The sequence below is a fragment of the Centroberyx gerrardi genome, chromosome 20 (assembly GCF_048128805.1).
Source record: "Centroberyx gerrardi isolate f3 chromosome 20, fCenGer3.hap1.cur.20231027, whole genome shotgun sequence".
In the NCBI taxonomy this organism is placed as follows: Eukaryota; Metazoa; Chordata; class Actinopteri; order Beryciformes; family Berycidae; genus Centroberyx; species Centroberyx gerrardi.
In genome coordinates this window covers 14,904,419-15,192,776 of record NC_136016.1, presented here as the reverse complement: position 1 = coordinate 15,192,776, position 288,358 = coordinate 14,904,419, and the positions used below count along the sequence as shown (strand labels likewise).

Here is a 288,358-nt window from a genome sequence, read left to right as displayed (position 1 = left end):
ATAGCTGACTGACCTCTGCGGGGACTTTGAACTTTTCGACTACGTTGAGCTCGAAGAACATGCGGATGCCGGCTTTGATGAGATCAAACTCCGTGGTGGGGAAGTCACTGAAGGAGAACAGGTACAGATTCTCTCCGTTGACGTTGTCAGCCGGCGGGCAGGTTGCTCTCTGCACAAAAACACAACACAGTCCACATAGAAATCATCCAATGAAGTCCAGCATTTTGGGGAAAAAAAACTGTTCTCGTGTTCTTTGTTCAATACTGCTTTGTGAGTAATATGAATTAATATCTTTATCTTCTTCAAATCCATTCCTGATGATCTAAATGTTGCTGGGAATAAAGGAATTGTCAGTCGTTCTCTTTGTATTGAATCGAGAATTTAATATTTGTCTTACACCAGAATGAACACTTTTCCTCATTTTGTAATATTTTATTGTCTTGTGATACATGTGATAAAAAATTCCACCAAGTCTGTATGGTAATGGTAAAGTGAGTAACGATTAATGAGTAATGTATTACGTTTCTGAACTGAGGTTTTTAATAAAACATACCAATAGTTTATACATCTCCTTCTGGTCGCAGTCCTCTGGATCTGCATCAAACTTCTCTTTGGTGTTCTGGTTAAAAAACAGAGAACAATCATCTGTAATGACATTTATATTCAAGGCATATAGCTGATGCTCACTTCTAGATTGTCAACAGTACAAGCCATTAGTAAAGAGCATAAAGGTGCTAAAGTCACAGTGCCCAGACAATAGATGTAATATTCTTGTGTCCCTAGAAAATTAGTTTTAAATGGAGAAGTGTGGAGTAAAGTAATAACTGCCAAGCAAAGAACATGTTTAATGATGAGCCAAAATCATGTTCATCATGATATCATGTTTTCACATACATAATTACAATTATCTATCCAATTATCATCATCTCTCCCATTGGCAACCTATTAACCCACACTTATTACACATTATTGGATGAAGGAAAGGACAATTTTCCTTTGTATCAATAAAGTCTATCATGTCGCATCTCATTTTATTGATGTAAAACTCAATGCGGGTCTCAAATACTATCCATCAGACCCAGGGTTAGTTAGAGTCAAGTGTGGTTTTGTAATGTTGCCATAACACACCATAACATAAAGTCGGTGAGTGACTACTTTGCTCAAGGTTTGAGATTCTACCTAAATTACTGATTTGGGAGAAGAAACCCAGGTTAACAGTATGCAGGCAGTCCAGTAACTACTGACCAGGATGGATTGCACCTCATCTGTGGTGCATCTGGTCTGGTACAGGAGCATCTCCTGGGCAATGTCTTTCCTGTACTCCATGCGGTTCAGCCTGTCGTAGGTGTCGCAGTTCAGCACCGACCAGCCCAGGAACTGTGTCAGGGCCTGGAGAATACACAGACAATGAATGAGTGGATGGATGAATAAAAAACATATACTCTGTTGTTACATTTTGTTTGTACGTTTTCCCATTTTATTGACTTTATTTACAGCAGCCTAAGTTATGGAGAGGGTGAAAGACAGTTGGAGAATGAGAAAAAGAACAGAAAGCATAAGAGAGACAGTAAGGGAGTGAGAGAGAGAAAGAAAGAGACTAAACAAGAGGCACTTGAGCTGCCTTGTCCTGCCATAATCACCATGATATATTAAACATGCTAATGAGGTCATTAATTAAGGTAATTACGGCATTAATAAGCAAATATTTCTATGTCAACATTCTTGTCTTCACATAACACATGGACGGTATTAATATCAACTCTGTATCTTAAAGCATTAAGGAGTTATAGTAGTTTCGAGAAAATATTTTTTTTCCTCATTAATATGCAAATTCATGCAGTGAGGTGCTCCAAAATCAGATCATCTACTCTACAGGGGGAACCTGTGGTGTAAGTATGACGTTTCTATCATTGTTCTTGAGTTACTGAGTTCACAAGAAGGTATCTCCACACAGACAGGTAGATAGATGCCTCCATGACGACATAATGTCCTACATACCATGTACCATGGTAGAGGGACATAAAAAGGTATAAAGAAAGAGAGAGAGAGATAGAGAGAGAGAGGCTGACCTCAGTGATCTGTTCATCGTGCTCATCAAACGGCTTGCCATCTCTCCTGTTGAAGAAAGTGGCGATGCCCACGATTTCTTCCTTCTTGTTGACGATGGGCAGCGACAAGACGTTCTTGATGACAAAACCTGCTTCGTCCACAGCCTCTTTCTGAAAGACATTAGAAAACAAATGTGTTAAAGTATGCAATCAGTTCTTGCCGGGGTTCCATACTGCATTGAAGCTGTTTGATACAAAATCTGCATCTTATACGAATAAAATGATCGGGTTCATTATCAGAGTGGGGGAGCTGTGTGTGTGTTTGTATGTCAAAAAGGAGCATCTATAAAATAAAAAAAAAGCCAAAAATAAATCTTCAAAAAAAAAAAAAGGAGCGTCTGTGTTGGACGATGTGAGTGTGAGGAGGTTACATGTGTGTGTATATCAAGGGGGCCATCTATGTGTATTGGATTGTGTGTGTATGTGGAAAGAAAATAAATAGACAATATGAGTCTCCTTACCTGGAAAGTGAAGTAGTCATCTGCAGCCACATTCATCATGTTGCAAATCTACAGGTGGTGGAAAAACAGTTCAGTCACATAAAAACAGAATTGAAGTCAAGCTCTTTGTTATTAGTATTCCTTTCTTAACAATTTTCACTTTTAACTGCTAACCATTCTTTATAATTGTTTTTATCTGAATCATCTTTGTCTTTATCTATCTTTGACTGTTATATGTCTGTCAGGTTTACAATTATGGCACTTTAGTATATTAATTTATGTTTTCCTTGTTAATCATACAAGGGAGCATGATTAAACTTTCCATTGTAAAAAATCAGCTGCATTTAGATATACAGTGCAAGAACAATCATCAGTCCTTACTTGTGAGTTAACAAATGTGCAGGTTTACAGAAAAGCTTATTATCTACAGTGTATATTTATGCGATATCATGTCATAAATTCAATGCCATAAATTGACTCATAATCCTACCAATTCACAACCTGTAGATGCCTCATGTAGATACAGTTAAATATAGATACTGTGCACATAGTGATAAAACATAGTGATATGTCTATGTCTGTCTATTATATCTCATATCACCTTGTTGATATGTCCCTGTACAGATTTCACCAAGTCCATTCCTTACTACATCCTTATTATTCTTCCTTAACAAATAAAGTGATTCTGACACTGAATAGCCCTGAGCAGCCATAAGAGACTTACAAAGCCATTCTCTGCCACATAGGTCGGTAGTCCACTAACTAAAGCCCAGTGATCTGCAGGTGGACCACTGAAAAGCGAGAGAGAGAGATAGAGATACAGTTATGTGAGCTGGGTTAAGCACCTTATTCCCTAAGAAGCTTGTTAAACAATGCTGACACTCATACAGAAGCCTCTCCAGAAGTCCCACTTTTAATGCATGCTCGCTAAATATTGCTTCACTTTTTCCCCATCACCAATAAGAATTACAATTTTACTGTCGCAGTCTATAATCTGTATTTTAGAGATGTTGAATCGGGAACTTTTTTCCTTCTTAATATATATAGTACTTTGAAAATGAACTTTTCAAGTACAAATGTTAGCAGATTTATAACACCTAGCCACCACTACTCACGGTATGACTTTGATTTCTTCTTTGGCTTCCAGGAGGTAGTCAATGATCTTGTAAAAGTTGACTTCCTACAGAAAAATCAAACACCTTTTAGCCATTATTGATCAAAGCATCAATCTATGCAAGACAATAGAAAAGTTGAACAGAGTAAAATTTAAAGTGCCATAAGTACAACTATGAGTGCATACGCTTTCAGACTGACAAGCAAAAACTCAATTGAATTAGATGACAAAAACTTAATGACAACAACATTTGAAGAGGAGGAATATGATTTTCAGAATGTGAAAGGAATCAGTAGAATCTGTTACCCTGCCGTCAGGCGTCTTTGGTCCCTTATAAGGTTCCACATCTCCCAGTTTCACCGGCCACTCGTCATAGAATTCCTGGAGGAGCAAAATGCAGACATTTAGTTTAGTTTATTGAACATTTTTAAAAACACATGCATCTCACTATTATCAAGGCTACCGCAAAAACCCAAAGATTTATTTCCATTGTAGTCCTTGGGTTTAACACACAGACAAAGACACACAGATCTGAAGAGTTTCATTCTGAATGAGATATTCACCATGTGAAAAAAAATGGCAACCTCTTGTACAGTATTATTGCTGGCAGAAAAGTAGAGAATGTTGTTAAGGTTATCAGCTACCTGAAGACCTCTGCTTACAAAATAGTAACATTTTTTAAATAATGATTAATGCATTTTTTTCTTATGAAAGGATATAAAGCATTTGGAGATGAAAATAGTCCCTACAAAATCCATCAAATGCATCTTACTTAGGAAATAGAGTGAATTCTCTACTTATCTCTATTCATCCTCATTTATCCAAAGATCTCATACCAGAGGCAGACACTATATAGCATATAGCATAAAGTATAAAGCAAGAGCAGTTATATCCACTTATGTACCTTGGTTAGTATTAGGAATATATGCTACTTCTGCTATTATTCCACAACCTTGGTAGTAAAATTGTTTTAAACTGGTGAAATTCGTCTTTGGCTATTTATGCCCACGGCCATGAATACAATGCATTCCTTCCTCTGTGTAGATTGTAAAGTATTCTTCCAGACCAACCTTCTCTTTGGTCATGTCCAGCAGGCCCACTGAGTACCGCTCACACTGCAGGTAGGTCCTTACGGTGTAGAGCGCTTTGTGGAACTGTCTCTCAATGTCTGTCAACTCCTCAAACACTTTACTGGCCGACCAGAGCAGCACCTGGCCAAGGGAACAGGAGAGAATGCTGGGAATGAATTGTGTAGCTGCGGCATCCAGTATGAGCTTTGTTAAGTGCACTAGAAATACCAGAATATGAATTTCTGCAGTCCTTGAGTGTTGCTTTTAGATGAGTTGGACAGCATTAGTTGTGTATCATACCTCATAAAACAGAGGAGTCATCATTCATTGCTTGAATAATCAAATAAGAATCATCATTTTCGTCCACATGTTAATGACGATCTTGTGTAGGCGAGATGTTGTGGGTTGTATCTGTAAATGTAGCGTAAGTCTAATGTAGATGAATGTAGGTCTTATCAGTGCTGATAGCAGGTGAACGGTTGTGGGCCTAATGCAATGAAACATCAATGATGGGGGGTGACATACCCGCTCTCACCCCCAGATAAGCTCTCACCCCAGTTTCCTAGCTCAAAGGCTACTTGGAGCCGATGCCGTGTGTCTGTAAATGTTTGCTTGTCAGATGGCAGCAGTTCAGTTTACCTGACTCCTTCTGGACTCCACGTTGAACATGTAGGCTGTGAAGTGCTGCAGGGCGATGACTTGGGCAAAGTTCATGTACTTGTGGAAGAGCTAAGGACCAAATCAGATTAGAAAAGTTATTGCTGTTGTCATGTGAAAAAACTCCAATTTGAGTGATTTTCATGTTTTAACTCCCCTTGAAGGATTACATGGTTCTTTGCATGACCCTTGGCCTTATGAAACCCTTTCAAAAGCCCACTGAAACTAAAATTTATATGGTAGTCAAGCTAAAGACTGAAGGCTGTTTTTCTGTTTTCATTACGTTTTCACCCAGACCTCTTTTCATTACGTTTTCACCCAGACCTCTTCAAAAGAAAGAATTAAACTCCCTGGTCAGTAAACATTTCTCTCTCTAGCCCACTTATGTGAATAGAGAGCAGATCTTGCATACTAATACAGTGATGAGATATCAGACCTTGTATACGTAGTGATTTGATGGTTGGGGCCCATATATGTTGAGCACTTCCCCCAGTGATGTTCAGCCTGGACTTGCTCCACTGACCATGAATGATTCATTTTGTGGATTCAAACTATTTTTGTCTTAAAGTGAGCTTCACACAGATTATATCAGTTCTGGTGCATTCAAATTACAGAAAATTAACCTGGATATTTTGTAAAAATCAACTTTTCCATTTGTCCCAATTCATTCTCAATGGGAGTGAACCTCAGAGTGACACTGAAGATCAGTGGTGGCACAAACTGTCCTCTCTTGCTTCTGACTAGTAAGTGACAGTAGTCAATGTTCACTGATATAGACCATAGGGATAACATAATTCAAACCTGATATTCAATGTTGGGTTATTCCTTTTCAAGTCAAATGTTCAAAACAGCAGAGCAAGAGCAATTGGGCCAAGTCACTCTGAGCTCTGATTGGCTCACACTGACAGAATGGCACCCTAGTGGCCAAACTTATAATAGTAACAATCTTTATTTAGTTACAACTGTAAAATGGCTGAGCAGAGTTTCTCAAAAGTAGTGGATGAGGAATAACCATAAGGAATCCCAACAGCTACTAGAGGTAGCAGCTATTATAATTTAGCTGGTACTTCTTAATTAACACAGAGTACAATGAGAGAATGTGTCTATCCATCTATTTGATCCTTGGTTCCACAGCATGTAAAGTTTGAGAACCTCTGTCTGACACTATGAGGGTCAAAATCAGGTTACATTTCTGCAACAGCCCATGTGCCCATCATCAGCCAAGTTTCCTTGTGCAAGACTCAAACCCCACTGCCTGCTCGCTCACTGTAAGTGACTCTGGATAAGACCGTTAGCAGAAGTCTGTATTCTTACCTTCTCATCTTCCGGGGAGAACGCATCAGCTCCTGTTTTGTTTAGTACCATGACAACTCCAAGGCACTCCTTCTCAGCCATCAGAGGGAAAGTGAGCATGCATTTGGTCTTGTACCCAGTCTGTTTGTCCACAAAGTCACTGAATTTTTGATTCTGGATCATGAAAAAAAGAAAACTGTGGTTACTGTGAGAACTGTCAGGTCTGTTTAAGTCCAAAGGTGAACTTAGAACAACATCACAAACACACAACGACATGACATCATTTTATATATGACACTATGAGCTCAAATATTTTTTCATATCAACAAAATCTCAATATTTTAAAACTTTTTATACAATGAGCAAGAAAAAAGGCAAATCACATTGCTCATTCATTCTGTTGTTTGCAGTTCAAGTTGCTTTCCATATGCTGATGATGTCATTTTTAAATAAACGAACTAGGAGTGTAATCAAATTCCATCTACATTTTATCACTGGTTGCACTTGGCAGCAGATGACATAGGCTCCCTTCACATGTCATCATTTGGTGCTACCATGTTTTAGAGATGGGACGCTACAGAGAGGAGATGGACCAGTATACAGGTATATTATCATATTCTTCAGTGATTATATTTGAGAAAATAATGTGCATTACAGGTTTCAAATCTAAAATCCAATTCTTTTTGCCAGTTTGAACCCTGTGCAAGTTCAAATCTATCCATTTAGAGAAAGACATTTCCAGGTAATTAATTTATTTTCCAAACATTTGGTATGTAAGTTAGATAAGCTATAAAAATCAAGCATCATCTCAATGCTGAAATTCATTTAAACTGACTTGTTGCAGCTTGTATATTCAGATATCTATTTAGTAGTCCCTGTTCCTTATTAGTTGTTTGTGAATAGAAACAAATGTCAAAACAGAACATATCCATAGAGGTAGGCCCATAGTCTATTAGCTTGTCTCACCATATTTGGGAATCTAATTTTGGACATATTTTCTCAGTGCTGAAGCTAATGAATTTTTACATTAATAAAATTATTTAACACAGTCCTACCATTTCAAATGCCTCTCAAACACTCAAATTTCAGATAGATCAATAATGAATTAAATCAATATTGGCCTAAAATGAATTAGATCAATATTGGCCTAAAAGTGTGTTCATTGTGTTCAACACCCAGTAAGCCTACGGGAAATTATGCACTAATAACTATGAATAGGTCATGGAGACTTGTGAAACTTTTTTTTTTCAGCTTTGCACGCACACGCACACCTACTGTCCCGCGTAATTTCTTGGAGAGTGCGCACGCTACAGAGATGCGCTTCATGGATCTCTTACCTTTGTAACGTCTGCGACATTCTGTGGCTTTTTGCAGTGTGCGGTGTAACCAACAATACCGATATCGAGAGGGAACACAATTTCAGCCTGGGGATTGACCAGGTTTGCCTCATACTTGGATGTTGAATTAACGTCAAACAGGGAAGTGGCGAGCTCAGGTATTCCGTTTCTAGACCGGCATGAATAATAACTGAGCCTATCGGCTTGCAATATCATGCAAACTCTCTGCAACACTTTATGAAGGCTTTTCTCCATTGTAGCCGTTGTCTGCAATTCTTGGACCAGTTCGAAGATGATGGCGGCCTCTTGAACAGAGTTAACATCCTTGAAGGAAGCAGTATCTTTGACATCGACAGGTGCAGAAAAGGCGGTCGCCAGCGCGTCAGCGCGCAACTTCTTATCAAAGTATTCTTTGGCGAACTGCGGGTTGTTCTCCAGGTATTTCTCCACACTATCCTTGTCTGCCATGTTGAACTCACGTAGTTTTTTATTCCCGTCCTCTTTTACAAAAGCATCACCTGTGGAGAAATAAAACACTGGAGAGGGAAGCTGTGCTGTGGCCTATAGGGTTGGGTTGATCAGTGGCCCCCGTTGGTGCGGACGTGCATCCTCCTCCACTGTCCCTGAAGGAATCACTAAAGCGTCCAGCAGCCGCCGACAGACAGAACAGGGCAGACTGGGGCTTAGAGGCTGAAAGGATCAAAGTGGCCGCTAATTAATGTGACGTCATGACATTAAAACCCCTGCTCTAAGCGTCCTTAACCCGCAAATCCTAACGCTGATCATTTTATATTGGGCAATCCTCCCCATCGAGGGAGGAAGCAAGGGAGAGTGAGAGAGAGGGACTCTTGTCAGGTCAAATGCCAGGTTTGAGGCATATAGGCTATACATTATGCATGGATGTGATCAGGACAGTGATGGAAATAACGTGGAGGAAAAGCAAAAAAAAAAGTGAATCTTCACTGGAATTCATTAGAAGTTGGGTGTCCAAAAATCTCTGAAACCAGGGGGCAAAAAGAGTGAAAAATCACATTTCTGAGTGTGGCAGCAAAGCATCAGGGGCTCAGGTGTCCTGGGGGCGTGAGAGTTGCAAACTTCTACCATCTTATTTCTCTCAGTCATATTGCCTAGTGGGTCTCCATATGTCAGTATTTCTTGCATAGTTAAGAAGGATGCATTTCTTTCTACATGTCCAGGGGAGGTCTGCTGTGTATGCACATCTTTTTCCACCAACACCTCTTTTCTCATCCATGCAGTTACCTAAGAGTTTCCCAGTACAACCACAGCCTTCTAGTGTTGGCCACTCAGCATCTCCATTAGCTTGCTGAATGCCTTGCTGAAGAGCACCTCAACGGTTGCTGTATAAGGAAGAGAAAGTGTTGCTCTCACTTTCCCTGCCCGGAGGTTTCTAAGCCAGTTAGCAGATTCCCACCAGAACCTTCCAATTACAAACCTGCTTGTCTAACCTTTAGCGTACCACGACTCCATTTAACATTCATTAATGCAACAATTTGTGCAAATAAGAGGGGTGACATCGCCGTTCATTCCCTCAAATAACCTCCTAAGTGTGCCAACCCCACATTAGGTATTACCTCTGTTCAATCCTTGTTTTTGTTGCTACGGCTAAAGCAGTACTTAGTGGCAGCCACTGGCAATGACTTTGTTCACAGCCATTGATATTTACGGCTGTGGCTGTGTGTTCTGGGAGCTGTGTTACTGTGTGCTCTAATCAAATCACCACCATCATGGACGTATCGGTTCTGGGACTGGAAACTGGCCAATTAGTGAGACTTGGAGTTCTGAGAAGAAGGCACTAAACAAAGATTGCTTGCTATTATTAACCAAGCACACTGTCTGGCTGGCAGGCTGGCAAGACAAGGACCTCCCTTCTATTTTCTGCTGTGAGGATTAGGAGAGTTCATCAACGAAGAACCACAAAAGGTGTGTGTGTCTGTGTGTGTGTGTGCGTGCGTGCCTGTGTGTGTGTGTGTGTGTGTGAAGTAGACACACACACACACACACACACACACACACACACACAGAGACAGAGCACGGTGGGAGGGCTGGGGACACTAGTTCATCTAGTCAAGGAATATAAGAAGCATGTCATTAGGACTTGCCAATGCCAATTTAGTAGAAGTGATTATAAGAAGCGAGAGGGAGGCACCAAAAGTAGTTGTTACTGAGGCAGTCCCACTGCAATGGAGCAGGCTGGGAGCTGTGAAGAAAGTAAAGAGTACATACATACACTCATCCAGTCTAGAGTACGAATCAGCAGAAAGCTAAAAGCCACACTACTAAATGCCTTTTCACCATTTATTGAGACAAAACCTAATAGGTGACCTGACTAAGGTCTATGCGTTTTTGTCACCATAAAAGATTAAAAGATGGCCAATAGATATGGATAAAGTAACAAAACTCATAAGCTACTTGGTTGACATTCCATACTTTTGGGAATGCAAGCTCTTCCGTTGCTATGGCGCTCTAGCCTTGACATTTTGCTATATTGTGACTGTCAATATATTTTTCTGCTGTTGTTTTTATTCGTTTTTTTATTTGGAAATCACAGGTACATGAAGAAAGCCGTTCACATTTTTCCCAGTAGGTGTGAGCATTTTATCTGTAATCAATAGTTCTCTGGCCACGGTTATTTTTGTCCTCAACAATAAAGAGGTGGTAAGTCTGCGTTTGTTAATTTGTTTTTCTGCTCGTCTGTCCATCCATCACGTGATATTGCACACATCACTGGTCTGATTTTGACAAAATTTGGGGGAATGATGCATCGCACCATTGTGTTCTGACATTTTAAAAATTGCACTTGATTGGCCCAAAGAGGGCACTACATCATCCATTCGTTCATCCATGTGTCACATGTAATATATCAGCCACCACTGATTGGATTTTTACGAAACTTGAAACTTGTTTTTTCCCACGGCGCAGCCGAGGGCATCAGTCAGTCAAGCAGTCAGTCAGTCAGGCAGTCAGTCAGTCAAGCAGTCAGTCAGTCAGGCAGTCAGTCAGTCAAGCAGTCAGTCAGTCAGGCAGTCAGTCAGTCAGTCAGTCAGTCAGTCAAGCAGTCAGTCAGTCAAGCAGTCAGTCAGGCAGTCAGTCAGTCAGTCAGTCAGTCAGTCAGGCAGTCAGTCAGTCAGGCAGTCAGTCAGGCAGTCAGTCAGGCAGTCAGTCAGTCAGTCAGGCAGTCAGTCAGTCAAGCAGTCAGTCAGTCAGTCAGTCAGTCAGTCAGGCAGTCAGTCAAGCAGTCAGTCAGGCAGTCAGTCAGTCAGGCAGTCAGTCAGGCAGTCAGTCAGTCAGTCAGGCAGTCAGTCAGGCAGTCAGGCAGTCAGGCAGTCAGTCAGTCAGTCAGGCAGTCAGTCAGTCAGGCAGTCAGTCAGTCAGTCAGGTAACGCTTAGTGAGATGTCGCTTCATGAGATGGCCTCTAGAGGGCGTCTCTGACTAAGAGATGGCCTCTCGCCTATGGGCTAAATGCCCCATAATGCCATATTGGATCCCACACAGAGCCACACTCTTCGCCATGAATTTACAGACATCCACATCTTCTGTCCTGCAAACCTTAACGGTAGGTCACGTTATTACCTGTGGTGTGACGTTGGTGGAATAGGTCATTTAACAGATAAACGTGTCGCGCTAGCCGAGCATTGCTCCTGTCATCAGCATCGGGGCTTCTGGGGCTTTAGCTGGGAATGTTTTTTGACTGGCCCCGAGTCTCTTGACAGAGGAAACAAATCTAGACTATATCAAGGGGGTCATTGGGCCGGAACGCACCGGTATGCCATTCCGGTTCTGAAAAACTAAATACAGAGCAGTACCGGTGGTTGTACCTGTTTTAGGAGCTTAAACTACTGGCTCGGTTCGTTTTATGACCAGAGTTTTCCGGCTGGGCGGTGTTTGGACCTTCAGATCAGCCTGATGGTGGCGCTATAACAAGCAACTTTACATACTGACCAATTACTCCTGAACCGTATAGTCTAGAATCTTCACTATTTCTCTCACAACGTTGATCTAATCTCCATGAAATTTTACACACAGCATATTTGCATTTCCTAGATTCAGGCTATTACACAGACTTTTGAAATTCAAAAGTATTTGACTGGTGAAAATATGCAAACAAGAAGTGAGACATCAATTTTATACGCTTAAAGCTTACATCATGGCTATATCAGAGAATTTTGATACATGTAACCATTTGGCCAAGACACATGAATGAAATGGACAGCGAAGATGCGCAAATCTAAACATTTAATGCTATTAATCAATGCTATCAATCAAACTACATATATGTATTTGCAAAGGGGTTCCAAAGTGTGTCAGATCACATTTGGCCGTGCTCTATAATGTTGCTGTGAGGACAGATTGGCAACTTTGTAAACTGCGATATCTCAGGCATCTGTGTGTGTTCAGCCCATGGTCTTGGACCCCACTACTGGCCGCTTGTGGCTATATTTGACTTTCTTTTTGTCTTTTCTTTTGAGAGCAAGTTTGTCTTGTTTTGGAAACTCCACACCTGGAACTAACAATAACTATATTATTACATTCAAAGGGTTGCACACATTTGTTAGTTTCAGGTTCTCAGAGTAACAGACATAAGCCAAAAGAACTGCCCAAGCACACTGGCATGGCTGCCATGTCACCTTATTGTGGAGAAAAAGTTAATAGCATTTCAGTCAACAGAGCCACATGCCCTTATCAAGGTCTGTTGACCTGTTTTTTTTCCCTCACACAGGTGAAGCAGCAATAATAGGCTACTTGTGTGCTTGGGTCTTTCAAATAGCAGGAGGGCCTTGTGATCGGAGGGGCCATCCTGTAACTGAAATGTTACAGTTTAAATCCTGCAGCAACCAGTGAGTCCATCAACAGCCAAATGTCCTGTTGAAGTGCTTGAAATGTCACCAGGTGTTAAACTGACAAATAAATAAACAACATAGTTAAGTTTTTAGAATAGAATCAACTTTGTGCTTGAAAAGATGACCAATGAATTTAAGGAAAATGTTTTTTTCTTTCCAAAATGGATAAAAAGTGTATTGAATCCCTTCATATATTTTCCAAGAATATGGGATGCTAAATTGCTTCCTGGAAATGTCTGAAGGAATCCTGATCAAAATATGGTATATTTTACAAGGAATCATTTGGGATTCTGGATAACTGAAGCTTCAAACACATTCGCTGACATGAAAACAAGAAGCCGACTCGCACTCCAAGCATGACATTACCATTTACGCTGCCAAAAAGCTTACATACACAAACTTGGCAGTGGGATATCCATACTTGGCCAGTCTTCAGAATTATGAAATTTCATGCTGACTCTGGCCTCAGTCCAACAACTATTATTCCTGCTGCAGATGAGTGATTGTGCTGTTTCAATTGGCCATGCCTTGGTTATGCAAGCTGCAGATGTTTGGCTGTGCTATGTTCTTTCCTTCAACCAAGGCCTCAGAGGCCCAGTTATATGATCCCAGTGCAAAGGAAAAGGATCATTTATAAAAAAAAATCTGACACAGCCAGCTTTCCTTAGCCGCCAAACCAATCTGGGTTTAATTCTAACAGTTTTGAATGTAGTCAGATGAAATTCAGCCTGGGTCAAATAGTAGTTGCAAAATCACTCTTAATGTTTATTTTAACCTGCTTGGAGTATGGAATGGGTGTGGTTTACTACATTAGGACAATTCAGATAGTGTCAGGTAAATTGTTATTTACATATTTACAGTATGCTAAAACAACTTTCAAGTACTTCCCTGTAATTGTGAAAACTTTCTGGAATAAAAACAATATATACCAACATATATCGACTATGTTTTTTTTTTACTTAAGAGCAAATAAACATGTTTTTTGTAGAATCATGGAATAGGAAGCCATGGATAAGAGTGCATTCTGCAGTGAATTTATGGTTGAACCTCTCCTATTGTTTACTGTACTGTAGCTTGACAGCCACAGCCGGTGGTGCATCAATATGGGAGCCTTTTGCTCTAGTTGTGTATCATAGGAATCAGTAGTTAACGTTTTCTCCAGCATCATGTTCATTATCACTCACTGTATTATATCTGCTTAACAATATCATTACAAAATGCTTTGAAAGCAAAGACAAATGGACTCATAGATTTCACTGATGAGGATTAGTCACAGATTTATAGTATAAGGGAATGCACCTGGCAGATAAACATGTTTCTGTTAATTCATCTAGTTGCTGAATTAAAAGCTGCTGAACAGATGTGTTGTTTGCTGCAACAATCACTGTTTTGAGTCCAAGTGGTCTCTAAAAAAAAGCAAAGTTAGTTCTCTCACTCTCTCCCTCTCCTAGCTTTCTAGCTCTCTTCTCCTCTCTTTCAGACACACACACACACACACACACACACACACACATACACACAAACATTCATTCTGATGACAACACTCACATTATCCCATCATCATCCGGACTTGGAGCTTCCCTTTGACACTGATTGTTTTCTGATGAAGTTAGACTTTGGCACTCTTCTCCATTTATACAAACACAGTAGTGTGTGTTATAAAAGAGTCTCTTGATAGAATAATCAGGTCAACAGTTGACGCAATAAGATGGAGATTGCCAGGAAGCACACATAATATTTCTTGGGGAAATAAAAAAAAAAGGGGGAACGAGCTGAAACACGTCTTTAGTTTGAACTTGGACACACAAGTGAGGGGGGTTCTGTCCGTCGAGGGAAAACATTTCACTGAGATTTATGACCTTAATGCACGGTGCCTGTTGGCTGGTATTGTGCGTGCGCATGCACGCACAGATGTGTCTATGTGTGTGTGTGTGCATTTGAGTGTGTACCTGGGCACATGTCACGTGTGTGTTTGCATCTACACATGTATAGCTTATTCCAGATGGTCCTCTTGGCATTGCCTGTGGTTGCTTTCATAAGAAAGCCTCAACAGTTCCAACAGAAAAACACATTTTTGGGGGGGATATGGAGGGGTGGTGGGTCAAAGGTGCAGAACACACAAATCAATAGGAGAGGGGCCTGCAGTTATGTAAATGTTTGTCCAATGGAAGGCAAGCTAGCTGTGGGGAGAGCTGGGTAGTGTCAGGTCTCTTGAAGTCATTATGCAACAGCAGCCCACTGTATATAAGGCCAAAAACCGACAGAAAGCCACAGGATCCCTGTGAGGCGCCCGAGTCCTTCTTTTTGGTAACAACAAGGTATGCATTGACAATGGAACAGTATGGCTTTGCATTTACATTTTGAATTGAACATTTGAAGCAAATAGTTTTTGCTGCAGTTATATTTTTCCTGACAGCTTTTCATTTTAACCTTTTCGATCACGTTTCACGTTGTTGGTTACTCTGAGTATCTTTTTTATTGATTAATTAGTTACTTATTACGACGTAGAGAAATATTTTCATGGAATGTTATTGCACTGCTCTTCAGCTGAATGGAGGATTTTGAGTGGAAGTGAACTAGCAGTGTGACTGGTAAAAATGATTGTCCTCCCTGGGATTCTCTCTCTCCCTCCGTCTCTCTCTCTGGCTCTCACACTCTGTCTGCTGTATCTTCCATCCTTTGAAATTTGTTTCTTTGTTTCTTCCTGTCTAGCTGTGAGGAAGAGTCAGAATGCTGCGGTACGTTGTGGCCCTCTGTCTCCTGGCTTTGTGCTGGGCACAGGACTGCCAGGTGGCCAACATCCAGGTCATGCAGAACTTTACCAGGAGCAATGTGAGTGGCAAGTCTAAAGAGATCTATTAAGGACTAATACAGAGAACATCACCTTATTTATATTTGTATTAATAGTATTGCCCTCAGAATGTTTTGGTCATAGGTGGAGAGGCATATTGCCTCTGTTTGTATGGAAATCATGCTGGGATTCTTGCAGTTTTGGCATCTTAAGTTAAGCTTCATTATTCTATAGTGAGTTTTACTTTGATCCCAGGAGTAATTTTGTAGTAGCACTCTAGGTTTAACATTTTTAAAATCTTATTTTTGATCATTCATGTTTTCACTATGAATATACTGTATGTTGTACTTTCACTTTAAATTAAATAAAGTGAAGTGTGAAGTGAACCCACAAGTGGACTTCTCCTCCTCTGTCGTAGTATGCAGGGATATGGTACGCTGTAGCCAAGAAGGACCCAGAGGGCCTGTTCCTGCTCGACAACATCGTGGCCAGGTTCACTATCGAAGAAGATGGCAAAATGACCGCCACTGCTGAGGGCAGAGTCATCATTCTCAAGTGAGTTCTGCTCTGTCCTGTGATGACTCACATTTCCCCCAGTTTTACTAACCTTTTTCAAATCACTCAACATCGTCAAGTAAACTTATGTTTGACTCTGATTGAAGTTACCTCAGCTAACTTAATGCATATTGTCCTGGTGAATTTCTCTAATTTACTTCATGACTTATGGTATGCTTACATAAGTCTTCTTTTTTTCCACTTTGTCACACCATCCTTTTTTTCCCTACTATCTCTTTGACCTCCAGCCAATGGGAGGTGTGTGCCAACATGTTTGCGACCTTTGAGGACACTCCTGACCCTTCCAAGTTCAGGATGAAGTACTGGGGAGCTGCATCCACTCTGCAGAGTGGAAGTAAGTTGTGCAGCCTGACATTTAAGCCTGAACCTGACAGGACCTAATTTCTCACTTGAGTCGGTTGATTTCTGGTGCGCAACATGAAAAAACAAGTTTTGTGACAATCATTTCCATCAATTTTGTCAGGTCACCTCAGCTCTCTTACCCTTTTAATTGGGTTAGACTAGTCAAACAAACAAAAAGTCTAGGTAGTTATGACCAGGCGCACTTGGCAGTTCTAGGTCACTGATATTATCCTCGATTGCATTGCCAAAGAGGTTGTTGCCCTCTGAACACTGTTGTTGATTCAATTTAATCATCAACTGCAACATGTGCTGTTCTGTGAATCTGCATCTGGCAAATCGAATCAAACCAAATGCTTAATAGGAATGGCTACTGATGGGAACTTCTTCTTCCATCTGATCAAAGTCTATAAATTATGAGGTTGAGTCACAATTTACATTAGTCAACAATGAGTGTTGGAGGTTTGCTAGAGAAATCAACGTTCTCCTCTAGAATATCAAGAACAAGGATGGTCCAAACTTCTGTGTTCTTAAGGAAACTTCATTGTTTTGTTGTCAGTGTCTACCTCTGATCATGTGTAGACCATAATTCTGACCTCCCTTGTTGCTTGAGAACAGGAAAATGTTTAGAGTCTCTTACTTAATCACATAGACAAGACAAAGTGACTGACTGTGACAGAGAAGACTCTGAAGGTCTCGCGGTTGTATAGTTGTTGGAGTGACACATCAGACATCTTTGTAGTCAACACTGGCAATGTAACAGGACAATGTACCTCCACTTGAAGTAAAACGCATGACAAAATATACAACAGCATTTATCTAAGGAACAAGAAACCATATAATCAGAGTACTGAGACATACTTGCGAGTGTACAACACTGACCAGTATATTGAAGCCATTAGCATATTTTTCATTTTGCCCCATCCTCCCACATTCAGCATTTTGGTGCATTTTGTTGTGCTACATTAATCTCAGTGACTATTTGTAGCCTATGCAAGCTATACACATGCTTTTGAAATTGTGCAATGAAGGCTTGGTAAAAATCAAAACTCTCTCCTTCCTTCCTTCCCTCTCCCCTCCTTTTCCCTGTAACTTACCCCTTACACCCTCCCTGCTTCTTCCCCACCCTCACACCCAACCTCTCAGATGACGAACACTGGGTGATTGACACCGACTACGACAACTACGCCGTCCACTACTCCTGCAGAGCGGTGGCTTATGATGGCACTTGCGAAGACAGCTACTCCTTCGTCTTCTCCCGTCACCCAACAGGCCTGAGGCCGGAGGACCAGCGAATCGTCACCCAGAAGAAGCAGGAGCTCTGCCTGCTCGGCAAATACAGACGCGTCGATCACAACGGTGGGTTGAGTTCAGTTCCCTTATGGGTTGAACAGATGCTTTGTTGATGATTTATTGATTCATTCTTTGTGTGAGTGAGTCAGTTATCCAACTTGATTGATTGACTGACAAGTTGAGGAGTAATCAGAAGTGCCTCTAACAGTAATCAGCCCTTATCAACCAACACACAATCATAGTCATTCTAATCCTTATCGTCTTGTTGAGATAGTCTCATTTGTAATTGAGGGGTTTCATTCCAAAACACTATGGATCTATTGTGGAAAAAAAGTGTGTTATACAACAGTGTGTTATACAACTTTTGCCAAATGGCAGATGTCTCATTTTGGAATGAAACTCTTCAACTGAGATCAGCAGTACATGTGTGCTTTATCTTGCTCTGGAATTAATAAGTGGTATCACATTCACGGCTACAGCAGCTTTGTCAGGCAAAATCTTGATGAATGCAGGCAAAGTCTTAAAAGGTGCTATGACTTACTGTTGATTAGAGTAATTACTCGCTTGCGTGAGATAAACACGCACTCTTGTGTTTTTATATTTATTGTGTTGTATTTATTTTGCAGGAAGTAAAATGTTTGTCTTGTTTTCATTGCAGGCTTCTGCCAGAACAGCTGATCTGCTTACATTCAGGAACTTTCTTTTTTAAGGACCGGCCTCTGGGACAGTGTGTGTCCCCGCTGGCCGAGGATTGAATCCCACCAGAGCTTTCTGTCCTGTGTCTCCCCTCCTCTGTCTCCCTCGCTCCTTTCCCTCTAAATTCCCTATCTAAATAAAGAATAAAAGTACGAAATGTGAATGGAACGCCCACTCTCCTTTAAAAGAATTAAAAATACAAAGCTGTTATGTTAACATATCAACACTGTAAATACAGGGGGAAGTTGACCATTGACACTGGTCTGGAGTCAGTTTTCCAGTAGTAAAGGGGATTGTGGGACTTTTAGTCTCATTCTTTACTCAACATCTGTCACATGTCACTTTTTTGCAAAGGAGCTTCACGCAAAAACAGCTTCCCACCTTTGTTAGCACCTCATTGAAACCAGTGGGTCCTGCTAGCTTGCGACCAGCAGTAACTGTTGGTGTCAATAAGGATTAAATCATTATTCAGGTCACAGAGAAACACATTTAGGAACTGTTCAAGCCAATGTGACAAGTAACCAGTTAAGAAAATCCTCAGTGAAGGGTCAACAGAGCTGAACCCTCATCAGCACTTGAGAACAAGGATGTGTCTTGTAGCTCAAAAGCAGGCATTGTTATTAAACCATACTTATGTATTACTTAATGTACTATATGGGTATACTAGTTTTGTTTCTTCTGTGATTGTATGGTGTAGTCTTCTTGAACCAGTTTTTGAAATAAAATATTCATACTGTGTTGTCTCTTCCCATGTTTTGATAAAACTGAAATGGTTATCTGTATTCCAAGACCACAAATGATGAATTTATTTTGTTGCCCTTGGACTCAGTCAGATATAATATATTAAGTGGGAACCCACCAACAATAGGTCTGCGAGTATCTCACCTGCACAAATTTGTGATTTATTTTTTGTTTTATCAGTGTGCAAATAAACTAAACCAAATAGAACCAGGGGTATAAAAAGTGCTTCATCACCCTCCCTCATAGACATTCACTAGAGAAATCAAGTCACAAAAATAAAGTTTTTTAAACATTGTCAAAAATGTTTTCTATAGGAATATCTATAGAAGACCTTTTAAATTTAAGTTTTAAGGACTGGAACATCAGATATATGAGTTATACACGTTAAATATAGAATACACTGGTGATTTCCATCTTTTTAATATCAAAGTATACTTCAGTGGTACAACAAAATGCCAAGACACAGAGAGTTCATCGTCATGCCTTTCTCTTTGCTGTCACTTTCCACTCTGAATCGTCTGGTGGAACAGAAATGCCATGAACAGAATTCGTCTTTTGGGTTGCTCGAAAATCTGACCAGGCCAGCAAACAAAGATTCTGCACTTGGCTCGCATTGTATTAACTTACAGAAAAAGTTTGTTTACAGTGTCATTAAACTGATTTTCCATTAATTTAATTTTGTTTGACGCTGGTTTACTCAACATTTGAGCAGAATTTCAAAGCACTACTGGCCTCACACCAAGACACTCTGGTGCGCCAGATGGGAACCAGTGAAAAAGACAATAGACTGTTGTGTTGAAAGGAGATTTACATCTTTATTGCACATTTTTGTACAGTACAGTGTATGGCAAAACAGCTTTGGAGCACACAATAAAACAAAAATAATCAAATGAACAGAGCAAAACGTAGGTAGGTTATCATTATTTGTAGTTGTAGCCAATTGGTCAAAAACAAAAGGTAACATGATTCTTTGATATATGTTTTCTTCAAATACACTGCTATAAAAAGACAGATAGCCCAAGTCAAAACAAAACACCAACCATCTGAATAGAACGACAGTACAGCAGTTGCCTCTAGTGTCCGTCTGTCCTGCTAAGTCGATCCGGTCACATTGCCAGGGCTGCAGGAATAAAGGCACCTTAACCCCTTTTCCCCTACCAAGAGGACCTTCACTAATCCCCTTCCTTAAATAGTTTAATACAAGGGTTTAACTCGTGCAATCTCATTCCAGCCTTACAGGGCCGCGGGCTGGAAAAGTCAGGACGGAGATAAAAGTGAACCTCGCCCGTACACCAAGACACTAGATAGATAAACACTGCCACACTTTGTGATGGAACACAACCGCTAGGGACGTGATAAACAACATGACAGGCAACTTAAATGGGCGGTTTTGTCAACAATTATGACTGACCATGAATGTGGTCAGGAACAAAAAAAAAAAAAAAAAAGACATGAAAAAGGTAATATATCAGCAAGTAAATGGGATTTGTACAGCATGTTCAAAAATAGAAATCCTAAAAAAAGAAAATCCCTTAAAAGTTATTTTTCCCATTATGCTTTTGTTCTTTATAAACTTGTTTTTACCTCAAAATATTGTCACAGTGGAAAATGCACATTCCAGCTTGAAGGCAATATTACTGATTTCTATATGCCATTTCTACACTACCCATGTATCAATCACATCAATAGATGAAACTGACAAAGGAAGAACTGTCCTTTTGCTGTTGGTTTACCTAAGGAATAGAAATTAGCCAGGCATGTAAACTTTTATACAAATTATAATAATGTATATCCCATGATACAAAAAAGCCATCACGATTGCATAAATAAAATTGTAGTCACTCACTTATTATAAAAACACCCTAAGGATAATACTTGTACCAAACACATGAGACACAAAATATCGTGACATTAAGAATTCACTAAGAGCTTCATAAAATAATTCCAAAAATATATATGACTGTATTCAAAAAAATAAAACATGAGGACACCATGGATGAATATATACAATGATTATTAATGGGTCTTTTTCAATTGATGATCAGATAGTTCTTTGAAACTGGAGTACATTGTATTGTTTTCTGATAACAATCAACAAATATCAGCAAATACTGTAAATTCTAAGTTAATGGGAATCATGGTGACATTTTTTTTGTAGCATAAAACAGATATTGATTTAGCATGATTTAAGGTAATTTGACCATGAGGTATGCAGAATGGTACAAATGCCCTGCGATTCCCATTCATTTAAAAATAGAGCTCTCTAAATTTTAATTGTGTGTTGAATGCCAAGATCCAAAGCATGCATTCCACTTTCTCTTGGTGCTTAATCCACTTTCAGGCCAAAGAACAATCTGAATATCGCATTTGTTATTAATTGTCATTTTTTAAAGAGATTATATTAACTTTTCTTAGTTGAATAGAAGATTCCCCATCAAAATTATACATACGTAGCCCTATAATCTCTCAAAACCAGTATGCTTAGGCTTTAAGGAAGCCATAAAGGAAGAGACAATCCAGCACAAGCTATTGCAGAAATGACTGAAATGAAAATAAGTCTTTTAAGTAGGAACTGCACACACTCTATCAAACTTGGAACATATTTGTGTCTCATTTGTTAATGTGTCATCAATTTATATTATGTATTCATTATAACAGCAGAAGTAGCATTTCAAACTACTTATTGGAGTTGGGGTGCTGTGCTCAACCACTTGGAAGTGAGATACATTCTTTCTAAACCCCAAATCAAAAATAAAGGATGGATTAGCTACCATCTGAAACAGTCTTGCCTGATCAAAGAGTAACATTTGGAAAATAAAATGGCTTTTATTCACAAGAGAACTGCTATTGTTTTTCAAATTAGAATAAATCAGATGGTTTAAAACGACCTCGTCAGTGCTTCAAGATTTTCCCTCTGACTCAAATGGCTGTTAAATACGAGCGAAGGGTAGAGGAGGAGGAGGAGGAGTGTGAATACACAACACAAGTTAATACATCCTCACATTGTAAACACATTGTAGTGATGGCTACAATGTTGCTCATGGAAAAATGAGGATGTCTCATGCTGTGATTTTGGAAAGTCATTTTCTTTTGTTACACGTTTACTTTTGTTGCTGCAATTAAAATTCAGTGATAAAACTTGGATGGAATATTTTTTTTTAAACGGAGCCTATGATCTACTATCTCCTCCACCTCAGGCGAAGCAGTAGTCGATGTGAGCCAGGAGCTCCCTGTGCTGGCTGGTGGCGTAGGGGGTGCGGCACTTTGGGCACTCCAGGAAACTCTCATCCAAGAGGTTGGTGACTTTGGAGGGGGATGTAGGGCCAGGAGGGTCCCCGATAGTAAGCCGCTCAAACTCCAGCTTATTATAGGAGCTGGGCTCTGAGAAACGAGAGTTTGGCTGTTTCTGAAACACAAAAAGATGCAGCAGTGAGAAGAGGGTAGAACAATGAATCAGCCAACAGACCAAGGTCAAATGGTAATTTTATGAGTAACTCTTTGTGTTTTTTGTTTTATCTTGCTTGGAGAATCACACGGACAATGCAGATAGTGTAAGGTATGTTGTCAGTTACTGTCAGTGTATTGTCCTATGTGGCAAACCCAACCCATCAGGCACCTGAGTTTGCTGAAGCAAACCATGACATGCATTTGCAAATACAATATGGCCCAGGTCCGTCAGTTGACCAAGCAATCACTACAAAAAATTGTCTAGCATAAAAATTGATTTGTTTCATTCCAAAATGAAATATCCACCCTTTGAAAAATGTGATATCTACCTGTATAAAATGATTGCTGGCATGAAAGTACAACCACTGATTATTTCTCACGTTCTGGGTGCTCAGGAAGAGAACCTCAATAAGAGTGGGGCTCTGTGTGCGTGTTAGTTTGTTCGTTCGTGTGTAATGCTTTTTGCCATGCACAGTGCTTAGGGGAATTACAATATGCACTGTTTAGGCGGCAGAGTCCCAAGAGCACTGCATGAGGGAAATACAGTCTGCGCTCGTACACCAGGCGGTACGGTAAGAAGTCAAACAAGCATCAACCAGCTGGAGGCTGGTGCGCTGAGCATCCACACATTCTCTTAGCTACAACAACACTGTGCTACCACAGCACTTTGGTGTTAACAGGTGGAGTTTTTAAAGTCAACCTAGTTTCTCTCACTCCAATCATGCATACAAACCCCGCCTTCCCCACCGCCCCCAAGTACCTACAAGCATACTTAGTTGTCTAGAGACCTTTGCTTACAAAATAGAAACAGTTTGATAACTCAATCATATTTTTGGAATGGTGAACAATAATCATCAGGTTTTGATGAGCAGAATTTTGATTTTTTTATAATTTGAATTTTGAAGTTTCATAGGCTTTGCATGTTTATGTAACTTCTAAATATGATAGAAATTGAAACTGAACATCTTTTCCAACAACACTTACAGCAGACTCCAGTCTTGTTATCTGATCACGGGCCTTGCGAAGCTCCTTCAGCACCTTGTGCAACTGGTGTTGCATGCTCTGACGATCAATCTTCTCATTCTCAAAGTCCTTGGCAGAGAGTTGGATCTCAAGGAGTGAAAAAAGCATGAGAGAGAGCTTACTTAAATTGCACATGTGGTACGAGTGCATATTTCATTATGTTTGTGAAATCATTGCCTATTAAAATAGTTTCCAATCCATTTTCTCAAGATCTACAAGTTCTGATTCATGTTCAACAAATGGGAATTTTACGATTTATGCTTAGTGTGACCTTTTGCATGATGTGCGGTTGTTAGTAGAAAGTCTGGGTAAAATGCATCATCTCAATCAGCTATCAAATAAAAAAAATAAAGAAATAAAATTTGGAATCAGCACTGGAAAACCTGATAGGTGCATCCCTAGTACATACTGTAAAGTTGCTGCAATCAGTTAAATCCATCTGTAGATGTTTTTAATTTTCACAATAATGAGGAAGGTTAACGAGCAGCACTGTTTGTTCTGAATCCTCAATGCAAAATGCAAAATACTGCAGTGCAGTGATCCACAATCAACAAACTTTCCTCTCATCATGGCACATTTGAATACGGGTTTGAACACATAAAATGTGTGTTTGCACCGGACCTACTTGTGCAGGAATTTGTGTGCCTCATCAAATCAATTGTGTGTACTGTAACTGCTGGGTAATTTTCTGTAAAGCAAATGCCAAATGTTACCTGTTGCTCTAGTGCCGCTATTCTCCTCTGTTCCTCGTTTTGGCTCAGGAGAGACTTCTGCAGCAGATTCACCTGTGAAGGTTAAGGTCATCATTAAAATTTCTCTTTGTAACCAGTGAACCTTCAAGTAACACTGGGATGAAATTTTATTTGAATATTCTTGCCTAAAACATGAAAATCTCATGCCTTTTAACAGTTATGAAAAGAATATTTTGATACACGTTAGAGGAGTAAGTCTAACATTTTTTATCCTCAGAGCCTCTTTCTCTGAATGGAGTGCTCACTTCAGACAGGGAATATTAATGATGGGTGTGTGAGGTAATATGAGTGAATGCGTAAGTGAATTTGTGAAAGTATGAGCGACTGCGTGAGCGAATGATTAGACGACGGTGAATGAGCGACTAAATGCGATGTGTGAATATGAGTGTCACCTGCAGTAGCAGCTCAGCAGATCTCTTCCTCTCCTCCTCCAGTCTGACATCCATACTGTCCAGTTCCCCTCTCATCCTGTCCGCTCGCTCAGATGACACCATCCTCTCCTCACACACCGCATGTCTTGGAGCGAGGTTTACGTAATACACACACACACACATATTGTTGAGAAGAATCCGCTTTACTAATATAGTACTTTTAACACCTCGAGTTTCCCGTTAAATTTCCCCTTAAGTAGCTTCAAAGTCAGAAAACTTTTTTTTCCAATATTGTACAACAATGTCACATACATATTCTGTATCTGCTCTTTCCAACGCTTCATTGAAGCTACAGCACACTTATATTGAGTGAAATATTCAAACCCTAGACGCCTTTTTTTTTTAAATCACTGCACCAATACATCAAATGGAAAAAATCTAGATGTGTTGTTTATTCACATTTCCCTGTAATTCAGCATTACGCCATATCTTTGGAAACCTTGGGATCTTGACTAGAATTTAAAATAATGTTCTGTGGATTTGAACAAAGCTTGGCCGCGAAACGTGTTTGTAATGATGGCCCTACCAGTGGGACTGGCAGGGTTGAAAAGGTTAAAATGGTGCAATAAAATCTATAAAAAAAATAAAAAAAAATACTAGTGTAAAACCAATAAAATCTTATTATTACACAGATCCAGGGTTGTAAAACCTTTTCAGTCTGGGACCCAAATAGAGTAAATTGTGGGTTGGGTTTGTTATATATTTGTCTGGCCATAGAGGTGGAAATTAGGTTCTACTTGGGCACACACATCCTGGTACGTGATCAGTCGGGATTGTCTGGGGACCCTCTACCTGTTGTTGACTCGCTCCGCCTGCAGCTGCTCCTTGGCCTCCTCCAAATCCGTGCTCTTCTCCCCGTACATCCTCTGGAAGGTCGACAGCTCCCTGCACTTGTCCTCGTGCCTCCCCTGCAGCGCTGACATCTCCTCCTGGAGCCTGGTGACCTGCTCCTTCTGAGACTGCAGCGCCGCCTGGGCCCTCGATGTCTGCAGAGCCACAGAAAAATCCCATTAATCCAATACTTTTTCCAAACGTTTACTTGTTTCTCCCTACTCATTTCCCCAATAGAGTTCTACAGGAAAATTAAAAAGGATGTCTGTCTTTAAGGTATGTAGGAGGAATATGATAAGGCTAGCCCAGGGGCATGCAGAGACACAGTAAATCCTTGCCAAAAATAAGGGTGAATTCGTTAGAGGAATCTTCATTAGACACGAATGGGAGTTGTCAGTAGTCAAAAATTGGGGATAAAAGAACTCTGCAGTAATAAGTGAATAAATAAAACACTTCCCTATGTCTAGTATTTACCTGTTCCTTCTGCACTTGCAGCTCCTGTTGGGCCCTGACGACCTGATCCCTTTGGGTCTCCAGGTCTTTCTGTACCCCCAACAGCAACTGGTCATAGTAACCCTGAAGTTTGGCAGCACTCTTCTCTGGGAGTGCTGACTTGGCCGGGGCTGCGGGAGATAAAGAGTCATTTATTGCAAGATGCACTGGATAAGAGTGTCAGGTAAATGTCTAAAATGAAAATGTAGAGCCGAACCAAGATTTTTGGGGCTGGGCAGCACTATCCATCTACAAAAAGTTGGGATAGGGTTTGTCAGGGTCCCAATAGTACCCAAGAATGCCAAACTAATGTTGCCAGTAAGCAGAATATTGGGAAGTATAACTCTGCAATGAAATGTAGTTCCAGAAAATAAACATTTAATTTCTGGAGGTGTGAACAGGTCCAGGTCCATCATTTTCACAACTTTTTAGGCTATGGGTCTGTGGAGACAGACATAAACTAGGCTAGGGGAGGCCATGATGAGACCTGGGGGACTTCAAAGTAAAGCATTAAATCTGCTTTTAAAATGCAGATTTGGCAACAGTGCACTGAAGAATGAAGGCCAATTTGGGCAACTGACAAATTCAACACAACCACTGAGGCCCGGTGAGGTACTTCTGGGTGACAAACTGAACTGGTCTCTTAGCAGACAGAGAGCAATACACAAGACAAGACTAGAGTAAATGACTAAGTACATAACTCCGCCTGCCAAATCTTTAGCCAACTTCACTGTTGAGCTACACTGTGCTGCTGTTGTTCAAGAATAGTTTGTAATAACTCTCAGCCTGCCTCCTTGAGTTTGTTGTTGTGGTTGAATAGACTAATATCTGAATCAAATTGCATCATTTTTCCTAATTTCCTTCTGAGCTGGCCTCTTAGTTTGATCGTTGTCTTTGCTGTCGTCCTTTTTGTAGAAAACTCCAAATAAGATCAGACCACATAATTAAGACTAGATCAGACTAATATTATTACATACAAGTTATGCGTTTCAACTTCAAATGTCAAACCAAGTAATGCAGTGGTGTTATAGAAAAAATGGAATATGCAACCACAGAATATAAGTAGCTACTTCAATTCTTCCTAAATGTCCCTCTCTCACCGTCTGAACTGGACTCATGTTTTGGCTGCTGCTGCAGCGCCTGGTTGGCCTGGGCCAGCTGCTGTTCCAGCTCCATTGTGCGAGCCACGACTGACTGGACGTAGGTCTCTCTCTGCTGGTCATACACCAGCCACTGCTGGTTCTTCTCAAGAGCCTGGTGGGAAGAAGCACAAACCATGTGTTACATACTATTTTCTGATATCAGAACCATCCAACTGCAGATGAAGAGTTTCAATTCAAAATGATAGCCACTATTGAAAAAAAAAGTGACATTTCAGTGTTCAGTGAGTACTGTAGATTTTTTGTAGACGTGAGGGGTGGGGGTAATTTTGGTTGTTCCATACCACTGCTAAGTGAATATAAAAAGGAAACACTGCAAAAAAACAACAAATAGCATAAGATGAAAACTTTTTAAAGGATAGCTGGTAACTTACATCCCTTAGTTGGAAGAATGATAACACTTTTATAGACTGGATCCTCTATATTTTAGAGATGTTGAATGATGAACTTCAGGGAATGATTTTTCCCCCCAAATAGAGTGTAATGGAATGAAACCCTTCAAAAATATTCTAGTTACAAGGCTTTGGCTGAAACATATTGGTCAATGATAAGCAGATATGCACAAGAAATTACAAACAAGCACGGGCAAGCACACACAATCAACATCACTGATTGGACTCACATCTCTCAGCTGATCCTGCACCATTGCCAAGTCTCCAGGAGGCACCTGACCATTCTGTTGGAGAGAAAAAAAAACAAGTGTTCGGTCACATGGACCCAGGTCTGACATGCACTGGCATTAACACTGACCATTAGATATGGCTGTTGCAAAATAAGCTTATATTTAGGTCACCACTGCGTTAGGGGTACGGATTATTATTATTATTATTCTGCATTCAGTCCAATAACTCAGGCATGCTTTTTTTCCTAATTTGGCACATGGATAGTCCTGATGACTCATAACCTAGACACAAAGAATGGTATTGATTTGCCCATAAGGGGCCAAAACCTGGTTCCCTGAGCAATGGAAAAAAGTAATATGGGCTGATGAGGCACTTTCATTCTTTTTACTAAATCAGGACAGGTTTATGTTTAGTTTGGAGAGAGCCAAAGGATACATTCAACCCAAAATGTCTGTTGACAGCTGGTAAACATGGTGGTGGATGTGAAATGGTATGGGCAGCCATCTTGTGGGAGTCATTAAGAGCGATGATCGCTCTTAATGATCGCTCTTGCATGTTCAGATAACGGCCAAGGAATATGAGGCTGTTTTTACAGGACCAGGTGCACACTACACTGTTCCCTCATGAAATTCCCATATTCAAAGAGGATAATGCCACCATACACATGGCTAAACATTCAAGAGTGCATTTAACTAGGGTGAAGTAAAATGCCTCCATGGCCTCCCCAGTCACCAGATCTAAACATGATTGACCCTTTATGAGAAGCAGAGAGCAAGGCAAATTTCCACCTCAAAGAACTAGAGGCTTTCGTTTGTGAAGCGCATGACAGCAAGGACGAAAACCCCTGGGGCAAGTGACCAATGTGTGCACTGTTTTTCTATATTTTGCATTCATCCTGGACTTCAAAGAGCTACCACTGTGCAGAGGACGCCGTTCTCTTAGTGGAAAACATCTGAACTGGTCCCACCTCTGGAGAAGTTTCCTTTCCATCTCTCCCAGGCCGCATCCCTGAGGCCAATCCCTCGACATCCATTCCTAGACGACGGTCAGTCATCTCATAACTCTGTCTCCCTGACCCCGAGGTCTCCATCTCCGATCGCACCCAGAGCCTAAGCCCAGACAAGCCCTTCATAGCACCGTCACAACAGTAGGAAACTACATGATCATCTCCTTTGCTAAGGCCCTGTGAGCTGCTAAGAGTGCTACACTTGACCAGGCAAGCATCATGAGCTTGTCAACTTTTTCCAGATGGATTTAAACGTATGTCCCATAAGCTAAGCCCCTAATAGCTTTTGCAAGTCCAGGAAGGGAGGAGGGAGAGGACGGTGGGTCTGTTGGCCAGATTATGTCCAGTAATGCTTTTCGACCTAAGCCAAGAGCTTGGAGGGTGGTGGGCATTCCTGGAAAATTACTTTCTTTACCAGGAAGACGTGAGGATAAGAAAATTCACTTGCAGTGTGAGGATACTGAAATCAGACATGGCTATAAATTTAATGTGTCTAAAAGCACTAAACACTGAATCTATTCCTATCACACCAACACTTTGTAAACAGGGGGTTCACTACCTCTTAAACTTTTAGATGCCTCACCTAAATGAAATCTAAAATGTACTCGGTATTTTTCATACTTGCCAACCTTCAGAGTCCAGAAATAGAGAGATTTTCAAAACCAAAGCAGGTGGGGCGTGTGGGAGTCGTGCCTGAGAACATTTTAATATTCAGAGACCTTATTTCCTGGATTCTGGTGACTTTTTATGAACAACATAACAAGGAAACTATAGTACAGAAACTGCATCTGCATTTTTTAATTTCTTGGAAAAATCCTTCCACTACAACTGAAACTTGAAGGCACATTTCTTTTTCTTCCAACTCTCCGTTTCTTTTTGGCTCCAACCACCACTGAATTAATAATGTAGCCTAACTACATTATTTATCATTATTATTATTTTTATTATTATAGACTACATTTTTGGTGTAATGTTTTTTGTTGACCATTCGGAAACAGCAGTGATAGGATAGTGTCTAGATTTTTTGTGTTACTATTTTCAACATGCATAGTAAATGAGCATATTGTAAAATTTGGGAGGAAATCAGGAGAAATGACACCAAGGGAGAACACCGGGAGAGGGGCATGAAAAGTCTCACAGGAAAATTGGGAGGCATTTTTTTTTAAAAATCTTTTCTTTACATTAAATATTTGAATGAAGAATGCCTTTTCTTTACTCAGAGTTTCACAATGGGCTCCGAGAGGCTTAACTTTGTCCGTAAAGGCAGGTGTGTGATCCTCGAGCCTTCAACCACCTCATCCCTGAATAAAACCTCCTTACTTGCGACTTTACCACCTAAGCCTCTCCAGAAGCCAGGGAGAATCCTGATGACTGTTCTTTACGTGGCGCGCTGCAGTGAGAGCCTGCCGTGCTCAAAGCATCGGAGGAGAGCCGGGCTGACTGGGGATCAGCGCTGCCTTTTGATAATGAAGGAGATCCCAACCACAGATCAGTGCCGCTGCAGCATGAGCAGAGGCTATGGTGATTATATAAACTATAATATCAAGAGAACACCATATTGCCCTCATATGAAAAAGAATCAAGAGAATATTTAAATGTAAAAATTCCTGTATGTTGACTGCACTTGGTGATCAAAGTGATCCTTATTTCTGCTGCTCTCCAAGAAACCCAAAAGACAATAATTATTTGTGTGCCACTTGTGTTCACTTTAACAAGGTCTTGTTTTGAGCCCTATATTGCTTGTTCCTTCAGCTTTCATCTGAATATTCAACACTGCAATTGGCTGGGCGACTCCAGAGTGAGGGATTACGTCAGCAGCTGAGGAAAGCAATCAGAGATCAGACACTGCCATCTAGTGGACAAAGGAATCACTGCATCTGTGTTTCCCATGATTGCAGCAGAAAGGCCTGTGAAACGGCACATTCTGTAGATTCTAGATCGAAAGTAATACGAATGAAAACCTTTAAAAGGTGTCGTTGCAGTTCTAGACAGTGTCGCCTGTCATGACCATTCAAATGTAGAGGAAACACTGTTCCATGACCAGTGGTAATTTTCACACCAATTTTGAATTTAGTCATAGTCTTAGTCTTTGACAGAAATGTTAGATTTTAGTTGTGTCATATTGATTTAATTAAGTCAGTTACTCACTCACTGAAATGGCATCTGATTTTAGCCAAACGACAGGGACAAATCCACTCTGGGCACCTGAGATTTTTTTTTATAATAAAATAACTTTTTTTCCTCAAGGATAGCTATAATAATCATCTCCTGCTGTGTTTTTAATATTCTTGTCAATAGAATTAACTCTGAATAGATAAACAGTTCACGCACACCATCTATACTTGCTATACTTTATTTCAATGCGACGCTTCATAGATGAAGGTCTTGTCTGGTGCAACTATAGTGAGGGAACTACTGTGAGGGAATAGTTTATCTATTCACAGTTAGTTAATTTTTTCCTGTGCACCTGTCACCTTTAAAAAGGTGTGCAAAAGCCTTTTTCTTTTAATTGTCAAGAGAATAAATGTAAAAAAAGTTTATATCTAGACACGTATAGCGGCTATAAAGTTGATCAACCCACCACGGCCTGCGTTTGCTGCGTTTCCAGGGCGGCCAGCTTGTTTTTTAGGTTCTGCGTCTCCTCCGAGAGGGTCTGGAACAACCTGTCTCTCTGCGCTGCCTCGTTCCTCCGCTGCTCCAGCTGGGCCTGCAGTGATGCCACCACCTCAAATACACAATATCAAAATGAATGACATCAGTAGCTTCCACAACAGCACTGTCAACTTTCACAACAATAGCAACCTGATTTTTTGACATTTAACAAGAGAAGATTTGATAAGCATGTAGGCTCTTTTCCCAGCAATGATCTGCTTCACATAAATACAGTCACATGGCAGGGAGCTCTGCTGAGTCGGCTTAACGCCTTGGTTGATGATAGTTGTTGAGGGAGAGGAGAGTGTTACTTTTTCACTTTACACATTCACATTTCATTCACAACAAATCAGTGATCTTCCAGTTACCAGCATGCTTCTCCAACATTTACCCTAATGCCACCCAGACTAGCCCAAATTAACAACATTAGCAAATTCTACAAGGACAAAAAACAGATTTTACAACAAAAACAATATACAGTAAGCAACAATCTCATATAAACGATAGCAACAATTTATACACCATCAACAGTAACAAAAACTTGTCAAAACATGAATGTTATAGACCCACTACAGTGAATGATATTTTGGTCTGTTAATGTCTAGGTAAATGGGACATCAAGTGAACAGTATAAACAGCATGTATTTGTAGGCAGTTTCTGCCTGGCCGTCTAAACTTGTTAAATATTGGCTATTGTGCAAAATGCGATATAAGCCATTTCCCCAAAGTGTTTTTGTGGCAGCTCAGTGGAATTCTAGAATGATTTTACCATCTGACAGTTGATTGCGCTCAGCATTACATATGCCACCAATAAAACAACACAGCCTGTGCCAAAAAATGATAAAAATCTTGACAAATTGAAATTTGCTCTAAAACACACAGTTGTGGGTATACCTCTCCACCCCAGGAAAACAACTGTTGTCTTGGGGTCTCCAATTGTGTGTGTGTGTGTGTGTGCACGTATCTATCTGAGTCTCTGTGGATTTCCAGGTGTGTGTATATACCTCTCTCCTGCAAATGTGGTTTTTATGTGCATGTCTCTCCAGAGACGGACTCCAGCTGGTCTTGTTTGTGTGCCGAGTGTGTGTGTGTGTGTGTGGATGTACCTCTCCTCCTCTAGCTGACAGCTGCTGTCTCAGGGTTTCCAGTTCCTGCTCTTTAACCAGCAGCTGCTGATTGTTCCTTTCTCGCAGCATCTCCAGGGACAGAATCCTCTGAAATCATTAACATAAGAAACCATATAGACAGACAGCCAAGACAGGCACGACGACACCCTGAAATCAAACACAGAAATCCTCACGGCTGCATGGCATCGACAAAACAAACACTTCCCTCACCTCTAGCAGCTTGCTTTTGTCCGAGTCGGGTGGCTTGATGTGTCGTTTGGCCAGTTCATCCATCTTTCTCCTGAGGTGAGTGTTTTCCTTCCTGACTCTCTCCAGCTCCACCTCAGCCTTGGAGGCAGAGCTGCTGGATTTGAAACCCAACTTGGTGACGATAGTCTCCTTGGCGCCTTTAGATGTCATGGCTGCTTTGTGGTGTTGAGACAGTAACCTGGACCACTACAGGGAGGCAAGCAATTTCATTTATAAGTCTGTTTTCATATAAAGTTCACCAGAAGGTAATTAGTTTTAGTTTGACTTATGTAATTTGGATAAGAAATAATCAAACCTAAATTAAATTCAGACTGCACAGGCAAGATTAAAACAAACCCTTGGGACCTATCAAACACCCCACCTCAAAGTCAAATACAAAAACACTGACAGAGAGCACAATGTGCTACTGAATCTTAAACAGAAAATGAAATAAAAAAGGAAACAAAAAACAACAACAAAGTAATATACAACAGGCAAACTTATTCACCAGGTATTTAGTTTATTTTAGGACTTTACCAAACTCACTTAGATTTAAAGTCTCTTCTGTGCAAAGGGAAATTAAACTGTTTTTGGCCATGCACCACTTTATTGCAAATATCTCTGACCATCTGCTCTGCCTCCACCCAGCCGCAAAACACCACCAAACACTGTTACATGTATCAACAACTTGCGGAAGAGGATTAGGGACACGTGAACATTTTGAGTTCTGGGATTAATAAAATCAAGAGAATAACATCAGGATTCTGAGTTTCTGACTTTATTCTCAGAATTCTGACTTTATTAATCTCAGATCGTCTTCCGTATTCAGTCTTTTGGGTCTAAACCTCAAGAGAACAAACCCGATTCACTTATAACTGAGCAGAAACATCCTAACAGTCAGTATTACATTCACTCACTCATTTCACCAGCATACATCACTCACTCAGCTTTCTCCGTCGTCAGTTAATTTAATATAAATGACATATGATTAGACAGAGAGGTGGAAACTCATTGCATAAATGTTAACAAGACAGACGAGTAAGGCAATTGTTGGCTCACTAAACTGAAAATGTTGTTGCACCTGCCCTAGGTTTAGCTACCTAACATCAACTAACGTCACATTGTCTCACTCCTAAACCATTTACATGCTGCCCATTTTGAAAATGAAAACTAAGGTAATTCATATAGCTAAAAACAAAACATAACTCACAGACGAAGCGACTTTCGCACCCGAGGATATCCTCTTATGATGATATTTTTAACAAACAAAACGGCTGTCTACTGCGGTACTTTCGCTTCCTGGAGTTTGAATTGCAGCGCGTTTGACGTCATGTCCGCAAGCCGCGACGGGGTGCGTATGTTTGCAATGGCAGGGTGTCCTTGAATATTAAGTGGCAGGCGGAGCAGGGCAGAAAATAATCGAAATGTTAGGTTCGTTACAAGCCTAATACAGAATACTACCATTGCATATTATCCTATATTATATTATGGTAACTACCACAATTAAATCAATAAGGAAGGTTTCTTTGCTCTATCTCTTTTCTGGTCTTAAGCGCCGGGTTAACCCGATTGGGCCGGGCTGTCCGTTGGTTTAGATGAAGCGAACTGACGGACGCAATTTGGCTCGGGCAAGCCAGGTTTGTCCGTACATTGTGTTATGGTTTAGTCTGATTTGCTGGGCAACCATAGTTACAATGTACACTTATTGTAAGCGACTTTGGGCTTGTTTTTTTTTTTTGACTAGTTGCAGTTTTTGGGCTTGTTTTAAAAATATTAATTGTTTGTTTGTTCGTGTGCATGATGCATTTTACCCAGACTTTGTACGAACAACACATTATGTAAAAGTGCACAGCTTGCCGGCTTCATAACGTTCTGCTGACTGTCCATATAGCCTAGTGACCTAAGCCATTGATTCTCAACCTTTTTCATATCAAGGACCCCTAAATTAATACTGTAAACGGACCCCCATTTGATGAGATTATGTCTTTCGAACCCAAATCTGCGAATATTGTTATTGTTGGATATGATTTTGTCCAGAATTCCAAGACTATCTGTATTGTAGGTAGAGCGATAACAGTGAAACTATGATCAAAACAGTCATTCTTCTGTGTTCTCCAATTCTCTAATTGTGTTAACTTGTAAGTGAAATAATGGTGAAGTTTAATGATTCATCAATTTGCTGTGGACCCCCTGGAACTTCCTCAAGGACCCCTGGTGATTCCCAGACCCCGCGTTGAGAACCACTGACCTAAGTGACGTTTTTATGTAGTAGCCTATAACTTTGTTGTATCTTATTTTGTTTCATGCTTTATTCCTTTGGATGTGTCTCTAAAATCTGTAAATCTAATAATACATAAAATAAAATACTTGTATCTATATATGTTTACATATATAAAATGCTAGAGTTGGTCGTGATTGGTTGCCTGGTTTTCCTCTAATATTTGACTTGCCATGTATGTTTATGTTGCAGGAAACTGGATTCTGCTATCACTTTGACGTAATCTAGGCAATATGGTGTGAAAATAGGGAGTCCCATGGACAACCAGGAGCCCTCCACTGCTGAGCCGATGGCCTGCAAGGGCAAAGGGCAGCACAAGATACATTTTGTTCCTGTGCCAAAGCGGAGAGAAGAGCTCCCAGGTCTCTGCTGTGATCATGTCCCCCAGCTGCTTGGCCCTGTCAAGGTCCTGAGGAGCTCTGACATGCTGCTGGAAGACTTTTCCCTCAGGGCTGAAGTACAGTCATGTCCACCTAGATAATTTAGACCTCAGCAAGCCTCCTAGGGCGCAGGTACTCCAGACAACTTTTGGGAAACATGACAAGGTAACATATCAGAATTTAAGTAAAACCACAGAAAAGACTAATACAATTTATCTGGCCAATATGAAGTTCTAATGTGATCAAAAATGCAAGAGTGTAATATTTCATTGTTGTAAGCAAAGTTGCCCAGTATGTCACAGTGCTTACTGTTCTGCTGCTACCCATTCCTTTGATCTTCTCCATCCATACTATCTCTATCGGCTGAGGAAAGAAAGAGGAGGGGGGATGGGCAGGAGCGTAAGCAGGAGGAGAGCATGCTGGAAAACAGGTTCATCCGCAACACTGCCATACTCACAGCCTGGCCCTCCTCCCCAGACTCAGAGAGGAGCTTGGCTGGTGTCTCAGAGTCTGCTGAGCCCCTGATGATCCATGTCCGCAGCGTAGCAGAGTACAAGCAGCTCTACCAGTCTGCAGTGGACCCCATGCTGCTCTGCATCACTGACTGGCCTTGCTCCTATAGCCAGGAGCTGGGCTGCTGCCCTGTGGGAGGCACACGCCTGTCCCAGCTTCACATCACAAAATCCTTCAGTGCAGGAGGTTATGTGCCCCACATAGAGCAGGACGTCAGTGATGAGGCAAAGTGTCAGCAGCCCCAAGAAGAGGGTCAAGCACTCATAAGTATGATAACGTATGGGTCAAATCACCTTCATTAGATTACATTAGATGAAAATGGAATTATCCTTGTGGGGAAATTGGGCTGTGGCAGCAGCAAAAAGTCATAGGATACATCAAAAGAAGGGTATAAAACGAAATAATCTAAATATAGCCTATAATGTATATAAATAAGAATTCAAGGGTCAGCATAATGACTCTGTTGTTCAAACTGTTGCCTCACAGCAAGTCCTGAGTTTGATTCCCGGCCCCAGTCTTTTCTGTGTGGAGTTTCCTCAGGGTGCTTCTGTTTCCTCCCACAGTCAAAAGACATGTCAGTCAGCTGGATTGGAGGCTCTAAATTGTGTGAATGTGAGTAACTGTCTATCTGTGTTCGTCCTGCGATGGACTGGTGACCTGTGCAGGGTGTTTCCCAATGCATGCTGGGATAGGCTCCAGTCCCCTGCAACCCTGAAAAAGATGAAGTGGGTAGAGAAAATGAATTAATGAATGAATAAGAATGTAGCAAAAGGGGGTTATGTAAGTATACTCAAACCGACAATTCCAACACCTATTAGGTAGAAATCAATGAATGACTGTGCAAAAAATGGATTCCAACATTAACAGCATGTGCAAAATAGTAGCAGCTGTGTTCATAGCAGAAAAACATACTGAGGGGTAAGACTGTGAGATTCATAATGTTATGTTCCTAAATGTTCTCAACTGTTGCCCACAAAAATACACAGAAAACGTAATTCTACTGTGACATGCTGTTAAATAAATATAATTTTACACATAACACACAACATAGGTATATGGATTTTGGCAGACAGGAGTGAGCAGAGTCCATAGTTGCCAGTTCTGTTGTTAGCAATTGTAGCAATATAAATAAACTCGAAGTATTTGCAGCTGCTGTTGCTCCTCAACACCAAGAGGACAACCTACTATATGAACAAAATGTGTGAAAACCAGAAGTTAAACAAAAAGCGAAAATAGAAGCATACAACTATACTAACTATTTACTATTTACATTTACACATAATACTGAACAATCCCATATAATGATAAAATACATCACTTTCACCTTCAGTTGTTGACACAGCCCCTAAATGTCATATCTTGCCAACTCGAAAATTCTGACTTTCCCAGTCATGTTCAGCACTTTGCTGCCTCATTCATGAGCACTCAACTCATAATTATGATATTTCCAACAGCACTTGAAGGCAGCATTAGCCCAGATTCAGAGAACCACAGTTGGGGATCCCAGGGGCATCCTCCCCAGGGAGATAATTGCTTTTTTTTTTAATTTATTTGAACAGCAAAAAGCATCAGCTTGGTGCACTTTGAGGCGAACATACATTGGTCTATTACAGTAAGCAGCATGATAAACACTTAAAACAGCAGTCTGCACAGACCTATAAACACATTTAAGCTGTAAGTGATATCGTAGTGTGCTCCTCACCACTTCTCATCAGTTTTGCTTTTGCTGTCTCTTTTCAATTCTTTTCCTGCCTCCTTTCATTTCTTTTGGTGTCCATCCTCTTCTTCTTTCTCTCGACCAATGCAGGTTGTACAGAAGATAAACACACAGATAGAAAAAAACATCAATGAATATAGTACTTCTTAAACATTTTGTTCATTTTAATGATACTGGTTATTGCCTCTTTGTGTTTTGCCCTTTGTCCTCTCTACATGATTTCATAACATTTTGTGTCAATGGCTGCAGACATCAACACTGTAAAGCTGGGCAGGCCTGACACCTCCGAACACGGTTCAACGGCCTGCAGGTCTTTCTTGTATTAAAGGCTGTATGTGATATATTACATACTGTATGTGCTCATCCCGCCTCGTCTGTTTACCTCCTAATCTCCTGCTGTCTCTTGTCTCATCTCCTGCTGTGGCTGTGTATTATCCTCTCCTTTTGCTGCTGCAATACTCCCCTCCTTTTGCTGTTACTCTTCTCCTATCCTTTTTGTTCTTTCCTCTCATCTCCCCATGTCTCTCTCCTCTGTCTTATTCAGTCCTAGTCCTTGAAACAAAGGATAAAGATAGACAGTAACAAAGGCAGACACGCAGTTACCATTTGATATTTAAGGTTAGCGAGGACAGAACTTTTCATGTGACATAGTGCAGCGTGTGCTGCTCACTATTGCTCATCTGTCAGTCTTTTCTGTCACTGCCTTTCTCATACTGTGTTGTTCCTATTTGTCTCCCCTCCCCTTGTCCCGTGTTGTTACTTCTAAAAAGGTTGCAAAGAATAAACCGTGTGATGACACAAAAACAAACACAAACACATATGCGTGCATTGATATACAAGTATTCAGTATATGATTTGAGGAAGGCTCTAATTCTGTCACTGAATGTGTCAGTACACTGATTTACAAAGCTGAGATCAGAGAGCCGTACAATTGAGTATTACATGGCATGAATGTGGGTAGTGTTACAAACAAGGACTAGTTCAGCCCAAAATGAAAATTCAGTCAAATCTACTCAGCCCCGTGTCAGTCGAAACTCCACTGAAGTTTGTACGAAAACCAAACAGAGCGAGTTAGCCCCTGTAATTCCATCTCAGCCTTCTCCCAAACTAATGAAGCATCGCGTTAGTTCAGGCAGGACATGCTTGCCACATCAGCTCATTGTCAGCTGATCCAAACAAACACAGATCACATTCAATGCGTTTATCAAGCCAGTCCATTTAACCCGTCAGCTCCTCATTCACCCCTTATTAATTCAATACGCTTGCAATGGTATGTTTCTGTAGGCTTGTCTCTCAAAATGATGTGTATTCCATATCTCAGTGACATGTGTCTGCTGGGTTCTGTTCTGTATACTGCTGGGGGTTTGATTGCGCTCCCCGCTGAAACTTACTTTAGCGTGCTGCTTGGATTCACACGGAGAGCATCATAGAGAGCAGAACCTGTGCTGCCAAATACAACTGTATAACCATTTGTGCAATAAATGGTTTTAACTTCACGAAGAGGCTGTTCCTGACTGAGATGAAGTTTTCAGACTGAAATCGGAAATCACAGTTTTCCAACTTCTGTCAGAGCGCTGTCGGGTGCAGACGCTGTCTGTTGTTGACTGGTACAGAACAAAGCAATGTCGTTGAGGAAAATCTAGGAGATAATGAGGTAAATATTGGACTTTTGAACTCACGATGCAACCGTTTGGCTACAAAACACTTGGATTACGCTGCGCGAGGCTGAGCTGGAACTATGGGGGCTAACACGCTCTGTGTTCGGTTTTCATACAAACGTCAGTGGAGAACTGACATGGGGGTAAGTAGATAATGACTGAATTTTTATTTTGGGTGAACTATTCCTTTAAGCAATATATAGACAGCCTCATAGAAGAGTTGGAAAACTTTAGAGTTAAGTGGCACCATCATGAGCCCCTACAGCATGAATAAAACTATTGCACTTGAGTTTTCAGCGCAAGAATGGATTATTATAGTTATAACTCCTAGGGAAGCCTGTGGGTGGAGTGATAAAAGCTCAGCTAGTCAGCAAGTGTCAGTCCAACCACAGTATGATCTTGTATTCTGAGTGTGTATGACATTCCTTGTGATGTGAAATTAGAATAGCATTTCCTCCACGAATGTTACAACAGCTTCAGTTGATGCTTATTCATTTTTTCCAATAAGAAGTACCATATTTCAAAAGCTATAAGTAGTATGAAAAAGCTGTATAAAAGCAAACTAGGCAAAAGTATAATATGAAATTAAATTTGAAAGGAAATTCTAGTACAAAGTCTGAAGGAGCAGATACGTATTCTGTCTCCCAACCACTGCCTGCAGCCGTTCTTAATGGCAATGAGCAGACGCACCACAGAATAGATGCTGTCTTGACACTGACGCATTGATGGAGAACAGATACTGTCATGATGCGGGCTTTCCAAACATCAAAGGTGCCATCAACTGGACATGTGACCATCAGGCCGCCCAGAACAAATTTATGCAAATAGGAAAAGACAACATTCAGCAAATCAATTGATCAATTAATCAACTGATGCAGACATGGAGGAGGAGAGTGGCTTGTCTGTGAGTTGAGTAGAAAGCAGCTGACATTAGGAGACTCATCTTTTGATTTCTTTCAGGGATTTGTTATAGCCAAAAATCAATTAATCAATCAAGCAAACTTTATTTATACAGCACATTTAATAAATAACGATGCAATGCGCTTCACAGAAGGTAAAAGAATTGCAATTGAAAAAAAAAAAAAAGATCAGATCAGAGAACAATATCTTTTACACTGCAGCATGACTACAAAGGGCCAATCCAAGGGCAAGATGCCTTCCAAGATTCAATCTGTGTATGCATCCGTTCTAAACAAAATTGAATTAAACACAATGCTCCAGCAGAAAGACATGAAAATGGCAAAAGTCCACAGCTCATTTTTTTATATTGCCGATGGGAAGGACAAAGAAGACAAGGTTTTGAATTAAATTGTGTGCAAAACCTCAGTGCCCACATCAAGCAGGCAAAGTCTGAATAGGAACTGTCCAAACCTTATGCAATATTTATAATAATCTTTATTTATGTAGCACTTTCGTAAATGGGTGTTACAAAGTGCTTCTAAACAAGAATAATACGCAGAATAAAAAATAATAAATAAAATATCCACAGCACTCCATGCAAAAGAGCCATTATCTCTGGGAGCCAAGGTTTCCTGAGAGTGGGGAGCAACTAGGATCACTGATAATCTCTCTTGTCACATTCTCTCTCTCACTGTAACCAATAGACAACACTGATTTTAGAATGATATCCATTCCCAAACCTACTGAAATAAAAGACGAGGAGAGTCAATTGGTGGACAGCTATCAGTATCCAGGAACTGATGTGGAAAGCAAACTTTGAGACACATACACATGCAGTCTGTAAGAAGGTACAGCAGTGTTTGTTTTTCCTCTGGAGAATGAACTCGGTCGGAAAATGATGATCTTTAACAAATCTGTCTTAACCTTTTGTATTGTACATAGCATTATTGATTGAACGATTGATTGATAGCGTAAGCTTGAGCAATAAAACAAATTGTGGAGCTTGTGGAAACAGTCAGTAAGGTTGCCGATGTGAGTCAAGCACAAATAACTGAAATCTTTGAGAGATACTGTATGTGGTGAGGAAGACCAGTACCATTCTTGCCTGCCCCGGTCTCTCTTAGTTTAAAGTTTGGAACATTAAATTTAAACCTTCTTTTAAATCTCAGTTTAGTTGTTACTTTAAACCTAGATTAACTTTAATCATGCTGCTCTAAAACTTCAATTCAAATGTTGGAATCAACTTTAAACTGACAGTTGAGGTGGTTACATTTTCAAAATAGCAGCAATTTTGAAGTAGATTGAGGAAAATGAGCGAATTCCTTGAAAAAGGAGGCAGACTCAACCCAGTTGAGTTTTATGATAATGCAGAATTTTTAAGGCATTACCAGCTCAGCAAGGAGTCTGTCATGGAGCTTAACAGAAAGGTTGGACCAGCTATCAAACATGGCAGTGACAGAAATGCGACTCAACTGAGCCAAAATGTCAGCAGAGTGTTTGCAGCAATAGCAAGCCTGAGGTATGAGGGGTGAAAGAGATAAAAATAGATGAAAATGCATGTGGATTGAAAACAAGAGCAATTTTGATTAAAATAGAATTGATTTGATAAAAAACAGAGCCATTTTCATCATTTAGTAACAAGTAGCAAAAGAAAAATGCAGAGATGATGAAAAGGTGATGAAAACAAATGAAAAATAGAAAAACAGTCATTACTAAATGTAAATCAAAAACCACGCCCACTGAAACTCTGCTCCTGTCTACTGACTCCTCAAAAGGGGGCTGTAGGTTTTGATTGACACTTAAATATGAGAGTGGAAGCAACAAAAATTACTCTATGATTGAGCCTGCACACGTTAAATTCTAACTGGCAATTTTGAGTAAGAGTGTTGAATGAAAGGAAAATTTGTAATCACCAGTTATGTAGTCACTTTACCACTCTCTTTTTAAATTCACGTTTTCATTACACTGTCCTTCGATTCACATTCATTCCCATCACCTCTATATTCATCAGTTCATTTCTGTTACTTCCACCCCTTAAATGATAAATGGTAATTTTGTTGTTTAAGTGATTCATAATAGAAAGTGGTGATAAATTATTAAATGGCTGTTTTAATCAAATCATCTTTGGATTTATCAAATCATTTGCCACTCAGTTTTTTTTAATTCACATGTGTTTTCATCACTCTTGTTTTCAATTCACATGCATTTTCATCACGTCTATTTTATCATTTAATTTTTGTTACTTCCACCCCTCATACCGAGAAATCAGAGGGTCGTGTCGGTGAGAAAATGAATGAACAAATGAATGAATGGGGAACTCATTCGTAACTAGTAAGGCTACTGCTCCAGTGTTGTGTCTTGACAGATCTGAAATAACTAACATTGTAGCTGGGTAGCCAGGGTCGACACATGACAGTCGGATTTTTTGATAACAGCCAGTCTGCCTTGCTAGAGAGGCAGGCCCATGAGGGGTACCTACTAGGGGATAATCGTTATCCGTGCCATGCCTACCTCATGACTCCTTTTAAACTCCCAATCACCAGCAGAGAGAAGGTAAACACCTGCCAGATTGCAGCAAGAGGTCTGATACAGAGTCTTTGGAGCGTGGAAAAAGAGATTCCCTCAAAGACGGGCTACACACAAAACTCAACATCAGCTTGGCTATGATTGTTGCAGTCGCAGTTCTCTACAACTTTTGAAAGAGACGAGGCGGCGGGTTACCTGAGGAGGCTGAGGGGGACCCACATGAGTTCAGACAGGATGGGCAGGAGCACAGTGCCAATGCAGACAGAACTGCTGTCAGATAAAGCTTGATAGAAAACCAGGCAGCACTTCACTGTACAATGGCCTTATTCCAACGTATTAACCTGTGTATTAACCTGTGGAAAAGTATTGTAAGTACCCAATATTACTGTGTAGGTACTAAAATCTCCCAAATACAGAATGTACTTACAACTGTGCAACACACCATTCGAACCAGGGGAGCCTGTGGCTTCATTAAAATGGTGCTGTTACACTGTTGTAAGTACAGTAGGGAGATAATTATTTGGATTACAGAGGAGAAATCTGGGTAACTATCAACACATCTCAGATATGTCTGTTTATACAACAGACCAGAGCGCTGCGCGGCTTCGTGGCTTCACCATCCAAACAGATGAGTCCACAGAAGTGTCAAAAACGTCACATCTACTGGCATATGTTCGCTATGAATGGGAAAAGGAAATAATAGAGGATTTGTTCTGCAAAGACTTCAGAAAAACAACAACAACTACAAAGGATGTTTTTGAAACACTGGATGATTTTATGAGGTCAAATAGAATAAGCTGGACAAACTGTGCTTGTGTGTGCAGTGCACAAACAGAGCCGCGACCATGACAGGCAGACACTCTGGGGTAGTTCAAAGAATAAAAGCTGTCACCTCCTATGCCTCCTTCATGCACTGCCTTGTGCACAGAGATGTTGCTTGCTGCAAATTACATGGAACCCACTCTTCAAGTTTTGGATACTGCAGTGAATTGTGTTTTAGCACAAACTCTGTGATTTGCACCTCTGTGTGAAGAGGTGGGTGCTGTCGACTACAGCCTGCTCATGCACACAGAGGTGAGGTGATTATCCTGTGGACAGATGCTCATTTAGTCCAAAGGAGGAGCTTCATAGTTTTCCATGAGGCCTGATCTAGCAGAGTTTTTGAGGGATGAGATGTGGCTTGATCAGCTGGATGGATGGAAACACAAACAGCATCAGCTAGCATGAACGAATCGGGGCTTTTAAAAGAAACTATGGACAAATCGTGCCCCATCAGGACTCACTAATACATTTGAACGGATGCATGCATTCATATTAGAAGAGAGACAGCTAGATTTCAGTCACATGCCAGGTGACGATGCCCCTGTCTGAGATGCTGGATATGTCTGAGAATGACTTCCCTGTGCTCACAGAGGGGCAAGCAGCTTCTTACCAGTGGATTAGTAACCCCTTCACTGAGAACATTGAGGCACAGCTTCCAGCCACTATCACATCCACATTCTTAGCAAAGCTCCGGGGACTTATCATCTGATTCCACCCTGAGAACTCATTTCAAAGAAGTGGCACTGGAGACATCCGGGCCCGAGCGCCGTGCCGAGCACCAAGCGTATGCAGAATGAAAGTGTTAATACCATTCAGCACCACATATCTACGTGAAGCTGTCTTCTCAGCGATGACAGCCCTGAAAACTAAATACAGATCCAGTCTGATCATTGAGGATGACATACATGTTGCCTTGTCAAAAATAGCTCTGCGCATTGATCATATTGTTAGCAGGCAGGCAGGCACAAGCAGCAGCAGTCCTCACATTGGGTAGCTTTTGCAATTAGGCTCTGAAAATAGAAAAATGTCAAGTGACGAATGCCAGGTTTCAAAAAACATTTCGTTTTTTATTCTTAAGCGATGCACATTTATTTTGCGTTATGTTTAAAGTAATGGCATTGACAAGCACTTTTTATTTAACGCAGCCTGCGTTTTTGAAACACCTATTCATGTTCGTGTCATGGTTAAAAAACTATAGTGAAGCAAAATAGGCATTATATTTTAATACATATATAGGCTTCTGTGTAAGCTGACTGACTTTTACCTCAGGTTTAAAAAGCAATATAGCCTCATCTGGCACTAGCAATGAGCACTTTCTAAAAATAAAGACATTTGTATATGCTATGTTTTTGAGAGCAAGCATTTTTGTGTTTATTGTAGTGAAAATAATGGGTAGGAAAATGTGCCTTCTGTAGGGAGGCCCTGGAATATTTTCTTGGACGTAGGGGGGCCTTTGAAGCAAAAAGACTGAGAACCACTGACCTATGTTAGAAAACTGTTGTCTCCTTCACAGGCTGAAGCACAGACATCACAGAGAAGGCTGACACAATTCATGTCATTAAAGGAAAGCTGATTTTTACTGTATATAGCACACAAAACTAAACAGATTCGATTTGCTGATTTCACTGTATTTCACTGTATTTACACCAGGAACACATTAAACTAATAGGCCTGTTTGCTATTATTTGGAGATATCAAGAGGAAAATCTTTCCCAGCAAGCATCTTTGTTCCTTCTTTAGCAACACTTCCTTTGGAAGATTTAAAACTTCCATCATTATTTTGGTGTTTTCACTTTGTAGTTCATTCCTTCTCCTTCTCTGTAGCAGTATGTCTTGGTGTGTGAAAGGGAAGCATTTGCACTTGTTGGTGCTGCTCTCTTGGATAGATGATGATGTGGTAATGGCCTGCTGGCACATCTCCTCCAGCACTGACTGCAGCACTACAGTTACTAAAATAGAACACATTATTCAGACTACCTATAGCCTTGTGTTACTATAGGTCTAACATCGCCTTTCATTTGGGGAGCAAATTGCTAAATTTATAACGTAATAGCCCACAGCTAATCTTCATGGATACTAGCTTGTGGTATAATTTACCTGCTCCAGGATACCATCATCATTGTACAGGTTCGTGAGAGGCTTGAATTGCTTGTGGGATGAGGCTGTCAACTTTGTCTGATACCAGGTCAGCATCTCACTGTGGCAGAGGCCCTCCCCCTGTAATAAATAGCTCCCGTCTTACACCTGTAGCCACCTTTTGCACATTTCCACATTCTTCCAACAGGCTTTGAGTTGAAATATGTGTCTCTTCTCTTTCACTCCTGCTGATCAATTAAAGGATTCTGCCAGTTGAAGTGATGCATCGTCCTTTTTCTTGACAGTAATGTTGTCTGTTTTGTTTTGTCCTCCAAAAACTGAGCCAAAATGTTCCATTAACACAACTCCTCACACTATCACAGAGTGTGAGGCCAGCCACCATGCAGATAAACCACATTCCGGCCGCTTGTACCCGCCATCTCATACCATAGGTGAGGATCGTAATGGAGATTGACCGGTAAATCGAGAGCTTCGCTTTATGAGTCAGCGTTCTCTTCGCCACCACAGTTCGATACAACGCCAATATTACCGCAGCTGCTGTACCTAACCAGCAGTCAATCTCGCTGTCCTTTTTGCTCTCACTCGTGAATAAGACTGTGATTCCTCATCCGCATCACACTCAGCTGCAAACCGCTCCAATGCACAGCAGAGATCACAGTCCAATGAAGCCAAAAGGACGACACCTGCACACAGTGGAGACGCCACCCTAATGTCACCAAACTGGACACTCTCCAGACTTCGGCTCCGCTTTGATATCCTGAACATGAACAGGAGGGGAGACAAGGCCCCCACTGTTATTTATATTTATATTGTATATTGTTGTTTATGTTTTTGTTATTTACCATATTTCCCTTATGGAACAATAAGGTTTGAAATTAATGGAATTGAGTACAGTATCTATAAGATTTAATTGCTGATTATATAAATGAGTTTACAAGTGTGAGATGGGAATTATCGATTTTCACGTGCATCGAGGGGTTTTTGTTTACCATTAAAACTGAAATGATGTTGAGAAATCAACACATTGCATGTGGTAATTAATTGCATGCTCTGGACATGCTACTGACAAACAAACGCACTACTCTAATTGCTCCTGCCACACCTTGTCATCGCTGTCACTTTGCTTATACTCCTGCTAAGGAGAGATGTATCTCTCCCTCACCTGCTTGCATCTCCTCTGCCTCATATTTCTGCTCAAAATGGAGATGAGTAGAAATCAAGCTTCCATGCAACATTTCATTTCTGTAGATCAAAGAGAAAGATTACTGTACATGATTGGAAGAGGGGTGGTGTTGCATTTCACTGGCAGTGCTCACTAAACTACCTCTGATTCACATTCTTGGCTCTCCAACACTTCAATAATTAACCAGAAGAACAAAGAGCATGTGGTAATTAGTACTAATTATACTCAATTATTCTGAATAAAGTATGTCCTAATGAACCAGTAATGCGCGACAATAACCTCACTTGATCCCAGAAGCGAACTATGGTGAACATTGCGTTTGGAAGTGTTTTCGGAAATACTCTAAGTATTACTAGAGTGCACATGAACAACCCAACAAAGTGACTGGGAAATTTGGATTTGCTCTATGATCCCCGGGTTGCCCAGATTTTCCTGTGATGTTTAGCTAAGGATTGTTCCTATCAAAACAGTTGAAAATGAAGATTTGAACTGATTGCTTGTAGTGATTTACCCTCATTATGAAATGCCCAGACATAAATATTTATGCCCAGCAGGAGTGGAAACTGCTATTCCACGCCTGCACTTGACTGCAGTGAGACAATAGCAGGGCAACTTATAAATTCAGAGCCCCATCTTAGTCATACTATTAATTTCATTTGTGACTGAAAGCTGTGCAGTGCTTGTTTGTCTTTTGAAACTAGATTTCATTAAAATAGATCTGAACACCTACTTTGACCAATACTGATAGTCTTTTTTAACCTGTGTTAAATAAACTATTTTGTCCATATTGCTCACCCCTAGTTTAGCCTATCCCTTATTTTTCTGATTATTATTTTTCTGAGTACATGCTGCCCTTTAAACAATTTAAAGAAGTCCTTTGAAGTCCTGAAATTCCAATGGGTGGGGAGTATGGGCAAAGTAAACGTTGAGTCATTGGTATTGATCAACAACCCTATCAACCTCCTGCAGATATATTATGGTAATTCTCTGCTATGGGGCAATAAAAACCTTTCTTATTTCCCTTTTAAAGCCTTTCTTATTTTGGTTACATTTTATTAGCCTAAATAACACTTATCAGCTCTGATAAGTGTTATTTAGGTCTCATACTGGTCCCACACTGGACCCACACTGGTCCCATACTGACCTATACTGGTCCCACACTGACTCATACTGAACCCACACTGGACTCATACTGGTCCCATACTGGTCCCATACTGACCCATACTGGTCCCACACTGCTCCCACACTGGACTCATATTGGTCACATACTGATCTCATACTGGTCCCATACTGGTCCCACACTGGTCCCATACTTGTGCCACACTGGACCCACACTGGTCCCACACTGGACTCATATTGGTCCCATATTGGTCCCATATTGGTCCCATACTTGTCCCACACTGGACCCACACAGGTCCCACCCTGGTCCCATACTGGTCCCCCGACAGTATGCCTCCCAAATTGCCTTTGATAGAGTAAACTCAAAAAGAAGAGTTTGGTATTACTATTGAAAGATGAAGGAAACTGAGACAGGACAAAGGAATGAAAACTGAGGCCAAGTTAGCACTTTTTCTCCTGGGCAGGTAAATGCAATTTAGGTTATTTAACGTCTGTTATCTGGACTATTGCTGTCTGGGAAAGTAGTCTAGCCCTACTATTTGATGTAATACCCCATTTCCATTACTCAGAACCAGGCCGTGCAGAGCTGTGATAAAGGCTCAGCTCTGTAAATATATGTACAGAAAGGAGAACCTAACCTTACTTAACAGCGCATAGGAGAGAGATAATGTTATCGCCCATCAGCTCTATGATGATCATCTGGCCTTTTGGCAAAAACGTTACTGACGCACATAAATAACTGGTTAATGTGGGCTGTTTTGATATACCATAGCAAATTGATTTGCCTTTATGATAAGAAGCTATAGCTCACAGGCCCTAGAGTGTAACCCATGCAGATTCCCAGCCATTACTGTGTTTCACTTCTAGCTCTGTTCCTCTTTGAACCATGTTTCTAGTAACGTTATTAGAAGTTATCACAATCAGTGTTGAACCATTTAAGAATTGATTGCATTTGTTTCACTTGGTGGGGGGGGGGGGGGGGGGGGGGGGGGGTTATCTGGGGGCCAACTCTACAGCTGATGCATTGGCATCGGCTGTAGTTTAGTCTAGTCATGTTTATTTATTATTTATGTAGCTATTTATCACAGGCATGTCTCAAAGGGCTTCACATGCCATTAAACCATAATACATCATATATACGTACATACTATATAGCCTACATCATTTCCATACTACATGTAACTCATATACTGTACAACACACAAATGCCGGTTGGCTAGTTAGAGTCTTTAATCCACTTGACCTGCAACCCACACGAACACGGGGAGAACAAACGCCATTTGGACTCTTAGCAGCAGCGGAGCTCGCCATTTCAACCGACAGCAGATTCGGGAGTCAATATTCTCTGAGGGTCCAAGTACTACAGGTATGTAAGAGACCAAAATTGTCCAAAATTGCCGAACTTATCCTTTCAGGCTTAGTTTGATGGTCGATAAATTAACTTGCTGTGCAGTATCCATTGTAAAAACAACATGGCTTATTTTTCATACCCAACAAGTACACAAAGCTAGCCTGCATATTTTTTTTTTATTTTTTTTTTTACCCGTTTGGAAATGCAGTTTGATCATACTGGCGGTTGGCGGACTGTGACGTTAACATACACTAACAAAGTCAGCTGCAGTCATATAACATTGCCTATGAAGGCTGTCTCCAACGATTTATTTCTCTGCTACCTGCAGTCAAACAAGGTACCTTATTAGGAAGGTTCCTAGTCAGGTATGGAGGAGGAGGGAAGCTACCTTCTGAATGAAACAGAGCATCAGGTGATTTCACTGATTAACACACCTTCGAGCAGAGGGGAAGTGACTAATTAGTGAAATCACCTGTGTGTAGTGAGGTGGTGTAGTGGTCTAGTGTGTAGTTACATTTTTTGTAATGAGTAAACTTTATCTATTACATTTATTAGTCCTTAACCCTGCATGCATGGACTTACCCACAAAGAGTGACATGCATGAAAGCTCATGTCATGAAGAAATTGACAATATTCTTGTGCTTGTACTTTGCTAAGCTTCTAGTAGCAGTCATAGCCATCTGAAAAACTTTCTTTGCTGTTAGCTTTTCAATCCCTGCCCTATTGAGCAAAAGAATTGTCCATGTCTGTGAAAGGGTGAAACTTCTATTTATATGTAAAAAGACTTGTACTTTCCTTGTTGTCCTTTAAAGCAAAGTTAGCTCGCTTGCTCGCTCGCTTGCTCTCTCTCTCTCTCTCTCTCTCTCTCTCTCTCTCTCTCTTTCTGTGGGTGTGTGAATAGTAGCTACATTCAAGGATGCTGTTATCCGTCCTTTTCATGGAACAAGCTAGTGAATCAGTGTCATTGTGCACATATCCAGGACTGCAATTAAAATCAGCAACCACAGTCATTTGTAAATTAACCTCAGCGCTGTACACATTTGCTCATTTGCATAATGTAAACAACAAGATAAACATAAACACACAAAAAGATGACTGGTGTTAATTATGTTGTGAAGACCAATCATAGTTCAACCTCAAATCACGTTCAACCCAACTGCACTGGGTACTTCAAGTTGAGTCCACTTTGAATTTTTGGCGCATGTCAATGAATTTAAATTTCAGTGACATACAGACTTTTGGGGCCGAGGGCTCAGCTCTCGGCTCTCCCTCTCCTTCCAGCGTCTCCTACCTGCTCCTTGCAGATCTTTCAGAAGAGGATCAGCTTCTGTTCCTCATTAAGCTCAGCCAGGAGCTCTGGCTCAGTGTACCTGTCCTGAAGAATTTGCTGCATCATCCTAACCCACGCTGCAGGGCAACTTTCTGGATGCTTTGTGCACCTGATAAACCTCTCTAGCAGCTCAGAACAACTCTTAAGCTGTGATCAGATAATCCCTGGGGGTTCGACCGTGTTGTGGTGTTGCTGAGGAGTAAACAGCGCAGGTGCTAGCCTGGCATTATTGGATTAGCGGTGTGAACCTATATCAAAGTAGATATATAACCACTATTCTTTACACACACATGTAACTCTTTTGAACCTTCACTTTTTTTTCGAATCCTGTTTTCACAATCAGAGTCACCATTGTTCTTGCACTATTGTGTTGTGGCAAGCATTACATACTGTAGCTATTATGCCCTGTGCCCTTGCATCACTGCACTGCAAATATTCAGTTATCACTTTTCATGGAAATTCTTCTTCAATACCTTGTTGTTTTTGTCCAGTAGTTGTAAATTGAGTCTCCGAATCGTGTTTTTGCTTCACTGGAATCACTCCTTTATTTCCCTGCACTGCTGCCTTCCCGTTCTTCCCTCCATGGCACATTTATCTCTCTGTTCCTCTGCCTTTCTGCCACTCTCCCCCTTTGTCTCCTGTAGCAGCCTTTTCGACACAGCTGTGTAAGGCAAAGACACCTGTATTTGACACACCAGTAAGAGTTAGTGTGTATGTGAGTGTGTGTGTGTGTGTAATGTCTGTTTTCTGAACTGCCCTCTTACCAACCCTCTTCATCCATCATGTAACATTATCTCCCAAAATCATCTTACTGCCACAGAGATAACTTCTCTCTCTCTCTCTCTCTCTCTCTCTCTCTCTCTCTCTCTCTCTCTCTCTCTCTCTCTCTCTCTCTCTCTCTCTCTCTCTCTCACACACACACACACACACACACACACATACACAGACAGATACAGCTAGATACAGACTTAGATCTAAACACGTAAGTCCTTCTGTGTCTGCCTTGTCATTTTTTGCCTCAGGGAACATAAACACACTCCAGGTAACACAAGATAACATTCCACTCTATGCGTCTTTCCACTAAAATCTTCCTAATTTCAACTGTGTTATTGAGGGGAGTTTACAACATGATCACTATTACAAGACAGGATTAATACAAACCACCAACCAGTTACTTTTGCCTTTTTCTGTCTTCAAAGATGCATCATCTCTCCAAGTTTCATCTAAATAGAAAGGTGGTTATGGGAAAGTAACGACGTATATAAAAACAGGATGCAATGTATGACAAAGTGCTTCATAAGAGACATTTTTGTGGTCTCAAGGCATGCTTTTCAGTCAAAAAATGGCAATTACTACAACACTTGCTCAATAAATTGACGCACTGTTCCATTACTGTGTCACAAGTAATTTAAGATATCGTAAACATCTTTTCAAAACTGACGCAAATATTGAAATAGATTTCATGTAGCCAATACAAAGCTCTTCTTCAGCCACTGTGAATGAGTTAGACACCAGTTAATGTCACTGCTACCAAAGATTTAAGTCCAGCTCATTTAAGCTGACTGTTTCTCTGTGAATCTCTGTATGACATTCGTCCACCCTCCCACAACACACACACACCCACACACTCCTCCTTTCCTCAGTATGCCCTCGTGAACCCACTGGTCTTATTGCAAATCTTCTTGGTCCCATGACCAAGTTATTGCTCTTCACCCTTCACAACCACCCACAGCCACCATGCGTCATGACCTACACACTAACCAACCAAAGAATGGAAGAATGAGAGAGAGAGAGAGAGAGAGAGAGAGAATGTGACTCAGACCGTAAGTATGCAATCAATTAAACCCTAATAGATATTCCCTTGGTCTCTATGTGTCAAGGAGAAAGAAAACTTATTTTCGCAACCCTGAAAGCTTGATTAAATGTTTCACCCGATGACATTACGGAAGGGCTGAGGTGGTTATTTTTGTGTTGCCATAAAATAAACAACCATTATCGCATCAGTGTAATAATCATGTTCAACAGAAATACTCATTACAAAATGTAATTAATGAACAACCAAATCCTGCCAAGCCCCAGTCCGACGGATTCTGGGGTTGATTTCCCCATGCTGATCCATGGCGGCCGAATTTGACTGAGATAAAGCTAATGAACTGCTCTGCTTTCTACCACTGAAAAACCCAGCACACACTGTTTCAGGCTTTATTAATATTTTGACAGCTGGGGGGGGGGAAATAGTTAGTTATAATGTGTCTGTGTGTGTGTGTGTGTGTGTGTGTGTGTGTGTGTGTGTGTGTGTGTGTGTGTGGCATACATACATATCTAACTCAGAGTACACTTAGCTGCAGTTAAGCACATAGGGGTCAAATACCTTTCACAAAGCACATCTATACACCGTGTACAGATTAATAATCAAGTTAGGTCCTCCCAAGGCACAGTTCAAACACCTCCACTTAGTATAATACGCAGTCTGGCAGCAGCTAGCAACTGCAGCTGACTCCATCAAAGCTCACAGACATAGACATACTGTAGGTCTCTGGTGATTCAGAAGGTTGCTGGATTGATTGCTCATTCAAGCACGTTGGGATCTGGGGGATACAAGCCTTGTCTCTGTCAAAATGTTCAAATATATTCATTTCAAATATATAAAACCTATTGCACAATACAAATACATACTTTTCCTCCAGTGTTTTTACCCAAAGTTGGTAACCATGGAAACTATGAAATGTGAAATATCACTAATTCATGATATTCTATAATACATTTAGTGTTGGTCAGCCACCTAACTATCAAAACCTTGGTTAAGATCTATTGCCATCCATTAGCTATCCATGCAAAATTTGCTTACATGCTTCTTTCTGAGTCACAGACCCTGTTTTCACTGTATTGTATTTAACTGTGCATGGTGCCCGCTGTGGAAAAAGTCACCCTAAGCAACAGGTAAACTCCATTTAATAGTAATAATTGTAATTAATAACTTGTTCATGGCCTGGACATTGACACAAACATTTAACCAAAAATCCATGTCATGCCATACAGGATATTAAATTAAAATAGATTAGATGAAACTTGAAATTGAGTTGTTGCAGCAGCAAGTACTAGGATACATCAAAAGAACAATATATATAACGAATATAGAAAAAGGGAGTTATATAAAGATGCTCAAGCAAACAATTCTAACACTCTGACATATTAAGCAGAAATGTATGAATGAAAATGTGCAAAAAAGTATGGATATAATAGGATATATAAAATTGCAACAGTAGTATCAGAAGCAGAACAGAACTTACAAGACAACATGAGATTTGTGCATTCTAAAAATAATTTTAAGAATTACAAAATTATAAACATATGAATAAAAATGCAATATATAACAATGAGAGGAATATGAGACTATGAGAAGACTATGTGAAGGATAACAACATATATAGGCCTACAGGCTGTAATTCACATTATTTAAACTCTTTTGGATGTGACCGGAACTGTTGTAAAGGTAAGAAAATAATGTTTCACTTCACTATAACTTATTCTGTCAGGTAATAAATAAATTAAGTAAAATCTGTCACATTATTCTGACCGGCTTGTTTTTGCTAATTACCTAGTCAGCCTACTGTTTGTTAATTAGCGTTAATGCTCTGATGGTAGTTGATAGCATAAAGATGAGTCTCCATACTGATATTTATTTAATACAACTATAAATAATTACACCTACAATACAGAAAGTGAGAAGCAATCATATTTACCATTTATGCCAACATTAAATACAGGAAGATGAGACTTGGGACAATCTGGCTCGCCCTTCCGACTGAGACAAATGTCAGACTCTTATTGCTGGAGCCATTCACACCATTGTTTGACACTAATGAAGGTTAAACGATCAGCTACATATCAAATATTGAGGTAAAGTATTCTGCTACAAAAATACCTTCATAAGGTTCTCTTTTTTTCAGCAATCTGGGGTGAACCAATTTAATGGTGAACTATCTTAAGAACTCTCTGGAGCAAAGTCTTCTTTTTTTCTGGATAGAAGATTACAAGATTATGACGATATGACAGCTTGCTGCAGTCATTCTTGCCAAGTATTTTTCTGCCAAGCTGAGGTGGACCCACTTATATCATATGGATGGTGAAATATCTTAAGAATGCTCTGAAGCAAAGTTTTTTTTTTCCTAAAGAGGATGGAAGACTGCAAGATTGCTGCCGTCAAGAGAGAGCTTAGGAGTCAAGATCATTAGTGTAATGAATGAACGTCATCTACATCAGAATGTCACTCCCTTCCTCCTTCCACAATCAGTGAGGACTCTGAGCCTAATTCCTCCAGTCCTCTCCCACTCTGAGTCCAGAATCCTGTGCAATTAGGTTTGCATGTACTAAGAAAGGCACAAACAGTTACCACATGAAAAGCACATGCAGCTTTCTTTAGTCGTGTCCGATTTACCAATACCTGTCATTCAAATGATGCTGCGGCAATTTTGATGCTCTCTGGAGCCGGGATTGTGCTTGAAACACATCATTAGGTGGAAGAAGAAAGAAAGGATCCATGGGAACATCATGACAGCAATAAAAAGCACTCCGAAATTTTACTGCATCTAGACCACCATGTCAAGACACCTTAATATTCAATTGTTGAACAATAAGGCTTTTAGCTGTAGTGATTTAATTTTTTCTGATTTTTTTTTCCTTCTCTGTTTCACCTGCATGTTATAGGTCTGAAACATAAATCTATCTTTTTTATTATTTTTTCAGTCAGTACAAGGTAAGGCTTAACTCACCAGCTGTGTTGTTAGCAATGGAGAATAGCTACTGCTTGTGGGCCTCCAAAATACCTCAGTAGCGATCCTGAGGAGATATGAAATTACATTAAAACTTGATTTAGCCTAAACTAAAATGAAATGCTACCACTTGCCTGTTTTGAGGCAAAATACAGTAATAAACTGGATACATCAAACAAAGCAAATTGGTTTCATCCCAGGGTTTATGCAGCCTTAATGTTCATTATATCCATATGATTTAACCTGTGGGGAGGGCAGTAAGTTACCCGACTTCCCATAGAGACCCATGTGAAAATCAATATGTAGTTAATTATAGCTATTTAAAACATCTTCCAGTATAAGCTGAATATGGAACATGGGAGCACCATCACAGCTCCATAGCAGCGATATATCACCACTTGCTAAATTACTAGTGTTTGATACATTTCTACCTTTTCTATCATCACTCAATCTTTAATTTGAACCATACAATCCTCTCTCTGTAGGATTTCTCTAATCTGGTTTTATAGAGAAAGACTTATAAAAAGTGGCCATCTTTTAAATTCTCCTGAGCGTTATACCCCTCATTACGCTCTGCACAATGCATGTTCTCCTTTGTGAGATATGCCTGGCACACTCAGTGAATGCTGAGGGAATTGGATGGCTTCTGAAACATTTTTTGGAAAAGGTGAAGAGACTGGTGAGGAGTTGTTACTTAGCAGAAGAGCACTTAAGAGTTTTAAATTCTCCCCTACAGCACTTGCAGTTAAATTGTGCCTTACTGCACAATGTCCCAGTGTTATCTCTGATCCAGGAAAAAGTACCCTGAAAAATTTCAAATCCTGAACAAGGAAAGGGATTTTCATTATTAGCAGATCCACTTGCAGGCTCTACTTCCACCTCACTGTCACCAATAGTCTCCTCTTCATCAGCATGAGTCCATTCCTTCAGCATCGTCATGAAATTCCTACTTGTCCACGTCAAACCTTAAAGTCTGATTGTCAGGATGGGGAAGAACATTAGAATGATTAGCATGAGCAGACTGGTGTTAATGCCATTCACTTGTCTGGGAGAAGGCACTTCTATTCTGGATACAAAAATCTGCAAAAGGCAAAAGATTGATGGACTTGATTTCCTCCAGCATATTTTATTGTCAGCCCCCAGAGTATGTGACATAAAGACTTAAAGACGAAGGTTTCTCAGATTTAAATGGCGGCAGCAGCAGTGATGAAAATGAGGTTTGCATTCAGTAACCGTGGTGACGATGGGAGAAAGAGAAAACGTGTGTGAAAGTGCATGTGAAAAGTGTATGAAAAAACATAGTCATGTAGTTAACCATCATTCTGAAAGTGCTAAATAATAAAAGACAGTAATGTGGGAGTTACTTGACGAGAGAGGGAGAGAGAGAGAGAGAGAGAGAGAGAGAGAGAGAGAGAGAGAGAGAGAGAACATAGCACCATAATCACTGAATAGAGAGAGGTGAAGGATCTTATTCTGAACCCTCATGCCCTCACACATCTCTTGAAAAGACTTTCAACAAACGTGTTGCATAACTAATGTTGAATCTCTTCTTCACTTTGTAATGACTGTATGTTTGACTGAATGTTTCCAAACTCCAGTAATACCATCTCATGTGGAGCCTGCTCTGGAGGCCACTGAGAGGACTGAGGTTTCTGGCACCACAATGCCAACAAGTCAGGTGTGAGCAGTGGTGTGAGCAGTGGGGGTTCCAGAACAGTAAAAAAAAAAAAATATGTTTTCTATTATTTTTTCAATTATCCACCTGACAGGGGATTACTCTGGGATTCCAGTCCAAGTTTCCCTCTGACTTATTTACTGTCAGAAAATTGTTCTGATACAGTGGGGGTGAAAAAGTGCAGATTTATCTTCTGACATATTGGTTTATATGGCTATTTGGTTTTCAGTTGACACTACTGACAGATAAAGGTCATCTAGTTGAACAAATAATACTGAAATCATTTATTCAACAAAAATCAACAGAGATGCAATTTCCTTGGGTGGACAAAAAAAATAGTACACCGGCAGCTTCAATAACTTGCATTGCCCCATTTGGCAGAAGAAATGCAGGCACTGCAATGGGATTTTTAGCTGTGGTTCATTTGTCCTTCACAGAACATGATATCACAGCTCTGAGCAAGCAAAAACGATCAAAACAATAACCATTTTGCATTGTCCCTACTGCTGTATATTGGTCCTTCAAGTAGTGAGGTGTCACCAAGCCTGTATGTGTTCTGTTCAGTGAGAAAGGAAGGAAAGCAAATTAGCACTGATGCATTACCCATCATTAATCTGCACATTATTCATTTGAGGTAAGGTGGCACTAGCAAGATAGTTGTGAGCTCTGTTACTTGCTCAGAGCCTGAACATTGAGTCAGTCACTGAGTCAGATATATGTGATAGCATACCTGAGTTCTGTAAAGGAGAAATGGACCACAAATAATTGAGGTGACCAAGAGGTTTTTTACCGCTAAAGGGGGGCAGAACCTGTTATTGCTTAGTAGATTGTTTGTCTTTTTTTCTTGCTTCTCCCTGGCATCACCTACCTATAGACCCTCAAAGCATATACAAGGACTTTATCTGTCCTGTTCAGTATGCTAATATCAATTGGAGGGATCCACTAAAGCCACAAAAGAAATGTTTATTCACCTCAATTTCCAACTTAACAGATATGTTGTTGATCTTTTCCAGATGCTGGATTTTTGCAGACCGGTTCTTAAATATTTGTGCGCAGCCAATTCTCCAATGGACCTCCATGCTGGTGCCAGCTGTGGTTGCTATAGGAGATTTGCCACATAAACTGCAAAAGCCTCTGTACTCTGATTTGGTCGTATAATTTGTTGATACTATTTCTTTCCATTGCTGTGTGGATGATACACAGCTGTATTTGCCTGTAAACCCCAGTGTCCCAGTCTTCTTGATCCTATTAAAGATTTACAAGCAGGCATTAAATATTTGATGTCTCAGAGCATTCTTCAACTTAAATGCTAAGAAATCTGAGTTGTTTGGCCCACCAAATACAACTTTTAAAATTCATGATAATCTTGGCAACCTGGCAAATACTATCAGCGACTGCCAGAATTTATATAGGTCATTTTTGATTATGAACATTGAGTCAGGATCAAGAGATGTTAAGTCTTATTTCTCCCAATTGAGAAGTGTCTATAAAACTAGGTCATTTATATCCCTTTTTTAAGTTGGTAACTATTGTAACTGTATTATTGGTTCAACGACAAATCTATTCTGCAGCACATTTAGAATGCAGCAGCTAGGTTTCTAACTATATCTAACTTACCAGGAGAGATCATATAACTCCTGCTCTAGACTCCTTACATTGATCTCCAGACCACATTCACTTCCTTAGATCTACAAAGGTTTTGGGGTTTTTCCAAAGTCTAAATTAAAAGATTATTGAACATTTGTGGTCTTGGCTCCCGGATCATGGAAAAACTTGCCCCAAAAATTGCTGAGTGGGCTTTAATGTGCCAGAGAAGGCTAGAGAAAATGCATGCTTGGATTATACCTTTATCATTGAGCAGTGAGCATTCACACAGAAGCCCAATTCAGATGAATGATGGATTTCCCACCCAAAATATTTCCCGCTTCTGCCCAGGAGTGGAGTTGGGAACCAGGTAAATCAAATACAGTCTGATGTATCTGTACAGTATGATGTTTAATTTAATTAGGCTATTAAAAAATCAAAACCAAATTTTCTATTTCTTCTGAATTATCCACTCGCCATTGCAGAGACAAAAAATTCATCCAGAAGTCTACAGATTCTCATCCTGCCCTTTCCGCCGTAGCTGCCCTACTGTGATTTCCATGAATGAATAAGAATGTAGAAAGAGGGATTTTCACATCACTATAGAGCTCCCTATTTATCAGTGAAAATGAGAATGCCAAATCTGTGTTTTGCACTGTTGGCATTTTGCCCCCTAGCCTTCAGAATTCCTTTTAGCGGTACATAAAGGTATAGGCCTACTGGGGAAGACCTGTTTGATTTTTACTTTTGTATTATTATTTAAGACCTATTGATGTCAAGTTTGCCTGTAAGCTCTGTTTAAAGGCTTGTTTTATGTTAGTCATAAAGTCCAGTCAGTCATTATTCTTAATTTTTCTTATAATACAAATAAAAGATCTATGAAGAAACACAGTTTGTGTTTATTGTCTGAACCTGCCAAATACAAGTGTCATAATGGCCAATATAAACATTAGGTTGACCAAAATCAGTTGATGTTAAGATATTTTTCTGGTAGGTTTAAGCTCATTTTAACCACAGAATTGGACAGCGCCATGGTGCTGACATACTGTGTCGTCGTCTTAAACTGCAATCCTATCTATAGCCTAATCTCCCAGAGAATTGGAGTGGGTGGCCTAGTGTGTTTGCAATGTTGGTGACTCATAATAATTCATTTTTGTGTGTGACTTTTAACATGCTGAATTACCAAATAGTCCTGTAGGTGAATAGTGGTTCAATAATGCTAATGGTAGATGTGCAAATGATGACAGCTGCTGCTGCGCCCTTTTGATTATTTCCGAGGAGAGCATTTTAGGAGAGTAGTACAGTCAATAACTCATGTTTATTACTGGCTGCACCATTTAACTGTATGCTAATGTGCGATGTGAGACACGAGACATGGGTTAAAATATAGCATTTATTGCTTTGCTTCGTTTTTTTTAACGGCATTCCAGGGAATATCAGGAGAGAAGAGTTTTAATCTTGGAATTGAAAATGGGATATTTTCAGGAAAAAAATAATCCCCAGTAATAACCATCAAATGGTAACCATAGGTGGTGTCATAAATCTACAGGATGATCAGGCAGCACCATTCACTTGCCACCCAATCTAAATGTTACAGGTTTGAATGTGTGAGTGTGGGTGTATCACTGGGGTTTTCAAGTTGACATTTCCCATCACAGATGTTTCACTGAATTAAGCCCATGACACCCATCCCCAAACCACCCCCTCAACACCCACTCTGGACACAAACACAGCTAAATAATAGTAATAATAACAATAAAATGCTTTGCAGAGAACAGAAGAAACAAAGCACAAAAGACAGACAGTATAGAAAACAAAGGGCAACAACAAAAAAAATAATAATTTCTTAAAGGCCAGTCTATAGGCAGGTCTGTCTTTTTAAATCACTTCTCAAGTGTGTCTTGAGAAGTGATTTAATAGAAGGCACTGACTTTGCTGGCCTAATTTCCTCTGGCAGGCCGTTCCACAGTGTAGGCGCTCTAATAAAATGTAAATGCCCGATCACCTTTTGTTTTCAGTCTAGACAGGAACAGCCAGAAGAGCTCTGCTCGAGCATCTCGGGCTGCGTTCTGGCTCTTATGGTAGTTGAAAGGTCTGAAATGTAGCGAGACCCAGACACAGGCTCACTTTAAAAATGACCAGGAAGATCTTGAAATCAGTTCTGAAAGTGACAGGTAACCTGTGTAGGGAAGCAAGGATTGGAGTTGTGTGGTCTATATGTTGGGCAGCTGTTAAATCCTTAACCCTAACCTGTACTACCTCGTATCTACGCTTAGACTTATTCCCAGTTCACCACATTACTCTAATTTCTACCCCAGCAGATACCTTTTCTTTTCAGCCGGAGTAAGCATGTTGCTAGCAAACACACCAAAGCTAACAGGCCAACATATCAACATGCTAAGAAATCAGTATACCAATAAACATACTAACAATCAGCCAGAGCAAACATGCTAGTAGCAAACAATGTCAGGTAGCATGCTATAAACACACAAAAGCTAACAAGACAACATATCAACATGCTAAGAAATCAATATACCAGTGAACATACTACTAATAAACAGTGCACCAGCAAGCACGCTACAGTCAAAGTAAAGCTTTATTTATATAGCGACTTTTTAAAACATATGGTTTACAAAGCGCTTCACAACAAGAGGATAAAAGAAAGAAAAGACATGGAAAACATAAAAACAACTTTAAGGGAAAACAAAAGTATATACTATACAAAGTATAATATAAAACATATCTATTTATGTAAAACAAACATGATAAAAAGGCCAAACCTATAAAATACACACATAAAATCGTACACGCACACAAATCATAACCAAAGAAGCGACCCATACTGTCACTTTTCACAAGAAGGCCAGCCTATAAAAATGAGTTTTGCAGCTTTGTGCCCCAGTGAGAGAGCTTCCTCTTTAACCAAAGTCACTCACTGGCTCACATTGCTGCAGTGAATGCTATATCTGAGGCAGCAATGACAGCCACTCAGTGCCTAATTCACCTAGCAGTATTAAAGTAGACTTGGCTATAAATCCTCAGCATCCAACCGCCATGGGGCGTGGCCTAGGTTTCTAACCCCGCTGCTCCAACGCTGCTGCCAGACCGCTGTACCTGTGCAGGGTTTCCTCTCCTCTGCTTTCCCCTCATTTGCCTCATCTACCACATCCTTCCATGGCACTGCACAGCTCAATAAAATACACGATCCGCCGTGCCTCAGACCACAACACTGTCTGGCCTTAAGGTAGTGCTCACTATTTCCTGTGGGATTATCATTTTTTTCCCCCATATCTACTGCCTGCCTTTAGCTGACCTACAATATGCCTAGAAATTCTTTCTCACTCCTAGTCTTTTCTCTGTCATGGACAAAACCAATTGCAATATCTTCCCTCCTGTCAGCTGATGAATTAATTTCTAACCACTTGCTCTCAATTGCTGCTGCTAGCACTTGATTATGTTGCCAATGTATCATCCCTGGGACAGACTAATTTTGCATCCTGACAAAATATGTCTAAGAGTAGCTAAACCTGAACATAAGGGAAAGGAAGGGTCCTCACCCACCCATTTACTAAGAGTGTGGGGAGATGGTAGCACATCATAGGCTTCACCTGTAATGAATCTAATTTGGTTTGCCTCCGTACCCTCCAGCTCACTCTAGCCACGTTTCTTCCTCTCTGCGCTTTCCTAATTCATCATTGACCCTGCTTTGCCTCAGACAGCCTTACCACACCTTGCTGCTTCCTCCTGCTGATGTACTTGCTCCACAACCATCTCTCTTTGCCCTGACAGAGCTGCCTTACTCTATAAAGGCTAGCCGTAACCCCGTGCATGCTTGTCACTCTAATTACCTCCTGTCTTATCTCCTGAATTTGCTCCTTGTCATTTAAGGTCACATCATACCACCTTCCTAAGCTTTTGACAGGCTTCTCTAAAACTGGTCTAATTTGTTCCTCCTCTACATCCCTCATGTAGAACCTTTTGTTTGCCAGTTTACCATTAACAATGGAGAAGCTCCTCGACTCAGCTTAACTTTCATTCTAGCCCAATTTATATTATTATTCCTAAACCTTCTCTGCATTATTATTCCAGCCTTCTCTGCATGCTTTCCCCACCTACCACTCACACTGATGCCCTAATGATTAACTCCACTGCCAAAGTGAAAGCTAGAAGGGAAACGGTGCACCCTGCCATGTCTCCATGCTGCCATGCTGTAGTAAACTGCTATTGTGAAGTATATCTGAATATCTTGAAATACGCCCTGACCAGATTTTTTATGATGATTGGAAAATCCCACAATAGGCTGATTGAATTTTGTGCCAAATCATACTTGTGTGTTCCAAGCAACCTGAAAAGTCTGGTATTCCAGCTTTTTGCACTGCTGTGTGAATTAACCTATTCCTTTCTAAGTGACTTGACAACCCCTGCATCACAACACTAAAGAAAACCTTTCTTCTACATTCAGGAGCCAAAGACGTCAGAACTGAATAACCTCTCCTGATTTATATGTGGTTGTTGGGAATGAAAATCCTTCCTGATCTATGCCATGACGTAGGAATAAACTGCCTTTAATGCTAACTTCATAAGCTTCCACAAAAATCTCAATGTCAGGTGAGTCTAGTTAGAATTCCTTGTGCAAACTTATAAATAAAACCAATCAATAAAGCTAATTAATATTCTGATCTATTTGATCTTTGGGAGATCTATGCTTTTTACTTTTCCACGTTATTTGATGATGTCAGAATTCACTGTAGCAGGTGCTACAATATGAAAAACATGAATCAATGCACACTAGAAGACTGACTAGATAGGCTTCTTTTATATTATTCAATCAATTAGTTGTTTTTGAGGATTGTTTGTATAATGCTTATACTTAGGTATATTCCGCTAAAATATTTTATTGAAGTCAGTGCCTATTTGTGCACTACTCTACTCTGACATACAATACTTTATACCAGGACTTCCATTCAATTTAAATTTATAATGTATATTTATATATTTTTAAATAATCTGATTTTATAATAGGAATATGATGTTTCATTTAAAAGCACAAGAGTAAGGAAACTGCCTGTCTCAAGGTTTCTAACAAGTTTTTGATGAACGCAGATTTCAGCAGTGCACCGTGTTTGTGCTCCAACTAAGTGCAACCTTTGACACAAATGCTTTCCTAATTGACAGATTCAGGAACTGGGTTGATATCTCTGTAATTGCCCTGGGTTGTTTCTTACCCGTCAATAAGATTTTCAGTTTTTCTTGGTGATGATGTTTCTTCTGCTTCATTGATTATGTGTGTTGAGCCTCAAGGCGCAATTCTTGGTCCAGTACTGTCTTCTCTATATTAGTTACCTCTTGGCCATTTTACCTGTTGGTGTAGCATCTCTTTTTGTTGCTCTGCCAGCCATGCTTAACTGTGTCTTTCAGTCCCAGCATGTATTACATGACTTTCTAGCTGATGTCAAGGACTGGATGTCCCAGAATTTCTTTCAGCTCAGACAAAACTGATGTCCTTGTTGGCTGTGAACACATCTCTAGACAAAATCAGTTTTATTTTGGTTATTTAATTCCATACATCAAGATTAATCTATAAATGTAGGAGTTATCTTCATGATCCATGTTTAAACCTTCAGCAACATAAGATTAGATTGGTTTTGTCTTTCAATGACACTGAGAGACTCAGACACACTTTTATATAATTTCCCCTTAACTTCTGTAATGCCCTGTTCGGTCGTCTCAATTAACAAGCTCTACCATGGCTCCACTTTGCACGTAACTGTGCTGCCGGGATATCTATGAATATGAAGCATACATCACGTCATCACCCCTTTTCTTGACAACTTTATTTCAGAATACAGTTCTACCATTTTACCACCAAGAGGCACTATCCCAATGCAGCCTTTAATCATCAGTACCCACATGTGGTCACCGGTGGCCACGTTAAAATCCATAAGCTCACCAGCAGCCAAGTCCAAATAGAGGCAGACGTGTCAGCTCCTTTATATAAGGGATTCACACCACCGCCTCCCCTCTCATCGTCTCATCACTCCTGCCCAGATTGCTGCCCTACCTTGGCTGGCACTCTCCAAGCCTGAAGAAAATTCTCTGGTGAATAATGACCAGAAAGAGGAAATAAAAGAGAAAAAGAAATGACAGAAAGAGGTGAGACAAGTGCCTGAGGGGAGCAGATTCATTTGAATTGAAGATTAGGCTGACCAAAGAGTGAGCGAGCAAGACAGACCTGCAATAGCGAGTTAGACGCACAAGCATCTACGCACACACACACGCACGCGACCCGCACGCACACACACATACACACACACAAACACACACACCACACCACCACCCTCTCAGTCTTTGCTGCCAATCTTCTCCTAAAGTACATTCCCATCTGAACATTCCCTCCCTTTATATTGAAGATGAAAAGATCTCCACATTCCTTAAGGCCCTTTGAACATCCTCATAAACCATTCAATCATGCAATGGAATAATTCCTATGAGCCCTGTTAAAGGAACATTGAGTGAACATTACAAAAAAACACATTGGATTCCTGAAAGGAAAAGTGTTACAGCTCTAAATTTTTATGATGATCGTCTATGAAGTTGCAAAGCAGCGTGCTTTACCCCCGATTCCTCTCTGCTCTCCCGACACTCGGAGCCCAGCAGAGTTCCTGTGTTGCCCTTCAAGGCGTATTCTCTCATCTGTCCCTTCCACAGGTGACTTTCCTCATAAGAGCCCCCAACCGACTTGACAGGAAGCAGACACTGTCATTAAAAACACACATCTGCCGAGGGGGCTGGGAGGAATGTTAAGCGTCCTGAGCTCTGCCATTTGATGTGACAAGGGCATTTCAACACCTGACATCCTGTAGAAAAGGGACTTAGCTTAAACAGAGATGCCGTGAGCTTTACTTCTAAATGTTCTCCAATCATCTTTTAATGTATTTACTTTCATGAGTTAAGAGCACAAGGCAAGGCATGAGGCAAAATGTCAATGTAGGAATAGAGGTGATACAAAGTGAACCACAAAGTCTCACTTGTGTTCTATAATTGGAGCAATCACTCTTTTGCAGCGTCTTCAATAATATCCATTTGATATAATGTAATACAACACAAGCAGAGATGTTAACCATATGACATTGATCTCTTTGTTGTGTTTCAACAGCTTTGTCACTAGTTTGTAACATTAAATCTTAGAAGGATCCTTCAACTTCCTGCGATGACAATCTGTTACATCTAAAGGCATTTATATATAACACTTACAAGTATGCATTTTAGAGAGAACAAGTAGAGCCAGTGTGTGCACTGTGATGTATAGCCTAGTATGCAGCTGCAGGCTATTTTGAAGTCAAGTTGTTATGTTTTGTAAAAATCTTAGAACACATGCCTTTCTGGTTATAAAAAATAAATAACGTGAAAATACAAAAATGAAAAACAAATCTGTTTCATATAAAAAGCATTTATGCATGCATTAGCTGTTCTTACCAGGCTACCAAGTAGTTTTGAACATCTGATTTTTGCAATATTACTATTATTATTATAAGGACTAAAACAGACTGACTATTTATCCATTACAACCATTTACTGTTCCATTTGAATATCATTTGGGAAAGATACAGTAGAGCAGATGAAAATGGCATATAGGCAATTGAGATTAAATGTTTGGAATCTTACTTTCTATTTTGTCATACAACTTACAACCTACAGCAAAGTAACCACACAGCATTGCCATGTCCATACACATTACAAAAATAAGCAGGGGATTTGCAGTAATACAAATATTATTACATTTTGGACTTGAAAATTGGTCTTAGTCATATTTCTATTGATTAGTATCCACCTATTGTTTCATATGGGACTCATTACTCATCAGTGAAATACACATCAAATTTACCACCAAAATGCCAATGTTTATGAGACTATATCCAGAGGTGAAACTTAGCTGGTACTGTCTTGTTGCACTAAAAGAATTAGTGCCAGCGTAATGGGAGAGGTTCTTCAAGTTGACTAAATAGGCTTTAAGTTGCAATCCTGGCTCTTATAAACCAGGAATTGATTCTATGGGAATATCTTTAAAAGGTTTTTGTTTCCCAGTGTTCTCCATTCATTTATTTCAAAGTTTGAGCCAGTAGTCAGACTACTTCAAAGGCAGCAGTAGGTCTCTTGTGCATTCACTGTAGCCAGAACATAAAATGTGATTCTTACTAGGGCGCATTTACTGCTGCATCATCGGTTTAGCTAGAATAAAATACAAAAACCCTGTTTCTAATTATTGATTGCTATGAATAATCTACATTGTGTAAATTATTACTGTTAGTGGAAAAGCCAGTGTGTGAGTGGCTGCGAGAGAAAAAGAAGCTTTCTTGCTTTCCTGCTTGTACTTGTAAACAAGTGAAAACCAGTTTAGTGCAGTTTCATGCTTGTCAGCTGTGAGTGTCTTGCAAGTAAATGCAAGCATGTAATAACTGCAGTGTAAGAGCACAGACAACACCTCTAATCTTTTAGCAACATGTTTTATTGAGATGACAAAGGGTTGTTGTCTTAAGGTGTCATTTCAAAATCCTTAGAAAAAACTAAGCTGAAATATGAAAACACACAAGAGTATGTTTTAAAGTCTACAGATTCTTGCCAATCTTTATAAAACTCTATCATGCAGATCTACTTGTGTGCAATTCTCATCTTGTTTTTCCCCTTCTGAAGGTATCATTTCGTAATTAACAACTGACACATTGTTTTAATAAGTCTGTACTAATTTAACAACTTTGTATAAATAAATCTGAATTTGTGAAAATTATAATTTATGTGCTGGCACAGTGGTGACATTTTGTACATGCCAACAGTTTTTATGGCAGTAAACTTGAAAAGCTGCCCTTAACCTGATTTTGTGTTTTTGCATGCATGTGCCAAAACGTAATGGGAAATGTGTTTTCACAATAATAATGACAACTAAATTTGTGTAGTTCTATTCTTACACTTGCAGTGCAGACTTCCTTAAGACCCTCTCATCAGAACACAAATTGCACCAGTCAACGACCAGTCATGGAGCAGCAGATAGACTGGGCAGAGAACTGGCTATGGCAGAAGAGACCAGGAGCAACCAGAGGTGCAGGAGAATGGGGCAGAGAGAGAGGGGAGATGGCTGGCTTTCACTGGGCCTTGCTGCAGGACCATGTGTACCTCCAAACTGTGTTGTTGTTTTTTTTAACTCCAGGAAAAGGAAAGCTGAACGATGACACAAAAGCACATGGTATAATAATACATTGGAAGTCTGACTAAATGTCCTAAGGATAAAAAGCAGCAGAAACAGATATTCAGTCAAATATTCATCATTGCCGAATTCATTGCAGGTCGCAGAGATCTGCACCGGCTCAGGTATTAGAGAGGAAGAGAGGTTGAGGGGTCATGACCCAAGGCGGTGAGGTTGCAGCTGCAGAAGTGGGCCTCTAAAGACACACAGATAAAAACATGGAATTAAACAGTAGTGTACATATTCAGAATTTCACAAAATGCAGTGTGAAGTTAAGAATATCTTCTGAGGGCGGAACCCACAGCTACAGGTCTGTGGCTACACAAGCTGGGAGGTCTGACCTCTGACCTGCACCGGGTGTTTCTCAATCTGTAACGTTTCATGAATAACAATCACTTTTTTGTGAAGTGCAATAAATGTACAGGAAATGTTCTTCACTACATTGATGCAGAGACACCTTGACAAATTGCAGTACCTTTATGAAGTTCTATACAATGGTAATACATAGTGACCATAGTAATGTTAGGTTTGGTTTGGTTAGGTTAGGTTAAGTTAGTAAAGAAAGATGGCTCAATAGTTCCTTGGTTACCACAAGATTTATCATAGCAACAATTCCAACTGTCTAGTCGTGCCTTATGGCCTTATGTTTTATGAACATGTCAATAACAAAATGATAAAACAATTTGATCGCTAATTAATCTAATATAATCACATGTATTAATCAAATTAATTGCACTGCTTCATACACAATTACACTTCAGAGTTTACCTTGACACAGGAAGTTTCCTGACTACTACTGCAGCAAATAACAGTAATGCTGTTGTAGTTTACTTCTCCCTGAATAACCCTGATCGGAATGTTGACTTGAGAGAACGATTTTGAAAGGAAAGGTTTGTTAAAACCTTTAACAACAAGCTCAAGATGAAGCCTGAGCAAAATCAGATATGAACATTGTTAAAGGATTGCAATTAAACTGCAATAACTTGCAGGCAGCAATTAGCCAGCAAATTGCACCATTTCAAATCAGAATTGGAATAGTTTCCGGAACAAATGGTTGCAGGGGTTGGCTGGGTTGGTGGCAATTCTTCATTCTATTTTCTTTGCCTTGGTGTCAAGAAGTTCCTTGATGGAGTGCAGCTCACAGCCAATAACCCACTGAGTAGTGCAGACAACCTTCTGGAGAATGTCCTTGAAACAGGAGGAGACAGATATGCTACACTGTAGTGGAGGGTGTGATTATGCTTACAGTTATTGATTTGTAAAAATGGACCAGGATTGAGATGTTCTTGTCCCATTTAAGGGTGTTGGATGTTGAGGGTGCTTAGTCCCTAGGAACTTGAATGACTCAGCTGGATTGACAGCTGAGCCAATCCAAGTGGTAAATGAGACGACTTTTACAGGTAAAGATTGAGTTCCTTTGGAATTTAATCCTCATCTCAATAATTTTGACTGTTCGACCTTAGGACACACCATAATGTGAGGCAGGCTACGTTTGTCCTGGATTTGTTGGTGATGAGGCAAACCACAGTGTTGTCATCTACGAACTTAATCAGTTTGATGGATAGGTGGCTGCAGGCACAATTATTGGTATAAAGGGAGCAGAGGAGAGGGGAGAGCACACATCTCTGAGGTGCACCTATGCTTACACAGCAGGGGTCTGGTAAGTAGAGTCCCAGCCATGCACATTGCCTTCAATCTGTCAGGATGTCGGATATCCACCAGCAGATTGACGGGGTGATGTTACACTGACAGGTTGCCACAGTTCTGAGATGATGGTGTTGAACATGCAGTTGAAGTCAACAAAGTGGATGCTGGTGTAGGAGTCAGGAGCAGACACTAGACATTCAATACAACAGAAGAATATTACCAGAATATATGTGGGAACTGTTGAATGCACCTTTTAAAAGTGGAGTGAAAGTGATGAGTTTGTATTTAGGGAGTTGATTCTTCAGATTATGGTTGTTAAAATTGGCCTGAAAAAAAGATTGCAGAATTGGGATGTCCTTCTACTATGCCTGCTCGGCAATTCAGAAACCATGTTGTATCCCACCCTATGGTCTTTCCCATAAACAAATAAGGGAAAGGCTCCAACTTGTCTGTTGAGTCACTGGGACAGTAATTCAGGCAGTTTGGTTCATCAGGCAGGTGATCATTAGGTGAACAGATGTCCCCGTTTTCTGGGGACGGTCCCCAGATTTGGTGCTTTGTCCCTGGCTGGCACTGTCCCCAGAAATGTCCCCAAATTTCCCCATATCTGGATAGAATTAGTATTACCAGGAGAGGTCTGGTGATTGTTCATTTTTACCTCAGGACCACAGGAATTTTATCCTGTCCGGAACAAACATGTAATTGATTTTCTCCGGCAACCCCAGTAAAAATTCTGCCTGAATTTACCTACTGTGAACTCTGCCGTCCTGGGGTAATTTTAATCTCATCCAGATTGACATCTAATGTTTCACACAATTTCTGACTTGCAAGAGTCATATAACCAGTGGTGGGGTAGAGCAGCATCTCTTTAGATTAGATAAAATGAAATTTTAATGATCCCCTTGGGGAAATTAGGTTGTCGCAAAAGTAAAATGATTCAGCAGGGAAAAAGACAAATGGAATATAAGTACACAAATATAAAATAAGCGAGGATAGCATATTTAAGCTCAGTTTGGTGCCAAGAAAATTTGAAAAATAGATAAATAGTGGAAAAGAGTGCAGGCTGCTGCATCTGGCGTTACGAAGATATGAAGCCATTAGAAGAGATTTTTGCCTGTTATGCTGTGTGTCGTGACCACAAATGTCCATGGATTTGCTCCACAAGATCTGGTCAACTTAGTTTATGAGTCTATATTGAAATTGTTAAGAAATATAGATTCATTCAAAATGTGAATGTAACGATCCTATAGTCAAGATCCTCTCTCTCTTATTTTGTAATTTGAACTGCATGAGCTACAAGCACATGGGCATGGAGACCTGACCTGAACTCACTCTGCTCACATAGGAAAAACAAAAGAAAAGAAACTACATAAAGCAAACCCATTCCAACCTGACTCACAATTCAGCCCACTTGGTAGAGTCCAATGAGGTTAATCAGCAGCAGCATGCTCACATCAGGCTCGTTTGAGATGAGCAAGTCCTGCGCAGTTTTGACCAGCGACTTGCTTGGTCCGTTGCATGATGGTTAGAAAAATTGTCCGACTTGCTCCGCCGCCCTGACTGCGTGAGCCACAGGAATCTCGCGGGACCGAGGCGGGCACAATTTTTGGAGCGAGGCGCTGCAGCTGCTCTCCACAGCTCCGAGGATGATGGGAAACGCCTCGAGCTGAGCGCTTATTGGTTCATCACAGTTGTATCACACACCCACAGTGAAATGAAGAGACTTACATTTTTATATCTATTCCAAGATGTCACTCCATGAGCAGTCTGTATACCATTTTATTAGAACGCTACAGCCATGGAATATTTTCCGTAAATGCCACCTTACGCCTACATCAAAATAAAAATAAGTAACGTGAAAGTCTGGGTTGTTTGAGCAGTGAGTGTGGGTGGCGGTAATGCACCTTTTAAGTTGTTTATCAACCGCCGTTAAACAAAACTGAAGAAGAAGAAAAAGAGCAGTGAGTGTGCTGTCGGGAGTGTTCGGCTTGTTGATTCCTCGCCTGACTGCACTCGGCTATTCTTGTCCATTTTCCAGGCGTGCAGGATGTCATCTCAAACGAGCCTATTGTCCGCTATGGTGATTACACTGCCACTCAGCTTGGCCTCAACCAGGAAGTGGACCTCAAAGGAAAACAAGATTAGAAACAAACCAAAACCATATACAGTACTATAAGTCTAAATGACAAAATTAAGTGAATTGTTCAACTGAAATGGGCCCCTTTCCAGTAGAGAAACACTTAAATGAGAATGTCAAATGATTATTAAACTATACACTGTAAGAAAATAAAGTAGGGCTGTTCACCTGACAGTTGAGGGAGCAGATTCTTCTCCCTCACAATGATCACGTCCCATTCTTGACCAGCCACTTTTTGCATGGTAGGCCTATGTGGTCAAGATTTCCTCCTAGGATTTGTATGGGTCACATTCGGACTCAAGATGCAAGTATATTCATGGCAGCAACATCTTGATGGATACTTACCATGGAAGTGCAATTCTCAATTTCTCCAACCTCCCAAATACCTCAAAACTCCCAGTGGTGCTTGGAGAGGAGGAGCAAACATCAGCTGAATTGAAGTGAATTTAAGTGGAATGGCCAAAGTCAACATTGGGTAAGTGGTAGATAAAATGACTGTTTGAGATGGGATGAATACAGACCATTATGCTGTTCAACTAACACAGCCTAGCCAGCCATTACATGCTACCCACCATCATTTATGGTGTTAGCAAAGAGCTAACGCCTTATGGCTCTGCTGTTTCTTCAAATGATAGTCATGGCTCGTGCCTTGCTCATGAATCTCACATCTATAAGTGATAGAGCAAAGCCGTCCTACACCTATAATTTAATGTAAGGCCTACTATTAATACATTTACAAATCCAAATTAAATTAAACAGACAGTTACATTACAGGAGCAAATGCTCTAGGCCAAAGCATTTTCATTAAGAAATCAACCTGTCCTCCTCCCATCATTGTAACACTCAAACACTTGCTTAATATGTCATAGAACTTGTAGTGGTGTTGTATTACACATACTGAATAAAAGAAGTTAGCAGTTTGTACCTCATATCTTTTTAAGTGAAATACTCACACAGAGAGCTGCATGCCATGCTTATTTGACTTTTTTTTGTGGTGTGCGGATTTCGCATGTCAGAGCCATAAATCAATTTTCCCCACCGTAATCTACAGTGTGACTCAAGTTTGTGTGTTCAAGTTAAGGTAAATCATAGTTAGTGCTGTTGCTGGTAACACTGTCGCCCCAGCTTTGGGTGTTGTCGCTATGGCAACAGTGCAGAGTTCCGATAGGCAGGCTGAGGCAGTGACAAGCCCTGGGATTTTACAGATAATGGACTGAGAAGCACTGACATTTCTATGACACCTTCATTAAATTTTGGTGTACATCTATGGATGGGCTGCCCAAACTTACTCGCCAACTTGGCAAGTTTAAATGTAGCACTTCCCCTGCAAAACAATGCTAACTTGAGCCAAGGCACACTGCAATGGCACAATTCAAAATCCTTTCCACAACAACACTGTTTTTTTTCTGTGTTTTGTTTTAACTCAGCAAGCTTGATCAGTGGCATTACCCAGAGAAGAACTGAGAGGAACAGGGAGCAGGGAGATAAAGAGAAGGAAAACATGAAATTGAAATGACAAAATAGGTTATCAGGACACACTTATGGACAACAAATCAACACAATTCTTTGGAAATGTATTCGCATAAGCATTTTCTCATAATTTAGCTTACATAAAAAAAAAGAAAAACAATATGGACTACTTCCATCACCCCTCTATATTCACAGTTTTGGCTGTAATGTGTAGGTTTTAGTTAAAAGCATTTAAAGTAGTTTCAATGGAGAAGAGTGGGTGGATGTGGTTGCACTAGAAGACTTTTTATTCAGCTTCAGCAGACACCATGTTTACATGACATTACTTTGCCAAACAAACAGACTGTCAGTTACATGAAAACTGCAAAGCCCGAGATGTAACAATCCCTTTTACTGTTAAATTAGGGTGAGTGTCTGTGTATAAACCAGGCTTGAATGATAGAGGACAGGCTCTACTTCACTTGAGAAACTGTTATGGCGCATCTTGCTCCTCCTAGTGATGTACAAGGCCTCCAGAGCCATGTTATACTAGCCCCACCATATTCCAGTGCAAATAGTCAAAATTTTCATCCAGTTACTGGAGTAGGTTACTGGATATGATCTAGAATGGAAGGTGGAATACTTTCTATGTAAGATTGATTGAGTGAAGATACTATCTCTCCAGTGCAATGCTGATTGGAGATACAGTCCAATTAAGTTTGTCCTTGTATGGGTTATCATAAATATGGGGTGTGGATCAATGCAGGGCTTGAGTGTTTTTGAATTATTCACATCTTAACCACCTTGGGTCCAAGTTCCCACACGTACCTGTGGAATACAGGTACGTAACTCCCAGGATAGAAGAAACACCAGCATAATATGTTTTAGTGTCTGGAATCTATTGGAGGGGTGCTACCGCAAGAAATTTCCAGGATAGAAATGTTTCACCACAGGATGAATGTGATGGCTTTGTATTTATTTGCATTTACCTTGCCCTCTAAGGGATTCAGCAGACCTAAACCGTGCTAGGAAAAGGCACCTGACATCATAGCAAAGCCACCAGAAATATGCCCCATGGGAAACAAGCATTTGGACTTGTCGACTTCATTTGACATGCACCACACATGCACACGTCTGCTTGTCGCGAACAGGGAGAAGGATTTCACTGTTCATTTTTTCACTGTTCAGTAGAGCACCGCCTGTGTTCTTTCCACCACTTCACTCACAATGCATTTTTCGGTGTAAACAGGGAGTTTATGCACAGTAACTCAACCATAGTTTCCCTCTCGATGGACTGCTCTTGATGAAACTGCCTGCTCAAAACTTAGATTGACATTTGCAGTCAAGTGATTCAGACTTGCTTATAGGTATTCGAACGAATGCGTGGACATCACGGTTCGAGGAGTATGTGCTTCCTTCCACAGTTGCCTCTAGTTGATGGTTCCTCAGACTTCAGTGCCAACATCACCTTAGCAGCTACACTGCATAAATGTGTAATCCAAAAGAAAATATGTACAGCAATATGAACAGCATACAATATTTAGTGTGCTTTACTGACAACCCAGTGAATATACAGCACAGCAAGGCAGACCCATGAGGTGTCCAGAGGTGTGGTCTGCATACAGAAAAGAAAATATAAATGCACACATTAACAATGCAATATGATGAACTCTAAAAGAGTAGCCTAATAATAAAGGAATAGCCTATTCATGCAGCAAATGGGCAGGTTATACAACAGAGTGAGAAAATGTTGCCTATTCAACAACCTTATTATTAAAACAACCTGCTGGCACTCATAGCTTGGCCACGCTCTTAAAGGATAATTCAGGTTATTTTCAACCTGAACTTGAACGCGGCATCAGAGTACTTGGTCTACTTGCCAATTAGTTCAGTTAAGTTATAATGACATATCTAATACTGCCATATAAGCAAGTTTAAGACAATGGATAATCGGAAAATCGGATGTAGGCAGGTGCCATTGCAATGTGAATGTTATTGTGTTGAAAAGATGTGTTTTAATCGCTTTTTGGGTTCACAATGACACAATCAATCGTCATGATGGCAAAAACTAGGAAAATAAGGCCTTGGTTGAAAATAACCAGAATTATCCTTTAACAGAGAGACATTGCCAGTATAAGCTGTAAATCAATTAACAAGTGAACTGCATAATAGGCAATAACAGAGCTGTCTCACAAAGGGCAGTTGTAGCCCAAGTAAACAACACATATCAATATAATAAATGTAGCTGTATGGATGGACTTAACAGTGGCACAGCCAAATAATGAGGGCAGCAAACAAGCATGCCACAGTCACAGCGCCTAACATGCCCAGAAATGTGCTACCAATTAACACATATAAATGTCCAAACTCTCCAAAGTCTGTGGAAACTCCATTGGCAGTCTATTTCTTGTTATAAGAATGTACACAACTTACTGTGTAATCATGAAAGCTTACAGGAAAGCAACACACGGTAGGATTGTGATTATACATGTGCTCAACATCAGGGTTTTCTGACCGCTGCAATCTCCGAGCATTGCTATCAGTTCCTGATTAAATATTTGTTCTTCTTTTGCACAGTGCTGTTACACATTTTCTCCCACCTTTATTAATTTACCGTCAGAACAAATCATCTGATTAAACATTTATCAGCTACTAACCCACCACCGCTACAGATAAATCCTCCTACGCTTTAACATTGCTGCTTATTACTTACCATGCTGTGGTCACAGCAAAACCAGCACAAAGATGAATCCGCACGTCAGCGATGGCCACTGCTCCAGATATGTATCAATTTTTAATTTGGTTCATTCCATTAATGATTACTGCATAATTAAATAGCCAGGCAAGTGGCTAGCTGACTCTCAGCATGTTATTCGATGCGGTCAGTCGGTAGTGCTGTTGTAAATCTGTCATCAGGAATTATTCCTTTCAGTGAGACTCTCTTGTCTAGTAGCACTATTCAACAAAGATAGATCGATAGATAGATAGATAGATAGATAGATAGATAGATAGACAGTCTTGCTAATGTAGTATACATGCGGGCATTTTTCGCATTCACAAAATCAACAGTATGTACTGTAGTGGAAACACACTACATTCTCATTTTACATCACACACAGCGCTGTTCTTCAAGAGCGAGCGGCGCTCCCAACATGCGTAGGTGTAGCATCAATCAGGTGACTGACCCAGACTGATCCTTTATAACACAACACAATCTAATTCTCCTGGGATTATTACGGTATTGATGTCGACATCAGATTCCAATTAATAATTTGATATTGGTGGAGTGATCCTTATGGACCTTGTTTCAACATATTGCTACTTAAAAAAAATTATTTATGTGAAACTGAATTGAAATGCAATTAAATAACTGTGTGTATTCCTTGAAAACAGTTTCTAAATAATGTGCATAAACCTCCCTTTTTTATTTTTAGCTTGTACCATAGCATGACCATAAGGTAAACAGCAGCGGCAGGTAAACAATTCATCACAGAAAGAAAAGCGCTGCACAAGACATTACAATTCTCTCATATCAAATTAAAGCTATAAAAAGGAGAAAATGTTAATTACTAAAAGATTACGAAAAATATGTATACAAAGTTCATTTAGAGTGGTGCTTGAGCATGTATACAACTCATTTGGTCCTACACTTATAGTATTCCTGTACATAATTCTATGCGTGTGGACTGACACATTTGCTGTCTATATTTTTTCATTTTCACTCCCCATTCATACCTACATTAAATATTTGGAGTGTGAAGTCTACCTCCTGACTCATATGTGAAGGGATTTTGGCTGGCTGTCTAATTGTGGTTACAACAACATCTCAAGGTGGGCAGCAGCTGTAAACACTGCATCTTGACTATATAATAATACTGTGCTGTAGATCTAAGCTGCTAGAGAATATCTGGTTGTGTTTTCATGCCTCAAGAAGGGTTTCTCTGTCTGAAGTGGATAATATATCAACTGTGCAAGTGAAATTTTTACCTTACTCGTAAAAGGAGGTTGCATGTAGATTAGATGGCTTCTTGTCTTGTATATTCTTTTAATCTTTTAATGTCAGTCATGTCTTATCATCCACTAACATTTACTCATGGACTCGGGATTCAGGATCAGGCCAAACATGAAGCTTCTGAAGCAGATGAGGAAAATTTGTCTCTAGCTGAAGAGAAAGGACACTAGTTTGCGTCCAATGTATGGAAATCCATCTCACGGCTAAAATTGGACTTTATGTGTTATATGATGGCATGGCTGTGGTAGCAGAAGTGGGTAATTGGGGCAGCGCTATGACAGCAGGGTGACTTTATGATTAGAGAGGCTATCTTTCAACTGGAGGACCTGGTTTCAAGCCCACTCGTTGACAAGCATCTGCCCCGCTGTTTCACACCAACGGGGTCTGCCATCCCATATTATTATTAAGAGCGAGGTTGGAATTATCGGGTGAGATGTTGTTGGCAAACTATAAGCCTAGGTGTAGGTGCAATCTATGTCAGGGTGCTGCAGGTAAGTATAGTGCTGACCAGTTGTGCAGGATGGTCGTTCTGGGATGCCAGAATTGGTTGTTAAGTCTTCTGGAGGTGTCATGGGCCTAATTCAATGAAATATCAGTGATGGGAGGTGTCCACTTGATTACCCCAATGAGACTCTCGCCCACCTCTCTTTCCTCCAGCATCCGTAGCAGGCTTCATACGGAGGTGCTTACCCTTAACAGCACATGGGATAATTAAATCTGATCTTCTGTATTGGTTAATGTCAGATATCAGGCAAATACATAAAAATGTTTGAGTTGCGCAGATACAGTTAAATATAATGGTATAGTTTTTATTATGTATTGCACTGCCCCAGACTATAATAATAAATAATATTTGAATTCTTTAATTAAGTGGCATTGCCCTTAAATTGATTGCTAAAAACATCTAGGATTCTGAAGAAGCTGTTCTTCTCTTTTCTCCCTTTAGGTATGTGAACTCAGGCCTGAATCTCATTAAAAACAGAACAGAGTGTGCAAGTGTTTTCTTTGACAGACTGTGCATAGGGAATGTCCTTATTGTAAGCGTAAGCAGAGACCAAAAGAGAGTCTAAGGTCAAGACCACAATCTGTCTTGCAGGCTGACTTGGGAATTCCAGGAGATCAGGAGGGCCGTGGCCTGTGGATGCCCCAACAATCATAACCATCCTTAGGGGGTATATGCATTGCGGGAGATCCTTGTAAAAACAGGCAGCGTGCCTGTCATTCTTGCCTGTCAGTAGAGAGTCTTGTAGGATTTGAGGAGACAGTTTTATGCTTCAGCATTTGGGAGCTCTACTGGTGCAGATAATGTAGACAATGTCAGTTTTTATGTGTGTTGATTGATTCCACTGCTAACAATAAAATACAAAACCTACTACAGTAAGCTAAGAGCCCTAGCAACAACAGGAAAACCATGTTATGTAGAACAGCAGAACCTCTTAGACCAAGCTGAGAGTAAACATGTTGTCCTCTGTGAATGATGCAGCACTCTCTTTGGACCAATTAAGCTACCTAATGTTTTGCTATGGGGTGACAAACTAGGCAGAGTGTATATTTACACATTAAATAAAACAGCTAACCAGGCTACATGTAAAACTAAACTCTCCCTAACCACAGCAGAGGAACAGGAAAATTGATTGGCACCTCTACAGAAAGAGGCATTGCCAAAATGGAAAATCTTTGCTAACACAATGTTATTGATCAAGCAAGATATGAATCAGATTGTGGTCAATTAAATAAAAAATCCAGAATGATGAGCAAGTGGCCATGTCAAATAACAATGCATATTTTGAAGACCAAATAACCTACACAGGTGTGGGATCTTTCATACAGATGCCTCCTTGCAGGTGGATCTCAAATGCAAAATGTCCAAATGAAAGCCTAATAGCCTGATAGCTATACAAGCACAACAAGATACCGTGTAAATACAAAAACAAATACCCAATATCCCAAAATATAACCAAATATCCCAATACCACACACACCACATACAGGACTACAGCTGAATCAGGTTAAGTCAAACCACCTTCTATAGCTTGGAATGTAAAAATGTAATCATTGGTTTGATGCAGAATAAAGGCTCTGTTAATTAATTTGGTGAGCCAGTGCTAAATAGAAACTCATGATAAAAGGAATTTAATAGTGTACATTTCATAAGCTGCTTCATTGGTTTAAAGACAAACCAATTCTGGACAGAGATGCCTGGGTACAGTTAGACTTCTCAGCACTACTACTATCAGTCATAGTCTAGCACTCAGTGAGAATATGGGCCCAGTTTAGGAGACACTTTACAATCACCCCATCTTGTACAGTACAGACCTTGCTTTCACTTTATGGCTGGGATCAGATCAGTTAATGATTTATTCATGTAAGACAAGTTTGCATCTTTCTCACAACTGTCCCAAATCTTGCCTAAGAACGATTTTTGTTACCTACAGATAAGGCACTACATGCAATAAGGATTTCAATCTTTCCCAGATACACCTGAGATTGCTTGTTCATAATATCCTTAAAATGAATAGTTAGTATTTAATATATCTCAACTATGTTGTTAAAAACACTGATCCTGTTAGATGCATACATGATATTTGAAACCTATTTGAAACACATTTTCTCATGAGGTAAACACAGCCTGATACAACTCAAAGTAGTACACTGGTCTAACTGATGCTAAGCAGGCAAAGATTTATCTGAGTATTGATTCATCCTGTCCTCGATGTCAGGGTCGACCTGCAGATCGAATGTACACGTTCTGGCATTGCCCAAGTCTTTCTACTTTCTGTCTTCTGTCTTTCTGCCTTGCTACTTTCTACATCATCATTGCTTTTTGTGACATGGTTGCAGTTTAGATAGCCCTGATCCAATCTACACCCTCTTTGGTCTACCGGCCGAGGATACCAGTATTGTTACACCAGACAGAGCCCATGTGACCACACTGCTTGATCCTCATTATGTTGGAAACAGTAATCACCTCCATCTTTTTCCCATTGGGTCAAAGATGTTATGCAACACATGCATGTCATTAAAGCTAGAAAAAACAACATTAAGAGGATCCTCTTGAGCCCTTATTAAAACATGGATGCTCCTTTTCGATTTCTACAAACCCTTACAGGTACCTCTTCACAATGATGGGTAGAGAGGAGCCTATCAATAAGATTACTCAGATACTGCAGTGAGTTTTCCATTTTTATTTTATTGTATTGTTCTGACTGATATCTGTAACCCTTTGGGAGTGGGGGGAGAGAGATGTGGGGGCCTTGTAATATATGACTGAAAATTGGAAATGTATTAAAAAATATGCATTATAATACAGACATACCTATCTAGACAAAGTCAAGAATATCGGCCTCTAAAAAATTGCATTATCTTACCTTTTTCTTTTTGCACTGCGGCTCCACAAACCTCATGAAAAACAGCCATGCTGGTTCTAAAATGAAACCAAGTTGGGAGCAGACGGTTCAAGGCAGTTTGATGCACCGCTGGACACCTTGAGCGAGCGTTTGGCCATTGAAAACAATTGTGTTTCTGGCTAAAAGATACTTTTCATACAAGAGAAAATAGCACAAATAGTCTAGGGCCAAGGAAATTATCCAGCACTTTAAGCTGTACAAAAGATCAATTAATTAAATTTAGACCAAAAAATTCATATTGTAGACTGTGTGAATGTTACCAATGATGCCAGCACCAGTTCACCATGGGAAATTAAACAACTAACCCTTATTGCTTATTAATAAATATTTTTTTTCTGAACAGGTGAACATCCAAGGATGTTACAGAGGTAAGTTGTAGGCTAAGTGTGTAGTTTTAACCTTTTGTTTTTGAAGATGATGGTGTTGTACAGTTGTAGCAGCACTGTACTGTTGTCATAGAAGAAGTTGAACTAGTTCTGATCTAATTAGTTTAGATGTTGTTGTTCTTTCAGCTCACACCATCCATGGACTCTAAGGACCCTTGTTTTCATTTGCATGATTGGAGCCAACTACATTGTTCTGCTAATCACTCTAAATAAAAAGCTACAAGAGGTGATACATTTCAAGTATTAAGGTGCGCTCACATTATTCCACTTTTGTAGAAAAAGCGCTTCCTCAACTGCATTTTGTGCTGACAATTTGAAAACGCAGGTCACAAAATGTGCACTTTGCAATCTGTAGCGACCAGCTACAGTAGTTGCTAGTTTTGGCAAACAGCACTTAAGTCCAACTCTGAAACATTTACTAGAAACTCAACACAGCCGGTACTTTCTCCACTTTTGTTCTGGTTGTTGTTGTCATAAAATGTCAGCTTCATTGTGATTAGTCAGCTCACAAAAACACAATCTATGTCTTGTACACTCTCAAAGTTGAACTTTACTCAACTTTAGAAATTGCTCCACTGTGCCTAAAAAGTGCAGTGCCTTTTCAATTCCTTAATGTGATGTATTTCCTGTTGAAACAGGATTTTGGGGCGGGACATAAGAGGGGAAGGGATCATTCAAAAGTGTAAACCAATGGGATATCAGTTAGAGAGAGAATGGCAGTTTTATTTGATGGGCGGGGTGGAGGGGCGGGACTGTTAACAAATCTGTGATGGTTTTATTGGCTGGAATTTTTATGAATCACCACTAAAAATTTTCCATTTCCTAGGAAGTAACAGCAATAACATTTTGATATAAAGTCAGAATGAAAATAAAAAAAAATCATTTTTTTTGGCATAAATTGTCAAACTACACTTCTCTGCTCACCGGTAGTGATAAATTGAAACTTAAGAGTGAAAAACAAACTCCAAAAACAGCAGCGAACATTCCATCCAGAGAAAGATGTAACCACCAATGTTAGATCTTCTCCTCCTCCTTTGGTATATATAGCACTCACAGAGCAGCCAGGTTGGTAAACATGAGCATGCTGTGCGCAGTTTGCTGACATCATGTTACATGATTTCTGAGTATTGAAGTTCAAGTTCTTCTCGCTGCCATGTGGAGCTGCCAATGTGCAAACTTGCCTTGTGCAGCTTTAAGTGTGCTCTTCACATCCACTCAAGCCCCATCACAAGTGTGAAATCGGTACACAATAGACCTACTGGGATTGTATGAAAGCAACCAGGAAAGGGACAGTTGTTTGAGGTTGTAGCAGCAACAGCAAGACCAGAACAGGCCCAGAGTATAGCCTCTCTCCTCCCACACTGGGCAACACATCTGGTAGAGAAGACACACTCTTCCATTTTGAGGAAATATTTTTTTTGTTTGAGATGAGACGTATTGAGCACAAGGCAGATGGCAAGTAAAACAAAATAACAAACTTAATTACTTCTACTGCATAAAACATTTACCAGCGCTACACAGAAGCTTCACCAACACCAAGCAGCAGCAGCAGCAGCAGCAGCATGTGTACAGGCCGGGGTGCTGTTTGATTTTGCTGCGTTAGCTGGATTAGCTGACAGCCACACAGTGATGAGATCCTGCTTGAATTACTGCACACCTCTGTTAGTATTGTATAATGTGCTGTACTGACATGCCATTTTATAAGAGTAGGTGCCACTTTTTTAAACTTGCAATAAGGTGTGCTATTTGGAGATTTCAGTGACGCTATAAACCAATATCTACACACGCGGGCCAGCTGTGTTGCTGTTTTCACCTCTTTTCTAAAGCTTGTTTTCAAATTCGAAGCTCCTCCTGGTCCATTCAATAGCTTTCCATTTTATTAAAACTAGCTTGTCTCCTCCCTTGCTGTTTAAAAGCGCCGCGAGGGGGAGAGCGCCGCTACCTATCTATAACACGTAACCTTCAGCGGGAAAGATCTGTCAAAGCAAGACCGGTGACACTTCTCCGTAGGTACGTTTAGCTTAGCTATTAGCCTTTCTTCATGGTGCTTTGCGATGTATGTCCTTCGTAGTGCAGTGGCTTTGCTGTGTGTTATTTACAAATGTGTTGCAGTTTCCATCGCCCTCTAGTGGTCAGAAAGCAGCTTTGCCTTTAAGGGGAGAGTTGTTTTGCTATCGGCGGAACATAAATCAAACGAAACTCCACTCTCAACACAAACACGTGCAAGCACCGGGACCCCAGCAGGACACAACTTTTCAGTGGAACGTTACAGTGCAGTTTACAAATGGTAAGTGCAATTTGTAAGCCTCTAAACTGTTTTGCTCTCGTCAGCTCTGCTGCTCAGATGAAATTCGTTTGCATGCTAATGTTGACACTGTAGCCTATGTTATTTGGCTTAGGCTAAGTGGTTAGCTAGCTATTAGACCAGTGGTTCTCAACCGGTGTGCCGTGAATTTTGGTAACAGGCGGGGGAATAATTATTTAGCTGCACATCAAATGTCAGGACGCCGCGCATAACGAGCTGCTAGCAAAATCTTATGAATGACTCTATCTATTTTGTGATACAAGGAAGGCCGTACACATCAAGAAAAAGGTGTAAAAACTGGCAACAGACAGTATGAAAATTATCTCGAGTTATTTGGACCGTCTGGAGATGTCAATAGCCCTCAACCCGAGAGTGCGATCTGCAGTGAAAAGTTGTTAGCTAACTTCACTAATGCCAACTGATGCAAACAGTGCTGCCAAGTAAGCTGAAGAGGCTCTTGAAAACAAAGTATCCCTTCCACAGATAACGTTAGCTGCACAGCAGATTCAGGTAATTCCCTCTCCCTCCCTCCCTGAAGTTGTGATGTTAATGAGACAGCTAAGTTAATAGCGATTTTTCAGTTTCTCCAGTCCACTAATTCTGTCCTGATATAGCCACATAATGCATCAGCTAGTACTTTTGTAAACTGAAAGTTCAATTCTACACTAAAGGTTCTGCAAAATAGGAGACTGACCATCAACAGTTATGTGTATGCATGTAGCCGATTAATTTATGTTTTAGCCTATTAGAATATTATTGCATATAAAAAATTCTGCGCGCTGTGCGCACACATTAACAACACATTGTGGCCTCTAGACATTCCTTTTCCACCCCTGGGCCACCCCAGTTAAAAATTCCTAGAACCGCCACTGACTGGCCTGGCGTCCTCATAACCTCATAGCATCTGCCACTAAGGCAGTTGGAGGGGAACCTCGTTATCCCCGCAACTCTGTCATATTAGTATTCCACTCACACTGAGCAGTGGAGACCAATGTGTGTGAGACAACAGGCACATCCTCAGAAACATAAAGGGGTCATCCCAGTGAACATTAATTTAACTTGTAGGGCCACAGGGCCCGCCTCCAACAAAGCTGGCTCATTTCAGGTAATTGGGAACATGTCACTTTTGTAATCTTCCTCAGTGTTGTCCTTGATTGTCTGCAGTGCAGCCCCCTACTGTCATCATCCTCTCATATTATCCACCAATGAACCCAGCATTTATGAATAATCTCATAATGTCTTCAGTAAGTGGAGGCTAAAATGTGCTATTCCTTTGTAAGCACTGACATACAAGCATCATTTCTTTGATGTTTTTGAAAATATTTTATCTTTTGCAAAATGTCTAATAAAATTCATAATATGAGCCCTAAACTATGAAACACAATAATGTTGGTGTCTTGAAGCACAGTGACATTAAAATAATCTTTTTCATTGACGAAACCTTGGTCCCAGCACATTCATTGTCTCCTTTTCTGTGTCTACAAATGGGGGATTATTTTTGTTTTTGCAAAGTGGGGGTTGGTGCAATCGTGCACTTCAAGATTTGTCCTGTGTGTCATCAGTGTAACTTAGATGTGTGAATTCTTGGAAATTGTTGGAAATTTTCTCTTGTGTTTTTTTGGTCTATGCATTTGAAATGAATGATGAAATGTAGAGCGTGTTGCTGCACACAGTGACAAAACATGCAAATACAGAAACACTCTCTAATCACTCCCAATGTGTGAAACCCCCTTGTGTGAAACATCCTGTTTGAAACCCCGCAAACACATACCTTAGGCTATATCATTGAACTTGCAACTATTATCCTTCACTCATTTTGTACCATAATTTTGTGCTGCTTGTAGAACTGAATAAGAAAACTCAGTAACTCCCCTCTCATTTGCTCCTTTCCTCAGTAACTTTAATCTTTATCCTGATTAATTCCAACACACACACACACACACACACACAAGACCCACACCTGAAGATCAGCTACCTAAAAAAAGATATACTTGAGTCTGATACCTTACACTGTTAAATTGGTCAGCTTCGCAGAAAACACGTGGTGAGCTTGACACTAACACTAGGCTAATTTTCACTTCTTCACGTGTTTCCTCTCAGTTTATATTTAATTTTCAGCTGATGCAGATGTTGCATGTGACGCCATACATTTAATCATCACAAAATTACAAACTACAGCACTTTCATGGCAATATCTGGTGATTTCTGTGCCTCACTGTCCCCCACCCTGACCAACTTATGTGCAAATTTCTGGACATATAGTATATTATTTACATCTGTAAATCTGGAATAGCTAATGATGCACATTTGCACACCCTCCATTGGTGCTCTTACACTGAACTGCACATTTGTAAATCTCTAAACTGCAAACATCTGAAAGTCTTTAAATCTGTCAATGGTCAACACAGGGTGAATTCTGTCTATCCATCAGGATCTCTGTATTAGCAAGCAGGTGTACTTTGAATCTTTGAATATTTTTTTATTTATGGTAATTTTATCTATTCTTTGTTGCTGCCTTTGCCCAATTTCCCCTCAGGGATCAATGAAGTTCATTTTAATCTTAAAAACCTTCTTATAGACTCAAGATATTTTTATTCTGCAGGATGACGAGAGTGATGAAGAAATCACACTAATACCCATCTGTGAGTTCTGTAGAACTTACCTGATATTGCCTGCTGTCTTTGTGGTAGGAACTGGTAATGGAAGAAGACTCTAAAGTATATTGAATTTGATGTGTTTGATGAGTTGGTAAGAAATTATCTTATTAGACTTGTATGCTATGCTTCATTTCCATCCATGAACATCACAACCATTGCTGTAATAAAAAACAATATTACGTTTTGGTTAATGGGGATTTTCTCTTGTGTTTTTTGGTCTATGCATTTGAAATGAATGATGAAATGTAGACCGTGTTGCTGCACACAGTGACAAAACATGCAAATACAGAAACACTCTCTAATCACTCCCAATGTGTGAAACCCCCTTGTGTGAAACATCCTGTTTGAAACCCCGCAAACACATACCTTAGGCTATATCATTGAACTTGCAACTATTATCCTTCGCTTATTTTGTACCATAATTTTGCGCTGCTTGTAGAACTGAATAAGAAAACTCAGTAACTCCCCTCTCATTTGCTCCTTCCCTCAGCAACTTTAATCTTTACCCTGATTAATTCCAGTGGACCCCCCCCCGTCTCTCCCTCCAACACATACACACACACACACAAGCCTGATGAACACCTGAAGATCAGCTACCTAAAAACCTTTCTTTCAGCAGCCTGTAAATAGCTGAGGCAAAAATAATGAGCTGGACTTAATTAGTGTGGCTGTTTTTAGAAGGGTAGGGTGGGGTGGGGTGGAGGGTAGATAAACAAGTGAATGATTAAATCCACCCGGGACTATATCACATGGACCTCATATGCGAAAAAGGAACAAATGCATGCCACAGGTCTCTGTTGCTATGGAGACACAGACCGTAACTCATGACAATGTTTGTCCTCGCCTCAGCAAATTTTGAAGATACTGCCACATGACATATTGACAAATCCAAGAGGACATGGAAAGCCTTGTGTGTGATTTGTGATGTGATCCTCTTCTCCGGATTTTCTTGTATATTTGTATTGATTATCTTGTTTATTTCCGCCGTTGAAAGACAAAAATATTTCAAGCATTGTAATCTGCTGCGTTCTTAATACTGGGATCATATTCATGCAGTGACGCTAGAAGTTTGATTGAAATGAACAAAAGCCCTAAACACTGTAATCTTACTCTTTATTTTGTCACAATTGTATGTCAAATATATATACGTCTATATGACATATATTATATGACATATATAATTTCATTTCTTTACAATAGAGAAACAACATAGAGATGACACACTATTTTGATTTCTAAGTAGAAGCTCTGTTTAAATAGTGGCATTTATTTTTTTCAATACACTTTTTAAATCAAGCTCCCACTCAAATCACTTCATTTTGTTTTCCTTGTTGAGTCACATTTATTCACAATGTGTGTTTGTGTTTGTCTCTTTTCTTTATAATTTGATGTCTTTAGTTGTATCAATATTTTTTTTCCCGCTGCAGTTCAATCTGTTCATGTTCCTTCCAAAAACTGGCCATCTGTGATTGGTCCGTATGATCACTCAGATGGTCCCACCTGCTAACCATCCTGTGCCACTAACAAAGGTATGCAGTTATTGGAAACAGTGTCTTTGAAGCTCTGCGGCTATAATCCAATCAGCTTGCAGGAGGTTTGGCACAAGCATTTCCAGTTCCTCTGCTGCTGGGTCCCTTGGCGGTCAAGGAGCAGTTTGCGCCTCCGTACACTAGGGACGTCTGACCTTGGTATTGTCCCTGGGTTTCTCTTTGGCCTGCTGCCTTCAAACCCCTGGCCCCATTAGCTGTGTGGAGAAGTCTGGGTGAATATTGGATACTTTTCCCTTCTGACTCCAGCACAGTCACAGCCACGAGAGTGTTTGTACCACCGCAGAGGAGCTCGGTGTGTGACCCGGACACTGTCATTGGGCTGGAAAGGCTTTTGTGTTTCAACCCCTGCGCCAGTTCCACTGTAATTTCAATGGAGCAGGGTGTTTGTGTGGAGCCGGGACTCTTCTCTGACCCCAGTGTAGCGGTGGTTGTGGCAGGAGGGCTAACACTACTGGGCATAACGCCAGTCGCCAGCACAACAGTCTCGCAGGGGGCGTTGGGAGGACTGCTAATGGGCACCATGGTCTTTCTAGCCAGCATGGGGTGCCACTTGAGGAGTCCCTCGTGGTTCTGGTCACTCATGTCCGCATGCCCCGCCTCTAGGTCACACGCTTGGAGAGAAGGGATGATGGGCACGGAACGAGTGCGTAGAGAGGGCGGAAGGAAGGCTGTTCCCTTGTCCAGGCGGGTGCAGGGGACTTCGGTCCATCCTTTCCTGGCTGCAAAGTGAGAGAGTGATGTCCTGCTGAGTAGGGCGCCGACTCTTCCACTGGCAGACTCACACCTAAAGGAATAAAAGGAATAGAAATGACAGGGTGAGAATGGAGAGAGCACATCATAGCAATTGTGACCTTTTGTCCTAAGAACTTATTGCATGTTTCTCGTTTTCTAAGAGGAATGAGAGAGAGAGAGAGAGAGAGCAATATGGGATGTGGAGGTAAGGCTCTCATTCTCTTGAAATTGTTTTTTTTTTGCCAGTCCATCTCCCTCTCCGCTCATATGCCCATTCCACAAAAAATCATCTGGCAACAGCAAAATTATTATTATTTTTTAGGTACTGTACATTCATAATCTTTGTGTAATTATTCATAATCCTCAGCATGAGCACCCTGTATTCTAGCTGCATAAATGTTTAACTGAAAAATCCCTTCTCTCATGGCTGCCTTATCAGAGATTTAAGGCTTTAGCATCAAAGCTGCTGGATTCCTGACCCTGGCCTGTGTGGGTATGTGAAAAGCTACTGACTAAATGCTTCATTGGATTGGTTTATATGTGCATCTGTGTGTGAATTTTGGCCTTTGAAATGAGACTCATCATTATATAGTCAAACAGAACACACTTTGTTTGATGAAAGGGTGAAACCCCTATGATGTGAGAGATGAAGTGAGAGAAAGAGAGAGTCTGTGTGCATGCGAGCGTGTGTGAATGATAATGTTCATCATGCAAATCAAAACAGTGTTAATAAGCTTAAAACTCGTCACATACTCTATGAAGATAAAGCAGAACAGAGCAGGAAAACTTATCCAGGGTGAAGTGGTTACTACATTTATTTAATGAATAGAATGTACACAAGATGTAAAGGATAATTCCGGTTATTTTCAACCATGGGGCCTTCTATTCCTAGTTTTTCCCATCATGATTTGACTGATTGTGCTTTGATTTCATCACTTACTTCACTATAGAGCTTGATGCAGCTTCAGCCGGGAGCGCTGCTGTCCAATACACACACACAGGGCCAACGGTTGATTAAAGCACGTTCTTTCAACACAATAACACTCACATTGCAGTTAAACATGTCTCTCAATAGCTGTGATTGAACACTTATAACGACATTTCAGTTATAAAAGCCTGTTTGATACTTTTTTTAGTGTTGCTCACACACTTCCTTATTAATTTCACTGCCTGCAGGTTTTCTGCTGTGTTCAAGTCACAGCAGGAAGAATGGGCTTTTGTTGCTTCGGCTCAGAAGCGTTCTTGATATGTTTTACTTGCTGGAATGCCCAAATCATTTGTACGCCTGTTTATGAATTTAAAATCAACCATAAACAAACTACTAGCAGATATTTCTTGCATTTCTTAGGTACAGTTGATTGTACTAGTGTAAATAAAGCTGATGATTTTGATATTTATTACCTTGGACTGCCAACTTTGGTGGATCCCCTGCTATGTTTGCTGCTTGTGTTGACACACTTTCTAAATTAGTGATGCCAGGTGGGAGATAAGGGAGCCTTCAAAAACGTCCCACATAACCTACTTGTAATTATCACTAGGCGGTTGATGTGAACCGTTTTTCCCAGTTGGCAAATCATATTTACAGAACATCCGATTTGCATTGAATGCAGCATCAGAATACTTGAGTACTTGAGCTCATGCTAGTTAAAATAACATATCATATCTAATCCCGCAATATACGCAAGTGTCAGTCAGTGGATAATCAGAACTTGGATGTAGGCAGGTCCCACTGCAGTGTGAGTGTTATTGTGTTGAAAGGACGTGCTTTAATTGCTTTTTGGGTTCAACCGTTGGCCCACAGCAGCGCTCCCAGCTAACTGAAGCTACGTCAAGCTCCACACTGAAGTAGGCTAAGTGATGAAATTCTGCACACAATCAATCGTCATGATGGCAAGAAACGAGGAAAATAAGGTCCAGGTTGCAAATAACTGGAATTATCCTTTAATATTGTTACTGAAGACTAAACTCATATTCAGAATCATCCCGGCACGGCCTTAGGAGACAGCCAGTGTTATTGTCAGTCTTCTGAGACTGTTTGTAGCATAACCAAGTTTAAATAATTGAATTACTTTCCCACTCCTCCCTCGGTATTAGAGGGGGAATGCGTGCTGGAGGTAAATCCGGCAGATCAAAACATATCTAAAAATAACTTCCATGGCAAATTTGCCTTCAATTCTTTCCTCATCTGTGATGGGTAAATATGTATTTTTGACAGTGGATAATGACACTGACAATACTCTGCGGGGATTTGCTGTCACAAAATTGAAAACATGGAAGGGTGTTCTCATGCTTGTCTGCTATTTTCCCTTCTTTACTCATACCCTCTTACTTTTTTTTTTTTTTTTTTTACCACTTATGACCCCACCTCTCTCCGTCTCTCTCTCCATCTTTCCTTTGCTGCACTCTCATCCTCTTTGTACATGTACCATCTCTCTCCTTCCCTCACTTTCTCTCCTTTTTTCTCTCGCTCTCTTATCCGCCTCCCATTTCTCATTTCTAGAGACTAGAGGGTGTCTCCATGGCAACAAGGGAGAGGTGGGGGCTGGAGGAGGAGGGGGCTGTATTGCTGGTGTTGTATGGCTGTTAAGTCTAGAAATAGGTCATTTCAACCTCCGGAAGGCCAGCCCAAGCCATGCTCGACTGATGGATCTGCAAAGGAATTATCAATAACTAATAAGCTCTGAATTGTTTAACTATACAAATACAATCTTATCCCCGCAAAAATGAGAAGCCCCTCTCATTGCTGCTCTCCCCCCGAACACTTGAAAAAGCTTTTAATTGCTTATAGCTACAGATTTTGCCTTTGTGTTTTTAAAAAGGAATTCTCATTAGTTTCTCTGCTAGTTTGTTTGTTTGTTTGTCTCTCTCTGTCTGTGTGTGTGTGCGTGTGTGTGTGCGTGTGCATGTGTGTGTATGTGCGTGTGTGTGTCTGCACAACCATTTGAAAGAACTGCTGAGCTCCACGGAGCTCTGTTTAAAAATGTAAATTATGGAAATAGGTCACATAAAGAGTTTGGCAGCTTGCAGTGTATCTTACAAGTCACTGTAATACTCAATCAGGTTGGCATGCTAATAGGAACATTGCAAGGGACTTTTAAGTGTATGGAATGCACGAGGGACACTGCTGCTTTAATAACAGACATCTTTGATAACGGCGCCATCGCTCAAGTTGCACACTGACAGCAAATTAGGCTGTCCCTGAGTCATATGCTAAATAGGAGGGCGTCCTCAAGCTTAAAGATGCATGATGCTGCATCTGTAAATAAAACCCAATTTCATAATTCTGTGGTACATTTTAAATATGTTTTCGTCTTCTTTTAAAATTTTCTTTGACTTAAAGGGAAACACTGCTGGTGCTATTGGACATTATGCATCATTCTACTTAAGAAAGCAAGCACATCAACAAATATTGTGACAATGACAATGTAAGATAAAGGCTTTCCAGCTTCATTTTCTTGGGAGTTGTGCAACAATCAATGGATCTTATTTATATGCTGTACATCTTACCCATTCGAGGCAAAAGAAAAGCTTTTGCTGCACTGACGTGAAAGGATACTCGGCTTTGTCCTCACATGCATACTCCTCCCTCCTTCAGGACATTTGACGGACATTCCTCTTTGATAATGTGTCAGGGAGGATTTCACGTCGGACGGCTTTTCTGAACACATGCCAGCGAGGATCATTAGAATGTAGTTTCAAATTGTGGAAGTTATTTTAAGCATGCAGATAGCCAACTGGTGAGAGATGGCTCTGCCAACAGTCCTTCCTGCTTTTAATGTCTCCTGAAACAGGGCCAGTAGCTCTACTTTGCTTATGATGGCCATGAAAATAGGGCAATTCCACTGTCCTCACTTGCCACCAAGATGAACATGGGGAGAATTCAAGATGTTAAAATAATGCCTGAAATGAATCCTTTGCAATTGGTAGTCTTGTTCTAAAAGGTTTCAGTTCCACAATACTGCCCTATAGTCAACTTGTAAATGACAAAAAAATAAAGCTATTATTTTGATATGTATGGACCATGAAGCTTTTACATAATGCTTGAGCTTTAGACAAATAAAATCAAACCATCTTGGAATTCATGTGAAAGCACGCATCATCATTAACTTTGGCCTTGTATTTTCATATTTTTCAATAATTTTTCACCCTGATAAAACCAGGCAGATAAAAACAGATTTTCTTTTACAGCAACAGCCTAGTGGAGTAGTTGCAGTGGGAGGATTACAGACATATACAGACTCATATCCAGGACCTCCCCGGTATCACCACATTCCGCAGCATTATTAGAGCAGTTGGGATCAAGTGTGTTCCTCAAATTCATTGTGACGGTAGCAGTTGCGGGAGGGCACAGCAGATCTCATTTATTTCCCAGGACCAGATTTCATAAGCGAGTTCATAGGATTTGAGCTGAGAACTTTTGAGTCGAAAATTCATTTCTCTAACAATTATGCTACTGCCACTCTGTCTTAACCCCAGTCATCGGAACACTTTACTTGTCCAAACAACCTCCATTCCCGAGGGATTCTGCAAGGTAATATGAGGTAAAGTTATGCTTTTGTTTGAGTATTCTAGGATTTAGGGATGTAGCGAACAGTTTGGTTTGCTAACGCACGGTTCAATAATGTCACCATATTTTCAACAAAATCTGAATGAAGAAAATCCCTTATTTCTGAGGGAAAACAAAACAAAAGTGCAAATCATACAGGGTGACTACAGGTTTCTGCAAGTTAGAATTAAAACTTTTTAAGACCTTTCTAATACCAGCGACTGGAGTTTTTCATGGTGATGGTGGTGCAGCATATTGCTGGTGTTCCCTGTAAGGCAAGGCTCTCTTACAATACTTGCAAACAGTCTTTGTCTTGTCAGTGGTCTTGCTGCTGTTTCCTTAATTGGAAACCCAAAATGCTGCCGCACAACAGACTTCAGATTTACAAAATGAGTCCATTTTGTTGCCTATTAAGTCTACACAGTATTGACTTCAGCTGGGCTCACAGGAAGCGTGATGACCCAGGCTAAAACTTGCTAGGCTTGCACTCTCTTGCACTCTGGTCAAATAATGCAAAAGAGAAAAGACCATTCTGAATGTCATTTCTTAGACATGCTTGTATATCGTCGCTTGTACTGTGAAATGTCATGTCACAAACTTCCGTTACATCCCTACCAGGATTCCTTTTCTAATGCAAAGGAATATTATTCTTTTATCCTCTATGAACTAAATTAATGATTGACTACCGTATTGATTAGGAGTGCATGCTAATCTCAAGATCTTTGTGAGCAAATGTAATTCTCCTTGAGTATAATACATTCAGTTTACAATATTACAGAAACATCCCTGCAGCAAGCTCTACTCGTGTCCTTGAGGAAGACGCTCGGTTCCAGCTCCAGAGTTCTGTTCAGTACAGCTGATCCTTCTCTTTGACCTCCATGTGGAGGGGGCAAGCAAAAAGAGAATTTCCTCTTTGGGGATCAAGAGAGTATCACGAAAAACGGAAAAAGCCTCACCTTCTTATGGACTCCATATCTGTTGACTCAACTTCTTGCAAGTGCTTGTAGACATGGCCGGCGACTCTGGATCCATCAATGAGATTGTGTTTCCCTCTGGAAATAGGTGGGGTCCTGAAGTAATTGGTCTCCCTCCGTTGTTGGGCAGGACTGAGTGAAAGGGAACTACTCCTGTAACCAGATTGGGAAGATTCCAGTAAGAAGGATGGATATCACAGTTTGAGGCCACTTCCAAGTGAACACCCGATTTTAACAATAAACTAATCGCTGCATAAATCTAAACTGCACTCACTAATTAATTCGTCTCGACTCTATCTCACCTCATGTATTGTTGATGTGAAACGTTGTGGCTGTGTCAGTGGATTCACCTATTTTTTTCCCGTTGATATTTGAGCGAAATAGGGCATCTTATTCCCCATTCTGTTTTCTCTGTACATAAATGACCTTGCTCTCGCAGTCAAAGCATTACACTGGGGTATCCAGGTACATGTGAAAGGAATAATAATCCTGCAGTAAGCGGATAGCTCTGACATTAAAGGCAAGTTTCAGACACTGCTAGTGCTGGTCCATAAATGGTGTCATGAACAGAAACTAAACTATTAATAGAGGCTGTCCTATGTGATGTATTGTTGTTTGTTAATTGTATTGTTTTAATGTTTTCCTGCACAGGGACCACAGATGTAAATTAACAAACTAATAAATGAAATGAAGAAATTAATAAACTAAACTAAATATTTTGCACTTTTGCATGATTTAGATTTATACAGAAAATAGGGTGGACTTATATTGAACTGTAATAGAACCAAGTGCTCTATTTGCATGCATTCCTATGCTTCTAACACAGTGCAGTGTATTTACTGTAAGATCAGACAACAACAGAGATGAATGACCATTTTTAAGTTGAATTTTTGGCACTCATCACCCGTCACCCACCGCCCGTTGAAAGGACACATGTAAGTTTCATACAACGTGCTTGTCGTTACAAAAGTCGTAAAGGATTTTTTTTTATTGGTGAGTGAATTAATGTGTTTTTGGACTGGGGCCAGCTGGATGGGACTGTGCTGTCAAAAAGATCAGAATGTAAAACGTCTAGCAGAGTACAGATTCAGAGCTAATTAGTCATCAGAAACATAGTGCTTCCTGTCCTGTCGTACTGTTTTATATTCTTCAGTGGGCAGTAGGTAGTCTATTTCAAACAAAGTCCTGGCACATCCACTGCAGTGAAGCAATGGTGTGAAATGTAAATCTCAGCAAAGCACAGTTATGCCGCACTATGAAAAAAACAAAGTACTGCTCACAATTGTCAGCCTTCTGATGGATCTTGGCCCAACTTTCTTGCTGTGAGTAGACCTAATGAATGTTAAATAGGCCAATAACTGGAGGCTTCTTGCAAGCCTGTGTGTGAGCATATTATTCAAGAACAAGTACAGCTTTTGTATTGTCCCAGAGCGCATTTGTGACAATGATGTACACCCCTAAATAATTATCAGTTTATTTGAATATGATTTCAGCTCTCTGGCTCCCTAGTTCATCAGCTGCTTCTGTTTCTATGTAACATATCAATTTTAGACCGCTTGATTTCAGTTAACAATTGAACTGAACTGCAAAAATAGCTTATAGCATATTGCATGTACAACAAAGTGCTTTATTAGAAAATGCTGGATATATATGCAGTATATATATATATACTGTATATCTCCATACATCATTGTATTGCAGTAGTATGTTTTCCTGTTGTGTAATGTTAGCAAAACTTATTTGCATAGAAAGAGAATTACGAGAGTTGTGTGAAAATCACAACTAAGATGTGCAGATTCATAGTTTTAATGTTTACCTTCTTTTATTGTTTAGATACTACTGAATAAAGAAGCTTGATTTGTATAAAACAATTTGACAAAGTGTCATAGTTTTCAGGTATTGAGCAGTGCCATGCTGTGGCAACCTCACCATGGTGAAAATAGTGCATGTATGTTGTGGTGGGCTGTTAGATCATTTTTGTGGTATCAGCTGGAGTCAGCATGCCTAAATTATTTGAACTTTAGAGCTTTTCAAGTTTTTCCTTAGATCAAGCCAGTAGAGGTCTTACGCACTTGCTCCATCTCTGTTACAGTGACTGAATGGTTATTCATTGATAGCTTACTGAAATGCTGTGGAAAAATATTCAGCAATAATAATATCAAAACGTTTGTAGATTGTACAACTATAAGCATGGCTAATGGGCTTTAATGGGCACCCACATTAGCTGTTAATTGTATTGCTTGATGTTGTAAAAAGTTGACAAGAGTAAAGCTGTTAGACAAATTATGTGTTTTGTTGAATAAATACTTTTAGCATGCTGTGTCTTTTTTATTGGATATTATGTAAAATATGATTTTGTGGACAAAATCATCAGGCTGATGACTTGAATGTGATTAAAGGTCCGATAAAGAAAGGCAGCAGCATATTTCCACAATTTGCCAAAAATGTACTATTTATTGATTTTAGGTGGGTAAGTGTGGCTTGACCAAGAACAGGCAGGAAGGAGTGAGCGAGGCTGGTCAGGTCAATCAGTACATATCAAACTCGGGGAAAAAAAATCATTCAAAAAGTTTTGTTTGTTCGTTTTTGCTCACTGCTACATGTGTATAGCAAGCACCATGCAATGTAGAGAGAAAGCACGAGTACCTGCAGATATGACTCAGAATGTAAATTCATAAACAGAAAATATTGATTTTTGCTTCTGTTTTTCTGTTTTCTATGGCCTCTTCATATTTCTTTCAATGATTTATTTCATGTGTCTCTTAAGGTCTATACTGCTCTAGAGAGTGATAAACAGGTTTTAACAAAATCCAACTTCAGCAGATATGCATTCAAGCAAGTGAATCAGTCTGCACATATCCATGCCCAGTGATAAAACCAATGATGCACAGGCAACATTTTGAGGCAATATTGATGGCCCATATTGGCAGCACTATATTTTCATGGCACACATTTTTCTTGATAGCTCACAATTTCCCTGGCCAATAACTGAAAGCATCCTAACATTGTCCATCACGGTCTAGTTCTCCTCTGCCTCCTTCTACTCCAAGAACAAGCTGAACGAATGATTGGCTGTTTGCCATCCTCCATGAAGGAGTTGCATGACACCGCGGTGAAGAAAAGGCCAGGAAGTGTTGCCACTGACTCCGCAGCCCCAGGCAACAACCTTCTGAAAAACGTCCCTTTGTGAGACAGTACAGGTCCATTAAGACCAAGACCACCGGCCACCTCAACAGCATTTTCACTTGTCAACCTTACTCTACCAGACATCCAAAGACTCCCTATTTCTGTATTCCCACACAACCTCTGAATTCCCTCATCCCACTGCTGTTACTGTTAAATAAATTGTGAATTAAAGTGAAGTTTGAAGCCAAAAAAGAAGGCTGACTCCAAAAAGACTCCAAACTTGGCCCAACTCAATGCAAGTCAATGGGACCACAACCCAACTTCTCACTCAAAATATAAAGTCAATACATTTTTTCGACAAGAGGTTATGGTCTCAGTAGCTAGTTTCAAATGTGTGTCCTTATGGCGATTTTCTAAATAATTGTGTCATTAATGGGATTAACGGGATATTCCTAGTGATTGACAGGTCGCCTCTCCAGTGATCGACAGGTCGCCGATTATAGGACAGGCGGAGCTGCGGCTCTGCAGACAACCCTCTGCCTCGTTTTGGCTGCGCTGGCTCCAAAAAATGTCAACATGGCGGCGATCGTAAACCCAATCTCCAGGCTTCAAAACGGCCCTTCAGAAACCTATGGGTGATGTCACACTCACTATGTCCATCTTTTTTTTACAGTCTATGCCTAAAATGCTCGCACAAATCTTTGTGCTCTATGCTACTTTAACATCAGGAATTATGCCCATGCTCCATAATGCTGAGAACTATCCAATGCACTGCCGGACTCTCACCATCCCCTTCTACAGCTGCAATCACACTCTAAGCCATGCTACTTTAATGCACATAATGACATAATGCAGAAAGTACATAAAGTATGTGGAGTCTACAGTACAGTCTGCTCTCTTTTGTATGTCTTGTACGTACTGTTTCCTCGCACTGAATGTGAGTTCCTGTACAATGTGTGCCAGTCTGTGTTTATGTTACTACATTAATCGTCAATATGTCCCTGCTCCAAATTCATCAAAGCAAATGAAGTGATTCTGATGCTGAAAACATCATAGTTAGGGCTATGTTTTGCACTCATTGAATTTCATGAAGTTATTTATGGTGGTTGGGTGTAGTGGAGGGCTAGGGGTAAAACATTATACCCACACTCCCTTGTCCCTCTGAGGATTTGAAATGGCAGCATTTAATCACATACTGACTTCTCTCAGCTCAAAGCTACTACCGCTCCTAAAACTACCTGTTATGAGTTTCCTTGCACCATACTTTTGTTAATTTTGCTGTTGATTTCCTCTCATTTGAAGCATAAAATGTCAACTGCCATCGTCTACATTGATGCCAAATTGATAATTAGTCCCTTGGGCCACCCTATTGCACTTTCTCAGACTATACAGTATAGGAATAAAATCAAAGAGATTGTAAAGGAAGGACCATTGAACTCTACACATCAAAACCTTTATGCCATCTAACTGAAGATGAGACCATTCCATCTATTTTGAGGCAGTCTAATTTTCATTCTATTTTCATATCAGCAAACAACAAACTCCTGATTCTGACGAAGGATATACACACAGATAAAGGCTTACGGTGTTGACAGTGGCTCCTAAATACATATTAACACCTTTACTATCAATTATAATCACCATAAATCCTCTCTAACCATTCTACAAAAGAGCTGTTTATTTTGAGGTCTATATATTCTACCATATTGCAGGATGATTAAATTTCTTACTTGGCTGCCTCTTCTCTCTGGATCTAGGCTGAAAAAAAGACATAAAAATAGGGCTGGAAATAAGAGGATGTCACATTTTCACCTGAAGCGTTTCCCTTTAGACAGTGCTCTGCTGAGAATAGGAGGGGCCACTGCTGATGTGCCTGGTGCCATGCTGCCACCCTTAACAGAGGATCCATGAGAACTGCAGCTCTGCAAAAGAGAAAAGAGTAGTGCATGAGTGGTACAAAACACACACGGTCGAATGTGGCTCCAGAGTGACAAGATACGATACACAGTGGTGTCATAGTTAACCTCACACAGTCAGTATCTTCATTACTACTCTCACGCTATGCAAAAGACCCTGACAATTAAGATTCCTTAGCCTGTGCTTCCCAAGAACAATGAAATATCACTTGAGATCACACTTTTTTGTCCCCCACTTTATTAAAAGGGCAAAGAGTTACTTGGCTTCCCTGTCTATCCAGAGAATGTGTCTTTGACAGAAAAAAATGAACATATGAGATATTTAGGACCAAGTGTTATGACCAAGTCAATAGTCAAAAACAAGGGGGGTCCAAAACCTCTTTGCTGTAATAAATTGTAAGTCAACAAAGGCAATCAAGCTTCCCACAGTGTGCCATACATAAAGCTGGGGATATATGACTTGGCAGCATCAGTCCCCAGTCAGGTTGGAGATGTTCTCTCAGTGATGTACAGAGCCCCCTTACTTGTGCAGAATGTCTTTAATTACACTTTTTATTTAAAACTGCAGATTAGGGGAGGACGCTTTGTGAATAAACTCCCTGTTGGCCTTCACAGCACTCCAGCTGCACTCAAGAATTAATCCCACACAAGATTACATTAATGGTTTCCTAAAGAATTTTCCCCACTCGATTCTCTCCCTTTTTCCTTATCAAAATGAACACCATTATCTTACAACAGGCCCCAGACAGAGATTTGGCATACAGCGCAGAGCGACCATGAATGCCCCTAAAACCCCCTGTGAAATACTAAGTCACGAGATAATGCTGTTATTCCAGTTACAGTAGCTCCTGTGCTGCCCTTTCTCTCTGTCTGATTGTACATCATTAAAGCAATTGGATGTGACGTAGAGCTGGTTCAGGGCTCTCATGCCTGATAAGCCTCTTTCTCTCCCTTACACCCCTGACTCCCGGAGGGAGCTGTTACTGCTGTTCACTAGTCGTGCAGGAAAATAGGATCATTTTGGCCACCCTCTCATGTACCCTGTGGGGGAGAACGCCTCACTTTCTGGAACAATTGCCATGGCAAACTTTCTCTGCGAAACCTGGAGGATGATATCTATGTCAGGGGATAAAATAAATAGGTTGTTGTAGACGATGGCAGACCTGCATAGCCTAACCCATTTCACTTGTTCTCTCCTATCTCCTTTTTGTCTTGTTTTATGCCACTTGTGAGAAGTCTTGGATAAACAGAATGCAAATTGGATTTATAGCAAGAGGAGAGGAAGGGAAAATACAGGGGCTGGACAAAATAGCAGAAAAACCTAACTATATGTTGACTATCAAGTACCAAAGGAGGAGTAGAGAATCTTTGCCTTCAGAACAGCTTCACTTGGATTGCTCTCATACAAGTCCTGGACTGTGTGTAGTGGGATATTGGACCATTCTTCAAGAGGGACAGTCCTTGAATCGATAGCACTAACCGCCAAAATGGAAATCAATTGTTTTATAATTATGCATTGACATGTAAATTAGCATAAAATTTGTAACTGCTGACATCAACTAGTCTGATGCTACGAGGTTTTACTTTTACAAGATTAGCTATTCATATTATCAGAACAGATGGAGGGAACATTGTGTGTACAGAAATGTATCCAGAATGGCAAATGTGCACTGTAAGGTATTCACATTATCAGATTGACAGATGGATGATATGTACAGAAATATGTGCAGGTCATGTGCATACATGCAGATCGGATTGGGCCAGGCAGGGCAGATGTAGAAACAACAGTTCAGAGCTGTGTTGTGGAAAAAAAATGTAATGATTCTAGTTTTCCAGATCTGTGATGTCTAATACCATATAACTACCTGACCTGGTATTCTAACAGATAGGCTACAGATGAAATATACTATAGACCAGTGGTTCTCAACGTGGGGTCCGGGGACCACCAGGGGTCCTTGAGGGGGTTCCCGGGGGTCCCCAGAAAATGTATGAATTGTTAAACTTCAGCATTATTCCATTTATAAGAAGTTAACACAGATAGAGCATGTAGAAGAATGACTGTTTTGATCATAGTTTCTCTGTTATCTCTTTACCTACAATACAGATAGTCATGGAATTCTGGACAAAATCATATCTAACAATAAAGATATTCTCAGATTTGGGTCCGAGAGAAAATCTCATCAAATGGGGGTCTATGGCCCTAATGTGGACTAAATTAGGGGTCCTTGATATGAAAAAGGTTGAGAATCACTGCTATAGACAATATCATATTAACACCTGTGACAGATCAGTTAACCACATATCCTCTCTGTAAGCATAAGGATCTGTGGCAGACCCGAAAACCTACATATGGTCAGATCTAATGACATACGGGCCTGCCTGGTCAGTATTGCAGATCTGGGAAAATGGCATCATCGCATTTCATTGTATCTGTCACTATATGAAGACAGCCGAAGATACGAGAAAATGCATTGATGCCGTTTTTCCAGATCTGTAATGTTTGTGATATATGAATTTGCCATTTTAAAGGCTATGGGCAATATCCTATATAAGCATCTGTGACAGATCAGATATCCCTGTATCCTCTCCGTAAGCGTTACGGATATGTGACAGATCCAAAAACTCGTATACCGTTGGATCTTTCCGGATACAGGCCCTTTTTGTCCAGTGTGAAGTGTAGAGAGTGGAACAGAGAGAGCGCAGGTGCCCAGGTGCCCAGGTGCCCAGGTGCCCAATTCAGTATAGAAATGGCACAGGTGCCCAGATGCTTCACCGCCCTCCTATTTGGCTGAGACTTGGGGCGTTGTGTCAGAAAGCATTGTGTAGCAATGATGTCAGCATGAATAAGCGCTTGCAGCACTACTCGGTACAACTTGGGGGGGGGGGGGGGGGGGGGATGCCTTGGCCTGTAATGCCTTGGTCCAGAGAGCTGACATATTTTTGAGGAGGTTAAAGGCACTCCAGCGCTGCAGCAGCTCATCATAGAGATGGTGGAAGGCATTGTCCAAAATGGAGTTCAGTTTAGTGCTCATCCTCCCCTCTGCCACTGCCCCGAGGGCTTCCAGGCTCAACTCTATGACAGAGTCAGCTTTTCTTTCCAGTTCATTGAGCACACTGGTATTCCCTGTCTTACTGTTGCCGCCACAGCACACGACGAGATAGAACGGTGCGCGGGCCACTACACATTGGTAGATGAGGCTGAGTAGAATGCTGCACACATTAAATTACTTGAGCCTCCTCAAGAACAGTCTACTCTGTCCCTCCTTGTACTGTCCTCCTCCACACCTAACACTCCCTAGATGGTGGCATGCTGAGGGAGTGGGTGGGCAGAAGCAAGTGGGGTCACATTAGACCTGCCTGCCTGCCAGGGGATTTGGAGATAGCTGGTCTGGGGTCTCCGTGTCAAACCTGTTGAAAAACAGATTTAGCTCATTGCTCTCTCCTTGGTCCCCTCTGCCCACGGCCCCCTGGCTGCTTATAACCAGTGATCCTCCTCATCCCACTCTGCACAACCTTGTTCTGCTGCTGCTTGTGTTCCATCGCCTCTCTAGGTGTTCTTACTTTTCTTTATTTTCCTTATTGGCTCCCTCTGAGCACACTTGACTTCCTCCTTGACCCGAGCCCCGAAAGCATTTTGCAGCTGAATCCAGAGCATCAATACATACAGAGCCCTCCATACATTCCTATCACCGTATCCTCACAGTCTCGGTGTTAATAGGCTACTGCTGGACAATAGGCCTGTACCTGGGTAAGAAATATATCAAGTTGTGCTCTGATCTGCTGAGGTGGGTGGCGGGGGGTGTGAGTGGAAGCCTTTACACTTGCATTACACAGATGCAAGTCCAGTCTTTTTTGTCTTATATATTGGAGTTAGTTAGTCAGGGTGGAGGGGATGGAAGCATGGTCGAAATCACCAGAGATCGCCATGAAGGCACTGGGGTGTTGCGCTTGTGATCTCGCAATGACCGAGTGTATGATGTCACACGCAGCGCCCACATCACCTGAAGGGGAATGTAAACAACGAGAGAAATGTTCTCAGGGCAATCAGTGGCTCCCGAGAGTAAAAGAACATAACATATGATGATCCAGAAAAAAAAAACAAGAAGTTGAAGAAAACAGAGAACAGAAAGTGCTAGGGAGTTCGCCCCCCCTCCTGAGTGCTGAAATAACAGAAGAATAAAAAAAAAAATATGTGAGAGTTTCTGCAACAGGCAGCCACTAGCACAGCGCCATCTTGGCAAATTTGTCTACCATACAGTATTGATGCTGTGTTTGCCTGCTGCATTCAGGATTCCAATCTACTGTGTGTCACAGGAATCTGTCATTGTGAGCATGACAAGTACATTACAAAACATGATTCATTTCTACTCAATTCTCTGCTCTCTCTCCATTCATGTCATATTTCAATGTGAACAAAAGCTTTCAGCCAGTAGAGAGATGATTAAGGTATGACTGGATATAAATCAATAATAGGTGAAGAGTTACCTTTTGGAGTTGGAGGCTGTATTGAGGCCGAGGAGTAGATTTGGACATGAGGCCCGAGGCGTTGACACTGCAGTCCCTCAGGCTGCGGCTCTCTGAGAAGTGGGCCCGCAGTTTTTCCCTGTGTCTCCTGAAAAAGAGAGAGAGAGAGAGAGAGAGAGAGAGAGAGAGAGAGAGAGAGAGAGAGAGAGAGAGGGCCATTCTTTATTATAGCAAAACATACAAGGACGAGAGATGTTTTGTTCAAAATACTGACTGTAAATATATATAATAGCAGAAAATGCTATGTTCTTTATATACATTGAGTGATTAAGCTTACATATTGGATATAGTATTCACTTAATTTACCCATTTATTGTGTTCTTATTAGTGTTATATAAGCAAACTGTATTATTGTAACGATAATTCTAGCATTACTTCTTTGAAATAAGTCTAATTATGAAGGGAGCTGTACTGCCTTGAGCTGCTGTCTATGTACCTTCCTATTGTCAGGTAGGAGCAATAGATCTTCCTGCAGAAATGTTTGTGTTCCCTCTTATAGTGATTCACCCTTAAATCTGATTGAGTGGATTTTGGGTTACATTTAAAAGTTAAGTCCAGTCATTGCTTACTAGAATTCTATTGGCCAGCTCTCTAGCAACAAGGTAGGTAATCATATTCATTGACCTGTTATGCTTTGTTTCTGACACGTTTTACATACAAACAGGGTGCATACGTCACATAGCAATGGCACACAGGTCTCTTAGTCTTTTAGATAAGCCTTGTCCATAAACTGTCACAGTCGCCTATTCAGGGAAGGCTTTACATTTAAAACTGATCATTGTGGACAGGCATGTATATCAAACTGTCATAAGAGATAAATATTTCACCATTTCTTTTCACAGATACTTTTGTTGTATCAACTATACACAATGGACAGTTGGGGGCTTTTGATTTATATTGACATCAAACTGCAAGGGCTGACAACATTTGTCAAACATTTTAAATGCAGGAGCCACTTGAAAGGTCAAAATGACACGATGAGCAACAGTCAATTCACAAAAGATTTTTTTCAGGGCTGTAACTGAAAGTTTGGATAGTGGTAGTGGTGGTGAAAAGCGCCCCAAGCTGCTGCAAAAATAGCATTACGAGAGAAACTGTCTTTCACAAGTGAAAATTTAATCAAGGCAATGTACCGTGAAACGTCCATTACATGCTCCTGCGATAATATTCTGAAAAAAATAAAGGAAAGAAAAAATGTTCTGGCAGTGCGATCATAGACTAGTTTTAGAGTCAGGAGTTTGGATCCTTGCTTCACACGGGAAACTATAAAGAGAATTCCTGGTCCACCTTTTAAGAGCCACTATGGAGTTTGGGGAAGGAACAATTAGAGCCATCAGACTGCAGCTTAGACATGTTGTTAGCTGCATTTAAAACATTTAGTTTTAGCTGCAGTCTGTTAGTTCTTACCACCACTTAAATGGTACATATATGTATTTGTCTATGGAAAATGTGTATACTGTATGTATGTATGTATGTATGTATGTATGTATGTATGAGACAAGCACTATTTTTTGATGGAGCCATACTCATACTGTAAGTTTTTACATTAAGGCACTGGGTAGGTGTCAGTTTATCCATGTGTACATGGTAATATGACTGAAATCAGGCTTCACTGCTCACCTTTTCCCTTAACCATAACAACGGGTCACATGATCAAGCAAAAAGCAAGAAAGAAAAGTAAAATGGCATCTTTTAGCTATGCTAAATATAAAATATGAGAGCGTTACTTAATTTTGGATTACATTTTGATTGGATTAAAAATTAATTGATGCTTAAGACTTTTGGATTAAATGTTAATTCGCCATTAAATTTTTAAATACTAGGTTGCTCAACTCTCTCTGCAGCTGAGGGCTATAAAGTGTATCCAAAGTAAAGGACCTGACAAGCAATCACCATTTAGGAAGCATTAGACTGAACTGGTTCAAAAGAACAAAAAACTAAATTGTGAGTGATGGTTTTGAAGGACTGGTGCCTGGTGATGGGAACTACTCTGAAACCATTTACCAAATTACCAACTACTTAAAGTACACAACTGTGAAACAAGTTAACTGTGAAAGAAGACTGTTTTTAGGGCTATTGTGCCTGTTTTTATTGCAAGGCTGCTCAACAATTATGTAGGCTTACTCCTGTAATATAATTCATACCCTAGGCAATTTGGATGTGGATAATCAGTTGCTGATGTTGGACATTTGGCAAGCATTGCCACTACTGTGATGTGTACTCCCACTTTCATATCCTGTTTAATTCCTAATTTTCAGAGCCACATATCATTAACTAGGCTTTGATTTCCATTTCATGGGGTCTTTAAAGCATGTAGAAGTAGTTTTCATATCTCTAACTCTTGTGTATAGCCCTGAAACAATATCAAAAATGAAATTGTGCTAATGATTGATCTCCTTTGTAAAGTGTTGATGAGCAGAATGGACTTAAGAGGTAGCGAGAGAGACAACTGTCTGAGCTACATTGCCAACCATTGTTTTGGGAAAAGAGATTATATTTCACCAAGTTTTAGATGCAGGATTCTGGACACTATATTTTCCTGTAGATTCATTCTAAGTCTAATGGCGAGCCTTTGCAGGATTCTCTCGTCATGTCGAACCACATGCGTAGGTGCTACCTTACCTTTGAAATGCTCAATTTTTGTTTTTCAGGACCCATTCAATCAGCACAACCTACAACCTACGTTAACTCCCACCTTGATAGCCATTACTTCTCTTTGTCTGCACTCCTTTCTCTTTCTACTTCCTTGCAGTCTGTTATTGACTTCTCCTGCGGACTGCTTTTGTGTTGCCCGATTCCCTCTTATCCACTCACTCACACACACACACACACACACACACACACACACACACACACACCTACACACGCACACACATGCACAAGGTCTATCCCTTTTTGAATTTGCTCTAGCTCTTTTCTTTATCTGTATTTGTGTCGTTTGTTTTGCGTAAAGCACTTTGTGACAAACCTGCTTGTTAAAACCACTTTATAAATAAATCTTACTTGAATATCTGTCCGAAATGCACTTTCATTCTACGCAATTTAGAGTTGATGCCTTGCTAAAACACCCTCTAGCTGACTCACACTTTAGATTTCATTGGGCCCTGTGCCATGATAGTAAAGTACTCCTTGTGCATAGCCTGGGGCATTCTCTATTAACGTGGCATTGGCTCGCTTCACTCACTTGTTGCGGCGGTAGAGAGCCATGCATGCCACTCCGAGAAGACAGATCCCCGAGGCAATGCTGAAGATGGACAGCACCTGCCTCTGGTAGGTCTCCCCGCTCTCTGTGGAGGCCGAAGAAAGAATACAGTTCAGGTCATTGAATTTCCACTCTGACACAAAGGATATGGGCCGTGTCTGTGATTGAGCAGGGCGGAAGAAATGTACCATGAATTAACATACTGAACACACTGGACGTACACACACACACACACACACATACACACACACAGACGCAGACACATACACACACAATGTCCATTAGCATAAAGGGACCAATGACGCTGTCAGTAAATGTCAGTGTTTGAGCATGTGATGGGGATGTGGCAGACACAGGCAGGGCTCAGTGACACGTGCTAACTGAAGTGTGATAATCATTTCCTTCAGACAAACCCAGCAGCCAACACCGATGGACGGTCTGCAGGGGCCAATCTGTGTGTGTATGTATGTGTGTTAGCATTCAAAGACTGATGGCGACAGGGAATTAGCAGCAAATGAATGCTCTAGGAGCTCCTTGTCAGACCCCCGCACATCAGCAGGCTGAGGGTCATCAGCAGCTAGGACAAGCAGCAGTTGTTCCCAGCAGAAATCTGTGCGACTGAGCGGCTGTTTAGATGCTGCACTACACACCGTAGTCTATAGTGAGGGGCCTAGTTTAGTTTAGTTTATTTTGTTTGCACATATAAAAAACAAACAAACAAATTAACAAACAAAAACTACATTAAGAGAATTACCAAAGAAAGAAAGGGAAATAAATGTACATGTGCAGCTGAGGTAAAAAGCCCAAGATGAGCTTATATCAAAACCTCACCGAGGTTATACTAATTAAGTTACAATCATTGAAAGTTCATTTTAAGTAGTTACAATAATGAAAACACATGAATATTACTGAAATGTAGTTACATAATAGTGATTATTAAACTGGTACAACAACTATTAATCAATCATATAAATCTCCAGGATATTAGGTAAGCGAATGTATAACTGAACTCAAATAGGAAACTCAGCTGTATAACTGAGAGCATTAGCAGCTGTCAGAAATCAAAACCTCTTTTATAGAAAACTAGAAAACATTACCTGCTCAAAACAACTCTCACTCTAATACATTTAGTGGTCTAAGAATCGCAGCCTGGTATGTAAGAATGTTACACCACAGCTGAAGAAAACAATCCTCGCTCATCACCAGCCTGTGCGAGGCAACAGCTCAAAACATTGGCTACAGCAGTATAAATCACCAGGACTGGTTCGATCATAACAGTCAATACACACTTTGAGTTAGGCGCCGCACTTTGAAACCATGCAACCAATCCAGTGGGATTGACTGTGGTGTGTTGGAGGAATTTCTCTGTCCCCCCAAATGTCATACATGACCTTGAGCTTGTACCGACCTCCTCTGACATTAGTCAAGCCCTCAAATCACCACCTGACAACTGCAGGAAAAGTGCAGAGAACATCGGCCCAACCTGCTCATGACCTTCAAGGGCTTCCGATGCCGTCAACAGAGAACTGCTGTGGCAAGTCTTGTGTAAATGTGGTTGCCCGCCCAAGTTTGTCAACATCCTGCATGATGACTTCACTGACTGTTGAAGAACATGAATCTGGGCCTTATAAGATCTGTACAGGGACACAACCAGGCATTCTGCTAGTACCATTTTTTCCCTCTGTGTTATATCAACACATCACGGGATAACGCGGTGTAATTGAGTTCAAACTGGAAGGAAACCTTTTTAATATCAGAATGCTTCTGGCAGAGACCAAGATAACATCTGAACACATCCTGGCGTTACAATATGTGGATACATACATCAGAGGTCCACCAAACTGCCCACTCAGCTCCTGTGAAGGGGAGCCAGGGAGAGGGTGTGACTTTGAAGTCCAATACAGACAGACTGTTGTAGTAGTGGCCAGTTGCTACACAGACTTATGCAAATTTAATGCTGGTAAAAGCTGAAATTGGTGAGTTAATTATAAATTTAAATTCTAAGTTCTAATTAAATGTGATATGATATATAGTTCTGATCCTATTTTGGGTTTTACATTTCATTGTCTCAATTAAATAATGGTATAAAATTATGATGCAGACTATAATTCAGTTGTTTTTGCTGGCATGCTGCCATGTTGAATAGAGCCAGCTGACCCGTTATTAACTCGTGTTAATGCATTACTTATGCACAGTGGGCCTGACTACACTTTGACACTAGTGTTACAATACTTCTGAGTGGTGGAGCTGACTACAGTCTCTTGACTCGCATCCCCAAAATGCCAACAATGTGGCAGGAACACAAAAGTGACAATAACTGCCTTCAAGCTGCACTTTAGGAATAAACAACAGAGGCTGCCTCTATTTCTTATGTATATCAGTGGAAGACTAAAGTAATTTGTCACTTTGTATACTAGTGCTGATGCGAACCCTCCAGCTGTTACCATCAGTGGAAGTGACCTCTCAACAGCTGCATCTTTTAAATACCTTGGAACTATATTCCCCCCTCTGCCACATCATCCGTGCTGAAGTGGAGTACCACCTGAGACAAGCCTCAGCTTCTTTGGCTGGATAAGAAAGAGGGTTTTTCAAAACAAAGACCTGCATATGAACATAAAAAACAGCTGTCGACAAGGCAGCGTGCCTTTCAACCCTGCTGTACGGCTGTAAGGCATAGACAACATACAGCCAGTATACTATTAAAGGCCTTTCATATCCAATGCAAGACAAACTGCCAAAACACTCAAACATCATCATCCAGCCCCAGCTATACTGGCTAAGACATGTCGCATTGACACCAGGACAGCACCCTCACAAGTGGATGCCATATGGCCAGCTATGCACTCTACAGAAGACCAGAAAAAATTGTATGATGGCCAGATTTAAGTATCCATGAAAAAAATGGAGCATCAAGCTGGCGAGCCTGAAAATCATCAGATCAAAACAGCATGATACACACAGCGACAGCTACAGCTACTATAAAAAATGCAAGAAAAGCAAGAAAAAACTAGATCACATCTAGAGCACTCAATCCAACATCAAACCCGGCTTTTCTGTATTCTGACATTCTGTCTCAAACGCAGAATGTCACATATTGGACTTTCATAACAGTTATCAAAAGATTGATTGCTAGCGCGGAAGAGGACGTCTTAATCAAACATACAGGACTACCATAAACAAGTAAGCAGATAAGCATGAATATGTAGCTAGTCTGGAGCCGAAAAACAATCTATCTGTATGTCTGGACGTCCATCCAACAAACAATCGATCAATGCCGTTCCCATTTCCTCTAATGCATCCACCCACCTGCAATAGCATCTGCAATTGAACTAATTTAGTTCCCAGATTAAAATCACTGAACTGAGGAGGGTCGTGTATAGGCTTTGCATTCTCTTTTGCCATGTCTTCCCCTTCCCCCTATTTCCGAGAGCGAGTGTGTCGTGCAGACAATCAGTAAAGCCAGGTTATTGGAAAACTTCACAGCATGCAATGTATGTTGTATGTAAGTTTGCGTGTGTACGCAAGAGAGAGGGACAGAGAGCGACGGAAAGGCAGACAAGAAAATGTGAAATATAAGAAATGAGAGTGTGAGAGTGTCTCGTATGCGTCCTTTTGTGTGTGTAGGCGGTAAAAGTATGGATCAGTGTGGGTGAGGTGGTATATTCCATCTGGACGGGGAACAGTGTGTCACTAGAGGGCCTGATGATTTTGTTACCAAAGATTTGTTAAAACAATAATCTGCAACATTTTCATATAAATATACAATGGCCGCTCATGACACCAAAGGTGACGCCAACACCAAGAAAATAAGAATCTCACTTCAAGATTATCAACAGAGGTTAAAATGATAATGTGGCACAACATCACTCAACTAACAAGGACATTTCCATTTCCATTGTCTCTTAGTCCATTGGTTAACTTAAGCGTATTTCTTTGTATTTATATAGGCTTTTAGATTAATTGCTTTATAAATCCTGGTGAAGGCCACATGCCGGAACACATTGGTTGTACTAATAAATCTTTGTTCTCAGTACTGCAAGCGTTGCTGGAATTTCCTCAACTGGAGAGTCAACCAGCTGGAAGCAAAAATCACTGAGTGATGCTTGTGACCATGAAGCCAGACAAAAATGGGTTTGTTTTGTAAGTTGGATGCTACTTAAACATAACACAGTAATTACCCTGTAATTTGAGCACCATAAGTGCTACCATTAAGAAATACTTTATATTCCTTTTCTGTATGGCATTTTCCATATCTTTCAGTTTCAGCACAGTACTAGAAATAGCATGCATTGCTAATTGGGCTGCTAATATAACTGGCATCATAAACTAATACTCATATATACAGCATATACTGTATATATAGATATATATATGTGGCAGGCCAACAGACACACACAGACACACATGCACTGCATCCTTCTTTATTGCTCTATCTTCCTTACATCAGTCTGTCTGACAATACCGTTCTCCATGCAAATAGAATACACCTAATTCACCACCACGGTGTTTCCATGGCGACTGGCCCGCATTCATTTTCCAAGGTGAGCAGCCTTGTTGTGCTGTGGATTGTATGTGGCATTTCACTGAGTTATGAAAAACTGTGTAGGCTACTCCACATAGTCAATGGAAAGTTGTCTTACCCATGAACTCGATCCCAAGTTCGTCCGCTGTTCCATCCAATGCCAGAGAGCATGGGAAAAGGAGAGAGTGGACAGATACATAGAGAGAAAGAGAGAGAGAAAGAGAGAAATAGAGAAAGAGAGGTACGGGAGGGGAGTATAAAAGAGAGAATGCGCAGTTAACACATGACACAGCTCTAACTCTTACTCAGAATTCACCCTAGGGAGAAACACATGCTGCAGCTAGACCATGAACTTTGTTTGACAGCTTCCTCTGACATGCTTCTCTCTTGTGTGCCAGGCAATGAGCCAGCCAGCCCCAGATGCTTGGTATGCTTTACTGTGATATATCGTTAATTCACATAGTCTGCAAAGGCTTTGAACGAAGAAAGGGAAAACAACAAAGATATTGGGGGTTGAGAGGATTGGATCTGGAGGATATAAGTTGAAAATGACATATCATATAGTTTCATGTGACATCCGTTGTGACACAGGACTTTTGTATTGATCTGAGGTTGAGCCGTTGCAGTAATTGTTCTCTTTTGTCTTCAAGCATAGCTTTATCAATATTTACAAGGTTGCCGCTAAAGACATACCACACTAACACATACACACATGCACGCACACACATGGACATACTGTACATGTACTCTCTCTTCTCTACTTCTCTTTCTTGCACTCTCTCTCTGTCTCTCTCACACATACACACAGACACACACACACACTTTGACATACACTATCTCAGACACACAAAGTCTTTCTTCATGCAGTTAAGTCTTTCCCCCAATCCCAGAGCTGGGGAAACAGATAAAGAGGAGCACTCGTGTTCTTTTCATCCTGACAGCGTCCCTTTTTCACGCCACTGTAATGTAATCTCATTTAAATTAAAATGAAACTCTCACTCGTAATTGCTTTTCTGACAGAGGTGGTCTGAGTTTTAAATAGAATGCAGCTTGCCAAGCCCCTGACATGATTATGTGGTGGGCACTCTCAAAAAACTGGCAAACGAAAAAAAAAAAAAAAAAACATCTGTTCCCGGATGCGTTTTGATTGTGGGATGGGAAAATCTGTCAGTACCGTGGCTTTAGAAGTTTGAGGAAAAGTAAAAAAAAAAAAGACCCCACTCGACTGGAGTGAAAACCAGATAGGCAATAGACAAATGAACGTCTGGATAAATGATTGGATTAGTGTAATCGCACAGGGTTATCTGAGTCTATTGTGAGTCTAATGTGAAATGATCAAATTTGAACTACGGTAAGCAAACTTATGACATTCTGACAAAGTTCCAGAGACAGAGAGTGCTTAGGCCCACAAATGTTAAAACAAAATATTACAGATGTTTGTCAATTATAAAAAGTTTGAGAAGCCATGTTTGCCACTGCAAGGACAATTAGCCATTAGTAACAGAAAAGTGCCTCTGTATTCCACATGAAGCAAAAGCCTTTTCAGGTCTTTTCATAGGGATAATAGGAACACAAATGCCTTCAAATCCTTTAACTCAAATAATGGGAAGAATTGAATCCAGCCTGTCCTGACCAATGCTGCATGTCCAAACCTTGCCAGAGGCTTTACACAGTTGTGGCCAATTACTTTTCTTTTTGTGGGCATGTCCATCTTCAAGTTTGTTTCATGGGTTTGGAACCAACACACATTTGTTGATCCCATGCGCATTTGATTGAAAGTCATTGTTATATTTATATTTAACTCATTTGTGCAGATAAAAGTGAAAAAGGGGCACAAAGTAGACATGTCATCCCTACTTCAGTCTGATTTGGATGAGTAGCTCCTGCTCACTTTCATTTATGCCTGCCTTTAGGTAGGGAGCAGGTGACATGATGTTTTTATTGAACACAACCTAAGTTCATTATTCCCAAATGTATGTATTGCAGCCTCAAGGAATCTTTAACAACTCTGAGCACTTGTGGCACCCTTATTAATGCATAGCAACTCACACACTAGTGATAAGACAATTCAGAGTCAATCAATTCTTGCTTGCGGACATTATGCTTTTTGCCATGAGCAATCTTGAGGTAGAACTGCATTATTAAGATAATGGCTGACACTCTTGTGACTAAGTGCTTAGTGTTGCAGTGGCATAAACACTTGGCAAGGCCAAAGAAGTGGATGCAATATCTTATTGATGTTGCCTGATCCGTATTATCCATTGAAGCCTTTCCCTGTGATTGCCCATGGCAACAGCTAACACTTATCCACTCTAAATCGCCCTGACTGTCACGGCCTGCTCAGATGATGTCATTTCAACACTGATACACATCCCCTCCTCTGGCATTGCCTTGTCTGGAGACGTTCACCAATCATAATATGTGCAGGCTCCCCATCCTTCGCACTGGCATCTCAAAGCACCCTGGGGAATCATTTACGCCGTCTTGTGGGAGCCTTGAGCAAGCCTGGAGAATACCTGTGCATCATGTCAGTCGTTTTTGGGCCGATTAAGAGGTAGGAATTTGGCGGGTGGGAGAGACAATGGCAGGAGTGAATCAAATCCTTAATCCCCTCTTTTACTTGGGTGAGCAGAGGACTGGGGAGCCGTGTGTGTGTGTGAGTGAGTGTGTGTGTGTGTGTGTTAGTGAGCCCAGCATCCTTTGTGGCTACTTACCCAAGGCCTAATACCTACGGGAGAAAAATGGCTCAAATTAGAGGCTTGCTTTCTTCTTCTTGGTAAATCAGCCGGGAAAAACCAACAGCTGGCTCACCAATCCACCTCCCCACCTCCACCTACCCCCTCTTCAATCTTCCCCTGCCGCCAAAGACATCCCCTCCATAGTCTCACAACTGCAATTGGCCCAGCTGGACACCATTAGTGGCACACCGTACGCTCTCTCCCACTCAAAGAAGCGAATCATTTCCGGTTCTTGACTAGGCATAAACAAAACCACACCTTTCCTCCACTCCCTCGCTCCCAATTAAAGACGCCACTTCCCCACTGTGCACCAATATCTCCGACCACAACACCCTCGCCCAACACCATTTCCAAAGCAGAGTTCACAGCGGTGCGGCAGGAATACCTGGCAGGGAGCCTCTTTTCCTTTTGGCCCTGGGCTTTTGAGATATGCTTTGCAGTCTCTCTCCCTTTTTCTTTCTCTCTCTGGATGTGTATGAAGGAGTGGTGCTGTGTGCAAGCGTTCGGACTGCTCTCTTGAGTGGTTGCTTTGTGGCCAGTCAATACCAAGACAAAGGAAGAGGGGCGATGGATGATTTGTGATTGCAAGGTGCACAGAGATGGATTTTAAAAAAAGCTCAAAGGACAAAAGCTTGTATGGCAGATAAAGCTCTTTCTCACCCCAGGGGTGCGATTTGTGTCTAATGCTATCAGGTTAGTGAATGAAGACAGAGAAATAATGATATAAACACAAATTTATGTGTGCACATATCGCCATGTACACACACACACAAACACACACGCACAAACACACACAATGAATTGAATTTAATAGCAGCTAGTACCATTTGTAGTTGCTGTTAGTATGGTGGCTTGGTATGTTATCACATGATTTGGCTTTTGAAAGCAGGATAATCCCCCAAACCCTTGGTAATCTGGGTAAATTTTAGATTACTCGGTATCAACAGAGATCAAAATAGGCTTCACTCCATTTAGTTCTCTGTGGTGAAAAGGGTGGATGGGTGGGGTGACATGATATAATACAGTTATATCATACATCATCGTTTGTATTTTACCTGTCGACATTTTTGCCATTAAAATATACAAATGAAATATATGAAATAGTTTATATGCATTATAAAGTGGTAAATAACTAGAACTATTGGCAATTTTCTATAATTTTCCTAATTTTTCAAATGAGGACCACTAAATGAAGATCGCTTGACCATATTAGCTATATCCCATTAATATACATCATACAACTTATTTATTGATGACAAGGCACATGTTAGGGAAGTTAGGGGAAGATGCAGTAGGAATTGGGAAATGTGAGCAGACGTAGGCCAGCAACTTACAGTCCCACCAGAGATAGTCAGCCTAACCTACAATTGTGGTCCAATACTCAACAGTTCACTTTGTAGAACTCACTACATTAAAGATGCGGTAGATGAGGTATATGAAATAAAGAAGCTTAGATACACTGAGCTAGCAGCTGGGGGTGAACAGGGCTGGACAGCCAGGTACGGGAGTTATGTGCTGTGGATTTATATTGCAGCCACATCCTCTGCTGTTTCACCCAGGGAGCGGTCAAGCAACTTCGAAAGCAGTCAGAAGAAAGCACAGCAGTTGGGCTCCAAAGTATGGAAAGCTATTTCATAATTAAAAAGGGGTTATATATCATATGATGGCATAGCTATGGCAGCAGGAGTGGGTGGTTATACACTGTTTTCAGCTCCAAGTGTTATTGTCTAATATAGCTTACTGTTGAGCTGTTTCTGTCTGAACTGCTGAGTGGGCCATTTCAAGCTATAGCAGGATGAGCCGTCTCATTAGCCTATTTTTGTTTTGACCAATAGTGAGAAAAGAAGTTACTAATGCTTCTTCTGGAGGTATCATGGGCCTAATTTAATGAAACATCTGTGATGGGAGTGTGATGTTCAGCACTCTAGGAGATGTGTGGATATATTCAACTGTTCGCTAACTTTTTAAAATATTCAACTTTTATTTTTCCCATAGATGTGAAAAGTGGAATGTTCAGAAATAGATACATTCCACCAAAACACATTTTTTAATATTCATGCTCTTAAAGGTAAACTAATCCATTGACAAAATCTTACTATTTTTACTTTTCTACTTCAATTCAAAGTTTTATGCTCCTATAGTTTTCTTTAAATGTTAGGTGTTCTTCTGTGTGTCAAGTGATTCTTCCAGTCAGACACTTTCAACTGCTTTCAGTTAGCCCACACATTTTCTTCAGGAGATGTACTTTTTCTAGTTCTACCAATAACAAGCAAACAAACAAATATCTATTATATTACAGAGCACTTAAAGTACATAAAATGGAAAAAAAAAATCCCTCAGTACTTCACCCTTTGAGACTTTTAGTCTTGTAAAATGGGGATGTGTTAAATTATTCATTTGTTGAAAATGCAGCTCAACAAAGTGAGATTTCTTGTGCAGAACACAAAAATATTCAACCTATCTAAAAAAAACAACTGTCAAATGTTTAAAAAGTTTGATTGGGCACAGAGAAAAATGGTCATAGAAGATACAATGAATCCCACTGTGAAAACTGGATACCATGAGGGAGCATGAAACATGCTTCGTGACACTAGCTTGTGACCCCATTAATGGAGTCTCACTGGGCTTGGTGGCATCAAACAGAAGGCCATGGGAGTTAAGGTCTCACTCTGACTCTTGGTACAGAAGAGCCAAGTCTCTCCATAAAACAGTGTGAATTTGTAAAGCTGCAGTCTCCAGGGAAAGGCTTGGGGCCTCCAACTTCTCTTCCCTGTCCCTCTGACTTCTGCTTTATTTTTTAACTAGACTACCGAGCTGTCATGGGGCTTCAAAGGCTCCAGGGGCCTTGTTTTTCATGAACAATAGAGAAGTCAGGACTTTTCCCTCCTTGAGCTATAGACGCAAAGCATAAAAGCAAAGCAAGATTAAAGACTGTAATAAAAAAAAATTGGAGAGTTTATGCATGGTATCCATAGGATTTTATATTCAGGACTTATCTGGCATGGCAGCACTTCTAAACGTAGGTCTGATGTGATATAGTCCAATCAACAAACACAATATCACAATGCACAGTCTGACTACTGTCTCATGTTGTAATGGTTATTGTAATGTTTTGTTATTGTCCCACTGATTTCTCGGATTCTTATTCAAATGAAAATCTTCACATTATGATATTACTGATTGATCTATGACCACAGATTTTTAAGTAAAAGACAAAAATGGATATTATATGATAATGGTAACATCTATTTTCTCCTAAATGACCTACTGTGCCGTGGGGATTGTAACATTACCTCTCAGACTATAATATACCGTAACTCTGCAATTGTAAAGCTATGATTATTATCTCTGTAATGATTATAGGTTAGAGAAATCTCATTTATTCTCTTTCTCCTTCTATCCATACAGACGTCAGAGTGAGTCATGATGTGTAAAGTACATTTCATCTATAGAATCAATAACTGACGTTTGTATAACGTTACAAGACCAATAGAAAACTGCCTAAGGGACATATTAATCAAATTAATCAAAACCTTTTATCAGATGTAGGTACGTTTTTTTTACTGCATACTAAGAATGAGACATTTTAGCATATAATATCTGAGATTATATAAAATCAAGAGTATACTGAGGATACAAATGTCACCTAAAGTCCATCCCAGAAGAATAACTATTATTAGATGTTAGTTCTTAAAACAGTATTAGGACTTTTGCCCAAAAATGCTAGAATGCTGTGCTGCAAAGGGTTAATTTGAAGCTGATCTCAATTAATTTATATTTATCTTGACGGATCCAGTAATAGTTTCATTCAAGGGCACGTAGCACACACAGTTCTTATGGATTTGTTTTTACTTTGCAGATCAATACACCAATACTGTAGGAGGAAAAATAGAAAATGGAGCGTACTTGGGTCTGACAAGATTGCATCTGTCTTGGGTACAAACTGGTCACAGCGTAGTCCATGATAGCCCTCCTTACACCTGTGAGAGAGAGGGAGAGAGAGAGAGAGAGAGAGAGAGAGAGAGAGAGAGAGAGGGAAAGGGGAGAGATTTGAGATTTGAAGTAAGACAACCCAAGCAGAAAGTAATGAAGTACGGCATGAACTAGCAGCAGAAAAGACCTTGAGATAAGGAGAAACTGAAAAGTACAGAACAAGAAACCTAGACGAGACGGAGGACTGAACGGACGGGAAAGGCTGAGTGCTCACTGAGGACTGAAGTGGAGGAGGGAGATACAGAGAAACTGTCGAGAAGGGTGGGGTGAGAAGAAAGAGAGCAAAGGGAAGATAGTTGGGCAGGCCTAAGCAGCGCCTGCAACCTCACTGATAGCACATGACTGACAGGAATGCCAGGTCCCACTGGAGGAAATGGGGGTACTGGGATGGAGAGTGCTTGGCACGGTGCAAACAACCTAAGATCTAGTGGAAGAGAAGCATTTGGAACACTCATAAACAAAGTCCTGGCACCAAGCAGTAATTTCTGCAACTATTTGCCATTGTCATCAAACAAATATCCGTGCACAGTTGATGCCTGCAGATCCCTCAACTATTGTCATTTATATCTACAAAGGTTATGACATTTGAGCTCTTTTTTGCACAGTGAGATTTTTAGCTGCACCCTTCAAGCACCCTGTATGGTCTCAAGGCATTTTAACAAGGCAGGCAGTTGACACTCATTGTAATCTCATGTAATGATTGGGCATTTTCCACAGTCAACAATCTTGTGCTGATACTTTATATATTTATATTTCCGCCATTCTAAATGAATGAAGCATCCAAGAGTGTTGTGACATGAGTGCTGACTGTGGCGAGGTATCATTGGAGATTTTTCACTTCTGATACCAATTCCAATACTTCAAGTTTGGTATCATTTTGGAAGTTATACATTTTTTCACCTTTCAGTGTTTAAGGAAATCATATTGCCATGAGGGATAGAGTAAATGATTTCCTTTATATCATTTATGCGTGCCATTTCCTTTTCTAAATTGGCCATGAGGCCATGCGGAATTTTCTCAATATAATCTAGTTGAAAATGTGGCAATTCACTGTAAGAATCTACAGAAATGCTACAGAATTTATTCAATATTGATTATTGCATTGACTTTGATACTAATACCAAAATTCAGGATAAAATTTGGTGTTGTTATTCATTACTCAGCCCTAGTTGGGCACAACATTTTAGAATAGCGAATGGTATTGGATAAGCCTTTCTCGAAGAGGACTTAAGCATTTTTTATTATCTTCAATAACCGCCATACTTTGAGAACATTTAGTGGGATGATCCATCCCTCTGTTCTTTCAAGGCTTAGGAGAGACAATTGGGGGATTTTCTTTGATGCGTCTGTTTGTACACAAACTTGTACATGACCGACCGATATGTCAGAATTGTCTATATTTTCTCGACTCTGTCACTCGATGATCTATTGTAAGGCGGCCGGGGGATTTACACACGCATTATCCATCAATATCTGTCCAGCACGTTTCCAGCACAGTGCCACAGTTCCTACACATACTGGATGAGTGACAGGCCAGCCGAGTACCGTTCAGGCTTACTCAGCTTGGCTTGACCTGGCATGAAAAGCCAAAAAAACAGAGTGAACTGTGTAAACTGAACTGAGCAGTGGAGATCACAAGTTAGGTTAAGTTGGGGATCAGAGCGGCAAAACGGTGATAGAATTTCAGTGTTTGTTGTGTCTACAGCTTTTTATGTTCAGTTCTCAGGCAATCATCTAGCCTGTGTCCTCTATGACCCAGGATGGAACTGCATGACTGGTGAAAATAAATAAGATGTATGCTCCTGAAGGCGATATAATAACTCTTGGGGACACTGTGCTCACTATGTAGTAGAAGCATTTGTAACAACCTATTAGCTTTGCATCATAATGCATAAATGGGCAGACATAAACATTGATCATTCCCATTTTCCACTATCAAATATAGCAGAAATACCATAAAGATATTTTTTTTTTCCAGAAATCATTATGATACATGACATAAAGGGTGAAGTATATGATCCTATGATGGCTTATAATGGCTGCAAATTGTTTCCATCCATTGCATTTAATGGATCAGGTGCATCAGGATGGTGGAAAGAAAACGCAAGTTCTACTGGCTCCGGTATGGGGGGTAATGGGCGCCCAAGCTTCGCTCTGCCTCTTCTCTAATGTAGGAAGATTTGGGCACTTAACAGAGTGAAAAAGGTATACGATTATAACATTACATTTAAAGTTGTGACAGGAAGCAATCTTTTACATGTTCATGTTCTTTACACCCAGTGGCAATTTCAATGTGGGAGGGCTAAGGAGCCAAAACTAAAATGGGGGGGTCCAATGAAAATCAGCATTAAAAAGACCATGCGAGTTAAAAATGAACTATAATGCAATACATTTAAGGAATCACATACTTCTTCTCAACAGAAATCATGAATTATATACAGTTTCCATCCCTGCAAGGACTGTTTTGATTTGTATTATACAACAACATTTAGCTGAAAAAATCAGTAAGCTATGTAAAGAAACCTCTTTCTTCTGTTTATCCATTCATTTAAATAACAGCAAATAACAAGGTATTTCAAATAGGAAAATTATTAGGGGGGGAAGCATGTTGAAACTATGTAGCATGACAAATGACTTGAAGCTGGATTGCTGAATCAGAACCTTATTTACTTGCTCTTATTTACTCCAGCAATTTACCCTGTCCTTATTGGGATATACTGAAATGCAAAAAGGCTGGAAAGAGAACTTGGCAATAGAGTATTAAAACCTGGTGATGTTTATTGATCAAGATTTCAGAAAACATTTCATGTTAAAAGAACTGTTAAATTGAAATATGAAAACTACAATTCCAATGCTTGAGTTTTTGCTCCAAAACCAGTACAAGCACAGGCCAGAAAGTGAGTTTTGAGAGCCATGAATCTCAGTACCTGGCAAAGTGATCACTGATTCATTGGTATTGAGCAACAAACCTATCAAACCCTTGCAGATATAGTATGGTCATTTTGTGCTATGGGGCAGTAAAAATGTTAGTTATTGCACCTTTAAATATGGGGACTCATTAACTGTTCAGCCGATGTCTGAAAATACTCTCCAACTGAAGCCTGTGAATCTTTAACCTCAAACTCATTATGTCATTTCACATCCAAAGTAACAACCAAAACACACACACACACACACACGCCCGCACACACACACAAACCTCTATAGTTCTCTGCTCAACCAACCAAAAGAGGAGATAAAGGACTTGATTCTCTACTGTCATTGTCTCTCTCACTGCTAGATTTCTAACGCTTAATCAGTCTGGAAATGACTAAGGCAATGCACCGGTATCCTCCAAGCTTGCTCAAACACACACACACACCCACACACGCCCACACACACACACAGACAGCCAGACAGGTACACACACACACACACAAATGAATTTATGTAGTCCTACTCTTCATAGCAGCATGCAGAGCTACTTGTAGACTGCTGTGTATTGTGGCTGCACTGGCTTTATTAATGTTTGGATCACATCTACACACATCACATCACAATTTTCAACGCTGAATATCCTCACTTGTTCCTCATGGTCACAGTTTATAATATACAGTACACAGTTTGCATCTTAGAAAGCCCACCTTAAGTGATCAGACATATAAACACAGAGCAAAATGAGACAGAGAATAGCCTTTTAAAAGCTGTCCCTAGCATAAATTACCATGGAGATAGACCATTTAAGACTAAACCTGTCACAATGATAAGGAAGACGCTAAGGAAAATGCCACACGATGCATAACTCACCAGTCCAAATGACAAATGCAAAGACATTAGATTCATTATCAAATAAGAATTGCTCTGCAATATGGGAGAAATGACACTCAGGGGGCCACAGTGGGAGAAAGGCTTAAAATAAAAGAATACCAGGAGAAGCTGGAGCATTGGCAGACGTGTAGATGCTGTAGATGAAAGTTAACGTTGTGTGGTTACATCAACCTACTGTTAAAAAAAGTTAGAATACATGTAATTGCATGCCTCAGTAAACAGGGCACCTTCAGTTCAGATATGACGCAGACCACGAGCGTTTAGGGGTCGTGTTTAATTAAATATTCTAACATGATAAGAAAACGAATAATTCCTGGGTGTCTGTGTGCTAGGAAATAAGCCTACCTTTCAGCATCCTTATGTTCAGGATCTCTGTTAAAAAAGGGTGCCTTGTTTAGGTATAAAACACATGCATTCCCCCATTTGATGCAATGTCAATGTGTCAATTTGGGTAAAACAGCCAATGACGCACAAGAAAATTTGGGGCGGGATGCGGGCTGGCCAGTCAGATTTCAAGGGTAAGCAGTGCCACCCCCACTACCGCTCGGCTCCGCCCCGGATCACACCGTCTTTCCCTGGGTCTGCGCTGCGATGCCTTGTTAGTATTCTGAATCACAAACCCGAAGGCAAAATGTCTGTCTGGCTATCTGTTTACGTCTGGGCTTGCTTTCTGTTTGTCTATGTCTCCATCTCTCCCCTCCCACTGTCTCTGTAGCACTGTGAAACAAGCTCAGCCATCCTTCAATGAGATGCAGACAATGCTTTGTAAATGTGTTTGCGTGAATGTGGAGTCGAATGCCTGAATGCACGATAAACAATGTGAGATAATGATACGCTTGGAGTACGTGTCTGTGTGTGTGTATCTTGGATGAGGGAAATGTGAGAACAAGAGCTTGTACTTAAGTGTGTGTGTGTGTGTGTGTGTGTGTGTGTTGGTGTGCTTCAATAGAAAATATCTGACAGTGAACCTAGATGTGTGTGGGGATTGGGGCACATACGACAGCTATCTCAGATGTGTGTATTTATATCCTCCAGTCAGTGTGTGTATGAATATCAGCTATAGTCTCTGAGCCTGTTTTCCCCCACTGCGCCAGAACTGTTTGTGACTACCCAGCTGCTTTTAACACATGTTCCAGTCATAGAGAAAACACACCTCTGTGTCTGGAGAATGACGAAGGGGTGGGGAGCGCTGCTTCATAACTAATCACCATCCTGCTTGTTAATTAGTGTGAAGAAAAATGGAAGATAGTTTGAGTGCAAGGGGAGGGGAAAGAGGTGGAGGGAAGGGATCAAGGAGGAAAGAGGGGAAGGGAATGTGATCGTGTTTATATGCAGCCGAACCTTTCCCTTGCCCTCCGACGCCCATGTATGCTGGCCCGCACATCTCCAATATATTAACTGCAAGACCATAGATCTGTCTTGACCACCAGGCAGGTAGCTTACTGCAAATGAAAAATTCTCCCAGGATGCTGGGCACCGACTGCCCCGACTTATCTGCAGGATTGAACATCTCTTGGGCAGTTGTGCACCTGATGTGTGGTTTCCCCACATACAGGCACGCCCTGACATGTTCCTAATTCAGACTAGCAACTTATTTTTGGATGCACAGTATCTGGCTGACATGGATAGTTTAAATGGAGTGAACTGAATTAATTTTATCAACCTCTATCGGAGACAAAGGAATAACAACAACAATCCATTTTCCTATGCATTACTTGAAGCTAACAGATGGACTCGTCACAGATATATAAATCAAAACATATCTTGCCTTTTTTCTGGCAAACATGAAATAGATTCATACATTTTCTCTCATCATTCATACCCTGATGGTAGTAGCATATGAGCAGATAGAATAATATACTGTATATAGTTTAACGCATGTAAGTAGCCTTGTTGACTTTCTACATATGATTAAATTAAACATGCAATTATTCTCTTTTATGAAGCCTACATTCTAGGCTAAATTCAGCTAAAACCAATTTCTTGGAATTAAAGTGCTTTTTTTAAGGGGACGTGTGAGACGCATTGAAAATCCAATTCCCCTAAAACTTTGGATTAGAAAAATTTGGCATCCCAAAGGGCAAATGGCTGAGTTCAACCCTGAATTGGAGCCTAAGATTGCGTTGTGTGGTCTATTTCTTGCCAGTCGGGGTTTCCAAATCCAGTTTTGGCGCCAACATGTTCCATTAAAGAGCACTGTGTACCTTAACAATGAGTTTTATCAGCTTAATCCACTAAGAGGTGGCAGTGGTTTAGTGCCAGGTTTAACGTTATCACAGAATAGCAAAGTTTGCATAAATGTTGTGGTCCAGCTGTATCTATCATAGAATAACAGGTATTGTAATACATTGCCAACAACCTGTGGACTTACTTCCCCTGTTTTTTTATCATCACCTAAGACTTGCCTTGCAAATGCAAAATAGAAATAGGACACCAAATAACCAACATGTGTCAGATTATATTTCTTCTGCAACAGCTTGTTGCTACAGTATGCTCCATGCTATTGCTTGGAGGTGTCAGCACAAGAATCAACTTTTTAACAACAAATACTAATGTAAATAGCCAGTTGACTCCATTGTGAGCCAAACCTGGACAGTTTTGGAGATGATCATCCATAGATCCCACTTATCCCACATTTCAAAAAACTGTCTACCATCATAAAGGCTGATTTTAACCAGACCTCAAGCACCTGTTCTCATTAGACAGTGCATTACCCTTACGAACCATAACAAGTTGGCCACAAATTGAAAGTTGCCAAAATGAAATAAATAACTTACTGGAAATGTTCAAAGATGTATTTATGCTGTCTGCATTAATAAATGAGAAAATAAACTGGATCAAGACGGAAACTTTGCTTGCTGCAAAAACATGGCACTTGATTTCACCTATTTATGATGATTGGGTGGTAAACAGACAGTATCTACAAATAATGTCAGCTTCTGGAATTTGGAATGCGGCTATTCTTGGACAGAATACGCCTTTCTCTTAATTGCCTGACTTGTTGCAAATGACTTTCTTCAGTCTCACTATCAAAGCAAATCAGCGTTTGGCAGAAGAGATTCTAGCCATGTGCAATAGCCAAACCTATCACTTTGCACAGAGTCTTTTGACTTACTGCCACCTCTCGAAAGACACACTGACTGAATTGGGCGTTACCCCTAATTTGCATGGCCTGACCTACAAGTCATTATTAAATGCATAATAAAATCAAGATTTGCATATGCATGACCAACACAGATGCAATGTGGCATTATGTTAATTCCAGTAAATTACTGAAATGAATTATTTACATTCCATTCACTGTGTGTGGTTAATGAATAGTGTGGCATTTTAATTTAGTCATTTTGAAGGTACAGCACCTGCAGTAGTGAATGAAACATAACTACTTTATACCACATCACGTCCCTCTTCAGAGACTGAAGTGTATAAAGTAGAAGATAGCAGTAGATGGAGGACATGCAGTTGATTTAAGCTCAACTTGCTTTCCACCACCGCCTAATTTTCACTACTGGGAAGGTCGGGATGACTGACTGAAATCCATTTTTTATAAGGAAAAAAAATAAGACCTCCTGTGGTCTAATTTCTTTTATAATAAGAAATGCACACACACACGCACACACACACATGCACACACATACACACGCACGCACACACGCACACACACACAGCCATCCTTGCCTCACTTTCAATATCAAAGCCTAATCAGTGGTTGACACTTCTCTCATTGTTATTGATGGTGTCAGAGGGAAGAATAGGCTGCGAGTTGGCAGCAATCTCCCAGATTGTTCTATGGGAAAAAAAATACAACAAGACCAAAATGCCTCGGATAAAGACAGTCCTCTGCCTTTATCGCATAAGCCATGCATATTCCTATCTGTCTTTTGCAGCAGTGTACGGGGGAAGGTAAGGTGGACATGATTTATACCTTAAGTGACTTTGATGGATGTCTACGGCTACGTGTGAGCTGTTTACATACAAGACTGATATGCAGGTGCCAGGATTATTATTTAAAACTTTAATGCTGTACCAAGAAGAGGCCTTTAAAGTGAAATTATGAGAGCGAGGTTATCTTTGAGGGACTTTCCTCTCTGTTTCAATATATTGAAAATATGTGGCTATAAAACTAATGTGGTCATACAAATCAAATAATTGGCATGATAAATATATAGTAAGTAGAGAATTAATTAGTTTGAGGGTAGTTAGGGAAAATTGAATGTACTAATAAAGCAATTTTATATGTCGAGGAGAAAAGTAGGACGTAATGCAACAGTAGAACACTGTGATTCAAATCCATATGGTCAGTCACACAGTGGTAGTCTCAGAAATAGTTTTTGCCAAAAACAACTACAGTTCATTACAGCTCCATTCCTAAGGGTTCTGACTAATTGAGCCTCCAGTTTCTTATAGAAATGTACAGTGGGGAAAAGTCAAGATAGTTGCAGAATTATGTAAGTAAGGTTATATAACCATCTGCATGCCTCTTGTAAGGTTTCACTTTATCTCATACTGCATATATTTGACATCCCTGGTATATTTTGTTTCTTATTTATATTCCTTTTTCTTGTACTGTAACCTGTTATTATTGCTGCTGCAGTGTCCCAATTTCCCTAAGGAGATCATTAATTTTTCATCTTATAAGTTAAATATAAAAGTAAAAAAGGGTGCTGTGCATTTATCAAGACAAACACACATGCAGTCCTACAGTACTATCAAATGTCATCTTGATAACCAGCAAACTGAAATATTTCAATAAGAACACAGCACAAAAGTAACATAGGACAAAATGTTGTGGTCTGGTGTGCCCTATCTACAATGCTCCAAGAAGTCATTAAGCTCTTGGAGGATGGAGATGTTTCAGCGTGTTTGCCTTGCGTATCAGCAGGGCCGAACGTGAAACTGGTAGCTGGCACTGTATCACGCAGGAGTGCACACTACATCATGACTGCGCTCCCAAGCTGTGAGTCTGTAACAGGTGCTGTTTCAAAGGGCCAGAGATAACACAGGGGAAGAAAAGGGTGAGGAGAGATGGACAGAGTAAGAGAGGGGATGCTGTTGAAGGGGATGTATTCCTCTTCATCTTCAGAGGATTCTTCTCGCCCTTTCTCTCTTTCTGTGCGTGTGTATGTGTCTGCGCGTGGGTGCACGTGAACACAATGGCAAACAAACCTGGCAGGCTGGAAAATGATGTTCCGTTTTTTACATTCGAAGGTATACTCTGGGCTGGGTGTTACCAGGAGCCCATGTAGGTATGAGAGAAGATTTGCACTTCCAAATTGTAATAATACTAGCCATCTGCATGTACCATAGCACCTGCGAGTGGCCTTCTATTGGTATATTTTATTACTTATTCTACCCACTGCTTTTGATTCATAATTTATAATCTTACGGGAAAAGATTTCCAAGATTCTGAGGCACACTTAGCCTGAGAAATCCCATACTGGACCAAATGAAAAATGCAGTAGATCACTGGGGCTGCTGTTTGTAACACAAGGCTATCACATTTTCCCAGTGTAAGAATACATCATCACAATAATTACAATTAAAGTCAGTCTATGTAAGATATTCAGTTTAATCTAGCCTACAATCCTCTCAACAAGAGGAAAAAATATGGGCGAAGGACGAATGTCTAATCTGTTTGTTGTCCCCTGTATTCAGCTCAATATACTTTTTACGGGGCGTAAAACAGCTCCTCCGCTATAGCTAGAGCCCCTTCCGCCCCATTTAACAGTTCAGGCTCAACCAGCTCCACCTCCCACAACAGTGACTGAAAACCCCCAGTATGCCTCTCAAAATGCCTTTGATAGAGCAAGATCAAAAACAAGAGTACACACTGGTATTGAAAGATGGAGGAACTTGAGACAGACCAAAATTGATGCCAAGTTGCCGATTTTTCTCCTAGACAGGTAAAGACAATTTACATTATCTAACATTTGTTATTTGGACTATTGCTACTGGGGAAACTATAGCCCTCCTAACTAGATCTAATACCTAATTTCCATTACTCAGAACCAGGCGGTGCAGAGCTATGCAGGGCCGAGTCTGATAAAGACAAAGCCCAGCTGCTTTGTAATATGTTTCTATTATATACAGAGCTAACTGCGCTAATGTTTGTTGCTCTGCTGTGCTTTAGTGGCAGGATGCTACTAACGTTATAAGCTGTTTGTCTGTTATTCTCTGGGGGCTAGGATCCAGCTGTAAAGAGCAAATCAACACTAAATCAAGTGGTGCCCTATGTGTCCTATGCGTTGCCTTTGACAGCTGATGGAAAACACCTGCTTTGACATCACCTGATTGGGGTGAGAAGTGCAACATGCTTGAAAATTTCAACCCACAGAGAGCAGTGCAGCGGCAATTTTCTGTCCTATTTAGTGTTGATTTAGTCTTTAAACCAGAAGTCCAGTACAATTCTAAGCCCCGCCTACTCCAGTGTAACTGAATGTAGCGCGAGCCAATCGTCTCTAATCGTCTCACACTGGACATATTTTTCAACATGCCAACGCCCAAAAACGCCTGTCAGTGACTTCAAAATGCACCCGTTCGTGACAGTCATTGGTTATGCAAACCAAGGCTAAGTTTAACTGCCCAATTCGCTGAGAGATTTTGACTTGGATTTGGCGTAATTTATGTTATCCTCTGTATTCTGCTTCTGTAAATATACATACAGAGCGGAGTTACCTAATACAGCACATGGGAGAGTGAAAACACTATCGCCCATCAGCTCTATTTATTATCATCATCTGGCCCTTTGGCAAAAGACTTGCTTAAGAACATCAATAATTGGTTTTGATGTGCCATAGCAAAGTTATTAGCCTTGATGATAAGAATCTAGAGCTCACAAGCCCTAGAGTGTAACCTACAGTATGCAGACCCCCAGCCATTACTGTGCTGCACTTTGCCCCATGTTTCTAGTAACATTACTACAGAAGTCGTGCCACATGACCATGAGTAATTTCTGCAGGTCCTATCATAAAGACATTACTGCTGACTTGTTATCACAATCAGTGCTGAACTGTTTTTAGAATTGATTATGTTTGTTTTGCTCGGTGTTTGGAACGCTGATTGGCAGAGGGATGGAGAAAGGTTGACTTTCTTTTGATTTAGATCAATCTAAATAATCTTTGCGCCTGCAGGGAGTGCTATTTTACATAAATCATACACAGTGTACCTTTAATGCTGGCGGAGTGAGCCTCTGAGCCGGATGGTTGCAAGTTTGAATCTGAAGCTCATGAGACTGGACATGACATTTCCCTGCACATGATTTTTTGAGGAATGTTTTCTTATTCCACTTGCTGGTTAAAAACATTCTTATTTATCAACAAGAGTAACATGATTTGCCATGCTGTGGCTATCATCAGGGAGCAGCACACCAAACTGCATGAGGATGAATCTATCCGCCATCTTGTTCTTCATTCGGTTTGGTGTGCTGCTCCCCGATGAAGGCCACAGCATGGCCGAAACACACTGGAGTATGTATATGAGTACGAGGGACAGACTGGGCTATGTATCCACCAGGTGAGTGTTGAATGGTGAATTTATAGGTGAAACTAATACAATGCACTGTGAGAGAAGACTTCTATAGTGTAGTGGTTCTGTGATATGTAAATCGAATGATAACTAGTTGGCTATGACTGTATTTATGATGAATATAACTGACTGAGAACATTTTGATTATTTCCCAGATCCCCAAGTGCTTGAGTGAGCAACCAATCCAGTATCTTCCTGAATCACCAGAGACGTCTGTGACTGTATTAATCATTGGACTTCAGCTATGGTTGCAAGCTACTGCCAGTTTACCACAACACAGACTGTTGGCTGCTATCACTATCATCCTGTGCATTAGCGGGGGTGTTCGAACCGTGCCTTGAGAGGACATAACTTGATTATTAAACTGTAATAAAGAAAGACGGTGGGAAAGAGAAAAAAACACACTAGAGGCTCTACTTGTCACTGAGGTGTTTAAAAGCTTATCATCTTTTATATCATTTACACGCCCCTTTAGAATTGGTGCCTGTGAAAAAATAATTAAGCTCAACTGTGTTGTTTGGTACCATGACAATATATAGAAAGGCAGGCATAGAACATGACTCATTACTTGTGTGTGATTTTCTTTTCTAACAGCCTTTTTGACTCATCTTTACCAGAGGTGCTGAGTATTTTAGTGTGTGCAGCAGATTGCATCAATGTAGCCCATGGCAGGACCAACTGCCACCTGGATAATCCTCTTCCGTCTGGCAATAGGTAAATGAGGATTTATATGTAAAGTTTACCTCTCCCATTTTCAGTCAGTTTATCTGCCTGGGCTTTAAAATACAGTTCATCTTAGACTCAGGTGTCCAGAGACACACAAAGCGGGACTTTGTTTGTTCGTGATCCTCTCGGAGTAGAGTTATGCAGATTATTTGCAAAGACATTACCTTATTTTCCCTGTTTGTAACTCTTGCTTCAGATCAACTAACAACTTTTGAGTGGATTTAAATCTTAAATTGATTTAAAACCTGTAATGCCCCGCTGAGCTGAGGGGGAACTGGAGCACATAATAGCATTACCTTTGTATACCAAATGCCAAATACTAATTATATAAAGCTTTGGTTAAATATACTTAAATTCAATTTTACTTGTATGTCTTTTCTTTCAATTATATTTAGGGAAAAATCAGTCGGCAGCAGTGACCCTGCACAATAACATTTATAATGGTCCATTAATATGCATTGGATCTTGTCCTAAGAGTAAATTTCATAAACCAAATGTAGACTGACTAGCCAAAGCCAGGGGAATACGCCTGTTCTTTGCATAAGCATGTAATGGTGCTCATTTTGTGCTTATGAAATCCTTGCCACCATATCAACCTCTATTAATCTCTATTTCCCTGCGTTTTCTTTTAACCTGAGCTGTAATAGTGCTGTAGACAGACAGCTAAGAATAGAGACCTTTATCTACATTAGTGCCTCAGCTTTGTAAATAACCATACCATTACATTTAGATGTCATTTGAATATCACAGGGTGAGAGGGGAGGGAGGCTTTCCTTTAGACTAGCAGCCCAGCCTCGCAGAAAAATGCATTGCCATTAATAGATGTGATTGTAGGGTGAAAGACGGTGGGGTGAAAAATGCTGTTTACACCAATTCTGCAAAAGTGGCAAAAGTTGACAAACGGAGCTAATTTTTTAAATGCTTTCACTATCTCTGTCTTGTCCTTTAAATGCAGTCATAATAACCTACATTTTCTACACCTACTTTCTCCCTCTTCCCTGAAGTACATAAGAAGAAAATCACATATTAGCGTATTCCAAATGGCACGGATTCAAGCCCCCTGGTGACTGAATCAGGTGAATGTTTTACAGTGAATTAAGGGGGTAGCGACTCCACTGCATAAGAGCCACTCAGTGGGTTGGACTGTCGGGTGAATGGTAACAGGAGCTTTGCTTCTTTTGAGGCTGTAAAAATGTTAGTGACTCTGGAGGGTTTATACAATTGCATATACCTAGGGGAGCACATCGGCTCCCAGAGACCAAAATTGAATTCTTAAATAATCTTGGTCTGTCCTTGATCAAACGGAGAGAAATTGATCAATTCTGTTTAATAAAGCACTCCATATTACTCCTATTTTTTGCTGTTTTTACTGAAAGCATGCTCACCAAAACTGCAACTGACAAGCACCCTCGTTACACCATGTTATTAGAGGAAATGTGCCTGTTGGTGTTCAAATCCACTCTACTCCATGGAATATGGTAATGTTCACAGTAATAGTTGTACTTTCCATACACGTAAGTACAAACACACCATGATGTCATACTCATGATAATGATTTTATATCAGAGATGTTAAGGAACACTGAATCGGGTCAGTCAGGTCAGGTCAATGTCTTCAAGACCTTACTGTGTAAATACTGCTATCATGTGCACAGGCTTAAATCTAATGTGTTTTTCTCCATGAACATCAACAACATTACTGTTGCCTATCTCCCTGCTTCTCATCTTGCCCTGAAAACAAATCTGGCTCTTCTTTCTTCTTTATTTATCTCGGGGTTCGTTCTGTTCTGTGATGCGTAACAGAGTGCAAAAGCCATGACGCCACATGTCTCCTGGCGTTGGCACTGATCTGCATTCATATCAGGAGCTGATCAAAGAGGCAAAGTCAGGTTAACGTTCTCTCTGCCAATAGCTGAGCCTTTGGTCTTTTTCATGGGCCCTCCCACTGCCGAGTAGGGACATGGCTGTTGGCTTTTTGAAAATTGTTTTCTGTAAAGAAAGAGGACACTGCCTTTTGTGCCCAACATTTGGGATGCTGTTGACATCTGCCTCAACAACCTTAATCCTGTCAGCTACATTCAGGATGATTGAGCTCAAATCATTGCAAATGCTAATGGCTCCAAAGGACCTACACACACACACACACATAGAGAGAGAGGGAGTATACAACACACCCTATGCAGCGCTTTGTCTGTAGATGAGGAACTGTCTTGAAGCCAAACCCTCTGGCTCAGCCGTAGTATCAGCTGGAAAAGATGGATTAGGGTCCTCTATAACCACTGTTACACTGAGGCACAATGTAATAAGGTGTGTGTGTGTGTGTGTGTGTGAGAGAGAGAGAGAGAGAGAGAGAGAGAGAGAGGAGAGAGGGCACATCTTGAAGTCACTGGCTGCACACAGATACTGTGCCTCCTGTGTGTGGCATGTTTACTTTCGCTAGCTGCCTACAAGTGCAAGAGGTTTAGAGGAGTGTGCTTTGATAGAGATGGCTGGAGCAGCTTACACCTCCCTCTAACAGAACCCAAACAAGCGTCTGGGGGAAAAAAGAGATTGCTCCCATTGTGATCAATCTGACTGTCCTGGCCAACCAGCCTTGAATGAATGCTCATATTTCTCCACCCTGCAGGAAGACACTGACACTACAGTGTGCAATAAGCGCCATCTTAGCTAGGCTATATGTCAATAAAGTCATATTTTACTCAAATGGATTTTACATATATATCTATATCTCGTAAGATAATTCTGGCAGAATGAATCCTAAACATAAATGAGTGTGAGTGAAGTACGCACCATTCCTCATACCCGGACTTCATTACGGTTCACCTCCATTTTAAATCTCACTCTAGTTTATTACACCTGCAGTAACATGAATAACTTTTAAACTGCTGGGGGCAAATGGAAAACACTGTACTGTCAAACTCAAAAGATTGATTGTTGAAGCCATAGGGTCTGAACTGTGGTTATTGCAGACTTAGACCTTTCAGGCCCTTACAGTACATTAGGAGTTAGGAGCCCGGACTCCTCAGACATTAAATACTGACAGTTTGAAAAGTGTGCGTATGTGTGTCTATAAATATATGATATGTAATTCGGTTCATGAAGGAATATAAATTATTGGTCAGAATTGGTTTTATGTAGGTTGTCAGCTTAAAAGGCTTCATAAGGCATTAGAATTTATGTTATGCACATCAGCTATTTAGGTCCACTGTTACATAAAGTCTCCAAGCAGGACACTGGTAAAGCCACACTGCACACAAAATACAGAAAAAAAGATACATAAGACATACAATAATTGAGGGAACATTGCACACCCAACCCCCTACTTGAACAAATGATGCGATTTCTGAATCTGTAGGATGTTTTCAAAATCCCAACGTGTGGCTGTGATACACGCAGCCACTTCTGGACCACATAATAAAACACACAGTCAGGCAGAAATAGGTAAAAAAAAAAAATGTGAGTACCCAACATCAGACCCACTTTCACCTGCGCCTTTTAACTTTTTATGTTGCCAAGCAGTAAATCATGCTGTGAGCTCCATTAACATTCAGATATCCCATTTGGAATATCAGGCCTCCTATAAATAGTTCATAGCAATGATATTAAGTGTCCCTAGACAACATCATAGGCAAGTCACTGCTTTGACAGAGCACAAATCTGAGCACTGGAATCCAAGTGGAACACAAAACAAATATAGTCCTTAGGCGGTGAGAAAACAAAATCCCCCCTAAAAGATTTAGGGAATGGATTTCACATTTAGAAATGAAAAATGAGGCAGCAGAGCAAAGTTATAGCTGGGATACTAATTGGAAGAGAATTGGGCTGGAGAAATAACCTCACAGTCTCGCTGCTGGTGTCAACCATATAGATTTATGTGTGCTCTGTGTGGACAGTGATCTATATTTACTATACACTCTGTAAATACACCGATATTTTCTGATTTACCTATTGCTGACTTTTTCACGTAAATAAAGGCTATTTTTTATAAGTCAGGGACAGCTATGAATTGCTATTGATTCAATTCTAATTTAATTCCCCTCGTTTTGCTATTATTGCCTATCTTGTTTCTGCTAGCAGAAGCCGAGATGCACTCGCTCTCGAGGCAAATGTGGCTGGAGCACTGAAATAGATGACCTCAGATGCTTTAATTACCCTTGATACTATGTGATATGGTCCAGCTGTAATTTAGTGCGGTCTCTTTTTGACTTGTTGGACTACCTTATGCTCTCATTTAATACGACTATATTCTCAGCTTTGGACACGTAGCAGTGCACAATGGTGTTTCATTTTGGAAACAAACAGAAGTGGCTGTTTGGCACCATTAGAAATCTCCATAAGTCTCCCCATTGGTCTTCACTGGAAATGCTACAAATGCAATCCAGCACCTGGTGGACATTTCACGGCTGATTTGAACCAGTTTTCAGTGAAATGACAACAGTTTGGAGAAGCGTAAAATAGAAGCATCCATATGCTATTTGTTTCACTATCCAAAAGTGCTAACAGAATAAACCCAAATCATGCATCTGTCTGGGCAACCGTAACCCCAACTATGCAGTTGTCAGCGGATGCGCTTCCGCTTTTAGCCTGTGGTTAAATTCAGTATAGCTATAGCTATCTGTCTCACACTTTAGAATCACCGTTAAGAGGATGAACATGAAAGTGATGGATGAAAGAAATGAAAATGAAGGGTGGATGAGTCTGAGAATCATAAGAGGAAAAACGTCAACGTGGAGTGCATCAATGTCACTCAAGCTCCATCCCCAGTGATGGCGGCTAATTAGATTTTCCCATGCTCACCAATTCATGCTGATAGGGAGAAACATTTTGCAACTCAATAACCAGCTGACACGTACTGATAGCATTGTCAACACAGTCAGTTGTGCTGCCTACTAACATGGTTTGAGTGGAGAATTACACTTGATATTACAGATGCATGTTCTGCTTATATGCAGTGACAGGCATTATGGAGGAGAGAATCGTCCGTAATTAGAAATAAACAAATACATAAATAAATGTTAATGAATTCAAAAATAAATGCCACAAAATGCACAGAAATATGGAAGTAAATATATAAATAAACAGTGAACATAAATGAATAAATTGATGAGCCAGACAATGCATTTACAATTAAGAAAAATGTATAAAAATGTCCATAAAAGTGTATGTATTCTGTATTTCTCCCTACTATGATAACAAGGCTGTGTCAATCAAACACAAGGGTGCTGTTTCACACACTGGTGGTTGGTCATTATAGGATGTATTTTCTTGATTATGCATTCATTTATTGATTTATGACTCATTTTTAGTTTTTTATTGATGTACTGACAGATTTTCCTCCATACACATAATTTTAACATATATATTATGTATTCATTGACAGATTTATTTATTAATTCATTCATTTCTAATTATGGCTGACTTCATAAGGTATAAGCTGCAAAGACAGCAAAAGATTGTTAAAAATGTTAGTACTCCTCTACTATGTGGATAATAGTTGTGTCAGCCACCTAAATTATTTATTTCCTTCTGCTCAGTGATTAAATCTTTGTTTGGCCTTGATGTTGCAGAATGTTTTAAAGGAAATTAGTTAGTTAAAAATTTGCTCTACAGTCGTTAAAATGTGTCGTCTGCTGTTGCTCACAACCGCTCTTATTACACATTGTTCAACCAATTTATCCTTAATTTTTGTGCGACATTATGCTGTTGAGTATATGTTTATGATTTAACTAAGATTCCTTCTGGTGCCAAAATAAAATAAAAAAAATAAAAAACCCATCTTAAATTGTGTTCCTGGCAGCATACACTGAATTTTTATTACTATTTTTGTTTAATTTTTCATAATGAGTCTTATTTAAAATTAAGTTGTGGTAATTCACAGCGATGTTTCAGTGCCTCTCTTGGCCCACTCCCCATGACAAGTGAAAATAACAATAGATATTAAATCCATATCAGATTCCAAGCAAAATGTTCAGGGGAAGGTGGAGATAGGAGGATTTTTTCTCATATATTCAAAGGCAGATATTGTCCAATAGCTGTTAGCATTTTATGTAACGCACTGGTGGCATTGTGCAACACTGTCATATTCTCAATTTCTGCAGCTAAAACTGTCAATGTTACGCAGATGTTTTCGCCTCCAACTCTTCTTCTTGCATGTGAGGTGCCGTTGTAGCCACTAATTACTTTCTCATGCGCTGCTGATTAGCTTTGCCTCGAGCCCGAAGCTCCCAGTGAGTGTGTGGGTTTGTGTGTGCGTACATTTGCGAGGATCCTAATCACTTCTGTTGCCCCAAAAATAACAGCAACTCGGCGAAATCAATCTGATTGCACTCAGTAAATAACCGCTTTTCACGAGGATGAAGAAAAATCAAGGTTTGTTTTCCACGGTGTAACCAACAATACTCGAAGCATGACCACGTGCGATTTCTGATCACGCACCTGCTGAATATCAAGTGGTTGCTCAGAATCATTCATTCTCTTCCTTCCCCCAACTTCATTCTGAAGTGGCAGTGATAATGAGATTACATCTTGCAGTGATCAAGGATAACCTTCAGTGTTTTATCTCGCTGGATCTACCCATTCCTCCATATCTCTGAGCCTGACATTTTCACCTGAGAGAGAATTCAGCCAGACTTCCGAGCTTGTTAGTAACCCAAACCATTACAAGAGAGGTGTCTTTTGGGTTATTTGGTAAAGAGTATGTTAAAAGACTATTACGAGGGCAGCAAGGATGGTTTTCTCACAAGAGGCAGTGGAAGCTCAGCGGGGGGGTACAAGCTATATGGTTCCCTCGTGAGCTCACTTCAGTCGTTCGATTGCAATCTTGTTCTAATGATAATCTCTTTTCCTGACAGATTTCTAAGTAAAGCACTTTCTCTGCTAAATGACTGCCAAGTTCACGTTTATAATCAAGTGGAGTAGAGTAGATTAGAGTAGACAACAGTAGAGTTCATAGTACATAACATACATAACAAATGCAAGGACCTACGTAAGCTATCTGCTTACATAGCTACATGCACATCCAGCACAAACTAATTGGATCCAAGCGCCTTCTGAGGATGGCCAAATAATACTTTTATTGAACCAGAATCATTGACAAATGTTTGCTAGCATCAAAACTGGTTGAAAATGGATAACTTTAGTTCAAATCCGTGGTTATTTCGGTACCAGTTGCTCCAGTAGTTCAGTCTGAATGGGAGGAAAATGTTGGACCAGTGTCTCTGACTAACTTTTTGCTTTCATATTTTCCCTCTCACATATTATACAGCTGGATAATCACTTTTGTAATCCTCGCGATTTAAGGCAGGAACCTATCTTCAGATAATCAAACAAAAATCTTTATCGCAGAAAATTAAACTGATCTCTGGAATTATCCAACCGTGCTGCTCCTTGCATGACAGCCTCAGTTAAACAGGTAAGCAAAGTAACCAAAAATGAGTTTTATCGCAGCAATTATCTGAGCAGAACTGCTCCTGTGAATGCATTCCACTCTTGACTTCTCTTTCATGAAAGCAGCATGAGCCTTCTCGCTCCCTCCTTCTTATCACACTGTCAAGCCAGCCTGCCTGCTCCCACACTGTGCTTGCCAGCAGAAAGGGCACTGCTCGTTAATGCCAGTGAGGTGGAAATGAGTCACAGCACCTTGTCACGTGGCTGATCTGTACCCCGACGGCTCTGCTGAGGAACTAGGGAACATGGTTTCCCCGCTCGTTGACATTCAGTGGTGCTATCATGATTGCTGTTCTCATCAAAATGAGGGAAAAGAGCAAATGCGCACTTTGAGTAAGACGCGGTGAACTGAACTGCAGGACCTGGCCTGTGGCTGCTGGATCTTCTGCTGCTGATATGGATTGATGTATTTTATTCTCTTCTATGGATATAAATTGAACTCTTAGCTGACATCTTGCAGATTATAGATGACTGCAAATTAACAATAGTACCTATGGAAGTGAAAGATTGTTTGGTAGTTTTAAGTTACAACCCAAATGAACTTTAACAATAGTGGTCCTCAAAGATACACATAGGCACAATAAGAAATGGTTTGACCTGCTGTTTCCAAACATATCTACTGTACACTGTAAATGATTTCAGCTACAGTGTCTATTTCCATGTGTGTGATAATCTTGTAGTGAGCAAAACGAGAAAAAAAATATTTCTCTAGCACTCCTGCAAGGAAGCTTGTGCTGAACATGTACCCACACTTGAACCTGGTCTATGTTTTCAAGTGGGGGTTTGGGAAATATTTGATAAAATGAAGTTATATCCACCAGTTTTACAGTCATCTGTTTGGAAGATTGAGATAGTTTACTCAGTGACTTTACACTGTCAACATTGCAGAAAGGTCAAGTCTCAAGCCACTTTGTGGACAAATCCACCCTTGGATACTCTGACACGGTTACATGTTAACAATTTGTGATGTTCATTGCTTTCCAGAAGTTATTTTGTGATGAAGTGTTGTAATTTACTTTTCGGTGTACCCGCTTTCCCTCTACCTGGCGCGTCTACTTCTACTGCAGTTAGTGATTTCTTACAATTTCTCACAATGACTTTAGACAATCCCCAGAGAACGGGCATGAACTTGTTGCCTTCACCTCTAGGTTGTGCGTGTAGGTGGAGAGAGCGACAGCGATCGTGATAGCAGAGCAACAATTTTCCTGGTCAAGAAAAAGTGAGTCACTCCCCTTACTCAAAACACAACATGTCTGGTGGCTGCGTTGCATTGCAGTCTATTGAGGCTACTGTCGGTGGAGAAATTGGCCTCTCTGCCTCTTCTACAATTGATTTCTCACTGTATGATTGTTGAACATCGGTGCAAAATGGTGAGTCTAGATGCCTAGCAAGATGCCCTTGCTCTTTGATTCTGAAGAACTGACATCAAAACTCACCGTTTACGGTTGATATTTTAGATAGATTTTAGATTTTACACTATCAAACTCCATTGTAGCTGCACTGGAAATATCACAACGTAACATCAAGTCGTAGGAATAAGGAATAAGAAAAATACAACAACAACAAAATGGGCCCAGAAATACAAGGTACCAATAGCTGCTTTTTTTAACAGTGTTTTAGTGTTTTAGGGTGGATTTTTCCTTTACTGTGAAAGCAAGCTAAATATGATACAGAGTAGGTGTACAGAATTCATTTCTGCATAAATTGCATTGCATCATCTGCTAAATCAAAACAAATCAATTAACACACCACAGAGCAACCGATCAGAAATCTTGTAATCTGTTTTCTTGCTGCCCAGGTTAGAAGGGACCAAGAGCTATATTTTTATTTGGCAAAAGCAGCAGGCCTAATGAAGTCGTGTGTCCCCAGGCAGGTCTAATGGAACGACTACAGGATCAAGGCTTTGGAACCTGAAAGGGCCTCCTGTTGGCGGGAACAAACCCCAGTGTTCATGGTGAAAGCGAGATGTTTGACTCAATTCCTTATGGTTTTCCTTTGGCATCTGTAGAAGGTATATGAACGAAAAACGGTCGGCACTAGTTTTGGAAGTGTACTGTGTTTGGTTGTATCTAAAGTGATAGGCCTTGCTGGATGTGCGGCATGTTCAATGCCAGGTGAACCCTGAATGTAAACACAGTTTGAGATCACAGTTTGAGACTTTGCTGACGCTCAGCTGTCAGCAAAGCCGAAAGCCATCATATGCGGGAGACACTTTTGTTTTTGTCATTTCTCATTCCTAAAGCACTTTTAACTTTGTTCTGTTGGGGACACAACAGAGTCCAAGTCCTATTCCACACCCACACCTACAGATGCCCATTCATGCAAGGGGAGGCAATTTGTGGTTTCTGTCATGGAGATCCCTCAGCCGTGAACAAACATGGAAATGGCGAATCCCGCGAATGCTGTGGCATATTTGATTTGATTTAATTTAATTTGTTTTAATTTGATTTAATTTAGTTTTTAACCCTTCTTCTAACAAGACAAGCCAACAAAAAAATTGTTCATTACTTTTACAGGTGTGCAGTACAGCCAGTATTCCACTGATAGCCAACCGCACTGGAGCAGATGGGGATAACTGGTAGCTTTTGAGGGAGGGAAGAATGTCACCTATGCACTCTTCCACCCAAATTTTCCAAATTTCCACTCCACCCAAACCTGGACAACTGGAACCAGCAATCTTATAGTCTTAAACACATTTCTCTGATCTCTGTGTAACCACCACAGAGAGTCAGGAAGCTGAAGAGAGAAAGCGATAGCATGATCTGGGATTCAGAATCAAGCAGCCACAGTGTCTTTATGAAGCAACATACCAAACCAGTCAAATACAGACCAGTCCCTGATCCCATCAAGATATACTGGCCAAACAATCCAAAGAACTGCCAGTTCACTAACTAAAAACTTAGGTAATACCCTCACATCAAACAGTGAAACATGTTAGATGAAGCATGTGAAATTCATAAACCCGTTCAGACATCATAAACCTTCCATATGAGTCCGATTTCAAAATAAAGAGAAAACTTCCTGAATCGTCTCCATTGAGCTACACAGCATAAAGAGTAATTACATACCTTACGGCGCTTTGTTATTCAGTGATTTTTTTTGATTCTCAAGACTTTGAAATGCAAATTACGTACCAGGCCATTACCAGGATTACGTGGATGAAGTTCAAAGATAACGACATGGACACCCTTTTCCCCGCTGCTTTTGTGCAATCCGACAAAGTCATCAGCAACGCGCGTGCACACACACACACACACACACACACACACACACACACACACACACACACACACACACGCGCGCTAATGCTAATCTAGATGGGGTATTCTAGTAGTGCATCATTAACACTGGTACACTGGCTACAGATAGCTAACCTGCTACGCTGATAACATTAGCACTGGCCCAGAGGAGCCATTTCAGACCAAAATTATATCTCCTGTGTGTAATGAAAAGGCACAGAAAATGTATGGAGGTTTTACTTTGCCACTGTAATAATTACAGATTAGTCCAGTTAATTAATCAATTACTATTGATTAATTACTAGATAATAAACAAATTGAACAATTAAACTGACAATTTAGACACAATAGCGCTTGCTCATAAAACAATTAATAAAATGGTTATTAAATGAGTGAATGTAATTAAATGAATCATTCAATTATTCAATTTCATAATTCTGTTTCAATGAATAAATTACTGAATATATAAAACAATTTGCTAAATGATTTAAAAAAAGCAATTGAATGAATTCTACTTTTTGTGATTCCATTTAGCCTACTGTGTTTTTCTATTCATTTTCCATCTGAAAAATTCATTTGCCTACTGTTTTACACTTATCTATTTTTAACGCATTATTCAACAATATACATCAACATTTAATTTATAAATTCATTCATGCGTTGATTATAACCAGAATTATAAAATTGAATCATCAACTGATTCATTTAATAACCATTTATTAAGAGTTATATAAACAGTTGTATTGATTGTGTCTTGGTTTTATGAGTTTATAATTACATTGAATTAATCACATTATATGTATTTTGTTTAATGTATCTATTAATTAATCAATAATAATTAATCACTGAGCTGTTCAATGTTATTACCATGGCACAGAAAAAACATCATACTTATGTCACACTGTACAGCGCAATTCAATTTCCAATACATATTTACAAGTCTGCAGGGCCATGTCTGATACTAAGAGTGTCTCAGGAAAAGCACAAAACCAAAACTTTGAATATTTTTTCAGGGGTTCAGCTTGGGTTTACAGAATCATGTACTGTGGTAATGATCTTCAGGGAATAATTTCCTCGAAGACAAAAACCCATTTCCTGCTTCCTGCTGGAACACAGCTCCAGTGCATATCTAGATCGTGCGAGTCAACTTGAAACGTACAGTAATTATATCAGAGCCACTCCAGAGAGACAACAGAGATTTTGAGCAGGTTAGCCATGGGAAAGAGTGAAGCGCCTGATCAGCATTACATGTCAGTAAATAAAAATCGGCTTTATGTAAATTAGCAATGTTAGGTTTAGGAGCTGCTAATGATCAGATTAATAGATGCAAACTGGGGATCCCTCTGGCATGGTTTGAAACCTAGGGATTGATGCCATGAAAGTAGATTAAACCTCATTTAAGCAGCGAGGCTATTATTAATGGGTTAACGTAGCTTAATGTAATGCAAGCAGATAGTGCTTATACTTTCAGCTAATTCGGATGACCCAAAATATCCTCCTATTCACAGGAGTATACGTTCAAACAAACTAGCCTAACACTGCTCTGCCAAAAAGGAGGCAACAAATCAGAAACAAGACACCACTAAAACCATATTCATTGCGAATTAGGAATTTACAAATAATTCTCACAAAAACTCTCAAAATATGGGTAATTTTCAATGATGTGAAAACACTCTATAGGCTAATCAATGCTCTATCAAAGAACTTTGACAGAAGCACTATGGAGTTGTGCTCAGTATGCAGTGTGACAGCGTAACCCCAAACATTTCAAATGGACTAATATTGCTTCTCCCTTTAACTGTTAAAAACAAACAGCATACACTATGTAGATTACATTTTGTTTATGCTGTATGTGGCCTCATACAGTGAGAATTAATCTGATTGATGACATTCCAGCTGTGCTTAATGAACCTGTAATGCACATATAGCCATACTTCATGAATCAGTTGCAAAGCATACTAGCTAACAGTAATCAGGAAGCTAGTTTACCATCTTTATAGCTTTGTCTTGTTTTTATTATCTCAAAAATGATGTTAACGACAATGGGGGTTATTCATTAAACACAACTGCAACTGCATTCCTTCATGCCAAATCTGCGACCTGTTGATTCATCAAGTTACCATGGCAATGATTACTATGAATCACATTACTGTTTCTCTATTCTGAGCGATAGCACTGGTGATAGCCAATGAAATCATTATGCAAATTAAGTGTTGCATATTTAACACCTACTGCACTGATTGTCTATGCTGCTGAGTAGGTTAAGTGGACTGCATTCAAGACATGACAGACCAAGAGAAAAAAAAACCCCGAAATTCTTGCCAGAACTCATTTTGCGAGAACAGGTGCTAGGAAATAACTCAAAATTGTTTGGAAATGACATGGGAACTGTAATTGAGTGGAAGAGGTTGTAGGACTCCATTGCAGAAAAACAAGTAAAATACAAAACAAGTAGCTGTAGAATCTAAAATGATGGCGAGATGAAAAAAGCAGTGAAAAAAAAATCTTCCATGGGGGCATGTGAAGGAAAGTTAATGCAAGAAGAAGCGAGGATTGGGTGATGTTTATCTCTCTGCAAAATATTTGCTCCATGACTTCAGGTCAAAGCCTGTGAATATTTCGGTTTATCATGACAGCATAATAGCATTAATGTGATGTCCGTATTTTGGAGAATTGATTGTTCTGAGAACACAAGCACCCCCGAGATAACTCCTCTTGTCCTGCTGACAACACAAATGCCTCCTCCCTCGACTCCGTGTGCAAAGGATGTCCTGGGTGCCTCTTATCAGCACTCCAACATGTCTCCTTGCCAGCAACCACTCAGGATGGAAAGCCCCCAGTCCCCTTGCCATGCACGCCGCCCTCCCAGTATGACAGAGTGGGAACCTGTGAAGTTATCCACCCAGCAAGTGATAAACCAACAGGGGGAGGCCAGTGTTGACCAAGAAACAATAATTGGTCCAATTGAATGATTAATAAATGGAAAGGGGCCAGACCAATATCGCACTATACTAACCCAAGAACAGTCCAGCGGCACCAGGGATCGTTACAATGTCCATGTCCACTCTGAGAGCGGAAAAAGTGAAAGAGGATGGCTGTAAAATCGAACCAGAAGAGGCAGAAATGTTGTTTTAATACAACTTATTTGTTGGAGTTTGGTTGATGATCAAAACAAATAAACCCTTACAGTATCTTCCTAATGAGAGAACCGGTGTTTGATAACTAGTGTCACTTCATCTCAGTCTTAATGAGCAGTTCATCTAATGTCTGGCAGTGACCGAAAAATAAGAGGAACCAATGTTACATAATGAGATCATTAAATGTGCAGGGGATAAAACACAATCTACATAAATCGGTAAATAAATGCTTAAATATTGTAATTTCAACATAATGAAATGATACCCAACACATCATGAAATGAAAAAGTGAAAAGGGGAAAATGTGAAAGGTGGTAAAAGGAATGGGAAAGGGAATATAGTTTTTGACAGAAAGCAATTTGGAAATAAGACGTGTTATTATGAAATCAAAATATAATAAATATAATCACATAATTGTGAAAATTATAATAGTGAAATGAATATGAATTTGGTATTATTTATGGTAAGAACAAACAAAAAATATGTAATTATCTACAAATTTATTTATATATTTATTTCTATAATTATTTATTCTATTATGTCAACCCCACTGCACCCCATACACACACATGCATGTCCTTAGCGGAAACTGTGTGCACATATGTTTCAGTGTGCATGTTGATATGTGCGGTTTGATGTGCCCATGCCCATCACGACTGATCTCTTCCTTCTTCACACTCTGACCTCCCTTTCACTGGCGGACAGCCTGCACCTGAATAATTTACATTGCTGCTAACGTCCTCAGATTAGACAGAGAAAATAGTTTCGGGAACACATGAATGTTTAAAGACGAGTCACTGAACCTCTCTGGTGTCTGGAGGGGCCTCACTTGTGTCATTAATTTGTGCCCAAACTGCTGTCGGAGCATTGAAGCAACAGCGTGTGGCTCCATGCAAATTCGGCAGAAAAAAGACCTTGGACTTGGTGCAAGGAATCATTTGTTTCTATACTGAGCCCTGTCCCGACTCATACAAATGAGTGAGAAGCTTTATATTTTGGTGCAAAATGCCAGGCTGCTGTCATCTTTAGGGGGAGGGGTGGATGGGTGAATTTTAAGCCACCTCTTAGCATTGTTGGCAGTGTATTTGTTTTGGCAACGTTCCCTGTAAGCTCTGCATACAAGCATTCACTGTGCATGTCCACACTAGCGTGCACACGCACTCCTCTTTTATCTCTTTCCCAGTTCTGTACAAGGTATTTACGAAATGAAATTAGATAATAAAAAAGAGTGTTGCCATCCTTCATGCATGGACATACTTCATACGATTACTTGAAGATGAATCATAAAATTTTATACACATGCTGTGTTTTGGCTGGTTTCATACAAAGGATATGAGGACTTCTACTGCAAAATAAAGTTTCAGAGATGGGGAATGCACCTCCTTTCCACATTTACCCAAATGACTGAGCAGGGCACATTAGCATTCCACAGCAGACACTCTTGGCTTACAGTCCTGAAGCCAGATCTAAGATGCCAAAGATGAATCAGACTCTCAATTTAGGCATTCACACTTGTAAACACAGGGAGTCTATATAAAAAAGCTCATCTACCTGACTCCAAGGTTAACCACCATTTTTGCAAATTACTCAGAGGCAAATTGATGTATGATTACCACTCATACTACTTCTAATGGACAGTTGTGAGGAAAATCACAAAGCGAGAGCCCATCTGCTGCTCAGAGAATGATTCTGTATACTACTGTATGCAATGTCATGTTACATTTAGTCCAAATTTATGAAATTTACTCAGAAGGAAATTTGGTATTACATGACAACAAGCAACTCAGTGTAGCATGAAAACAGTACATTGATGCCTCTGAGTGGGTCACAGCCCAGAACTCCCAGGGATCCTTTGAAAAGCACTTAAAAGTAAAATTGTCAAATTGGGAATTAATTTTCCAGACAATCAGTAGTCAACTGATTAGTTTCTTGGGAAGAGTTTTAATACAATAGGACCCTTCATGCTGGGTGTGAATAGCAAAATAGGACCCAATGTGACTGTCAGTCTGTCTCAGTTAGACAAATCAAGTCATTTAAAATTTAAAAGCCATTCCCAAAATGAATTGAAGATTGCCTAAAACTTGAAGCAACTCTTAAATGGCAATTATCTTGTCCATGGTTTGCTCATCCGTCTCAGTGGAAGATCTAATGGAAGATCTGGTCATGGGTTATTCAAGTTTTTTGTTTCTTGATAATAAGTCCATTCTTTTTGGTCTTGAGAACATTTAACTTAAGCACTGGAGACGATAGGGGACAAATGGGAAGGTGCCAAAACTGTCTGTTTGAATCGTTATCATTCATAAAAAAACTTTTAGTACGTCCATTAAGCACAAAGGTGCAATGATCTCATATATGAGATATATGAGTGCAGATTTGGAAAAGTGTGAATGTCTCTGGATTGCTAGCAGTAAGACAGACAGTAAATATGGTGTATTGATTAACATTACTGCTTCTCTGTGTGCTTTCTTTGTGTATATAAAAATACCAGCCCACTGCTCCATTCTAAAGCTATTCTGCTGTGTATTTGTTACAAAGAGTCAAAGTGTAGCACAGATGAACAAAATGAAAATTAACCAGTGGTTGAGGACATGGACATGCCTTAAATGTAAATACGCCTCCACTGCAAATGTGCATCTTGCCACATAACTTCTAGCTTGGAGTGTGCAGAGAGGGCCATCTGCTCAAAACTCGAAAGTCCAATGGATTTTTAGTGGTATAAGAGAGGACCAACAAGCTGTCAATTGAAAGGGGGTAAACATAATTAGAACCACTATTTCCTTGTGCCATTTTGAAAATGTAACAACTCTGGTTTGTCCAGACAGTGAGTCATGAAAGTACTTCTTTAAAGCTGAGATATTTCATTTCTAAAATTCAAAACAGCAGGCAGTTGACAGTGGCTTGGCCTTTCTAGTGTTGAAAGGCAAATTATTACACACCGCTATGCAGTAACTGAAGCTCTATATTGTGCCCATTTTGAAAATAGATGTGTAACACTAACCATGTAAACACAGAACAAAAGCATACTTCTCTGAAAGCATTGCGGATCAAATATTGCAACACTATGGTTACATGTAATGTATCTTTAACTTTTTATGCGGTAACATTTCCAAAAGACTAACAATCTTTCAAGCTATAATATAAAATTGCGATACCTGAATAACTGACGTGCATGGCCCTTCCAGCTGATGGTCAAAGTAACTTCAGAAAGTCATAAAGTAGAAAACATGCAAAACAAAAAGTGACAGCAGGATTCCTAAAGAAGTGAAAAAGTCTAATGAAGCAATGTCCGAGAGCCATTAAATTCAACAGTAAAATGTTATCTACAGTTCTTTTATACCTTAAATTTAAATTTACTGTTAGTTTGGGGTCTGCATTCCATGGTACATTAACAACAGAGAGTCTTCTCAGTCCCATTCCCAGGTAGAGTCTCACAGAGGGAAGCTACAGGACAAGAAGGACTGCCAGGCAGTCGTGCCAGATTACATAACGGTGGAGGATGAACCCTGACAAGGATTTTATGTAATGTGATATATCTCAGATGAAGATTTTCTCCTGCAGGCGTGGAGGATTTCTTGTTTTTTCAAATTACCCTTTAGCACAACTTCAGTGTCTGAGTCCCTGTTATCCATCTCACATCATCAACATCAGTCATGGGAAATAAGCAGGCATCATTGTTGCTCACAGCCAGCTTTAATTTCAAAGACAATGACGTGTCACTAGGTAATTCTGCTCAGTTGTACTACAAAGGGATCCTGTCACAAATGTGACTTTGGAGCTATAGATTTTTGGGTCAATTTTCAGTGCAATCGGAAACTCTGCTCTACTTTAATACTTCCTCAGAGCAGATTAAGATAAGCATCTCCCTTCCTGTCCCAAATTCAATGAAATGACAACCCCTGCCCTGCCCCTGATTCTGACAAGAGAGAACAGCAGGGCTTTGATATGTCTTGCTTAACCAAAGTGGAACTGTATTTTCAGTTAGTTTGACTACAGCAGACTGGGGTCAAACTTAGCTGAGCCTGATCTCGATGCAAGGGCAGAGAAGAAAACCCAGTGGTCAGGCTGGCTTTGTGATTTGAATTCTACATTGCCTGGATGCAATCCAGCATACGAGCAATGTAGATTTTATGATATTCTGAGGGAGAGTGGGAAAAACAAAGGCAGGCACAGTTCTAAATATATACAGCCACATATACAAACATAACAGCCATTTCAGGCCAAGTATAGCCATACAGTACAATGTGATCTCATAAAATCCAAGCTTCAGTCAGATCTCAAAAATCATATAGAAATGACAAGTGTAACCATAGCCAATAACACAATATTTTAGACTGAATACCTCGATATCGATAATGTGACGATATTTTGGAGATGAGTATTCGTGCTTTCAAGATATTTACACACAAATTTTTTTTGAAAATGAATAATGATCATTTGTAATATGTAATCAGTATTAAGTAATATGGATATGATGAGCAGGTAAAGCCAATCATTGTTCACTCTACTCAGCCAGAACAGGCTAATAAGTTCAGAAAATTGTATCACTTTACTGTAACGCAGCCTTTAAGACCAGGAAGAAGTAACATAATAAGTTATTTCACAATATTACGCAAACAAAAATCCCAGACGATATCTAGTCTCATATCATGATATCGATATTATAAGATACCTGAATGTCATTCAAAAGAAAAAAAAATCTGATATGTGCAAGGTGACATGAGTGATTCAAATGTACATCTGCTATTATGAGCAACATTATGGGCTAACAGGAATCTTACTGAAGTTGGTGTTTGGTGGCTCATTTCGGAGTCTGAAATATCACTCAGTGGTTTATTGGCCACAGTGAACAGCCCTAACCTTGCTATGTCACGTAAATTTATAGTAAGGATCAAGGACGTCTCCAAACTCTCCTGCATAGTATTGATCTGTAACTAACATGGCTGTAATGCAGGACACTAGTGCTAATGGTGGGTGATAAAGTAACTTGGAGCCACCAATAAACCCACTGCATCTCACCACTGCATCAATTTAAAGACTGGATAGCAGCTAACGGCAGCTGCAGAACAGGAGAGAGGAGGGGCCCATGCAAACAGGATTTCTACATTTTTATTCTCCCACCATAAACATGAAGAGTCCCTTTATGGCTGCATTGTGAGGATGACAATACGAAAACGTTTTACCACAAAATGTGCAATTTGGAGTCTTTTGTGCTCTCTTGAGATTGTAAGCTCAATGTAGTGGCTGCTTTTGACTCAAGCTTTAAATATGCATGTGCTGAGAGCTTGGTTGGGGGAAATGGTTGGCCTTTTTGTTTGTTTACCATGTCTCAGGGGAATTTTTGTAAATGGCTGAAGAAAGCTAATTGCCATTTTTGTTACTCCTAACCTTTCACATTAAGATGCATGTAACTAGTACAATTACACACTGTGCCAAAGGATATGTGGCTTTTTTTCCCAGCAGATTTCATCAATCTGTTCGCTGTGTGTACTGCATATACCTACAGTATGTGCAGACATAAACAGCACTCAGTTTCTGAGGGTGGTAAATCAGATTTTTACAGAGACAAGGGCTTGAACCTGGTTCCTCCTGTTGAAGGACTGTCTCTCTAACCACTCGGCTATCCTGACCCCCTAGACAGATAAAAGATTAAATGTGACCAAATATTTACTGCTAATACAATTATGGAAATGAGCGAGTAGAGGAAACAATTAAACCTGACAACATGTATCAAAAAAATAGTCATTAAAGAGTAACAGTGCCACCGCTGTGTGTATACTGACATAAGGTTATTAGGAAGGGATAATTATTATAACAGCAAATCAACAGGTACACATATCTGTCAGGAGACTCATTAGCAACATAGCTGCAGAGATTTTATTTTATTTTTTCAGACTAACTGGAAAGACTAGTGAAAGTGTGAGTTTGCTTACAGTTCTTTCTGCGATATAGGCACAAATACTTTTGGAGACTGGATGATCAAGTAAATAATCCAAACTGGAAGTAGTGAATATAATCACAGTGATGGTTTCATGTGCCCAAGAGGAGCGAAAATGGGGGAAAAAAAACAACAAACTCTTTTATATGCTGCTTTCCCCCTTTTTAGTCTTGGTTTGGCAAATGACCAGAATCTCATTCCGTGTGAGCTCTTTTTCTACTTTCTTGTGGATTCTCTTAAATTATTAAAAGGTTATAGCCTTCTTTATATTATTCATGTAACCAAAACCAATGGTGTCCTCATTCCTTGAAGCGTAGTTTTGGTTTAGCACAGCGGGAAGCGGACCTATGTACGCAACATTTCATTGTTGACTGATGCGTTAGGAACTGTGCTGTCAGTTGGTTGGATAGACAGCTTTGATATGAGTCATGTATATGAGTTCATATGTAAGAGCTAAAACTGACAAGACAACATCTGATTGAAACATATGTTCAACACGCTACTGCATGCTACAACATGCTTTGAAGAAAGTAGGGGCATGTAAGCCTGACAGAATTGGCAGTGCAATCAAGAATAAGACAGATCCACTTTATTTGTGAACCATTAATTGCCATCAAGGAAATCAAATTGTCCCAATATTTGGATTTTATTCAACTCTAGGTACTGTTTGCCAGATTTTGCAATATTTGCAATTAAAGCTATTATTACACAGCTAATTGCTAAAGTGAAAAAGTATTTCCCCCAATCTCCATTGCTACAAGGCACACACAGGTTGCTATATTCATCCAGAGATATCTTTTATGCAGAAGTATCTCACACAGGTTTATGGAGTTTCACAAGGAATATTTAAGCTAGGAACACAGCATGAACTGCAGGTGATGCTGGAGAGAGATAATCAGTTTCTAACCTGTTCTAACCTGAGAAATGTTATTTTGGACTACTGTTTTAGCAATTGATGATGTTTCACTTGCTAGCTTGCTAGATACAGAGTTGCATTTGAAGAATAAACGGAGCAGCTTATGTCTTGATTACATCCCAAGTTAATGGGTTTGAGAGAGCTTTTCAAGTTCACAAATATTGATTTGGCTGAAGCAGATCATAGAATTAACAGATGAATCCTTAAATCGAATAGTATTCCCCTTTTTTGTGTAGTGCTATCAAAAACTGTCATTTTTCTTAAACTGTCTGCAGTTTCAAATGCATGGCTGATATAGATTTCCATTATGATGCTGTGGCAAATTTCATTTTTCACAAAAAAAAAATAAAAATGTTCCAAGCCCTACAGGAAAAATGTTCACAGTTCACAGCAAATGTTCACAGCATTGTAACAATCAATATGACATAGCTTTTCTTTTTTGTCCAATTTAAGTTCAAGATTCATCAGGTTCAGGACACATCGTGCTTCACACTATCACCACCCTTCCCACCCTTCCTCCCTCTTCATCCTAACCTCCTTCCCTCCACTTGACACCCTCTCTCTCTAAACCAACTACACCACATCCATATTTCTATCTGCCCTCTCACCTTCCTTTGACCTTTTCTGTTCACTTTCCTCCGGACTTGCCTGTCAATCCACCTGCCTCTTGGCTGCCCGGAGCCTTGCAAATTGAACAAAACAAGACTATGGGGTTGCTGAAAGAAAAGTGGCTCAAATTCCTCTCACTTTCCATCGCTCCTCGCCTTCCTATCTGCATCTGTTTCAGACGCTAAAACAACCTTCTTCTACTCTAAATTCCGATCCTGTGCTTCTAACCTAAGCAAATAATTACCTATCTTCATCTCTCCTCTTACCGCCTCCCTCCTGTCGTTCCTCTGAGGATTCTGTCACCTGGTTTGACGTGAAGGTAGACAACTTGAAGCTCTTTCTCTTAACTACCCACCGGCCCTGTCCACAATTCCCTCTCCACCTCCTCCTCTAACCTTACTGACTTTGGCTTAACTTTTCTCGCTCCTCTCTCCACATCTAGATGAGTTCCTGGAACTAGTCCGCAGTCTTGTCACTTTCCTGATTACTATCATCAGCTTCTCCCTGATGTCAGACTGTGTCCTATCTGCCTTCAAGTCAGATAGAGTTACTTCTGTAACACTTTAGAATAATGGAAGTTTTTAAGCCTTAAACTATGAGTTAACAATAACAATTCTAAGTTACACTTAGACACACCTGATTGAATGAACTATGTTTTTCATTATCTTAAAACCATTTTGATCTAAAGGCTTATGTTTAAATGCTTGAAATTAGTTTTTTTGACAAATATAAATAGTGAAGTTGATGCCTATGTATGAATTTCTTTCCAAAGCCTTTGTCTTTCCATCAAGGCAAAGGGTGGCTACTTTAAAGAATCTAAAATATAAGATAGTTTTGATTTGTTTAACACTTTTTTGGTCGCTGCATAATTCCATTTGTGTGTTTTCATAGTTTTAATGTCTTTGCTATTATTCTAAAATGTGAAAAATAGTGAAAATAAAGAAAAATGTGGTGTGTCCTACCTTTTGACTGGTAGTGTATGTTGTAAAATTTGTAACTGAGTGGTACATCATTAGCAATGACAGTAGAATTTTATATCTAATTCATAAGTGAAGAGTACTCTTGCTAATACATCATTTGTATCACTATATAATATTAATACATGTATAGTTAGACCTATATACCCTGCTTTGGGAACCAATAAAGTTCCGATTTGCTTCTAGTTTTGCCTGTTGTTCTTTGACCTGTTGTGTTACCTGTTGCCTTGCTCACTGAACTGTAAGTTTTTTGATATAAAAAGTGTAAGTGAAAGGTGTACGCAAAAGTCCTCATGACTGCATGTTTTTTTTGCTCGATTGAAGTAGACTTTCTGCGAAACTTTCCTACAAAGTGTGTTGACACACTTTTGTCACAGTTCTCTGTTTGAGAGACCAAAGTATGTTTGTCTTGTCCTGAAAGAGAGAATCCTCATAGCGGTTTTCATTATTTTCATTGCCTACTGGAGAAATTGGTTATGCTGTACCCCGCGGGTTTGGTGTTCTCCTCTGACTTGGACCAGAGTGAGTTATAAATCATGGTACCAAAGGCGGGTAAAAGTAATGAAGATTCGAACACCATTGCCCAGATACATTACTTGCAGCATCAACAAAGGTCTTTTTATGAAGACCTAATACAACAACAGGGAAAGAACATATATTGGTGCCATTCAATGTTAATGGACTCCTTAATTATAAGTCTGATGAAATAACAGAATGAATTTATGACTTCAAATCAAGTCCACAGCTCACCCAAAATAATATAGATGATTTAGTCTGATTCATACAGATTATAGGACGGGGTAGGATATTACGAACCATTTGCACAAGCCTTCTCACCGTAACAGAAAAAAATGGACTAATCTCGCTACTACATTTTAATTTTCAAAGGAATTCCAGAGACAGCACATGAGAAATGGACTGAATCTAAGGAGAAGATTAGAAAGATATTATCAGAAAAACACACACTGGACCAAAGGCAGATTGAGTCTGAATGTGCCCATCACTCTTGGAAACATCAAGACGAAGGAGACTGACCAAGAGGTATAGTGGTCAAACGCTTGATGCGATGAGATGAGATTTAAAGAAAAAGGCAAAATGAATACTCTGATGCTGTCCATCAGAAATGTAAACAACTGATCTCAGTAATGAGAGAGGCTTGAGAGGGAGGGGACATTGCTTATATAAGATAGGATAAGCTAATCATACACCCATCTAAGCAGAAGTCTAAAGGGAATGCCAATGGCCTAGGGAAACCAGGGACCATACCATAACTAATTAACCAGTTAATAACAGTGGCCACCAGTGGCAACCACACACACACACACACACACACACACACACACACACACAAACACAGAGACACCACATCGCCCACCTTCTAGCCAGGCAAAAACAGGCCGAATACCAATGTGTATTAAAAATATACAGTATATATAAAAAAATGTAGTTTTGAACATTTTGTATGCCCTTTACTCCATTCACTAACAGAATTTTAAGAGAGGCCATGTAGGGCTTTAATCAACTTTACCGATCACACACACACACACATATGGAATATTTGCACATACACATATTAAACACAGTCACACAACTGCTAAATATTCACACACATAAATATGAGACACTTGCAGATACAGTATATAGGTAAAATACTTGCATCAGGACAACTCTGTACTTGTCCCCATGCACTATTAGGTCTTACTGCTGCCAAAGTTTAATAGAAGCTGCCTATTTTTGAACTATGAATAGAAATAGTATACAGTACAATGGCAGGATTTCAACCTATTAAAATGTAGTTTTACCATAATTATAGTATCTATGCAATGCAATTAAAAGACACTTCTGCACAATGTGAAAACACTGTATCAAATGCCACAGAGATAAGGCCATGCAGTGCCATGAAAATTATTTGCCTCCAGTGTGATTCGCTACATTAATATCAGATTAAATTAAATGCGGAAAAATGTTCAAAACTGCAGAAAATCACAGGGGGGCATTTTTTTCCACAGCACTATACAGTATGTGATTTATCTTATCAATATTATGGGCAATAGGTTGGCAACACACAATACGTTTGTCCTGAAGAAATCAGCTACCACGAGCACAATTTAAATATTTTGATGACAGGCGTTTATCTACCATAAGTTAATGAATAGTTGTTAATATGATACGGGTGACAAATCTTGTTACTGCTGAGACTTATTTCATCTCGGAGGAAAAAAATATGGTTTTCAACATTTGTAGCAGTAAAAATAAACTCACATCACGCAGGATCACCTCCCCGGGGTTTCTGTTGAAGCTTGTTCATCAGGTAGGTGTGTGTGTGTGTGTGTGTGGGTGTGTGTGCGTATGTGTGTGTGTGTGTGTGAGTGTGTTGGCGGTGGTGGGGTGGGAGGTGGAGGGTGCTGCTGTTGGCACTTTGTCATGAGAAACTGCTGGGACATGTTGGCCCATGTAGATCTTTTTATAGCAAAAAAGCAACAGAATGTTGACATTTTCTACAGTTATATACTGCAGCCCATGAAGAACCACCTAACATGGACTCTAGTTAGCCTGGTAAGACCATCTTGATCACGTGACCTCACATTCTGTTTCGCTCCATGGATCAGTCTGGACTTCTAGCCGCCCACATCGATTTCAGTGGGCGGGAGTACTTACCTTGACAGACAAACTCCTTCAGCCAATCAGCGAATCCAAATTCAAATCCAGTCGGACGAACGGCGAAAACATCTTTTCCGCCGAGAGACTCCGCTAGTGCATACTCTTGTTCTTGTTTAATTGTTGTTATTGAGTCTATTTCTGCAATAACTACACTTATGGCTGTGTTTACTCTACTAACGTTAACGTTACCGCTCGTTGCTTCGGGAGACGGCATTACTGTTTTGCCAGCGGCGGCCTGTATTTCACATCATCAAGTAAGACGCAGTCCCTGATTGGCCCGGTTACATTGTAATTTCAGGAAATCGATGTGGGCGGCTAGAAGTCCAGACTGATCCGTGGAGGGAAACAGAATGTGAGGTCACGTGATCAGGATGGTCTTACCAGGCTAGACTCTAGTCACCTTTCTTCATGAAAAATTGTGTAAACTGTTTCCCCTTTTATACTTTTCCCCTCTCTTTCCTTTCTTTTCTTTTCTCTTCAGAAAGACAGACTTTGCTTTTAGAGCACTCCTGTCAATTTTATTTCTTTTTAACCTTCTCTTGCTGCTCTATCATTTTCTATTCCTGACGTGACAGAGTCACTTCTCCTGCGGAAAAGCCATTTAAATATTGACAGACACTGGACTGGGCTAAACCATTTTCTCTATAACTCAGGGGGTGTTCCAGGTGGTGGATATTTCGGGGTTGATAATGTAGGATCATTTCACCGCAAATTTCATCAATAGTTCTTCTTCTTTGCTTATATTAAGGATAGTTGTTTAAATCAACACAACGGAAACATTATTTTAGCCGATATTTATCAAACAATAAAATCTATAAACCATGACATCTTTGAGGCCCTTAGAATCTTCCTCACTTTTCACCCCGTGATCGAAAAAATACATTTGTTTCAGCATTTCAATGGGATGGTGGAGGTGTAGTGACACTAGTCTAATAATGGAGGTATTGATTATTGCACACAGAGTTAGGCAAAAGGCTCACGGTCTTGGCTGTGATACGATCCTTGTTCACCATCATGGCCGCATGCGTCACTCCTCCCTTTCCTTTTAATGCCTTCCGTTTATACTGAAATGCCTTCTGAACAAATTGAAAATTGTCTCACATTCACATATATGAAACGTATATAGCACGTATATTCAGTTCAAAGCCTATACTCACACACACACACACACACACACACACACACACACACACTGCTACTCATTATCACACTCACTTCACCTATGATTTCATTTTTTTGGAATTAAGGCAATTTGTTTTTATTTCCCTTGTCATTTCATAGATGTTGTTCTACCATTTTCCACCATGTGTTCTTTTTAGTGTCATTTAGATCGTCATTTAGATTCTGTCATCCAATTCAGTTCTTGTAATCTTGATTTTTCTTTCTTTTCTTTTTTTGTTATGGTTGTGCTTGTTTTGTGAGACGCTTTTAGAATTCCCCTGGGTTTTTTTCTCCACGACAGAAATTGGTAATTTGATTTTCTGTCTGTTTTTACCATTGTATCATTTTAAGATTGTTTCATATTGTATCGCTTTACTACTATGTTTTGTTAATGTGCAAATGAACTAAAATACATGTAACTAATCTGATGTCAAAGAACAGATTGGTGATTTTTATCAAACACGATTGTCACACACATATAACACAGAGGATAATAAAAAACATGAGATAGAACAAGTATATATAGCACAAACTCCAATGGGACCAGAGCTTTTATGTGTGGATGTAATCATGCATACTTTAGGCCTATGTGCGTATTCAAACCCAGGCATACGTGTGAGTGACTAATGAGACAGCAGTGGGCAACACAGGGCCGTCTGCAGAGCTAAGTGAAAGACACACTGCATGGCAGTGGATAAAAGAGAAAGGACTGGCTGACAAGGTGGGAGTTAAGGTAGGTTGTATACTGTGCTGAATAAAAGGGCCTTAAGTCTGGACTTCAATACTGAGACTGTGTCTGATTCCCTGAAAAAGGCGGGACGCTTGTCCAGATAGAGCGGCTCCTATTGTAGAGGGTTTTGTTGCCAAGCTGTTTTCTTTCAAATGCGGGGAATGAGGAGTCCTGCATCCTGTGAGGGGAGAGCACCGGTAGGCGTATGGGGAGTAAGTAAAGAGGTGATATATTGAGATGCAAGGCCATAATCGATACGTGCATTTGCAGGAAGCCAGTGGAGAGAGACTAAGACCGGATTGTGTTTGTGTTTTCCGGTTTGCCAAAGTATTAAGGCCGGTGATTTGTGAATAGGTCGGATATTTCTAAGTATGGAGTTTGGCAGCCAACGCATTGCAGCAGCCAGTTCTGAGGGGGGGAGGTCAGTTTTTCTTGGTTGCTAAAGGAGAGGAAATACATAATGCTGGAGCTATTTTAAGGTGGACATACTTTTTTGGACATTATCCTGATGTGATTCAGGTCAAATGAGAGGTCTGGACTTGATGCATTTCCAGTTGAAATAGGATGTTGGGGCGGGACATAATGCAGTGAGGATCATTCAAAAGTCTAAACCAATGGAATATGAGTCAGGGAGAGAAAAGCAATTTTATTTGATGGGAGGGGTGCAGAGGGGCGGGATTGTTCAAAAATCTGATGGTTTTATTGGTTAGAAATGTATATTTATGCCTACTAGTGCAGCATGAGGTCACCATTAAAAATACAATGTTTTCCAGGAAGTAAAAGTAATGGGAGTTCATTTCATGGGGACTTTAACACAAAGAGTTCTGACAGCATTCTTTGTGGTAACTGTGTAGCTAATGAAGTGAAGACATCTGATAAATGAGTTCTTTGTAGCTATAGGGCCTTAAATGAGTTTTATCTGCATTGACTCAAAGAAAGTTGTCATCTGATTTTTAAGATACAGGATTCAAGTTTATTTAGGTGCATTGTATCCCCAGCTTTTAATGTGATGTTAAGTTGTGTGTCATCTGCATTAGAGCAGTAGAGATATTACAAAATCACTGAACCCTGTTGCTGAAATAAACCTTTGAACGGGGAGACAAGTTACCATCTAGAATAAACTGGGATCTGTTTGTCAGGTATGAGCAAAACCAGGTGAAAGCAGAACAAGATTTTCTTAAACGTCCAGGACGATACTGTGAACAACAGTATCAAAGGCTTCACTTAAGTAAAAAAAAAAAAAAAACAAGGACTGATATGGTCAAAACAGCTACTACTCATTAAAGCTGTCTCGGTGCTGTGCGGAGGTCTGGAGCAAGATTCACGGAGGTCATAGATTTTTTGAAAAGTAAGTGAGAATTAATTAAGTCATTTGTCAGACTTCGGGGTTGGAGATGAGCTTCTTTAATAGTGACTTGAAAATTGCTACTTTGAATGAATCAGGAGAAATTACGGAGAAAAGAGAACTATTAAGGACATTGATTTTGCTTTCGATGGACCTCTAGATTAGTCGTACGCCACTCGTACTCTAATTCTTAAGTAGCTGAAGTGGACTCCGAGTACAAAAGAACCAATATTTTTTGCTTTTTAATTCTGAGAGGGGCAACAAGGTCAAGGGCGACTGGAGTATTGAGTGAATACCATCCGTGAAGCTATAGAGCAGCCTACTATCTCCAGGACTGCTTAGACAGAAGGGAGAGCTAAGAATATTTCAGCAGTTGCCAGTTGCCAGTTGCCAACTGGCCGACAGATAGTGGTTTTTGTTAATACAACTGACAAAGTGCATCACGCTGAGCTGAAAACCGATGAGTAAAAGGTCAGACAGAGCATATACACGCAGCAGACACTAGAGATAGTTAATTAGAGATAGTTAGGACTAAGTATAGGGAGTGATGTCGTGAGTGGGTCCAGAAACCTGTTGTGTGAAGCCAATTGGAGAGAATCACCAGCTTCATCATTATGTATATTACAATCCCCAAGTACCACAACTCCTGTCAAAAGTGTTCTGGAAATCTGGAAGAACATCAGCAAACTGTTGAATTAAAGAGACGCGATTTTCAATTTATCTCACAGAATAGCCTGTTGGACCGCAACCAGACGAGCTGATTCAAAGCAGCCCACTCTACTGAGACTCCACTCCTCGCTGTCACTGCAGCACTCCAACGCCGCTACAGCTGCTTTTTTCTCCCTGGTCCTCATTCTCTTAGACCACAGACGGGCAATTATTCGCCATGGAGGGCCGAGAGCATGCAGGTATTCATTCCAGCCAACGATTTCACTGATTTTCACACTTTCAACCAGAGAAGAGGAACTAATCAGTGCAATCACCTGCTGTAGTCTTTGTTTGGAATGAAAAACTGCATGCTCTCTCGTGGCACATGATTTCCCATCCCTGTCTATGATACACTGCTTGTCTCCCATGATATCCTGAGGATCTCTGGGTCTATACTCTCATGGCTGCACTTACAAGGTAGTGCGGACCTGACAGCATTAAGCCAACAATTATTTTTCTTGGATGAACTGAACACTAGCTCCCAAATTAAGGCCTGAACTCACCTGGACCTGACATCTGCCTTTGATACCCTTTTCTATCTATTCCTTGCTGGCCCAAAGTGATATAATAACTTCATTTACATACTCTGGCAGTGGAGTTTTAGATTGTTTCTCAACTGTGGAAGTAAAATCTTATTGTTAACTAAGGCTGGGGACACACCAGAGGATTATCGGGCCAATTTAGATCAGATTTGCCCATCCCGACAATCAGAGGGGAAATCCCTATTGGAGGATTAGTTGGGACCGATGGTCAGCACACATTATCTGGTTGTGTGAGGGATTTATTCAGTCTTAACCACACCGATTGACTCCCAGACTGATGTGAGCCGCCCTGATGATATGAAAAATGTTTAATATTTACAATGCGATATCCGCACGGGTCCTGAACAAGTGAAAGGGGATCACTGTGACTCTCGGCTTTAGTCAAATTCTCTTTTTGTGCTTTTTCCTTGTTTTTTTCAGTGTATATTAACGCATATGTGATCACACAGGCTCCTGTTAGATTAGAGGTCCTGACGTCAGCGACATATCAGTAGTCAGCAGGATAATCTCAGCTATATCGTTGTGAGTGTGATATCCTGTTCCTTTCCTAATTTATCTGGTGTGAGTATATTTAGGACTGAGAGAGAGGAACAAATCTGTGGCATCTGTCATGTGATGCAATGTGTTTTCAAAACCTTCTAGTGTGGCCCCAGCCTTAGTTGAATAACAAATCCAATTCTCTACCATGTCATGTTCTGCTCTTGCTCTGTGCCTCTTCTCTCCCTTTTGCCTGCTTTGTTTTGAACCCTAGTCATCTAATTATCTCTCTTTCTGCCGTATAGCTGCTAATTATTGTTTTGCAAGCAAACTTGTATGAATTGAGGCTGTTAACCACAATGGGAAATTGATTCGTTTCTATCTTTATCCACACTGCCTATGGATTTGTGTGTCAACTGAGTCAGTTGGTAGTAAAAAGTTGCATCTTGCTTTTAAAGTCCAGTCTCAAGTCTAGACCTCCTCCCTCATTAATATCAGCAATTATAAGTTCCTGCTACAACAAGTTATATAAAATATATATTTGTATAATATATTTGCCAAATGGTGCCCCTCTTGACATGTCAATAATGATTTGATTCATAAATCAGTTGTTGGTACATGAGATTAGTCATGATGTTCATATACTCAAAGTGTTGAGAAAAATTTCATAACATAAAATATAATAAAACAAATCTTTAAAGTGGGACACATTTTCTTGACAAATGAGTGAAGACCAATAGCGATAATCATGCGCACTCTTATGCGATTTGGCTTTTACTGAATTGGGCTACTTCTCACACAGTTAAAAACACTCAAACTTCCCCAAACTTTGACTATTTATAGACAAACACACTCATTTTGCAGCCCAGATTTCCACTCAGCTTCAAGTATTCGGCGAGAGTTTTAGGGGGTGGGTGCACACTCATTTGCATACATTTGCATGTCATTAGCACTTCAAACCTACAGACTTGAAAGGGTTGCCTTGTCAAGACACTCTAATCTTTCTCTCTCTCTCTCACTCTCTGTCATACTCTCTTTCTCAGGTCTCTGCTCTCTCACACAAGTAGTGATTAAGGAAGCTTGGGACATCAACTACAAAGTTTAACCTTTTGTACAGACTTATAGCAGCATCCGGTATATTGAAATCTGTGACGTGCTGGTGTGTTTTGCGCAGGTGTGTGTGTGCCTGTGTGTGCACGTGCTTGAATATACTATATATGTGCTATATAAGGACAAACATAAGGGGAATATTACTATACTGTGAAACATAAGGAAAGTACATTTGAATCTTACAACTGTTACCATGGTTCAGAGCTGATTTCAATGTAAAATTTCCGATACAATCAGTCCTGTCTGCAGTGCCAATCAAGCAGCTCTATGACTGGCATGACATCATACATTAGAGTTTGTTTTTTTTGTTTTTCTTTTGGACAGAGTTGCTCGTGGTCATAAATACTATATACTATTTTTAAATCTTTTATCTTTTGGGCTATTATGTTTATTAGTATTGTTATTATAATTGGACCAGTAAGTTGCCAAAAAGATAACCTATTGGATGTTCGATTATTAATTTGGGTTAGGGTTAGCACTGGTATTAGTATTTACGTTTTGAATTCTTCGTACACCATCAGTATACAATCAAAGACATGGCCACACAGCAGGCCAGCGTTACAGCAACAGCTTGTGTCTTTATTTACTTCAAAATGTAAGTCAAATATGAACATTGATGTCATCTGTTAATGTAGTGTAGTCATTTTCTCTCTATTAGTGTTTATAACCTACTATACAAATTAACTCACTGGATTGGCTCTAACGATTTTTTTAAGATGCCTTAGGAATAATTGGTGTGTGTGTGTGTGTGTGTGTGTATGTATGTGTGTGTGTATGTTTGTGTATGTGTCAGAGAAAGTGCTACGCTATTATCTTACAATCCAGCAATCAAGGCTGCCTAATTGTTATTTTATACTTGTATGTATCAAGCAGGCTAATGCAACTCTAATGAACTCCTTCAATAATGTTGACTACCAATACTAATTAAATCAAGCCATTCAACTATCAACAATTCAAGAAAAAAAATCAGCATCAACTGTGAACCCCATGAAAATGTAAATCTGTGTGGATAGATTTTCTGTGCATTATACCACTGAAGGATATCAGTGTTTTAGTGTTGATATTATTAAGTTTGACACTGACTGCAATGAGTAAGTGAAACATAGGCTGTCGCACAGGAAAATGCCATTTTGTTGGGACACTTAAAAGGCACGCTGCTCTGCAATACCCTCTTTTTCAAAATATTACAATCTGTGATTTGAGGCACGGTGACAGCATCTAATTAGAGATGGTAGGACCTTTCACAAATTCATTTCCACTGAGATGAAAAGAAACAGCACTGACAAGCAGGAGATTGGCAAACCTGCAAAAAAAATATCAAGATAGCCTCGTCTCCATCAACACCCAACAACCCAAACGTCTTTTCAAAACATGTAATCACTGTCATGCTTCTTACTAAATGTCCATATCCACTGAGCTGTTGGGGAAATGCAGGATTTGACAATGTGGCTCCATTACTTGTGGCAAGATTAGACAGATTCCTTAACTGAAATGCAATTTTGACTGCAGACAAAAAGTGAGAGTATAATAATATATGCTGACTTCCACCAAGCACTTGTGTGTGGCATCAGCTAACAGAAATAAAGGCAGCAAATACTCTATGTTGTGGTTCATTAATTAAAGCCTACTTAGTAACCAATATGTAACTAACCATTTGTAAATACTTTGTAAGACTCTTTGTTGACAGGGATGTTGCAGAGTTATTACTAAGAAATTCATAAGCTAGTGAATCTCTACCTCCTGACCAATGTTTGATCTTTTATTAGCTATTATCTCATCAGGATATCAAGCTTGTAGCCTTTTAGTTTTGAAATTGATTTGAAGATTTTACAGATTCATTTCAAAGCTCAGCTATAGATCTGTCAACTAGCTACATCTCAAAGCCCCTTTGAGCTGGTGTGCAGCCTGGGCTCCTGAAGCAGGTTATACCTGGCCTTTCCAAACTCTTCTATAAAGGCCAGACAGGACCGGGCTTTTCCCTTTCAGGCCCTTAGGTGTTGGAGTGTCCTGCCTGCGAAAATCAGACTGATCTTTTAACCATAAAACTTTTTTTTTTTTTTCCATGCAGGCTTTTATTTTATTTGAACTTCATTTTATGATCCTGCAACATCCATTTAGTCTTCATCAATAACCTACCAGCAGACTTCTGTGAAATCTGTCGACTGAGACAGGGAACAAAGCATTATGGTGGTCCAGGCAAGATTATATAAATGCCTTTAAATCTTACAATGTTGTTAAAAAAGACAGTAAAATGATCATCTTTGCAATGCTCCTTATTTAGTAAAACATGATGGACCTAGCTTTTTAGTATGTTGCTGAAAGTGGAAACAAGAATCAAACAAAAGAGTTAAAGGACCCAGAGACAGCTGAATTTATGTTGAGATGATTTCAATTTTTTTCTGAATTTAGTTGAAGGAAATTCTGGGGCCACTCTGTCTTCGACATCAGCTAGACAGTCAGAGATACTGCACAGCTGAGTACTGTCAGGGCAATGAAAAGAGATGCTCTGCACATAAATAATATGGCCAAGGGGTATTATATGTGACAAAAACAGCATTGGGCCAAGAATTCAACCTTGAGGCTCACCACACATAATCAATGAAGCAGAAGAAACATAATCGCCGATAAAGACCTAAAACGTATTGACAGATAAGCCGTCCAGGGCATTCCCAGAGACACCAGGCGATTCTTCAGTTCATCGTTTATCGTGCCGCAGGCTGGGCGTAGGTCAAGCAGCCATTCATCAGGAGATCATTTGTAAGCCTGAAGAGTGCAGTTACAACACTGTGATGTTAATGAAAACCAGACTGAGTTTCTTTCAAAGATGTTATTTCTTTCCACTGCTTCTAACAGTTGTGATACCACTTTTGTTTTTTGTTTTTACCAAAGTTTCAGAGATGAAAAAGTTACTTTGAAATTGGACAATAATATGAACACAACCAGTGAAGAGATAGCTCCTACAGCCCCCACAGTCTCTTTGAGGAATTTAGTGGGAAGAATGTCTAGCAGACTGTAGGATGATGCAGCAGCTAAAAGGTCCTGCAGTGAAATCGGTAAAAAGTGGCTTCACAAGTACAGACAAGGGCCAGGTTTCAGCAAATAGCACAGGAGGCGTGATTTCAGATTTGATGCCATCAAACATCAACAAAAAGGGTCTACAAGGCGATCGTAGAACTAGGGTTAGTGCTGGTTAACAGAAATGTTTAGTGTTTAGAAGTGTTTGGCTCCTTTATTTTTTATCTTTTATTTTGAATTGGAGAGAACCATTAAGAAACACCACACAATTATTTGTCTAATCATTTCTTTTTTGTTTAACAATTGCCTTCTGCTTTAATGTCTGTGATTGTTTTCTGGGCTGTCAGAGAAGCCTCTTTCTGTCTTAGCTCTGTTAGATAACATCTATCTTTACTGATAAATGGATGTTTATCCCCAATTCGCTGGTAGTTTGCTCAGTTACATGGATTAAAGCACTCTGTTGCATGATAATTGATCCCAGCATGAGACGGGGAGGAGTGAAACGATGGGATCTCTTTCTGCTTCTCTCTGTCACCTCCCATTTGTTACTTTACTCTTTAATTCAATTCAAATTCAAGAATGTTCTATCAACAAACGTGGCAATTTCTCCCGGTGCATTTCCAAAACAACCCCCCTGTGAGAACATGCCAATTAGAAAGAACACATCAGGAAAATAAAGAATCATGTCAGATGATTTAATGATGAAATATCACCTTGGTTAATTACCCCCAACTGCACCTATTTCTTCTATTATCTATTATCTTTCTATTCCATTAACTTTCCTTCTCTGTTCCTCTTTCAAATGGTCTCCTCTTTCCTTATTTTGCTCTATCCTCCACCCTTTGTCAACTAATTCATGATAGACTGATTGATTTTATTTGATGTGTTTCTAAGAATAAAGAGTACAAGCAGCAGCTCAAGTGAAGCCAGTAAAGCATTTGAAGATGGGAAAACTGCTTAGGGTGACACAAATAAGTCCTGGGGCTTATCTCCATTCTGGTCCTCTGATAGAGAGAGAGAGAAGGTAGAGAGAAAAGAGAGAGAGAGACACAGGGAGTAAATAGAGGAGGGGCATGGCAATGTCATGGATACAGAATAGAAGCTCATTAATGTCATTTTCATTAATTAAGCTCATTAATCTTATGTAAATCCATCACCTATTACTATTCCATGAGAAATCACAGCATCTTAACATGCATGTAAATACAAACTGCTTTGTATTATGCACCGTAAACACACAAACAACACCTTAGCAACTGTTACTCAGCATTAGCACCCCTATACCCCTATGAGGCAGCCACCAGAATACTGCTTGTTTTTGAAGCCATTTCTTCTACTAGCTTTTAAAACCCACTAGCTGAATATAAAAATGTTTCCTTTCCCATGAGTGTCTAACCCTGTAATGATAAGATCAGTGGAGCTCCCTCTGGTGGAATGCTGATGACAGTCCTTAACACAGTTACAGAGGTATTTCTGAACATCTCACTTACACTCTTCTATGCACCAGAAATAACAACATTAACCTTGAGAAATCTGATACCTTTGAGATGGGAGTGCATCTCTAGTCCCTCTCCTCCTTTGTTGCTCCCTTATTAATAAAAATAAACGTTTGATAATGACAAACCGGATAAGCCTACGACCTGTCCCTCTCTCTACCTTTTCCAGTACTGTCTGTTCTGGAGACAGACGACAGAGAGACGGACACAAGTAACTAGTCCTTGAGAAAACCCCCCAGAGACTCCATCTCTTCTTGTATCTCCATGTGCTGGGTACAAGGAGATATCAAAGCCCGCCTTCAAAGTGTATTTATGTTCAAACATGATGATTTAACTCTGTGCCCTACATTCTGTATGTCCAGCACTGCAAGTGATCTAGCCTAACCATCAGTAATGAGAAAACAGCTGTCATCCTTCACCAGCTGAGTTTACAGTGGAAGGACGGAAGGAAGTAAAGCAAACGGAAGGAAGGAAGGAAACTAACTGGGACTGTACCAGCGCCTCTGCTACCAAATCCACAGCAGTCTGTTCATGGTAGTTAGATTCAAATGCGCTGTCTCTTCTTTATCTGTGGATTTACTGTACATCTGTGTGTGTGTGCATGTGATGAGGGGGAGAGAGAGTTGATGAGAGACATTGTGTGTGTGTGTGTGTGTGTGCGTGTGTGTCTCTGCCATAGCTTGTTTATGATCTTCCTCTGTGATTGTGACTGTGTGCAAGTCTCTGCAGATATGAGACTTGCAAATGCAAAAAAAAAAACATCCACTGATAAAATGTTTAACACTCTGTGGTGGTTATTTTGAAATTTCATCATTTATCAGATGGGTAATGTAGATCGCTAGCTGTAAAATTAATATTTTTCAGGCATTTTCAAGGCACATACCATGTACTGATGTTATTGGTTTGAATTAGTACAAACCCTTTTTCTTCCGCCTTTCCTGTTTCCCTCTACTTTGTACCATTTAGATAAGATAAAGAGATTTGTGCCCAACCTTTTCATAAAATGTTATCAAGCTGGTGTCAAAAAATGATATACTTTGCAGACAATTATAGCAACCTATACCAATTTAATAGCATATGACACACCTTGTAATACTGTCTGATATAAAGGTGACTTGCTTGCCAGTGACAAGAGAAGTTCAATTTAGAGGACCAATTTTCTTTACAGAAATGTAAAACAGTACATTGGAGACCAACGCCTAGTGCACAGCTTTGCAATAATTGTCTGCAGGCATAGGGGATTTGCTTGACAACACGTCTGTCCCATGCTCATTAAGAGTTATGGCTAGGAAAACAAAGCAGCTTTGTTAGCTGAATATGGACACTTGATTCCTTCATCTGCAGCGTTTGCGACGGGCCTGCAGAATCTAAAATAAGAATGCTGATCCGAGTCAGAGGCATGGTTGGAGAAATTAGCTATGCACAACCATGTACATTAAGTGTAAATACAGTGAGGTTTGCTCGTGTTGACAAAACCTGGCTGCACAGATGTCCATAGGAGCCCAGTGTTTGGAACTCATCGCTCACATATTGCAGGCAAGATGTTTATAGATACCATCTAGCCTGATATATCTATCTAGCCCACTATAAAATGAGGAAAACTCTGTCCTTCTGTCTGTCTGTCTGCATCCATTTTGCTCCTCAATGGGTTGGCCAATCAATCTGAAACTGCACATGGGCATTGAGCATTGGCATAGGCAGGGACTGACAAAGCTGATTTTTCCATTTTCCCAAATTTACGCTGTTTATGAGCATTTCTGGCAAGTCTGTGCGGAGTTGTGGCGCGCGCATCCCCGGAAGTCTGCACGTAGTTGTGGCGCGTGCATCCCCGGGTAGGGACTAGTTCAGACTGAATGGCCATTTCGTTACCACTCCATTATTCAGCATGAGATTGCCTCCTTGTTAGCCGTTTTCTGTCTGTGTGTGTGGGGGGGTTGATTTTCCCCGAACCAATCACTAGTGACTGACGTATCCGGACGCTCTGACGTTATTTTTGGTGACACTGATGCTGGCCGTATTTACTAACTTCACCAGGAATGTTGGTCATTTTTGACAAAAATATCAACTTTGCAAAGACAATATGTTGGTTAAGATTTCAACATATTATTCTGCCGAAATGCCACAGAAAAAACGTTACATGAATGGTTCAAACTTTAGTCCCACCCACAAAGGCGCTGATGGGCTCAATTGTTGAATTGTGAACAAGCCGTTGAGTAGAGCAACACCAGACTCTCTGAATCACTCGACAAAATCTGAAAAGTGGGCGGGACACGATTCAGGAGTCTGGAGCCAGGCCAACCATCCTCTTCTTACTGGTCAGAAAAGAGGAGGCAATTTTACATTTTGGGCAGCAAAATATTCTCTCAAGGGATTCACTTTTAACAGACACTAATGTGGTAACTACCCAGTATCAAGGTATGACGAGGTGCCAGTGGTGGGCCTGTCATGGGATGCTGCCCACAGGTAAGTCTGCTCCCACATTTATAATTATGTTGCTTTCCTACAACAGTTGGGTGGGGTGGTGGGGGGACATGGCCCATTGGCTTTAAGCCTGGAGAATGTCCTCCCTGGCAGAATGGATCAGCAGAAGAGCGACAGCAACGTGGATTAGTGCAGCCTGTCAAGGTCTGACGGTGCAGTGACAATTTAATCGCTGAACTGGCTCCCCGCAGAAAAAGAAAGATGAGAGGAAGAAAAACAGGAAGGAAAAGTTAAAAGAGGCTGTGGTCTTCATTTATATGATTCGTTTTGTCGTATCAGATCCTGTTAATACTGCTGTCAGCATCTCCTGGGTCCTGGGAAGAAACACATACACAAACAGGCTCACAAAGACACAGACAAACACACACATGCACACTCATGCTTAGCTTACCTCCGATTCTAACCCTAAAGCAAACTACCAGCTATAGAAATAGCTCTTTTCCTCATGAGGACCAGAGAAATGCAGAGATTTTTTTCCTATTCTTTTAGATTTTCTGTCCTCCCTCACAAGAGTAGATGAATGTGCCCCAGGCTCGTGCACGCAAACACACACACACACACACACACACACACACACACACACACACACAAACATAGTGTAAGCACTTTAGTTTGCTGATAAAATACTGAACTGAACTAGTTATCCATCTGCACAGATGGGTGTATGAGAGTTACACAGACAAGCTCAGTTCATTTTAAATGAAGATAGGAATGAAACAAATGAATGTTCATTTCAATTTGCATTAATATCTTATGTCAACATAGCTTTGGATGAGGCAATCAAATGTGCATATTCTCTCATTAATTATTTATGACAGCAGTCATTCATACCATTACGCGGCAATTATTTTAATGATGTCTAATCAATCACAATCAATGCAAAAGCCTGCACAAAATATATTGCAAAAGATGTGAATATTTGTAAAAGCAAGCACAGTTTAAGTGAGTCGACAACCATTTTTTTCCTGCTGCTGGTCTCGCACTAATGAGGGAAGAAGTTACCATGGTAATAGTGAGACAAGAGCTACCTTGAGCTTTGCAAGGCTTTTTACACGCATACACACACACAGAGGGTAGTGATTTCATCCTCCATGCTGAGGAGAAAAGCAGAGCTGTAAAATATGTAAGGATAAATAACAGTATGCTGAAACCATACAGAAGCCATTAGGCAATTCTATTTTATTTTTGCAATCAACATCATTGCAGGCAAATCTCCCCTGCCACCTATTCAGTGCCTAGTTCTCTGGTCGTAATTGGGTCAGAACCTGAACATCCAGTCACAGCCGGGGCGGGGCTATTCCCTGTGCTTTGACTTTGCCTTGACAACTTGAACTACAAGCTATTTAAATGCTGAGAGTACACTGAAACGTTATTTTGTAAAATAAGGTAATGAAGACATTATAAAGAGACAATAGAAAGGACAGTGATTGTCCTGAGATCCAATTCCCCTTCTATAGCAGGTTTGGATCAATCCCTTTTGTTGACAAATAAACACATCACAGGATGAGTTCAAGATTTTTTTTTTATTCTAATGTAACCCTCTTTTCAATTTAGATCTGGAGAAAAATATGTTTTCATTGATTATCTTATAGACTTGTATGATAAATACAAATCACGTGTATGATAGATACAAGTCAATAAGATAATCAATTAAAAAATGTTATTATTCAATACTAATACTAATACTAATACTGATACTACTAGTACTACTACCACTACTACTACTACTAATAATAATAATAATAATACTAATAATAATAGATTACCGGATAATAATAATAAAAAAAAACACAGTACTCATACACACAATGCCTGGTTCCCAAATCATGTCTTTCCCACTCATGTCTCTCTGTTCCAGGGTGGCATCATCAAGCTGTGTCAACTATAAAGCGATCTTGCAGCAGCTTTGCATCATCTGTGCAACGCAAGTGCGCCCCTCTGCTGAGTGTTGTTGACACAGTGCCAATAGAAATTTGGAAACATTTTGTCAAAGGGAGAAATGTATTTTCAGTGACGGGAGGCCATTTTTACAACTGATAGTTACTAGCAACCAAGAGGAACATTTTCCATGTAGTAAAGCTTTGCGATTATACAGCATGGGCTGGTAATATAGCAGAATAACGTATTCATTATGTCAAGTTTCATGAAGCTGACTCAGTAGGTTTGATTTCAGGTACATAAAGCATGAATGGATGCCTATTTCATGCCCCATCATGAAAAGACGACTCACATCATGCAACTGCCCATATTGCAATCAAGGATTCACATCCTTTCTGTATCGCTTTGCTGGAGTGAAGCACACACATTAGGTTATCAACACTTGAATGTTGTGATCGCTGCTGTGCGCCGCCAAAAAGTCACACTACACAAGCCTGAAAGTGGTGGCCTGAAGTATATAGAAAATATACCATACTAGTATGTAGAATATACATTATCCTCCAACCCGGGTAACTCCATGCTTTTGGGTTGTTGAGGACCAGAGGGGGTAGAATTACACAAATTCCTTACTCAAGTAAAAGTACAAATACTCATCTAAAAATATACTTGGGTAAAAGTTGAAGGACCATATAAATCCTTTATTCAAGTCAACATGGTCTTAAATTAGTATAAAAGTAAAAGTAGTCTTCTAAAAAAGACGTTTCTAATGTACTAAACTGGCTCTCTGATCCTCTGAATCACAGATGAGAGAGAGTCTGCACCTCAAATCACTAACGATGATTCTAGCACAGCTGAATTCACTAACATTAATCCTTCACTCTCTTGTTGCTTCTCTCTTCTTCGTGTTGCTTCTCTCTCTGTCCCTTTCTCTCCTATTTGGTGGTGTCCCTTGGGTGGTACTAGCAGCCAATCACATTTGGCATTTGATCAGCTGCTTCCGGAATGAAAGCTGTCTGATGCAGAAAAAATAAATAAATAAACAAATCACTTGAAGATTTCCCAAGAGTAACAAGACTGTAATGAGTAGAAAGTATAGATTTTCCTTTTGAATGTAGTGAGTAAGAGTGAAAAGACTTAAGTGAAAGAAAAACTCAAGTAAAGTCCAAAAACTCGAAAATCTTACTTAAGTACAGTAACAAAGTATTTTTACTTTGTTACTTCCCACCTCTGAGAGGACATGTCAGCCTGGTGCTGTTGAACCCTCACAAACTCAACACCTGCATCACTGAAGAGACCCGCTATCTCTCTAGGTACTTGTTTGTAATAAGATCCATGAAAAAGGCACAAACAACATTACTCAGGGTGGAGGGTATCACCAGTGAGAGTCGTGCTGTGAATGGAGGGCACCCATGCAGACTGATGAGTCCTAACACAGTTATTTTGATAAGACATTATTAGAGGCCATAAGGTCCTGTTTCGTCTCTGGGAAGACTTTAAATGGCCCTGGCAAGCTCTGCCCTACTGAATTACACACATGCCCCACAGAGGAGAGCTAACCAATGTTCCTGACAGAGCATTACTCATTGTAACCACCAATTAACCTCCCAATAACTCCACATTATAGAATTGTCACCATTTTCCAAGCTTTTAAAAGGATGATTAAAATAAAATAAAAAAGCACACACAAGACACAAAATTCAATAACATAATCCATCTCATTTTGCACATTCATTTCAGCTGAAAAACGTCAGTAATAGTTACAGATATGGGAAGTGTCTACTCCAGCTAAATAAAATTGTTGACCTAGTTATCATTTTCATTTGTGAGCCATGGTGTGCACATACTGCAACCTGTGCAGCAGGATGGAAATTAGTTGTCTAGCAGCTAGCAATGCTAATAATCATGATCGATGATCGGGGAAATACAGAAACGAGAGACCGAGCCTGATCTAAGAACTTGGAGAACAGAGTGTGACAGCAGCCTCATCCAACCACCCTATATTCTATATATTGGTTGAAATTTGGTGTGGTTTGGTGACTCAAGCCTGCAACATATTTGGTAACTGAATTCAGTGGCGGCCAGTCAATAGAGAGTGCCAGGGTGCCACCTTACTTAAGCTTGCATTGAAAAAAAAAAAGTTATTTTAGAATATTTTTTAATAAAATTAATTCAATATTTTGTGACTCTAGATTGTGTACAAATGCATTATCTCTGCAATACATTTTTTTAAATTTTATTAGTGTGTAGATATTTTCCAAACGGTCTCTTTTGCCACAGAACTCTGATAGTTGCCACTGTATGCGGGTATGCATGTGTTTTCCTATTGTGGATGGAATTCATTGAAGGTTTTTACAAGGTTAGCTGGCAAAGTAACTATTTGGACTTGCTTTTTATTGGATTTGGAGGGTTAAGCTTTGATTGGGCTGGAAAATGTCAATCCGATCTGGCAACACCACCACAGTTAGATAATCCTGCACACAGATTACTTGTGTATGTAGCGGAGTAGCCATCAATTCCTTCCGTTTTGTGCAACCCATGTCTCACATATAATGAACATGGCAACCGATACACAGGACTCACTGTAGTGTATTTGGAATAGCCTATTTGTAAAATCTCCAAGTTAGTGCAGATGATTTAGCAGAGATAAAAGCAGTGTCGATTGTTTTGCCTCGTCTGAAAACACCTACTGCCACTTATTGCTTTTCTCTCTTGAGGAGACCTCTGTGCCGATCATTTGGCTGGCATGGCCAAACATTCTGCTGTATCCTTTCCTGCTGATGAGTCTCACCCACTCCAGTCAGACTCAGACAGCAGGGTGTCTCATTTCCATGGTCCAACTCACCCTGGCTGGTGGAAATAATTCCTCTCATTCACACCCAGCCTTGCGTCCTCCCATTACACATGGATCTGCTGTCGTAAGCAGATTTACCATCACTCAGATCAAGTGGCTCTTTGGGCTTGGTCTACAAAACCAACCATAATGCAATATACCCCACTGTTGCAACCATGCTGAGTGCTAAGGCATCTTGATTATCAAATGTTCTCCTTAGTTGATTTCTATTCATTGATTTTTGCATTATAGTATTCTCCTATGAATATCTGAACCTGAACATTGGTATTGATACTTTGTATTTATTTCTGCATTTATTACAAATGCCGTCTTTGCACAATTACCACTTCAGTAACTTGCACACCCATATGTCACTTACCATTTCTGCACATGACATCACATATTAGCCTCAAGCAGTGTGTCTCAGCCCCAAACACCTCAAGACCTGTGAATTCCTGTATATTTATTGTATTTGGTGTATAAGAAGCCACAGCACTGGTGTGGAAGTAGGTCTTAAATTGACATTTGCATGTTTATTTTGGGAGCTTCATTAGCATTGGCGAACATGAACATCCGGCAGAAGGGGAAAGGAGGAGGAGAGGGAAGAAGGAAATGTTTCATAACAAAAATAAATTGATTTCAATGTTCAAAACTGTGCTATCATCCAATGATTCAAGCGTTTAAAGATTGTTCTGACATCATTACTCGTCCAGTGTTGGAAAACATCCAAACATCTATTATGCTCTTTCTGGTTCTCTCCTCCTGGCTATAGCCAGGAGGAGAGAATGACGTCAACGGAGGCAGCAATCATTAAGCGCTTACTCTTCTGTACTATAAAATAGTCAGACTGAAGAGATCATGAAGATGTTGGTCAGGCGTTGCTTGGAGAGGTGATTGATCAACTGCAATATCTCTAGCACCCTAAAACTGAGTGTCATCATCTGCCTTATATTGAACTCCTTTTCTTCAAGAAGCATCCTCTGCCTTTTTAGTTCTATCCATAGCTGTGGATGGACAATGGCTCTCCTCTTATCTGCACACACATTACGCCTCCCAGTAATAAGGGTAGGAGTCAAATTGTAGATAGGATACCTTATATATGGCATAAAGATGGCAAAGGCATTTCTTTGATCAGCATGCAATAGCCTCATATGCTATAGTGTATTGCACACTGTCAGCCATTTACTGGAAGAAAATTAGGCTTGCAGAACCTTCACAAGTTTAATTTCTACCAGAAATAAAGACTGTATGGATCTGAGTTAATTTTCCCCAAACCCCATGCTTTAAATGAATGTACTAGTGGTGCTTCCATTTTGTCGTTCCCAAATTACTTATTGCAATTAATCTTCAACATCATTCAATTTTGTGATTACTTCCCCGCTAAACCCCTTCCTGAAAATCACAAGAACATCTGGGTTCCATCCAGTAGTTAAACATTAAACACCATCAACAAGATAGTGATTTTTGAGTCAGATGATAATATTTTTCTGACTTACAGTCTGAACTTCTCCCAGCAAAAGAAACAACCTTTCACTAAGAGTACCCACAACCCTGTAATCATTCTTTCACACAACAGGCACCCAGCTCAAGAGAAATTGGCTGACAGTCCCTCTAGGTTAGGCCCTGAAGTCTTTCCTCTTTCCTATACAGTCAGGGATCTACCACTAATTATAGCCCAGAGTGTAGTTGCTATAGAAATCTCCAGGGTTTCTCGATGTTGCTGTCACAAAAGTGGTACGTTCCAAATTACTGTGTGAGCCACCATAATATGACTTGGAACAAACCTCCAATCTTGCTCTCATCAATTAACTATTCTCTTGCTATAACTTCTTATTCTGCCTTGTGCATTCAGTGCAATGAAAAATACATAGAATTACATGCTATGTTCTGTGATGCAGTGGCAGAAGGACACCATTAGCCAGATCTCAGAATATGAATACTTGAATCACTATGAACTTATTTTATGTTATATTCATATTATATTAATATAGTCATATTTTTTTGTCATTTAAATTGGTCTGAATCTGAAATTAAATTGTTACTTTGTTGTACGTTTTCATTGGTTTGGTTGTTTCTCCAATTGCCAAACAAAATTTATAAGCAAGTCATGTGATTGTGGAAGGTCAGGTGCTTATTAGAGAAAAACTTTGAATCTTAAGAGTCTGCAAAAATCTTTAATAGTATTATTTAGGTTGTCGACTTGATTGTCAGTGATTGATAATGCATGTGATTTTTGAATGACAATTCCCTGGCTATTCTTCACCTGTCTTTTGCTCAGCTTTGTATTTTTCAGCTGAGAGGCTTGACTCTCATGCGTCATTTATAATGCACCATTTTTTAGATGAAGATTGAGGCCTTTACGTTATAGGGAGGTCTTCTAATGAGCTGTTTTTCGATTCAGCACCATTCAACCCTGACAGAAAAATTCCCAGCATCTATTTTGAAAGTGATATGATATCAGACAGATTGCTGAGTTGAGGTGGCATTGCATCTAGCAAGCATAGTAAACAATTGGAAGCCACCAGGGGAGCAGACATGCGGGGACATGAAAAGAAGAGAATAGCTGTAAGTCCACAGGAAGAATTTGCTCCTCTTGCATCATAACTTATATGCTCTAATATATGTGTTTTATATGAACAAATAATAACTCATACTGTTGCATCTGTGTAGTCTTATTAGTACGGTGACATAAGGCTGCACCAAACCATACTATTACTGCAGCTGTTCCTAGAACAAATAAAGGAATTTAATAGGCTATTAACCTCTCAAGATATTATCTATAAGGCGTACGTTTTATGCTAAATCAAAAATCCAGCTATCACTAATATGAAGAAACATAACTAGGTGACATGACAGATAAATACTGACATTTAACAAGACGAGTACCTATTGCAAGCAAGTAGGTTTGCATGTCAAAGGCATTAGAAACAGTCTAAGAGTGTATATGTTTTTGGAATAAATAGTCTTGATTTGATTTAATACTTAATTAAAAATAAAATAATTTAATTTTTAGTTGAAAGTCACAGTCTTCCTTGGATACATGTTTACATGGGTTACCACTATTTATTCTGTTGGCCAGGTAGAGTGTGAGTGACATGGGAGAAGAAAGAAAACGGCAAAGAAATAATTTGCTTTTAAGAAAGATCAAAGGGGGATTCAGCACCAAAGAGCCCCCCCTTTAGACCTGGCATTAAAATGCACATCGTACAGAAGAGGTCGTCCCAGACAATATATGCCAAGGTTAATACCTGAGGAGAAGGCAGTTTTATAAAATTGCTGTGATCACTATTAAAAGTTTTGTCAGACCAAATTGACGACAGAGATCTTGTTCCCCATGCGCTGTTGGATCTGCATGGAGCGTTTACATAGCTGTTCTATGTGGTTTGGAGACTCAATTGTATTTAATGTGGCCAAATGCATCACTGGCCGCCTTCAGTATGGTTTGGGCAGTTGGGTCCTGATATACACAAGAATTTCCATATGTTTTACCAGTACCCCAACACAGTCTGTTAGGTTTGAAATAGAGGCTTGAATCGAAAATGACACCAAGGTTACTGATTGGAGGGGAAGGGCAAACTCAGGAAACATCAATGCTCAAGACAGAAACTAAATGCCACACACACACACACATACACACACATTAACACACTCACCTGCAGTGTCTGTGAACTCCGGCCACAGTCTCAATGATGGAGCACTCTCCCTCGTTTAGACAAAAGGCCAGGTCCTTGTCTTCCACACATGGCTTGAAGACCTCTGAGCGTAGACTAGGGATTGTGGGGGCCACTGCTAGAGATGGAGAAGGAGAGAGAGAAGAGAGAGAGAGAGAGAGAAAGATCTAGTTACTACTGGACAGAAAAAAATTAAAAAAAACAAAAAACAAAAATAAATAGAAGTCATTTTTCTCATTCTTTTCATCATAGTTCATTCGTGCAGGAACTTTTCTCATTTTCTGAATTAGGCCTAATCTTTTTAAACTGCTGCGGTGTGTGGCATGCCATTATGTTTGCTTTGTATTACTGAACAGTTTTTTCCTCCTATAGTCATTTCCTTTTGTACTGAAATGCCCACTCTCCTCAGATGGAAATAGAAGACTTCATTCTTTGTTGATTTATGAAACTACAATGGGCTGAAGGCAAGACGTCACTCTGCAGAATAGCTTGGGGTGTAATGTCCTTCATTACAGGAACGAGTTCATTGAACAATTTCTGCGTGAAGGTTTGATGCGATAGAGAAAGTGAAGTGATGATGTAAAGTGTGACAGACTGTGGCTAAGGCAGGGTAGCAATTATATGTATGTGTAGGTGTATGTGTTTCATTTGTTGATATTACAGTATTTTCACCAGAATACCTCAATGAATTTCTTGGTTTGCTGCACCAGTACACACAGAAAAATCTCCATCTTAACAAGTCATTTACTCTAATATTGAGTCCTAAAATCGTAATTTTCTCAAAATAAGTGAAAAAATCTCCCAATGGCGTTAGATAATTTCACTTGTTTCCAATGCGAATCAATTTGTTTCAAGAATTTTGTAGAATAAAGTGTCATATTCTTCATAATAGTGCAGTGATCTGCCTTATTCTGACAGATATTGACACTAATTTCTAGAAAAATCCTGAAACACGTGAAACTGCATTGGAAACAAGTCGAGTTATCTCATCCCATTGGCAGAATTTTTCTCTTGGTTTAAGAAAAATAAGATTTGAAGGCTAGAATATGAGACTAAATGACTTGTTAAGATGGAGGTTTTTTGCAGTGCATTGTGTATAAACATAGAACTGAATTACAGAGGTAAGGAAGTGCGATAATAATATGTTATTACTACTACACAGAGGTAGGACGGTGTTGTAGCTTTAATTCTGTTCTTCCAGCCTGACCCTGAGCCGCTCTCACATCAGGAGCGCGGCTGCCATGTACAAGCACTGCAATGCAGGTTCTCCACCTCGTGAAATACGCACAGCTGTCAGGCATGTGGTCACGGCTTCAAACAGTATGTGCTGGCATGTGCAAACACACGTCAATAAATACATGCAGATTATCCAATAGAATTCAATTATGCACATGTGCACGTATGTTGGCATATACGCACATATACAGTGACAAAGAAATTATTCATTCATTCCATCTTGTTGTCAAGTACTGAAAATTGGATTGACTGGTATTATGCTCAATACCTTGCCAATACAATTGGATTACACCTCTGATTCTGCTTTCATCCATTTACATACACACACGCACGGATGCACATACAATGTACACACACACACACACACACACACACACGGACACACTGCTCTGTCAGAATAGGCTTTGTGTGCTTTGTGTTCCGCACTTCTGTTGGCCAATGGCCTTTCTCAACTGCAGGTTCTCGTGACCAGTCGTGTGTAGCAGAATAATAACTTGGTAATCCGTTTGTTGCGCCCCGGTGTCCAGTTCAATCCAATGTTTTGTTTATGGCCATTGATCGATAAATCTGGGGCTCCTGATGTGAGACCCAAGAGATGATGAGAGATCAGCAGGAACACAAAAAGAGATATGTGGCGCGCCTGGGGCCGACCATCAGTCTGTTAGGGCAAAAACTTTGGAAGATACCATTTAAACCATTTATAATTTAAATTCAGTGCAACCTCTCTTATGGTAAAATGATGCATTTAAAAGTAAAATAAGATATGCTGACAGTGGTGCATGTTGTGCTTTTTGCTCACTATTCTGTTTCCTGCTTCTTAAAATCAGTCGTTATTTATTGACCCCAAGAGTCTGTTGCATATGAAAGTAGGCCTGCAACCCAAACTGACTCTTTCACTCTCTAGGCTTTAAAAGGCACTGGATTACATCGTGTATTATTAATTCCACAAATTCCCAGTGTGTAATGTTCAAAAGGTTATCTATTCCAAGATGCAACTTTAAGAATAGAAAATAGAACACAACAACCCTCTGTGGTATACATGTCCCCGGCAATAATTGTCATCATGTTTTCAGTCTCTCCTAGCTTTTCTTCACCAGCATTGACCACATCTGAAAACTAAGACTTTGGATATACAAAGACAACACCCCCTTGTTAGATCAGTGGTCAGGTTCAAGCGCACAGGTCAGAGCTTTTCAGGCAAAAGAGGAAATTGATTTTGCTCTGTAAGCTTCAACATTGATATATTTACAGGAGCAGAGCCAAGGTCATCCAAACACCACAGGCCCTTTTTGTACATCTGCATCAAAGGTAATCTTCTCCGTACTCAAATGTTTCAAAAACTAAGGCTATATTCCTATGAAATCACAACAGACTTGTCACCTTATCTAATTTTAGTGCAGAACAATTCAGTGTACAAAGCTTTTGCAGATCTATTGGTACTGTATTCTTTTCTGTATGGAAAGTGGTTACATTATTTAATTGTTCACATGTTGTAAATAGAGCTGAGGGGTAAACACTGAACCATAGAATCCATCTGGATCCATCTGGAGTGTTGGAATCTGAATTCAAGCCTGCCTATCAAGCAGCTATATCCATGTAAATAATTAAGAATTATTTTGAAGTGGAGCTTAAATGTGAACATGGTGTATCCATCAAGATTTGTCAAGACCCCACACAGCTCCCCAGTAAGTCAAAGTTACTTCATACTAGCACCTTTTGCCTATTGGTTCTCTTTTTTAGATAGATAGATGGTGAATGTGCCAGTTTCAGAGCCAGTGGGAGGCTTCAACACAGCTAACATGTCAGACTAACTGTAAATTAAACATATGCACTGATGTTCAAATGATTTCTAGAACGGCCAATCTTTGAAATGTCCTGTGGTTTTCAATATTGCACTACACCTGTATCGATGAATCATTTTAATATCACTCATTAAAAGTGGGAAAGTAAAAGCAGTATTTTATCAGCTAGCTCCCCATTTCCTTAACCAAGATCTAATCAGAAGTGGTTGGCCTCTCATCTTTCATTCTGCAGACAAGAGGCTCTGCTCGCCTTCACTGGGGTGTAAGGGTCTACAAAGAAACATATATTGATTATCTCTCAGAAATCTGCAAAAAATCCTCCTAAGTCCTAAAGGATTACCTCCACTCTTTCGCAAACTCTATTGGCCACATCCAGGGACAAGTCATCTCCAGACACATTTGGCCTTCAGCAATGCAATCTGTTAATTTCCTATAGGTTCCCTTTTCATCATTGTGACTGGCAAAAAATGGTAAAATAACTGTGCCATAACAAACATAACATTCAGGCATTTCTGAATGAGCGCCTATCAAACAGCACACTGTCGATATGCTAGATTTTCTTGAAATATGTTCCTGTCAGACTTTAGAAATTAATAAAGTAAGTCATTCATTTAGCTGCATGTATTAGATAAAAATCTGTTGTTTGTTATGATGTGAGATCTTGTGTGTTTAAATTTTTTAATTGACAAGAGACTGACCTCGCACAGATTAGTGTAAACCGCAGATCGAAGCAGTAAAGGCAGATGTTTCATTTAAAACAGACAACATTTTGCCAAAATGCACTTGTTTGATATCAAGCCTAAAAAAACAGCCATATCATACTTTCTCTTCATTATTGAGACAACAGTTAACAAATGGTGTTTCTCTTGTTTTCAGTTATTATTAGGATGTCATGTCATGACTAATGATGACAAACATACAAGTTGCCAGTAAGTTGATGAATCAACACTTTTAACGAAGCCTTTTACAAAAACCTCACAGTGTAAGCCTCTAGGCAAACTCTATGAAACTCAGACTCAGGCGATTAGGTAACTGCAAAAACCATGGTGGAAAATGCGTTAATAAATGACAGCATGCAGCGGGAGTGTGATTCATCCTGGACTCTTTGAAATCATTTTCACGTCTCTCTTTCCCCCTCGCACAAAGGCAATCCACATTGCTAATTCCCTTGGTAACTTTCAAGGAATCTACTGGCTGGGGATCACAGACGATGCTTGGGAGATCAGAGCTATCTGAGAGGAATAGTACTGAGGCTAGTACTACTAGGCTAGGCACTACTATTGAATCTCTTCCAATCAATATCTTCAGAAGGTCCTACAGATAAAATAAAGACGCGAGATGGGCATTTCAAACAGAAATTTATTTCGATTTCATATCTGATGGGAATATATTATTAGATAGGGAGCCCTTCAGATTTTTTCAGAACCAAAAACGCAACATAAAGTTAAAAATGGCTCTGTGACATTAGAAGAATCCCATGAGAGAAGTTTTTGAACCAAGGAGAGGCTGGGAGTATTCTAAATAATTGGTCATTTTTGGGTGTTCAGTGTCCTTGAAACACCCACAGGACTTGTTAATGTTATAGATTATCTGACACTTAATCACAATAGTGCTACATGGTATTCCCTCTCGCTATAGCCCCATCATCTTTAGTTTGTAAGATAAAAGCACAGACTGCACTGCAAACAGCGTAACAAGAGCTTCTCTACAAATGCATACAGTTCCAGCCAATCAAAATGGAGGGAAAGTGGGGCACATGGTCAGACATGATGATGTAGCTCAGTGCAGCATGTGTCTAAGATGTCTTTGTCATAGCCATCAAGGCATTCTCCATCATCGCCTACTGCTGTCTGAACAACAGGAAAATACACCAGACATTGATAATTTGGTAACACCTAACATGGATTTCACTATATAACACATTCATAACATTTGAACAATAGCTTCATGACAGCAGATTCATGAATTCCGATTTAGGCTTTGTGTCAGCTGTCGTTAAATATTCATGTATTGCTCAAGATATAATTCCTTGAAACAGCTGTAATGTACCTGTAAATGAACAGCATGAAAATTCGTTTGGTAGCATTGTTTTTTAGGCAGGTATACTGATTATTATATGCACCACCCCTCTGTGCACCGTGATTATTTCAAATGGCATACGTGAATCCTCCATTTAAATACAACATTTGTAATGGTTTGCTACTCTAAGTCAGTGACAACATAATGTCGCCTCAGTTTCACAATTTCACTCTCACTTCTCAGCTCCAATGATTACTTTCCATTGTAATTATAGTACCGCTGAAAGCTGGTTACATTGAAATTGTACAGCCTTAATTCAAATCCAATTTTAAAATCTGACATTATGCTGTCATGACCTTGAAAAAAGCTTTCCATGGAAAAGCTTTTATGTTATTATGCTATAGAGGCTTCCGTAAACCATACATACTCTGCATGCACACCATATTCACACACACACACACACACACACACACACACACACACACACACACACACACACACACACACACATCCTGTATACACAAACGCATATCCCTGATACAGACAACACAGAAGACAATTCCATTTACAACTGTAGCACTTTCCATCTATGGCTACCTTCTAATGTGCTCATTAGTGTTCTTGTGCTGAGCCTCATCCCCCAGGAGACTGTGGTTTGGAGAGAACTGCCTGTGTTTACTGCAGCACACATCAAAGAAGGCCTTACTACGTAAAGGGAGAGTCCTCAGAGAGTGGGCTGATTGCTTACCCATCATGCACCACTGCCTTTTGGACAGAACCATATTCAGAGAAATGCACAGTGCAGTAAGTATGGACACCGCATTGGCCCTGACAATGCCATCTGTCACAACGGATTGTAAATGACTGGAACCTGGCATAATTTTTCTGAAGCAATTGAACATACCGGTACACTTCAAATTATTACCTCCGCCAAGGAGGTTATGTTTTCGGTGCCGTTTGTTTGTTTGTTTGTCTGTTAGCAGGATTACGGAAAAACTACTGGCCCGATTTTCATGAAACTCCGTGGAAGGGTGTAGCACGGGCCAAGGAAGAACCCATTACATTTTGTAGCGGATCCGGATCTGACTCACGAACAAGCAATAATAGCACGAACCTTCCAAGTGCCCTTCTAGTTAACTACTGCAGCAGGAATGGGCTTTTGAGATTAAGGATAATGGAGCAATGGTTAATAACTGCAATCCTTCCAGTGTTTCCAATACATTGATTAAATAGTAAATTTAGAGCTGCCATAGTACATTTTTGTTTTCTCTTGGGTGCGGTGATGCACTAAGCTGGCATTTCTGGTTGATGTACTTTTCAGAAAACAACAATTTAATGCTGTCAAACACGGAATATGTGTTAGGCTTGCTGCAAACTAGAAACTCATACCACACTATCAACTCATACAATGAGGTTTTCATGTGCAGCAAACTTAATCTCCTATGGAATATGCTTCTCCTCTATTTTGCCAGCACCTATAGAAGCCCAAGCTGTGCAGAGGTCCCTTCACTTTTTTGCATTGCTGAACTTGTATGAACAGTGACACATGGTATAGGTCAAACAGCTGGTGCTTAATAGAGTTGCGCGGGCAGTGCAAACATGTATGGAGATCACAGAACATGGTCACTATGTATAAACCTACAGTAGCCACATGTGGCATAATCTTGTGAGCTCTGTTTGTTAAATGTCTCTCTCACACACACACACACACACACACACACACACACACACACACACACACACACGCACACGCACATACATACTGTATGTCTTCCATGATCATGAAGATGACAACAAGCCTTGAGAGACCTTCTGTCCTTGACATGACAGACAAATAGTCGTTGACCTGAGGGACAGTTGGTTAAAGGTGACAGTCACTGCCTGTAAGCAGGGTTAAAGAGTACATGGCCTTGGTCACCATGACAACCCGGTGATGGGCACTTGTCGGGACATTTGTCACAGACACTCTAGCTGTGCTAGCCTGTCCTTCACTCCTATCCCAAAGGTGGTGGCCTTAAAGCGCCAAGCTGTGACATGTATACATCAATTGTATACATACTTTTGCATTATATTTACTGTAAACAAGCAAGTTGACAAGGAACACATTCTTATTTCCAGCTCTGGGTGAGCAGTTGCAGAGGTTCTTGACTGGAAGATGGAAGATATGCTTAGTTTTTAAAGTTTTTCATCCCAGAGTGGGCTCAGAAGTTCAAAGAAGCCTGTCTTATTGGTTACTGACTAAGAGTACTGAGTCCATTCGTAAAGCTTTTGGATCATCATTAGATGGACTGGATAGAGTTTCGGTTAGTGATCAATGTGATACGCCTACTCAAAGAAAGACATTCCCCACATCAAACCTTAAAGGAACAGCCCACCTCCAAAATGAAAAATTCTGTCATTATCCACTCACCCACATGCCAGTCGAAACTCAACTGAAGTTCGGAGGACCACCAACACACAGAGAGTTAGCTCCCGCAGTTCCATCTCAGCCTTCTCTCATACCAGTTCCAAAAAAGGCATAAAGTGACCATCAGATTTCTCTAAACAACCCATGCAGCATAATCCAAGTGTTTTGTAGCCAAGCGATTGCACTGCGAGTCCAAACGGCCCATTGTGCGCTGTGCCAGAAGGCTTGGCTCGCTCGCTGTGCTATGCACACCGCATCTAAGCTCCTCTGTTGGAGGTGCAAGGTGTCTGTGCTGGAGCGCACTCTGTCACAGACACCCTGCACTTCCAGTAGAGGAGGTTGTACAAACTTCAATGGAGTTTTGACTGATATGGGGGTGAGTAGATAATGCAGAAAAAAATCCAGTCACACACTCTTCCTTTTTTGCTTTTGTGCTTATTTATTTACTTATCCACCAAACGTTTCGCGCTATCTCGCCTTCATCAGGCTGATCTGAGATAGCCGGAAACGTTTGGCGGATATGTAAATAAATAAGCACAAAAGCAAAAGAGAAGAGTGTGCGACTGAATTTATTTTTCACTGCTGGATCTGGGCCCACCGCTGGTCTGCACCTCACTGGGTGTGCGCTTTTACTTTACTAGGCGGTGATAATTTTTGGCGTGAACGTTCCCTTTAACACAGCACAGACATCGTGTGCATCACTCCCCAGAAGGTAGAAGAGACATGAGGTGCATTTGTTTTTACCCCACTACACCATTTTTATTCACTACACCATGGAATTTCAACCAAAGAACAACCCAAGAAAGGTGCATCTAAAAACATGTTATCTTTGGAACCTTGGAGATCTTGGAATCTACTATAATCTTACATTTACTTTATTACTTATTTCATTACCCCACTTATAGATGTGAGCAAAGCCTAGCTCTTTTGACAACTGTATAGACCGAGGACCTATAGTTGTTTGAGCTATAGACAAAGAGTAAAACTACTACAACTCCAAAACAAAATGCTATCAACACAGTGGGGTGCTTAAGTGAGATGGGTTAATTCTGAAATGAACATATGAGTCATAATTGCTAGGTTATTAGCTGTACCGAGAACTATTTATTTTTCCGAAGATGCCCCGAAGGCTATTGAAAATAATTTGCCTACTCACGTACATATTTTTCTGACTCACTGGTGATACTAAAACCATAATGCTTACAAAGTTCAAATGTAGATAACAACAATGGCACTGGTACAAGAGGCACCAGTGGTTCTCCTTCTTCTGGCCATCAGATCCTAGTCCTCTCTTTAAGCTGTTACTGTAATTGTTAGGGATAGACCTGCTCAAGGTTGAGAATGTCACTTTCAAAATGTGGTCTGTCACAGTGAATGACGTGCTTTAATGCCAATATCTTCGTTACATAAAGAGCAAGCGACAGAGTATGACCAGCAAGTGAAGAGATGAATTTGGAAATATCAAATGTATTTTTGATGAGCAAGGTAGTTTCAGCTCTTTTGCCACAGCGGTGACATTAAATTTAGATTAGAATTCAAAGGCAGGACACCCAGGAAATGAGACACAAACTAAAGCTTACTGGAGTTTTGCTGAACGCATACCTGCAGTGTCGCTCGAGGATGTACTATGCAATTAATAATTCATTATTGTTTGCAAATGGGACACAATGAAAGGTGACATGTAAACTCATGAAACTTCATTGCATGTGTGTACAGGCACACACACACACACACACACACACACAATATGTGCAGGCAGGCATGAAAGTGCCGTGAACAGAGATGCACACTCATTGCACAGACATGCATGTATGAGCTTTGGGCAAATTACATAGTAAGTGTAAGGTCTGATGTATCTACATTACATAAAACATAAGGTAAACATTCATGTGAAAACCTTCCTTGGATGTTAGAGGAAAGTGTTGGTTGTGGCTATGCCTTAGACAAGGTTAGGAAGCTAACCCTCAAAATGTAATCCACTCCAAATTAATAATATAATCCATTAGATAACACCAACTCAGGGACATAATTTAATCACTTTCACTTACTTTTAGATTTTGTCTCCAAAATATAGACTATCAAGTTACAAAGACTGCATTTTTTATCAATTTGCAGATTTAATTACCATCTGTAATTATAATAGCTTCATTATCATTACTCATTAACATGATAAATCAGTACTTCAAGATGTTTGTGCCTATGATCTCACAATCAAAATCCCTTCTTCCCTTCACATGTTTCTAGTGATGTGACAAGTAACCACTTATTTGTATAAAAGTATCTTACTAACAGAAGTAGATGACTGTAGTTGTACAAAACAGATAGATAGATAGATAGATAGATAGATAGATAGATAGATAGATAGATAGATAGATAGATAGATATAGATAATTGATTCATCTGTTATCTCCCACAATTTCAATTTAATTTTCTTTCAACCTCACTTCATGTTTGTGTGAGAGTGCATAGTGTGAATCAAAATGATTAATTTATTTCCATGAAAAATCTTTTGTTCTTCATCTCAATTTATTTACAATGCTAACAAACCATTTATCAAAGACAATGTATTTGGCTGGCCTATTAATATGCATGTAACTGTTACCACATTGGTCCATAATCTGATACCACACTTAGTCCTGTCTTGGCAGCGCCTGTCTCCATCTGCCTTTTTATGTAAGGCTATATTTAAAGAGATGGTATGAAAATTTAATCCCGGGGGTTCTGGAGGATTATGCTTTGCCAGCAGAAACTGACAGTGAGACTGAGAGGTGCAGCTGGACGAGCACCTAATTGCTTCTTCGTTTACTTAACATCTTCACTGACATGGTGGTCGAACCTAAAAACACCGATTTCATCATCCAAATGAATTATGATTGATTATGATGATGAATCAATGTTGTGATCATTGTACAGTTGTGTTAAAGCACTTGGCAGTGGAAAACCATCATTCTGAATTTGTTTTTTATTTTCCTTCCATGGGTATTCACTATGCTCCCTCTCCATGCCTGACGAACATATTTGAATTGGAAAAGACTCAAAATGCTTTTTTATGCAGCCTTTATCGCTAGATGCGGTTTTGCACATGCAAGCAGATCAAATAGTAATGAAAAGGAAAAAAAAACAGAAAAGGAGAAATTCGGACGCCTGATTTCCCTCAACCATACTGTGTAAACCAAGGCAGATGGAAACAGACGTTTTGATCACCAGCCTATTGCTGCTCAGCCTCTATCTCTCTCTGTCTGAATCTCTCTTTCTACCTCTCTCTCTCTCTCTCTCTCTGGCTCTTTGGATAATCCAATAGGCGGCAGGCAATAGCTCACACCTGAGAGGAGAACAGGAGAGGAGGGGAGGGACGCAGCGCATGAGAACTTGACTGAAAAGATAACCGAGCGCCATTGGAGAACTATTTTAAAGGCATAGCTCTCTGTATCTCCTGTCTCGCCGCCATGTTTCACTCTTCACCTGCCACTCGCTGTCTTTCTGGAAGGGACTCTGGGATGTTGTAGAAAATGCAGGATCAACATGTCTCCCCATCTCAGCAGGAGTGGGAGTATGGGAAGAAACGGAATGATTCACCTACGTGGACCAGAGAGCGCCTTCCTGTCAGTGCGGTTGATTAAAATTCCTGGGACCCAGAAAGCAGGGTGTGATGTACGACGAGCAGGTGGTGTGGGTTTAATATGCATGAGCGGACTGCTCCTGCATCTGCAGATTGGCAGTCACCGAGCTTGCCTGTCCGCTCCCTTGGCAGCTCTCTTGGCATATGGTGCTACTGAGGGCATACATGAGCATGGCAGGGGGGCTGGTCTTAGCACCCACTGACACAATTTACTCTTTTGTGACTCCTGAGATCAGTAGGATGACTGCTAGTCTCTTTTGGTGGTTTTGGTCTGCTCAAAGTAGCTAGGTTGAAGGTAGACCACAGCATTTTTATGTTGTATATTTTATTGATTTTATTCAAACAGCAGGAAACATCAAGAGGGAGAAGGATTAGAGGAGCCAGTGTAAAAATTGACTGAGATGGGGTTTGGGACTTCGGCTTACTGGGGGCAGATGTGATTAGCCTCTACACCGTCTCAACTAGTGATTCTTTTGATATGAAAAAGCAAGCACAGCCCTACTCTCGGTTTTGAAGGAAGGAAATGTGAGCTTAGTTGGCGCTGCCTTGCACTGTATTTGACACATAAAAATGTAGCTTCTAAAGGTTTGGCTATGTAAGTATTTTGGGAGGCTGCTGTGTAGGCTCAGATTTACAGATGCAGAGTGCTGTCCAGAGCTGTATGTAGAGGAAAGAACTAAAATCTATCCAGTGCAGACAGTAGAGTCTTTAGCTGGTGAAAAAAACTATTCTCAGCTGTACTATTGCAAAACTATTCTCACCTTAAGAGGATTTAAGGACATCTCATGTAAAATACAGCAATGATGGTGTACAGCGCAATAGGAGAGATCAAAATTGAAGTAAAGGCTACATTAGGTAAATTAAATGGATAGCACAAATTCTACAGGGCAACACAACAGCAAAAAATAAAGTAAGTATATATGCTTTAGATGTGAATTTATGAACTTACTGTAGCCTCACCTTGCCATATGTATCAACTGCATTGCAGAGTATATGTCTAATAAAATAAAAATGCAAGAAAATAATGTTGTTTTGGTTTTCAAAAGACAGAATAATGTTTTTTTACATAATAAACATTATACTAATCCAAGTCTGGCATATAGAATGAACTATATCAAGTAAATCTATTTAAGTAAATAATCGAGTTCATGTTAAATAAACCCACGAGCATCATTCAGAGAAAAATCTTTAAACACAATGAATATTCTAATTGGATTACATAAATGAAAACAATTAAGAATCATTTGAATCTATGAACAAAATACAGCAAACTTGCATGGGAAAACTCACTAGGGAACACCAATTAATCCCAATTATAAATCCCACAAACTGTGCATCCCGTGGACAATGCAAAGCCCCGATGCCTTGTGCTTTCCATTATGCTCGGTAGATTTCCCCCGTTACCCCAGTCCTCTCAATTCAGCCATCAATATCTTACACGCAGCTCCTTTGCCATTACACAGAAAACAGTCACAGCAAATTCGCCCTGGCATTATCATCCAAAACAGACACAGGTAGAGAGACACACAGCAACACCACACACACACACACACACACACACAGACACGCTCGCGCACACACACACGCACATGCATGCACACTCTCTTTGGGAACAGGATTACATGCCTTTCACACTGCTCACTCCCAGCAGAAAGACAGAGCTGTGATCCAATCACGGTGACACATGCAGAAACAAGGAAAAGGTTGTGGCTTGGCCTCCCTCAGGAATAAGCTTGTCACCAGTATCACTTGACAAGAAGGAGAAAACACCGACATAACACTGATAATACTGCTACAATTTAAAATGGATTCGGCAAATAATGAAAGTGTTGCTGTAACGTTTTAATAGGTGGGCAGGGACTTCGGCAACAATGAGTAGCTCGTGAGCAGTAGTAATGGAAAGCTGGATGGAAAAAAGGAAGGAAAGGAGGCAAGAGGGACGAAGTAGAGGGCTCTTCTGCCTTGCATTAGGATTTCACATATGTAGCTACAGGCTTCACCCTGAAGCACTGCAGCCTAGCACATACAGTGGGCTATCTCCAAGCCCAGAGAGAAGCTGGACTGGCACTGGGGTGGCACTGGGACTGGCACCAGTGTTGGCCCCGACGCTGGATCAGTGAAATCCTGTTTAGCCCCAATGGCCTTCAGGGAGTGTCTGCTGTCTGACTCTAGCCAAACCACGGCCTGTTTAACACCTTACCACCTGCTGTGTGTGTGTGTTTGTATATATGTGTGTGTGTGTGTGTGTGTGTGTGTGTGGCTGTTGAATGCTAGGCAGAGAGAAAACTGATCATATGTGGCTGGGTGTAGTTCAACCACATGGAGGCTCTCACTCTCTGAGATGATGCATGATTGCAGGAGAATTACGTCAGCATCACACACACACACACACACACACACACACACACACACACACACACACACACACGCATGCACAATTTAGCTTGATGTACCTACACTTGATGTACCTACACTCGCAGAAGTCTAATAATTTCATCATACACACTGAGCAGTGATAACAATGGAGCCTGGTAATTGGATGGCTTTGGAATGGCTAACATAGGGATTTGATTTTAATGCAACCCATCCACCCTGAGTGCGTACAGTGATTAATGGTGATGATTTCACCTGTCACATCAGGGCACTTAAAAACCCTGTAAAACATATTGCTTCCCAAAAACATTCTTCTCCATTCTCCTCTATGGCCTCTTTCAAAGGACGTTTGAAAACATTAAACCTGACGGACAAAAATGTTGTGTGTGAATGATGGTTGTGTTTTCAGAAAGTGGTTCTCTCCGGTGCATAGCATTCCCTAACAGACATATTTATCAAAGAAGTTTCGCTTAAAGCCATTTGGGGATGAATACAATACAGGCCCCTCATCCCTCCACACAACAATGTTCCCTCTGCTTGATGTGTCACACTCAATGAATGCCACAGGCAGATCTGTTTAGCTGACTGTCTCCAAATTACCGAAAAAGACTTTCTCTTGGGAAACAAAGGTACAGAAGTCTGGCTTCATGGACAAAGTGTGAAATGCTGTTATTTCCCCTTGTTTTTGTTTTTGTGTAGCTACTAAATTTGGCACATTAGAGGCTGATGATACTGCAGGTTGCTCAAAGCTGAGAACAGAAAACTCCCAAGCTGAACCAGGAGATAAAGTGCTTTGAAGGGCAAACAAACACGGTTTTAGTGTTTGAGTGGATGGGGATGAATCAATGAACTGTATCGAAAATTGCTTCGGACTTTCACAGGAAATATATTTTAACACCTCAAACTATGACCATAAAAAAAGAGACAAAAGAAAGACATAAAAAAATAAAATAACACTATCGTAGTGAAATGATGAGAAAAATAATGAGTACGCCAATATGTATAGCCTGCTATTACTATTTATGAAAACTTCCAATATGGTATCCTAGCATTCATATAGTAAAATTATTTAAATGGTGATTTTTTCACATTTTCCATGAACAAAAATAGCATGACTGCCATAACAGTCACACCCAACTGTAGAATCTCATTATGTGAGCAACAACATTATTCACTTAATGTAGAATGATGGTATGATAAGACACTTATTGATACAAACACTTGGAGCAGGACAAACCTTTGACAGAGGTTAACCCTCAGTAACTATCAAAGCAGGTTGCATTTGTACAGTACCAGTCTGTGTGACTGATATTGTTATAAACTAAGATAAAAATGAAACTTAAATTATCCCTGTGGGGAAATGTGGATAGTATTAGGATACAGTAAAGAAAAATAGAATACTAATAGGAATATAGGAACCCAGTCTTTTGGTATATCGTAACGAAAGATTGGGTCGAAGTCCAAAGCATATTTCTTGCAAGGGACCGCCCACAAGAAAATATAATAATAATAAAAAAAAGAAATGTGAACACCAGCTCTTGAGGTCAGTGCTCAGGCTGAAAATGGCAATCTCGCATTCTCATTATTGACAAATTTGAAGGCAACAAGGCTTATGATACAGTATGACAAATTGCGCAGCGTACCTCAATCCAGTTAGTTATACCACAGCAGAGGCTGACACTACCACCCTCAGTGCAATATACAGTGGCAGCTCACTTGATCTTTCCTTTGTGCCTCAAGACCAAAAAACAAGCATTGTCATGGAAAAAGACCCACTCAAAGCCCCCTGTAAATAAGCTGTCAACAGTGATGTTGATTTTAGTTAATGGTTGATGTTGTGCCTGTTTGACTTAACGTGACAACTCCTGTGCTGTGACATCCCACCCAGCCTGCGATCTTTATTCCTGTCACACGAGTGGGTGTTGCAGCGAAAATGAAAAACTTCTGTTAGAACCTTTGTTTGTCATGTTTAAAACATTTTCATTCCAGTAGCAGGAGGGGTCAAGTAGCACTCTACCATGTGCAAATGATGGGTTACTGTCAACGCAAGTTCACAGTGACTTGGAAACTACATTTTGTTATCGCTTTTAAAGATGTCATTGATGTTTAATGTAATCTAGCAGTGTTATTACGGAGTGTAGTAAGAAGTAGCATGTGTATAGATAGATAGACAGTGTGTACAGATCACACACAGAAACAGTACCTAAAATAAAAACACTTTGATTCCGGCATGTGTGTATGGAGACTTCATTGCATGCTACTAAGGATGCATATCCAGGTATATTTCAATCGTCGAACATCTGGATTGACTAGTTTTCGGTGGCAGCTCAACACTTGGTATTCACAAGGTGTAAAAGCAGAGTGAGCAGAGTTTACAATTAGTGAGCAGGCAGGGGATTAGTGTCTTGTTCTGACAGGAGAAATGGCTGTTGATGGACACATTGGCTGTTGCAGAGTTGAACCTGTGATCTTCTAGGACAGTCTCTCTAACCACTAGGCCACCATAATTACTAAGGAGGTTCATTAGGATGGTTGGGGAACACTTATTTATTTATTCATTTATTTAGTTTAATTTCTTTTTGCTGAAAATGGGCATGAACAAACATTGCCTGTTTTAGACAATTACTTTATGTTGCTTTTGCTCAAACTGTAGAAAAAACACCACTCACCCAGTATAAGGCTTGATTGAGGTGCTGGAGCTGGAGAGTTATAGATTAGGAAAAAATCAAAAAATCAAAATCTGATCGATGATGATTTTAAATGATTTTTGCACAGATTTTGAGTGTGCATATGCCTTTTTCAAATCGAATTGCTTTTGCTCAAAAGGCCAAGTGATCATTATGATTTTAAATGATTTTTAAACAATATTATTATTGTACAAGTATTATGATCATTTGTACCTAACACAATTGATATGATACAGCAGGTTTAGGTAGCCTAGCTCTAAATGTCAAAGACCAAGATCCTCCCCCCCCTCTAATTCTGCTAGGAGTCATGCTTCTCTGCACCAAGCCCTTAGTCAAGTCTCACCTTCCCAGATTATGGAAGGTTGAGTGATGGAAAGTGTAGGCCTTGACATCATTTGGACAAGCTATAGGCTGCTGTACTGTGAATGGCACCTCCTTGATGAATCAGTGCGTTCTCCAGATCAATCGCGTGTTGGCTACAGATGCTTTTCCCGCCTCCTGCCTCTTCCTGCAATGCCAGATATGCGAACCATCCACAGCTCAACCCAAGCAAGACGGAGGAGCTGGCAGTGGATTTCAGAAAAAGCCACTGACACCTGTCACCATCCAGGGTGAGGGAGTGGAGATGGTGCACATAAACAACAAATTGGTCAGGACTGATAACATGGAGGCGGTATAAAAGGGAGGGCAGAGCGGAATGTTCTCAGGCTCCACGTCTTTCAATGTATGCAACAGTCAGACTACTCTACATGTTTGTCAATCAGTGGTGGCCGGTGCCGTGTGTTTGCGGTGGTGTGCCGGGGATGCAGCACCGCGGCGAGGGAGACAGACAGGATTACCTAACTGGTGAAAAAGACTGGCTCGATTGTAGGGCTGAGCCTGGACGCCCTGGAGACAGCAGATCTCTCCGTAGAGCCTCTGCCTCATCCCCTCAAGGTTCAACACGGAGCGTCTTCGGCGCTCATTTGTGTTGACAGCTATCAGACTGTGCAATGCTTCCTACCCAAACAGACCTCAGCCAACTAGCAGGGTGCTGAAGCAGAGCGCCTGCACTGCACATATGAGCTATCCTGGACTGTTTCTGTTCGCATTCATATGCTCTGGATCTATCTGTATGACACTGTTTCTGATCTGTACATGTGTCTGAATTGGTACATATCTCTGGACACCTTTTTTCTATACATGCATTCACAAATATTGTATAATATGATTATGATAGTGAATAAGAACAGACAACAATTTACATGACCTTGCACATTGTCACTCTTCTGTACATATGATAAATTAATTTATATAGTATAGTAGTCAGTATAGTTTAAATATACAATAGGACTATAGTTTTTTTGTACTTTCTGTACATATGCACACATCCTCAGCTAGAAGCATGAGCACATGCACACAGAAACACACACACACACACACACACACACACACACACACACACACACAGCAATAAAGCAAGGGTGTGTCAGAAAAAAAAGGATCACAGATTTCCCCTTTCTATATGGCTGTTTGTCAAATCCTATCAATATCTTTCAAAGTTATGCAAAAATCAGTTTCTAAATCACTAGGAATATACATTTACTATAGCTGTCTTTAGCTTTAAGTGAACCAGAACACCGTGCATACACACACAGACACACTGAGCAGCCAGACCCTCTGCAGCCATCAATTCACAGCGGTGGAGCCGACTGCAGCCTCTCCCTCTCTCTCTTCCCCTGTACCAGAATTAATTTCTCCCCAGAGCTGATAGGCTACGCTCTACTGCAGCCAATCCATATAATTAGGCCGTCAGCAATGTAAACCCCTGGCTCAGACTTCAAGTCCATTTCAATATTAGGTGCAGACATGACAATGGCTTCATCAAATGTGAGTTTTTCCTGCATTAATTTGATAAATTGTTCCTTCCTAGCCCTCTCTGTGGCTTATCACTACACACAACTGGCTAATGTTTCCAATCTATTAGACTAGTTCCTCTTTCAGTGGTGGGGGAAATTATTCTCCAGCTCCCATTGCATAGAATGCTAGATGTGTCCTGTCCTCCTTTGGGTTTTATGATGCATTTAGCTTCTCATTACTAATGAATCACTTGCAAGTGTTTTAATGGGTATTTAATATTGGCTGATGCAGAGAGTAAGGTGTGCGCGCTCACCGCCCTTTTTTTTCCCCCTTTCTCAGCCATGTTGCATAACCATTTTTTCCCCACTGAGCCAATTATGTAGGGTTTCGACGACTGATCTCACTCCATATGGCGACAGCTCTGTTAATCGCCACCTCCCAGAGAACTGCTGCATGACAGCCTGCGTGTCAAAATCACCATCAGAACGGTGAGGCGTGGACTGGGGAGGGCTAGAGATGAATGGATTATGTGTGTATGTGTGTGTGTGTGTGTGCGCGTGTGTGCGTGTGTGTTTTGGGGGCTGGGAGGTGGGGGGTGACAACAAGGAGAAAGGAAAAATTAGCCAGAGAAAACAAAGTCAATGAGGCATGAAGGAGGCTTTCCTCTCCTGTGCTCGGTAGAGGTGGCAGTGCCTCCTCATTCACTGTTATACCGCCACTCCGGGGGGAAGGGGAGAAAATGACAGGCTTGAGGAGCTGGTAGAAGAACAGTAACACTGTACAAGAATGCTATGTGTTTACTTTGTCTGGTTGGGTTGTTGATTGAAGCAAACACTCGAGAGCAGTTGGAGGAGGGATGCACAAGCCTTCCACTCCTCTGCTGGTGTTTGAACAGAGGACATTAACTTGGTAAAAGCATTTGCATTTTCCCCAGTCGAAGGATCTCCTCGGATTGGAAAAGACCATTGGGTTGAGGTGTCAAGAGGGCGTGTTGTACACAATACTACATCACCAAGGTTCAAAGCTATTACAATCACGATGACTTGCTTTGTGTGTTGACTGATTACCACAGGGGCGAGAGGGAAATAGCCTGCACCAAGCCGAATCCCCTAGTTACACATGATATTTATTTGCACAAATTTATGATAATAGCTGTGCAATACTGAGCGCACAAAAGACACACAGACACACACATTTGCAGTCGAAGAGATACCCCAACTTCACATAAACAGTAAAACAATGCTTACTCAAGTTTTAACATGACAACAGGCTGCAGTTATGAAGAGAATAATTGCCAGTCAATTGTAGTTGCTTCTGGAAGGATATGAGAATATAGCTGGTTGTTTTGCAGATAAAGAGAAAATAAATCAGAGAGCAAGATCAGTTCAACAGAATCTTCTTTTTGGCAGTACATGTACATGTACAAGTACATGTCTAACACAGGCTGTATTTACAGAGATTATTATATCAGGTAATCTGCATGAGCGAGTCTGAGTGTACAGATGAATAATGAACCTGGTCAATATTTGCATGTCATAGCATTCCTTTCCAATCCAGCTGAAGGCAGATAAAGCCAAATGCCGAGGCTGAATTTAACGGAGGAGTCTGTGGGCCGCTGAATCTGTTTATGTTAAATGCTCCTCTTTATGAATTTATCTGTACTTGACCCTTGGTGACTAGAGATTTTGAGACAGCAGTGGCGAGGGGCCAAGCAACACATAGACACAAACAAATATAAATATCCTAGCACTGATTTAAAGATAAATGAATATCATCACAGGGACATTATCCATGTCATAGATGCATCACCTCATCAACATTAAACAGGAATACACAAACACATGCATAATTATCTCACCAGGAAATGATGGTGGTTGTTGCTTCCTTAACCAGCGATGGGACACTGACTGAGCTGCTGATTTGGAAGGAGTTCAAGACTTAAACAAAACCATGGAGGTAGTTTATCTGCCTCCTCATCATCATTACTGTTTTGATTACTCTAACCTTTGGAGGCAGGTGGGGAAAGTTGTGCTTAATTACATCTACTGGGACGGCAGGATAACATTACTATTACACTCTTAAAAATTCCAGTCAGAGGATGAGAAAAAAAAAAAGCTGATTTTTTTTCTCCTAAAATATTGACTTGTTTCTAAAGTCCAGTGTGTGTGTGTGCATGTGTGCGTGTGTGAGTGTGTGTGCGTGTGTGGGTATGTGTGTGTGTCTGCGCGCATGTGCAAGTGTGAATGCATGTGTGCCTCCCTCTGTTCATGCGTCCATCTGCCTAATCACATTCCTTTTTGACACACTGGAAATAAAAAATCTCAATCACTAGACCAAACAATGACACAATAAAACAAGCAGATTAAGAAATTGACGCAGCTGGTGATGCAGTTTTCAAAATCAAAACATAGTAGCCCTCATTATGTATATAGTATACAAAAGACTAGCCGTTAATTAGGCATATAATAGTTATGGACATGACAGCTTAGTTTTGTGATGGTGACCTATGCCACTTCAGCATCATTAACTGGTAATGCCCAATATATATTCCTACTCAAACAGAATTACTGACTGTCCAGAGTGGCCATCCAGTACTAATTTTTTGGCATATGATCAGATTTATTGTTGCATTGAAGCTGTTATCATCCGCTTCCCGAAGCCTCTATCCTTCATTTGTTGGGTAAAACCATTCCACTGTAAATCCCTTCTTTGATTCTTATTCATTCACTGCTCTGATACTGTAAGTCATTAATTAGTATCGATACCACAGAAAACATTAACAGACACACATCATTTATATGCCCACTTATCAGTCAAATGCCAGTGTCCAATACATGTTCCCATATTCTTTTATATTTTATGAATATAAATTGAATTATATTATTACAGGATTACTATTAATCTTGTATATTTACAGTAGCAGTTAAGAAGCACACTGCAAGCGTATTGAACTTTTCCTTAGAATGACGTCATATCTTGCAAATGGCTTGTGGCACTTTCTATCTATGGACTGTTTGAACATGAATAATCATGTGAAATTAACTCAGCCATGTCCATTCTAACCTTTCTAATTCCATGAGTGAGGCATCCTGAAATACACAAGATCCCCAAGAGCTGCTCACTGATGTGAACATTTTGAGTGCAAGGTAAGCAGAAAGTACATGGCTCTGTTTAGTCAGTATGCACTGAGGGTTAAAGCATGACTGAGTCACTACGGCTCATGTCAGAAGGCCTTAGACTTTGCCACCTCAACAGACACACACGCCTAAGGTCAGTGTCACTGCCCTGCCAAGTGCTGACCTTTGATCAGTTAGAGTAGTGCTAAAAATTGCCCAGAGGTCCCACTGGGCAGATCTCGGAGCAGGGGAAGGAAGGGACAACGACAACGACAACAGCCTTTAACTATTCCAGCAAGACTTTTCTTTCCCTCTCCTTCCCTGTAACAACGAAAACATGCTTTGTCAACACAGTGTTCTCAAGCGCGGCACAATGGGTGCTTCATGCCAGAAGTTTGGAAGTAGTGTAGATGTCAGACAGCAGAAATACTGTAAATACCAGTGAACTCACAGAGGGAAATTTCCTTTTGGTGACACATGTAAGGGAAATACTGAATCTCAGTAATCTTCTAAAGGATACTAGCTTTCTGCAGTGACAGAATATTGCTGACAGTGCCCATAAATTCATGGTATTCTCTACCATTATTTTGACCACAGTCATATCAGAGTGCTATCACATACATATTGCATTATTGCAGTGCATTCCCTTTGATACCCCTGCAGCTCCTATGAATTTTACAAAGTAAAAATGATACATCAATGCCGAGATTATGGTGGCTATAGTGAAGATAACACTTTTGTGGGATTGGATTTCTTTTAAAACAGATATGGCTACATTTGTTATGGTCCCTGGGCCCCAACACAGTTGAGTTTGAACTGCGCCTGCTGAAAACATTGGCCCCTGCAAAGAGACTGCTGGCAGGAAATGGGTGGTATCTATTTCACATCCGATGCTGTTTGAAGTCCCACTGCACATAATCAGGCTGGCTGATATCCCGTCATCAGCACCAAGCAGGAAGACACAATGTGGCTCCACAACCTGCCATTAAAGAGCAAGTTCACCCGAATTTCAATAAGGTATTTAACTGCTGTTGCTGGCTTCCCCTTTTGCAATGAACAACACAAGTAGGGCTAAATAAACAAACTAGTAATTTCTGACATTTGAGTGACAAATCCATCGAAAGCAGATTCGCCATCACAGTGTCAAAGCATCTTACTTGTAGCCTACTCAGGTTGGTACTAATAGCAGGTTACAGTTCATGCTGTTTCTTAGCAACAGCTGAAATCACAGAGAAAGTCTAGAATCAGCCATTAAAGTCATGAAAGACATTTATAAAACTCTCAACACTTATAATACACTACTATTAATGCTGATATCTCTGCTTTGGACTTTGATTTGAATTTAGTCTAGACAGGTTTTTGCCCAGTCCTTCATGTCATCTTGAAAATGATTTTCATTGCCCACTCACTACAAAAGGCAGCAAACACACACAACTCCAACCCCAATGAGCATTAGATTATTTGGCAATGGGTCTGGCATCTCATGAACAGATAACTTCATCTAAGGGAAAAATAAGGTCAACAACAATTATGGGAATCAAGCATCATCTAAATTATTTTTGAAAGAGGCCTGGCTTACATTAAGTATTACAGTTACCAGCGTGCCAAATACTAAATGCAATTACTGGATCTTCCTCTTCTCTGGTGTTAATTATTGTTTGCAGCTTCAAAGCGTTTTCTGTTGTGCTGTTGGTGTTTACTGCTGCTGGCTAAATGCCAATCAAGCTCAGCTCTCCTGTGCTGCTATCAGAAGCCTGTCTTGACCAATCAAAATGTCTCACTGTTTACACTAAAGTGGTGTGGGAAGCAGAAAGTCAGCGTTTCCTGCTGTGAGAGTTATTTTTGGACTCCACGAAAAAAAATGACTAGAAAAATGCATGTGATATTACATTTCCGACTCTGAAGGAGAGTGAAGGGGAGCAAGAGTGAGGGGGAGAAAGAGAGGGGAGGAGAGATATTGATGTGTGAGAAAGGCTTGGGGAGCAAGGCAGAGAAAATGGAGAGAAAAGGGAGGAGATGAGACAGAAAGAAAGAGAGAGGGAGAGACAGTCACACTTGGTTTGCCTCATCTCTGGGCGTATCATCTGGCTTGCAGGGGGGAAAATTACTGTACCAGTCCCCCAAGGGCCAGAGTGACTTCCTTAACCACTTTAATAAACTGGAAGAGTGTGATTGCCCAGACAGTGCTGCTGTCAGCGTGTTAATTAGACACAGTGCTTTATCAGAGCTGGCCACTCATGAACCAACCAAGCATATTACCGTAAATGGTTTACTATCAGCCCGCTCGGGAAAGCAAACCGAAGCATATAATCTAAAACCGTTGTCATTTGGCCAAATTATCTTGTGACTTGCTGTATGAAAAAAGAGTTAAAATCACATAACCTAGTCTCTTTCAGTTGTCTATGTATTTGACAATACATGAACATGCAACATGAAAACTGCTTGTGTTCAGAGGAATGTGTCTCAAATTAAATGCAGCCCCTGAAACATTCCAGATTTTTGCAATCCTCATTCCAAAAGCAGTCCTCCAACTCATTATCCAAAGGATCCCAATTACTGTTCAGTGTGAAACTTTGTTTACTGTCTGCTGGTGCTTTATCACCTAAAAATGTTTTGCCACATCTGCTTATCAGCATATGTGTAATCCTCTAATGAATTATGACACAGTTCTATGAGCTGTAATCCAGGTGCAAAATATTGATTTTCTAATGATAAGCTATGGACAAAAGTAGGTTTCATTTGCAGTCCGGTGCATAACTTTTTATACAATATACATGGAAAGCTGTTTCCACATTGGACCCTTACAGAACTCATTCTCACTTCTCACTCTATCATTGCACTGTTCTTCAAACAATTCCATTATTCATTTGTTGCACTGACAAAATGTCAATTTAATGTTACGGACAGCTAATTAAAAGGAGAAACTGTTGTGTTGTCCATTATACATTTTCAGTACCAGAATTGATGCACCTCTGTGCAGCGCTTAAGTGAAGCTCTGCTTTTTAAGTGTGCAGATTTAAGCCTTTAATATGGGCCAGTACACTGCCAATGGGGAAATATAATAATGTATGAGATGATATCACCTTAGGTCAGATCAGACTAATCAGTCAGTAGTCAACCAGCTCTATATGTTCAGGGTTGAAATACAATCCATCATTATGGCAGACATTGCAAGTCAAAACAGTAAGATCAAAAATCAAAATCTGCATGTCTTTCCTTCATTTTATGCTACTTTAGTACGCTTGAAGTGAGAATATACAGTGTGTATGTAAACACAGCTTGCAGCTACTTCATATCATAGCAGATATATTCATCCTCTTCAAACCCAAGAATATACAATAGGGGGTGGGGAGGAGGGATTGGGCAATAGCAACAGTGTTTATTCACCCTGAAGACAGTAGATATAATAATCACCTCCAGCCAAAGTTTCTCACAAAAATGAAACTAGGCTATTGAATAATTCATGAGCTCTGGGTGTGTGTCACAAACTCAGCATTTAGCTTGAGGAAACCATGGGCTAACTCTGAGAGGGATAATATTGTCGCCTTTCATCTTTTATGTGTAACTCTGTACTTGGTCTATTTAAAATTCGCCTGATTCACATCTTCATAATGAGAAAAAAAATCTGCATCCATCCCAAAGGAGTTGTTTTCCACTTGGAATGTGCATGTCAGTGACATAACATCAAGTGGCCAGAAAATCTCTAGCTCACGTATTTCTCTCAGTTTCAGAGTTGCTGACATTAAGTGGTACGTCTTTAGTATGTTGCAAAACAGTCTTTGTGACGCATGTTGTTGTTTATATCAATGGAAAGGCCACCTTTTTCTAGCATCTCTCTGCGTACATATTGAGAATCCAAGCCAATTCAGAAATACTCTACAAAATTAGATAAAATGAACCTTTGGACACTTAAGGGAGACAGTTTGTACTGAGACTGACTCACAATGTAGGAGGGTTGCAGAATGCAGGAAAGACAGAAGCAGAGATGTGACGTAATGAGGAAGTGGCCTGGGAAATGAAAGGGAAAATGAATCCCACTGAAGTGGGTAGCGAAGGTAGAGGGGATGGGCGAGCAGGGCATGTCTTAATCTATTTCCAGAAGCCTTTGCCTGACTGCTTGCCCTTGGGCCCATTGCTTTCCATGCTGTAGGTGAAAATGAAAGATAACAGGTCAAGAGCAAGAGACCCACTGTGGAGGACGGCAAATGAGCACCAACCTCCTCCTCATCATTACCCCCTGGACTTTTCAGTATGTAGCATGTAGTGCTGAAACGATTATTCTATTGACAGAAATGTAACCGATTACAATTTTGATAATCGATTAGCCGTTTTAGTCATTTATCAAGTAAAAATACCAAACATTTGCTGGTTACAGCTTCACAAATGCTAAAATTTGCTTGCTTTTCACCATTTCAAATCATTATAAAATTAAGTAAGACATTTCAAAATATCACTTTGGGGTCTGGTAATGTGATGGGAATTTGTCATTATTTTTTACATTTTATTGACTAAATGTTTAATCAAATAATCAAAAGAATTAATCAATACATTAATCGACAATGAAAATAATGAAAATAAAGGGAGTAGGGGTGTTGTTGTCTGTGTATATAGGTGATTACCAAATCCATGGGGGGGAACAAACTTCTCAAGAACGCAAGAACGGAGAATGCATCTTTACAATTTGAGATGGACTGTGTGCTTGAGGTTGTGTGATTAATTAAGACGTACAGCTGTTCATTTTCCCAGCTGATTCAACCGGTTAAGTACTATAGACCACAGCGCTGTTTTGACATAGATAGATAGATAGATGTTAGATATTATGTCAAACTCGTCATGGAGGACAGACAGACAAGAATGGAAATTGAGAAAAAACCCCTGTGTGGTGCAAAGGGGCAGGGATTGAGCGTTGGTTGAGAGTCAGGAGTGGTCCATTGAGTCAGCGACGCACACCTGCACCCAATTAACCCCTCTCTATATCTGCCTCTGTCTCAGTAGGTGTTGGCAGATGAGCTATAAAGACACACAATCACTTGCTGAGTGTGAAGCAGCCTGAGAAGGCGGGAGGAAAGTTATTCTAGCCCCGGTGTAAAAGGACAGATTGAAACCAGAAGCAAATCTCCGGTGTCCTTCCTTCCTTAAAGACTGAACGGTGCGTATGCTAGTGATGGAAGGGAGTTTAGTTTTGTCTTTGTTTAGAAGGTGAGAACCTTTTGGTACTGTATTATGTCCAAGGTGTTTTGTGAGGATGAATGTTATTCTGGTAAGGTGGGTGTATAAATGTAATATACTGTTGTCAGCATAGAGTTGGATGGAAGAAGTTCCGGCAGTAACAGCGATGGAGTTTATATGGTGAGTAAAAAGGGCTGAGCCTACAAAAGCGCCCTATAGCATGCCTTGTATGGGAGGGCAGAGTAAAGCCAGATAATCTACATGGACATAGTGTACACCGGGGTTAAACTAATTTTGAAGCCATGCAAGGGACCCGTGGGACAGAAAAGCATAATTTAATTTGCGGGATAGAATGCACTACATACAATGCACTACATACAATAAATTCCTTTTGCAAGATACTCATTCAAGCAACACACTCATTTACGTAAATCTCATTCTCCATTATGGCCTCTACTAGACAAAGGCATTATCATCAGCGTACAGGCATAAAATGTATCGCAGGGCCCTGGGCTGTAATGAATCTCACTAATTAACATAGTGCAATGGCACCAATACTCACACAAATATAGTATCTGAAGTGTGAATATGACCGTTTGCTTTTATATCGGGCTTCAGACAATTTCAAGACACTTACAAACGGATTTATCTTCATGAAAATGTTACATTGTTACAGTAGTCACAATTGTGCTGCTTTAGGCAGAATGTCATAAAAATGACATTCTCTTTGGCGCGGCTCGAGTCACATGACTTTTCCTTGATATGTCCAATAATATCGTTCACCACATAATCAAACAATCAAGCAGTAATTAAAATGCAAGACAATGGCAAGACAATTCTTTGTCTTTACAGCCCTTAAACAAGCATCAAGCTCAATGCCCCATGAAACAATAACCCACACTTCACTAGCTAATCAGTCATAAACATTAATTGTGGCATCTTTCACTTGACATAAACTGTAATTGAGCATAGCAATGAGTTTATGATAAAAGGCTGAGAGAGAGGGTTATATATTTGTCTTTTCTATTTTCTTGTGGGCTATTTTCAGTTTCTGTCTCCAGGATGACTGAGATGTAAGGATTGTGTAAAAGTGGAGCCTCTTCTTGTTGAAGCCCAGCATCACCGACTCCTCTGATTCAGTGAGTGACAGAATCCGCGGCGGCTCAGTCAGAAGAGCCGGCCCAGTCGCCCTGCATGGGAGCTGCTGCCTCTGTCCTTTCAAATTTGAATGTGTCTCACCCCAGCACTCCCACACTCCTCTCAAGTGAGATTGCTCGTCGCAGGCTGGGAGGATGAGACATGATCTCACTCTGGTAGGTGATGACGTTGACAGGAGCGGCCAGTCACTCGGATTTGTTTAAACCGAGTTGAAGCACAGGCAATATGTGGCTGGGGGCTGGGGTTGGCGGGTAGAGGATGATGATCCTCTGGACTAGTCGGCATGAACATGTCCACTTAAGGCCAGATGATGTGATGTGATGTCTATTCTGGCCATGTGGACAGGACATGTAATCGTGACCTCGATTCATATCCTTTGGGGATGGATAGCTGTACAGTGTTTACCATGAATTTACATTGTTTGCATAGTCTTACTCACTGAAATTGTACTCACTTATACTTGCCACTGCCAACATTTAATTTGATTCAAATTGATTCCACAGTTTGAATAGATTTTAATTTCAGATTATTGCTGGAGGCCATAAAAAATGCTCAGCATTTGGAGCAACCTTCAGCAAGAAAGCTGTGGTACCTTTTTTTTTTTTTCTCATCAAATGTAAAATCATTTTCTTTATGATAAGTAGCAACAAAGATTTCAAATTAAATCAAACTAAAAGGGCTTGGCAAGAGTACAGAGTCTGTGTGGAGGGCTTGAGGCATACTAGAAATATCCCTTAGATAAAAGAGGGATAACAGTCAGCTCCAGTCAAGTGAGATTCTGTCACAACAGTTTGCACTTGGAATATTTTACACTACCAGTCAAAAGTTTGGACACACCTGATTGAATGTACTATGTTAAAGCCATTTTGATCTAATGGCTTATGCTTAAATGCTTGAAATTTGTTTTTTAGACAAATATAAATAGTGAAGTTGATGCCTCTGTATGAATTTCTTTCCAAAACCTTTGCCTTTCCATCAAGGCAAAGGGTGGCTACAGAAAATATAAGAGTTTTGAGTTGTTTAACACTTTTTTGGTCACTGCATAATTCCATTTGTGTCATTTAATAGTTTTGATGTCTTTGCTATTCTAAAACGTAAAAAATAGTACAAAATAAAGAAAAATGTGTGTCCAAACTTTTGACTGGTAGTGTACATGGAATGAAACCTTCTTCAAATAATTAATACGACACAGCGGCTAAACCACCATATATGCAGGTAATGCAGCTGCATCGGGGCTCGCAACAGTTTAGGGCCCACACGCATGGGCCCCTCTTTATCTCGCCTCTATCGTATCATAAGATCTCTAGCACTGAGTCTACAGTATACACGCAGCCACTAAACTTTAATGGTAAGCAGTATTACTATGTATTACTAAGTATTTATAGTACTCAATGAGCCAAGTCATCTGCTCCATGGTGTCACATACTTGATGTCATTCATTCACCAAATAAATAACAATACAATAACATAAACCAGTTTTACATATAGTTTATTGACTCCTCTATGTTACATTTCTAAATTAAGTTTAAATAAGGATTAATGGGCGATTTGATGTTCAAAAATGTGCAAAATGTGTCCCCGCCCCATGGAATTCTGGGTTATGGTGATTATGGACACATGCGTACTACTGCGTTAGAAGAGTTAGAAGTTAGAAGAGTGAAGACAGCAAGTAAGTGTCACCGATTATGTTTTCATCTGTGTCAAGGTGCGCTGTCACCGATTATGTTTTCATCTGTTATGGTGCTCCGCCACCAGATTTTGTCAAGTATAGCACGGCGGTCTGTCTTCCTAGCAATCATTTCATTTAGGCGTCAACTGTGCAGTGCATTTCGCTGTTGCTGGTCGTTTTAAAGCTGCGTGCTTTCACTTCTTTCATTCGCTACTGACATTACGTTATGTTACCGTAACATAACGTAATCTTATATATAACAAATCTTATATGAGAACCTGATCACAATAAATTCTGGTGAGGTCGTAACGGAACAATCCATACTGAAGGGAGAGGGGAGGAGGAGAGGCAGGAGGAAGGCAGGCCGCAGACTGAATAGCAAGCGGAACATTATGATGCATTGTGATGGGCAGGGCCCGCTTTGACCATCTTGCATTGGGGCCCGGCGCTGACTCGTTACGCTACTGATACGACATTTTGTTTGGCTTGAAAATGGCTACGTAAGGGCTTCGTGAAACTTCTAGCTGTTAAAATTCATTTAGAGCAGAGCCATACAGACCAATGCAACGCTCTGTGAACTGTATCCCCAAGTCTGACAAAAATAATGACCACCATAGTTTCTGCTTGAAGAGTTTGTTTAAAGGTGGAGGGAATTCACTCTAATCAGACCACAGAGCCTCACTTTTTCAAGATAAATCAGTTTTGTTTTGCTTTTCACCACGGGTAAAATCATTTTAATCGTGATTGATGATCTGTTGTACCTAGGAGAGCATTACTGACAGATTGCAAATGAGAATGTGATTTCAGTGGGTCGTAATATCTTACAGACGATATGGGTGTTTCTGTCTTGAGGATCAGGAAATTGTTTCAGGGTTGGCATGGTTTATCAAGATGAGATTGGAGAGGAATCATAAGATTTTAATTGGCGAGGGTTAATAAAACACGAACAAATATGAGGTGCAAAGGTGAAATGCATTTGGACCAACGAGAATAGGAGCTTGCGCTTTCACACAGGAGCTATTTTTAAACCATGACGTCTAATCGTAAGCAGGGGGTAGCTTTCTCTTCTGACGGCGCTTGCTTTTTGACTGGAGTCAGCACCTCTGTTTCAGATCACATGGATTAGAGGCCAGGAGTGAACAATGTGTGCCGGGCGCTGGCACAGACAAGCGTCAGTGCTGCTTGTACACTTCATCCATCCACGCTGGCAGCCAGTCTATCGTTCACACACCGCAGTAAGCACACACCTTCCAAACGCATCACCAAAGCAGAGATTACTTTTGGAAACATGACACTACTACCGCTGCCATGCAACACCCAGCCATGCCGCACATATACAGTACAAACACAAACACATGCACACCGGTGTGTCTTCCCACTTCAGCACCACGGTCAGCTCTTCATAGTGTCAATGATTTTGTGGCGGCGATTCCATCATTCTCACTATGGCTCTATGGGTGTCATCATCCTAGTCATGGAGACATTTTGACAGCGCACCAGCCAGCTAGCCAGTGTGCTCTCAGCAATAGCCACTTCAGCCTGTGCTGCTGTGGGGGTGAAGTGTTACTTGACTGCCTTGGTTAAGAGCATGTATTGTCGAGGTAGGTGGTTTTTTTTTTTTCTCATTTGCTATTGCTCTGAATTTTAATGGAATCAAAACAAAAGGTAAGCCTACATGCAACCAAATTAGTAAGCTATCTCTGGAACCATACTTTGACCATTTCCATCCCCTTCACACTAACTATCGCTGCTACATAATTTAGTGTCTACATTTTCCATGTGTTCCCTTGTGTTCTCATTATCTTCGTTTTATGGGATGCGATTCTGCGGCTCAGCACCAAACCAATTCACTGAGCATGTAATGAACAAATAAAGGCGATTTTGCATTTGATACAAATGAGGGATAGGCACTGTATATTTGTCATGCAGAGAATTCAACATTTTGCTGGCAACTGTGTCATCATTTACAAGGTTTTTGATTCCAAAATATATGTGTGCCCCACTATTTATTACCAATACTGGAAAATCCTTCAATATTACATACAGATCATCAGTTTGTGAGACTAAGCAGATACAATAGAAAATCCTCACACTATGTCACAATAGTATGACATTCTTACAACATTGGACACAGTCCATATATTTCCCATGATATTTCCTATACAATATTGAGGCAACTGGGACCTCTGTTGATGCCTGTGTGTGTGTGTGTGTGTGTGTGTGTGTGTGTGTTTGCATGTACGTACGTCAAATCAAGTCAAGTTTATTTATGTAGCCCTTCATCACAAAAATGAGTCTCAAAGGACTTTACAAAGACAAGCCTACCTAGATCTAACTAATGATGCAATGCAGTGTACAAAGAAAATAAAACACAAGGAAACAAAACAAAGCATAAGACAGAAGATAGCATGTTGAAAGGCATACCAGGCCTAACTTGCCAGCATCAGCAACCTTAGATCCTCAAAGACAAGAAAAAAACATGAAAGAAACCTTGGGCGGGCCAATTCATGCATGTACGTGAGCGTGTATTCACATGTGTGTTTATATATGTATACATGACACAGGGAGCGTATGCCTGGGCAGGTGCATAAAATCTCCTGTATCTGTGTATATCAGGAAGAGACGGAGAGCAAGGGATTAAGTGAATCCTGGAGTGTTTCATATCACTCATGCTCTTCTTGACACTTTGTTCCCTGTCCAGGAACTGCACTCAAGAAATCAGCTCATCCTTTTCTCTACATCGCCACTGCCTGCCCACTGCTTGTGACACCTTCCCTGCATCAGCTCATCTGCCCTCCTGGAGCACCAACCTCCTACATATCATATGAGATGAAAAGAACATGAGAGGAGCAGAGCACTTGCGCACGTTTACACAAAAAAAGGGAGAAATCACTGAAAAATTAACACTGGTAATAATAATAATAATAATAATAATGCATTTTATTTGTATAGCACTTTTCATTCATAGTGAATCTCAAAGTGCTACAGAGTTAAAAACATAAAAAATGAAAACAAAGAAAAAAGAGATCGCTAACAAAAGTATTCATTGGTATTCATTTTCTCCACACAGTCTTTGATATCGTTGGTATTTATATCACTGTTCAAGAAAATTCTAGTTTGAGGAATTGATGCTTGATGATGGATGATTATTTTTTCACTCCATAAAAGCTGGCATTCAACTTATGTGTTCATCTTATGTGTTTTCACTCATTCATCTTATGTGTATCCATTTACATTGTGACTGTATGTATTCATTGCATTTCTGTTAGGAGTTATAGGCAAGAGTTTGTACAGTATGTGAATGTAACCAGAGCTGCCTTAAGCATCCAGCAGGCCACAGTGATTTATTGTTCAACAGCCGAGAGCGCCCCTTAGGACTGGAGAGGGGGACGGCCATTAAAAAGGGGAACTGTAGGTTTTCTTGATGTGAGAAGAAGGACTGCCTTATATAACATATATTCCAATGATCTGCTGTATGGGTAGAGGGTTATATATACTGTAGAGGGTAGACAAAGAAAGATTTTTACTTTACTTTCCATGTGGTACTCTCCCAAATTCAAGTTTGTAATAAAGCTATGGGCTATTAACTCAGATCCTGAGTTGTGGTGCTTTGAAAATATCAAAGGGCAAGACATAGCCATCTTTGCCAGACCAAGACTTTTACCCTTTTTTTGCTTTTTACGTGCAGAATTACTCACAAGAAAACCTATTTGTATGGATGATTTATGAGCAAAAGATCATTGATATTTGGGTGTATTGAGACTTCAAATGCTCACTTGTTTGCATAATAAAAAGTTGTTTTTGAACATTCTGTAATGATTTTGTTCAGTCCTCTCTTTGTGAAGCGCTGCAGTGTGTCCATTGAAAATCCAGTATTTCCTATCGTAGCTTGGTAACAAATACTGAGAAAAATGGCTCTGTCAATGGCATGGACCTTTCTTTCATCTGCGAGAGCATGCAGGGATTGTCTGCTCTCTAAAGCCTTAGCCAAAGCTGACGGCTATGATAAATTGACAAGTCGATTGACAATTCAAATGCCAAGGACTGTCATGGCGACATTCAGTATTCAACTACAAGCTGGGAGACATCTTCCCTTGCCTTTCAGTAATAGAAATACATTTGACTGAGCAGCTTTGCGAGACTTGACTATCGCAGACATCATATTATGACTGATGCCTCCTTGCAAGGGTTCAAATCCCATCAAATCTGTGGCAACAAATGTAACCGTTCTATTCTGTTCTGTCTGATACAAACCACAAAGGTATCTTGGCTCTAAGGAATTCATGAATAGGCCAGCCATCTGAGCTGAAAGGAATTGATCCCAGGTCCTTTACAAAGGCGTACAACACCCAGACTGCGACAGCAAAAATGCACAGCAGCCAACAGTAGAAGACTGTACTTGTATGGGGGGCACCCTCGGGACTGAATGTGCCAAGCTGCTGTAGCAAAACAAAGGTAAGAAAACAACTACCAAAACTACCAAAAAACCAAAAAACTCTGTAATTAGTTATAGCAAATAGCATAAGAAGGGCTCCAAAAGCGGTACGGGCTTTAGTGATAAATAGAAAATGGCAAACAGTGTGCTTGAGTCTTAGCTGCCGGGTCAGTGCACTATTGTGTGTTTCTCAAGTGTTTAGAGTTTAAGTATTTTATTGCTCCTCTATATAACTGAGATACCGTGGGCCTGCAAATAACCTGAACTAAGACGAACAAGGCCAACTGCCATTATTGCCATTGAAGGGGCATGACCACTTCACAGACTTGCTATTCTCATTGTATGTACTGCAACACATGTCTAATGTGTCATATGTCGAATGATTCCAAATGACATATAAACAGTTAATAAGTTGTTTAAGGCTTAAGGTATGCTGGGAGAGTCGGTATGCTTTAAAATGCAATGCCATACTTGTACAAGTCAGAGGACCATACACAGCTTTCTGTGGTTGTTTTGTGCTTTTTAGCTATGTTCAAGAAAAAGGGGGATTGTATTTAAGAAGGAGGAATAGCAAAATAAGGAGCATCTGTGGGGTAATTGGTGTGCACAGTCTTTTGAAAGCTATATATATCTGTTGGGTTTAGGAAAGAGATGCCGTCAGCACGCACATTCATGCACATCAACACACACAATTTCAGAATTCCCCAAATAGACATGAAACGGGATGGATGATCACTTCCTCTTTACTTGCTAGAGTGAGCATCAGTGGGGTGACAAGCCTCACAGACAGCGCTACCTTTACCCTATAGACCAAGTTTCAGAAGTCATTTTCAAACGCTATGATTGGCCGATTGATGTAAGCTTTGTTTCAACATTGAGATAATAAATAAATATTTTATATAAATAAGTATTTGTCATGAGCCCACAATAAGCAGTGACATTGCTTGGTGCTGCATATTAGAATTTCACTTAAAAGTCCATCAACATGTGTGCTTAAGCAATGTTGTCATTACACTGGGTTACTGACATCAAAAATAAAAGGCTTGGGTATACTGAAGTATTTATTATTTCTCAAAAGCATAGCAATAGAAATGCACATTTAAAAAAGTATAACGTTGGACCCTCAGTCTATTACTGCTATCTAGTCCTAGAGGTATCAATTCTGTATGCAATTCTGAACACAAACTCAATTTTTAAGGGCCTCATCAAACTCCCTATGACCTTACACACTATAATCACCAGTGTTGACCAGACCAGAAAGCTGACATGATTGAACGACTCAGTGAGAGTGATAGATAACGAAGAGAAGGACACAAAGCAGAGAGTAGAGGGGCAGATTAAAATAGGAGAGAAAGGGAGCCGGGGGCTTATTCCTTTATAATAAGCGGATTCAGGTTTCATTTGTGAATTTAACATCGCTCCCCCCCAACACCCCACCCCTCCACCCCTCCCGTTTTGCTATCTAATGTTTCTTCTGATTTGTCAGCTGGCATTCTGTTAATTCCATGAATGGATTGCTCGAATGGAATGCGCAGACCCATCCTGAAGAAAACTGCCCTAAATGAATCATCAAAGGGACAGTTGGGTTGGTTAAGAGCTTTTGACTGATATCAACTTCTGCTAGGGCAGCGTACCACAGTCCCATTAGTTGAGGGCAGGGTGGCACAACATCCAACTACCGAGATTGCGCACAAATCCATCAGTGTTCTCCAGACAGTGATAATCCCCACTGATCTCCCCTCCGCCTATCCCCCGTCCTCCCCCTCCCAACCATCAGACAATGGAGAGAGAGAGAGAGAGAGAGAGAGAGAGAGAGCAAGTGACAGGGAAAAAGAGAGTGGGGGAAAAGAGAGTGAGAGAGAGAGAGAGGTTAAAAGAGAGCATGATAGGGAGAGGCAGAGAGAGAGAGAGAGAGAGAGATGGGAGCTAAGCAGCCCCACATCAGCTTCCCCTGGCCTTCCACAAAGGCTCACTGTGCTGCCATGATGCACATGATATGCTGGAGAGGATTAAGCAGTAATCACAGGGGTTTGGCTGTCCTCACAAGGGAGTATCTAAATCCCTCCTCTCCCACCAACAGTTGAGCCCTCTGCTGGCTTCTCTGAGGGATGTACCTGGGCGAACAGTCACTGGTGCAGGGGAGGGCTTAGACACATTAAAACCCTGCAAGTTTAAAGACTTCTAGGAAGTATTTGAAGGTTCCTTAATCCCAAACAAAAAAAAATCCTCAAAAGAGACAACACATACATGGAAAACGATAAAGATAAATCGGCATATTGACTAGATTAAAACAGAAATGTACAAATATACTCTTCATAAGCACAAATAATTCAAGGAAGCCATCTAATTTTGTGTCAGAAAATGAAATGAAATTGCTGTCATGGGAAAGAGAACCTAAGAATGTGTCCTGACAAAAGTATAGTATCATTTAGTGCTAGATTTCAATAGCTGGGTTTCCATCCAAATATTTTCATGCAAATTATGATGCATCAAATTAGAGGCTTAACAGAAATGCTGGAGGTGTAAAAGTTTCTTTGTTGATATAGAAACTATGCAATAAATAGCAATCGAAATGCATTTAAATAATGACGTAGTCGTTGGCATGATGGTCCAATAAACTCATTGCACAACAGTTCAAAAGTGGATGTGGACATTCTATAATACTGTAGCCAAAAGCTGTTAAATATCTGTCCACAACCTCGCAGAAATGTGCTGTTGCTGCTGGTGGGATGCCCATCATAGTTGCATGGTCATTAGTTCATGTATTAGAATTGCCAAAAGCATTTCTTTGTTTTCATCTTTGAACAGCATGAAATATCACCAACCAGAGCTTGAAATTAACACCTGCCAACCTGCCAATTGTGGGTAAAAATTGGCTGTAGCGTGTAACTATGTCAATTCTATCAGGCACTTGGGCGGGTGAGATCTTTCTTTCTTCTTCAGTTTCTGTATGAACACAAAGATTCTCCACAACCGAGGCTTTAATTGATATGAGCTGTGACATGTGCTGTCTGTCGTATGGTCTTTTTTTAAAATAGAACAAAACGTGCAAATTTTACAACGTGGGAGCAGTTTCCATGTAGCTAAAGCAAATAGCAGCATAGTGAGCATGGGAAAAGATCAAAAGAAGACATTGAATGTGTGACAACACTTCGTTAAAAAGTCTAGTTTTTCCTTCTTTGCCGCTATGGTGTTATGAGCATATTAGCTTTAAGGAAGATCCCATGCTGTGGAGAACTGAACTGAACACAAACAACTGAACAGTGCTCACCCCAAGCTCACCACACCATGTCACAACCTCACAGTCACTCACACAAGCAGTGCAAGGCTTTGTGAAGTGTGTGTACAGTTTTTATGTCAAATGTATTGTGAGTAACAATAAAAAACAGTATGGTATGAACAGTTAATTTCATGAATGACTTTTTTATTCTCTCACTTTGGAAATGGTAGCACAATATCAATCAATTTAGTTGCAGAATTAGTATTTTTGGGGTGCTACAAAGGTCTATGAAGGTAATATATAATTTCTTCTTCTATTTAGTTCCTTCTTAAAATTATTAATAAGGAATCGTCATGAAATCAACATTGATAAAATATTATCAACTTTCCTGTCTTGTGTATTTACAGTAATCACATGCTTAAGCAATATATAGTGTTGAGTGGAGCAATAAAATAAACTGATACAAATGAAATGCATTGTCATACTCACTAATCAACATTATCATTACTTTTAAAGATGATGAAATGCATGCACTTATGTACTCTTAAATCCTTCGATCATATTTTAAGAAAAAAATGTCTTGGCTATAGTGAAAATTCTTAGTGGGTGGTTACTCTGAAATCCAATAGCCAGATTGGCTAGCAGGCAAAAAGTTAATTTCAAGCCCTGTTGCCAACATTAGCTGAACAATAACAACTTGTCCAATACAAATCGGTTCTTGAAAAACACTTTCCATTTTTCTTGTGGATGTGCAGTTCTACATCCAGGAAGCCAATTTATTTGCTTCAACCCAACTGATGGAAACGCACCTAATACACATTTTATTTATTTCTGACATTTCTTAAAATTCGCTTGACAGTTGGATGGACCATCGCTATAATTTATTTTATGAGAGGAAGAGGCCACCCATGTTCATCCTGAGCCACAGAACTCAGCCTGAGTAAGTACTGCAGGGCAGGACAGCTGGCCGACCCCACTCCAATGCACTGGCTTAATCTCAAGTCTCAATCCTATGCTGTCTGTCTCCCTCTCTCAACCCCTCTCTCTCTCTCTCTCTTTCTAGCCCTCTTTCTCTTGACTGTTTTTTTTTTTTTTAAGCTTCATACCAGCGTCTGCCCAGTGTGAGCAACGTACCTACTTTGTCTCTCTGCTCTAATTCATATAAATGACATTTGGTCAATGTTTTTGTTGAAAGAGCCTTACAGTATCATTAGAGAAAAATACTTTCAATATGGCTGTCCCCACTGGAAATGGAACTGCTAACATTGTCAGTCTTATTGCCTTTCTCTACCCGGTGTAGGTGTCAGGCATTACCCTAGAATTTAGGTCATCAACTGTTTGTCTGTATACTGAACAAAGAAAAATATAATTCAATACATGATGCTGAAATGGCAGGAAGAAAAAGATAAAAGATCAAAATGGTGCAGAGAACAAGAGAAAACAAAGAAAGAAAAATCTAAAATCAAAGAGAATGAAGCCAGAGTGCAAGTTAAATACCTTAATATGCCATATTGGCTTTGCATTCTACTGAATAGTGATCAATACAAAAGATACCAAGATGCTAATGAGTTGCTCCAAGGTGGGAATGTTGTATCAAGGTGCCCCCCCTCCTGGGTAACATATATATATTTTTTTATACTGATGCCGTTTCTGACACATCAAATTTCATGTATTTTTTAAAACAATTTTTACTTTGCCTATTTCGTTGGATGGAAACAGATTTCATTATATGATAGAGATAAATTATTTTCTGTATAACATTTGTATTTCTAAATTGAATCAGGCCATGCTCAAATGAATTTCTTCAACAAAAATGGAGCAAAAAAAAAACCCAAAACGTCCTCTTATTACTTTATCTGCATGGCGCATCTCTGCCATACAGTTATTCTAGGGACATAGGAAGGGTTAGTTTAAAAAAATGATAAACAAATACATTGTGATTTTATTGTTTTTTGTAATTCAGAATCAATTCTGCAAATCTCAATATTGATATAATCCCTGTTTTACAGTGTCAATTTCACTTTTTGCTTTTATATATATATATGTATTTTTTTTTTTTTTACTCTTTTAGGTCCCACATCATTTAGCCGCTGCAGCTTTGATAAGTACGCTGGCCGCACTTGACCAAACTACTTCTATTCAATAATAGCGGCTGCCCTTAAGCCAGTGCCAGCAAATGTCAAAGTAAGTGTTTGGACTGTAAGCTTTGCCATTTGGTATTAAAATACTGTGGTAACACTAATTTTACACGCATACCTGACTAGACACCAGTTGGATTTTCTTCCAACAGCCTGCAGTTAAATTTGACGGAACTGATCCTGTTTACTAGTGCACATATCGCTGTGCAACTTACGAGTTGCGCCGATTTTTTGGAACTGATGCGAGTACCAAGTACGGATCATGCTGCCTAGTTTTGGCCTATTATATACCAATTGTACATCAATTGCATGTTTTTTTTAAACGACACTGGCTACCATAGTGGGCCTAATCAAACACAGCGACGATTCCATCTACCACAGATGTGGCCAGATGTCTTGTTTTCTTCAGTTTCTTCCCAGTGGCAATTACCCTTCTCACACACAGACTCACACACATACACACACACACACACACCACCCTGGACTGCACCCTGGAGTGAACAGACTGATCCAAGTCTGTTAATTTGCCATGGACACTGATATAAGCTATTCAGGTTCTGTATCAATCTAGTTATATTTTGCACAACGGTCATTTCTGCATCTTTTGCTGTTGCTCATTTGTTTGTTCGCTCATTCATCTGTCCGTCACGCATAATATCACAGATATCGGTGATTGGATTTTAACAAAACACAAGGGAATGATGCTTCTCACGACTGGACTGCACCATTTTCAGTATTACACCAATTAGCCCAAGGAGGGTGCTGCATTGTTTGTTTGTTTGTCCACGTGTCATATGAAACTTGGGGCAATTATGCATCTCACCACTGCACTCCAGCATTTTCAAAATGACATTGGCCCAAGCTACAAAAGCAACAGTGCTACAATTACAGGTCAAAACAGGGCGACATATTTGTTTCTGATTGGCTGTGAGGGATGACATTTTTACTGTTTCCTTGAAGGGAAGCGTCCGGGGGCGAAGGTGAGAGCCAGAGGAAGAAGATTCAAACCTTACCTTCAATTATCATGGTACAAATGAGGCCGCTGGTGAACAAGAGGAGCCGTCCGTCTGCCTTGGTCAGGAGTCAGAGGGAATACCAGGAATGCAGCTTAATGTGCCTCGCTGAGACATGGTTACAAGGGAATACATGGGACTCTGCAGGGCTGGAGGGCTTCCAGATAGTGTGGGCTGACAGAGAGAATGAGACCGGCAAGGGAAAGGGTGGTCTTGCCATTTTTTACAACTCCAGATGTTGTAATCCTGGGCATATAACAGCAAAGGAACATGTCTGTAGTCTGGATACTGAGCTGCTGGCCACGAGTTTGAGGCGATTCCCTCTCCTCCATGTTGACAAACTTCATGGACACATTTCTGCACGTTACTTCAATCTGTATATCTGATGATGGGAATAACTAATGATACACATTTGCACATCTGCTCTGCAAATCTGATAATGTCCATAGCCAACAATGTACATTTGTCCAACCTGCACATCTGCCTTGCACTGGACTGTAAACTGCAAACACCAGTAAATCTTTAAATCTGTGGTAGTCAACATAGTGAGAATTCTTTCTAGCCAATAGTAGCCCTGAATGCTGCTGCAATGACCCAGTTTCAATAAACTTAATCTTAATCTCAGTAAATGTACTATTGTCTGTTTGGAAAAAAAGGTAAAAAAAAAAAAAAAAAGGAGTGAGAAAGATAGAAAAGGAAAGAGAGATGGCAGAGAAAGAGAGAGTGACAGAGACAGAAAGAGAGAGAGAGAGAAAGAGAGAGAGGGAGAGAAGGAATTATTTTTGGCAGCTTCTCCAAGCATCCCCGTCAGTCACTCTCATTACCATCCAATTGTCTGAGGAGGGCTACTCCATCCGGCATAGTGGAACACAACCTGGCAGCTGCAGCACCGTAGAACAAGCCAGGACTGAACCAGTGTCACCTGGTTTAGCCCCCTCTGCACTATATGCAACTGTATTGCCCAAAAATGCACTTTCAAGATCTGTGTGTACATTTGTGTCAATTATCAACTGGCCCTTTCCAGTTCCAGTTCAACTGTTGTACAATTAATTAAAATGCTTTTTACACTATCAAATTCATCTCATTGGTATGCAACAGCAGGTAACATTTGCCTAGAGCTAGATCTCATTTTTCCCCACTACTTATGACCTATGTTAAGCCTGTGTGGGCTTAACTACTGTATACAATACAAATGGCGGCATATGGCATATGGCATAAGTCACACGCTCTTGTTCTAAAAGCAGCAGAGATCATATCAACATAAGTTTTAGCCATTTCAGTTCTATTTATTTGGTCACTAACATTAGCATGATCATCATAAGTATATTTGAAAGTGCTAAGCAGTGCACTAATTGACTGCGGCAAGGTTGGTCTTGTATTGCTAATGCATTTTGCCCTTCTTTTGAATTGTCTGGTGATCACAAAACCACTAAAAGAAAATGATGTGATATTAAAAAAAAAAAATAGAAAGAAAAGAAAAATAGCATGCATGAACTTTTTATTATATTTTTTTAAATATCACATCTCACTCTTTTTCCTAAAACCTTGATTCAAAGATTTTATTAATTTTTTGAACTGGAGGTTCACTTAATTTCAAACAATTTCAAATAAAAGGAAAATGTTTGATCCCTTTTTTCAGCAGATCACGAAAAAGGGCGATGGAAACGAACAACAAAAACAGATTGGCAGAGGGTTCATATATTTTCCATGCCTAGATTTTCCATTCATGTAAGACAATAAAATCCTTTTCCATGCTACACGTAATTACAACCAACAGCCCCGGTTTTTGCCAAGGTTAGAAGAATACATAAACAAGCTTGTAGAAGAGACAGAAAAGATAATGTGACCACAGCAGCCCATGAGTCAAAAGCTTATTTTCCCCGTTATTTGGAGCATCATTACACATCCTCTATTATCCTTGTGCTCTGTGCCTTAGAGATACTGTACTGCTTTGGCTTTTCATCGTCCCTGCATTACCGATACCCAACACGACATCAGCTGTCTGTGCTTGTTATATCTCCACTAGTAAGAGCAGCGAGAGGCAGAAGTAAACATGAATGGGGGGAGATCACATGTAGAGAGAACCTTGAATGTGTGCTTTGCATGGGAGTGAGAAGTGCTACAAATAACAGCCAGAAACCCTCCGAGCTCAATTGCTGATGATTACACTTGCTGTCAAGAGAATCTTTCAGGGTATAGCAGAGATGATGAAAGAAACACCTTTATTTCCCAACCTCCCCCTCTACTCGCTGTGTTTCCTTACATTGACTTGCGTACGTGAAATAACCTGCAACCTCACATCCCATCTAATTTGAAAATCCGCATCTGCGATAAGAAATTCACTGGCAGGCATTTATTCACCACCATGACTTTTTCATTCCTGAAGTGAGGGAAAATTCAAACCTTTCCTCAGCTGTTTCCTGTGCCGCACATACAGATGCTGCCATCATTTGAAATTCTAATGAAATTTTAACCACAACCACTGGAACTAATTATGTGCAAGTAGGACTGAGGAAGCTTTGAGGAATAAGACTTAATTTTCACGATTGTCACTTCATCCCGTCTCGCCGAGACGGTGAGAAAAAACGTGGCTCTTCCTGCCGTCACTGTCATATCGATATTTTCCCGGGGGCTGATTTTAATTTCCACTACCTTTTGAAGTCTCGCCAAGAGGCATTACAGAATACAAAATGATATGAACCGATTTTTATCAAAGGTCTCAAATTGATGCTTTTCGAAAGAGCACATTTCTATCTCTATATGAAAGGACCCTACTCTGTGAGGCATAAGGCGAGTAGAGCCAGAAATGAACAAATTTGAAGAATACTGAAATATTAATAGTTTTCAATTATATATATTTTCTGCAAAATAACATCGCTCCTCTGTGTCTGGGAGATTTGGACTAAGGCTTCAAAGAGAAATGCTTGTGTTTTCCCCACAACCCAAAGCGATCCCAATATTTGAGCTCTGTTCATTTATTCCTTCCACAAACAGGATTCTGCGATACGGCCAACCAGACATTCAAGCGTACAATATTAAGATCGGAACATACAGGCATACAGATATCAAGGCACGGAGGAAATGGGTTCCATGGATCTCTCACTGGGTAATAAAGCAATAGTTGAGTGTGCCGGTTTCAATAGTGGAAGGTCACTGTGTGGGTGTGCACATTATTTGGTGTTTTGTCAGCGCACTGCACATGTTCATCATCTCCTCCCTCCCTGAATCCCTTGTGTGTATGGGTGATTCTACCAACATTATTCAAAATGAGGGTTTGACCATACATTTGTTACACCATATCTAACGCACATGTACTATATCTACTAAAAGTACAGTCAAATTTTACATTATATTTTCAGAATTTTCTGGAATTCCTTTCCTCTCCCAAATGTGTCACAACTGGTGACACATTCTGAAGAGGGATTTTGAACTATTTTGGTAGAATTGCCCATATATATGTGTGTGTACATATGCATGCATGTGTGTGCAGTATGTGTATGTGAGACTAACACCTTGACACAGGGACCTCAGTCACCAGCACAAATGATGCTCTTAATAAATTGTAGTCACATTAAGTATGTCCATGCATGTGTTTATTGCCATATAATTCAGCTATAATCAGTTTGGCATAATTGCTGTTTTACTATAATGCATGGCACAGCTCTGCAATCTAGCAGCTTCGACCCGTGAGGGAGGGAGGGAGGGGGGTAGGGAGGGAGGTGGGCAAGCTGCTGTCTGTGGTGGCTGTTATTACATCAAAAACAGAAAACAATAGGAATAAAAAAATAAAAAAAACCTTGCTCCTGATTATGCTAAAATAAATGAATCCCTGTCCTGTTGTGTCCCAGGTTCTGTGTGCTGTAAAGGTCCAATGAGCAAATGAGGCTTTTGCCCTGCACACATCATTTATCATTGGAAAGACAGTCTGATCTCTGTTTAGAGAGAAGAACATTGAAAATGCATCTTGTGCTCTCAGGTGTTGAGATTTGAGGTTTGACAAAGACAAAATTGTCTCATGAATTCAGCATTGAGTTCTGATAAGGTACATTTGATAAATAACACATTTCACTTGGTGCTTTTTTATTCAGTGACAGCCAATAGTGATATATCATAGACATGCAGCTGCTGTGTAGGCACTCAAGAATAATGACAAGGTCAAACTAATTGTCCAAAAAGGGGCATGGCAAATTTCAAATTAGGTATTCCCCTTGGGTTTGTTTGCAGAATTCCTGGCTGTGCCAAGACTCTTGATAGAAAAAAGAATGGGAAGCTACTTTTTTGTCATGAACTTTCGGTCACAGTGTCCACAGAGGTCAATCAGAACAGAGAGAACTGACTTTGAATTGAGAAAATTGAATTTGAAAATAAAGTTAAAAGTTAAATTCACTAATAATCACAGTCAATTTCAAGCCATTACAATCAATTTCAAATTGTGCCTTACAAATGCAATTTCTGAATTCAGTGGTTTGGTATGCAAAACAATATGCATAATATAACAAAAATATGTGCACTTTCAAATGTCATGTAGAATATCTGTGAAAGTTTGACTAAATGCAGCTCTTTTTGCTTACAGAAATAAAGCACACCCTCAACCAAATGCATGCTGATATTAAGGAAGAAAATTGCAAGAAATTACACAGCATTAAATCAGCGCTAAGCTGCTACAGTGGCCCCGGAAGCACTGAGTGGAAGTGGGTGCTTAAACATAGTCCAACAGATTTCACAACACATTTTCGATCTGGGCCACGCTACTAAGCAAAGGAATTGTAATTCATTAAATCAAACTTTGTCAGATATTTTTATTTCTCAAACACAGTCTTGTTCCACTCAGTCTGCACAAGGGATTCTGTTAACAGGCATTCGAACAAATTTGCAGATGCTGAACCAAAACGCAATGATGATTGTAAGCAAATACACCCTTAGCTCCATTTTTTTAAAAAGGTTTTGGACTGAAAATTCCTGACACACCAATGTCTGCTACCGTACTCTCTTAAAGGCATGATTGGAAACCAGAGATAAAAAAAAAAAAAAGGCTCTACATTTTTGGAGATGCAATATTAAGTTTAGAGAAGTTTAGTTTAGAATCCATTTACAGGAGGATTCTCTTCACTACATAGTTTTTGCAAGAAGCGGGCATAAGAGGTGCTAAACATTCAGTCACTCATCCTGCAACCATGGGTAACCTTGGTTAAAAAAATCAATTTGCACTTGCTAGGGGGTTATGTTGAAAGGTGCTAATCTTCAGTCTGGAAACGTGTGAAACTGTCAAGCCTATTCTTCTGTGATGGGCTGAAAATTATTTCTTAAATCCTTGTAAAATGCGCAACATACACTTCATCTGATCACCAACGCTCCTCTTGCCTTACCAAAGAGAAACTGACATCTAACAACAGCGAGATTTCACCCCCAACAATCAAATTAAAACACAGAGATAACCAATGAGGTGAAGTGAACAAGAAAATCCTGAGGCTTGATAAGCTGAGCAACATGTCATCTCCCTGTGAACTATAAAGAATCACCATGGTGAGTTTTATACCATAAACAGCAGATGAAATAGTCTCAGTAACCAACCATAACTAATCCTGAATTAGTTATGCTAGGTTACTGGCCAAGTGGGATCGGATTCTCTTGAAAAAGTTAATGACAATCTTGTCTTTAAATGAATGGCTGCTGTAATTAAGATGGACTGATTTAATCAGAAGAAGGAGAAAGCATGCATGCAAGCACACACACTTACGGAGCCCCACTGGTGACATTTGCGGCTAAAAAAATTATGCGTGGCACGACTTGCTAGTGTGTGGGAACGAGATCATTATGACGTGGCCACGGTGTGGAGAAACTGTTATATTGTTCATTGTTGACCAACTGGGATAGTCTACCAGTAGTATGAGGCATCAGGGGCTCCATAAACATCTGTTTAAAGTCCCCATGAAATGAACTCCCATTACTTTTACTTCCTGGAAAACACAGAATCATGGTGACATCATTCTGCACTAGTAGGCATAAATATACATTTCTAAACAATAAAACCATCAGATTTTTGAACAATCCTGCCCCTCCGCATGCCTGACATCAAATAAAATTGGCTTTCTCTCCCTGACTCGTATTCCATTGGTTTACAATTTTGAATGATCCCTCACTGCATTATGTCCCGCCCCAACATCCTGTTTCAACAGGAAATACAAATCAAGGAAGTAAAGATGCAGTTTCATGGGGTCTTTAAAGAGTATAATATATTATTAATATGACAAACTTGCAGTCTTACCTTTTTGCACTGCATGAGCAACAGCATCCTACTTGCACAACCATGTTCTCCCGCTATCCCATCTGCCAGTAGGGCACAGTGATCTTGTTCCCATGTGTTACTAATTCGTGGGCCACGTCATAATGATCCAGTACCCACACGTTAAGTCATGGCCACACATTTTTTTAACCACAAATGTCACCAGGGGGACTCCGTACTACGTACACACTCCTTAACCATTCAGCTAGTTCAACTGTACAGCAACATCTATTTTATATCAACCTTCTGTCCCCAAGAAGATTTATTTGGCTTTAGTCACATAGCCTTGAAGATGAGATTTTTTTATTTATTTACAACAGCAACCAACCAAATGAGAAAATGTCCCTATGCATTACATTTTAGATGGCAAATAAACCCACTGTTCTTAAGTCCCTACAATTTCAATCTGAAAACAAAATCACGACGCCTGAATAACAATTGAAATGTTCAAGGGTGCTGTTGATATCATTGTCACTTGATTTCTAAACACATTCTATGAAAGTTTCCCAGGACAGAATCAAGTCATAGAAACATTTGAATGAATGCGTTTGAATGGGGAGGGAGAAAACGGGCAAGAAAGAACGCCTGAAAGCGAGGGGTAAAATGGTGAGAGAAAGGATCAAGAGAGAGAGAGAGGCGGGCCAGTCATCTGTCCCACATCTTCAGAGTGCAGCAGCACACTGCAGTGGTAGCACTAGTGTTGTGGTACACGGTGTGTTTACCGCTCTTGCTCCAGGCACTGTCTGGGCTACTCTACACAGCAGGTAATGAGTCTACTCCCTAATTTACTCACCCCGAGCCAACTTAACAATTTATGAGATGGCCCCGATGTTTGCCTGCAGAGTGTGGACAAAATTCACCTTGTATTTACAGGAGGGGTTGTGCTTCGTGGTTTGTTTTTCACCTTCAGAGGCAAAGTGGGTTTATGTCTGTAGTTTCTGTGTTAGTGTGTGGGTGAGAGTATTGCGGAGTGCATGCACACGAGAATACATCAGCGCAAAGTGTGTGAGAGCGGGTGTTATTGTGAGTGTGTTCTATCTGTGTGTTCTTTAAACTTTAAAAAGAGCCTGCTGGCTCAGTTACGTGCAGAGAATGAAAGACGGGGAGAAAGACTCGGAGATCATAGAGACTTCTGACATACATAAGGATGAGATGACATTTTGGGATTATAAGCAGAGCAGGGTGCCTTTACTGGGAGAGTAAAAGTGACATACAAAGTCACAGTGCTTTTGATATCATTTGTTTGGTTTCTGTGGAGGGAAGCTGTTTAATTTAACTGTATGAATGTGTTTGATTGAACATGTGCAAGACTCTGGTGGTCTGGGCTTAAGGAGGGTTTTGAACTATGTATCGTTTGAATGTCCATCCAATTAATTATTGTGTCTGTCACATAGTACAGATACTTTGATGTTAAAGGACGTCTGTTTCTGTGTGTGTGCGTGTGAGCGTGCATGTGTACGTGCACGCTTTGATGTGAACATGTTCACGTAAATGCATTTGTGTCAGTATATAGGAAATACCACACACCTATGAGTGAATGCATGTGCACCCATGTACCGCATGCATACATGTCTAACTAATAGCACGCCCTTATCCTTCCTGCATACACAGTGGCCATTACCTGTAAAGCCAGCAGTGTTCACCCAAGCATGTCAGGCCCTGCTGTAAAGTAATAAAGACCTGCTGGATGGGGCGTTCACCTGCCTCCTCCATGATGCTGCATGTTCATTATTAGCCCATCGGGAATTCAGTGGGAGGATTCACACGGTACCTTCTTCATCTCGTGTATGTACACACACTGTACATGTAGGTACGCACCACAAAAACCCAAACAAAAAAAACACACAGCCATAGACGTGACATACTCAAACACACACACACACACACACACACACACACAGAGAATAACATTCAACCGTACAACCACAGACATAACTCAAATACGCATAGTGCTACAGCCGCAGGCATCATACACCCAGGGACTCCAGCTGCGCTCAGAAGATTCCTCCCTCCCTCTCAATCACGCCACACTGATTTTAAGGACCTGCCGCTTGGCAGCTTTTCATTTCATGCAATTACTTCTGAAAGTGCTGCTTATTTCAGCTAAGCCTGAGTTACAACTGGGTATACATTTTGTTACTGCTGCAAATGATAATGACTGTGATAGCGTGTAGCCTACATAAAAATACATATTGTACAGCAAACCTTACATGTGACAGGACCGGAGTTCCACCTGTACATGGTAAGTAGAGGGAAAGCACACCCCAGAGTTCAAAGTTATACTTATTATATTATACACAGTGACCTGCAGAATTGCAGTGCTTGCAGGGATTGTAAAAAACAAATGTTATGCTATATTCTTAGCTCTGGACATTAAGAAAATTCTATTCTGTTACTCAGGGGCAACTGTTCAAAAAATGGTTCAAAATTGAAAAATGTCCCGCTGTTACATGAATAGTTTCATTTAGATGAACCTATCTGCTTCAAGTATGGCCCACATAGATCCTGAGTTGCATGGTATAATTCTGTAAGATGCTTCTGGCAAGCCTTTAATTCTGCCTCTTTCTGTTCAATAGATCTCAATTGGCTTCTTTTTTCACATTTATCTATTTTGATGTAGATTGGACTGCATAGTTAACACCAATGATATTTCTACTAGTTATTAGTCCAGTGTTTAACTACACGGATCATTAGTTAAAATCAAAAACAGAGATGTATTTGTACAAAAAGCATCACAGCTAGGCTATTTTTGATACAATTCATATTTTATTACAAACCAACAGAAATGGTAGACAAGAAATCCAGTAAAGTCCAAATTCTAAAATCTACTCTCCTCCTCCTCATCCACAACTCGTCTTACCTCCTGTCGTTCCCTCTGCTCAGCTCTCCTTCGCTACTTTAAAAACTGGATGTTTCAATTTCCGTGGCCCCTTCTTGACTGCTGTGATGTGTGTCCGACAGACTGAGCACCACATCGTCAGCCTGTCAGTACACAGACAGTCCTCTCTCCCAACCTTACAGCTGTCTAAGAAAAACACAAACTCTTTTTTACCTCCTCATAGTTTTTGGACAGTTTCTTAGCTGGAGGTGGTGGTGGTGGTGGTGAGCTAAGTTAGTATCCCCTGTGCGGCTACAGTGGAGCGTTCTGATTGGCTTGTGGAAGCAGTGGCAGTATTGTGTTTTTTTAAGGTGGAACCGCAGAGATAGCATGCAGGCAACTGGCTGAGAATCAATGCTTTTTCTATGACACCTCACGCACCATTTGGACAAGTTCTGCTCCTAACTCAACCTTGGGCAAGCTTGATTTCCAGCCCCTTATGAAACATCAAGGGATTGAGATTCGGAGGGAGCAAAATCCATGTTTTCCCCTGCTTCCACTGTGCTTGAAATTACATACGGTTTCCTTCCTAGTGGTCAAGAGAAAAATAGCCTGAAGAAATCTTACCCTAAACCGTATCATATTTATCTTGATGCAAAGTGTAACTTACAGCATGTACATTACAGTTGAGGCTTTAAAGAGCACTCCAAAGAAATAAATATGAATCTAGTCATCTAAATGGGTCATATTTGAAGTATAAGTTATATACTCTGTGAATCTTACTCGATGACGCTGAGGGCATCACGTGGCAAATTTAGGTCAGGCAGTCAGTCAGTCAGGGACACTAAGTGAGATGATGCACTTCGTCAGAATCGCCTCTTTGGGTGTCTTTGACTGCAAGATGCAGTGTTTCCCATACAGAGGCACAAAATCAAGTTGGTCAGTGTATAGAAATCGATCTAAATCTACCTCTGATGCACACATCATGTCATGTTTGTCATTTGGAGATGTGCAAACCAGCAGCATTGTACTCAATCCACAGAGAAAACAAAAGTGAAACTTAACATTCCACAATTTGCTCCAAACTCGCCTGCGTTAGTAACGCGATGTAAACAGTAACCTGACACGTCTTCTGCTGCCCTACAAACTTTAATGGTAGGTAACGTTATTATCTTGTGGTATTTAAGTAGCGTTAGTGGAATTAGGTAATTTAATCAGTGCATTGAATTGAACACGCGCCGTGAGTCTGTACAGGATCTGTGCTTGTTCTAATACAGTTTACTACACATTGAAAATAAACCAATATTCTGGAAAATTACATCTAAAAAATATTACAATATTATTTTACAAATAACTTCAGCACATAATATAGTGCATTACTTGAGTTATTTACATTATATAGCCATTTTTGGCCATTCTTTATCAAGGATATATGTGCCAATACTTCTGGAGGGTATCTATTTCTGGTGTACAATAGTATCAAAAGATACACGTTGCCTCACTGTCCTTCTGTGCCACTTACCACTAGATAAAGGTCCTGATGTTGCAATCTTTTGAGGGATTTTTTTTACATATTACAGCTCCGAGAGGAAAAGTGAAGCACATGATTAGTCAATTTTGAAGTCAGTGTAGCATGAATTATGGCACGAACAAGTGTTGTCAGCAAAAAAAAGAAAAAACGGAACAAAGTGGCCTGAATCCAGCAGCACAATGTAAAAAAATGTTGGAGCAGGGCCCACTCCGTGAGCTGCAGCTGTCTTGTATTGACAAATGTAGTGTACATCATGGAGACTCTTTGATAACTCGGGGCTTACAAACAGTGTGCTACTACTGTGTGTTAGACCGCATGCGAGCACTATCATTTAGCATCAGACGACTTTGAGTGGTCCAATAAGATTAATTCACAGTGTGGCTTGTGCTCTCTTGAAACACATCACCAAGAGCTTAAAAACTACAGTAGGTAGACCCCATCTAATGGTGTGTAGTGCGAAGTATAATGGCTGAAAATGTATTTGCATATAGATAGGTGGTAAGTAAGTAAGTATGTCAAGTATGGGCAATTTACAAATTTAGAAGAAGTTATTCTCATTTAGTTGGTACCATGATGATTCGCATGGCATGGTCCATGGTCACACAGGCACATTATAGGAATATGTTCTTCCCATCTCTATGATTACAAACCAGTTTGTGACCCTTTAGAAAGGCCAGTTCCACTTCAACCTCGCGCTTCGGTGACAAATGATGCAGCCACCAACGAAGGCCAACCGGGCTCGACATTCATTTAAGCTTGTCCACAGGCAAATGGGAGAGCATGACATTTTCTGATTACTTTATATTGACTCTTCTCCCTTAGCCTGGAGAGATGGTGGCCAAGGAAGCCACACAGGAAAAAAGCTACCTTCCAGGGATAATCGCTAGAAACACCATTTACACCGGGAATTAAAGGCAACTAAGGTGAGACAAAAGGAGTTTGTTAGTTGAAAGATCAACTCCCTCTTAATGTCTTTAACCATCTCTTTCTTCAGTTTTAACATTGGGGATTTGCTGCATGACATTGGGGATTCGCTATATAACATCGGGGATTTTCCACCAACAGCTAGCTAGATTGCCACCAAGTCTAGTGGGATGCATGGCATTCGCTCACCTGTATGAAGTGACTGTCCTGGGGATTTATTCTAATGAGGTGGCTGGAATTTGTGCTTGGTAACTTAACATATGTTATTTTTATATATGTGTTTTTTTTCAGGTTCCACAGCAGGCTAGCTCCAGCCTGCTACAGACCTCTCTACACCATAAGAAAAAACTGCATAAATCTATATCCAAGTCATCCTAGCCTTAATACACTGCAGTAGAGGTAAACTGATATGTGATTGTGGGCATGGCTTGATCTGAAATTATCTCTGAATACATAAGGACTCACAGGGCCATCACAATGCATTGGATGGATGGGTTGTACAGCACTCTGTGGGGGGCACATGTGGGAATGCACTGTATTATGTCATCACATATTGTATGTTGTATGTTGAATGCATGTTTGTACTGCTAGCTACAAATCTCCATGTCAATGGACAGTAAATTATATTGTGTCGTTATCCTCCTATCACTTTACCTCCAAGATGCTGCTCATCCACGTGCTTTCACTCCCACTGCCTACATCCCCTCCATCCCACTCTCTCTGACGCTAAATTATAGATCATGTGGTGTGTGTGTGTGTGTGTGTGCGTAAGGGTGGGGGTGGGGGAGGAGGTTCAAGACATTGTGAGTTCTTTCAGAGTTGAGATGAAAGCTATGGAGGGACATGCTCAAGGAGCGTTTCTCTCTGCTCCTGACAGTAATTGCCCCTTCACTTCAGAACATGCTGAAGTACATGTATACCTGAGTAAGTATGCTGATCAAATATGCACAAGTGAAGTTTTTTGTGCGGGTAAGTGTGCGCGTTAAACTGACTGGAGAGATCTTGTATTAAATGCGATGATGAGAGTGCGTCTGCGCTCTGTACACTGCAGATGTATGTGGATTAGGGTTGGGCGATAGTATACATCCTCCCACGAATCACCGATCCCCAGTGTAGTTGTCATCATGCCGGGGAGGGGGGGGGCGGGTTATCTCTGCATACTTTTCATTGCAGTTCTGCCAACCGGTAAACTCTGGCCTTGTAAAGAAGGACATATTATAGACTGGTATGCCAGATATAGGGCATGATTCTACTCAATGTGCTCTGCAAAGCCTGATAATGGCTTCCAAGGAAAATCCCTCCAACATTTCAAACAGAAATCTCTGTGTGTTAACTACCCTCATTGAAAAGTGTGACTTGTGTGGCCACATACTGAAATAAACACAAATGAATAATCAAGAGGACATGAAAAATATACTTGGTACACATGTACTCAATCACTCTTTAGCTGTTAGCTGATGTTAACTTCAAACAAAGAGAAAGAGACAGAGAGACCAAAAGAAAAGGAGAGAGACAGAGAGCAAGAGAGAGAGAGAGAGAGAGAGAGCCTATGAGGACATTTCTCTGCGGTTTCCGACAAAGGGACAACATACAGAGCAGCAAGAACATCTTCTAACTTCTGGATTACATAACACTGCAAGTTAATCTTACCTCAGGCAGCCTTTTGCTATACACTGTACAAATGGCAACATTAATCCTTGAGTGATTGCAGCATTGGAACATTTAAAACTTTACTTAAAGGGATAGTTCAGGTTTTTATAAAGCTGTTCCAATTAATCATGAACTCTGATTCCCTTTGGTCCATATAAAACACACTAGTGCAAGTCAGTGGGTCTAAAAAGCATTTGTTTGAACAACATATTAAGTAATTGTATGTAGTAAATTATGAGGCGAGATAGAAAGCACTTTGGAATATATTGCATTTGATTTCTCAGAAGGTTTTTGCGAGCAAATTATGCCTCCAATATCTCAAGGAACAAAACACTGAGGCAAGAGTGCTTTTTAATGGCCAGAGAGAACGACCAAATTACCAAACAATCAATCGGTCACAGGTCCAGGGGCCCAAAGATCACTGGGCCCTCAAGGGGAGCCAAAAAAAATCAGACTAAGAAAACCCCACTGCCCTAAGTTTGCGACTGAGAGGGTCATTATCCTATATAGATACAAAGTATTATGTCTCTTTACTTCTACGATTCGTCTAGCCAGTGTGTGGCATTTAAAATGAAAAATAAAGAGAATAAAACAGCTTCCATATGGAGCAGCAGATATTCGTGATGTGTGGACCACTTCCAAGAGTTCAGTCTCACTCTAGTGTAGTAATAAAAAAGTTCAAACACACAGGTATTGTTTGCAAGGAGAAGCACAGGAGCCAAGTCATTATAGAGGCACAAACAAATGCATATACATATCGACAATTTCTAAATTTGTTTCTTTACTATGAGCAAAACCTATGAAGACAACATTAAATTGCTATTGCTATTTATTGCAGCTAATGTTAGCTTTTTACTGGTGGTCATCCACTTCTCACTTTTATTGGTTGTGAAATAAAGCACTAGATTTTGCCATAAAGGTTTAACCAATTTCAGCTTTTTTCTGCTTTCCCCATCACAGATGAGTGTGCACCCCACTGGCTGTGCTGCCTAGTCTGGCAAATTTGCCCACCAAAAATCCATCATAGTCTTGTAGAAAGTGAAGGCAGCTAGTGAATCCACTGGTAAGAAAGTCCCTCATTTTTTATTCTCTTTTTTTATCTCATGTCCTATGACTACTGCTAATACTATTGTTTAAGCATTGTTCTCACTTTATGAAGTTAGCTACAAAACCGTATTAGTTTTGCAAACTATTGCTTCAGTATTTCATTGGCTTGAATTGTCTTTCAAGTATCGCATATGCATTATGCAATATCTGTTTTTGGCAATGTTAACAGCTCACTACTTTATTTCCAATATTGCTGTGCGAGCAGCTTGCATTGCATTACAGGACGTGCATAAGATGGTATAATGCCCTTGTTTTTCAACACGACAGCTCTCCTCTTGCTCTCCCACTAAATGCACATTTTATTATATTTTATCATCTAATATATGTAGTAACTGTAAGTTGTGCGTAAATCAGACAAATAAAATGGAAATACATGTAACCAGAAGTGATCAGAAACTAAAGGGGTTCCCATAAGAGTGCCTTTTCATTGTAAGTCCTCATTGAGACTTCATCACCATAGGAGAGGGGGTACAACACACAAGCACAAACACACACACACAAAATATTTGCAAGAAACTGAATCTGAAATCGACAAGGTTTTCACAATCTGCCAAAGGCATTGTCTCCATAATGTTGCGATTAACATATACTGATATGGAAGTTTGATATGAACTTAAGTAATACTTTTTCTGATGTTTATTGCAAGTAATGGATGTGATGGAGTAATTTGGGTCTAACTGTACAAGCAAACAAAAGATGACGGAAATATATAAAAATGACAAAATATATATCTATAATATACAGTATATATTCTCCCTCTTCTTTGTATATGTGCAAGAATGACAGGAATGCACTGATTTAAGCCTTTTGTTTGTAGAGAAAAATTACGAGGTGACATTGTTATTCATTGTAGTACTACCCATGCACCACAGAATTTATGTGTATAGAATGCACAAGTATGTGTTAGCCTTTATCCCTTATTTTGAGTGTGACAAAAGCAGGGGGAGATGTGCTACCCTTTTAGTGTTGCAAAAGACCTTATGAATAATTAATTCTGGATCATGCAGATGAGGGGCTGACTGCTTGATGACTGCAAGCAAAGTGAGCAGATTATTCTCTGAGTCACCCACCGTGAATTCAACAGTCTAAGCTCCTTCTCTCATTCAAGGTCACAGTGAGCTCAACAGAGTCGGCGTCTGAAATTCCTTAGATGTCTTCAAAGTATTGACCCTGACCTCTGTATAGCGCATCCAGAGTGCCTTCTAAACAACTCTGATGGAGGAATCTTCATTCAATGTGTGATGAAAAAAACATTAAGAGAAACTCCACCGTAAAACAGACTTCTAATGACCTTGGGAAGTCAAATGTAGATTTGGACCACCAACATGCCTCTCCAAAAGCTGGAAAAAAGGAGAGCCAAGACTCACCACGGATGTCATTGTGAGAATCTATCCGGCGCTGCTATGCTAATAATGAATGAGAACATTTGTGTGCACATGTTCACGGTGCGTAGGCTGATTTACCGGAAATATATGCACATCTTCTGTTGCAGAATTGTTAACACTATTATGAAATAAAGCTTGTTTCAGTGTTATGCTAAATTAACATGAATCCTTAAAGTCTGACTCCCAGTCATTACCACTGGAGCAGCTTTGAGAAAGTGTTTTTTAATGAAATCAGATCAGAGATTGTTTGGTTTCTAGGTTCAAGAGAAAGGTTGCCGAAGATCATAGGAAAAATGAGAAGATGTAAATTGATGCAATTTTATTTGTGCATTAAAATAAAAAACCTGTAAATTTGTTCCAACAACTGGTACATTTACAAGTAATTTACGACAAACTGAATATTTGCTAGCATTTCGTTAATAGAACATTTTCTTTTACTTTTTTAAATGGAAAACTCAGGGGAAAACAACTAATTCATTACTGCATCTGAGCTCATTTCACCATTTCATTTCAGAGTCATCCCTTCCTTAGTAGTGCGCTGCACAGCACTGTAATCTACTACCCTTTTTAATCATTACTGTAACACTGTTGTGTGTGCAAGGCGGCCATTTTGGATGAAGGTCAGGCATCTGTTGTGCAGAGATTAAGGAAGATCAGAAGATCACAATTCCTTTCAATCTAGGTTTCATGAGGGAATGAAATGACCCCCCTCCATGGAACTTTTAGGTCACTCACACATGCAGTCTTTATGCTGGTGGCCCCGACCCATCCCATCATCTCTCTCCCTCTCCCTCTCTCTCTCTCTCTCTCCCTCTCAATTCCTCCCACCCTCTCTCTATCCTCCCTAGAGTTTGTTTGTTTTACCGAGGGTGAATACTCAACACTCCCACAACCAATACGTGTATCGTGTATACAGAAAAGCACTCCAGGTTCATCTCTACTGTCCTCCATCCTGAGTAGGGGTCAAGTGCTGAAGCCTCTGGGGCATCAGAGGGGGCAAGGGGTTAGTTGTGAATTACTCTTTCCCCCCTACAGCTACAAATGTGCCAAAGATGCTGGTCAGGTAATTAAACATATCTATCTTCTAACAAAGCTTCTATCCTGCCCAGAAAAAATCTGACCAGCCAGATACTAGTTCTCAGTTAAAGGATAATTCCAGTTATTTTCACCCTGGGGTTCCTACTTCTTGCCATCATGATGATTGATTGTGTTCAGTTCTCTTTTTTGCTTGCCCTGCCGTCGACAGGAAGGACAGAGTGCAGGGTCAGCTACATAACGGCGACCATGGAGCTGCTAGAGATCAGCGTCTTGCTCAAGGACACTTCAGCAGGGCGAATGCTTGCCGACACGGGGGCTTAAACCCGGATCCTCCGGTTGAAGGATGGTCTCCCTATTCACGATGACATCCTGCCACCTCTAAACGCCACGCATCAGGGCTTGGTACAGTAGCTTTAGTCACAGATAATTCTGCGCTAGTGTTTCTGCTAAGCCCTATTTGAATAGGGCTACTGGAGTGTCCAGTTATTTGCAGTAATTGTTGAGGTTGTCAGAGATTTTGAAGGAACATTTGCATTAAAAATGGAACAAGAAAAGAATGACTCAAACCGTACTTGCTTTACTCCGACTGCTTGACTACGGCATGGTGGAAAACTGCTGCAGGCTGCAATGTAGTTCCACATATAGTGAAGAGTAGTGTAAGATGAGCCTGACAGTAAGCTGAACCACCTGCACTATCGTTGAAAGTAAAACCATGAATATAACACCAATTATAGATTGTGTTGGTCAAACCAGTGAACCAGGGTTAAATAAAAACCTATAATTAATGGGATGTAGTTGTTCGGCTAAAAACAAATTTCTGCACTGTCAAGCAATGAAAATGGAAAATGCAATAAAAATGGAAATGAAAAATAATGTTTTGCCTCATGCGTCAGCAGTTTGGTTCCAAGCTACATAATGAAGGCACAATTGTCCGGTGGTGATATGGGCCATTTGGCAAGTTAAACCAGTATATTTTCAATGCAAAAACGTATGTGCCTCATAGCTCCAAATATCAGACAGCTGAGTTCAGTTCCAAAAACCTTTCTAAGAAAAATTGTAGGGGATGAAGTTGGAAATACATCATACTGTTTGAGGGACATACATACTTGTACATGTCATACATATGGCATGTACAAGTTAACAGGGTTGGAATTGTTTTCAATGTTATATCATACTTCAGTTTTTCAAAAAGGAATCATAACAGAGAGGTGTCTCACCTTAACTGTGCCCAAAGTATCAAGCTCTGTTTGTGGTCATGCTGTAATGTTGAATTGGCAGCACCTACAGGAAAGCTAATCCCCTAAATGCACAAAGATCCTAAACTACAAGTGAACCATTTTGCTAGAGACAGTGGGGCTCTTTTCACAGAAACTTTTTTCCTTGCTACATTATCATAGCAATTTGATTTGTTAAAAAACTTTGTGACACCATTACATATTTTTTATACAGGCTGTGCATTTAGTGTTATTAATTCTAGGTGAGGTGCCATTTGACATATTTGCCTATATACACTTGTTATTAATGTGTTAATGCCAGCCTTCTGGTAGCATTTTTATACCGTTTTCTGCACAAAAAATCATCATAAATCAGACAGGCTTCTTAAAATCCTGAACTGTTTTCACAGAGTGTCAAACACTATTTCACCTACACACAGCACATATATGGATCAGTAACAAATGAACTTCTGTAAGTTTTCTTCAATCTTTTTGCTTTTTATATGTATACTTCCATTCTTTCAAGCGAATGGCAGGGTTTCACTTTCTACCAGTCATATAAATGGGTGTCACGATGGCCTAGACGTTAGTGAGGTCATCCCCCAACTGGAGGGCGCTAGCTGAATCCCTGAGGAAGTGTCCGTGAGCGATATACTTAACCCGTACCTGCTCCGGCGGCGCCACACTAGCTGATTGATCCTGCGCCCCAGAGGGTGAAAAGAGAAGTTTCCCCTCTGGCGATGAATAACATATCAAATCAAAATCAAAAATGCCATCCAGAACAAGTTGAGAGAAATGTAAATATCCTTTTAAATGCAGGACACAACACTTTTGTCTTTCCTGAGCCTTTAATTCAGTTTTAAAAGGGGGATTCCCATGTTTTTGGTGCAGATATACGACTGTGTGAACGGTCATATGGTCAAGTGGAAAAATACAAGGTGCTGACAACCTCTCAGGAGTAAAGGCCATGGGAGATTAAGACCTTGCCGGCAGAAATGGCGTGCCAGACTCGGATCACTTTCAGTCTCTCTCTGAGAAGACCATTATGGATCGCCTTCTAAAGGTCAAGCCATCACAAGTATAAGGACAAACACTCAGCACCAAATCATAGGTTTATGCAAAGTTATTGTATTCTCAGTTCCCTGCATATTTAACAAATTTGATGCATCTATTTCATTCCTGCATTGCAGAGGATGGAGAGAATGACAGCACATTGTGCAGTGTCAAACACAAGGGAGCGTTGCATAGTGAGTGCTCTCCTCTCAACAGAATACTCAGACACGGCTGTTGCTAATATGACTAATTAATGAAGGTGACATGGGACCTCAATGGCTTCAAGCAATGTTATGGCTGATCTGGCAGGGGCAGAGGGAGAGCTGCCTGGCTCTTTATTCTACATTAGTCACATCTGTGACAACTGCTATAGATCTGGCAACCCAGGAGTTGCCCTCCACAGATGTGTACCATCGATGGTACTCACGTGATAGCATTACTAATGAGAATCTTGTTTTTTGATTTTTTTTGTTTGGTTATTTTTTTGCTTAATTTGTCTATTTTTGTTATCTATCTATCTATCTATCTATCTATCTATCTATCTATCTATCTACCTATCTATCTGTCTAAATATCTATCTAAATATGTATCTATCTATCTATCTCTTTGAATGCCATTAGCGCATCATTCATAGAGATGCTGTTTTCTCATAATGGTGACTATTTAGCTTGCAGGAAAACCAATCTGGATTTCAACTACTATGACCATTAGGTTTAACAGAAAATACAGCAGTAAATAACAGCAATAAATTCTGCCTCAGAAAATACAAAACTTTAAGAGAGCAAGGCTTGTTTTGTTTACCTCGCTGGTTGAATTTGTTAACTTCTCAGCTTGGGGCACAGGTTAAAAAATAAATGTTTACCCAACCATGAAAATACCAAGGAGTAGGGAAGTCAAGTGGTTGCCCTGAGTCCAGAAGAGTTCTGAACATTCATTTGTAGCATACAAATAGCAAACGGCTCAAGTGATTACCAAGCCATACAAATGGTCTCATGTAATTGCATTTTAAAAATCTCAAAAAATGGGAAGAATTATTATAATTATTTCAGCCATTCACTTACCATTTCAAATTTAAAAGAAAATGAAATTACACACCTTTTGACCATTTGCATCGCTCAGTTATCGCTGGAACCAATTAAATGTTCATAGCCACATACAGGCTATGGTTTTGTCTCTGTACTACGACTGAATGGTCAACATTCCTTTACACCGGGGAAACGACAAAGATTTCCCTGAGCTGCACCCACTTGCAGCACATTCCCCATCAATAACATACAATCCTAAAATGCATCTGTAGCGCAGTTATAGTGTATTCCTAACAGATTACATTACTTAGCTGTATAGCTCCAGTGTAATGTGTCTGTAGCCGCAGGTGTGGTATGTAACTGTAGTGTGGAGTGCTTCCCTCAACACCATCACGCCAAATAGCAAAGCACTAAAAACAAAACCTCGTTCTCAAAGCGATGATAGATTAATCCTCCACATTTTTACCAACAACTTTGAAGTCCATAAGACAAACTAGCTGTTTAAGTCACTCAAGTATTGGGAAAAAAATTAAATCACACACACACACACACACACACACACACACACACACACACACACAAAACACACACTGAAAGATCAGATTTGCTGGTTATATTTTCTCACAAGCACACATTGTCTTTTTGAAGAAAGTCTTGCATTATTCACACAAGATGAGTGTGCACTATATGAGTCCCTTTCAATATAGCCACACAATATTCTGTCTTCTATCTATATTTCTGTAAGATACTACCATAGAGATATAACACAGATATAGTGTTATATCTCTATGGATACTACACTGTACTGTACTATACTGTCAGAACTGTAAGATATACTATCTAATACTCATTGTTGCTGATTGTAGAAGACATATACCAAAGCTCAGTTTCCTCTTGGTTTTATGAAGGGGAAACAATATTTCATTTAAAACTTGCCTACATGCTTTAATATTGAGAAATAAGAGAGAAATGAATGAGTTAGTCAATTATTGTTGTTATGCCAAATGGTCAATATTAAAATACTAACTAGTCATGATCAAGACATCCGGAAAACTATGGCTGCATCGCAAAAATTGTATTGATCATTTCCCACATCTCTGTGTTAATCAGATCAAAGGCATTAGCACTGAGCCTCAGAGCCTCAGAGATCCACACCACCCAGAACCTGCAGAGCGACAGCAGCAATTCATCTTCAGATTCTAACTGCAGCAATAGCAGGAAATCAAGGATGGCAAAGCTCAAAGATGATGTGTATACTGTCCCTGGAGCTGAGGGAGGATAAATTACCATGTGTGCTCCCCCATTAAGATGGCCTGGATTACTTCAGAATGGAAATGAGGCATAAGTGATATGATTAGTAGGGCCACTCCCCGGCTGCAGGCCAACCAAAGCACAGCATACAGACATCATCACTGTAATCAGACAGGAGCAAAGCCTCCATTACAGGCTCTAAACACCTCCATAAACTAAGGTAGGCTTCAATACAATCACAAATAGAAATGACCCTGAGGATGCTGTTAGGGTGCTTGTGTGGTGGTGAGAACAAATCTAATCGGATGTGCACTCTATTTCCAACTGTTCAAACTGGAAATTAATACTGTTAGACATGGCTGCAATTGATATAAACTGGCAGAGCCGAGTGGCTACAACTGATATAAAATGTCAAGCTAGTATTGTAGCATGTTGCAGTGGCAAAACATATTGGTCTTTTGGTGGAGGACTCCTAAAAAGAATGAATGGAGGATGAGGAGATTTTAGAGGCACATTCCCTTGGTGAGGCAGCTCAAATCATATGAATACATACAATACAATCTCAGCGATTTAAACCCCTTGGGAATGGGCTTGTGAAAATGTTTACAAAAACAAAACACACTGAAATAATGGGCAAAACCTATTCAAAATACTAACCATGCAAAAATAGACAAAGCATTATCAAATAACTGTTTTGTTTTTTTTATTCCAGTTACACAAAAATGAGCAACATTAGTGAGCAGCTTAGTAGCAGTATTAGAAATAGTGCAGATCAATAGCAGCCAGAATTAGGAGAAGTAAATGTAAGCTACTACAGCCAATGAGATAACAACACATGAAGCATGCCATGTGTTAAATTGCCTCACATTCAGATTTAAGCGAATCCCCTCTCAATCCTTAACTGCTCTGTAATGATGAGGCCTGAATGGGCTCATAACCCCCGTAAGCACCTGCTGCAATAGCAGGACTATTACCATTACCACACCAGAACCGTAATGGCTGCCACTCAACATCATTATGAGATTGCCCCCCAATGCACCAATGAATGCAGCTAATGTGGCCGCAACTTCCTCATACATAGTCCAAAGTCCACTGTCAATGCGCCGAAGGCTGTGGAAGGCAATGAGGGATTTAGAGTGGACAGAGATAATTATGGTCCTGCACATCATGTGTATTGCATCTATTGTGTATATAACAAAACAGCCAATGCGATTAGCATATGTGAGTGCCTTTCGGTTCTTATGTCTAGATTGCTCATTGCTCTATGTCTGCCCATCTTGCTAGAGACTCATCACTGTGTTTCCCACATGATTGGCCCTTACAGATCAGGTGGCATCACCTCGCTGAAGACCAATTTCACAGTTAACTCAGTCCACACAGGCCCAATTACAGGTGAATCTAATCCTGGATTAGACAATATGCAACTAGTGTTTGTTTACAAAGCTCAGGCGAAAAAGGAAGGGGGATTTGGAAAGATTCAATTTAAAGCCCCAGTCAGGGCTGCCCTGTCTCACCGCTCCGATTGACATCATTCGTTTTGCATTTACTGTGAGCAATTGGAATATTATTGACTTGCTGGAGGGTGGCACAAACAGAGGAATAGGTGCAATGCATTTTTCCACTTCAGTGGCCCCAGGCTTAGCAATGAGGACATGTAACTGATGCATCAAACCAGCTTGATTTGACTTGTGAAATCTAGTTGGTCCACTGCACTGATCTGTTTCGACAATTTTGCTATCGCTGCACCAAATGTCACTTTATGACAGCAACAAAAGATGGTTAGAGGTATTAACTGTTTCCATCACATCTGGACACATTTACTCTGGAAGCTAACTGTCTGCTTGTCTGCTGTGTGCATCCTTTTCACTATGTGCATGATAACGACAAAACATTCCCAAAGGATAGTAGGTGTCCATTAACATTACCAGTCCCGACTAATATTATATTTTTGATGGAAAGTTGCTATTTTTAATAAAAGAAAAAAAACCTCTTTTAGTATTTGATCAATTTGATTATTCTTACTGTCAATATTGTCAATATTCAGGATATAAAGATCAGTATTTATGAGGAATATGAATTAGACAATATTTTTGCAGCCAAGACTTCAATAGCTAGCAGCAAAAACTGGAAGTAAAAGAGAAAGGTGATATCTAAAAGCAACATACTGTCTCTCTACTCTCCACTCGCTCATGTGTTAAAATAAAATTTCCAGTCTGTAGAAAAACAAAACCCATTCAAAATCACATTAAAAACCTGGGAAAGACAATATTATTACACTTCTGAGGCGAATGCATACTATACCAAAGAGAAGCATTGCTTTAAAAGAATGAAAGAGGGTGAGAAAACATGAAGCGGCTTGGCCGGATAGCCTTGCATCTATAATAGTTCCATCATCCTCATATTAGGTTTCTCGCATCATGGATTGAACATTTTAGATAGCGCCACTGTGCACAAGATTTGCCCACAAATCAAAGATCCATTGAATTTGAGGGCTAGAGAAATAAGTCTTTGAGAGTGCTCATCCCCAAAAGAATCCCTCAGACGAAGAGATAAATCTGTTATAAGTTTTCACAAGATATGTTTTCACATCTCATTATCCAAGAACTGCAAGTCGGACTACACATTAGACGTTAGATGTTGTACAGTTGTTGCAAAACATGATGCAAAACATTCACACTTCAAATGAGGGCAAATGAGTGTCCAGCTGCAAGTAAATTCTACATTGCATTTAATTTTTAAAAAGGACTCGTACTGTTTCTTATCCTGCCTTTTTTTTACAGTGTTGTCTGTCTGCAGCCTCCCTGGGCTCTCTCTTTTCATGCCCGTGCAGCACAAACAGCGGCAGGGGCCTTCACTTGTCACTGGAGGCTTTAGGGAGGAGAGTGATAGGCTGCAACGCTAATATATTACAAGCCTCTCCAGTGCGCCTGCATGCGCGTCCACACACATACACAAACAAAATATCATATAATCACACGCGCGTGCACTCACCGTACGAGCACACACCAACCACACATTTCACACACACAAATAAACTGCAGCATATATGCACAAGGACACAAACACGGTACTGTCCACTACTGCTAATGCACGATCAATCCCCAAAGTCAGAGCGATGCAAAATGGACGCTCAGGCATGCACAGTGCTGGAGAGTAAAGTAAGGCAAAAATGTGACAGTTGAACATAGGTTAGAAATTGAATATCATTCTTACAGACCAATACCAATATGCGATACTAAATGTGCATACGCAGATAGGTAAATGCTCAGATACACAAGTGTGCACACACACACACTCCCACACACACACACAAAGAGGCTGGCCTTCCCTAATATTTACCGAACCGTGTATGCTTTGGGGGGAGTCCAATTTTGGCAGCTCAAGCCTCTCTCAGTCTTGGACTAGAAATCAGCCTCCTGTATCGCTCCGCATGCAATGCATTTGTATCATCTTAAATTACGATCTTGGCAGGTTGCAAGGCGTGAAAACAAACAACACCGGCAAGCGAGTTCTTCCTCCTGCCACCTCCATCATACCTCTCTCCACACTCCTCTTCTGAGTGCACACACACACACAAACACACACACACACACACACACAGTCCTAATGCAGCAGCAGTGTCATCTGGCCGTTTCTGCATGCCTTCACTCAAGGATCTTTGGTCGAGGCCAGCGAGGGCCACAGGAGAGGGAATGTGTGCTGTCACGCACATCTAAAATCTTTGATCCCATCCATATGTGTTTAAACATTCATACGCAGCCATTAGCTGATGGTAAGTTGGCTTTAAAAGGGAACCACAGAGGAGGAACCATTAAAGTCGGTCTGGACGGGAAGGGAATTCTGCGTCATGTGCTTTAAGCATGCCCTATATCTTCAAGCAACAATCAAGCGATTCGATTCTGACATTTCATTTTTCATATTCGACACTCAAGCCTATCAAGGAAATAAAAGCAGCACATGTTCTATATCATTTCCCTTCTTCACGTCTACTGATTTTGGTCTATTGAGGTACGAACTTAAGTGTAATCCATACAATGTGTAATATTTTTTCACTGTGACCAGCAGCTAGTCTAGGTTGGTCTGTCGATCTGTCAGTCAGTTTTCCACTTTTGTGCTGATTTTCATCATCTATATCTATTGATCCCAAACTCCCACTGACATGAGTGATGGCTTGTCGGACTCGGGGGAGAGTTTCCTATTGATTGTCATTTATGCCCCTCCCCCTTTCCTGATTGGCTGTATTGATCCTGAAATCGCATTGAGATGTGTGATCATCTATGTGTGATGGCTCGTCAGACTCAAGAGAGTGTCCTATGGATTGGTGATGTCATGTAAGCCCCTCCCTCTTTCCCAATTAGCTGAACAACATTTGTGCATCGTCTGTATCTATTGATACCAAAGCCACATTGACATGAATTATGGTTCGTCAGACTCAAGAGAGTTTCCTATGGATTGTTGATGTCATTTAAGCCCCTCCCCCTTTCCTGATTGGATTTATTTTGATCATCTAAATGTATTGATCCCCAAGTCGCATTGAGATCTTTAACTGTTTATATCTGTGAATCCCAAAGTTGGCTTGGCATGAGCAATGGCTTGTCAGACTCAAGAAAGTTTGCCATGATTTTCTATTTCAATTGATCCTAGAGTCGCATTGACAGCAGTGATGACTCGTCGGACTCAGGAGTTAGTATCCTATTGATTGGTGATGTCATTTAAGCCCCTCCCACTTTCCTGATTGGCTGCTTTTTGATTGTCTATATCTATTGATTCTGAAACCATATTGAGATGTGTGACGCCTCATTGGACTTTTTAATTGTTTATATTTACTTATCCCAAAGTTGCATTAATGCTAATTATGTTAAACTCAGTATGCAGGTCTTCACTGATAAATATATCCTCACACTGTATGAAAAAAATCATCTTTCAATTATTGATTGGAGTAGGATGCATTGTTTTAAGTAAACAATAAGCTGTATTTGGCTTTTGAATTTGGTTTCATACAGCCAAATAGTTTGCAGCTTACCACGTATTACATGCATGTTTATATATTCGTCAAAGATGCACAATTGCTTCCAACATCAAAATGAATTTGTCAAAATGATCTGTCCTTGAGGGTACAAAAGAGGCCATTTTGAAAAGTTAGGCTACAGCCAACGGACATATTATGAGACTATAAGCTTTTGATTGTCAGGATGGGTGGCCGCTATGTCATATAGCACCTAAAAAAACCTCTCACAGCCATTTACATTTATATTACAGGCATAATATATGCTCTTATCCAGAGTGCAAGAGTAGAACAAGCTAATAGTCCTAGATCCCCCAGAGTACAAACAACCAAAAGTAAGGAGTGCAAGGGTCAGGGCCACAGTGCCACCACACAATGATCACAGGAATATTGCTAGATAAGAATGACAGAATGACAAGAAGGAAGTACTACAAAAAGAAATGAAATAAGATATTAATAAAGGATTTTTTGGAGCAGAGGGGATATGATTCAGTGGGTAGACGGTGATGATGAAGGTGACAGTGAACCGCTCTTTATCATAGCTGTCAATCACGGGTTGATCTAAGCTTTTTTTTAATTACTAAATTCACATTAAATTCAAACTGTAACTTATGCAATGGCACACTATTTCTTTATAGACTCTATAATGTAAGATATTTTTATGGTGAAAGATTTTCAATTTTCACATTTGGAAAAAATCCACTTCCTGAATTGTTGGAAGTGATTAATTAAGCCTGGCCTCTTTTATGGTCTCTCAGTTTGTTGTATTGAACCCTACCAGAGAAGGACCCATAATTTATCCCCAGTGAGGGTTATTTCATACACAGGCATGCAGGCACACACATACAGCACATTTCAATACTATTGAAGGATGCTTGTACTGCTTGAAGGTCAAATTCAATAATGAATGCTGGGGAATAGTGACAATTATATACACACACACACGTATACACACACACACAAGTATACACACACACACACACACACACACACACACACACACACGTCCCTTGACTCCCTTCACTCCAGTGCCATGATGATTGGGTCTCTCCACTGGACTGACTCCACTCCTGCTCTGCCATTCCACTCAGCACAGTGAGAAATCACCTAGTCAGTCTAGGACTATTACAGAGTAATTGGCCTTTTAAAGAGGGGCTCCACCATGTGAAACAGTGTAACTGAGAATGATACTCTCTTCGCTCCATTCCCCATTTTCTCCTCCATTCCTCGTGCTCTGTTTCTGTCTTCACCTCCTGCTCTCCCTCTCTTTCCTGGCCACTTGCTCTCTGTGTCTCTCTGCCTCTCCGCATCTTGTTTCATGAATCCTGTTGCACCCCATCTCTGCTCACTCTCACTGACCTCTGAGAGCTAAGTGGTGTAGCTGCCCATGTTCAAGTTTCCACTTTCAGCACTGGACAGCTCCCTGACTTTTAGCACTTACACCTATTGGACAGACCCACTTGATTTTCAAGAAGAGAGCAAGATATAGCGGTAGCAGTTGTAAGTAATGGTAAGTCACACGGAGCAGCTGAGGCAGTAGTATTACAGTAAATATGAAATCGTCAAAACTGTGAAACCAAACCAACCAACCAACTATTACCAAACCAATGTTACCAGAGACACATTACTGTAACAAAGTAGGAATAATAGTCCAAGAGGTATTGTAGCCAGATAGCCAAGAAAATAACAGGTTGCAAAGGGCTTTGATGAAAAGATAACACTGGACAAAGAAGCAAGCTAATGGTTACATAACTGTGCAGATGGATGCATATACCATAAGACTATATGTCTAAGTATTTATTTATTTATGTATAGGGCATAGAAGTAAACATTAAATGAAGTGTGACTGCAGTGTTTCCCCTAGGAAATGTTTCAGCAGCAGAGGCAAGGAAGGGGTGGGGGGTGGATGTGTGTGTGTGTGTGTGTGTGTGTGTGTGTGTGTGTGTGTGTGTGTGTGTGTGTGTGTGTGGGTGGGGGGGGGGGGGGGGGGGTAGACTTGCAATAAATAAAATGACAGCTGATGACATAATTAATTAAGTACATATTTACTGCTATCCAAGACCTTTACTTTCGAAACAGAAACATGTACCCTAACATAAAAATAACATTGTAAACAAGAATTTGTTCTTAATTGGATAAAGGTTAGGTAAATAGAAATATTGAAAGTGGCAAAGTTTGCAACTAAGAAATAAAATGACTGTTGATGACAAAACTAATTCTAGCACACATTTATTGCTGTTCAAGAACTTAGAAGATGCTATATGAATGTTTATGTAAACTGTGAAATCTATAGCCATAAACTATACCTTTTGCTGTCACTTTCCCTGTAACTTCAGTTGATTCTCTGCAGATTCTCTGTGTCACTCTAGTTTGGTCCTTCGCTCTGAAAAGGATGCGCTTTTTTCCACCAAACAGCCAAGCGGCGCGGTGTTCAGGCGCCTCGGGTCCGCGGCCATAATGGAGGCATGTATTTTTACCACCATGGACGGCACACAGAATACAAGTGGCTGAAAACAACTCCGCTTGGGTGATTGACATTTCATTAAATTGTGAAATCCCACAGCAGCGGTGGTAAAAATCGTATATATATTTAATATGCTATGAAGACAAACGCGCCGAATGCTTGAGTGTCTTGCAATCTATGCTTACTTGAAGCCTCCATACATAAACACTCTAATTCTTAATTCCAATTAAATCACTGACAATTGAGATTGCACCTTGCACTCAGGTTCCAGTAGCTGGTAAAAGGAGCTTCATTACATTTTCATTATGTTCATTATCTCAATTGTTTGGGCCTACTTTTAATTATAGAGAATATCAGACCATGAGTTCTGCTTTGGCATTACAGATTAGTGTGTTTGTGTGTGAGTATGTGTCTGCATGCATGTGTGTGTATTTTCAAGATAGAGGGGGAGGGAACAGGGAGTGAGCTATGAGAAAAGTGATATAGGAGAAAGAGAGAGAGAGAGAGAGAGAGAGAAAGAGAGAGAAACAACAGCGAACTGGAGGGGAGTGGGGGGGCGTGTGTCAAACACATCAGCACATTAGCACACTGTTTGGCTTGGAGAGAGGCAGGAGACCTCTGGGGAGATGAACCGCAGAGCAATGTGTGTGTGTGTGTGTGTGTGTGTGAGAGAGAGACAGAGAGAGAGAGAGACAGACAGAGAGAGAGAGAGAAATGTGTGTTTCAGTGTGCCTAGGTGTGCATTCGTGTTTGTATCTGTTTGTGTGTGTGTGTGTGTGTGTGTGTGTGTGTGTGAATGATCTGTGCAGCTGCGGAGGGAGAGAGGGAGGGAGGGAGAGAGCGTCATTCTCCAACCAACAGCCTCGGGCCCCGAGAGTGGAGGTAGATGAAGAATGACATCTTAAACAGTATGCATCAACTAAACACTATGAGAAGAAAAAACATGAGCGCCGAATCAACCTGCCAGCAGCTCCTGAATTGAAAAAAAAAATACTGGTGCAGCAGGGGCGGTTTGGGCACCTCCCTTTGGACGTTTACTGGGCCGACTGGGAGGAGACCCAGGGTCGCAGGCAAGATGCACTGGATGGACTACATTTCCCAGCTGGCCTGGGAGGAAGCTGCTGGGGAAAAGGATGTCTGGGCTGCTCTGCTTGCCACGACCCTGACACTGAACAGCAGTGAGAAAATGGATGGCTGGATGAATGGGCAGCAGCGTGATTTAGTGGTTAGAGAGACTGTCCTTGAATCGGAGGATCTAGGTTCAAGACCCTCTGTCCGTAAGCATCCACCCTGCTGAAGTGTCCTTGAGCAAGACATTGAATACATACCAGGTCCGAGGGTGCAGCTCTGTAACTGATATTGTGCTCTGACCTCCCTGGAGACTGGCAAGCAAAAAGGCAATCGCCCTACATGGATCAATAAATGACATTGACAGCATATAATGGAAAGCATGTTTTTGCTTTTGTGTCAAAACTATCAAGAAAAACTAGTACATTGAGAAAAAAAAAAAAAAAAAGCAAATCAGAATAAACACTACCAGTCAAAAGTTTGGACACACCTGATTGAATGTACTGTGTTTTTCATTATCTTAAAGCCATTTTGCTGTAAAGGCTTATGCTTAAATGCTTGAAATGTGTTTTTTAGACAAATATAAATAGTGAATTTGATGCCTATGTATGCATTTATTTCCAAAGCCTTTGCCTTTCCATCAAGGCAAAGGGCAGCTATTTTAAAGAATCTAATATATAAGATAGTTTTGATTCGTTTAACACATTTTTGGTCACTGCATAATTCCATTTGTGTTATTTCATAGTTTGATGTATTTACTATTATTCTAAAATGTGGAGAATAGTAAGAAATAAAGAAAAATGTGTGTCCAAACTTTTAACTAGTAGTGTACATAAACAAAACGCATTAGATAAGACAATAGGATAGTATGCATTTTGAGATTTTTCCCAGAACTCACTAAAAGCTTACAAAGTCCATCAATCCTCTAGGAGGTGCCTTATAACACCCCATAAGCCTACATTCATGAAGCTCACGTATATGTGGCCTGATCACATCACACACACACACACGTGGGACGAGTTTTTCTGTCCTAATCCTCTTAGGCTGGATTTACTTGCCAGCAGGCACGCTGGACACATATGCATGCTGTAATATATGATATATGTCCACTGGTGAATCTTTTGTCTTAAGCCAGGATGATAGATGCCACTGGATGAGATGAAAAATGTGATCACAATGGATTTTCTGACACTTAAAGACGGAGGCTGCTCCTGAAGTGTTGCTTGGTGCGGTGTTGCTTGGAGAGGTTTTAATCACACAGAAATAAGACATGAGTGGATGGAACTATATCTCATCCATGTGGACATATATAGCATGTTGGCATAGATAGACTGACAGCAAGAGTTGATCGCAAGGTCAAGAGCCTTGGGTGCAAGCACACCAACAGAGAGACTCACACAGACAACCACACACACACACACACACACACACACACACACACACACAAACACACATACTACGCCCCTACATTCATATAGATTTGTCTCTTGCTGGTCTACCAGTTGCTGTCACAGTGAGTAGACAGAAAAGCTTTGGACAGGGGATTCTTCCCCTCAGCAAGACACACTCACGCTTCTAGCCAGAGAGAAAAAGAGAGGGAGAGAGAGAGCGGGGGAGAGAGAGGGAGGCCCACTTTTCTGAGAGAGAGAGAGAGAGAGAGAGAGAGAGAGAGAGAGAGAGAGAGAGATAGAGAGAGAGAGAAAAGAAAGAGCAAGAGAGCAGTAATACGTTTTCATCTGAAATATTAAAGGCCTCTGCATTAATCTGTCTTTCCTCTCCCTGGGGCGCTGGTGAAGGCTCTCTCTGTCCTAGAGTCCCCTGGAAAAGGACAGAGGCTAGCTGCCTCGCCTCCCTCTCGTCAGGCCAACACTGGCTCTCCACCTCTTCTTTCAGAACAGCCATTTAAGTGTTTATGTGGGAGTGGGCTGTGTGGTGAGGTGTTCTGAAATGGCCACACTGGTCAGCATGCGCAGTCTGGCCAAATCCGAAATCATTGAAACAGCTCCCCATGTCTAAAAGCATCACAGACACTAGTACAATTTTCTCATTCATCAATCAAAGCTGTGATGGTGTCTTCTGATTCTAAACTATATATACAGTATATCTTTAATTTGCACAGCAGCAACAGCAACGTACACGTTTCAGCCCTTGGCCTTCCTCAGTGTTTCTATTTCCCTAGTGAAAGTGACCCATATACAGTATAAACAACCAGGGTCCTCAATTATCAATCAATGAATAACTGTGCTTAGAACATAATAAACATAAGATACAACAAACATATATACAGTCTTCAGTATGAAAAAACAATTGCAGTCACATTTTATGGATACATTTCTTTATTTCATGTCTTCAGATTTTAGCCTAAAATGCAACTATCATTCTTACAAATAGAAGGCCCAGTGAGGTGATCTATTTTATCTTTCTTCATCAGATTAGCTTCATCAGCTCATGTAGTTAGGGAAATGTACTGTCTGATGGAGGAAATGGGGCTTACCACACCTCCAGTGAAGAAAGTAGCTGCTGTGCCTCGCCTGACAATTTGGGTCCACTGAGCCTTCAAGCTTTAACGCCTACTCTAAATTTTCTGCTGGCACTTCATGAAGGTGGTGGCTACCATCTAGCCTTTATCTAGGCCACCAGATCCACAGCTGGACCCATCTGGCCTAGCTATCTCCCCCCTCTCTCTCTCTCCACACACACACAAACACACGTACATGTGCACACACACGACATACAGCATATACACACACACCAGCTGTTATGGATTACCAAAGCACAAGTACGGGTCTATTTTCTGACTTATGCCCAGTGTTTGATGGCCTTGCCCTAGGTTTGACCTAAAGCAAAAGCACAGGCTTGTGTGTTCAGGGGAGGGAGGACAGTTGGGTGGATCAAGGGGGTGGGGGGGCGCTTATCTGCCAACCCTCTGTACTCCGACTCAAACCAAATGCTTTCTTGCTACACCCTCCCACATTACTCACCTTCACTTCATCACAATGCTGCTGCTGCAAATCGGGGACTACGAGTGGAGAGAAAAGGCTCTCGGGGTGAATTGTGATGATTAACAGGTAACTGCTTGGCAACGATTTCTATTTAAAGGATAATACCAGTGGAATTTTATTTGTTTCCTATCGCAATTAATATTCATGGAAAGTCTAAACCCATGGATGTATTTGCCACAGTCAGAAGCAACTGCAGATTTGCCCTACCTCCCAGAAGTCATAGGCTACCATTGTTTTCAACAATACATTACAAACAGCTTACAGAGACATACCGCTGCCTTGACGAAAGTAATCCATCATTTTAAATAACACGTGTACTGTATTTTTTCCTGACATGATTTTATAAAGCCAAAGTCACTGCAGTTGAATCAAAAGTAGTTCCATTCTGCCAGAATTGAATGTGAAGAGACCATTGCTCGTCTCCAGCAACACTACTTTAAGTTTCATTTGCCTCTTCACTACCACCAGAAGTACGTAACAGTGCGCAATAATGGAAAAAGTGAAAATAGTCCCCATTAAATGTGTGATAGGAAAAACTGCAGTGCACATGATGTTCTATGTTCTGACTATGCAAATACATCAGTGGGCTTAGACTTTTCAGTAAAATTACACTGCTATTTTCCTTTAAAAGGTGAACACTCTTACCTCATTAAACCCAAACAATTTCGCTTTGAGTTTTAAAAATGTGAAACCCTACAAAGAGCATATAATGATCGTGGTGAGGAGTGCTATTTTCTTTCCCAAACATAACGACTTAAAACCCAGTCACGCAAACCCTCTACCACCTGCATATTAGCTCTCAAGCAAACGTGAATTGTGCCTTGTGCTTCATTTCCTTATCTGTGCCAGCCTTGACCGGGCCGCTCAGAGAAATGTGCCGGGTCTCTGGGTTCTTTTAATCGGATGGATTGCACTTCCAAGAAATGGGAAATCCATCTATTCTTACCTCCATCTATCTCACCTTGCTTCCTTCCTCCCTTCCATACATCGGTCTTACACACTGACCCTCCAATCTTCCCACTACCTGATCTCAGTTTAATCTTCATTATTCTCTGTAAAGCCGCAGTCTCTCTCTGGCTAGAATGTCAGCCTCGTCTCTAGTAACCACCCCCATCCCCATCCACACACACGAAAACACAAAAAAAGAGAGAGGGGTAGCAACATGCAACATAGTCATACTCAGCTTAAGCTTTAAAGCTAATGTTACTATGAGGGAGTGAGGACAAAACCCACTGACTGAGGCGACCCCACCAATTGCTTTCCCACAACTGTAATAAAATATTCTATCATATCCCTGAGGCAACCCGGACTCCAGCAGGGATCAAAGAGTACACTTGATGGCAGAGAGAGTAGCACATATTAGCACCTAGAACGGCAGCGTCTCACGTCCACCGAGACCTTGATTTCATTCCATTAATAGCTGTTATGGAAAAAAACATGGTAGGGTTTGGTGTTTCCATTTCCTAGGTAATTATTGGCACATCACAGTAGAGGACATACGAGAGTGTAAAAAGCCAATTAGGGAGAATGCCGCTCAGTTGCTGGTGTTCTTTCATCATCATACACTATGATGACATTGATGAAAATTGCTAGTTTTCATTAGCGGTTATTTTTTAAAGAGTTGGGAATTGGATGCAAACTCAGTTTAACAGCTGAGAACAACCATATCACAATCTATATGCGGTGATCACTTAACAGCAGCCAAGTGATAGTGCTCCAGCTATCATGTTGAACAACTCCAGTTTCAAAGTGCTCTAACATGTACTGCAGTACACATCCTACCACTAGCACTACTTGGATACAAGGGGCCCAGTATGCGTCATTTTGCCGCATACTCACTATTCAATACATCAAAACAGTTTCCACGTCTTGCTCTGCTTGTATTCCTTTCAGCCTGCCTGTGACAGGTGTTTTATGGAAAGGAGCACTGTTGTTGAGAATGTCCTATCAATGATTCAATGCAGCACATCAGATGGAAGAGAGAGAGAAAGATGTCTCTGCCAGGATGTTCGGGGGGGGAACTTTCAATATATAATTCACTGTGTTGTCTGACGGATTGGGTGTGAATGCGATGCATGCCCGTTGAGTTTGGTGAAGAATCAGTGTTCTTCAGCCTTGGGTGGTTTTGGCCACTTTGGGGCCTGAGCTACACTGCCAAATGTCCCTAGAGCATCTTTTGTTCTTTTTGTATTGTGTTATTTGACAATTGCACTGCTCCACACACATGTTAAAAGGGTATGACAGAGACCTTTAAGGCTGATTATCAGTATGCGTTCTTGTGCATTCTTGTGTCCTCCATGATGCGTTTTATCTAACCAATATCTAACCACTGAAGCATGATTCCAAAACAAAAGCATGACAGGACGGAAGACAGATAGAAAGCCCGGAAATTTCCTTGCCACCCTCAGAATATCGAGGATGCATCGGATGGTGACTTGACCGATGAGAACAAATTGAAAGCCCCAAGAATCATTGCGACAACGGCGCATCACGTCCGAGCAGCGCTGTGATCTGCAGTACAGAGCCAGTTAACAGGTGGGAAAATTAACAGCTGTGTGTCTTAAAGGTCCCATATCGTGGAAAACAGGATTTCCCTTGCCTCTTTGATTATAATGGAGTTGGATGTGCTATCTAAACATCGTGAAAGTATCAAAACACACAGTAGCCAACTAAATCCACACAATCCATATTAGAAAACTGAGCCTCTAAACGAGCCATTTGGGCTTTTGTAACTTTGTGGTGTCACAAAGGTTTGCTCATTATCATTTTTGTAAGAAATAATAGGCTAAGAAAGTCTTTTTTCAAAACAGTTGAGCAGTTGACATTGTTTTTTACCGGAGAGTTACCCTACCTGTCGCTGCCTGTAGCTGCCGGGTCTGTGGTGTCTCATGTTTCACTCTTGAAATGGTTAGCCAATCAGAACAGAGGGGTCGTTAATATTAATGAGCCTTAAAGACACAGCAACAGAAACAGCCTGTTCTTGACATCTCAGAGAGATGCTGGAAAATGAACGTGTAAAAATGGATTGAGAGTGCTTTTGGTACATGACACCACACAAACAGCTTTTAATGGACCTCAAGACATAAAATAAAACACTGGAAAGTGTAGAATATGGGACCTTTAATTAATCACGCGCGCGGCATGAACCACACAGTCCATCTCAAACTGTAAGGAAGTTTCTCTGTTCTTACTTTCATGAGAAGGTTGTTCTGTCCAAGACAACTTAGGAAGAACGTTCTCCACAAGGACACAAGTACCGACTTGCCGTTCTTGGATTTGATAATCAGCCAATTAACTAATCAGCACAGCAGGCTATGTAACTTTCCACTTACATCTGCTCAGTCAACTTACTATGAGTGTCAAATATTAGAAACATCTGGGTTGCTTCAGTCCTGGCTAGCAATAATGATGATAATGATATTTAACACTGGCTAGCACAAAGGCTGGCAATTAGTTCACTCTCTGATGCTTCCAGTGCTGATGTAACATAACAACTGTGGCACCACTGACTGCACACTTTACTGCCTAGAGTTAGTGTGAGCAATTGCCGCTGTTCCATGCAATCCATGTGTAACTGGCATTTTTTAACCATATATTTTTGATAAATTGTGTTGACTCAAACAAAAAAACAAAGTGGTTACCTGGTCTTGTTGAAATTAAATAAAACTATTTCTTGTGTATTTTGGTAACAAGCAACAGTGGAAAGCAACACAGTCCAAAGCGTGTGTGTGTGTGTGTGTGTGTGTGTGTGTGTGTGTGTGTGTGTGTGTGTGTTAATCGGCAAGCTCGGGCAACAAATCTACAGAAGAGAGCCATGTAAGATGGCAGATTAGAGGAATATGAAACACACTCTGGAGTGAGCGCGAGGCAGGGGCTTTTGTCTTGTTATCTTCGGGAGTGAGTTGACATTATCCCCATGGATAAGGTTTTACCATGCATGGATTACCGCATGAGACAGGCTGTGCACGCCCCCAGGAAAAATAACATGAGAGGACCTTGCTCGATCCCGGTCTCCATCTCCCTTTCCACTCTAGCTCTCTCTCTCTGTTCATCAATGTTGCGATCAGCACATCTGAGGCTTTTGATACCATGTTTGAAAATAATGGCATCTGCTATAACTTAACAAAGGGCATTATGCCATTTTTCAATGTATGATGATTAATCTGATGTTGCATATATGCCCAGATACTCCAAACAACCAAATATGCCGTTGCTAATCTGTGAACCCATGTCAAGTGTATATTCCTAGGCAAATTGTATATTATTATCATAGTGTAGTGCTCCACAAAATAACAGATGTATTGAAAAAAAATGCAGCTGGATCATTTGCTATGTGTAATCATCCCATTTGACATGTATAATAAGGTGCGAAATAGAAATGATTATGCAAGGCACTGAGGTGTCATGGAAAGCAATGACAAAGAATATTACACCTATACAGTAGTAAGGTATAACATAAAGGCTTTTTAAGTTCAATGACTCACTACAGACACATTGGATGTGAGAGTCCCACACTGACAACTGATAAAAAATGTAACAGTCTTTGTTCTAAGTCATATTTTCCTTATGAATTTTTAGAGGAGGTGGTGGTAAGTGGGGAATGATTATCTTAAGTATCTTTTCAGTATACTTCTCAGTATAAGATAAGAGCTCTCACTGGCCACTGGAGTCAGCAGTGTGTGGTGAGTAAAGGAACCCCACAAAGTAAAAAAATAAGTAGAGAAGTGAGAGGAAGGAAGAGAGATATAGACGGAGGACGGTGTGTTTAAAAAAGGACAAGGGGATGAGAGGAAAAACGGTGAAACTAAGTATAGAGATATGGATGACAGGGAAGAGAGAGAGAGGTGACCTCCATCTCCACCTCCACCTCCACACGCCACAACAGAGCCTCTCCATCTCAACCAGGGCTCCATGGCACATTTCCCGTCACTGGGGGTGGCAGCAGGCCACACATTGCAGTGAATCAATCCGACTGCTGCAACCTCCGCAATCCACACTTCCCTGCAGGCTCGTCATGTACCCAGATGCTACGTGCTAAGCAGGGCCAGTGCGAGAACACGTTCCACATGCGGCGCATACCTCAGTTTGAAGTCGTGACTTAAACCTCTTTCCATGCTTCAATAATCAGGGTAAGTCTGGCTATAGAGAAATTCAGGGGAATTGATGCAACGCTGTCTAAGTGACACTTTAGAGTCAGGGTCTCATTCTCATGCCAACGAGATACATGCAAATTTCAAATTACTTGAAGAATGTGGAATGTGGAGTCTGAGGTCATTTTTTGTGGGAATTGTTACTTGAATATCTATTTGAATAGGCATTGGTCATTCAAATTAAAGTCCTCCATGAAATGAACTCCCATTACTTTTACTTCCTGGAAAACAGAGTATCTTTCATGGGGACATCATGCTGCACTAGTAGGCGTAACCAATAAAACCATCAGATTTTTGAACAATCCCACCCCTCCGCACGCCTCCCATCAAATATAATTGCATTTCTCTCCCTGACTCATATGGTTTAGACTTTTGAATGATCCCTCACTGCATTATGTCCCACCCCAACATCCTGTTTCCACAGGAAATGCATCAAACCCAGGAAGTAAAGATGCCATTTCATGGGGTCTTTAACTGGTGGAACTTTAAGGAACCTCAAAAATATATCCTATCACATCATATCCGTCTTTACGTCTGACACTACTAAACAGTGTATTCCTTTCATAACCTACAGTACAACCATACAGTGTGAAATGTTGCCTTAAAAGGATTTGTGGGCCATGAATAAGTTTTACCAATGGTTAATGAAGGCTTTATGCAGCCACTACAGCTGTAATCCCTCCAAAATGGGACCTCATATCCAACTGAATAGGGAAGAACTCAAGCGCCATAATACCTAAATAGGACATGGCACTGCAGTCGAGTTGCCACTTCTTGTCCCTTGGACAAAAATTGGCTGTTATTAGATTCATAACAACCCACCAAAACCTGCCACAAAGCCACAAATCCCCCCTCCCATTCTGCTTTATCCGTTTGCAAATTGATAACGGAACCAGGGACCCCTGAGGGTCCGTAATTCAATATTGGGATCTAACAGTCTCAGATCAGATATGATGGACTGTAATCCTCTCTGCAGTGCCACAGCCACATGCAATACTGTCATGCTATATCTCATTACCCCCTCAGCCATTGTCAAGTCACCATATTCTCTGCATATGAATGAATCGATGAATGAATGAATGGGGTGATATTAGTGGCAGGCCAACATTGGGCACCCATTTGTAAAAAGCGTAAAAGCATCATGGCACGCTAGTGTGTAAGTAGGCATGACAGAATGCGATAAAAATGAGTGAGTACTCGAGTACTCCCCCAACACACACACATCAGCACCACTAAACCCAGTCTTGAAAATTGTCCTTTACCCTCCATTTATTCCAATTTGAAAAGATATAAAGCGGAGGAGGCATGTTCAGAGAGAATAATGATCCCACTGTTTACTTTCAATTAGGATTATTTCTTTCCTTGGGCTAAGAACACCTTTATTTCTCTGTGGAAACATTAGTAACCATTAACTCTGTGGGTTTTGGATGCAAGTTGTGAATCTGACGCTGTAGAGATTTTGTGTTTAGGGACATCCTACGTCACGAAAGGTGTCTTCTCACTGTCGGTGCCACTGCCTCTGCAAGTCAGACAGTGGAGGGGAAAAAAGTAAAATCTTATACCATGTTACCGGCATTAGACTACCAAGCATGGGACATCTCAAGCACTTTATAAAAGGGAAGCTCCATCAATTATTCACACTTCCGGCAACACACATTCCACATGTTCCCCTTCCCATACATTAATATTTCAGCCCCTAAACCCCCCACACCAACCAACCTACCTCTTCTTCTCCCCGCTACCTCCCGGTGGACATTTTGTCCACATAAATCACACGGTGACATTAGGAAGTTCTAAGATGGCCTCAGTTGGTACTTAGGCGAATTTCTCCTCCAAGAATCTATGGGTCCCTTGACTCCTGCCTTGAGAGTCAGATGTCACATAAAAGCATCGAATATACTCCATAAGATATCCATTACATTATTTCCATAGCTGAGACACAGTTTTAGTTTTACTGGTACCCACGTATATACATATACATACAGCCTGTAACGGACACCCTGATTTGTAATTGTAGATGACAGAATTGGTTGGATAAAGAATCACATTAGAAACAAACTCCAGGACTCTTCTGAAAATAAAGGAGTACAAATAAGCTCTTTGATCAAGTTACTTCAGTGTGATGAGAATGTTGGTCGCAGTTTCACCTGTGTGTGTCCGAACCCTTTAGCACAACGTGCGTGTCTAATGGACAGTGCTGGTTGCTTTCTCTCTAGCATCTTCTCAAAAGCATTAGTAGTATGCTAAGTACTGGACACAGAGGTGAGACTGCTACTAATCTTCTTGTCGCACAGCAGTAAATTAATCCAGGAGCTTCTTTGACCGAAAGTCAGTGTAAACCAGTTAATACTTTCTTCATTATCTTTATGTCACAAAACATGCACGATTTTACACACACACATACACACACACGCACGCACACGCACACACACACTCGTGGTGGCCTAAAATGTGTATATAATCTATAACATAACTGCCTGCTGATTCTGTGGTTTGGATGAATCATGCAGACATTCAGGTGACAGGATTGAATTGAATAACTTACAAAAATCAAATATGGATCATAGCTTGAGGACAATCCGCATTAAAATGAGAGCGATAATAATAGACAGGATAGGCTGGTGGTGAGATGTATAATGACCAGCCATGGCTCATCCACTCAACTGTGATTTCTATTGCTGTGCCTTTAACTTCCAGCTGGATACTTACTTCTGCAGCTTGCTCTTATGGTTTTTGACAGTCTTTGCCCCAATAAATTCTTTTTTCCCCCCCTCAGTATCTAACACACCCTCTTTCTGTCCTTCTGCTCTCTCTGTCTCTCAGTCCTCCTCACCCCAGGCTCTCTCCCTCCCTCTGTCTTATTGATTCTGTGAGGTTCACTGGGTAGAGCGCGGCACTAGCGATGGAAAGGGCATGGGATCAATTCCCACAAAATTTCAAGCATTCCCAGTGCTGTCACTCTAGGATAACTTGTCTGCAGGCTCACCCTGCTGAATACACCAACATATTCTACATTGTAATTGGTGCCTGTCAGAGTCAAGTATCTCTGGTAGTTAATTGTTCAGGGAGCCAGCGTTGCAAAATGCTGTACAGTTTTCCTTATTTTCTTATGCAAAAATTGGCAGTGTATCCATTTACATTACACATCTGATGTCTCTGATGAATTTCAACTACGCCAACTTAAGGGGATAGTACATGTTAATAAGAAACCTATCTGATTTATTGGGAACTGGGGATCCTTTCTCCATGCAAAAACTTACACTAGCATTTTGTTTTGAGATTGTAGATTTACAAATTGTTAGCCGGTTAGCAACATTAGTTGGAGTCAGTTGGCCTAAAAAACATGTCGGAAAAATTGCATGTAGCACATTTGAAACTGCTTTGTTTTCCTACAAAGTTAACTACTGTATATAGAAGCAGTTCACCATGGTTACCATGGAGACCTGGTTTTTAGCACTACTGCTTCCACTAACAATGCTAATAAATATTAACTATTTCTATTTCCAATATCTCAACAACAAAAACTCTAGTGCAAGCACTTTATGGATAGACTGAAATAACTCCCACTGCATGATAAATCAGTGAGCTTCTTGAAATCCTGAACAGTCCCTTTAAATTTCATTTACAGTGGCAACCATACGTTTAGAACATTTCACATCTGTATTGCAATAAAGTTGCACCATCATGCTATGCAATAGTGGTTTAGAACATGACTGTGTAACTATTGTGCAGCAACAAGGCACATTCTGAGATGAGAGGATAGACTGTAGAGAAACATGAAAAAAATGAATTGAGCTGAAATGTTCCTTTATAACTTGGAGCATAAAAATGATAGAAACTCAGACATAAAAGCTTCCCTTCCAACTAGGAAGATATTTGTAGATCAGTAAAACTGCACAAACATTGTTCAGCGGCAAGCCTGCTTGGGCCAGCCCCTCTGAATAAGCAGAGCGTGTCTGGGGAGAGACAGAGGGGCCTCAGAGGCAGCCTGGCAAATCTGAGCCTGACCTCCCTGGAGAGAGAGAGAGAGACAAACTGGATTTATATCTTTGTTTTTAATCCCCCTTACACGCTCCACTGGCCCTACAGTAGTACTTTGTGCAGGTTTCATGTATAGTCGGGGACAGAAAACAGGGGCTCGCGTGTCAGGAAAAACATCAACTGTGTTCTTTTTCTGTGACATCAGAGAAAACGGCCGTCTCTGCTTCTCTATGCTGTTCCCCTGTGTTCTCCTATCTGGAAAAAAAATCTCCTTTGGCACGATAGCTGAGTGGCTTTTGACTTCAACTGTAAGATGTGCATGGAATTACAATCACACATCACCTAGGAAGATTCCCAGCTCCTTACAGCCTCGAAGAGGCGAACGGGCCCCCAGCCAACACAATGTCCCATGGTTTCCCCACACACATTCATTGTGTACGGCTCCATCTGCCTGTTAGGTTCCTACATGTGGGCCAAGGGGGCCTGTTGGTAAAGACTGCGTGTAAGAAATATAATAGCCTCAAATGTGGAAGCACTGGTAATAAATTCATGTGTGAGTGTGAGTGTGTGTGCACACACGTCTTTGTCTTTGTATGCACAAGTGTGCCACTTTTTCTGTGTGCGTCCATATGCTCATGAATGTGAGCTGAGGAGCTAAAGCATAAAGAAAACAGAGTGCACAAAAGGGAAGCAAAAATAGACGGAGGAATACAATGACATGGAGAGGAGACACAATCACCATGGGGAGAGAGGGAGAAAAAGAAGGAGAGAGAAGAGAGAGACAGAAGGAGCGGGTAAAATATTAAGGGCTACCCAACGAGCAGAGCTTGTCTTTCCTCCAGGACACTGAGAGCGATTCATTTAGATCTTGTCCAGAAAGCGGAGGCAATGGGAATGAGTTGAGTGATATTAAAATCATGTTACTGTCTCCCGTATGCAGTCCAGCTTAGCTGAAACAATAGACCCGACTGTGTAACTGCATTAGCGCACAGGTTCACTTCAAACACGAGATCACTTGGCCGGGGGTGAAGATAAATGCACCTGAAACCACGTTTTACAGAGCGTTTCATCACCAACCAAGGCATTCTCTGTTTTGTTACATGATGTTGAATACATTACATTGCACAACTCTACATCATATTAAGCTTAATGCAGCCAAGCTTTTGAAAGTGACTGTATTTCATAAACCCTGGAGTTAGATTAATGAATGGACTTAGCTTACGTAGTGTTTTCCTCTAAAGAATATTTATTGTGTTGGTGTTGCGTATACAGTATAGCACATAAATGCTGCCAACAGAACAAGGGTTATGTGAATAAAAGTAATAAAAGAATAATGTGTGTGTGGGTCATGCCACATTGGTGTCCTATACTTGAAATTATATGACACCATTACCAATTTACAAAAACAAACGTCCAGTTATGCTTCATACAGAAAGGAAGAAAAAAATGTCCAGTCCAGTCAAGATAGAGAGAAGGAAAGAGGGGGCACAGTATGTAAGAAAAATGGAAGTCAGGAAGTGATTAAAACCACACAGCATAGCCTTGACTTGACTGAATAACCAATGATAGTGACAGTGATCCTCAGTTCTCACAGGAAAGAAGAAAAAAAGCATCGCACACTCTAGCTCCATATGCATAAGACCCAGAAAAAGGCTTTATGCCCAAACGTTGGTAAAAATATTATGCATATAGAGCTTGAGTGTGCAATGCTTTTTTCTTCTTCCGTGTGAGATTTTTGTGTCAGTGATCAGCACCTCAACGTTCTTTCAGTGTTTGTCGCTTCCACACAATAGCGATCCTCAATTCAACACTAAATAACATGGAATTCCAGCCATATGCTGTAAAGTTAAGGGTTGGTTGGAGGGACATTATCCCCCCGCAAATTCAGATCATTCTTGACTGTAGGAAGTGAGCGTATATGACAGCTTAATGACCTGTTCAATGGCTAAGTTCTTCATAAACTGATGGATTGACAGCCTTGGTTTAGCACAAACAGAGCTAGCCTGCACAAAATAAAATAAAAAAAATAGAAATAAGGCTTCAAACACTTCAGAGAACAGGAGATTGTAGTAATTTCAACTGGTGAATTCGATCAAAAATGGCTCCTGTTAGCATCTCTAACCCCATGATATTAAGTGTTTTTCTTCAAATGGCACAAATTTACCCACTGAGTTACAAGAAGACAGAATGAGTTTCAGAGTTCAGTCTGTGCAACAAGTATTCAATACCAAAACGGCATGCATCAGTATTCAGGCCTCACACTTATCTTTGTCATTAAGTGGTTCTTTGTCAGCTGCATGCATGGGGTGGGGTTTCTATACAAGGTATCCTGAGATTTTGCTGATTCAGACTTGGAACTGAAGTTCTTTTTGGATGCATGGTATCTGCTCTGGAGAGGAGATACAAACTAGTGGTACAGTATTTTGAAGAAAAGGACATAATGTGCAATAATAGGCCTTAATGTTAAACTAGTTATAGATATGAACAAGCCAATGTGGTTGATTCATAATATTATGAATTACTAATTTTTACAAATAATTATCATTACAAATAACTAAATTCATCGTAGGCCTAGTCTAAGGCTATCCAAATGAGTGGTAGCCATGAGCAGATCACTAAAGATAGATGGTGCAAAATCCCCAACTAAAAATCATTGGGCTATTAATCTGCATACCTAAATGTATTCATCTGTCAGCTTGTATTGATCATTTCAGCAGGTTCCCCCATATGAAGCAGATATTAAGTAACAGCCTAGGTGTCACTTCTACCCAGTAGAAAAAGATTACATTAGCCTGTCCACAGTATTCAAATGAAACAGGCTAATAGATTCACAGAGATTCATCATGAACCTCTACAGTCTAAATTGTGATTGTAAATACTCCTTGATAGGCTAGAAGCAATGTAGAAAACACATCAAACCTGATTTCTGCCAAAGACACATACTGCCATGGTTGCCAAATGGCAAATATACTGTATATTGGCCAACACTTGAATACTTACATGACATTAATCAAAAAAATTCTATGTGACTTTAATTTAGAATGGCAAAAAATAGCAAAAACATTTCTTAGGATTAAAGGCAAATGTTTTCTAAAATGGACACACAATACATATTGAAAACCCAAATACTAAAACACGTTCTAAAAGCAAAACGTACGCAAGACAGAGGGGTGAGCGCTGCAAACATCCGATTTCAGTATTTCGGATGTGACACCCCAAATAAGAATAAAGCACCCATGGAGAACAAAGGTAAACTCTAATCCAAGGAATCATCCTTAAACCCACCTCCTGCTCCAATGTGCACTGAGGCAACTTTTCAAAATGGTCAATGTCTTCCTCTAAATTTTATGGTACAATAAATGTGACCACTGAAGTTCTACATCCTATGGTGACCACCTTTAATGCAATGTTAACAACAGCTGTAAGAGTAGCTTTTCTTTCTTTATTTCTTTCTTTATTTCCTCCTTTCTTTCCTCCTTTCTTTCTTTCTCAAATTTATTTATAAGCACATAATTTGATAGCAGGAAAAAGTAATGGACTTGTTTCCATCAGTCGTTACGTCACCCTAAGTAAGATGATCATAGGCATAAAAAGCAAAACATATTCTTTCTATACGTATCATTGTCAAGGAATTATAATGAAACATTGTAGAGCAAAGAACAGATGGGTTACCAGCCACTATGTTACAAGGGAATACTTTCCAGCAATCTCCCTTTAATTCTACCCTTAAAGATCAATGGATTCAAGATATTTTTACTCCACTCCACAGCTCCACTATAAAACAATGAAACCTTACCCATCATGGACTTATACCTACAAAGGCTCAAGTTATAGTAAACCTAGCTAGCTGTAGTGCGGTTGCCATGCACAATCTGCAAGGTAGTTCTACCATTTTTTTTTATCTTATGCTTATACTGGCAACCAATTTAGCTGTAGAAATGGAGTCCTGCCCTTATGACTCCTGTAGTCCAGACATACCATCCTTATCAGTTTGATTTGGGATACCTGAAGTTTCTGCTTAATGCCTCTGCTCAAGCCCCAAAACTGAACTGATAGCAAAGTCAAACTGACACCAGACTAGACTACAGGTCAACACCTTTACACATTTTTTGTCCAATAAGTTTCTGGCTATGTATCTAGTTCTAACTGCCTTGCAAATGTTATATTTGTGTTTTAAATATGTTACAATTTGTGATTTGTCTGTAAGTGTGTGTATGCTGGGTCTTTTTCAATAAACTGCACTCATGTACAGAACCATAGGATCTGTGTTTCTTTAAATAACAGTACTTTTGGGTCTTTATCATTGTCATTGACGTCATCGGATCTTACCTAAGCTTGCCAAAGAGCTCTAATAATACTTGTTTGCTTCCATGGTGACGTGTTTGGCAAACAGGGAAAGGGATGAGGGTTTAAAGCTGTCATCAGTTTCTGTACATAGATCTCAAGTTCAAAGGATTTGGGGAAAGTTTCTGGCTTCTTGTTAAGGTACCATGTGCATTTTGGTAAAACCCAGTTTACAGACACCTTGGTAAGAATCAGTCAGACCCGGCTGACTGGAACCACACTGAACATGGCTGAGATGTATTTTTCTTGTCTGCTAAGGGCCACCTATTGCCTGACAAATATTTACCAACTGCAGGGATAAAGATTCCATGAGTGGGCAAAAACGTCAGCCCACTCTGCATGATGTCACCATGTAGGCTGAAGAACTGTCAACATCATCCTCCACTGGCAATTACTTGTATATCTGAAAGCTTTTATTAACTGAAGGCGGTCTGACTGAGCATACTTGAGATTTTCAAGCAGCACCCTTTTTGTATACACACAGATGCTTGCTGATATTCACACAAGAGAGCTGCCCAGTGAAACTGTGTTTGGCAGATGAGTCTTGGATGACATAACTGACACTGTCATTAAGTTACTAACTTCAAAGTCGCACATTAATATACGGCTTAATATTCAGCTGAAACAAGCTATGCCGAAAATATTTTGCCCTGAGGTGAAGAAGCTTCACTTCACTTGATCACTGTTTGGGATGTCTACCCATTAGGCATCAATACCATTGACAAGTCCAAATGATAAACGAGAGGGGAATGTGAAGTCAACCGGAACTGCTGTCTGAACATATGATCCCCACCACCAATTTCAGCTGATTTCAAAATGTGGGATAATTTCAGTTTCCATCTTAACATTTTGTCAATGCTCTCTAGTTATTTGTGATGTCCAAAAAGCAATTTGCTGAAAAGAACAGAAAATTTGCCATTTGATAATTCACTTCCAATGTAAAATCCTTTTAGGTGCTGTTTTTAGCCCCACGACAGCAGGGGCTCTATGGATCACAGTGTCGGTCGGTCGGTCGGTCGGTCGGTCGGTCGGTCGCTCTGTTCACCACTTTATGGGTCACGTTGGGGAAAGTGTGCCGCAGACACTCAATCGGGAGACTCGAGTTCGATTCCCAGCAGGAATGAAAATTCAATGTCGCGGGGCTGTTAGACTACAGCATGTTGACCAATTTATGCCTAGTTGTCATTGGATCCTGTGCACTGTTGCAAATGTGGGAAGTTAAGGTGAATATGATGTGCTCCTAATTCAACATTAATCATAAACTAATGATACTTTTGAAGTCAAATCCACCAAATGTCATATTCAAACGCTTCAGAATTTGTTAGAAAAGAGAGCGTTTGAAAGAGAACCCATTACAAGCATAGTCAACACTCATGATTACGCTCGCATACTCCCCCATCCACGTGTCCAAAAAAAACACCTTGTGATGTTAAAAACATGTCCGTTTTGGAATGAATAATCAGGGAGCCTTCCTTTTTTACACAATACTAAATATGCTAAATTCACAGCTCCCCTGCTTTATTCTCTCTATCTCCCTCAAGCCTTTCCCTCACTTAGCCCACTCCATCTGCCATCTCTCTCTACTCAGAGCTCCCACTCTTCGTTCTCCTTCTTTGTTATGCTTCCTGCATTCTCTGCTTTCCCTCTCCATCCCCTGGCTCTGTTCAGCTCTACGCTCTTTTTCAAAGTATTTCTTCTCCCCTACTTACCTAGTCTATATCCACTTGTCCCTTCCTACCTGCCTCCCTACCTTATTCTCATCCCTCTATCCATCTTTCTTTCCCTCTGTTCCCTCTAGTGAGCCTTCTCTCTTTCTGTTTCTCTCTCTCTCTCTCCCTCCCAGGCCCGCAGTGTGAAAGCTGAACCTGCGACACTGTGCTCTCAGTATCCTCTCATCTAAATGGGATTTGTGGCCTTGCTATATCTGATTCTTCTAGACAGGAGGTGAGAGCTAACCCTTCTCCCACCTCGACACCTCACCAGCTCCTGTTATTTGTTTTCATACCTTGGTCCTTGGTCCTTGGTCGCAGCACACATCACAAAGCTTTAACATCCCAACTCAAGTAGACAAAACAAAAAAAATTCTAGGAGATGGAGCCGTTTTGTTAATGATACTCATACCAGAGTGCGCAAAAAATGTCCTCAGGAGGTAAGATTCATATCGGATTAATGCACAAGTCAAAGATAAAGATGAGAGGGGGTGAAAATACTGAGAATATTCCCTGGTATCTGTCTGCGCTAATGAATACGATTAACATTATGCTGCTTGAGTATCCACTTTCCATGCAGTTATAAAAGGAAATCATTTAGATTCTCAGACCATGTGTCATATCAAAGCATATCATACAAAAGAGATTGTTTTTTTTTTACCCAGTCATACAGTAAATGGTAGCTAGATCGATACCATCGTTTCTGCCGGAGACGTCAAGCAAAGGGCTCTTGTGAAACACCCATCTCAAATTCGGCAGATAACCACACACACACACACACACACACACACACACACACACACACACACACACACAAATAGACACGCCCCATCCCAAACACACATGCCCAGCTCCATAAACCTTAAAACTGTACTCACGTGTTCGGAAGCGGTGGTGTGGGCGTGTGGCCGGGCCTTTGGCTGAACGCCCATGGTTCCATCGCGAGGTGGGCTTGGCTGGGGCTGACGGCTGGGAGGTGGGCGGCTGCACTTTGGTGGTGGTCTTCACAGTAGTTGTAGTTGTCGTGGCGGATGTTGCGGTGCTGATGGTCGTAGCAGAAGTCTGTCCTGGCTTTGAGTTGGAGGGTCCATTACGTCCATTACCAGTGCTGCTACTTTTTCTTACAGTGCTGCGTGGGGTGACCTCCTTGCCGCTGGGTGGTGGGGTGAGTCGGGTGGCGCGGGTGGTGGTGGTGGTGCCCACGGTCCCGCTAATGCGGGTGCCGACGCGGTTATGAAGGTGCGGGGCACGGTTGCCGTCTCCGTTGGCAGCGCTGCCATTGGCCGAGTGGTTGGCCGGCGGCCCGGATCGAGTTCTCGGCGCCGGGGCCGTACCGTCAGCAGCCAGCGGGGTGGTGGTCGACACCATCGCTGTGGTGGCAGCTGAAGTAGACGTGGCGGTGGAAATGTCGGGCCCCTTGGGCATGGCACTGGGTTTGGAGAGAAATATAGGGTCCTGTCCAATGCTACCTTTAGGATCCACCAGGTCAGTGGGAACATAGTCTTGGACAGATCCCACCACAATCCATTTCAGCAGCATGAGACTGAGTCCCAGTCCCACAAAGCCCATTACCAGGGGCACGGCACACAGCCAGGTCTGCTGGCGAGGCCACACAGCACAGGGGCCGCAGCGGAGAGGGCCAGGGGCTCGGGGAGAAGCCTGTTCGCCCCCTGGCTCCTCCAGCGTCATGGCTGCTAGAGTGCTTGCTCCAGAGCGCTCACTCATCTTGCCGGAGCTTCTTCTTTCTTAGGGGGCTAGGGAGGTCAAACAGGAGGCCAGATGACAAAAGGGCATATACAAGGAAGGGGATGTGGTGCAGAATGAACGCTGAGCATCTTACATATGCACCCACACAATGCTTATGTATCTACATGCACACACATACATGAACTAAGGCGCACGCTCAAGCAAACACAATCACTCACAGCCACTCACAGTCACGTAGTACTAATTAAAAGCTGGCAGAGCACTCAAATGCATACACAAGCAATATACACTCCCTCTGGCGGGCAACAAACCAAACACACGCACGCACGCACACGCACAAGCACACTTAAACACAAGCAACACAGGTTATGGACAGGTGAAAGAGCGAAGCGAGGGGGCGCCTCGCTGTAGTTCAGCGGTAACGAAGCGATGATAAATCCCAGGATGCTTCACTCCCTTGTTAAAAAAGCCGACGCAAAAAAAAAGGTAGAAGAATATTGATCCACTGCGTGGCGAGCTTCGGACTGGAGCTGTAAATCCATGTGCGAGTGTGTGTGTGCGTGTGTGAGTGCGTGCGTGTGTACGTGTGTGCATGTGTGTGGGGTGTGTGTGTGTGTGTGTGTGTGTGTGTGTGTGTGTGTGTGTGTGTGTTCGCGGATTAAAACAACCCAGGCTGGGGCAGCACCCTTCTCCACACTCAATTGGTTGATTTTCGGCCGCACTTTGGGTCCTTAGAATAAAATCCACAGAATTTTCTTCTATTCCTTCACCTCTTCCTGTTTCTGTGGGAGTTTCCCATTATTGCTCTCATTTTACCTTTTTTGAGATTTCAGTAGAGGGCTTCCTTTTTCTCTTGCAGGTGTCTTTGTACTTCAAGTTAGCCTCCAGCTGCCCTCAGTTCTCCATGCCCGACCACCCTTTGGCTGCTCCAGCAGTCGCAGACGGTAATCCAGTACGGGGAAAGCCGGTGAAAGCCACCGAAAACTGAAGCGAGACAGAGCGCAAAAGGGATCTGATGTGATCTGCCAATGAGATGGGTGGTGGTGGTGGTGTTGGGGGTGGCGGACTAAATCCAACTGATCCTGGTCCAATCCCTATATCCCGATCCCCCCCCCCGCCCCACCACCTCAGATTTCCCGGACTGTCATCAGTGTCTCTCCAACTGTCTGTCTGCAGTCCGTCATTATGATGATAGATCCGGTTATTGAGAGGGGAAAAAAAACGGCCTCTGCGACTCGTTTACCTTCGCTGCATTCCCACAGTGGTGCAAGCAGCAGAAAGGGAGATGGAGAGTCTACGACAGAGAGAAACAGAGAGGAGAGGAGAGAAGAGAGGAGGGAGGGGGGTGCTGCTCTGAAAAAATGATGCGGCGGCTGTTCTTGGAGGCTGCAGACTATAGGGAGAGGGAGGGGGGGGGGGCTTGCTCAATCGGTGAGTGATGTGGGTTTCACGGCTCCCATCCTATCCGGCGCTCTCCTCCGGTTCACCGCCGTCCTCAATACTCACAAAGTGACGACTAGTGACTGCCCCATCTCTCCCGCGACTCCGTGCGTCTGCCGGTGGAGGTGTGAGCTGCTTTCCGTATCAGCACTCACAGAAAAAAAGAAGAAGGGTGGGGGGTGTAGGTGGAAAGAGGAAGGTAGTGGAAAAACGGAGAGAGGGAGAGAGCATAGATGCGTGTTGGCTAAGCTCTGCAGCAGATGCAGAGACGAGGGAGGAGGCGGCGGCAACAGCAGTGCACAACACACACACACACACACACACACACACACACACCACAGTTGGCGTGGAGGAAAGGAGAAGCGCTGCCACAGACACACCCCAGGGAGCGGTGAGATGGAGGGAGGGAGAGGATGAGAGGAGGAGGGAGGGAGGCGCCACCCCGATGTCTTCCAGCAGCGGCACAGAAGAGCAAACAAACCAAACACCAGGCTCATAATTTATGGGCGAGTTAGAGCCCTACTTCAACCCGATACTTCCGTGGGCAGTAGATGAAGCCCTTAGTTTACAGTTCACGGGGGACGCCGGGGCTTTAGGCAGATAGCCAAGCAGATCTTAGGCGGCACGACTCGCTGATATCCCGCTGCGAGTGACTAATGCGAGTATAAAAACACACTCGAGGTGGGCCCACAGAAAGAATATGTGTCCCCTTGATTAGCCGAGTAATTAACAATTAAATGGGATTTAACTTGGTGGGTTTGGTACTTACAAAACACCTGCAACATTGCAGTCAGCCATGGATAGGGGCTTTTATTGACAGAGGATTGGAAAGAGGTGGACTTACAGTAGAGTTCAGTGCACAAGAAAACAGATGTCCTCAAGCACAGCCAAATTACAAATTACAAAATACTAGGGACACTTACTCTTTTCATGAAGTACTGATGAGGTGAATCCAGGTAAAAGCCACTGTCCCTTATTGATTTCCTATTAAATCCATACCAGTCACAAAGGAGGAGGTGTAGATGAAGAGAAAGCAGTTAAAGAAGGATTTTTAAGCTCTGAGACAATTGAGATGTGGATTGTGCAAAAGGGGCTGCAACTCAATATCAGGAAGATGTCCCTAATATTTTGTACATTCAGTGTATGTAGCATGTGACAGTACTGAGCGCAGCAGGTGGAGTGAGCAGTATGTTGCAAAAGTCGAAACATCACCCTCATATTGTGCTTGGAAAACACACATTGTCAGCATTGGAGACTTGTGGCATTTTCTTATGCTATTACATTGTTAAAATGTAATTTCATGCAAAGTCATGGTTGTTAAATTGCTAATCAAATATTGAGAATGTCTCTAGCTCTGACAAGTGTCTAATTTTCACAAAGTGACACAGTATGCAGACACTTTTGTTGCTTGTACAAGAAAACACAGAGTTGACAAATATGGTGATGCTCTTTGGTTTCCCATTCACTGTTGCTTCAAGATTGGTATGTTTTTTTGGCATTATTTAATGCTGTCAACTCTTTCTTTGGAACTTGATTGATTATCCTTTCTATCAATGAAACGGGTGGTCGACAAGTCGAAGAAAATAATTTGAAAATGTGGGTGGATATATACTGCAATAATCTCAGCCTTGAAAATTGGTGTGTGTATCATGTGTGCGTGTGTGCATGAGTGCCTCTGTGTTTTTTGGATGAAAGAAAGTGGGGGAGAGTGAGAAAGAGACGGGGGGGGGATGTGGCGGGGGGCGGGGTTGGGGAAGACAGGTAGGAGAGAGAAAAATGAGCAAAATGTCTACTTCTTTTTTCATGCGGCTTATATAAGCATCTGCAATACACAGTTCAAGATTCAAAACCCCACAGACCCTAAATTCACCCCCACAATCCCAAACATCATCACTCGTAATTGTCTGAACTGCTCATGCCTTGTGGCAAAAATTGAGATCTATTTCAAACGCCTCACATTCCCCAGATGACTAGAAAATTATGCCATTTTGAATACGTTGTTTTCACAATAACAGTTTGCATCACCCCGAGGTTGGTTTCTCAATTGATTGTCATAAATAATAGAAAATGACTGAGACAATAGGACCGCAGTGACATCTCCATGGTTATTCATATTTCTGTACAGATCATCCCTTTCATTAGTGGCTTGCATGATGACTCAGATTGCATTGTTTACTGGTTTAGAAGCAGAGGTAGTGCCCCGCTCTGAAGATGCCTTTGAACTTGACAAGCTGTCGACAGTCACTCGCTCCCAGGAGTTTGCTGTGCTCCTTTTACTCCTCGCAAACATCAAGAGAGGCATCCTTCTAGTTTGAAGATGCTCATTCAGTCAAGAAGAAAAGAAAAAGGACTTTCAGTGGAGGAATTCATTCAAATCAGTAAAATATTGGTTCTAAATGTGTAACACTTTGGTTTCTGAATAAGGGGTTGGGACAGAGAAAGTTTCTTTAAGATTTGCACTTGAGAATAAACGCTTCCCAAAAACCTCCTCAAAGGTAATAGACATGTATAAATATTCAACATGGGGAAACATGGTATTGTTTTGATAAGATAATACTTTGAAATATGCTAGCAGGCTGTGAATTACATAATAGGTTTTGTGACACCTTTCTTGTCAAGTTTATCATGTATGGAAAATCAACACATGTAGAGCAGCATCTAAACTTAGTCATAGTGACATGGCTGATTACAATACAAAACATAAGTTGTATTTATAAGTTGTAACATTTGAATCAAAATTTCCCTGTGTAGACAGGTTTCTTGACTAATACCACTCAACTGTTAACAGTGTCAGTGAGTTTCCTAATGATTAAGCCACAGAACAACAACATTAAAACATTTTCAGCTGCGGGACAGTGGGGCGGGAGAATTTTGTGGCTCACTGCAGCGATGGCTTCGTTTGCTGAGGAACTGATCACAGAAGTCAAAAGGAACCCGACAGGCCATCTCCTCGTCAAAAATGTTGAAAAGAAAAAAACATCCCTGCTCCTCTCAATTCGTGAACTGCAAATCCTGCGACTATGTAATTTACTTACTTTCAACAGCAGTAAAGCAAAGTAAAAGCAAGTCAGTAAAGTAATCATCATGCAGTCTGGTCTAAAAACTCAAGCACCGGAATAAAACAATATCGTCTAAATTCTTTATAGTTATTGTTCTAGATGTGAATGGGCCTTGAAGTTGGATCAGGTGCACCTAACACAGGCAAGCTCACAGCTCCATGCAACCCAAGGCGCCTGCCTCCCCCTCATGCATACAGACACAAGCACATACATCGGTACCCAGGTTGATAGGTGATACAGCTGCAATTTGCCCAATTTGCACGAAAATAGCATGATGTCACAACATTGTTACCCATGATTAATTAAGTGAGAATTAGTTTTGGGACCCAACGCTTGTTGAGTGACACTTGGGGGGGCGGGGGGGGGGGGGGGGGGGGGGGTGAGTGGTCATTGGTAATCAACCTGAATCACAGAAAGCCAGATTAATGTTACATTGCAATTGAGTCTCCACAGCATCATGAAGACGTCAAAGCCATTAGGTGCACAGTTAAGAGGAGAATCGAGCTAAAGACAGAGGTATGTGTCTTTATTCTGCTTTGTATGACATGCATAACATATGTATAACATTTTTGACTTGTAAAATCCAGAGAAGTGGGTAAGCTGCTTTACAGATTGCTAACAAGTATTTCAGTGTTCGAAGCCTGCCTACCTCTCAGCTGAAATGCAGCTGAGGGTTTTGCAGCAGAAATCTTTCATATAACACTCATGAATGCATGAATGTGAGTTTGCCTATTCATTGGTTTTCATGTTTGGATTAAGGTTTAAAGTATGAATTCAAGTGTCCTGGGATACCATTAGTGCTTTCTCTGTCTCTTCTCTCCTGGCTAAAGGGTAAAATCAGTGGAGTTTAATTAATGAATTTATTTATTTTCTTTCTTTCAGGGCCGAATTCAGCTAGTGCAACCGTGTGAGATACTTTGCTCTTCATCATGGTGTGGAAAAAGTGATTTTGTACAGATCAACTCTGTTCCTTATTGAACAGTATATACTGAATAAAACAAAGTAAAAGTTGTATTCTTGGGAAAATGTAACTTTAACTATAAATCTTCACACCTCAGCTATGATTTTAATCTCACATAATCCTCTTTGTACGCGAATGAGTTTCAATCACGCCGCACAACAGGAAAACTCACTTCTGGGCTCTTAATCTATTATTAACATGTACTGCTGCGATATAGAGAGAATATAGCAATATATGTAGCTGAATCCTTTTATGATTTTATAATAAAGCACGTTGTTGTATAAGCAGTGCTTCTATGTATGTATGAAATATGTAATAAGCTATGTTTGCTAATGGTTCAGTAGCTAATGTTAACTAGTGAGTAGCCTAACCTTACTGTATTCTCCATAGCGCCTTAGAGCTGAGATTACATTCAAATAAACTGATAATTAATTAGGTAGACATCTCATTGCCATGAATGTGCTATGGGACTGTACAGAGTCTGTACTTGTTTTGTGTTATATAACATTATAAGGTTTGACCCACACTGATTAGGGTTGCTAATGGCTCAGGTTAAGGGTGATAGGCATTTAGATTTGATGATCATAGTAAGGCTTAATTAGACTTCTGCCGTTACAGAGATTTTGTGTTGTGGCAGTGTGGGGTGTGTGTGTGTGTGTGTGTGTGTGTGTGTGCCAGAACCACCGCTGAGTTCAACACTAAAGGTCTGTCTGTGAAATCCATAATCACAAGCAGCCTAGTAAAGAGAAAGTGACAGGGGAAGCTAAGAATTATATGGAACAAGATCAACTACTTTATGGCGTGCTTACGGTTGTTCAAACTGATGGTCAAAGACACTTCAGAGAGGATCTGAAATGGAGTTGAAAACGAAGGGATACATTTATAAAATCTGTAGAACACAAACAAGAAATATCTGAAAAATGAATATGAGTGTAAGTGTAGGCATGAAGGATGAGGAGATCATCTGAAAAGACACACACAATGAATAAACACTTTGTACAATTCCTGTCAGACAACATATTTAACATGATATCATGATGGGTGGCTGGTGCAATCTTGCCCAAAGGTAGGAGAGGAGGCCTTTGCTGAGAATGCAGAGAATGTGTTTAAAGACAAAAAAAAATGCAAAATGACAATTGAAATATGCAGCTGAAAAAAAGTATCTTTACACCTTACCTTTAAAATAGCTAGTTCAGCAGTCATCACTGAATCCAACCCCATTTCTATGCTTTTTTCAATAGCAAATGGCCACAAATAGCGTTGCTAAATGCAATTCCATGAGCTAATACATACCCCCAGGTAATATTTTTCTTAATTAATTGTATTACAATTTAATGAGGAATATGCACAGATTTCTTTTGGACTGAAATGCATTCAAGGGCTTTTTCCGCCTTCCATAGAACACAATTTACAATTCTCTTATAGATGACATTTGAGTCCAGTTCCTGAGGTTTCAGGTTTAATTAGTTAAATAGATAATAGTCAGTATGTGTGAAAACAATCTTCTCCTCTCTAATTTTGCTATTAAAGCCAAGGGATGAACTGTGCAGGAATAACTCACTTAATCATGCATCTTTGGTATTTTCGCATAGCGGCTGAAAATAACATAATTTTGGTATAATAACAATAATAAGGCTGTAGGTGTCAAAGGTCTTTTAAAAAAGCATTTTAATAGCTACCACACAGACAGTTAGTCTAAAGCTCTGTGTAGCAGGCTCACCTTATCCAAACATAAAAGCATATAGATAGATGAATCAGTGTTGAAATGATTAGTCCCCAGCTAGGGACAGTACAGAAATTAGCCATGCCTGTTCAATATTGTTGAGACAGCCAAGTCATAAGCTTACAAATGGGATCAGCTGTTCTCAGCTGTTGTTGCCAAGAGCTCTGGACCTCCAACATGGTCGCCAGAGGGCATGTTGTATCATTCAGTTATGAGCCTTCTTCCCCACTCCTGAGCCAAGGGGGGAATCGTCTGGTTACCCCAGCTGGGGACAGTGTGTCGCTCATACACTACAACCTCTGCTTTCAATTTGCCTGTGTCAAGTGTGATGTTTTTCCCACAGAGAAATTCAAATCTGTGTGTACAGCAGCAATGTGTGGCTCCTGCCATAGCGGATGGATCTTTATTCAAGCCAGGCAAGTTTGTGTCCTTAGCATACCAATGAATGAATGGACTTAAAATGGAATGCAAATGGTTCTATATATGTTTTGGTATTTTTCTAAACAGTTTGAATCAAAACTATCAGTGTTGGCATGTTTCAACCGAGATGAAAAAAATTAGTTCCGCTCCAACACACACTCAGATCTCAAGATTGTCAATTTGTAGTGTGAGCATACACATGCAAGGATACACACACACACACACACGACAAAAACACATTATCAGTAATTCTTCAGTAAAAATCCAATGCACTTAGTCAATAAGATGGGGGTACACAATGTGTCATTATGGAGTTCAAAGTTCAAAGCTGCATAACAGGAATTACTCGTGTCATCAGATGGTCAAATGAAGTGCACAGATCCATGCACACATAATGTTCCGGTTTCATGTTATGTTTCCTTCAGATATTCAAATGCTACTGCTGTGTTACTCAAAATCATGCTTGGGTTTGAGTAAACAGTCAATGTCAAACAATAAAAAAAATCAGTTATAGTGAAGAGAAAATTATTCTAACAAGCTCCCATGAATTTGTAAAGCCAGTTTAAGTACAGATGCTCGTTTCTCTGAATGTTCACCACAGTGTCCTTCACACACCGTTTGTTTGCCTTAAGGTCTTAAATAGCCAATGCTTTGACTCTCTTTACTTGATTAACCACCCGTTTTCCACCCACAAACACTAAGCCGACCTCCAATGACTTATTGATGAGAGCTCGATCCAGCACCATTTGGTGTCCTATTCAAAGGATGGTCCTGCCCCAGGGAGCATAAATCCCAGTTAAACTGTGAAACAACTATATTTCCTAAAGGTAGCATTAGCCGCTGTCCTCTACTATTTTCCATCTGCCATTTTCTTCCCCTAGGTTAACGGAGAGAACACTTTCCACCACCATATTTCACTTTGATACCAGGGGGCTTTAAATCAAAGGTTTCCAACTCTCCTGTGTCAAGAGTAATGATAAAATATCAATGTTAAGAAAAATAATTTTTGCAGAGGTTTGTGTGAAGTGATTTGCTTATCTTTTCAGAAAATGTATCAAAAAGTTGACACTAATATATATATATGCAGAAAACGTAAACATAAAAGACCAATAAATAAACAGTTACCTGGTTCAGCAGTTGTTCAAAAAAGAGCATTAAAGCCTAATTGCCATTTGGTTCAAGCCACAGGACAACTAATATGTTCACAGGCCTTTTCCTGCGAGAACATTTTTTATGTCATTTATAAAATGTTTTATTTAAATCCCTGGTTAATACTGCATAAGATATGTGATTTGATATTCCATTTTGGTGTGTGGGTTTTATGGATTTTCTAACTGGTAAGATGAAATAACCCCTTGACTAGTGTCATGTCCAGAGGAGATAATGAGAATCACTTGGAGTGGGTAATACAGAGAGGTGCTGCATATAACAAATGTCATATGATGTTTAAAAACAAGGGAAAACTCCAGGGATCTCTGATCAACCTGAAGCCGTGTCATCGGTGAACTCAGTTAGATGGAAAGCAATGTGTTAGCCAACAAATTGAAAACACTTTGTATATGTCACATTCGTTGGTATGCTAAATAGCCTACGTGTGTGTAATGTAGTTAAAATCATTTCCTGTAGTAGATAAAGGCAACCAACTGGTCTGACTGGATGACTCATTGCAGGTCTGTTTTTGGACAAAAGAAGAGGCACAGCTTGGAACCAGCCATCTAGTTCCAAGTTTTCCAAGACAGTTCCAAGTTCCAAGACATTGGACAACATACTGCCAAATAATCAAAGGGTTGGAGGTTCAGATTAGAGGACTGTATTGGGATTGGGATCCCGCGGGACCCAACGCAAATCTCGCGGGAGCGCGCGGTTTTAACGTTGCTGCGGGCAGGAGCGAGTGGTCAAAAAATAGTCAACAAATGCAGTTGAAAAGAAAATCAAAGCAGGTCATTACAATACCAAAGCAAAGCAAAGCAAGGCAAGTCTGACATTTGGACAAATTTCTCAGTTGTTACTGACAAAGATGGAAAGGAACTGGACTTTGTTAGTTGCAACAAATGTGAAAAAGTATTAATCTACAACGGGCACAAATCTGGCACCTCTGGGTACCTGCTCCGTTCTCCCCGGTCAAAGTAAGCTCTTCAAGGATAAAGCACTTCTTCCTGCACATATTAAACAAGATACTATCGAGAAATGTGTGGCACTTTGCTGCAGAGACAATCGGCCGTATGACTTCGTTGCCGAGAAAGGCTTTGTTGTAGAGGACTGCACTGGGATTGGGACCCGCGGGACCCGCGGGACCCGACGCAAATCTCGCGGGAGCGGGCGGTTTTAACTTTGCTGTGGGCGGAAGCGGGCGGTCAATAACACACACATTGCGGGAGCAGACGGTAATGGTCAGAAATCCAGCGGGAGCGGGATTAAGAAAACAGTCCTGCGCAGGGCTCTAGTTCAGATAAAGAAAATATGCAAACTGCCTGCCTCGCCAGTGAGTCTAATGCTGGCTGCCCTCCAAGGGCCTGGTCCCAATCATTCACTAACTCAAACATTATCAAATTTACATTGTTAAACACTCACTACTTCCACCCGGTAGGTGACCCTCTGTGTACCAGTGACTCAACTAATTGATCACTGAGTGACTTAGCAGTTCAGTTGCTGAGTCACATTTGCTCCCCAAGACATACAGAAGAACTGTTTGGACAAACATAATGTCTAATAACTATCCAACGAGACTCACCTGTCTCATAACAAATGGCATGTAAAACACAGTTTCATTTTTATTACTTTCATAATGTCATATTAAGACCTGTAGCACTGCAATATTAGTTAGATTATCAGAAGGTTATTCATATATATATCTATATCTAAACACCAAACATCCAGCAAGCATGACCATCTCAGTTTTCACAAGATGCAACACTTACCAAACATACCTTGGCTTCTTATTTTATTTCATTTTATTTTATCTTATTTACAGCTACTGTCCTTGAATCCAGCCTTCATGTCTTGAGTCTCAACACTAGATAAATTGCGGTAAAGTTTCATGAGAGCAACATTGATACCAAGGGAGCAATACAACTGCAGTTTATGACAGGAGGATAATGACTGACATTGCTTGGAGCCGGCACATGAGAACCTAGTCAAGCAATATGATGATTGCATTAAACTGTGAATATTATTAGAACCTTCTTCTGCTACGCATGCAAAAAGCTTAATGAATTTCTCAAAAAGTAACAGCAAGAAGTTCTTGCGTGCATGCAAACGTGTTTGCATGTCTGTCTCCACTGGTTTGTGTGTGTGCATGTGTGTGGGAGAGTGAACCGAGAGACCTTGTAATACATACTTGATGCATGCAGGCAGAAACGCCTCCATTAGGCCTATGGAACATTAGGTCGACAAAATGTGAAATAAAGTATGTATTTGATTTTTGATTTTTTTTTGTTCTCGCAGTGAAATGGGTAATCAACTAGTATCTACAGTAAATGCAAACAGGTTTAGGATGTAACAGATCACATATAATAAGGATTATACTAATATGATGACAAGATACAAGGTAATCCATTACAATGCAGTTACAGGAAAAAAAAATTAAACAGATTACTCAGAGACATGTTTGATAGGCATTTTGTTTTAGATCAAACTAACCACAATTTTACACAACTTGAAATAATGTTTGTAGATGATAATGCAATTCAAATTAGAGTTGGTAAACTGGAATAGTGTCCAAAATTTTCTCAAACTTTTTGAAGTATATGTAGCCAGGTGGTAAAATTAATTTATTTGCTACTGGGCAGGTTCTCTGTTTAAAAGGTTTCCTGGACAGTTAATAATGTTTTTACAGTTCATGTTTACATTAATATTTACTCAAAAGTGGTGTGAACACAAGGAAATATATTGTAAAATGGTTAAATACCAATAAGAGAACTAAGAGAACTAGAAGGGCCAGCGACCAGTGCATTGTGGTCCTTCTTCCTGTTGGGCAACTAGAGAGATGGCGGACAAGATGGGAGTTTGAGTGAATCGTAGGTAATCTATTGGTAAATATGCTGTCTGTTTGTTAAATCTTGTTCCCATGCCATTGTACAACAGTGGAAAATAATATCAATCATCACATCTTGACGGATTGGTATGTTTTAGGTTGATTACGGCGACAGATGTTGTGAACGGTTCAAGCTACATGTGACGGTCCAAAAGTAGCTAGCAAGGTAAACAGCTTATAAAGGTGTACAGCTACTTTGGTGTTATGTCGTCATTTCTGGTATTTTTGTTCAATTGCACAAATGTTAATGTAATTTTATTTCATCTAGATAACGAACTGTGAATTTAATGGACTCATCATCCAGAAATCCGACCTGGGAGCTCTGTAAGAGAACTGAGATCTGAGTTTGCTTGGTAGCTGGGTTATATTATTGTAAAATATGTGTAGTGGGTTTATGACGGATGTACTGATTGTAGCTTATACATGTGTTTGTGCATTCTGTTTTATCTTGTAGTGGGAGACCCACTGCCGTATTTTTTTGGTACTGACTAATTGATTTTGTATCTCAAGTTAATGGTTGAGCTTATTGCAACTGCTTACTGCAAAACAATTACTCACCACCCAAGAGTAATAAAAAAATAAAAAGAACCCCAAAAGAAGTAATTGTGTCCTGTGTGGTACTCAATTCCACGGGCTACATATACCAAAATTAACTGCATGTTAATTGCAAACTTACTGAGTTTGAGTAAGACAAGGGAACATGTCACTCACATTACAATTCCCGATTACATCTTCATTAGGCAACATTTTGAAAGTGACATTCAAATTCTAGTGGCAACTTTTCCAAGCATTACATTGACATAATACATCTGGGGAGTAGAATAGTGACATTAAATAATTGATAATCCACTTTGTATCATTAACAAATAAAAGCTTTTCCTCAGTGAACAACAAACAGCAGCATTTCAAAATAGACATATTATGCAAGCGTACATACAGTCTTTTAGCACTACATAGTGTTAACATGCTAACACCTCATACTGTCAGAGAAACCTCTCACTTGGTGACACACACAGAAAAATTTCAGCTTGTAATGCTTCTCCTCCCTATATCTCACACACAGTGTAGCTACATAACGCTTGCTTCTACTGAAGGCCTACTGATTTGCTGATTCAAAGTGACATTTCACACATACGGTCTCCAACCTGGTTCATTGTGTGCCTCAAGGGATGCCTTCCCCAACCGTGCGTCACCTGTCCTCCTGCATTAGAGCCTGTCACGTCACTTATGCTGCAGCACAGAAGCACACGGAGGTAATAGTAGAGGAGATATGGACTTCAGCTAAAATGGGGATATGTGCAAGAACCTTCTGAGTACGATTGTTTTAAGGCATAAAGAGAGAGAGAGAGAGGGAGAGAGAGAGAGAGGGGGAGGGGATGATATGCCACAAATGAGGAGGGTCAGGCTTGAACTCACAACATCACAAGTACATGCAATATGTGCCTCAGCTCTGCCTCAGTGCCTCTGGCATTGTATTGCATCTGTATGGAGAAGTAAACATAAATCAGTAACAGAAATAATGCCACTGCATGGAAATGTGAAGAAAGAAATGTGTCTGTACAAAGTGTGTCACAATTTCAAAATGCAATGATAGTATGGCACCAAATAATGATAATAATGAAAACTTTTAATGGAATAATTTTGGGGATATATTTTCTGATTATGCATCAGCTAGAGTCCTTTCAGTCCATCCAAAAAGCATTTGTTAGCTGTGCTAGTGCAAGTTTTTCTCATCATACTTTCTAAACCATTTCTAGTTTAATGAATAGAAGGATTTATCTATGTTAAGAATTGCTTTTTAGTCCAGCTGACAGAAAAGTATTCCAAACAGTGACATCCACCTCTTATATCTCAAATACCAAAACACTGTGGCAAGTTTTTGGATGGACAGTTATAGTAGAGTTTATACATGAACCGTCCCTTTAATCATTTAGTACATTGATTAATAGACTTCATCACAGTTTAGACACATTTAGACCGTTGGGGGCCTCAGTGGTCTGTATCTTAACCATTTGTAGACTGACACATCTTGCTACTACATCTACACTGACTGTATCAGTTTAATAGTGGCCTATGTGGATTCTGTCGGAGTGTGATATCATGTGATTATGCATGCTGCGATCTCTCCTACATATCTTGACAAGCAGATCAGTTTGATGCAGAAAAACACATGCAGAGAGAGACAACTGAGATATGACTCATCCATTTTCTCTGTGGTTATATCTGAAATCCCTTGTATTTTCAACATTGTGCACTGACAGGATATTGAAATATTGAGCCGGCAGATTGCAACAGAACTAAAACCATGGGCATAATCTGGTAATGATTGCATTACCTTGCCTTTTCCTGTAAAACTAATCCTGTCTGAATTGTGCCGACAATGACAAAGATCACTTGAGCCGTCATCTTAAAACTAGCTGAAAACAGAGTGGAAAAATAGAAGCGTCTAACATAATCAATCTCCAACCCTAAGCAAAAGCCTCAGTTTACATGTGCCAAGCCATGAGATAGGCAAAGGTTGCACTAGCGAGTGGGCTAACATCATCTTAGCGTTATCTTATAGGTAAATGTCAAGAATTTAGCAAATACATATAATTAATACGCTGGTTCACATACGTACACTACCAAAGTTGCATGACTATTTCACCTGAAATAATAAATAAGTAAGTTATGACTTGGACAGTCATCAGTGCTAAAACAGGAGGCGATGTAATGGCCAACAGAGGAGCACAGCGCAAGCAAACTGGCTAAATGTTATCCTCTAGTGGTCTTGTGCCTTATTGCACTCAAGCAGAAACAAAATAAATGGGGAGTACCTGTTGATTGAAGTAAGAAAAACATAATCATCCAAAGAACCTGGGATGACAGCCAGCAAGCTAATTTGCTCAACACACTGTCTGAAAAGTCTGGATTCCTAGGGAAATGGCCAGCTAAACAAATACCAAAATTGCTTGTCAGAAGTAGGATTTGAACCCAAACCTTCATTCAGAGACCAGAAACCTGAAACCTTGGCACCTTAGACCAGTCAGCCATCCTAACAAAGAGTGTATGCAGGGGAAAAAAGGTGCACCAAGACACTCATCCCTATGGTTCCAGACATTTCAGACAGTCTCACCCTCTCTTTGTCTCACCCTGTCCCTGACTTGCCGATTTTTCTCTTATTTTCCACACATTTACAATAACCGACTTATACAAACCACTTCCAGCATCATACCAACTCTTCACTTCTCACATGCTCAGAGAGTCAAGGTTGTCAAGTCAAGATGTTCTGGCATCCGTAAGATGTAACATTAATTTCACACTTTTCTAGTTGGTTCAGTGTTCATTGTTGGTCAGTGTATGAGGCTTTTTCATTCAAGGTAATCTTACCAGTCACATAGAAACACAACAGAGAGACAAAAGATGGTTTATCAGTGCATTATGTATGACACAATTACAATACTTTTGAGTCATTTAATCTGAAATTATCATGATGAAATATTGCAGATGAAAAGTAATGAAAACATTCATTTTAGATGTGAGAGACGTCAAGATATCAAAAATCTGAGGAAACACACACACACACACACACACACACGCAAACACACACACACACACACACACACACACACACACAGAGAAGCCCATTTAAGGTAATTCTTCCTGATAGCATGACTGAGATTTGGCTTAATTTAGTCTGATGCTGGGGCTAAACAGAGAGTAGCTGTGTTTGCATTGGCGACAGTTTGTGGCGGAATACCATTCCTCTTTCCAGTTCAGGGAACAGAGAGGCCTTTTGATAGATAGTGCATGTGTGTAGGCAGAAAGAAAGGCACGCCCGCGCACACACACACACATGCAGAGCGACAGACAGGGTGAGACAGAGAGAGAGAGCTTTTACTGACTGAGGCACTCTGCTTTTTTCCGAGAAATGTGCAGATGAAAACAGCACTTCAGTGTTAACCTTGAAGCACTGAGCAGTGCTGCCTTTAGAGTACGTGAGAACCCAGAAGGCCCACAAATCAAATTATTGGACCTGCAGGCTGGGAGTAAAATTGCCTCACCTTTCTCCCTCTTTATTTTCATGAGTAAACCTCCATAGTTTATGTTGACAGAATATTAAAGAGGATGGTGAGAGAAAATGGGGAAAGGTACATTTATCTACCTCTCCATCTTCCACTCAAAGTTTTCTCTTCCTTTCTCTGTGGGCCGCTGCATTTGAGAAAGACATCCAGGCGAACAAAGACTCACTTCCAATTTATCTCTCGGCAGATATAAATTTCACGTTAACACAGTACATGTGCCATACAAGGGCGTTTTCCCATCAAATGTGCGATCTTTTACAGATAAAGTTTTCCCTCTGTCTTATTTATCAGTGTAAAAACACACCTGTCTGTGCTTTCTGTTGCGCTGCTGCGGCCGTATGTCCGTTTCAGTCCATTTGTGTGTGAATTTGTGTGAAATCTAATTTTCTGGATTATAGTCTCAAGCAGAATAGAAAGATAAGCACAATCTATCCTGTTAGATAAAGAAATCTCACCAGAATCCGGCGTAAAGCTCGACCACACTTGAGCTACAACAGAAAGAGCCGTAATGTCTTAAGATTTAACATTACATCTAACATTAATATGTTTTTTCAAGAGATCTGGTTTGAGAGATAAGAAGTTGGGGTGGTCTTGAGCCAAAATATTGCCGTTCACAAAAGTTGAGAGAGATGGCTGGTGTATAAAACACACACAAGGAATGAGAGCTTTTGCTAGTGTGACTAATGTGATCCAAATCAAGCAGCTTGTGATATTTATATGATTTGATGGTAATGAAGAGCCTGTACCCTCAAACTACAAGATTGAATTTAATAAGTATACCTGAAATTAAACAACTCAGCCACCTGATATCTTGAGTGAGGAAAGGGACACATTAAAATATCTCGCTGGTGAGAAATAATCATAGCCATAAAATGATTCTGTATAGACAATTTCCTGCTTCTGACTTGTTCTCTGATTTACTTCTGATTTGTTCTCTCTCCTCTCTCAACACTTAGGTTATTTATTATGGTACACTCTAGAATTGGTTTCATTTTCTTTTTAACCTGTAGATGCAGATATGGGCATAGAAGCCTAAAATCTTGGCTTATCGTATTCTCTCAAAACTGGACCTATCAAAAACCAGACTTATCTTGTAAGTCTTCCACATCTCCCTGGCACAAACAGTCATTCCTGGGCAGATAGTTGACCCCTGGTTGCCCCTCTCTGCTCCACTCCTCAAGCCTCCCTGAGGTATCTCTTGTCTGTGATTCGCCTTCTTATCTCTTCAGTGCATACAGTGAGGTAGACCGCACCGACACAGGTCGCAGGCCCAATCGCATTCGCACATCTGAGTGAATTATTCAAATCGCCAAGGGCAAGAGGTGCATACAACCTTTCCCACCTACGCGATAGGAATGGTTGGTCAAGCGGCAGTCATTGCTGGACTTAATTTTTTTTACATCAGACAAAAATGTATTATGCTCACTTAGCTGCATTTTATTGTACTGTATATGGCTGTAATAGAGGTTGTGTAATGACCTTTCCTGCTGTCCATGTTGTGCTGCACGCAGCCTAGTTTTTAAAGGGAATTAAATCAGTAGTAGTAGTAGTTCATCTGCTCTAAATGGATTGCATGAGGAAGATTTAGCCCCATGATTGCAATAAAGTGCATGTATGTGTGGAGGTGTTGACATAAGGCAGTTGAAAAAGACAGGCAACAGCATCGCTGTCTGAACATCACAAATGCCAGTGCTAAAGGTAACAGGGTGGAAATCAATTACATGGTTGGCTCACCTAATTGATATCCACCTCAGCATGAAGATAGCACTCTGAGCAATATTAAGGTGGATGCCTCACTTTTAAAAAGGCCTATTTTATTCAAGACACCTAAATAATTTAGACTGAACACAGAAAATGCTACTTAAGCATATCTAACAGTATTTGCGATTAAGCTGTACGTTCGGGAAAAAAAAAAAAAAGCGAATGATACATCACCGTGTGGAGACCTCTTGCTTACCTTTATGGTTTTCATTTTAAGGGGCATTGTCAAGAAGTGGACCAGTAGATTAGTGGATTGTGGAAGTACACCTAATTTTCCTCCACAAAGAGTGTTTTGTTGTTCTTTCCACTTAAGGACAGCTGGACAACTCACTCTTTCTCCCTCTCTTTCTCTCTCTCTCTTTTACACACACACACACACACAGCCTCTGGAGTAGGTCGGGGTTAATTGCCAAGAGTAGTAGCAGCAGCACCAATTATTATTTCACATCCAGAACATTCTGTGTGTTATCGTGGCTTGGCATTTTTGTGCTATAAAAAAGCTGTCAGACTGTAAGGCAATTTGAAAAGTGTGCACAATCTTTCATTTACAGCCTAAGAGGAGAGTATAGTACAGTCTACTGCAAAATGGAAGACAATCGTCTGGGGAAATGTAAAAATAACTGTTCTCTAAGTAAAGAGAGAGATGTATTTTCCATATTAAGATATTATCAAAAGTGTGCGTTTTCTTTGGGGATGAATCTGTCTTGGTCTGCTCATTCAAATACCTGTAATGTTTTGGCTGATGTTTCAACTGTACCATTCATTCTCATTTGATTTGATTCCATTGTTATGTAGTTATAATTTCACTCTGGTTATATACTTTGCCTAGATTGCATAACATATTGTCCCCACGAATGATACAGCACCACTTTAGGCTCAATTTTGCAGTTTTGTCAATGCTGGATCTCAAAGGCAAGAGATATCATTCACCCTTCAAAATCGGAGCAGTAGTTTCTGAGATCACACATCACTAACAAATGAACCAACCAAGATGCATTCACGGCTCCTCTTACACCCACCCACTCCGCCCCCTTGTTTAGCCAAAAAGGAGTATAACCCATTACTGAGACTCAGGCACAAAGTAATGTTATTTTGGCATTTTCGTCTTGCAGAGAATTCAAGAGTGCAATCATAAAGAGGAGATTCTAAAGGCAAACCAAGTAGGATTTCATTCACACTCAAATTATAGAGGTACTTAGATTTGACAGAAATACCAGCAAGATGGTATCTGTAGCTTTTCTCCCAAATAGGCACTTTTCTCTGTGCCGTAAAGCTAAAAGTTGTCTTAAAGCCTCTATTTGGGTGAGTGGGCGATACAATCTCATCGAACTCTCAATGAGATTGTAGGGCAGCTGACAGGAAGACATAATAGGGGAGACACATGTATTGGTGGAGGGTCTCAACCAATAATTTGATAGAGATGGAAAAGTGGTAAAAGTAACTTTAAAGCTTTTCAGAATCAGATTCACTTACATATAAGCTTTAAAAACGTTATGATGGGTGCACAAGGAATTCAACCTGTTTGCTGACACATTACAAGACAATAACAAAAATTCAGGATCAAACTGCAGGTCAAAATTTAACAGTGCAGACAACATACTGTAAGCAGACTAAACATGATGTGAGTATGTTTTCAGTGATCAATCCTGGTCCAAGATGCAGGAAGAACATCCTCTGTTGGGCCTTCTTTTTTTACATTGGAGTTGTTATCCCGTTTGTGTGTTGAAGATCATGGTCTCCAGGAATTTGAATGACTCCACCATTGGTGACCAGGGGAGATGGGCCTGTGGGTTCTTGCAGAAATCAATCGTCATCTCCTCCATCGTGTGTCGTTTAGCTCAAGGTTGTTGTTGATTCCAGGCCGGCCACCTCTCTGTGGTAGATGGACTCATCATTGTCTCTGATTAGGCTCACTAAGATTGTGTCATCCGCATATTGTAGTGTAATGCTGTGAAGGCCCCTCATAATAACATAGTGTAGGTGAGATGTTGCATAATGGGATAGTTATCCTGCTCTAAGCTCAGTACTGGCAAAAATGTCCATATTGTGCCACCGGGACGCCATAGCAGAGGTGTCACATAACGTGACCAAGGTTTATCAATCTTTGGCAGGTAGAAAAGAACCCACAACTAACACACAGACATGGAATCTAAATCATATTCAACGCTTTTACTGTCATGAGTATTTAAAACACAGTAAATTATTTAAGGCAATAGTAAATAAAATAATGTTTCCCCAGGTTTTTGTCCCTTAAATGGCATCCCAATGTTTAACCCAATAATCCATGAATAAACCCACCCAACAGGCTCAAAACAAGAATGTTTGACTGTCTCTAAAAGGGTCTATTAAATATTTTAAACGTTGAAGCAGTACCGACTAAAAGCTATAATAGTCACCAGTATTTGAGCCAGCGTGTCCCCAGTCTGTGCGAGTCCAGCAAAATTTGGTCTCCAGCAAAACAAGATTTTTTAATTTCCAGGGGCAGCTGCAGGACCGCAGCCTAATCCCCTGATTCCTGTGTCATCCATGGCTTTAAATTGAAGTTTACAGCAGCATATTCCGTCAAGGCGGATAGCTGGGTCCTCTTAGCTGTGGGACACACACACACACACAAAAAAATTAAAAAATACATTCAGACAGGTCTTGGAACCCCCATTGCCACCATCCTGCACACATATACAGTACTATACACTGCAGCGATTATACTTTCCTGTGGGATCTAATTGAAAGGGTTGTTTTGGATTCCTGGAGTTCACCATGGTAGGCGGTCAGTACCACGGTTCGCCCAGCGTCTAGGGATTTATGGCCAGGGATTACAGCAGGACACAAAGGTTCCTTTGAAGCAGCCAAGAAGAGCAGCCAGTGGCTCTGACTGAAAGGAAAAGATACCAGCTGGGGTCAAAAGTATGGAAATCTATCTCATGACTTAGCTATAGGAGTCATATCATGGCAGCTATGGTAGCGGACATTTGTAGTTTACCATTCTCAACTCCTATAGTGTAATTGTTTTACATATTTATGCTCACATTTTGCTGATACAATTTGGTTTCTTCATTATTTTCAACCTGGGCTTTATGTTTTTTTCAGTTTGACTGAGTTTCCCTCCAAACTGAGAGGTACATTATCTCTATAGTGAAGGAACATTTTTTGATCAGAATCGATCGGCATGATGGTGAAAATAAGGACAATAGGACAATAAGGCCCTGGTTGAAAATAACAGGAATTATCCTTTAACTGTTCAGGGGGGCTGTTTCAAGCCCGAAGGGTCAGCCATTCCTTTAGCCTGTTGTTGTAAAAATTAATGATGAGGTGAGAAAAGATTAGGAAACACATTGTTGACTAGGTGTAAGCCAAGCCTGGAAATTTCTGAGTAGGTTAAGTCAAGTCAAATTTATTTATAGAGCACTTTTAACAAGCAGGTTAAAGGATAAAACAAGAAATAGGACATGCAACTCTTAAACAGGGCCAGAGCTTATTTGTGTGTATGTGTGTGTATGTGTGTGTGTGTGTGTGTGTGTGTGTGTGTGTGTGTGTGTGCGTGCGTGTGTGCGCGCATGCGTTTATGAGAGCCCATGCACACCTCTCTTTCACGTCACAATCCCATATGCACGTAACCATATCCGGTTATCCAGCAGCACCAGCGCAGTCTGCAGGAGAAGCAGAATGAGACACAGACTGCAGTGGAGAGATGAGGTAGGTTGCAGGCTGTGCAGAATAAATGGGTCTTCAGTCTGGATTTAAATACTGACACAGAGTCTGAATCCCTGACAAGTGCAGGAAGCTTGTTCCAGAGGGAGGGGGCCCTACAGGAGACGGCTCTGCCCCCAGCTGGTGTCTTTCTAATGTATTTTAAGGTTTTATTGCTATATTAAGTTGTGTATCATCTACACAGGAGCGGAGGAGAGTGCCATAATTACGGATAATATTACCAAGGGGGAGAGTGAGAGGACCAAGAACTGAACCCTTGGGGGTGCGAAATAGACCTTAAAACGGGCATAAATGTTTCCATCTAGCATAACAAATCGGGATCTGTTAGACAGGTATGAGCTAAACCAGTTAAGAGCAGCGTTTTGGATGCCAGCAAGATTTACTTAACGTTCCAGGCGGATGCTATGATCAGCAATATTGAAGGCTGTACTTAATTCAGCGACAATATCCATGGCTAATAGCAGGTCATTTGTTACCTTGATGAAAGCGGTGCTGTGCTGTGTGGTCTGAAGCTGCTGGAGAAAGTTGTAGATGTTTTTTAAATTGAGAAAGTGAGTGAGCTGCTGAGCTATACAGCTGTTTCCAGTATTTGTGAATATGATTGGAAATTTGTCTGGGATTTTTCAGAACTTCAGGGTTGAAGCTGAGCTTTTATAATAATGACCTGATAATATCAACTTTGAATGAGTCTGGATCGATGCCAGAGGAGGGAGAGAACTATTTGGTGGAGATGGGCCTGGGGCAGAGAGAATTCCTGCAGTGAAATTGAGTAAAATGAGAAGGCCTATCTGTTCTGGCCAGGTCGCAACGCATTGTAATGTTAACACCTGCACAAGCTGCAGCACCAGAAATCTGAAGTGTGATATTTTCCATTTTTTCATTACATAATGTCAAAAAATCACAGCTGAGGTGCCTCATGCTATAGAAGTGGCAGAATGCTATTTGGTGAGATTTGAAATGGTACTGATAAGGACTCTATGGTAATTTTTGCTTTCCCCAATCAAACTAGAGAGGTAGACCAGGCTGCATCTAAAATTTGTCTCTAAGGTTGTCCTTCCAGACTAACTGATGGGTGTCTAGCTTAGTTTGCTCACCATTTCTACTCTA

The 288,358-nt window shown here is 40.4% G+C and overlaps 4 protein-coding genes across 4 annotated transcripts in view; 1 reads left to right on the top strand and 3 right to left on the bottom strand.

The window, feature by feature from the left end:
* Positions 1 to 8,487, bottom strand: part of pde6c (phosphodiesterase 6C, cGMP-specific, cone, alpha prime) — a 13,853-nt gene extending 5,366 nt beyond the window's left edge. Inside the window, exons 1-12 of the mRNA XM_071916436.2 lie at positions 8,020 to 8,487; positions 6,704 to 6,856; positions 5,372 to 5,461; positions 4,733 to 4,873; positions 3,969 to 4,043; positions 3,664 to 3,728; positions 3,273 to 3,339; positions 2,570 to 2,617; positions 2,070 to 2,219; positions 1,246 to 1,389; positions 554 to 619; positions 14 to 169 (exon numbers count right to left, since the gene is read on the bottom strand). Of these exons, the coding sequence (XP_071772537.1) occupies positions 14 to 169; positions 554 to 619; positions 1,246 to 1,389; positions 2,070 to 2,219; positions 2,570 to 2,617; positions 3,273 to 3,339; positions 3,664 to 3,728; positions 3,969 to 4,043; positions 4,733 to 4,873; positions 5,372 to 5,461; positions 6,704 to 6,856; positions 8,020 to 8,487 (1,623 nt within the window). The remainder of the gene's footprint in view (positions 1 to 13; positions 170 to 553; positions 620 to 1,245; positions 1,390 to 2,069; positions 2,220 to 2,569; positions 2,618 to 3,272; positions 3,340 to 3,663; positions 3,729 to 3,968; positions 4,044 to 4,732; positions 4,874 to 5,371; positions 5,462 to 6,703; positions 6,857 to 8,019) is intronic.
* Positions 8,488 to 15,608: 7,121 nt separating this feature from the next.
* rbp4 (retinol binding protein 4, plasma) lies at positions 15,609 to 19,291 on the top strand. Its single transcript, XM_071916448.2, has 5 exons — positions 15,609 to 15,711; positions 16,089 to 16,225; positions 16,474 to 16,580; positions 17,732 to 17,944; positions 18,537 to 19,291. Exons 1-5 carry the CDS (start codon positions 15,610 to 15,612, stop codon positions 18,554 to 18,556), a joined length of 579 nt encoding a protein of 192 aa, XP_071772549.1. The 5' UTR covers position 15,609; the 3' UTR covers positions 18,557 to 19,291.
* A 1,865-nt stretch (positions 19,292 to 21,156) lies between these two features.
* cep55l (centrosomal protein 55 like) lies at positions 21,157 to 34,381 on the bottom strand. Its single transcript, XM_071916489.2, has 12 exons — positions 34,298 to 34,381; positions 33,070 to 33,294; positions 32,839 to 32,946; positions 31,662 to 31,805; positions 28,074 to 28,127; positions 27,392 to 27,545; positions 26,274 to 26,422; positions 25,761 to 25,954; positions 24,930 to 25,053; positions 24,499 to 24,570; positions 23,747 to 23,872; positions 21,157 to 22,721 (listed from the first exon to the last, which is right to left on the bottom strand). Exons 2-12 carry the CDS (start codon positions 33,256 to 33,258, stop codon positions 22,509 to 22,511), a joined length of 1,527 nt encoding a protein of 508 aa, XP_071772590.2. The 5' UTR covers positions 33,259 to 33,294; positions 34,298 to 34,381; the 3' UTR covers positions 21,157 to 22,508.
* Positions 34,382 to 87,518: 53,137 nt separating this feature from the next.
* nrg3b (neuregulin 3b) lies at positions 87,519 to 266,100 on the bottom strand. Its single transcript, XM_071920354.2, has 9 exons — positions 265,254 to 266,100; positions 176,456 to 176,591; positions 117,969 to 118,040; positions 111,441 to 111,490; positions 106,783 to 106,885; positions 103,560 to 103,686; positions 98,971 to 99,080; positions 94,015 to 94,185; positions 87,519 to 88,564 (listed from the first exon to the last, which is right to left on the bottom strand). Exons 1-9 carry the CDS (start codon positions 266,098 to 266,100, stop codon positions 87,811 to 87,813), a joined length of 2,370 nt encoding a protein of 789 aa, XP_071776455.1. The 3' UTR covers positions 87,519 to 87,810.
* Positions 266,101 to 288,358: the final 22,258 nt, after the last annotated feature.

Bases quoted from the DNA above. Each gene is read 5' to 3' on its own strand.
- rbp4 (XM_071916448.2), top strand. From the start codon at position 15,610: ATGCTGCGGTACGTTGTGGCCCTCTGTCTCCTGGCTTTGTGCTGGGCA. The intron at 16,581-17,731 runs GTAAGTTGTGCA...CCAACCTCTCAG, and splicing joins ATCCACTCTGCAGAGTGGAA to ATGACGAACACTGGGTGATT. The intron at 17,945-18,536 runs GTGGGTTGAGTT...TTTTCATTGCAG, and splicing joins CAGACGCGTCGATCACAACG to GCTTCTGCCAGAACAGCTGA.
- cep55l (XM_071916489.2), bottom strand. From the start codon at position 33,258: ATGACATCTAAAGGCGCCAAGGAGACTATCGTCACCAAGTTGGGTTTC. The intron at 25,054-25,760 runs GTAGAGGGTCCC...CCTCGCTCCAAG, and splicing joins GCGGAGCGAGTCAACAACAG to ACATGCGGTGTGTGAGGAGA. The intron at 22,722-23,746 runs GTAAGTGTTGTT...TTTGTGTTTCAG, and splicing joins TAACAAGACTGGAGTCTGCT to AAACAGCCAAACTCTCGTTT.
- nrg3b (XM_071920354.2), bottom strand. From the start codon at position 266,100: ATGAGTGAGCGCTCTGGAGCAAGCACTCTAGCAGCCATGACGCTGGAG. The intron at 111,491-117,968 runs AAGTACGCTCCA...CCTTTTCCCATG, and splicing joins GATGCAATCTTGTCAGACCC to CTCTCTGGCATTGGATGGAA. The intron at 94,186-98,970 runs GTGAAAATGTGA...ATCTGGTTACAG, and splicing joins TCTAAAGGGAAACGCTTCAG to GAGTAGTTCCCTTTCACTCA.